This window comes from Gymnoscopelus microlampas (assembly GCF_963454915.1).
Source record: "Gymnoscopelus microlampas genome assembly, chromosome: 6".
Lineage (NCBI taxonomy): Eukaryota > Metazoa > Chordata > Actinopteri > Myctophiformes > Myctophidae > Gymnoscopelus > Gymnoscopelus microlampas.
The window spans coordinates 52,048,956-52,288,955 of NC_139943.1; the positions used below are offsets into that span (position 1 = coordinate 52,048,956).

Sequence of the window (240,000 nt, forward strand, 5' to 3'; positions counted from 1 at the left end):
CTTGCCCCTATCTTTTCATTCTTATACTAAAGCTGTTCGAAGTTTGATCAAAGCAGCACTTCTACTCCCAGTTCTTCGACATTCTTCCACACAATCCAAACTCTAATCGGACCCCTCCAAAAGATTAAAAACCCAACCTTGCCCTTTCCCCCCATAAGAGCCACACACACACACACACACACACACACACACACACACACACACACACACTTTATTTGAATCCACAAATTACAATTAACTAGACCATACCCGGTCGGCGCAGCGCATCCGTAGGGGGATATGCGCACATGATCTGGCAACCCGGGAGGCAGTTCGTCCCATAGCTGGGCAGCCCCGTAACCATGGCGACAGTGTTTGACACAAAAACGCTAATAAGAAGCTGATATTTGATGAAATTGAAAAACGGGCTTCACAGTTGCGTTCAGATGGTAATGGCCAATTACCTGTGTGCAAAATCAGAGCAATTGGTCCAGCCAGTGAGGAGAACCGGGTATCTTCACTCACGTACTCACCACCACTACAGAGGTTACTAGAATTATAGTAGGATTTACAGGGAGACAAATATAACGGGGTTGATATTTCATGGTCCCTAAGGATACACATGACACCTTCTCCTCCACACAGACAAACTGCCTATAACAGCTGAAACAGAGCAATATTTTGCAAGTTGCTTGGCTTTGCTTTTTGTCATGCCAGCAATTGCTAGGCCACTCGTGGTCAGCTTATATACATGGCCCAGGCTTCCAAATATGAGCACAGAGAATCTGCATCTGTACCCAAGGTTTGTTATAATTCCCATTAGCAGTTGGTACTTAGAATGCTTATCTTGGAAAGCCTGGTTCATGTATAGGTCAAAGACACAGCCCACCTCCAGAATCAAAGCTTCCTTGTGGCAGGTGTCAACAAAAACAACATCAGGGGTATTTGGGATGTTAGCAAAGACATCACAAGTTAAGCCAAACCAATCTGGTAGCACTCTTGAATGTTTGTACATTGCTGCGCTGGATGGCATACATTTTTTTTACTGCATTGGACACTATGTCGACAATGCGGTCGTGGCGAGCAATGTACACATTTTTATATGCACTACATCCATTGGTGATGTGTGCAATGGATTCCAGGTGTTGTTCAGAATCATGATGGTTTATACAGAGTGGACTATGGATGTCAGGGTACCAGATTGACAGATTGTACTTGGTTGGTAATACTTGCATTCTTGCTTTGATGGTGAATTTTAGCACATCCTCCCCAATTACAGCATTTTTGTACATCGTATGTGAAACAGAATGATCAGCGGAATCAACACAGGCCAACTTTCCCTGCAGTCGAAGTCCACGCCAGTGTTGTTTGGCCTCAGTCTGTTTCATATTAAGCAGAACCCTTCTAGCTGTGTTTTCCTGTAGTCTAGTGTCCCCTCCCTGGTGGGTGAGAGTAGCCTCCACTACCACACTGGGGTCTGTAATTAGTCCATCAGTGATGGGCACTTCGGTGTTGTTTTTTGCCCATTTTAGCTGGACTCCTGTCCGGTGGCAGAGGTCGTTGAGGTCTGGCCAATCAGACCAGACCCCAAAGCCCTTGTCCCGTGAGTCCAGTTTTCCAGAGTCCTTCCTCCTGAACCCTAGGAAATGATTCTGGCCTGCAGCAGCCAGGGGGACCTTCCTCCTGCGTAAGTCCAGTAGGAGTGATGCCCTGGCCATTTCTCTGACAGTGCCATCATCATTATTGAGCATGTGGAGTAGGTGGGTCAGCCTCGTTGCTGCATAGATCCACTCTACATTTGGGACCCCTAGCCCCCCTTCGCCATATGAAAGGAACACACACACACACACACACGCCAATGTCACACACACACACACACACACACACACACACACGCCAATGTCTGGGACCATATGAGTTTGTTTATTATTATTGATTGACAACGTTCAGGTTTATTCAACTGAACTGAATGTACTGTAATATTTTTGTCTGGGATCTTCAGTGAACCTTTGTTCAATGTTTTAAAAAGCACCATATCCTTTTGTTAGTGGAAACTGGAAAACAATTAAAGGGAAGATAGAATGTGAATATTTGTGTTGACAAAATTATTAGGCTGGACTTACTTATTTGCCAGTTAGGCGACTTACAGCTACTACATTGACTTTGTATTAATTTCAATCATTCAGCAACGATTTTGTTTAACCTATAGATGTCACTGTTCTCTTCTTTCAGTCTTTTTCTTTGTTGTTCACCAAGGCATTGTGGCTCTATTCACAGCAGCCATATTATGAAGACATTCACAGGTGTTACCAATGATACTAATGAAGGCTCTGTTCCATTCTGGTCAAACAGAGTCAGGGTGCTGATATTGTGCATGTTGGCTCACTGGAAACACTCTGTTACACCAGTGGGTCTACATTTGGGGTCCAGGGGACCCTCATGGGCTTCCAAATGGCCCCTTGCAGGTGTGTAACACTCTCAGAGTTATGGGGGTCGTGGAAACCACTGTGCTACACGAAATGGAACAGAGCCTTCATTAGTATCATTGGTAACACCTGTGAAGGAAGTGATAATATGGCTGCTGTGCATAGAGCCTATTGTGGTCCTACAGTATGTGTTCAATTAATCAACAAAGCATACAAAGTTAACACAGTCATATAATACATGTCCTCAACAACTACAAACACTATATGTACAAAAGAGATTGGAAAATGATATTAACCTCCCCTTGACCAATTTTGAAAGAAACCAGTGTTACACATCCTTTAGTTTAATGGATGGTGTCATGGCATTCCACATTTTGGTGGCAGAGCAGTAGAATGAGAACTTACCCATGTTTGTTCTATATTTGGGTGGTGCCAGATCATGGTCACTCCCTCTAGTGTTGTGTCTGTGTCTGTGGGTGTCACTCACTTTGGAGAAATAGTTAGACAGGTATGAGGGTATTGATGGCACTGTCCCTTAGACCAATGGTTCTCAAACCTTTTCATGTCAAGGACCCCCAAATTGACACTTATTAGCCTGCGGACCCCCATTTCAAAAGATATGCCAGGGAAGATTTTTTACGGCTCTAGCAGTGATTCTCAACCATTTTAATTTCAAGGACCCCCCAGTTTGACATGCATTAGGGCTACAGACCCCCATTTAATGCCATTTCTATCACTTGAACCACAATTTATATTGTAAAATCTATGTCAATTTAACTCTGAGAGAGTACAAATGGAACCAAATGGACCCGTTAGGGTCCATTTGGTTCCATTTGTACACTCTCAGAGTTACAGACCCATAAGGGTCCATTTGGTGCCTAATCTATCATTTAGCTGGGGACCCCCTGGAACTCCCTCAAGGACCCCTGGGGGTCCCCAGACCCCACTTGGAGAACCAATGCCTTAGACTATCTTAAATACCAATCCCATTGATATAATACAGTAGGTGAACATTCAGCTTAAATAGCCCAACTACAACTCACACAGTGTCTTGTTGCAACCAAGGGGCCAGCCTGGGGTTTTTACATTGACGCCAATACGGAAGAGACAGTTCACATGAATGGCCTGTTAATTTATTTTAACGCAAGCGGGTGGGTTTTTGACAAACTTTAGACTAGATTTTCTTACCTTAATAAAAATGGTCATAAATACTATATGATTCCAGTCGCTAGTTTAAAGTCTCCTTTCAATCATCATGATATGCGTTTTGGTAAACTATGGTCCCACTTATTTAAAAATTGACGATAAAGTAGGTTATGCTCTACGAGGGGTGGGATGATTTCATTGACAAGCTACACAACCAATAGCGTTCATTCCCCGCCCCCGCTTTTGATTGACAAGCTACCCAACCAATAATGGTCTGGTGTCATTCTGCAGGATATGACGCGATATGACGCAATATCGAAAGATGGCGGATTGCACACAGCTGAACAATCGGCTTCATTTATGGTCTGTAGAGTCTAGGGGCGCTGTCCATTCATTTTATACAGTCTATGGTTGCAACGTGCTGTGAACGTGTATGTCAACTATTTTTGCCAAAGAGATTTGCTGTCGAGTGAAAAAAGGAAAAGAACATAGCCCTGCTGGACCGCGGGCAGCAAAGTAAATTGGGTATACGTTTATTGATTTCATTTTCCTCCTAGTGAGAGCATGGGGCCTTTAGGGATAGGCTCTATTCACAGCAGCCATATTATGAAGACATTCACAGGTGTTACCAATGATAATGAAGGCTCTGTTCCATTCTGGTCAAACAGAGTCAGGGTGCTGATATTGTGCATGTTGGTTCACTGGAAACACTCTGCTACACCAGTGGGTCTACAGTTGGGGTCCAGGGACCCTCATGGGCTTCCAAATGGCCCCTTACAGGTGTGTAACTCTGAGAGTGTACAAATGGAACCAAATGGACCCGTAAGGGTCCATTTGGTTCCATTTGTACACTCTCAGAGTTATGGGGGTCGCGGAAACCACTGTGCTACACTAAATGGAACAGAGCCTTCATTAGTATCATTGGTAACACCTGGAAAGGAAGTGATAATATGGCTGCTGTGCATAGAGCCTATTGCAATGTTGGCCGGTTCAAACCTTTATGGGTTGGGTGCAATGATCAGCATGGCCTCTAGGGGCTGCCAAGACCTTTAGACTTAACTTTATGCATTGGCAATGCTAAAGCACATGGATTACATGATGATATGTCATGTATGTGACATTATTCTTTTTGGCCTTTATGTATGTGCACAGTAGTAAACCCTAGATAACCATTTCAGGAAATGAGGGTATCATATCACATCGTTGAGTATCATGTATGGAGGTCTATTTTTATTTAATTGGAATCTTGGCTATGGCTTGGACAGTGGTGGCAGCAGGCCACAGTCACATGATGAATGTTCTAGGAAGTACTCCACTAATAAAACAATAGCTCGGCATAGATATCTGTTGCGAGCGCAATAAATAGATCCTTGATTCGTGCTTTTTATGTTCAGTTTATACTGTACATCTACGTATGGTTCCCTAGAATAGACTTGGATCACAAAAGCTGACCAGTGTTTATTTATATAGCGTAGTGGAACTCTAAACATCCTATGCGAGTATGTGTTCTACTTAATCATCGTTGTGATTCTTAAAATGGCTTCACAGGCCCCGAAGTGATCTTGGCAAAGTGATGTAGAAATCTATTAGCTGTATAATGTTTTCTCCTAAATGGCACTGCAGTAATTAGAATGCAATCAATTCACTAATTCATCACTCACTACTAAACCCTAATTATACCTGTAAATATTTACCAGTTGCTGCTGCTGGTGTCCCCGTCCCCATCCCCCCCTGACCTGACCTGACCTCAGAGAGCTATATGGACTGTCCTACCTGAACACTTGAACTTTTGGCACTTCTTATATTTATTTTTATTTATTACTTTTTTTGCACTATGATGTTGGTTTGCACTGTCTTGTCCTGTCTTGCACCAGTCCCGTTATAAACTACGCTCCACTGTACCAAACCAAATTCCGAACATGTTTACATGTCATGGCAATAAAGTCTTCTGATTCTGATTCTGATTCAGTCTTTTTTTCTTTTGAAACACGGATAATAAAGTAAAGACCTTTTGTCCATCAATGAGGTTTTATGCTACCGTATGTTGGAAGGTCAGGAGTAAATGTAATCTTTAATGGAATTGGCACATGGCTTCTCTAAAATAAGCGTAATCTTTTGAAACTCTTTGTCATGCAATATTCACCCTGGCCGCTGTAATGTGTGGCAGCATATTGTAAAAGGGTACCATCTGTTTGGGTGTTTATTTGTTATCAAGATTGGTTGTGCAGTCTTTCATTAAACTTGGTGGGAAGGATCGGCTGCCCACGAGAGATTATTCACTTTTGGGTTGAGAAGGTCAAAGGTCAATGTCAAGTTGAAACTTGAATCGTCAGCCCTGAAGAGAGACATTTATGTTTTGGGTTGAAAGGGTCAATGTCACAATTGAGTGTACAAGAGATGTTAGTGTGGGCAGGGTTTGGAGGTGGAGGTGTTTGATTAAATTCTACTTTCAGCTAAATGCAAATGATATTGTCACTAATTGTTTCAATAAAGCAGGAATATGTCAAGTTTGTCTCTATAGGCCTGTCACAATTATTACATAACCGTCTAATCGCAATTGCAATTATTTTTGCCTAATCGTCATAATCGTTTCCATGTTGAAAAATGTTCACACATTTCAAATATAAAAAAAAACGAAATAGCAGATCTACAAGCTTACAACGCGTCATTTTCGCAGACGCGTTGTAGCCTTGTAGATCAGCTATTCCGGCTTTTTTATATGTATAAAATTATTAAATATGTCAATAATTTCTTTGTTGATATGTCTTTGTATGTTACTTGTCATATAGGCCTGTACATTTTTTATTACGAAGCCTAAAAGCCTATTCATATGTTCAATGCCAAACACACAATTAAATTGTTAATCGCAATTATTTGACAATTAGACAATTCATCGTCAACTTAAATTTGTAATCGTGACAGCCCTATTTGTCTCACCATTCAGATGATCCAAGACAAATAGAAACGTGGAGTCTAATGTCATAGATATTGTAGCACACAGACATACATACTGTACCCATATAGCCATTGATACTATAAATATAGTTGTAACAGTGTACGCATTGTGTATGCAGTATGCAGTGTGTGTATAGTGCATGTGTATATGTGTATGTATGCACGTGTATATGTAGTTCATGTGGATGTGTGTGTACAGTATGCAGTGTACAGTATATGCTAGTATGCAGTGTTTATGCTGTGTGTATGCAGTGTGTATCTAGTGCAGTGATTCTCAAAGTGGGGTCCGGGGACCCCCAGGGGTCCTTGAGAGCATTCCAGGGTGTCCCCTGCAGAATTAGCTAATATAGCATCAAAATCAGTTTAAGAAATAGACGAATCCGCAGAGCGATGGTGTCAGACTCCTGCTGCGGTGTGCATTCTGACACCGCAGCTATGATTACCCAGGGGAGCGCTCTGTGGATTCGCCTATACATCAGCTACAGTAAGTCCATTCAAAATAGCCGATCTACAAGCTCACAACGCGACGCGATGCAACGTGTTCAGAGCTGGATCTGGCGCTATAGATCTAATCTTTTTTGGGGGTCCCTGGCACAAAATATTATCAGGTGGGGTCCTCGGCCAAATAGGTCCTTGACATGAAAACCTTTTTTTGCCTGAAATATATGAAATGCGTTTGTGCCAAAAAGTAATTGATGGCTGCAGTTGAACTTCTGACCTCACTTGACATGAGTTTCACTTGGCTAGTGTCCTCTGTTGGCAACGTGTGAACTTCTGTGGTGGACGAGGGGTGGAGAGAGCGTAGGGAAGAGAGCATAGGGGACAGAGTGTAGGGGACAGAGCGTAGGGGACAGAGCGTAGGGGACAGAGCGTAGGGGATTGATCGTAGGGGAGAGACCCTAGGGGAGAGAGCGTAGGGGAGGGGGAGATCACACAATGGAGCCTTGACCACTTTCAACCTGGCCTCCCTATTTTGGGCATGTGATTATAGGCAAAAGAAATTCAACAAAATCGTCAAAACATTTCTAAAAACTTTCAACGCAATGCAAATGCTGCGTGCTTGTAAATTAGATGGGCTGTATTCACTCTGCGACCCCATCGTATGACAAAGTATAAACTAGGGCTAAAGTGGATAATATCCTTGTCTATAGTCCCCATCCTGAACCCATCCATTATGAAAAAGAAAATCAGTAATATTTGTCTTTTATGTATTTTTGACACTAAACCCAAACCTTCCACAGTTAATGTAGGCCAGGGTTTCTGCACAGCTCTGAAACGTAATGTTTTTATTTTTTATAATTTTTTGCTGACTAATAACTCATTAATTATGAATGTGCCCTACGACTGACAGACTACCTGACTCATTCTCTTCCTGTTGATCGTTACTCACTTTTCTTTTTGGTTGTGACAGACAAGATCTCAATTCCTATTGGTGAGATCGAGAGACCTGCCTTTATACAGTATAACAACCAATGACCTACACACTCCTCTCTCTCTCGCTCTCTGGCTCTCTCTCTGACGTTGTCAGGACAGATGCAGATGGTAACGTATTTATAAACGCCTTCTTCACATACTCAATGTGTCTGAATGAATGCACCCATGCACAACCTGTCTACAATAGGTTGTCCTGTCTGTCTCTCGCTCTTTCTTTCTCTGTCTCTCTCTCTTAACCACCACAACAGTAAAATTAGGAATGTCTACTTTGAGAACGCAATGATGTGAGGATGGAAAGTATTTCCCATGTAATATATTGCCATAAAGCCTCCCCATGCCCTCACTTTGTAGGCTTTGTCACCTTATAGTATCATTATATTCAATCAATCAATCAATGAATCAACTAAATAGTAATTAAGGATGGCTGTCAGTCATGGGGTACGCAGTAAAGTCCTCAGTGTTAAGCTCACAACGCGTCGCATCTTTCACCACTGACACACAGGTACATTCTCAGAGTGAAATGAACACTGAGGATTCTACTGTGTGTGGGTAACAATAAGACAGCACACGATCTTAAGGTCCTAAAGTCACTCAGGGGGAAAATCTCCACCTGCAGTGTGACGGTTAGAGCCCTTAATTGGTCTTAGTTTGAATCTAGCCAGCAAGGACTTGAGAGTTCCCCCCGCTATGGCCAATCCCATCCAAGTCAATCCCTGCATGGTAATAAACAACGCTCTGCTATTTGTTGCATCGTTATGGGGCATTGTCAGCTTATCGTCCAATCATTTTAGTCGGGGAGCGTGAGAGAGGAAGGTGGGCGGGGCTACCTGCAAAACCCCTCCTACCTGTTTGGTGTCAGCCCCCACCTGTCACGCAAAGTGTGACAGCGAGGTTCCTGACCTAAAAAGGCATGTGTGTGTGAATGAACCAAGGCGATGTGAGGGTTTAAATACAGACAAGCAAGGTGAGACCACCACCACTCTCACTCCTCACTGTCCAGGGAGCACCGATCCACGTCACCTCAGCTCTTAAAGTAAGTCCTCTCTCATTGACACACACACACACACACTGATACTAATACTACTGTATGTACCAAGTTATCTTATAAACAGACACACTGGTATTAGCATGCAGATACAGCCTTAGAGAAGTGGTTAGCTATTATCCAACATAATAATATAAAATAAAATATAAGATGAGATTAAATAAAATATGTTGAAAATCTTTTTTCATCTTCAAGAAGAAATGGTATCATTTCAGCAGCCAGGTACACATTTGGAACTATTATTGGTCCAGCACCTGCTCCAAACTGTATTTTGATGTGTGCTACTACTATGTACTGTGCAACAGCCAGCAAAGAAGAAAGATCTAGCAAAAGGAAATAAGGTCAAATGTTTGTAAAGACAAGTCTCTGTCAGTGCTAGAACCTAGCAGGCCCAGCATTTATTCTTCTATTAAAGCGACAGAGTAAGCAATACAAAATGGCACAGAACATTTCCCTAACGGAATTAATTTGATCCTAACATGAAAAGCATATTCAAAGTGATTTAGGTGCACACAAGACACTCACAATGGATTAAGATGAAGAGGATGAATATATCAACAAGGGAGAGGGGATGGTTATGAGTGTTTAGCCGACAATGGATGAGAAATGTAACAAATGTGATTGAAATATGCTAGAATTAAAAGCTTATGATTTAATTAATTCATTAGTAATTAATTCATTTTAACCACTTAAACCCTGTGGTATGCTTCATGGACCGGAGTCCATTAGAGGTCTATTAATACTAGGTCCACTCCTTTTCTCCACCAAATCTCTAGGGGCAAAAGTAGCACATCTACGAGCTCACAACGCATCGCTTTGCATGCTTGTAGATCTGCTACCTGATACCCTGATAACTCAAGCGACCCAAATTACTTCAAGGTAGCAGCAACCATGGAGGGCTCTCCTGGACAGTTCCTTGGACATGATCTTGTGCCTATAAGCCTTCTGCAAATAACCACTGTCAGATTAAACGACACACAGCCTCACAAATTTACCGACAATCGTGGATCTTTTAGAATGATACTGAACGCGTGTATTAGCTGGACCAAGCAAAGAATCAGACATTCAAGACGCACAGCAAATTATTACAACGGAGACTTTCATATGACAACGGCGAAACGCCAATCCACGGACAAATTCACTTGCGTTTACTTGTCTGTTCATCTTTAATTTCTGAATCAATAGGCTCTATGCACAGCAGCCATATTGGAAAGACATTGGGCCTCTTCTTACTTCCTTCACAGGTGTTACCAATGATACTAATGAAGGCTCTGTTCCATTCTGGTCAGAGTGCTGATATCGTGCATGTTGGCTCACTAGAAACTCTCCATTTTGGTTCCCAAATGGCCCCTTATGGTGGGTGTGTAACTCTGAGAGTTATGGGGGTCCTTGAAAATAAGACAACCACTATGGCACACTAAATGGAACAGAGCCTTAATTAGTAGCATTGTCAACACCTGTGAAGGAAGTAAGGAAGGGGCCCAATTCATTCCCAATATGGCTGCTGTGCATAGAGCCTATTTGATTTCCCATACAGTAGCAACAGCTGAGCAAATCCAGTAAAACAAAAGGAACCGACTATAATAGGCCCAAGGTCATCATAGGAGAGCCCTTGTGACTTTATGGCTTGTGCCAAATATCATCAGCGTGTACCTATTATAAATCAGTGTCCATTTGTCTGTCTGTCACCACACCGTGCTGACGGCCTTGACAGATGGCAGCCGCGCAGCACAGGTGGACAGGAAGGACACGCATGACCCAGCATAGTGTCCACATCTAAACTATGTATAAATGCCATCTCTCTATATACTCCATTGGGATGCATGCGTTTCTGGTCATAAATTGCGGTTGGAGTAATTTTATGGTGTGGGAGGGCCCCACCAATGACAAAAGCACAGGGGCCTCCGCCACCACCCTATAAATCCAGCCCTGTCTACACCTGTTAAATGCTCTTTCACCTTGCTAATTCCAAAGTGCTGAGGGCCAAGCTAGATTTCTGTAGAAGGGTTATACGTGGTTTCTGGTACTTTTACTAATCCCAGTGTGTTACTATATCTGCTGACTGCTTTTATTTTGTTGATATTCTTAGTATTATTTGTTCTCCTAGCTGTATCTCTTTGTATGTATCTGTTATGTGTTAACTGCTGTAATGCCATGACAACTGAATTTTCCCTATAAAGCCTGTCTGTCTGTCTGTCTGTCTGTCTATCATGTGTTTCTAGATCAGTGGTTCTCAAACTTTGTCGTGCCAAGGACCCCCAAATTGATATATATTTGGCTGCGGACCCACATCTGAAAATATGTTGTGCCAGGGACCCCCATAAGAGAAGTTAAAAAAAAATCACAATTATCCAAAAATGTCCAAACATTTTCAATATTTTTTCAAATGTTTTCAAAAATAGCAGATCTACAAGCTTGTAGATCTGCTATTTTTGAATAGACAACATATAAATGGATAAAGTGGTTAAGATGATTCTGAGGCTACATTAACTCCTTTTGGTGGGTACCCCCTGGAACCTCCCCAAGGACCCCTGGGGGTTCCCAGACCCCACTTTGAGAAGCAATACTAGAATACTGAGGCACTGCACTGTTTCTATGCATTTGATGTGTTACCTTGTGTTTACCTTGCTTACTGTAAGTCACTCTGGATTAAGAGCGCCAGCTAAACGCCTAAATTCTAAACCGTTTGTCTGTAGGTCCCCAACCGCCTAACCGCCAGTCAGAATGTGCGACGAGGAAGAGGCCACCGCTCTGGTGTGTGACAACGGCTCAGGGCTGGTGAAGGCAGGCTTCGCTGGAGATGACGCTCCCAGGGCGGTGTTCCCCTCCATCGTGGGCAGGCCAAGACATCAGGTGGGGCTACGGCAGAACATGACGACGCATGCATGCAGTAAAAATGAATGATGCACTATACAGTGAGTGGAATGGTTCAGGGTTAGGGTGGGTCAGGAGGAATGTGCATGCTCATGAAGAGTGAAGGTTGTGTGAACAGCAGTGGTGTAAAGTAACTAAGTACATTTACTCGAGTACTGTACTCAAGTACAATTTTGAGGTACTTTTACTTTACTGGGGTATTTCCAATTGTCTATACTTTTACTTCTACTCCACTACATCTCAGAGGCAAATATTGTACTTTTACTCCACTACAATTATTTGAAAACTTTAGTTACTAGTTACTTTGCAGATATATATTTTTACATTATAAAACATATATTAACCACTTTAGCCTTATTTTATACCTCGGCTATTTGAAAATAGCCTATCTGCTATTTTCAAACATTTTAGTACTTTTACTTTTGTACATTTTGATACCAATGCTTTAGTACTTTCACTCAAGTCAATTTTGAATTCTAGACTTTTACTTGTAACAGAATACTTCTACATTGCAGTATTAATACTTTTACTTAGGTAAAACATTTGAGTACTTTTTCCACCACTGGTAAACAGGAATATGTGCTTGTTGTGTGCAATAATAAGCCATCCTGTCCCAGATTCCAATACAATACCACTGTCCATGGTCATATTTCTGACAAGTAGTGATGGAAACAGAAACTCTGTATCAAAATACAAATTTTGAGTAAAAGCACAAGTATTGGCATCAAATGTTTTTTGGAAAAGGTGCAATATTTGCCTCTGATATGTAGTGGAGTAGAACATTTTAATTTCTGATGTATAGCAAACGTACAGTACGTACCTCAACAATGTACATGAGTACAGTATGACAGAGAGTCAGAGTGCTGATATTGTGCATGTTGGCCCACTGGAAACACTCTGCTACACCAGTGGGTCTACAGTTGGGGTCCAGGGACCCTCATGGGCTTCCAAATGGCCCCTTACAGGTGTGTAACTCTCAGAATTATGGGGGTCGTGGAAACCACTGTGCTACACTAAATGGAACAGAGCCTTCATTAGTATCATTGGTAACACCTGTGAAGGAAGTGATAATATGGCTGCTGTGCATAGAGCCTATTCAACTGTTTAAATCAAGTGTCCAAGAGTCTCAGTTATTTCCTTGCAGATGGTTCAGATCAATGTTGTGTTGTTGGGTTGTGTCATATTACATTCGGTCCACAATGTAGCTAATAGTCATAACCTATGTACTCTGCCTTTGTCTCCAGGGAGTGATGGTGGGTATGGGACAGAAAGACAGCTATGTAGGAGACGAGGCCCAGTCCAAGAGGGGTATCCTCACCCTCAAATACCCCATTGAACACGGCATCATCACCAACTGGGACGATATGGAGAAGGTCTCTTTCATTCCTCCTTTCTTTTCACATCTATGTATCACACATTTTGGTATCCAAGACACTGATATCCTCGGTACCATTTTAAAGGTGCCTGTACGTATTATGTTTTGTTGAAATAAGTGTTAAATAGCTCTATATTCACACAGTATAGGCATTGCTAGAGAGTATTTGTTTGTTCTTTAACCGGGTTCTCCCTATCGCTACAGCTTTGGTAAACAGAAAATACATTTTCAGTTTGGGACATCAATGTTATCCAATCAGGAGAAGTGAAGATGATCTCGTACAGGATACAGAATAAACAAGTGGAATTCGAAGTGATGAAATACAATAAATGTGTTTATCAATGAGCTGGAGAGATGGGGAAACCCTTGTAACCAAACAAACACTCTATACAATGATACTATCGGAATATAAAGCTTTAGCTTTTTAACACAAAAAATCACTTACAGCACCTTTAACTCTGACAGTGTAGAAATGTACCCGATTTCTGTGTGTAACGTCATGTCTCTATGAGCTTCTATACACTCCATGTAGCCACTGGGACAGTACATTTGACTCTTTGTCCTTTGGTTGTGTGCAGATCTGGCACCATACCTTCTACAACGAGCTGAGAGTGGCCCCTGAGGAGCACCCCGTCCTGCTGACTGAGGCCCCACTCAACCCCAAGGCCAACAGAGAAAAGATGACACAGGTAAGGGAACCAAACAAACAAATATACCCAGGACAACGGCAGCTAATACATTGTGATGATTTGGTGTCATATTCCAATGGTTTCCAAACTGGGGGTCGGGACACACAGGGGGGTCCCCACATTATTTTGGGGGTCCCTAGACAATTAGCTTAATGTGCAACATTGTTTTCTCACTCAACAGTAAACAAACCAACATACAGTATAAGTGTATACAGGGTGTCTGCACATTTCTAAAGTGACAATTTAATGACTTTTACAAACTTTTTAATACATCGGCTAGCTTTGCTGGACCCGCTCAACTAAATGTAATGCCTACAATTCCAAGTGCTTGTCAGGGTGTCCCCAGTTCAAACATGATTATTTTAGGGGGTCACGGCCGGAAACGTTTGGGAACCTTTGTACATATTCTATTAACTTATGAATGAGGTAATTCTTTGTCTCTTCCCCTATGATTCATCTTGTTTTTTCCCACCCCTGTCCTCACCACTCTCATCTTCTCTGCTGTCCTGTCCTGTCTTTGCCCTGTCAACAGATTATGTTTGAGACCTTTAACGTACCAGCAATGTATGTGGCCATCCAGGCTGTCCTGTCCCTCTACGCCTCTGGCAGAACCACAGGTGAGTGTGGATTTATTTGTATAGAACAGGGGTCTTCAACGTTTTCAGGCCAAGGACCCCCAACTGAGAGAGAGATGAAGTAGGGACCCCCTCTATATAAAATATATTGTATAAAATTGCGTTTCAGATTAAAGTTTTTTTTTTACTTAGTCTGCTCTTTTTTCCCTCTACAGCTATAGCCTCTTTGCCAAAAATAGCGCTGCGAGGCGTTGAGAGAGCTTGTAGATCTGCTATTTTCGGCTAATGTTCCCCCTCGGAAAAGGAATTCTAGGGTTCATGTAAGAAAACGAAATCCTATCACACAAAGATTTGGCAGACCCCCTATAGTAGCTCTGAGGACCCCCTAGGGGTCCCGGACCCCCTGTTGAAGACCCCTGGTATAGAAGAATGAAAGCAGGCAGCAGAATATATGTAATAATAATAATAATAATAATAATAAGACTGTGTAATGATAGCTATGACATATCTATGACATTATGATATTTGGGGAAGGTTTCAGCCCAATCTGACTGCCATTGACTTCCGTTGTGAAATCAAAGTTGAATATTTCCAAAAGTATCAAACGTTATAATAACCACATTATTATTAATTATTATAATAATGTACAAATAGTGCTTACAGGTTGACAATGGCTAGAATGGTCCTTTTTTGATAATCCCAATGATCTATAATAAACACTGCCAAGTCACAGTTAAAAATAAAATAAAAAAAAGTCCAGGTTAAGGGAAGTAGGCTAATGAAGTGCTTTAGGTGGTCTTTGTTAGACAGATATCTTACATTAAACAAGGTTAGCTTGACAGAAGATATGGGCTGTACAGTCTGTTTTTGGTTGCAAGACACTAAAGTACCACAATATTAGGTCATTGTGAAAATATATCCCCTCTAAGGCGTAATGTAGCAGTGTTCCCTACCTCAATACAGAAATAAAGTATTATCCTCTCTAAGGCACAGGTTCTCAAAGTGGTGTCCGGGGACCGCCAGAGGTTCCCCAGCAAAAATTAGGTTTCTTCCCACCCAGAATAGGGATGCTAGGCTTCAAGTAGCTATGGGGGGTTAGCACAATCGCCTTGCAGCAAGGTCCAGTTTTCAAACCCAAAGTGGGTTTTTCTGTGCAAGTATGGATGGCTACAAGCTTGGACAACAGGCAGTGGTGTAAAAAGTACTCAAATGGTTTACTTAAGTAAAATAATCAATACCACAATGTAGATATACTCCATTTCAGGTAAAAGTCTGGTATTCAAAATGTACGTAAAGTACCAAAAGTAGAACGTACTCATTATGCAGAAGGTCGCATTTCACAAGTTTTCAAATGTATAAACATCTTTTGAAAATAGCAGATCTACAAGTAGATCGGCTATTTTCAAATGGCCAAAATATATATAGGGTTTAAGTGGGTAATGTATGTTTTATAATAATAATCAAAATAAGTAAATACTAAAGTTTTCAAATAATTGTAGTGGAGTAAAAGTATAATATTTGCTTCTGAGATGTAGTGGAGTAGAAGTAAAAGCACTGAAAATTGGAAACTCCAGTAAAGTAAAAAAAAAAAAAACTCAAAATTGTACTTGAGTAAATGTACTTAGTTACTTTACACCACTGACAACAGGGGCATATTGGGAGAATGGACATTACAAGACAAGTGGGCGTGTCAAGAAACTGAATCTACACCTTTCCATATTTAGAAATAATAACAGGCAAGACTGAAGCACAAGAACAAATGTTTTTAAAGTTGGTTTATGTTCTGTGCTCATGAAATAATGTAGTTGCAAGGCAGCTGATAAGAAGCCAAATATAGAGAGAGCGGTCTTATTTTTATTCTACAGTCTTTGTTTGCCCTCCTGTGGACACAATGAGTATTGCATATCCTACAAGCACTGCTTAGTTAGTACACACTTTTGCTCTGAGCTCTTTCCACCCACCTCCACCCACCCAAAATATGTTAAACTGCCTGTTTCAATTAGATTAGATGTCTTTCTTATAGCTGTCTAGCGCCCTTTCTCCCCAATTTAGACGTTGGTAGCCATATTGTAAGACATTCACAGGTGTTACCAATGATACTAATGAAGGCTCTGTTCCATTCTGGTCAGACTGAGTCCGGGTGCTGATATTGTGCATGTTGGCTCACTGGAAACACTCCCAAATGGCCCTTTACGGGTGTGTAACTCTGAGAGTGTACAAATGGAACCAAATGGACTCGTAAGGGTCCATTTGGTTCCATTTGTACACTCTCAGAGTTATGGGGGTCGTGGAAATTGAAAACTCTGAGAACTACTGTGCTACACTACACTAAATGGAACAGAGCCTTCATTAGTATCACTTTTAACACCTGTGAAGGCAGTGATAATATGGCTGCTGTGCTATTCCTCCCCACACACATTTCTGTGTGTTGTCAACTGCTGTTGTATGTATCCTACTGGCTCACTTGCCAGCGAGGAGCCCCCACCGGGAGGACGTAGAGCCCAACACTCCCTGCTGACAGGTGCCACCCCCCACCCTGCAGTACATGCAGTGACAAATATCACCCTCCCTCCCCAGCTTACCTCCCCCATATATAGACCCTGTATAGTGTGTTCGTATGGACGCTCGACAAAGCCAGACACACCACGATGGATTTGAACCCCCAGGCTCCGTGGTGGTGGGCATTTAGACGGTCTCATTCCTGAGCTCTCCTGTAAACTGTGAGGCTGTGGAGTGACCGTCGACCTGCTACGCTGGGTCACAAGGCTATTATGGTTGTGTGTGATGAACAAATTATGGCCACGGTGATGACCCGTCTTGTGTATATCTATACCTTCATCCATCTCCCAGGCATTGTCCTAGACGCCGGTGACGGTGTGACCCACAACGTACCAGTATATGAAGGTTATGCTCTACCTCACGCCATCATGAGGCTGGACTTGGCCGGCAGAGACCTTACCGACTACCTGATGAAGATCCTAACTGAGAGAGGCTACAGCTTTGTGACAACTGGTAAAAAACAAAACATACATGCACACATGGACACACACACACACACACACAGTGTAGAGTCTGTAGAGTAGAGTGTATAAAAGTACAGAACAGGCTCTGTGTATGTTGATCGTTTCACTGCTGGATTTATTCTGAAGAATTTCAGTGGGAAATGTAGCATACCACCAATGCAAATGCAATGAAAATATCTGTTACATTCCGTGAAAATAAATGCAATGACAATACTGAAAATAATAGATTTTAAAAAAAATCCAATTTCTATCCTCTACAATAACTTAGACACAGCATACAGTAGTAACACTGAAAATGTACTGTGCATAATTGCATTATCTTCCTTTAAGATAAGAATGACACGTGGCACACCACCATCTTTATGGGGACTGGGGCTAATCTTGGCCAATGAAACAATGTTTTAATTGTTCTCTCTCTCTCTCTCTCTCTCTCTCTCTCTCTCTCTCTCTCTCTCTCTCTCTCTCTCTCTCTCTCTCTCTCTCTCTCTCTCTCTCTCTCTCTCTCTCTCTCTCTCTCTCTCTCTCTCTCTCTCTCTCTCTCTCTCTCTCTCTCTCTCTCTCTCTCTCTCTCTCTCTCTCTCTCTCTCTCTCTCTCTCTCTCTCTCTCTCTCTCTCTCTCTCTCATCCTTGCACCCTCCTAGCTGAGAGGGAGATCGTGCGTGACATCAAGGAGAAGCTGTGCTACGTGGCTCTGGACTTTGAGAACGAGATGGCCACCGCCGCCTCCTCTTCCTCCCTGGAGAAGAGCTACGAGCTTCCCGATGGACAGGTCATCACTATCGGCAACGAGAGGTTCCGCTGCCCGGAGACCCTCTTCCAGCCCTCCTTCATCGGTCAGAGGACTTCATCTTTTCTCACATTACTAAAGAGATAGTTCACCCAATTTTTTTTTCTTCTATCGATTAGTCACCCCATGGAGACTTGAATTCATGGATTTTTTTTGTTTTTTGTCGCATTTCTAAGCCAATAATTTGATTACCAGCGGAGGCAGTGGTTCCGGTAGGAGACACAAAGGAGATTCTTTGTGTCTCCTAACGGAACCACTGCCGGTCATCAAATTATTGGCTTATGAATGCGACAAAAACAAAAAAATATCCATGAATTCAAGTCTCAGCGGGGTGACTAATCGATAGAAACAAAATATTTTATTTCCGATATCCAAAATATGACATCATATCACGATATTGATATTGATATTGATATAATATTGATTCATTGCCCAGCCCTATCTGTATACATCTGTCAACATGATTCAGTTATGTTGGATGATGTATGGCTGGTATGTCAGGCATATGGCACTTACAGTACTCTTCACCTTGCACTTTGTCAGTCAAAGGTTATCAAAGTGGGTGCCAGGGACCCCCAGGGGTCCTTGAGGGGGTTCCAAGGGGTCCCCAGCCAAATCAGGAGTATAGTTTGATTTCACTAGACCTCTAGTGTTTCAATAACACCATGAATATATTGCTCACATTTATGACATTTAGACAATTTAGTCAGAAGCATTAGAAATGGGGGTCCGTGAAGATCAATTTGAGGGTCTGTGGCCGGGAAAATGTTTGTGTCTCTGGATAAGCTCGTCTGCTAAATGCTTAAATTGTATATTTTATCATTACATCATATAGAGTTTTCTACACCGGCAATCCATGGTCCTTATGGAACAACTACAGAACGTTTGAATACTTCTCCTCACGCCGTCACTTGCTCTCTCTCTCTCTCTGTCCAGGTATGGAGTCTGCAGGCATCCATGAGACTACCTACAACGGCATCATGAAGTGTGACATTGACATCAGGAAGGACCTTTACGCCAACAACGTCCTCTCCGGAGGCACCACCATGTACCCTGGTATCGGTGACCGCATGCAGAAGGAAATCACTGCCCTGGCACCAAGCACCATGAAGATCAAGGTACAGCTGAGCACACACCTCCATACAGAACTAGGGCTGTCACCATTACAAAGTTGACGATTAATTGTCACTCAAATAATTGCGATTAGCGATTTAATTGTGTGTTTGGAACTGAAACTGAAATATACAACAAAATTATTGGCATTTAATAATTTTTATACATGTAAAAAAAAAAAGAGAAATAGCTGCTCTACAAGCTTACAACGTGTCACTTAGTGACACGTTGTAAGCTTGTAGATCTTCTATTTCTGCTTTTTTTAATATTTGAAAATGTGTTAAAAATGTTTAACATTATGCAAAAAGAATTGCAGTTATCTCAAATAATTGCGATTAGACTATTATGTAATAATTGTGACAGGCCTATGTATCAACTGTGTACACAATCACATTTCCAGTCTGCACATATTCACATGCACAGAGATACAAATTAATTGAGCAATTGATTCATTTTAATTGCTAAATGTTTCACGCCCACTTTGTTTTATCTTATTTCAAAAATGCATTATTGGTATTATTGGTAGTATTATTAGTATTATTGTTATTATTCACATCACAACACATTGTGAGTTTGCAGATCTGCTATTTCCAAAATGTTTGGCAATTCTTTTGCAAGAATTAAATAAGGCTTAAGTGATTAAAACCAGCAAAAGACAGCAGTTATGTTATATCATGATATTTCCGATATCCAACATACCAGACAATATCTATACTCTCATTTCACGATATCGAGATAATATCAATATATTGCCCCAGCCCTACTCGTGCAGTTGGTCAACATGACTCAATTAGTGAGATTCATGTTGGAGGATGTGTCATATTTCAGACTCTAAACTCTCATCATTCTGTCTGCAGATGATCGCCCCTCCTGAGAGGAAGTACTCCGTGTGGATCGGGGGCTCCATCCTGGCCTCTCTCTCCACGTTCCAGGCCATGTGGATCAGCAAGGACGAGTATGAGGAGGCCGGGCCATCTATTGTCCACAGGAAGTGCTTCTAAACTCCTCCCCTCCATCTCACTTTCATCTCTCTTTGCAAGCTGTTTTTCATCCCTTGTTGTATACGTTCCCTTTCTCATTGACTTTCATTTGTTCTTTCCTGTCTCTCTCATGTGTTCTTTCACCCTGTCCTGTCGTCTTATCCCTTCAAAATGGAATCTGAGTTTTCTTGATAATGCACCAGACAATCAAATAAATTGCCTCTTGGTTCTGTATGTTGTGTAGCATGAGTTTTCTTTGTCACTTTCAAATAGGTAGATTTGGATTCAAGGATTTAACATGTCATAAAAAGAGGTGTGGTGATAAAAAGTGGGAAGAGAGAAGTTTAAGGAGAGGATATTATATGATGAGAATACCTATCACCTTGTTGCAGACATGAGAAGACAGCAGGATAACAAGACTAGTCTAAAAAGCCTCACTAGGGGGCCCTAGAGGTCAACCTACACTGTGCCATCCTTTGAGGAGTGCAACTAACTAATCATAAACATCTAAACATCACTGACTTGCTGAAGCACTGTGTGGTATGACAGATAGACAGACAGACAGACAGACAGACGAGCAGTTATGAAACACAGAACAGATACATAAAAATAGATACAGGAGAACAAATTCTACTAAGAATAGCAAGTTTACACATACAGGTGTTTGGTTGGCTATTTGTATGCGTTCAGGTGTGAATTGGGAAAATAACCGGCACAACACGTTGTGAGCTTGTAGACCTGCTATTGTAGCTATTTTGGAATCAAATAATTTGACAATCAGTGCAGCATTTTTTTTAAATTGTCCAAAATACGGATGCCATCTTAACTGCCAGAGTAAAATTGTAATAATGTCATTGCCAGCGAAAACTAGTGTTTTTACCTATACCTAATAATGGAATATTTTCTGTGAATGCTATCCGCACGGTGATCCCCTCATTACACACACAAGTGTCTCGTAGAATGTGGGAAAATAGCATGTTTGCCAAAAATACATAGTTAAAAAAAAAGTACACAGGAGATAAAGCATTTTTAAGTAATAAGTTAACCAGGGAGTACATCTTCGGATCGCGTTATACTTTTGTTCTTTTTTCTTTTTCTTCAAAACTCGTCGTTGGCAGGCTGAGCCATAGCAGAATTTGACAAATTAATTTGTCCATGGCAGTTAATGAGTTAATGTGGTTAACATACATTTCCTCACATGTATGTGTTATCTTATATAATTTGACTGTATGTGTACATTATTATTGCGTCAATCGGGTATCTATGTTATAATATGAATGTATTAAAGTGTACATGCATGTGTCTATGTAATTGCCTTTTTGTGTGTGTAATAATATCCGAGGTTGTGTGTGTGTGTGTGTGTGTGTGTGTGTGTGTGTGTGTGTGTGTGTGTGTGTGTGTGTGTGTGTGTGTGTGTGTGTGTGTGTGTGTGTGTGTGTGTGTGTGTGTGTGTGTGTGTGTGTGTGTGTGTGTGAAGCTCCATTAGCTGTTTGGAGAGCAGTGGAGCCCTGGCGTTCCCATCAGGCCGAGCGAGAGGTCTAAGTGCTGCACCACACACTCCTAAACACCAACCAACATAAAGCGTGGGCATCTCCCCCTGGGGCGCCCTACACCACCCTGGCACCACCTCTCAGGCTGGAACTATACGATACCACACACACACACACACACACACACACACACACACACACACACACACAAGCTCTCCTAATGATCAAACCCAAACAGCTCCTAAACAACTCTGAACAGCTATTAGGTGAGTAATATAACATAACATAACATTGATGCGGGAAGTGCATTTTTTTATAATGCCATTAAAAGCCAGGCATTAAAATGGCCATTCGCGTAAATACAGCCACAGTTCAGAGGGGGATAGCCAATCGTGGATAACTGAGAAACCCCACTTCCCTCTCCTGAGGCTTAAGAGTGCCCAAGCGCATGCTCTCGTATCAATCACCGGAGGGTGTCTGAGGTGAGAGATGAATACAGGCCTTTCTTTTGCCGTTCATTTTCTGTTCCATGTTTTCATGTATTTTAACAACTTAAACCCTACAGTATATACTGTACTTCAATGGCCAGGGTCCCCCAGCTGTCTACGGTATACTTGGTTCCCTCCTCATCATCTACAGTTGTTACGCTTTTGGGAGTATGTCTCAAACATTGTATTTGTTTCATCTTCTTTTTATCTTTTTTCGTTAAAAATGAGAAGGGGTGATGAGCTACAGTTAGGGTTTATTTTTATTGGGTGGAACCTGAGTTTGACAGTGTAGGAAAGAAGACAGAAGGAAAGCTGAAGGGAGACGACAGTGTATAGGAGAGACAGGCAGTAGGGAAGCTGAGAGGGAGACAGTAGGACATCTGAGAGGTGAGGCGATGTAGGAGAGACAGACAGTAGGAACGCAGAGTCTAACAAAGTTGTCCTCAGATTTACACACTCAGTTCTCCCGAAACCAAACTCTTAACGCTATACTCCACCAGTCCTGCATTAAACTAGGAACCTGGGTCCACAGACGTCCTGAGGTTCCCAGCACAGTGAAGGCAGGTCTGGGTCCAATGTAAAGAGGGTCCATTGCTGGCCTCGCTGGGTCCACTGGGGACCAATGGCAGGTCCGGTTCAGACAAGACTTAGTTACAACCCTGACGTCAGTATGCCAAAACCTAAGCTTTGGCATACCTGCTCTAACATCACTCCCCATGTCTCTCCACATCTCTTTCTCTTTTATTCTCCTCCACTCTATCCATTGTTTGTTTTGCCTTTTATTCTTTTTCTACTGCTCTCTTTCTTGCTTGTTTCCTTCCCTTCTTACTTTCTCTTTTACTCTTCTCATGAATCGCTTCTTTCTTCTGTTTTCTATTTTCCTTTGTGTCTCTTCTGTTTCTAACTCGTTTCTCCATATTCTCTGATTTAACTAACCCCCAAGACCCCCTTTGTCCCCCAATAAGAAAAGAGGGGCGATGAGTGAGGCGGACAGATGAAGAAAGAGAGAGAATGACAAAGGATGAGTGGAAGACAAAACAAAGACATCGCTCAGCTTAACACAGCGCGCGCGCGCACACACACACACACACACACACACACACACACACACACACACACACACACACACACACACACACACACACACACACACACACACACACACACAACAACAGTGCTGGGAATAAGAGACTTCACTTGAAGCCTTGGTTTGGGATCATTCCTGTCTACGGCATGATGATTAACTGTAATAATAAACAAAAACTGAGGTTTATCCTCTTTGTTACTGCCGGCGTCATCATCATCATCATCAGATTCCCAGGGACGCACAGACTCATCCTGACCCCGCGTCTGGACCAAACCCCGTGTCCCTGCCGTACCTCTGGCCAGAGCATCACCCCTCTGAACAACACCAAGCACCTCCTGGTCTCAGCCTACATGGATCGCAGGGTGAAATGCTGGGATTTACGCATCATTGGCATATTCAGGAGAGATTCAATCGTACCCCTTCACTGTGTTTTCTGTTGTTGTAATGGCAACTTTTCCATGCACAACAGCACTCCGGCTGGGTTTGTACCCGTCAACAGCTTTGAGACTATGGATGTCATGTGTCGGATCCCCGCAGGGTGCAAAGCCACCCACGTCACCCTGTCCATTCATCCAGACAGCATGGAAGCACTGCAGCAGATCTTTCTCCCTATAGGCAACTGACTTTTTCTTCGCACCTTAGCTAATGTCCATAGTATATCACGTACAGTGTACATCTGCTGCTATGCTCACGCACCTTTAGATCTTATCTCAGCTACTGTACTATGTGTAAATATGTAGAGAATTTGTTTGTTTTCTTTGATTGATCTCTCTTCCCCCTTGCCCCCCCCCCCTCTTCTTCTTCCCTTTCTTTTTTCTATGGAAATAACTAGTGTCCGAACGATTTTTGTGACCGATACCAATAACCGATTTTAGAGAGGGGGAAATCACTGATAACCGATATGCAACCGATATAGTGAATATTTGAGCTGGAATGGAAACAGGCCTTTTCTGTGTGGATTGTGCAAAGATTTTGCACCGATAAGATTATGCAATGGTGCAGTCACAGTGACAGTAGTACAGACAGCTGCTTTCTTGAACCAATGTCTTTATTCAAGACTTTTAACAACATTGTCAGTCAAGCTGTAAAGTAACTAAGTACAAGGCTGTCACTGTTATAGAGCTGCATGATTATGGCAAAACGTATGGGTCCATATTGAGATCAGTTATTACAATTATTTGTTTAAATGGTAATCTTTTTTACAAACAAAATCTTATCTTAATGGAAATGTATTTTCTTGTTTTCAATAAAAGCAAAAATAAATAAATAATGTTTTCCCATTCATACACATAGCAGGACATCTATCTAATCTAGTCTCTTGCCTTTCAATGATATCAAATGCAAAATATTACCTTATGTCACTGTTTTGGCTCATTTTAAACCCCTGGGACTTAAAAGGTTACACTACTCTCTGTTGCTCAGTGGACTTTGTTACACTTTCAGACGAGTCTTAACAAGCTTTAATAGGCTACAGCTGGATAGATGACAAGACTGTGGGCACATGATTTAAGGATGATGGATGGATGTGATCATGATCACAACGTCTTTTGAGTTGTTGTTGGAAGCTGCTTACAGAACAGGACTTTTCAGATGGCGCCTAGTCATTTATTTGGAACAACAGGCAACCCTGCAGGTTGAGCAGCTACTGTCTGATATGGGAGATGTGCGTGCAGCCGCACACACACACACACACACACACACACACACACACACACACACACACACACACACACACACACACACACACACACACACACACACACACACACACACACACACACACACACACACACACACACACACACACACACACACGTGCCAGAGTTGTACTGTCTTTTCAGCAACATATGCAAAGAAAGACAGGGGGGGATTTTTCTTTCAAACTGGCTACAATAAAAGGGATGTTTATAGGCTGTTTTTTTCTGTAGCCTGCAACAGCGTTTGCAATGACCATCATGCTGTTGCTGCGCAGTGCCCATGCAGTATCAATTTGACCGCCATAAAATCGGAATTTATAACAGTGACCGGGCTGGTCACCGATGCGGCAGATTTGACATAAAACCTGCTATTTTGATTGGCGGCCAATTGATCGGTGCATCTCTAAAATAAATATTTTTTTTCCTTTTCATATCAGGGAGAAATGTCACCAATACGATATGATCCAATGTGACCAAATAAGGCCATATCGGTCAGACACTAGAAATAACAAAGAAATGTTTTTACTTCTGTAACCCTTTGATGTGACAATGAAGCTGATTCTGATTATACTGTAGGTAACCAAGAGAGCAGCGGGATAGTACCGTACCAGCAAAACAGCCTAACAGCCCTGATGGTCCAGCTCCAACAGCAGGAACCAAAGGCAGGGGTGTTCCTTTTTCAGACTCATTTATATCCAAATTTCCACTTTGAGCCCAGTGGAAAGTTCCACCTGCCCCAGTGGGAAAGGGTGCCAGGAACAAATAATCTGGAGCACATCTATCGTGAAGATCCAGTAAGTTATGACCTTCATCGCTACAAGATGATAGTTCAGCCAAGGATGGTGGAGAAGACATCAGTGCACGGAGTGCTCAAGAACTTCGGGGAAACATTCTTGGTCCCTCCAGATGTGGGTCGGGTCATTCACGTCCGCAATCAAACACATACCGGCCAAAAGAACAAAGAGCAGCTGCACGTTGACACCAGGCTGTGGGATTTTCATGAAAAGCTGATCCCCAGTGTGGACAAGGCCCTAACAAGAATAGGGATGCTGAAGATAAAAGTATTGAGATGATGGAGCATGGATGCAGCTGCACAGACTAACACGTACAGCAAACAATCTTAAATTAGCTTATCTGCACTTAGGGACAGGTCAATTTTTAAAGAAGGGTACCCCTGGAAAAAATGTATGTGCCCTGATCTAAAATGCCATGACCCTCCCTTTGACTAAAAAAAAAAAATCAATGACCCTCCCCAAGTGATTAAAAAAAAAAGATTAACCCTCCCCGCCTATAGGAGTGTCACGATATATTGTCCCACGATATAGCCTATCGTGGTATTAAAATGTGACGATAGGTATTGTCAAGATGTCATACTGTAAAAATTTTAAATGTATTTTTCTTTTCTTTATTTTTTTTTGCCGGTGAAAGTTATAGGAGTTCTTACTGTATGGTGTATGATACGAAATGTAAAGCTTATCATAATCACAGTAATTATTAATCATGTCTTCCATCATATTCAAGATATTTTGGAGAGAAATGAAACAGACTCCAGTCACTTTCAGTTCAAAGCACTGCAGAGGGGAGGTGTTGTGTGTCAGCTGATGCTTGTTGACGCTCGTTAATGTGACATGCGTCAAAGCAGTTATGCCAGTCTGCACTCTCAAATAGGCCTACATCTAATCTAAGATTGTTTACATGGTATTATACTGTACTGGTATTATAGTTATTATATTATTTTTTTGAGCTGTTGGAAATAACTAGGCTGCACTTGGTCCAGATGACAAAAATATGAGGTGTGTGGAATTTATAGTTATGCAGTGTTATATCATATTACAGTATATGTGTTATATTAGTGTCTATTTGTCCTCTGAAACAATGGGTTTATAGTTAGTGAGAACTTCACTTCTCCCTTAAGCTTGCACACATGTATTTATTTGTGTACACAAAGCACTTTGTAATTGTTTTTTAAAGTGCTTTATAATTGATATTTTAAACTAAAGATGATGGCCAATGTTGATGATACATGAGAAAAGAACATTAATAATGTATCATATCGATATCATATGCCCAACATCATGTATGTATCGTGAAATTAGTGTTATCTTGACACCCCTAACCCTCCCCATCAAATACAACAACATGACATTTAAAACTGATAATATGTCCGATGTTTTGCTTTACACATTGATTAGAACATTACTGTAGTCAGTCTTGCTAAATGCACAGTGTATTGTCTGCAGTGCAGTGGTAGCAGAATGGACAGTGTTCTAAACTTACATGAGGGAAACCCATTGAATCCCATAATTATTAACTACGGTGACTACACTGTTGCCTACATCATGGGTTTTCAACTGGTGGTCCGTGGAGGTATTGCATGTGGTCCCTGACCATGCATTTAGTAATGTAGGAAAGTGAAGAATTGTATTATATTTTATTTTATCGATGGTGGATACTGTTAATGTGCGTGACAACAGAAAGGAAATTCAACTCAAGGATGACAGTTTTACACACGCACACAGCATAGTGTGTATTTAAGGGAGGTTTTAGTACATCAAGGTAAATACAGGCTTTTATTTGATGTAAGATGACGCATCAACGTTGTCAGTTACTTGGAAGTCGGACATCCGAGTCAGACATCCGACTTCCAAGTAACTGACAACATTGATGCGTCATCATACATAAGCCTGTATTTACCTTGATGTACTCGGACTAAGGATATGGATAATTCCTTTAACAGATCCGTTCATGAAAGTCCTTACGGTCTTGAGTCTTGCCCAGGGACAAATTTAATTTCATCGACACATTTGCTGGCCTGGCCTGGAATCGTACCTGGGGCAACCAGGGCCTCTGGCTCCCTAGGCGGGCTCACTAACCACTCAGCTATGGCCGCCCCTAAGGACTTCCAAGTAATTGACAATATTGATGCGTCATCATACATCAAATAATTAAAAGCCTGTTAACCTTGATGTACTAAAACCTCCCTTAAGTACTTCCACAGAAATAGTACGGCGGGAAATTGCCGTTTTCAATACACGATAGTGCACTTGGTGATACAAGCGAGAAATTTGGCACAGATGTCCTTCATATGACCCTAATTGATAATCAACCTCTGGCCACGCAAAAATCCTAAGATTTCAAGATGGCCACCACCAGTTTTCAAAATGGCTGCAACTGGGCCAACCTTTTGGACTATATCACTTTGCTGGGGCTGTAAATCTTTGATTTCCCCCTTATTTTAATATAGGAGAATATGTTCTGAAGGTATTTCTACCAAGTAAGATAAAAAATAATAATATTAGGTTCCAATATGGCGGCACATTTTCCAATATGGCGGCCGATAAATTGCATGAATGTACATTCACATGAGCTTGTAGCACATGTATTTGTATTAATGACCATGCACAGTGTAACTGCCAGAATACTATAATAAGTGACTCAACAAATGGGCATGGATAATGGGCATATTTAATTATATTAAATAAAGAACAAAAATAAGAAATAAAATGAATACTCTGGCAGTTACACTCCCACCAAATCTTACATTTTAGATTTCTTTACCTTAAACGCTTTAAGTCAAATATTTGACATTTCCTTTTGAAAATCAAGAACACTCTGCTTCAAGCAGTAACCTTTTCCCTTTCAAATTAATCTGTACAATAAACAAACCTTTGTACAACCTTTAAATCATGTGTACAATACAAATACATTTTATAAAGAACCTTAAACACTTCTTCTGCCTTAAGCAGTCAAACAGGTTTCTGTTTACCAAGAGAATCTTTAAGGGTCTACACCATGAATTTTAACTTTTTCTTCATTTTTGTGTGTTTTTGGTCTCCCCCACCTCTCTTCTGTTCCAACAAATACCCGACTTCGAGCATGCAGGCTTTCATAGGCTATCTGTGGTTTTCATGTAAATTGGTCTGAAAACAGTCCGTCAGATTTGTTCCCCCACCCTACGTCACGTCTGGGAACAATTCCTCCCGTTTTTCAGTTCTAACCAAAAAAAAAAAATCCAAAAAAAATATATATATTTTTTTTTCATTTTTTTTTTTTTTTTCATTTTTTCTTATTTTTTTTTTTTACTTTTTCCAAACAGAACCAGGACATGACATGCATACAAACTGGCTCAATAGCGCCCCGTGCCAAACAGGACAATGTGGTATTGCAGGTGAAAGTGCTTTATAAGCCAGAGAGAAGTTAGTTGGAATGAGTATATCTGAGGCTTGATTTAGGCTCAAACCTTTTGAAAAACGTTTGAGGGACATAAACAATATGATATCAAATATTATTATTATTTTTTAAATTCATGGTGTAGCTCCTTTAAGTGCAAACAAAAAACAGTTCACCTTAAATGCAAAGACAAAATAAACAAAATAACCTTGCCAACTTATGTGGCTTCACCTTTGTGTCGCAACACTTTGACACCTTACTGTAGGTTTGAGAACCTTGTTGAGAACATTTAAGACCTCAGTCCATGACCTCTGTCAGGCGGCCTACCAATTTTGCCCTCTCCCACCTTGACATAATATGTCAAGGTGGGAGAGGGCAAAATTGGTATCCTAGGGGTAAACTTTTGTAGAAACGTAGAAATACCTCCAGAACATATTCTCATATATTAAAATAAGCCCCAGCAAAGTGATATAGTCCAAAACATTGGCCCAGTTGCAGCCATTTTGAAAACTTGTGGTGGCCATCTTGAAATCTTAGGAATTCTGCGTGGCCAGAGGTTGATTATCAATTAGGGTCATATGAAGGTCATCTGTGCAAAATGTCGCGCTTGTATCACCAAGTGCACCATCGTATCAATTTCCCGCCTTACTAAAATGGGAGTTAGAATTTCAAGGGAAACTGTACCGGTTTACCTGGTTGAGTCATCATTAGTAGAAAATGTGCCCATATCAATCGCATGTGCTCTTTTTTTCCAGGTAAAGTGAGGTAATTATACGCCGGCACGGGGACAGAAATTGCAATCAATGTGTTAACAGTGGAATAACTGGTTGTGCAACCTTTCCATTTTCTCTCATAATTGACATGCCCACAAATGTGAAACTCTGCCTAGGCACACACACACACACACACACACACACACACACACACACACACACACACACACACACACACACACACACACACACACACACACACACACACACACACACACACACACACACACACACACACACACACACACACACACACACACACACACACACACACACACACACACACACACACACTTTTGCACACACACGAACACACAACAGGAGGGGCCAAAAGTTGGGAACAACAGTGCTGGGAATAAGACACTTGAAGCCTTGGTTTGGCATCATTACTGTCTACGGCATGATGACTACCTGTAATGATAAACAAAAACTGAGGTTTATCCTCTTCTTTGCTACTGCCGGCATCATCATCATCATCATGAGATTCCCAGAGACGCACAGACTCATCCTGACCCCGCGTCTGGACCGAACCCCGTGTCCCTGCCGTACCTCTGGCCAGAGCATCACCCCTCTGAACAACACAAGTCAAATATTTGACATTTCCTTTTGAAAATCAAGAACACTCTGCTTCAAGCAGTAACCTTTTCCCTTTCAAATTAATCTGTACAATAAACAAACCTTTGTACAACCTTTAAATCATGTGTACAATACAAATACATTTTATAAAGAACCTTAAACACTTCTTCTGCCTTAAGCAGTCAAACAGGTTTCTGTTTACACACACACACACACACACACACACACACACACACACACACACACACACACACACACACACACACACACACACACACACACACACACACACACACACACACACACACACACACACACACACACACACACACACACACACACACACACACACACACACACACACTTTTGCACACACACGAACACACAACAGGAGGGGCCAAAAGTTGGGAACAACAGTGCTGGGAATAAGACACTTGAAGCCTTGGTTTGGCATCATTACTGTCTACGCGGCATGATGACTACCTGTAATGATAAACAAAAACTGAGGTTTATCCTCTTCTTTGCTACTGCCGGCATCATCATCATCATCATGAGATGCCCAGAGACGCACAGACTCATCCTGACCCCGCGTCTGGACCGAACCCCGTGTCCCTGCCGTACCTCTGGCCAGAGCATCACCCCTCTGAACAACACCAAGCACCTCCTGGTCTCAGCCTACATGGATCGCAGGGTGAAAGGCTGGGATTTACGCATCATTGGCATATTCAGGAGAGATTCAATCGTACCCCTTCACTGTGTTTTCTGTTGTTGTAATGGCAACTTTTCCATGCACAACAGCACTCCGGCTAGCTTTGTACCCGTCAACAGTTTTGATTTTCCCTTTGAGACTATGAATGTCATGTGTCGGATCCCTGCAGGGTGCAAAGCCACCCACGTCACCCTGTCCATTCATCCAGACAGCATGGAAGCACCGCAGCAGATCTTTCTCCCTATAGGTAACTGACTCTTTTTTTTTCGCATCTTAGCTAATGTCCATAGTATATCACGTACAGTATACATCTGCTGCTATGCTCACGCACCTTTATATCTTATCTCAGGTACTACGTGTAAATATGTAGAGAATTTGTTTGTTTGTCTTTGATTGATCTCTCTTCCCCCTTGCCCCCCCTTCTTCTTCCCTTTCTTTTTTTTATGGAAATAACTAGTGTCCGACCGATTTTTGTGACCGAAACCAATAACCGATTTTAGAGAGGGGGCAATCACTGATAACCGATATGCAACCGATTTTAGTGATTTTTTGAGCTGGAATGAAAACAGGCCTTTTCTGTGTGGATTGTGCAAAGATTTTGCACCGACATGATTATGCAATGGTACAGTCACAGTGACAGAAGTACAGCTTCTTGAACCAATGTCTTTATTCAAGACTTTAACAAATGTGTCAGTCAAGCTGTCTGAGAAAGACTTTGCTGGCTATGCTCCCTTTTTCAGCCATCTGTGTGGTAAAGGAAAGAAAAACATTGTATTTAAGCTATTTTATTTTAGCTATTTTTAATGTAGATAGAGAACGGTTAATTTACTGTGCTCTGAAAAGTAGCAAACACAGTTCCAATGCAGGCAGTGGAGTAGACTAACTAGGCTAGTGTGCCAAATATGGGCGTTCCTTCTATCTCTGTGTACTTCAGTGGTGTAAAGTAACTCAGTACATTTACTCAAGTACTGGACTTAATTAAAATGCAGAAAAGATCACTGATTTGAAAGCCAAGATGATAGCCTAAGATATTATGCCTACTATTAGCATTGTCAAAAGGAAAGGCTTCCAAGAGCTGATGGCATTTAAAGAACACACCGTGCCCTGTCGTCAAACAATGACAGATCCCCCCAAAACACACTCGCCCCCATTTTTTACTGGAGGTTACGTCTAGGAGTACCTGGTGGCGCCCATTCCCAGGTCGCCGGATTTGATCCGGGGCGACCGTGTTTTAGGGCGCCCCCCGGTAAAACATACCGGTTTTACCGATACCGATTTTCTATCTAAGAACTAGACAATTAACTAGATTTTTTTCAGGACAAGTTCAAGTACTTAATTTTGTGTATTTGCCAATACATAAGATTCAACCAGGAAAAGAATGCTTATGCCATATCACAATATCCCAAATCACAGACGATATCCAGTCTAATATCATGATATGGCTATAATATTGATGTCCTAACTATGTAACGAAAGGCCTAAAGTGATTACAAAATAAGATGAATTTTAAAAAGAATACTACTGTAGCCTATATCATTCTTATTTTATTTGTACCATTACTGTCATGGCTGTCACTGTTATAGAGCTGCATGCATGATTATGGCAAAACGTATGGGTCAATATTGAGATCAGTTTACAATCTTTTTTTTTTTAAATAGTAATCTTTTTAACAAACAAAATCTTAATGGAAAATTATTTTCTTGTTTTGACTAAAAGCAAAAATAAATAAATAAGGTTTTCCCATTCAGACAAATAGCAGGACAGGACATGTCACTCTAGTCTAGTCTTTTGCCTTTCAATGATATCAAAGGCAAAATATAACCTTATGTCACTGTTTTGGCTCGTTTTAACCTCTGGGACTTGTTAAACTTGTTAAAAAGCTACTGTCTGATATGGGAGAAATGCGTGCAGCTGCGCGCACACGCACACACACACACACACACACACACACACACACACACATTTTAACCATTTATTTATGTCCACATAAAGGATAATACATACAGGGACACAAATATTATAGGTGCAGTAGGGTTACATTCACAAAATCATGGCATATGTGTTCATGATACAATAGGCATGTCACTCAGTACTCTACGGGTATAAGTAACAGCGTCTCCGCCATATATGGCGACTGCCAATTATTGCAGAGATAGCACAATACTTTGCCAGCCTTTTTGCCTCCTTTTTGGTCATCCTAAGTTGTTGAAGCCCTCTAACAACTAGTCTGTGGGTATGTCCCAGGCTGCCGAATATAAAAACAAATAGTCTGCACCTATAACCTAGCTCTGAGATGGTATGTAGGAGTGGTTGGTATTTAATGACCTTGGTCATAAAGGCCTCCTCTAGGCTAAGGTCAAAGGTGCATGCTATCTCTAACACAGACACTTCCCTGGACTCTTCATTCACCACAACAACATCTGGTGTATTAGCTGTCAAAGAACACACGCACACACACACACACACACACACACACAGCGTTTGTCACTGAAAGTAAAAGTAACTTCAACTGCATGGACCGTCTGAGAAGCGTGATGACGCACTGTTACTGCCTTTAAATTCTCTATGATTGACGGACCGACAGTCACGGCATTGACCTAGGCTATAACTGCACGCAGCATTATAATTTAATATATTCCATAATATATATATGCAATATATGTATCCTTATATTTCAACGGTAATCAGTACAATCTGTAGGCTGTCACTATAGGCAACATGCTAATGTTTACTGAGTCTACTTGCACAACTTGACCATCATGCTGTTGGTCAGCAGTGCCCATGCAGTATCAATTTGACCGACATAAAATCGGAATTCAGGACACAGACCGGGCTGGTGACCGGTGCGGCAGGTTTGATATATAACCTGCTATTTTGATCGGCGGCCGATTGATCGGTAATATATTTTTTTTCCATATTTGGGAGAATGTCACCGATAAGATAAGATCCAATGTGACCAAATAAGGCCATATCGGTCAGACACTAGAAATAACAAAGAAATGTTTTTACTTCTGGAACCCTGTTATGTGACAATGAAGCTGATTCTGATTATAGGTAACCAAGAGAGCAGCGGGACAGAGGAGATAAAGACCCAGTTCAACTTCACAGTCTGCATCACCACCCTGTATGGAGACTACAACAATGTGCTTCAATATACACAGGCAATAGAGATGTACAGGCTGCTCGGCGTGGGCAGGGTGGTGATCTACAACACCAGCTGTGGTCCAGATCTCGACCGCTTGCTACACAGTTACAGCCAGGAGGGTTTGGTAGAGATGGTTCCCTGGCCTGTAGAAAAGCATCTCAAACCATCGCGGCAGGGATGGCAGTATAAAGTGGGTGGAGGGGATCTGCATTACTTTGGCCAGCTGACCACACTCAATGACTGCATATACAGATACATGGACCGCTCTCGCTATGTCTTGTTGCATGACATAGATGAGATTATAGTACCGTACCAGCAAAACAGCCTAACAGCTCTGATGGTCCAGCTCCAACAGCAGGAACCAAAGGCAGGGGTGTTCCTTTTTCAGACTCATTTATATCCAAGTTTCCACTTTGAGCCCAGTGGAAAGTTCCACCTGCCCCAGTGGGAAGGGGTGCCAGGAACAAATATTCTGGAGCACATCTATCGTGAAGATCTTATGAGTTATGACCTCCACCGCTACAAGATGATAGTTCAGCCAAGGATGGTGGAGCAGACATCAGTGCACGAAGTGCTCAAGAACTTCGGGAAAACCTTCTTGGTCACTCAAGATGTGGGTCGGGTCATTCACGTCCGCAATCAAACACATACCGGCCAAAAGAACAAAGAGCAACTGCACGTTGACACCAGGCTGTGGGATTTTCAGGAAAAGCTGATCCCCAGTGTGGACAAGGCCCTAGCAAGAATAGGGATGCTGAATACAAAAGTATTGAGATGATGGAGCATGGATGCAGCTGCACAGACTAACGCGTACAGCAAACAATCTTAAATGAGTTTATCTGCACTTATGTGATTTTATACCTGATGCTATTTGATGTGATTTTAGCCCTTGATTCTCCGTTTTTCATCTTTTTAAGATAAGATAAGATTAAGATAATGATAGTGAACTTTTCATACATTAAGAATGATTAGACTGCAGCTCAAAGTACAGTAAAGAAAAAGCTATTTTTGCAATAGTGAGTAAGTGGTTAAAGTGTAGGAGAAAAGTGTCAGCCAGAACAGGGGTTTTCAACTGATGGTCCATGGAGGTAGTCTCTTGCCTCTCTTGCCTGTATTGCATGTGGTCACTGATCATGCATTCAGTATTGTAGGAAAGGGAAGATCCCTTGTTGTACGTTCCCTTTCTCATTGACTTTCATTTGTTCTTTCCTGTCTCTCTCTCTGTGTTCCTTCACCGCCTGTCCTGTCGTCTTATCCCTTCAAAACGGAATCTGAGTTTTCTTGATAATGCACCAGACAATCAAATAAATTGCCTCTTGGTTCTGTATGTTGTTTAGCAGAGTTTTCTTTTCTTTTGTCACTTTCGAATAGGTAGATTTGGATTCAAGGATTTAACATGTCATAAAAAGAGGTGTGGTGATAAAAAGTGGGAAGAGAGAAGTTTAAGGAGAGGAGATTATATGATGAGAATACTTATCACCTTGTTGCAGACATGAGAAGACATCAGGATAACAAGACTAGTCTAAAATCCTCACTAGGGGCCCCTAGAGGTCAACCTACGCTGTGCCATCCTTCGAGGCCTGCATCATTCTCACTACTAGTGTGGTGGTGGGTGCAAGAATAAACATCATCATAAACATCACTGACTTGCTGAAGCACTGCCTGGTATGACAGACGGACGGACAGACAGACAGACAGGCGTTTATAGGGGAAATTCAGTTGCCCCTGTGCTTATGTCATTGGTAGGGCCCCCCCACACCACAAGCTACAACTACTCCAACCAGAATTTACGACCAGAAACACATGCATCCCAATGAAGTATATAGCAATTATTGACACATGCTAGACTGTTCTGTGAGGGGCAGATAAACTGGTATGCTAATGTATGTCCAAGCGAGAGGCTAGTTGATACAGCATCAACAATGATATTATCAGTGGTGTTAAGTAACTAAGTACATTTATTCAAGTACTGTACTTAAGTAAAATGTTGAGGTATTTTTACTTTAGTGGAGTATTGCCAATTTTAAATACTTTTACTTCTACTCGACTAGATCTCTGAGGAAAATATTGTACTTTTACTCCACTTCAAGTATTTGAAAACTTTAGTTACTAGTTACTTTGGAGATATAAATTATCATATTATAAAACATACATTAGCCACTTTAGCCCTATTTTATATACTATTTGAAAATAGCCGATCTACAAGCTCTGCTATTTTCAAAAATTTTACTACTTTTACTTTTGGTAAGTATATTTTGATGCCAATGCTTTTGTACTTTTACTCAAGTAACATGTTGCACAGGCCTTTTACTTGTAACAGAGTATTTCTATAAAAAATGTGAGTACTTTTTCCACCACTGGTTGTTATTATTAGATAACGATGTTACAAAATAGTCTACACTGCATCATGTGCGTCCATAAAATGTATTGGGGCGAAATTTGTTCAAGGCAGTACAGCAGTTATGAACACAGGGCAGACACAGAAAGGAGATTGATAAAGCTATAGGAGTAACAAATAATAGGCGACTGATACAAATTCACAGGAGAAAAAGCCAACAACAGACAAACAACTATAGGGAAATGTTTGTATGATCCCTTAATCTCTGACCTGTTCGTGGAAGATACTGAAGCGTTCCAGGATGTAATACATGCTGTTTCTCCAATGTTTTACACAAGTCAGCAAAACCTTGAATCTCTACACAGTTCTTTAATATCCATGTGACACTCCATGTAATAACAGCAGGCCTCTTGAACAGCTGTGGCCGTGACTCTCCTGCTACAGTATGTGTAGGAAGGTACGGTGAGTTAAACACTTGTCTTTCAGTGAAAACACTAAGGTGTAGACAGTATTTATTTGTAAAACTGCAAAAAGCCACAAAATCCCAGAGGCCATTACTTAAGTTACCAGTCAATCTCCTAAGCTAAATGTTTGTAAATGAACTGGTTAGGTGGAAACCAATGGTTTACATGTAAGCTAGGGTTGGCTAAATGTAGAAAAGTGAATACTTTATGGATGAAGTCTTACTTTTGTCATGCATTCAATGTTGTAGATTGTGTAGTTTAAACCTGGCAGGCTACAGTATAAGCACACAGCTGCAGCTAATCAAATTAATAATGGGTGTGCTAGTCTTATATGTAACCAGAGCCATGGGAGTAAGTATCAAGTATCAACACAAGTACCAAGTATCAACACATTTTGTCCACTTGTCTACTTTCACTGCACTGGCACATGCTGCACCTCTGCACAAATACCCTTTTGCCTCATTCCCATGACAGGTTTTTTTCATGGACCTTAAGAATAAAATCATCATAATCATCACTGCCTGGTAAGGACCGTATGCTCCAAACAGGACAGAGGGTCTACAGCAGTCGTTCCCAAACTAGGGACCATGCTGCTTAAATCAATGTTTAAGCAGCATGCCTTATGGTTAACTTAGTATTGTGAGTTTTATCGTTTGCTGTGTGTCAGGGTCCCAGGGACCCCCGTACCAGATTTGTGTTGTTAAAATGTTTCAAATATCTACAAGCTCACAACTGCTATTTTCAAATAGATGATGTCTATTAGTGTGACCCAGTCAAGCCCCCAGGACCGCGGTGTAACAGTGAAGTTGCTGTCGCCTGGTGGTCAAATCTGAGATTGCAAGACTTCCGCATTTAAAACGTGTGCGTCTACCGTTTGACACGCTAGTATGCCCGCTCTATTGGCTCCAATATCGGAGCCAATCCAGGAAGTAGAGGCACTTCCGAATGCTTCAATGGCCCAATTCCCTTACAGACTCACTGACTTAGCCGTGTGTTCAGGTGAAGCAGTGTTGATTTCTTCGACTAAAACTATGACGAAAAATGTTAGTGGACTACCTTTTTTCACTGACAAAAACGAAATAAAAATGAAATAAAAACTAAGCTATGATGACTAAAACTAAGACTAAATATATTGACAATTTCGTCAACAGATAAATACTAGACTAAAATGTAGACTAAACTAGTGGAGAAGAGATCCAGTAGAACTAAAAGACAAGTCATTTTATGTTTGGTTGCGCTCTGAAAATAGCAGATGTACAAGCTCACAACGCGTTGCATCGGATATTTTCAGTGTGTAAAAGTGTAAAATCAGCCATTACGATGCCATCAAGGCACCGCCAAAATACATTTTAGCCGACTAAATCAGTTGATTTAGTCGGCTAAAATGTATTTTGGCGGTGATATTTAGTCAACTAAAACTAGACAAAAACTAAAACATTTCAGATGATTCAAATATGACTAAAATTAAATGGAATTTAATTCAAAAGACTATTGACTATAACTAAATAAATATTTGCTGTCAAAATCAACACTGACGTGAAGTCTGCGAAGGCTTGAGGGCTGTCCCATTTGAAATGGGTAAGGCAGTGAGGGCGCAGGCAGAGCCCTTTATGCTCCCTTTCTGTAAGTCAGCATCGATGCAGACTTTGGCTAAGGGAATTACCCACAGTTCTTAGCGTTACCAGGGGAAATGAGGGAAATCCTCCAAACGTCAATCATTTAAGTATGCAAATGTGTCATGCATCACGGTTAGAATATCAGTATAGTGCTGTCTCACCGTTCTCAAAGGGAGACGGAATGGAAGATATATAGGCCTATTAATACAAAAAAATAAGGACCACAAGATAAGAAATGAGCAAAGTAAATACAGAATATTGAAATACAATTTAAAATGAATAATACAACCCCTAATCTAAACACAAATTAAAACGAACAGAATAACGTCAATATAATAATAATAATAATAATAATAATAATAATAATAATAATCAACAATCACAGCTTTTAAAGCAATGACAATAAATAAGGACAGTAAGAGTTTTAAAAGTTATGTAAGGTGTCATGAATGAAGGACTCGTCTAAAGTGCTGTCCCATTCCTTTTATACCATTTGGAGCCCTTGCAGCATAGGCTGCTTTGCAAGGCATTGTGAGCTTGTTCGGTTATCGATCGGCTATTATTTTATTTTTTTTGCCTTTCTTATATTATTTGACAATTTGGCCAATGTTTGACCAGCTTTTAAAGTATAGTTTGTTGATTACATTCGATTCAGTAGTAATTGCCTTTTTTATTTTCTTAATTTTTTTAGGTATTAAAAGGGTCTTAAAAGTCCTTAAATTGTCACTTCACTGTCACCTGGGGACCCCCCAAAAATCATGCAGGGACCCCCCTGGGGGTCCCGACCCACATGTTGAGAATCACTGATTTAAGTCAGTGAGGGTGCAGAGATTGAGGTTTTAGGGCGGACATTGGAATTGGGCCCTGAAACATGACATGTGGCATATCATGACAGTCATGGCGCTACTTTTTCCTGTTTTGTTTTTTTTCTACATTTACAACCCGTACATCTACATGCACCTTAAGATTTCAAATATAAAGTGCTTACCCCCTGGCCACAGATGTAACAAGTTAAAACGCCCGGGTCGAAGTACCCGTGTCTTCCGTATTGTTCAATAAAACGCATTTTAATCCGATCGGCGGCCATTCTTTCATAGAGTTATACTGTATCAGAGTGCAGTACACCTCCCAACCGACATGGTCGCGTAGTTGAAAGCATACGGAGAAAATTCTGATAAAATGGCCACCAATTGGATTAAAACGCTTTTTATTGCACAATACGGAATATACGGGTACTTAGACGCAAGCGTTTTAACTTGTTACATCCATAGCCATAAGGTAAGCACTTTATATTTGAAATTGTAACGTTTATGTAGATGTATACGTTGTAAATGTAGACATTTCAAAAAATGTCAGTAACAAGTAGCGCCATGACGCTTGTGACAGACGAGTCATGTGAACCATGGCTAGATTATGTTATTTGGCTTGTTTTCAGAGACCTGATTGCTTATATTTTTCTCTCAAAAATGTGGTTCCTACCTCTGGCTCTCTCCACCTGCTCAGACAGTTTCCCAGACGACCAGACATCCTCCTCTTCTCCCTGCAATGCTGTAGGCAAGACCTCCTCTTCTCTCCACACGCTGTGTCCGTGGAACACCACCAGACCAGACCTCTTCTCCTCACCACACCGTGGGTCCGATGATCTCCTCATCGTCGTGGTAGATGATCGCCTCTTCCCTCCTCGTCGCTGACGATTTGGTCTCTGTTAGTTGTCTGTGTCAACCATAGACCGTAAAAATAAAGGTATCAACACTCTGGAAAATGTCAAGCCACGAGCATGCGTGTGTTGTAGACATTTGAAAGTGCCGGCCTGTCTGCGGCGCGGAAAGCCCGGACCGGATCTCACGGACTGAAAACCCGGATCGGATCCACCATAGGACTGGACTGGACTGAACTGAACTTGATATTTTATTAACCTCACTGATATATTCACTTGATTTTATTTATTTATTTTTAAACAGTTTTTTATTGGGGATACTTCAATAGTATGTAAAAAGTCATTGCATAAAAAGTAATTGCATATAAAGTCACCCCCATTTTTTTATACACATCACAAGACAGATTCACTTGATTTATTGAATACTTTATTTAGAAGGTTGCGGAGAAAAAGCACATTGTCACCTTGCTAAACTATAAATGGCCTGAGTTAAAAAAAAAAACCTGATCCAAAACAAAACTATATGATATTTCTTAATCATTTCACCCTAAACGTTTATAACAAATTATGACTATTAACATGAAAATAACACTGTCAGTTATGTAACATATGATATTTAAATAGGTTTAAAAAGGATTAAACCTGACTTAGGCCAAACGATTTGATGATTCTCTCCAGACAATAGGCCATTTTTTTTGCCTAAGTCACAAAAACATGTGACTTGGGCCCAAAAAAAATGCCTATTTTGGCCTAAGTCACACTAGGGAGTTAGGCCATTATACTAAAAGGGGGGGGGGGGGAGCATGATCCTTTTCATTTAGGAGATAGGTGATTTTACCAGAGGTGGCCAGTGTCATGAGGAGCTGAATTAGGCAATAATTAGTCCATGGGCCCAGGCCAGAATTTTCACTAATCAGGGACACTCAAGGTGGCAAATTCTAGTTTGGTATTTTGAAAAGGTCTATATCCCTAGATAATATTTCAACATGATAGCCCTTCCCAAGTAGTAGCTTAGTCCCAGTTATCAGCCTTCAATGACACCAACCATAGATACAAAGAATGAAAAAATCGTCTAACCTTTTTTGAATAGAACATGTCATACAGAGGGGGAAAAAAACATTATTCAATCTCTTTCTCTCACTTATGAACCTTATGAACCACACATGAACCCTAGCATGCCTATTCTGGAGCAAACATTCAGCAAATGGCTTGTCTACAAGCTCACAACACCTCACGTTGTGATACAATGTGAACAGCATTTTCACTATGCGGGGTCACTCAAGTGCAACATTTGCAAATTCTAGTTTTGTATTTTGAATAGGTCTATCCCTAGATGATATTTGATCATGATAGCCTTTCCCAAGTGGTAGCTTAGTCACAGTTATCAGTGAAGAAAGCGAGCCACTTTTTTGTGAATCCAACAATAGAAAAGGAAATGTTATCCGATCTTTGTGAATACAATGATAGAGACAGCTTTGGTAACATTGTGGGAATAATATGTTGACCTAATAAGTTTTACAAGCTGACATTGTTCTTCCTCTTGTTTATGACCAAAGCTTTCTGGGACACAGCCTGTTATTGGTACAGTATCTTAAGTATCATGGATATATTGTGAGATTTTCTTTAATTGTTTTATTTAGCAGGGTTTGTTGTTAGTTTAATGGAAGGGAAGAGCTGTCTTATCAGTGTCTGCGAGAGAAATAAGCAACCAGCTCAATGAAAACTATTCCAAAAGAAGGGACTATTATTATAGGCCAAATGAGCACTTTAAACCTATACACATAGGCTTTTGAAAATAGCAGATCTTCAAGCTCACAACAATGCGTTGTGAGCTTGTAGATCTCTTATTTTAAAATATATATATATATATATTGAAAAAAGTGACAAATGTTGAATATTTTTCTCTCTCTCTCTCTCTCTCTCTCTCTCTCTCTCTCTCTCTCTCTCTCTCTCTCTCTCTCTCTCTCTCTCTCTCTCTCTCTCTCTCTCTCTCTCTCTCTCTCTCTCTCTCTCTCTCTCTCTCTCTCTCTCTCTCTCTCTCTCTCTCTCTCTCTCTCTCTCTCTCTCTCTCTCTCTCTCTGCATGTGCGTGTGCGTGTGTGTGCGTGTGCGCGTGGATGTTTTACTAGCATGGGGTCAACCATGCTGAAGTCGAGGAGATGATGAGGTCGACATGTCTCTATGGTCTGAGGACAGAGAAGTAGGGAGAGTTCAGCTTCAGCCCAGCATTTAGCCCATGGGCCCAGGCCAAAATTTTCACTAATCAGGGACACTCAAGGTTGCAAATTCTAGTTTGGTATTTTGAAAAGGTCTATATCCCTAGATAATATTTCAACATGACAGCCCTTCCCAAGTAGTAGCTTAGTCCCAGTTATCAGCCTTCAATGACACCAACCATAGATACAAAGAATGAAAAAATCATCTAACCTTTTTTGAATAGAACATGTCATACATACAGAGGAAAAAAAAACATTATTCAATCTCTTTCTTTCACTTATGAACCTTATGAACCACACATGAACCAGCATGCCTATTCTGGAGCAAACATTCAGCAAATGGCTTGTCTACAAGCTCACAACACCTCACGTTGTGATACAATGTGAACAGCATATTCACTTTTGCGGGGTCACTCAAGTGCAACATTTGCAAATTCTAGTTTTGTATTTTGAATATATCCCTAGATGATATTTGATCATGATAGCCTTTCCCAAGTGGTAGCTTAGTCACAGTTACAGTATCAGTGAAGAAAGCCACCTTACGTGTCCCTGACTTCTGGTCTGGCCCATGGACTAAATATAATTTTCCTCAAAAAATGACTTAGGCCATTAGTTTAGCAAGGTGACGACATGGAAGTACAGTACAGTTTACGGTACAAGCTAAGGTCAACTAAAATGGATCGCTCATGAAGGCCGCAATGGCTTGTTTCAAATGAGATCCCCATGTACTCAATTCATGGAGAATACTGAACATCTGACTTGCTCCCTTACTCTTCAACAGTTTAACTATTTTACTATTCACTATTTTAAGGGCCCTGCAATTCACTCTAATAAGCTATTTCTTATTTAGTCTTAATATTATTCACAGGGAATAATATTACTTAATGACACCCACATGTCCTAGTGAGGAGATTCCATTTTCAATCCTCACTGTCAGGGACGCTAAAGGTCCCCCTCTCTTCTTCCTGCCATGCGGCTGGAAGAAATATGGCGAAATAGGCTACCGCCTACAGTATCTAGAACCTGTCAGACCAATACCGAGCGGACACATCTACCAAGCGATCGTCAATCGCCTCGTATAGGTATTACATCTCAGTATGGGCTTCTACCTTTATACACTCCATACAAAGGTTTAGTCAAATTTATATTATATATAATCTTTTTTCTTTTTTTGTATAAATTATACATTATTTGCCATATCTTCTCGTATATAAGTCCAATTCCGCCTAAAAGCAATAATAATTCATTTAAACTTAATCATCTTTGCTACCATGTTTGTAGTCTACTACTAACTTACACTAACGGTTCCTGATACCAATTCCCAGAATTACTTCATTATGTAATTTTCTCTTAAATAGGTCCACTCTGTATTCTTAATTATTATAATATATATATATATATATATATATATATATATATATATATATATATATATATATATATATATATATATATATATATATTTTTTTTTTTTTTTTTTTTTTTTTTTTTGATGTGCATAAGTGTCTTAGCGTGAGTCGTTTCCTGCTGTGAGGGAGCAGTGAGGAGAGTGAAGCAGTCAGTGGCTCAAACGCACACAGCCTTACGCAAGTCTCAAATAGATAGAAGTCTATATAGGTAATTCATTTAAAAACATTGCCGTTCCTTAAGCAGGGCTACAACATGCAATCACTATGAGAATGAATGTTCACAGGATGCGTTGTGACCTAGTAGATCGTCTATCTTTATGGTGATCTACGTTGCATCCTGCCTGACAAAACAGGCTTCTTATAAGATTTAGCAACCTTCATGGTACACGGACCGTTACACCACAGGAAGCAGCTGCACGCAGGCTAATACTAACTTTAGAAAATGTTCTGTGTAAACTACGCACTGCTTAGCTTGAAATGTCCATGTCTGCATCATGTAGTGTTACAATGGTGGTTTATTCTATTCCTAATTAATGACTGCTGGATCATTAATGGTAAGCACATATTTCCTTTTGTTACTTACAGGATTACTAGGAAAAACATATTAACATTTTCTCTAAATGATCATTATTTTTATTACGGGGACAGAGCTCTGCTCTGTACACGTATTGTTATTGGCAGTATTCTGTCACTTCTTCTTCTTCTTCTTCTTCTTCTTCTGCCACTTTTCGCAGTTCTGGCTGAACCGCGCTGTCGCTTTTTACGAAACTCGGCCATATGGTAGATGGTCATGAAAAACGATCAAAAAATAATTCTCACAATCTTTCGTCCAAAGGTGGCGCTATAGCACTCAATTGAAAATGCCAACTTTGACCAGGTACAACTCATGCCCTGTTTGACCTACAGCCATGAAACTTGGATACACATATGCGTCTCCTCATGCTGAACAACTTTCACCCTCTGACTTTTGACCTCTGACCTTTAGATCTCCCACCATTTTGAATTATATGAAAAACAGTCATTGGCTCCTAACTTCTGCATTTTTTCACTTATGGAAAATCCGTTGGAAATTTTTGTAGGCAGTGGTCCAAGGTTCAAGTGCTAAACGTTTCGTGCAGATTGCTCAAAAATCCCAGGAGGAGATAGATTTTAACTATTACAGTTTAAAGAAAATTATTCATCTGTGCCTAAAACATACATGCAGACTCACATTTCTTTGAAACTTTGCAGAAATGTACAGGGTCATTCCAAATATCACTGAAACCAATCTTACTCCAATTGGCCAAAAGGGGGCGCTATAGCAATTTTTTGAAAAGGCAGACTTTAAACAGGCATAAGTCATGCCTCGTTTGGCCGAAAGTCGTGAAACTTGCTTACACATGTGCCTTGACTCATGAGGAACACACGTATCGATTTGACCATTAAGCTCCGCCCTTAGATTTTCCGCAATTTTGAGCAGTTTGAAAAATACTTGTTTTTGCCAGTTCTGGCTTAACCGTGCATACGCTTTTTACGAAACTCGGCCATATGGTAGATGCTCATGAAAAACTACCAAGAAATAATTCTCACACTCATTCGTCAAAGGGTGGCGCTATAGCACTCAATTGAAAGTGCCAACTTTGAACAGGTACAACTCATGCCCTGTTTGACCTACAACCATGAAACTTCAATACACACATGCGTCTCTTCATGCCCGACAACTTTCGTGGTCTGACTTTTGACCTCTGACCTTTAGATCTCCCACCATTTTGAATTATATGAAAAACAGTCATTGGCTCCTAACTTCTGCATTTTTTCACTTATGGAAAATCCGTTGGAAATTTTTGTAGGCAGAGGTCCAAAGTTCAAGTGGTAAACGTTTCGTGCTGATTGCTCAAAAATCCCAGGAGGAGATAGATTTTAACTATTACAGTTTTATGAAAATTATTCATCTGTGCCTAAAACATACATGCAGACTCACATTTCTTTGAAACTTTGCAGAAATGTACAGGGTCATTCCAAATATCACTGACACCAATCTTACTCCAATTGGCCAAAAGGGGGCGCTATAGCAATTTTTTGAAAATGCAGACTTTAAACAGGCATAAGTCATGCCTCGTTTGGCCGAAAGTCGTGAAACTTGCTTACACATGTGCCTTGACTCATGAGGAACACACGTATCGATTTGACCATTAAGCCTCACTTGATGTAGACTTAATTTAAGTTGAATTGCAAACAACATGACTGTATCAATGAATACATGTGCAAATGGTAAAGATAACCTGAAATGCTTATTTGAGAGTACGTTTTTTACGTATGACATACTTCATTCTGAAAATAGCTGATCTACAATCTCACAACTTTTCATGGTTTGTGAGCTTGTAGATCGGCTACTTTCATTAGTTTTGGTTCTGAGGAGATGTACAATTTCTTCATTGGTAAATGGCTTGTGAAGGAGTGATCTTAGTGTTAGTGAAACAGGGGCTTGGTTCATGAAAGAAGGCAAGAGTTTATGATCTTCAACAGACAATATCAGCCTGGACAAAGCTATAGCACTATAGGTAGTGTTGCAGCCTATTAGTCTGAAGGTTGAGAGTTCGAATCCTGTTAATGGCAGTAGGTTGAGATGTCCAATCAAACCATTATGTTTCCATCTCTCTCTCTCATCAATCTATTGTTTCCATGTCACTCTCTCTTCAATCTATTCCGTTTCCATGTCTCTCTCTCTCTCTATTCACTGGCCCCGTATTATCGCTGCTTGCAGCTATATTTATTATTATTATTTATATATTTTTTTAGAAATGGGTTTAAGACGACTACAATCGTCCTGCAAATGTCCTTACAATATAATTAATATTAGGGACTAACTAAGCAATCGGCATAAAATACACTCTGGACTACAATTTTAAGCAAGATGTTGCTTCCCATGTGTGCAATAATGTCCATATCTCAATATCTTTAAGTCACTCTTTGCGCAGATATTGTGTATTATCACATTTAGAAATGTTGTTTTTTGAGCAGTGTTACAAAAGGTTCTCCAGACGACAACAATGTTACAACTAAATGTTATATTCATATAATTTAACTTGAGCTTATTGAAAAGTACACCATAGTTCAAAATTATACGTTTTTGCCATAAGTTTATATTTATAGTTATGCAGTATGGGAATCGTTAAGACATTTTAATTGTGAAATCCTAAAGGTTCCCAGCCCTAAGCGTGAGCCTCCGTGTTCGGAGCGGTGCCTTTTATGTAACCTGAACAGGAAAACAGAGTGCTACCACCTGAGTCTCAAATAGAGTCTTTAGCACTTTAGCTGTACACCTGCTGATGTTATCCCTTTTATTTAATGTGGACCTCAAATGGATACATATGCAGAAGCATAATGTCCTTGAAGTCAATTAAATTCTAATGCCAACATACACCTATTCTAAACCAGAGGTGTAGCCAGCAGCTTCAGACCCCAACAGACTGGGAACCACGACCCGATAGACCTCAAGAGAGAGGTCAGGATCTCGGGGTCGAGGCTCTCCCATGGGCAGCTAGGGACGGATTCGGAACAGGGGTGGGGTGGCCAGTCCCACCGGCTGGTCGAGAAACAGTCCCTGCTACACTTCTAACTGCCGGTCATGTTCTACATGCTCTCTGCCTCATTCATAAACTCAAGGCTGGCAAGGTTAACTTATAGGATAACAGTCAGCTGCTCAGCGGTGTTCTCTCTCTCACCCTCTCTACCACCGCAATCAAATACAGTGATGTGCATCTGCATCCCTGTTCAGGTACCTTCCTTGTATATCACGGTTTGGACCTCATCAGAATGTCCTCCTTTTGAGGAGTCATCTGGGGATAGTCCAGTACTTTAATGAATTAGTGTAATTAAAACAAATAATAATGCATTTTATTTCAGTCAAATTAAGCCATCAAATTAAATTGAGTTAAATGAGGATTTAATTATTATTATTATTATTATTCTAAACATAATCTAATCCAATAATCTTTACAACAGTAATTTATGACAGGTTCCTTCCTATTTGAATCCGGTTTCTCTATTCTCGTCCTTCACGGTTTAAACCGGCAATATCGCTTGTTGCCCCGCTTTTACGAGTGCTCTGCAGAGCTCTTACGATTACATCACAGATATAGAGAGATCTCTCCCGGATCAGGAAACTTTATTTATGTGAGCATAGGAAAGAGAGCCTTGCGACCCCGCTGCCACCTGTTAGAGACAAGGGATTGGGGAGCCAAGCTAACATTGGTCAAGCTTCACGTGACACGTGACAATATGTTGTCACCAATGCTTTTGATTGGCTAGACGCATGACGAAATAAAATCCTATAAATAGGTGTGTCACTTCCAAAAAACATTTATGTTTTTGGAAGTGAGGTAACATTGGTCCTTTTAACGGGATCAAGCTAACATTGGTCAAGTGACACGTGACAATATCCTCCTATAATTCTAGTAACCTCACGGTGGTGGTGGCGGTGTCTTGGTTCGTGGTTCGGGGGACTCTTGATCAAACTGCGCATGCGTCGTTGCCAGGTTTCGCGAGACAAACAAGCAACGAGGTCTATGAAAACGAGGCCAAACCAAACGAACCCTATACCACCAACATTGGCCCTACAGCGCTTACAGTACGCCGACATGGCAACACCGAGACCCCGCCCACTCTCTGACTGTCTACAATTCTTTCTGTGGAAAGTAAACACACCAGACGGCCCCGGCGCCGCGGCCGCCATTGAAATCAGCAGCTCGCTCGCTTCACACAGCTCACGCACAGTTACCTCCTAAATGCTGAAATAAGCACACATTTCGAACCAATGTCAAACCAATGTGGTAATATTCTCACACAAACAAGCCGAACTTACATTTCTGTCCATTACAAATGTCACAAGACACGAAGGAGACGAGGCAGCGGCCCCACGGAAGTCGTGGCCTAGCGCAAGCATAAGCCTCGCCTGGGAGTGGGGCCTTTACCCCAACATCGCCGCGCCACGCGCGACGTCCCGCGCCATGTAAACAAACTACCGGTTGTTGCTAATACTGTCTAAAGCATGTATGTGAATGCTTATGTCCAATACTGTGTTGCCGTTAGTTGGGTTTAAGCCAACAGCTGCCTATAATGGGCCGTCAGTGTGGAGCTAAGCCACGGGTAGCGCTCGCATGCGGCTAACGTTAATGTTACACAACGCAGCTGTCGTCACTCAAACGGCTACGTTAAACATCTTATCAATAACCTGTATGAACGTTAGTGTGGTCAATGTCATCAATGCTAACTAATTAGCCCATTGAACAGTGTTATTTTGGGGACTTTGGTGGGTTTCTGTGACACAATGTCATGATGTAGCAACTCACAGTGTTATGTCACACGCAACTGAATAGCTTAGCACTTCTGGTCGTTCCTTCACAATAAAGGTTGCAATCAATTGAAAATAGCCGATCTACAAGCTCTCAATGCGTCGCGATACACACAATATACACATCTTTACAAAACAGCTGATCTACAAGCTCAAAACAACTCGCAAAGCCACACGTCCACCGTCAGGTTACTAGAATTATAGTAGGATACACACACGCCCGTGGAGAGGGGTGACCGCGGGCCGGGGGGGGGGGGGAGAGAAACCGCGCGACAGGACGTGCATTAACCCCAAATTTGCAAAGTTGAAAAAAAGAGTAAAAATACTTAAAGATTGATGAAAACACTACAAATACCTAAAAGTTGATAAAAACACTACAAATACCTAAAAGTTGATAAAAACAGTACAAATACTTAAAAATCTGTAAAAAAAACTTAAAAGCTAATAAAGTCATTAAAAACACTTTCAAGTAAATACATTGAGTAACAATACTTACTTAACTACTACTACAAATACTCTTTTAGTACCGCCTTTTTTAGTACCGCCTCAATACCAGCTTAAATGCATTACTGAAATTACATTTATATGAAATACATCACAACACCCTCCTATAATATTAAACAAAACAGCCGAAGGGGTCCGCCATGTTCCACAGGGGTGCGCGGGCCCCCAGGGGGTCCGGGGACACCCAGGAAAATAGAAAAGAAATGTTGAATTTTTTTCTTTTTTCTTTTTCACTTTTGGAATTTTTTGTCCCACGCTTTTGGTACCCCAAAATAGGGGGGCGCCACGACGGGGCGCGCGCGGGGGAGAAACCGCGCGACAGGACGTGCATTAACCCCAACTTTGCAACTACTTTCGCCTGCGCCCTTCACCGGGTATGGTCTAGTGTAATATAAATAGGTAAGACAGGATTAATCAGGAACAGTACTGGCGGAGACCTGTGCTCCGAGGAGCACATTTTCTAGTTATTATTATTATTATTATTATTGTGGGATCGCTTTAGCGATCCCACAATTATGTCAACACCATATCTAAGCATGGGGGAACATAAGCCAAAAATAGCCGATCTACAAGCTCGGAGCTTGTAGATCGGCTATTTTTGGCTTATGTTCCCCCCATGCTGGGGTTCATGTGGTTAATACTATTCATAATAATGTAATGGTGTTTACATTTTTGTCAAGGTGCACTAATGATCTCATATCACTTGATAATATGGATCATATTAATATTTTATTTTATTTTATAATATTTTATAAACATATTTAAACGCATAATGTTTTCATGTTGACTAGTGTCATTCCTCTGTCAAATAGCACTAGTCAAAGAACTACACTTCCGGAAAAACGTCACTGCCCACCAGCTGCTCAAACAAGATATCAAACTAACGCCCGGGAAAGACCGGAACCAGAGCAAGGGGCTTGTGACGACTAGCGTCAACTTGTCGCGCATGTCTGGATGCACCCGCTGTGATGAAGGAAACAGATGGCTAGATATCCCCATTGTTTAATCAATTCAATGGAGCTTTATTGGCATGAGAACAACACACACACACACACACACACACACACACACACACACACACACACACACACACACACACACACACACACACACACACACACACACACACACACACACACACACACACACACACACACACACACACACACACACACACACACTTTTTTTGCATTCTAACAGGATGGGCCCAAAGTAAGGCATTTCCACAACAGTGCTGGGAATAAGAGAAGAGACTTCTCTTCAAGCCTGATGTGAAAATATGTGAATGTATTAACCCTGTGACTCTCCTGACTGTGAACTTGGCTGACCTTGATCAGTGGCAAGGCCACTGAGACGTGCCGAGGCCACTGGTGCACCCAAAGATAAGTGCTTGTGGTTGAAAACAACTGATTACAGTAATTACAAGTTACTGGCAGACCAAGTAGGCAGGAAGTTAGCTTGCTTTCTCAACTGTCTGTTAGGGGCGCGCCCAGCACGGCCCCCCAGCACAGCCCAACATCAGATAAGCATAAACTGCGTCTGACCTGGCATGACAGAGAGGACCCTACTACGTCTGACCTGGAATGACAGGGAAGTTACAGCTGACCCCTGGGGAGAGGGGAGTCCTGCTCACTCCCCTCCCACAAGGCAGTCTCAAAGCGCCGGGGGTCTAAATGACCCCACACACACGCTCTCAGACCTCAGAATTCTCCTCGACCTCAGATCACCTATCTCCGTGTCGTGTTGGTTGGACGTGTCCTTTTCCTGTCTTGTGGAGTGATCGTGCATCGTGAAACAAACCAGGGGGTTATTACATTCCATTTGATACAATATTCAGACATTTTGTACTCTTGCTTTTGGTATATTGTAAAATAAATATGATGTTGATTTAGGCTAATTCTAATTAAACTGTTTCCATCTTTCGTAATAGGTAATAGGATATTTGAACAATAACGCTTCACTTGGTTTGGGATCATTCCTGTCTACAGCATGATGATTAACTGTAATGGTAAACGAAGGTTCATCATCTTCTTTGCTACTGCCGGCATCATCATCATAAGATTCCCAGGGACGTACAGACTCAACCTGACCCCGCGTCTGGACCGAACCCCGTGTCCCTGCATTACCGCTGCCCAGAGCATCACCCCTCTGAACAACACCAAGCACTTTCTGGTCTCAGCCTACATGGATCGCAGGGTGAAAGGCTGGGATTTACGCATCATTGGCATATTCAGGAGAGATTCAATCGTACCCCTTCACTGTGTTTTCTGTTGTTGTAATGGCAACTTTTCCATGCACAACAGCACTCCGGCTGGGTTTGTACCCGTCAACAGTTTTGTTTTTCCCTTTGAGACTATGGATGTCATGTGTCGGATCCCCGCAGGGTGCAAAGCCACCCACGTCACCCTGTCCATTCATCCAGACAGCAAGGAAGCACTGCAGCAGATCTTTCTCCCTATAGGTAGGCCTCTCACAATTATTACATAATCGTCTAATCGCAATTATTTGAGATAATCTCAATTATTTTTGCATAATCGTCATAATCGTTTCCATGTTGACAAATGTTCACACATTTTCAAATATTAAAAAGCAGAAATAGCTGATCTGCAGGCTTACAACGTGCCACAAAGTGACGCGTTGTAAGCTTGTAGATCTATTTCTGCTATTTTACATGTATAATATTATTAAATATGTCAATAATGTCTTTATATATTTAAGTTATTTGTCATACCTGCCCTGCGGGTTGCGTTGGGTTGCTTTTCAAGGCTATTCTATAAACTCGCTTTTAAACTAGAAAAAGTGCTCCTCGGAGCACAGGTCTCCGCCAGGTCAGGTAGGTTATTATGGGCCAGCAATGTTTGGAATTTGCCAATCAGGATGGAATATAAAAAATCAGACGGAACCATCTTGATCACTTGACTATAGAGATAATGTGTAGTGATTTGCATGATGTTTGGAGAAATTTGGTAGGAGTAATATAAAAACAGAAAAGTGTTGCAAAAATCGGCCTCCCAGTGGCGCTATAATAGGGCAATGTTAAAAGGGTGGCATTTGTTCGTCAACGTAGTGCGAATGTGCGTGCAAAGTTTCACCGCAATGGGACGCTGCGTTCATGATTTGTGGCATTTTGTTCAAAACGGGCAACTCCTGCAAACTTTAGATGTCAATCTTAGCCAATCAGGATGGAATATGAAATATCAAACAGATCCGTCTTGATCACATGACTATAGAGATCATGTGTACCGATTTGCGTGAAATTTTGATCAAATCTGAAGGCCTAATATCCAAAAATGTGTTTTACATAAGTCGGCCTCCTGGTGGCGCTATAAAAGGCAGATGTGAATAATGCAGGGCAAAGGTTTTTCCTTGGCCTCTAGAGAGTGTGCATACAAAGTTTTACACAGATCGGTGGAGTTATAGGTAAAAACTCGAATCGGCCTGTTATAGCGCCACCATGAGTCTGATTTTTTAATTTTCAAGTGGCATTTCTTCCTCGGTCTAGTGTGAATGTGCGTGCAAGATTTCACGGAAATTGCATGATGTGTTCATGATTTGAGGCATTTTGTTCAAAACTGAGTACTCCTGCAAACTTTGGAAGCCAATTTTAGGGCAATCAGGATGGAATATGAAAAATCGGAAAGACCAGTTTTGTTTAATGACTATAGAGATACTGTGTACCGATTTGCAGGATTTTTGGACACAATCTGTAGGAGTACTGTCCAAAAATGTGTTTTGCACAAATCGGCCTCCTGGTGGCGCTATAAAAGGCCCATGTGAACATTTTGGGGCAGAGGTTCTTCTCTGGCATCCAGGGAGTGTGTGTGCACAGTTTCGTTGCGATCAAGCCAACGGTGCCAGAGATTAGCTGTACACAGACAGAATGACACACACACGGACGGACGGACAGGGGGTAAAACATACTCTCTCGCCATGCCTTTCAGCCTGGCGGAGACAATAAGAGGCTTAATCTGATTGGAAACCTGAGACATCCACTGCAGGAAACCACACCAGTAGAAAACATTTTCCGTAGGAAACCAGGCTAATGGAAAACATTTCCTGTAGCCGGAAACCACGCCAGTGAACGACGTCTTGTTGTTTGCCATTTATCCCCCGGGATCCCCAAGGGGTACTCTGGTAAACCAACCCCCCCCCCCCCCCCCCCCAAACTCCCATTCAAGTATTTTTTTTCTCAGAAACCGTAAGGGCTAGAGTTTCAAAACTTGGAGGGGTGGTTCTTCATTTAGTCCGAAATTATTCAAAAAAGAATTACACCAGTCGGCCTCATGGTGGCGCTATAACAGCCCACTTTACGTTTTGGCCTATAACTCCTGAACCGTAGGTCGTAGAATAAAAAATATTTTTTCCCTAGATTCCTTGGGTCATGGCGCAACTCCCCATTGAGGCCACGACCATTTGCGTCTGGATATATTTTCCGTCATTTTTAATTTTCTTCAAAACATACTTTTAGCTCCTCCTCCCACGTTTTTTATCCAAATCTCACAAAAATCGGTACACGTGATCTATGGACCCATGCGATAAACCTACCTTAGCGGAATTTTGATAGTCCATACCGTTCGTCCGTAATTGCATGCGGGAGGGGCGCGTTTTACCAAAGATGCCAAATATCACGAACAAAACGTCCGGTCAATCCCAAATTTGAATCACATGTCGAGGGTGGTTTACTCAACAAATCCCCAAAAGCATTTCCACTTTGATCCAAAGGGTCGCCACAAATGCGCAAAATGTAACCGTTTGATGCAAAAAACAGATTTATGGGGGGTCAACCCTCTCAAAATGAAACACAAGTGATCTCAGGAGTGAGGTGACAATATAATTGGTTTGTTACATTTGTGGGAGGGGCCTGTTTCTTTAGTGGGAGGGGCCTATTTCCTAAAATCAAAACGGCACGTGTCACGAACGCGGGATCCGATCGGCACCGAATTCGAATTGCACGTCGCGCGGCCTCCAACGGTATTCCTCCAGGCGTATCCCTCGAGTCCCGGCGGCCGCGACCCGTGACCGGCGTCGGCGCAACCACACTTTGCAATTTCCCAGAATTGCGACGCGTCTAGTTCCTCATGTGCTTTAAATTATGGCAATAATATGAATGTGTCATAATTCCTAGTTCGGGTAGTTTATCATTTTGTGGTAGGGGGGCCTCATCAATGACTCAAGCCCAGGGGCCTCCACAACTCTAAATCCGGCCCTGGTTGTTACTATTATTATTTGGCATCGGGACGGAGCGCTCAGTCTGACATTATTCTAATTCGTCAAGCGTCAGCCTCGTTAGTTAGGCTGCTGTAGCCTACGGACTAAAAAAGTGTTCTGTGTTTAATAAACACATGTTTACAAAATAAAGTCTCATTTTTATTATCATTAGGGCTTTGATGCTAATTCTCAACATGATGGATGCAGCTGCAGAAGTTGTAGTGCTTAAAGGAAAGCTCGGTTTGGCTTTTTTGCGCAGCAAAAAACAAGTATAAAGAAGATAATATATATTGTTTTCTTTTTCATATCGGGGAGAAATGTCACCGATACGATATGATCGGATGTGACCAAACAAGGCCATATCGGTCGGACACTAGAAATAACAAAAACGATAGAACTTGCACAAAAACGAATTGCACCCACATTCTTTTTACTTCTGTAACCCTGTGATGTGACAATGAAGCTGATTCTGATTATAGGTAACCAAGAGAGCAGCGGGACAGATGAGATAACGCCCCAGTTTAACTTCACAGTCTGCATCTCCACCCTGCATGGAGACTACAACAATGTGCTTCAATACACACAGGCAATAGAGATGTACAGGCTGCTCGGCGTGGGCAGGGTGGTGATCTACAACACCAGCTGTGGTCCAGATCTCGACCGCTTGCTACACAGTTACAGCCAGGAGGGTTTGGTAGAGATGGTTCCCTGGCCTATAGAAAAGCATCTCAAACCATCGCGGCAGGGCTGGCAGTATAAAGTGGGTGGAGGGGATCTGCATTACTTTGGCCAGCTGACCACACTCAATGACTGCATATACAGATACATGGACCGCTCTCGCTATGTCTTGTTGCATGACATAGATGAGATTATAGTACCGTACCAGCAAAACAGCCTAACAGCTCTGATGGTCCAGCTCCAACAGCAGGAACCAAAGGCAGGGGTGTTCCTTTTTCAGACTCATTTATATCCAAGTTTCCACTTTGAGCCCAGTGGAAAGTTCCACCTGCCCCAGTGGGAAGGGGTGCCAGGAACAAATATTCTGGAGCACATCTATCGTGAAGATCTTATGAGTTATGACCTCCACCGCTACAAGATGATAGTTCAGCCAAGGATGGTGGAGCAGACATCAGTGCACGAAGTGCTCAAGAACTTCGGGAAAACACTCTTGGTCCCTCCAGATGTGGGTCGGGTCATTCACGTCCGCAATCAAACACATACCGGCCAAAAGAACAAAGAGCAGCTGCACGTTGACACCAGGCTGTGGGATTTTCAGGAAAAGCTGATCCCCAGTGTGGACAAGGCCCTAGCAAGAATAGGGATGCTGAATACAAAAGTATTGAGATGATGGAGCATGGATGCAGCTGCACAGACTAACGCGTACAGCAAACAATCTTAAATGAGTTTATCTGCACTTATGTGATTTTATACCTGATGCTATTTGATGTGATTTTAGCCCTTGATTCTCCGTTTTTCATCTTTTTAAGATAAGATAAGATTAAGATAATGATAGTGAACTTTTCATACATTAAGAATGATTAGACTGCAGCTCAAAGTACAGTAAAGAAAAAGCTATTTTTGCAATAGTGAGTAAGTGGTTAAAGTGTAGGAGAAAAGTGTCAGCCAGAACAGGGGTTTTCAACTGATGGTCCGTGGAGGTAGTCTCTAGCCTCTCTTGCCTGTATTGCATGTGGTCACTGATCATGCATTCAGTATTGTATTGTAGGAAAGTGAAGATCCCTTGTTGTATACGTTCCCTTTCTCATTGACTTTCATTTGTTCTTTCCTGTCTCTCTCTCTGTGTTCCTTCACCGCCTGTCCTGTCGTCTTATCCCTTCAAAACGGAATCTGAGTTTTCTTGATAATGCACCAGACAATCAAATAAATTGCCTCTTGGTTCTGTATGTTGTTTAGCAGAGTTTTCTTTTCTTTTGTCACTTTCAAATAGGTAGATTTGGATTCAAGGATTTAACATGTCATAAAAAGAGGTGTGGTGATAAAAAGTGGGAAGAGAGAAGTTTAAGGAGAGGAGATTATATGATGAGAATACTTATCACCTTGTTGCAGACATGAGAAGACAGCAGGATAACAAGACTAGTCTAAAAGCCCACTACGGCGCCATAGAGGTCAACCTACGCTGTGCCATCCTTTGAGGCCTGCATTCTCACCACTAGTGTGGTGGTGGTGGGTGCAAGAATAAACATCATCATAAACATCACTGACTTGCTGAAGCACTTGCTTATGTGCTTATGTTGGTGGGGCCCCCCACACCATAACATTACAAGCTACAACTACTCCAACCAGAATTTACGACCAGAAACACATGCATCCCAATGAAGTATATAGCAATTATTGACACATGCTAGACTGTTCTGTGAGGGGCAGATAAACTAGTATGCTAATGTGTGTCCAAGCTAGAGGCTAGTTGATACAGCATCAACAATGATATTATCAGTGGTGTAAAGTAACTATTAGTACATTTATTCAAGTACTGTACTTAAGTAAAATGTTGAGGTATTTTTACTTTAGTGGAGTATCGCCAATTTTCAATACTTTTACTTCTACTCTGAGGAAAATATTGTACTTTTACTCCACTTCAAGTATTTGAAAACTTTAGTTACTAGTTACTTTGGAGATATAAATTATTATATTATAAAACATATATTAGACACTTTAGCCCTATTGTATACATACTATTTGAAAATAGCCGATCTACAAGCTCTGCTATTTTCAAACATTTTAGTACTTTTACTTATGGTATGAACACAGGGCAGACACAGAAAGGATACAGCTATAGGAGTAACAAATAATAGGCGACTGATACAAATTCACAGGAGAAAAAGCCAACAACAGACAAACAACTATAGGGAAATGTTTGTATGATCCCTTTAATCTCTGACCTGTTCGTGGAAGACACTGAAGCGTTCCAGGATGTAATCCATGCTGTTACTCCAAAGTTTTACACGAGTCAGCAAAACCTCAAATCTCTACACAGTTCTTTAATATCCATGTGACACTCCATGTAATAACAGCAGGCCTCTTGAACAGCTGTGGCCGTGCCTCTCCTGCCCCTAGCTATGTGTAGGTAGGTACAGTGAGTTAAACACTTGTCTTTCAGTGAAAACACTAAGGTGTAGACAGTCTTCATTTGAACTGCAAAAAGACACAAAATGCCAGAGGCCATTACTTAAGTTACCGGTCAATCTCCTAAGCTAAATGTTTGTAAATGAACTGGTTAGGTGGAAACCAACGGTTACAAGTAAGCTAGGGTTGGCTAAATGTAGAAAAGTGAATACTTTATGGATAAAGTCTTACTTTTGTCATGCATTCAATGTTTGTAGATTGTGTAGTTTAAACCTGGCAGGCTACAGTATAAGCACACAGCTGCAGCTAATCAAATTAATAATGGGTGTGCTAGTCTTATATGTAACCAGAGCCATGGGAGTGAAGAAGTATCAACACATTTTGTCCACTTGTCTACTTTCACTGCACTGGCACATGCTACACCACAAATACCCTTTTGCCTCATTCCCATGACAGGTTTTTTTCATGGACATTAAGAATAAAATCATCATAATCATCACTGCCTGGTAAGGATCATATGCTCCAAACAGGACAGAGGGTCTACAGCAGTCGTTCCCAAACTGGGGACCATGCTGCTTAAATCAATGTTTAAGCAGCATGACTTATGGTTAACTTAGTATTGTGAGTTTTATCATTTGCTGTGAATTTGATTGTGTATGCTGTGCTTTATTGATTACTGTGTTTTGTATTTGATGCCAATTAAGTTTGATGTGTGCCGTGCGCTATGACAGCAAATAGAACTTTTATTCCACAGTACTGTTTACCTGTCAGGAGCTGTATAACAGTGGAAAACTCCACGCCCAAATAAAAGGGATGCCAGGTTCCTTTTTTCTGGGGCGGCAGTGGCTCAGGGGTAGAGTGGCCGGGTAGAGTGAACTGGAAAACCGCAAGGTTCCCAGTTTGATCCCGGGCTGGGACGCTCCCCTTGAGTTAGTGTCGAAGTGTCCTTGAGCAAGACGCTGAACCCCTAATTGCTCCCGATGAACAGGTTGGTGCCTTGCATGGTTTCCTCCGCCATCGGTGTATGAATGTGTGTGTGAATTGGTTAATGTTACAATCAATGTAAAGCGATTCGGACAGAAGCGCTATATAAATGCACCATTTACCATTTTATTTAAAGTTGCTTATTTGGGCGTGTTTTTTAAACCAGTGGTTCTCAAACATTTTCATGTCAAGGACCCCCAAATTAATCTGTATTTGTCCACAGACCCCCATAATACTTTGTGTCAGATTTATGTTGTTAAAATGTTTCAAATATCTACAAGCTCACAAAGCGTTGTGAGCTTGTAGATCTGCTATTTTCAAATAGCTGATGTCTATTAGTGTGACCCAGTCAAGCCCCCAGGACCGCGGTGTAACAGTGAAGTTGCTGTCGCCTGGTGGTCAAATCTGAGATTGCAGGACTTCCGCATTTAAAACGCGTGCGTCTACCGTTTGAAACGCTAGTGTGCTCGCTCTATTGGCTCCAATATCGGAGCCAATCCTGGAAGTAGAGGCACTTCCGAATGCTTCATGCGCTTGTGAGGAACTTTCAATGGCCCAATTCCCTTACAGACTCACTGACTTAGCCGTGTGTTCAGGTGAAGCAATGTTTGTCGACTACCTTTTTTCACTGACAAAAACAAAATAAAAATGAAATAAAAACTAAGCTATGATGACTAAAAACTAAGACTAAATACATTGACAATTTCGTCAACAAATAAAAACTAGACTAAAATGTTAGGGAGGGACTAGTGGAAAAGAGATCCAGTAGAACTAAAAGACAAGTCATTTTATGTTTGGTTGCGCTCTGAAAATAGCAGAACTACAAGCTCACAACGCGTTGCAGATGTTGTGCTTGTAGATCGGCTATTTTCAGCATGTAACCAAGTGTAAAATCAGCCATTACGATGCCATCAAGGCACCGCCAAAATACATTTTAGCCGACTAAATCAGTTGATTTAGTCGACTAAAATGTATTTTGGCGGTGATATTTAGTCAACTAAAACTTAATCTCTCAATAACAGATTCTGCACTGCGTGAGAATCTGTCTTGAAGGTTCGTCAGAACGTGTACACACTGTGTGGGAGTGGGCGTGGCTTCAGAGGCCGCGCTTTATCCAATCAAATGTAGTGGGCGGGATTCACGTGTCCCTCATCCTTCCCGACTCGAAACTTAAACCGAAACTAATTTAACAATAGCGTCCGCGGAGCAGACAACCACGGAAAGATATTCACATTTGAACTTACTCTTTCATCATAGAAACAAGTGGGCTTATAACCAAAACCATCCATGTTCTCTGGGAGAAGTGGTGTTAGTGTTCCGTGTAGAAATGTTATCTAGTCGGAATGAAAACGCAAGCTCACCACCGGAAGTGGAGCGGTGAAGGCAGACTTAAACCCCGTTTCCTTGCGCACATGTGCTGCGTCGCCATTGTCCCAGAGTCACACTCAGGAGGAAGAACAGCAGAGGTCGCTGTTTTTCCTTTTTAGTGTGTCTCTGGGTTCCGAGATTGACTAAAACTAGACCAAAACTAAAACATTTCAGATGATTCAAATGTGACTAAAACTAAATGAAATTTTATTCAAAAGACTATTGACTATAAATAAATAAATATTTGCTGTCAAAACCAACACTGACGTGAAGTCTGCGAGGGCTTGAGGGCTGTCCCATTTGAAATGAGTAAGTCAGTGAGGGCGCAGGCAGAGCCCTTTATGCTCCCTTTCTGTAAACAGCATTGATGGAGACTTTGGCTAAGGGAATTACCCACAGTTCTTAGCGTTACCAGGGGAAATGAGGGAAATCCTCCAAACGCCAATCATTTAAGTATGCAAATGTGTCATGCATCACGGTTAGAATATCAGTATAGTGCTGTCTCACCGTTCTCAAAGGGAGACGGAATGGAAGATATATAGGCCTATTAATAGTAAAAAAAAAAAAAACACAAGATAAGAAATGAGCAAAGTAAATACAGAATATTGAAATACAATTTAAAATGAATAGTACAACCCCTAATCTAAACACAAATTAAAACGAACAGAATAACGTCAATATAATAATAATAATAATAATAATAATAATAATAATCAACAATCACAGCTTTTAAAGCAATGACAATAAATAAGGACAGTAAGAGTTTTAAAAGTTATGTAAGGTGTCATGAATGAAGGACTCGTCTAAAGTGCTGTCCCATTCCTTTTATACCATTTGGAGCCCTTGCAGCATAGGCTGCTTTGCAAGGCATTGTGAGCTTGTTCGGTTATCGATCGGCTATTTTTTATTTTTTTTTGCCTTTCTTATATTATTTGACAATTTGGCCAATGTTTGACCAGCTTTTAAAGTATAGTTTGTTGATTACATTCGATTCAGTAGTAATTGCCTTTTTTATTTTCTTAATTTTTTTAGGTATTAAAAGGGTCTTAAAAGTCCTTAAATTGTCACTTCACTGTCACCTGGGGACCACCCAAAAATCATGCAGGGACCCCCCTGGGGGTCCCAACCCACATGTTGAGAATCACTGATTCATTGGAATTGGGCCCTGAAACATGACATGTGGCATATCATGACAGTCATGGCGCTACTTTTTCCTGTTTTTTTTTTTTTTTCTACATTTACAACCCGTACATCTACATACACCTTAAGAGTTCAAATATAAAGTGCTTACCCCCTGGCCACAGATGTAACAAGTTAAAACGCCCGGGTCGAAGTACCCGTGTCTTCCGTATTGTTCAATAAAACGCATTTTAATCCGATCGGCAGCCATTCTTTCATAGAGTTATACTGTATCAGAGTGCAGTACACCTCCCAACCGACATGGTCGCGTAGTTGAAAGCATACGGAGAAAATTCTGATAAAATGGCCACCAATTGGATTAAAAAGCTTTTTATTGCACAATACGGAATATACGGGTACTTAGACGCAAGCGTTTTAACTTGTTACATCCATAGCCATAAGGTAAGCACTTTATATTTGAAATTGTAACGTTTATGTAGATGTACAGGTTGTAAATGTAGACATTTCCAAAAATGTCAGTAACAAGTAGCGCCATGACGCTTGTGACAGACGAGTCATGTGAACCATGGCTAGATATGTTATTTGGCTTGTTTTCAGAGACCTGATTGCTTATATTTTTCTCTCAAAAATGTGGTTCCTACCTATGGCTCTCTCCACCTGCTCAGACAGTTTCCCAGACGACCAGACATCCTCCTCTTCTCCCTGCAATGCTGTAGGCAAGACCTCCTCTTCTCTCCACACGCTGTGTCCGTGGAACACCACCAGACCAGACCTCTTCTCCTCACCACACCGTGGGTCCGATGATCTCCTCATCGTCGTGGTAGATGATCGCCTCTTCCCTCCTCGTCGCTGACGATTTGGTCTCTGTTAGTTGTCTGTGTCAACCATAGACCGTAAAAATAAAGGTATCAACACTCTGGAAAATGTCAAGCCACGAGCATGCGTGTGTTGTAGACATTTGAAAGTGCCCGGCCTGTCTGCGGCGCGGAAAGCCCGGACCGAATCTCACGGACTGAAAACCCGGATCGGATCCACCATAGGACTGGACTGGACTGAACTGAACTTGATATTTGATTAACCTCACTGATATATTCACTTGATTTTATTTATTTATTTTTAAACAGTTTTTTATTGGGGATACTTCAATACTATGTAAAAAGTCATTGCATAAAAAGTAATTGCATATAAAGTCACCCCCATTTTTTTTATACACATCACAAGACAGATTCACTTGATTTATTGAATACTTTATTTAGAAGGTTGCGGAGAAAAAGCACATTGTCACCTTGCTAAACTATAAATGGCCTGAAAAACCTGATCCAAAACAAAACCATATGATATTTCTTAATCATTTCACACTAAACGTTTATAACAAATTATGACTATTAACATGAAAATAACACTGTCAGTTATGTAACATATGATATTTAAATAGGTTTAAATAGGATTAAACCTGACTTAGGCCAAACGATTTGATGATTCTCTCCAGACAATAGGCCATTTTTTTTGCCTAAGTCACAAAAACATGTGACTTGGGCCCAAAAAAAATGCCTATTTTGGCCTAAGTCACACTAGGGAGTTAGGCCATTATACTAAAAGGGGGGGGCATGATCCTTTTCATTTAGGAGATAGGTGATTTTACCAGAGGTGGCCAGTGTCATGAGGAGCTGAATTAGGCAATAATTAGTCCATGGGCCCAGGCCAGAATTTTCACTAATCAGGGACACTCAAGGTGGCAAATTCTAGTTTGGTATTTTGAAAAGGTCTATATCCCTAGATAATATTTCAACATGATAGCCCTTCCCAAGTAGTAGCTTAGTCCCAGTTATCAGCCTTCAATGACACCAACCATAGATACAAAGAATGAAAAAATCGTCTAACCTTTTTTGAATAGAACATGTCATACAGAGGGGAAAAAAAAACATTATTCAATCTCTTTCTCTCACTTATGAACCTTATGAACCACACATGAACCCTAGCATGCCTATTCTGGAGCAAACATTCAGCAAATGGCTTGTCTACAAGCTCACAACACCTCACGTTGTGATACAATGTGAACAGCATTTTCACTATGCGGGGTCACTCAAGTGCAACATTTGCAAATTCTAGTTTTGTATTTTGAATAGGTCTATATCCCTAGATGATATTTGATCATGATAGCCTTTCCCAAGTGGTAGCTTAGTCACAGTTATCAGTGAAGAAAGCGAGCCACTTTTTTGTGAATCCAACAATAGAAAAGGAAATGTTATCCGATCTTTGTGAATACAATGATAGAGACAGCTTTGGTAACATTGTGGGAATAATATGTTGACCTAATAAGTGTTACAAGCTGACATTGTTCTTCCTCTTGTTTATGACCGAAGCTTTCTGGGACACAGCCTGTTATTGGTACAGTATCTTAAGTATCATGGATATATTGTGAGATTTTCTTTAATTGTTTTATTTAGCAGGGTTTGTTGTTAGTTTAATGGAAGGGAAGAGCTGTCTTATCAGTGTCTGCGAGAGAAATAAGCAACCAGCTCAATGAAAACTATTCCAAAAGAAGGGACTATTATTATAGGCCAAATGAGCACTTTAAACCTATACACATAGGCTTTTGAAAATAGCAGATCTTCAAGCTCACAACAATGCGTTGTGAGCTTGTAGATCTCTTATTTTAAAATATATATAAATATATATATATATATATATATATATATATTGAAAAAAGTGACAAATGTTTAATATTTTTTAAACATTTTAACAACACAAATCTTATACATATTAATTTCCTTAACATGAACATTTTTGAGAACAAGTGATTACATTTTTTTTATAGGAAGCAAGAACAAATAAGCAACTACACTTTAGAAACAAGCCCAAAAATACGCAATCCACAACTATCAATGTTTACTAGCTACTTTACTAGTAGGGAGAGTTCAGCTTCAGCCCAGCATTTAGTCCATGGGCCCAGGCCAGAATTTTCACTAATCAGGGACACTCAAGGTTGCAAATTCTAGTTTGGTATTTTAAAAAGGTCTATATCCCTAGATAATATTTCAACATGACAGCCCTTCCCAAGTAGTAGCTTAGTCCCAGTTATCAGCCTTCAATGACACCAACCATAGATACAAAGAATGAAAAAATCATCTAACCTTTTTTGAATAGAACATGTCATACAGTACATACAGAGGGGAAAAAAAAGTTATTCAATCTCTTTCTTTCACTTATGAACCTTATGAACCACACATGAACCAGCATGCCTATTCTGGAGCAAACATTCAGCAAATGGCTTGTCTACAAGCTCACAACACCTCACGTTGTGATACAATGTGAACAGCATTTTCACTTTTGCGGGGTCACTCAAGTGCAACATTTGGAAATTCTAGTTTTGTATTTTGAATATATCCCTAGATGATATTTGATCATGATAGCCTTTCCCAAGTGGTAGCTTAGTCACAGTTACAGTATCAGTGAAGAAAGCGTGCCACTTTTTTTTTAACAGAACATGTCATACAGAGGAACAAAAAATGTAATTTTCTCTCTTTCATTCACTTCAATAATAATAATAATAGCTTGAATTTATATAGCGCCTTTCATAAACCCAAGGACGCTTTACATCAAAAACAATGAACAACTAACAGACAAACAAACAAAACAACAAACAACTAAGCCATAAGCCTGAGAGAAGTGTCTTTTCAAGGCAGCCTTAAAAGAGTCCAGTGTTGGAGCATGGCGAATTCCTGTTGGGAGAGAGTTCCACAGGGTGGGGGCTGCCACACTGAAGGTTTTATAGGTTTATAGGCCAGGTACAGGACTACTGTGCAGATAATGTGGGGAGATAATCGCAAAAAAAATAATGTCCTAAAAAAGTATTAAAGCTACTCATTTGAAAAGGCTATCATGTTTCAAAGTACTTATATGGACCCTACAAACAAAATGGTGCCAAAGAGATTTTGCCACCTTACGTGTCCCTGACTTCTGGTCTGGCCCATGGACTAAATATAATTTTCCTCAAAAAATGACTTAGGCCATTAGTTTAGCAAGGTGACGACATGGAAGTACAGTACAGTTTACGGTACAAGCTAAGGTCAACTAAAATGGATCGCTCATGAAGGCCGCAATGGCTTGTTTCAAATGAGATCCCCATGTACTCAATTCATGGAGAATACTGAACATCTGACTTGCTCCCTTACTCTTCAACAGTTTAAACCAAATGAAGTGTCTTGCAATTTTAATATTGATGTTTTGAAAAGGGTACCCTTGCTTGTACCCAGTGGTGTAAAGTAACTAAGTGCATTTACTCAAGTACTGTGCTTGAGTGCAATTTTGAGGTACTTTTACTTTACGTAAGTATTGTCAAAGCTTTTACTTCTACATCTCAGAGGCAAATATTATACTTTTACTCAAGTATTTGAAAACTTGAGTTACTACTTACTAAGCAGATATAAATCATTACATTATAAAACATACATTAACCACTTTAGCCTTATTTTATACCCTGGGCTATTTGAAAATAGCCGATCTACAAGCTCACAACGCATCGCATCGCGACACGTTGTGAGCTTGTAGATCTGCTATTTTCAAACATTTTAGTACTTTTACTTTTGGTACTTTAAGTACATTTTGATTCCAATACTTTTGTACTTTTACTCAAGTACATTTTTAATTATGGACTTTTACTTGTAATGGAGTACTTCTACATTGAAGTATTGATACTTTTACTTAAGTAAAACATTTGAGTACTTTTCCCACCACTGCTGAAAACCCGGATCGGATCCACCATAGGACTGAACTGTTGGTATTTCTATTAACCCATTCAGACCGGGAAAGCATCTGTGTCATTTTAATATTTCTTTGGGCTATTCAAAAATAGCAGATATAAAAGCTCATAGCGGGCACATGAGCTTGTAGATCTGCTATTTTTTGAAAAATATTGAACATTTGTGCAAATCTTTGAATACATATATTTTTTTGAAACAACATTTAAACTCAAATCTTTGCTTCTGGGGGTCCCGGAACAACATATTTTTAATGGGGATCAGTGACCAAGAAATGGGGGTCCTTGAGAAGAAAAGGTTTGAGCACCACTGATATGGCACCAAATGTTTTTTTCAGAAAAATGAAGACATTTGTTGAGACATTTGACAGTTACAAATGTTCACTTTAAAAATATATATAAGATTTGCAAAAAGAAACATCACGTTTTTTTCAAAAAAATTGAAGATCTACAAGCTCATAGCACACTGGGGGTTCCCAGTTCAAATATGATTATTTTGAGGGTCCCCAGATCAAATATGATTATTTTTGGGGGGTCCCCAGTTCATTATGATTATGATTATTTTGAGGAGTCCCCAGTTCAAATATGATTAGTTTGGGGGGTTGTGGCCTGAAAAGGTTGAGAACCACTGGACTATAGACTACATAGACCATTGGTTCTCAAAGTGGGGTCCGGGGACCCCCAGGGGTCCTTGAGGGGGTTCCAGGGGGTCCCCAGCAAAATGTGTTAATATAGCATCACATTAACTTTAACCTTTTATACTTTGGCTATTCAAAAATATCAGATATACAAGCTCATAGCGTGGCACCGAGGGCCGCGCTATGAGCTTGTAAATCTGCTATTTTTGAAAAATCCTGAAGATTCGTGCAAATCTTTGAATATATTTATTTTAAAGCGAACATTTTAACACAAATCTTTGCTTCTGGGGGTCCCTGGCACAACAAATTTTCAGATGGGGGTCCCCAGCCAAATATATATCAATTTGGGGGTCCCTGGCATGAAAAAGTTTGAGAAGCGCTGACATAGACTATGGCTTGCGACAGAAAAATAAGCCCAAAGTCGCTTATAATAAGCAGGCAAACTCTGATTGCAGGAGGCTGGGTGCATCCACACATACGCGTCGAGTCACCGGACGCGGGCGTTCCATCCACTCCCATGTTATGTTGTTGTTAAGCCGTGACGTCGCGGCCCGTCAGAACAACTTCCGGGTCCAAGTGTGTATTTTGCCAATATGTGCAGTGCTGTGTCCCTCACTGTTTTAACAGATCTGAGACTAAAATAACGACTAAAGTGTCATTCTACCGCTTTCCTGGCAACGACAAAGAGAAAAGGAAATCGTTATTTTATATATATCTATATATAAATATACATAAATATGAAAAAATAAATATTATAATGTTAATAATAATAATAATAAATAAATATGTATATAAATATACATACTTTTTTCTGTCTATGATATTAGCATCAAGACCCTTTTTAACCCTTGTAACGACCTGCGAAGCCTAAACCAGATATGCCACAGTAGTCTGGCTATATTCGATGGTTTTGTCAAAGACTTAACCCTTCCCAAAGCATAATGGGACTATGCCTAAACAGAAATACCCCAGGTCGAGTGTAACTATGAAACTATGAGTATTCCTGTATAGGCGAAACACTACATGCACATATATTATTCTATTAATAGACACTGCACACACACACTCACCCCTGATCCACGGTGAGGAAGTTGAACCCACAGGTCCCTTGAAGAATTCAACTCTTACGACTTCTCTCATAGAAAAACGAGTTTTATTTTAAAACTCAAAGTGATACAGGGTATGGCAATAGTATAAAATAATACAAAAGGGAAAGGTAACATTTCTGGTAAAACAGACAACAGACCCCCAAGCTCTATCTCCGCGTCCTCAATCTAAGGTGCCCGGCACAGACAGAAAAATATTTTTTTTTAACTTTTGTTAGGCCAAGGTCAAAAAGTCCACATACTGTAAATAGGGCATGAGCACACAGTTTTCCAATTAGATTTAAAGCCTTGAATAATATTTTATTATAGCTGTCATCAGCCAGTACAGCTGCTCGCACCTTCCCTCCTTTACAAGGTCCAGTGTTTGAGCACTGTCACTTGCCTGGTCATGACAACAGGGTGAACATAGCCAGAGTTGCATACTGTACACTAACATAGCCAGCCATGATGGGACACACCGAATAAATGCCCTGCATTATGCTTGCAGCCATAGCGTGTGCTGTTGGCATCCATGTACTAGTGCGTTCAGACTACAATCTAAGCATGGTCAGGCAAACTAAACCGGCCAACATCACCCAATATGAGACACTTTTCTTTATTTTTTAAATGAACTTTAGAAATTGTTGTCACTGTCTCAGTCAACTTTATCTTGATGCAAAGGAAACAGGTTCCCCTCTTGACCTCGGCCTCTCTGGCCTCTCCTCTCCTCTCCTCTCCTCTCGGCTCCTCTCCTCTCCTCCCTCCACGCTTTGCTTTGCGGCCCTAACCTCTAGTCCCATCCTCAACAACCTCCTAACAACCTCCCAACCTCGGTCATGTGATGCACCGAGTGCCGCGCTATGAGCTTGTAAATCTGCTATTTTTGAAAAATCCTGAAGATTCGTGCAAATCTTTGAATATATTTATTTTAAAGCGAACATTTTAACACAAATCTTTGCTTCTGGGGGTCCCTGGCACAACACATTTTCAGATGGGGGTCCTCAGCCAAATATATATCAATTTGGGGGTCCCCGGCATGCAAAAGTTTGAGAAGCGCTGACATAGACTATGGCTTGCGATAAACTCCAAGCAACTTCACAGAAAAATAAGCCCAAAGTCGCTTATAATAAGCAGGCAAACTCTGATTGCAGGAGGCTGGGTGCATCCACACATACGCGTCGAGTCACCGGACGTGGGCGTTCCATCCACTCCCATGTTATGTTGTGGTTAAGCCGTGACGTTGCGGCCCGTCAGAACAACTTCCGGGTCCAAGTGTGTATTTTGCCAATATGTGCAGTGCTGTGTCCCTCACTGTTTTAACAGATCTGAGACTAAAATAACGACTAAAGTGTCATTCTACCGCTTTCCTGGCAACGACAAAGAGAAAAGGAAATCGTTATTTTATATATATCTATATATAAATATACATGAATATGAAAAAAAAAATATTATAATGTTAATAATAATAATAATAAACAAATATGTATATAAATATACATACTTTTTTCTGTCTATGATATTAGCATCAAGACCCTTTTTAACCCTTGTAACGACCTGCGAAGCCTAAACCAGATATGCCACAGTAGTCTGGCTATATTCGATGGTTTCGTCAAAGACTTAACCCTTCCCAAAGCATAATGGGACTATGCCTAAACAGAAATACCCCAGGTCGAGTGTAACTATGAAACTATGAGTATTCCTGTATAGGCGAAACACTACATGCACATATATTATTCTATTAATAGACACTGCACACACACACTCACCCCTGATCCACGGTGAGGAAGTTGAACCCACAGGTCCCTTGAAGAATTCAACTCTTACGACTTCTCTCATAGAAAAACGAGTTTTATTTTAAAACTCAAAGTGATAGAGGGTATGGCAATAGTATAAAATAATAAAAAAGGGAAAGGTAACATTTCTGGTAAAACAGACAACAGACCCCCAAGCTCTTTCTCCGCGTCCTCAATCTAAGGTGCCCGGCACAGACAGAAAAATATTTTTTTAACTTTTGTTAGGCCAAGGTCAAAAAGTCCACATATATAGGGCATGAGCACACAGTTTCCAATTAGATTTAAAGCCTGGAATAATATTTTATTATAGCTGTCATCAGCCAGTACAGCTGCTCGCACCTTCCCTCCTTTACAAGGTCCAGTCTTTGAGCACTGTCACTTGCCTGGTCATGACAACAGGGTGAACATAGCCAGAGTTGCATACTGTACACTAACATATAGCCAGCCATGATGGGACACACCGAATAAATGCCCTGCATTATGCTTGCAGCCATAGCGTGTGCTGTTGGCATCCATGTACTAGTGCGTTCAGACTACAATCTAAGCATGGTCAGGCAAACTAAACCGGCCAACATCACCCAATATGAGACACTTTTCTTTATTTTTAAAATGAACTTTAGAAATTGTTGTCACTGTCTCAGTCAACTTTATCTTGATGCAAAGGAAACAGGTTCCCCTCTTGACCTCGGCCTCTCTGGCCTCTCCTCTCCTCCCTCCACGCTTTGCTTTGCGGCCCTAACCTCTAGTCCCATCCTCAACAACCTCCCAACCTCGGTCATGTGATAAAGAGGTCAGACTTCGTGTATCTGGTTGCTATGGCAACCTGCCAGTGCCAGATCAGGCTGAGGGTCTGATAGGCAAATCAGAGAATCAATCAAACCGAGGGTCCGATCACTGATCGAGTGATAAGATGCCTAAAACATAGCCATAGCTCTGATCAACAATCTGTGACCGTCTTGGAGGCATGTGGAGTGATGCTGTGCTTGCGAATCGCTGCCGAACTTCGGAGCTTTTGTCAAATATATAGTAATAATAAGATTTCTGGCCTGGGGACACCTCTACAGTCAGTATTAGACCAGCCATGGTGTGGTTAAGGATGACAGTCAAGCCCTTTTTCTTTTTTTTTTGCTCAACACAACGTCTGACAGAAAGCGTTGGTCACACCTTCTATGTGTTCCACACCTGGCTCGGTGGGTTCTGTTCCCTCCGTGGTATACAGCACACATATACTGTATACATACAGTATATATACACACATTTTACTCAACAAGCGTGGAACAATGATGAATACATTCTATACAGCACATCACCTGCACACACTGGCTCGGAGTATAATGACCTTCACAGAGTGGAACCACCAGACTGGCCAGTACACCTTTTTACTCAACAACCCACTCAGGGTCACATGAGTGTCATCCTACTATAATTCTAGTAACCTCTGTCTGTCTGTAGTGGTAGGTGTCTGTAGTGGTAGGTGAAGCTACCCGGTTCTCCTCAGTGGCTGGACCAATTGCTCTGATTTTGCACACAGCCATTGACCATTACCATCTGAACTTAACTGTGAAGCCCGTTTTTCAATTTCATCAAATCTCAGCTTCTTATTAGCGTTTATGTGTCAAACAATGTCGCCTCCCGGGTTGCCAGATCATGTGCGCATATCCCCCCACGGATGCGTCGACCGGGTATGGTCTATTTTTAGCGGTGCCAACCGCTCTAAGCTTGACTTTGTCCGTATGTCCGTCCGTCCGTCCGTCCGTCCGTGTGTCCGGATGAGCACGGGATGAGCACGGCAAAGAAGCAACCAGCTATAACTTCAGTTTGCAGCATGCCACCAAGTCCAAATTTGGTATGTGGACTTAGACCACCAATAGGGACGAGCATGAATTGATGACGTTATCAAAGAGGGGTCCAGGGACCCCCAGCGCCCGTATGAGCACGGGATGAGCACGGGATTTTAAACAGCTATAACTCCAGTTTGCAGCATGCCACCAAGTCCACATTTGGTATGTGGACTTAGACCACCAATAGGCACGAGCATGAATTGATGAAGTTATCAAAGAGGGGTCCAGGGACCCCCAGCGCCCGTATGAGCACGGGATGAGCACGGGATTTTAAACAGCTATAAGTCCAGTTTGCAGCATGCCACCAAGTCCACATTTGGTATGTGGACTTAGACCACCAATAGGGACCAGCATGAATTGCTGAAGCCCCGCCCCCTCTGTCTTCCCATTGGCTGGCCTTCAAACAGCCATAACTCAAGTTCGCAGCATGCTATGGAGTACAAATTTTGTACATGGACTAAAGCCAGCAATAGGGACTAACTGTCATTACTTAAGCCCCGCCCCCTCTGTCTGCCCATTGGCTGGGCTTTAAAAAGCCATCATTCCAGTTTGCAGCATGCTACCAAGTACAAATTTGGTAAGTGGACTCAGACCACCAATAGGGACGAACTGAAATGAGTTAAGGCCCGCCCCAAAGGCACCGCTTCCTTCACACAGGGTGTGATTTTTTTAAATTAATTTTGTTATTGGGTCCTGCAGCTCCCTTCATTCGGAGCGCGGCCTCTCACACGTTGGTCATCGACCAACCTGGCAACTATACACCAGGCCATGGTCATGACCTTAGAGCCTGCTAGCATACCTGCATTCTCTATTCCATAAAGCTCTTCCCCCATAGTGCTATACGACATCCGCCCGGGCCTTCCCTAATAGGGACTTAATAGGGACCTGCCAAAGTAAAGCTGGGACTGAACAGAATGAAAAACATGTTGGTTACCGTTCCGTCAGACCGCTCTACTTCATAGGTGAAGGCCCGCCAGCATGCATGTATCAGGGAAATAATAATAATTTTACCTTGGGGGGAGAGGGAGCAGTTAGGGGTTAGTATCCTGCTCAGTGACCCCTCTACACCTTGCCAAGGCCCGGGAATTGAAACTGGGACCTGGACCCCATGCCACTCAACATATGGCATGGTCTATCTTCGGGGAGTTCACCTCGGGACATATAATCGACCGGTCAGACATAGCCCTGGTCATGGGATTCCCTTTAGCAGCCCGCAAAGGCTGCACCATGTCTTGTTGTTACCAGAAATGACCCACACGCATCCCTAGGTCCTAGACTTTAATTTGGACTTAGAGACAGTAAAAGAAAGAAAAACCTCTAATGTACTCTGTCTGATACATAACTAAGTTCATATAGACATTTAAAAGCACATGAAATCAACAAAAACAATTGTATTAATTCAATATGCTGTAACTGCAAACATGATATGATTTCCTCATATTCTTGGTCCTATATATAGCCTAGTTTTATGGCTACAAGCCCACCCACTTCTAGCACATTCATTGCATGCTCTTCTAATCGTCAAAGGCGTATACGTACATCTACGGTACTAAGTTACCATTGGGGTAAAAGCCATAAATAGTGTAGTATTTTAGCAAATAGCAATAACATAACACTACGCTAATTTATCATAATAATTTATTATTCATTAAATGAGTGCATTTTCCTTTTGCTCTCTTCACTCTTGGATTTGTAATCCAATGTATTTATGTTAGCCTACTATTGTTTTCAGTTTTGTTAAAAAACAAATTATGAAACTAAGTTATTTTGACGTTTATTTGGTATTCAAATAGGCTAGTCTAAATAAGCCTTGGCTTCAACTTATAACTTTTCGGGCAATTTGCTTTTTAGAAGCAATGTACTTGTTCAACGGACCGAAATATAAAATAATATTTATCTATCTAATCATCCGGTCTATTTTAAGGGCCCTGCAATTCACTCTAATAAGCTATTTCTTATTTAGTCTTAATATTATTCACAGGGAATAATATTACTTAATGACACCCACATGTCCTATAGTGAGGAGATTCCATTTTCAATCCTCACTGTCAGGGACGCTAAAGGTCCCCCTCTCTTCTTCCTGCCATGCGGCTGGAAGAAATATGGCGAAATAGGCTACCGCCTACAGTATCTAGAACCTGTCAGACCAATACCGAGCGGACACATCTACCAAGCGATCGTCAATCGCCTCGTATAGGTATTACATCTCAGTATGGGCTTCTACCTTTATACACTCCATACAAAGGTTTAGTCAAATTTATATTATATATAATCTTTTTTCTTTTTTTGTATAAATTATACATTATTTGCCATATCTTCTCGTATATAAGTCCAATTCCGCCTAAAAGCAATAATAATTAATTTAAACTTAATCATCTTTGCTACCATGTTTGTAGTCCTACTAACTTACACTAACGGTTCCTGATACCAATTCCCAGAATTACTTCATTATGTAATTTTCTTAAATAGGTCTACTCTGTATTCTTAATTATTATAATATATATATATATATATATATATATATATATATATATATATATATATATATATATATATATATATATATATATATATATTTTTTTTTTTTTTTTTTTTTTTTGTGGCTGTGCATAAGTGTCTTAGCGTGAGTCGTTTCCTGCTGTGAGGGAGCAGTGAGGAGAGTGAAGCAGTCAGACGCACACAGCCTTACGCAAGTCTCAAATAGATAGAAGTCTACAGTATATAGGTAATTCATTTAAAAACATTGCCGTTCCTTAAGCAGGGCTACAACATGCAATCACTATGAGAATGAATGTTCACAGGATGCGTTGTGACCTAGTAGATCGTCTATCTTTATGGTGATCTACGTTGCATCCTGCCTGACAAAACAGGCTTCTTATAAGATTTAGCAACCTTCATGGTACACGGACCGTTACACCACAGGAAGCAGCTGCACGCAGGCTAATACTAACTTTAGAAAATGTTCTGTGTAAACTACGCACTGCTTAGCTTGAAATGTCCATGTCTGTATCATGTAGTATGCCTAAGTTACAATGGTGGTTTATTCTATTCCTAATTAATGACTGCTGGATCATTAATGGTAAGCACATATTTCCTTTTGTTACTTACAGGATTACTAGGAAAAACAAATTAACATTTTCTCTAAATGATCATTATTTTTATTATTATTATTATTTATATATTTTTTTTAGAAATGGGTTTAAGACGACTACAATCGTCCTGCAAATGTCCTTACAATATAATTAATATTAGGGACTAACTAAGCAATCGGCATAAACTACACTCTGGACTACAATTTTAAGCAAGATGTTGCTTCCCATGTGTGCAATAATGTCCATATCTCAATATCTTTAAGTCACTCTTTGCGCAGATATTGTGTATGGGTTTTTGAGCAGTGTTACAAAAGGTTCTCCAGACGACAACAATGTTACAACTAAATGTTATATTCATATGATTTACCTTGAGCTTATTGAAAAGTACACCATAGTTCAAAATTATAAGTTTTTGCCATAAGTTTATATTTATAGTAATGCAGTATGGGAATCGTTAAGACATTTTAATTGTGAAATCCTAAAGGTTCCCAGCCCTAAGCGTGAGCCTCCGTGTTCGGAGCGGTGCCTTTTATGTAACCTGAACAGGAAAACAGAGTGCTACCACCTGAGTCTCAAATAGAGTCTTTAGCAATTTAGCTGTACACCTGCTGATGTTATCCCTTTTATTTAATTTGGACCTCAAATGGATTCATATGCAGAAGCATAATGTCCTTGAAGTCAATTAAATTCTAATGCCAACATACACCTATTCTAAACCAGAGGTGTAGCCAGCAGCTTCAGACCCCAACAGACTGGGAACCACGACCCGATAGACCTCAAGAGAGAGGTCAGGATCTCGGGGTCGAGGCTCTCCCATGGGCAGCTAGGGACGGATTCGGAACAGGGGTGGGGTGGCCAGTCCCACCGGCTGGTCGAGAAACAGTCCCTGCTACACTTCTAACTGCCGGTCATGTTCTACATGCTCTCTGCCTCATTCATAAACTCAAGGCTGGCAAGGTTAACTTATAGGATATAGAACAGTCAGCTGCTCAGCGGTGTTCTCTCTCTCACCCTCTCTACCACCGCAATCAAATACAGTGATGTGCATCTGCATCCCTGTTCAGGTACCTTCCTTGTATATCACGGTTTGGACCTCATCAGAATGTCCTCCTTTTGAGGAGTCATCTGGGGTTAGTCCAGTACTTTAATGAATTAGTGTAATTAAAACAAATAATAATACATTTTATTTCAGTCAAATTAAACCATCAAATCAAATTGAGTTAAATGAGGATTTAATTAATATTATTATTATTTTAAACATAACCTAATCCAATAATCTTTACGACAATAATTTATGACAGGTTCCTTCCTATTTGAATCCGGTTTCTCTATTCTGGTCCTTCACGGTTTAAACTGGCAAAATCGCTTTTACGAGTGCTCTGCAGAGCTCTTACGGTTACATCACAGATATAGAGAGATCTCTCGCGGATCAGGAAACTTTATTTACGTGAGTACAGGAAAGCATCACAGGAGAAGTTATGAACATGTAACTCAAAGATGTGAAACGTGTGGGCGTTCCACATCTAACTAAAACATTTCACAGAAAATACTTTTGAACTGGACACTTAAGTCTTTCAGACCTCCCCACCGGGGCGCAGTCCCAGGCTAGACCCCTTTCCACTTGAGGTCTACACCCAGGTCACCCTGGATAGAGAGTTCAAGTCTCCTGCTTCCCGGCGTCTTCTTTTCAAAGCCCACCGATCACAGGAGCATCACTCGCTTGTACCTGTCGCTTTCAGCTTGTGATGGCTTGACTGTACATCGAGCCGGAAGCAGCGACCATACGTCTCCTTTCGGGGAGCACGCCATGGATTTAATGTTTTATGCGATCCGACCGGCAGGTGACCCAGTCAATAGCGATCCCTCACCCGTATGTGTGGTTGGCACCCCAGGCAGGAAACCGACGGTCTCGTCCTGGCCCCGCTTGGCTACGGGAACCAGAATATTGACCGTTTTCACCCACCTTGCCTGTGACCGGTGAGTCACAAGTTTTCTCGTCCGGTTAGGTGTGGACTGTCATCCACGCACAATATGCTGCCAACCCTAGGAGAGAGCGCCAGTCGGCACATCGAATAGACGGTGACACAGCTAGGATGTTGATTCATCCTTGACAGAACACGCGCCCTTCAGTCTCTCCCCAGCACTATAAAACGTCTTTAACGTGCTCTGGGAGCCTTGCAACCCCGCTGCCGCCTGTTAGAGACAAGGGATTGGGAAGCCTACCCCCTAACCTCATCACTTGTTCAAATATACTGAAGTCTTCAGACTATGAGTCTCAATTGTACTGGCATCTGGCGGTCTCTCCAAATGTCTAACACTAAATATTAGTATACTTTAATATTTTAGACAAATTTTACTTTTGTCCCTGTTCGGGCGCCATGTAATGACCTGCAAAGCCTAAACCAGATATGCCACAGTAGTCTGGCTATATTCGATAGTTTTGTCAAAGACTTAACCCTTCCCAAAGCATAATGGGACTATGCCTAAACAACACGGTGTAACTATGAAACTATGAGTATTCCTGTACAAGCAAAACACTACATGCACATATATTTCCTCAATATTCTGCCTGTAACCATACCTGCTTCCCATACCATTACTGTACTTGCAGGATGTACAATTAATATTAAACGCATTATGCAAATCACTTACGCAGGTAGTGCAACGTCAAAATGATCATCAGCTTTTGGACAACAGATCTACAAGCTAACAACGCCTCGCGCCTTGACGCGCTGCTGCCTTGTAGATCAGATCTACTGCCAGCAGTCCCTCCCCCTCAGATCTACAAGCTAACGACGAGCTGTTGCCTTGTAGATCAGATCTACTGCCAGCAGCCCCTCCCCCTGCAGAGCACACAGGCCATCTACACAGCGGTCACAACCGCGAGCGAGTGACGGAGAGAAAGCCACACCATCTTTTGGGCAACAGATCTACAAGCTTCAGAAAGACACACAGGGACATGGAGAGAGGGAGGGAGAGAAAGACAGAGAGACAGAGAGACAACACAAAACCTTTCCTCTGCAGTGGTCACAGCCGCGAGTGAGGTAGAGAAAGACACACAGGGAGATGGAGAGGGAGGGAGAGAAAGACAGACAGAGACAACACAAAACTTTCCATCTACCGTGGTCAGAGCCGCGAGTGAGGGAGAGAAAGAGAGACAGACAGACAGAGAGGGGGAGAGGGAGACATGACACAAAACGTTGCGCGCAGCCATGGGACCACGCACAAAAAAAACAACTATAAAAACATGTCGCCCTATACGGGCCCACAAACAGTACAATCCGATCGCTAAAACACCGTTGTAGGGAGAAGTATACATGTAGCAGCTACGTCTCTCTCGGCAACACACTGTTCAATGGAGGAGCAGAGACACTCCTGCTTCTCTCTCTGAGCCCCTCTGACATAGAGACACACGGCCGGAAGCGGAAGGCCTACAAATTCACGCGCTCTTTTGACACAGCGACGCTACTCGAGGTCTGTTAGAACGATGAACTGCAGCTGCCAATGCATTCCCTATGAGAGGATATGAGAATTATCCAAATGTATGGAGTGTCTTTGTCAACATATATTCTTGTTTTCTTAATAGTTGATGTGTTTCACATTTAATTTTCCACTTTAACGAGTTACCCATAATGTTAACACAGCAGAGGGTAAATGGCAGACAGACTAGTTGTCGCATTTCAGTGACATCGCTGTCTTTACGAGCGCCGACCAGTGGCGTACCCACTGTAGAGGCAGGACAGGCGGTCGCATGCCCAACTAAGATCTCGCCTCCCCTAGAAACCCCAAACAACCCGGAAATGTGTCATTGCGTGCTTAATGTCCTCAAAGTCACGCATACAACAAGCTTTGAACCGAGCAGATTGGACCTTCTGTTCCAGAAATAATGACCAAAACATCTTGAAAACGGCCACTTTCGCCGGTTTTCTGGGTATTGAAAACCTCAAGGGATGCGTCCGTGACATATATACCATGCGACCACTTAAACTCTAGATCTCCGATGCTAGCGGTTTTGACATACTGATGGAGTATATTATAGTATATTGTGGGTAGTATATCGAGATGACAGATATGGGACATTAAAAAGGATAAATTAAACAAATGGGACAGTTTATTAGAACACAAAAAAAAAAAAAAAAAAAGCTGCAGTTCATCGTTCTAACGGACCTCGAGTAGCGGTGCTGTGTCAAAAGTGGGAGTGAATTTGTAGCCCTTCCGCTTCCGGCCGTGTGTCTCTATTCATCCCTGCACCTCCCCCCCCCCCCTCACGCACACCACAGCACGTCTCAACTCAAGTAGGAAGGAAGGAATAGCCTACTAACTTTGTAACCACGCTTTGCTGTTGTCATCTTGCATTAAACTAAAATCCACATGTCGAAGTGTAACATTAGCAGCTTCACCAGCACTAGGTAGGAGCCTGTGCAACACTATATAATTAGCACCAGCTGTGTGTGTGTGTGTGTGTGTGTGTGTGTGTGTGTGTGTGTGTGTGTGTGTGCGTGCGTGCGTGCGTGCGTGCGTGCGTGCGTGCGTGCGTGTGCTTCTGGGGGTCCCTGGAACAACATATTTTGAGATGGGGGTCCGTAGCCAAATGCATATCAATGTGGGGGTCCCTGGCATGAAAAAGTTTGAGAAGCACTGCGTTAGGCTATTCAATATTTGTTTTAATTTCTTTAACTAATATTTCTTTACTTTGAAATAATTCAACTGTATGGCATGCTAATGTTTTCAGACATATTGTATTTTATTACTGCACAATAGTAAATACATACATGTTTTAAATAACTGATCTCAATATAGACCCATTATAGTGATGATAAGTTTTGTCATCATCATGTAGCTCTACAACAGACGCACAGCCATGAGAGCAATGTTACAAAAAAAAAAAATATATATATATATTTTTTTTTAACTAATCATTTTCGGCCTTTCGGTATTCGGTTTTCGGCCAAGTGTTTCTTATATTCGGCATTCGGTTTCTGCCAAGAATTTTCCACTCGGTGCATGCCTACTACATTGGCCTACATCTACATGCGTTGCCATGCCATTTCCTTACAAATTACAAATTCATTACATTACAAATCCCTATATGCTACATATTTCCCGTATGCATAGCATAGCAGCGTGGCCTCCCAGCCCCACCCGCCTCCTCGCCTCCAAGTCGCTAGGAAAACGCTGTTTAAAAAATATATATATATTATATTATTCATTCACTTCATTGATAACATGGGCCTACAAATAATCACTATATATATCAGAACTCTTTATAACTTCTCTGCGATGTGTGTGTGTGTGTGTGTGTGTGTGTGTGTGTGCGTGTGCGTGTGCGTGTGCGTGTGCGTGTGCGTGTGCCAAAACACAGTCGCCCCAGGCCAATTCCGCCCGGATTCACCTGCGTAAGCTCACTAAAACGGTGCCAGAACCTAACCTTATTCCACAGACATGGGGAGATAGACACGGGACAGAGATAGAGGGGAGCACAGGACACTCAGTGTTGTCCTCTGATAATACGCAAATTTGCTTTACTTTTCACCGCAGTGTTGCCATGTCCGAAAATTATAAGTGACTTTGCCCTACTTTCACACAATACTCTCTCTCACACTGTGAGGTGGCTGTAAGGTGGATCTGCGATGTGAAGTGGACGACGCGTCATGCTAGATGTGAGGGCCGCACAGCGTCCTCACACACTCACCCCTGATGGTGAGGAAGTTGAACCCACAGGTCTCTTGAAGAATTCAACTCTTACGACTTCTCTCATAGAAAAACAAGTTTTAAAACTCAAAGTGATACAGGGGATGGCAATAGTATAAACTAATAAAAAATATGGGAGAAGCTCCGTACAAGGCTATGTCATTCGCCCGATCGTAAGTCGGGGGAATATTCTGACACCTCATAGGCACACCAGGCTCCTCTATCAACCAACCCCCCGAACAGAGATATACAGCAGTATTTATACCATATTGGTTACATCCGTCACACCAAATATGGGATCATTTCAGTAGACAAACCTAATATGGTGCTGGTTTGATCATTTCAGTAGACAAACCTAATATGGTGCTTTCTTTCTAACAGTTAAAACATTTCAGCTGTTGCCATAGCAATTTGGTCATGTGAGTGAAAAGTACAGTTTGTCCAGCAAGTCATTGCATAAAAGGAAGTTGTGGTGGCTGATAGCATCAGGGAGCAGAGATGGTGTCAACAGCAGCAGGGGGTTGATTTGCCTTCCAATGTCTATATTATCATTATAATATAATAATATTATAATGAGCATTAGTGAGGACCAATTATACAGTATGTAGATAAGATATAATATAATATTATAATGAGCATTAGTGAGGACCAATTATATGTGGTTAAGTAAGATATAATATAATATTATAAGAGCATAATAAAGAAGAAGAATAAATTATATTACTTTTACTACTGGGCTACAAAAAACAAAAAAACATCTCTGTGCTTTTATCATATGTCATTCATAATTATTGATGTAATTCACATGTAGCCTACTTAAACCCTCCTTTCTTAGTAAAAACGGATCCACATTTCTTGGACTTTTCTGTCAACACCAAATCTCTTTGCCAAAAATAGCCAATCTACAAGCTCACAACGCATCGCGCGACGCGTTGTGAGCTTGTAGATCAGCTATTTTTGGCTTATGTTTCCCCCATGCTGGGGTTTATGTGGTTAATACTATTCATAATAATGTAATGGTGTTTACATTTTTGTCAAGGTGCACTAATGTTCTCATATCGCTTGATAATATGGATCATATTAACATTTTATATTGCACATATTTCAACGCATAATGTTTTCATGTTGAGTAGTGTCATTCCTCTGTCCTCACTTGTACAAATAGCACTAGTCAAAGAACTACACTTCCGGAAAAACGTCACTGCCCTCCAGCTGCTAAAAGAAGATATCAAAGTAACGGCCGGAAATGACCGGAACCGGAGCAAGGGGCGTGCGACAACTAGCGTCAACTTGTCGCGCATGTCTGGATGCACCCGCTGTAATGAAGGAAACAGATGGCTAGATATCCCCATTGTTTAATCAATTCAATGGAGCTTTATTGGCATGAGAACAACGCACACACACACACACACACACCCACACACACACACACACACACACACACACACACACACACACACACACACACACACACTTTTTTTGCATTCTAACAGGATGGGCCCAAAGTAAGGCATTTCCACAACAGTGCTGGGAATAAGAGAAGAGACTTCTTCAAGCCTGATGTGAAAATATGTGAATGTATTAACCCTATGACTGTCCTGACTGTGAACTTGGCTGACCTTGATCAGTGGCAAGGCCACTGAGACGTGCCGAGGCCACGGGTGCACCCAAAGATAAGTGCTTGTGGTTGAAAACAACTGATTACAGTAATTACAAGTTACTGGCAGACCAAGTAGGCAGGAAGTTAGCTTGCTTTCTCAACTGTTAGGGGCGCGCCCAGCACGGCCCCCCAGCACAGCCCAACATCAGATAAGCATAAACTGCGTCCGACCTGGCATGACAGAGAGGACCCTACTACGTCTGACCTGGAATGACAGGGAAGTTACAGCTGACCCCTGGGGAGAGGGGAGTCCTGCTCACTCCCCTCCCACAAGGCAGTCTCAAAGCGCCGGGGGTCTATATGACCCCACACACACGCTCTCAGACCTCAGAATTCTCCTCGACCTCAGATCACCTATCTCCGTGTCGTGTTGGTTGGACGTGTCCTTTTCCTGTCTTGTGGAGTGATCGTGCATCGTGAAACAAACCAGGGGGTTATTACATTCCATTTGATACAATATTCAGACATTTTGTACTCTTGCTTTTGGTATATTGTAAAATAAATATGATGTTGATTTAGGCTAATTCTAATTAAACTGTTTCCATCTTTCTTAATAGGTAATAGGATATTTGAACAATAACGCTTCACTTGGTTTGGGATCATTCCTGTCTACAGCATGATGATTAACTGTAATGGTAAACGAAGGTTCATCATCTTCTTTGCTACTGCCGGCATCATCATCATCATAAGATTCCCAGGGACGTACAGACTCAACCTGACCCCGCGTCTGGACCGAACCCTGTGTTCCTGCCGGACCGCTGCCCAGAGCATCACCCCTCTGAACAACACCAAGCACCTGCTGGTCTCAGCCTACATGGATCGCAGGGTGAAAGGCTGGGATTTACGCATCATTGGCATATTCAGGAGAGATTCAATCGTACCCCTTCACTGTGTTTTCTGTTGTTGTAATGGCAACTATTCCATGCACAACAGCACTCCGGCTAGCCTTGTACCCCTCAACAGTTTTGTTTTTCCCTTTGAGACTGTGGATGTCATGTGTCGGATCCCCGCAGGGTGCAAAGCCACCCACGTCACCCTGTCCATTCATCCAGACAGCATGGAAGCACCGCAGCAGATCTTTCTCCCTATAGGTAGGCCTCTCACAATTATTACATAATCGTCTAATCGCAATTATTTTTGCATAATCGTCATAATCGTTTCCATGTTAACAAATGTTCACACATTTTCAAATATTAAAAAGCAGAAATAGCTGATCTGCAGGCTTACAACGCGCCACAAAGTAACGCGTTGTAAGCTTGTAGATCAGCTATTTCTGCTATTTTACATGTATAATATTATTAAATATGTCAATAATATCTTTATATATTTAAGTTATTTGTCATACCTGCCCTGTGGGTTGCGTTGGGTCGCTTTTAACGGCTATTCTATAAACTCGCTTTTAAACTAGAAAAAGTGCTCCTCGGAGCACAGGTCTCCGCCAGGTCAGGTAGGTTATTATGGGCCAGCAATTTTTGGAATTTGCCAATCAGGATGGAATATAAAAAATCCGACGGAACCATCTTGATCACTTGACTATAGAGATAATGTGTAGTGATTTGCATGATGTTTGGAGAAAATTGGTAGGAGTAATATAAAAACAGAAAAGTGTTGCAAAAATCGGCCTCCCAGTGGCGCTATAATAGGGCAATGTTAAAAGGGTACGTGGCATTTGTTCGTCAACGTAGTGCGAATGTGCGTGCAAAGTTTCACCGCATTGGGACGCTGCGTTCATGATTTGTGGCATTTTGTTCAAAACGGGCCACTCCTGCAAACTTTAGATGTCAATCTTAGCCAATCAGGATGGAATATGAAATATCAAACAGATCCGTCTTGATCACATGACTATAGAGATCATGTGTACCGATTTGCGTAAAATTTTGATCAAATCTGAAGGCCTAATATCCAAAAATGTGTTTTACATAAGTCGGCCTCCTGGTGGCGCTATAAAAGGCAGATGTGAAAAATGCAGGGCAAAGGTTTTTCCTTGGCCTCTAGAGAGTGTGCATACAAAGTTTTACACAGATCGGTGGAGTTATAGGTAAAAACACGAATTGGCCTGTTATAGCGCCACCATGAGGCTGATTTTTTAATTTTCAAGTGGCATTTCTTCCTCGGTCTAGTGTGAATGTGCGTGCAAGATTTCACGGAAATTGCATGATGTGTTCATGATTTGAGGCATTTTGTTCAAAACTGAGTACTCCTGCAAACTTTGGAAGCCAATTTTAGGCAATCAGGATGGAATATGAAAAATCGGAAAGACCAGTTTTGTTTAATGACTATAGAGATACTGTGTACCGATTTGCAGGATTTTTGGACACAATCTGTAGGAGTACTGTCCAAAAATGTGTTTTGCACAAATCGGCCTCCTGGTGGCGCTATAAAAGGCCCATGTGAACATTTTGGGGCAGAGGTTCTTCTCTGGCATCCAGGGAGTGTGTGTGCACAGTTTCGTTGCGATCAAGCCAACGGTGCCAGAGATTAGCTGTACACAGACAGAACTAGAAAAAGTGCTCCTCGGAGCACAAGTCTCCGCCAGGTCTTGCACGGCAATCGGACACTGCATGCATGATTTGAGGCATTTTGTTCTAAAAATGTGTTTTGCTAAATTTGACCTGCTGGTGGCGCTATAACAGGCCAATGTTAAAAGGGTGGCATTTGTTCCTCAACATAGTGTGAATGTGCGTTCAAAGTTTCACCGTAATCGGACGCTGCATTCATGATTTGCGGCATTTTGTTCAAAACGGGCCACTCCTGCAAACATTACATGTCAATGTTAGCCAATCATGATGGCATATGAAAAATCAAACAGATCCGTCTTGATCACATGACGATAGAGATCATGTGTACCGATTTGCGTGAAATTTGGATCAAATATGAAGGCTTAATATCAAAAAATGTGTTTTACATAAGTCTACCTCCTGGTGGCGCTATAAAAGGCAAATGTGAAAAATGCAGGGCAAAGGTTGGTCCTTGGCCTCTAGAGAGTGTGCATACAAAGTTTTACACTGATCGGTGCAGTTATAGGTAAAAACACGAATCGGCCTGTTACAGCGCCACCATGAGGCTGATTTGAACATTTTCAAATGGCATTTCTTCCTCGGCCTAATGGGAATGTGTGTGCAAAATTTCACGGAAATTGCATGCTGTGTTCATGTTTTGAGGCATTTTGTTCGAAACAGAGTACTCCTGCAAACTTTGAAAGACAATTTTTGCCAATCAGGATGGAATATGAAAAATCTGAAATGAGACGTTTCTTTTAATGACTAGAGATACTGTGTACCGATTTGGGGGATTTTTGGCCAACATTTGTAGGAGTACTGTTCAAAAATGTGTTTTGCACAAATCGGCCTCCTGGTGGCGCTATAAAAGGCCCATGTGAAAAATTTGGAGCAGAGGTTCGGCCTTGGCATCCAGGGACTGTGTGTGCACAGTTTCGCTGCGATCAAGCCAACGGTGCCAGAGATTAGCTGTACACATACAAGACAGAATGACACACACACACACACACACGGACGGACGGACGGACGGACAGGGGGTAAAACATACTCTCTCGCCATGCCTTTCGGCCTGGCGGAGACAATGACACACACACGGACGGACGGACAGGGGGTAAAACATACTCTCTCGCCATGCCTTTCAGCCTGGCGGAGACAATAAGAGGCTTAATCTGATTGGAGACATCCACTGCAGGAAACCACACCAGTAGAAAACATTTTCTGTAGGAAACCAGGCTAATGGAAAACATTTCCTGTAGCCGGAAACCACGCCAGTGAACGACGTCTTGTTGTTTGCCATTTATCCCCCGGGACCCCCAAGGGGTACTCTGGTAAACCAACCCTCCCCCCCCCCCCCCCCCCAAACTCCCATTAGTATTTTTTTTCTCAGAAACCGTAAGGGCTAGAGTTTCAAGACTTGGAGGGGTGGTTCATGATTTAGTCTGAAATTATTCAAAAAAGAATTACACCAGTCGGCCTCATGGTGGCGCTATAACAGCCCACTTTACGTTTTGGCCTATAACTCCTGAACCGTAGGTCGTAGAATAAAAAACTTTTTTTCCCTAGATTCTTTGGGTCATGGCGCAACTCCCCATTGAGGCCACGCCCATTTGCGTCTGGATATATTTTCCGTCATTTTTAATTTTCTTCAAAACATACTTTTAGCTCCTCCTCCCACTTTTTTTATCCAAATCTCACAAAAATCGGTACACGTGATCTATGGACCCATGCGATAAACCTACCTTAGCGGAATTTTGATAGTCCATACCGTTCGTCCGTAATTGCATTCCAAATTTAGCGGGAGGGGCCCGTTTTACCAAAAATGCCAAATATCACGAACAAAACGTCCGGTCAATCCCAAATTTGAATCACATGTCGAGGGTGGTTTACTCAACAAATCCCCAAAAGCATTTCCACTTTGATCCAAAGGGTCGCCACAAATGCGCAAAATGTAACCGTTTGATGCAAAAAACAGATTTATGGGGGGTCAATCCTCTCAAAATGAAACACAAGTGATCTCAGGAGTGAGGTGACAATATAATTGGTTTGTTACATTTGTGGGAGGGGCCTGCTTCTTTAGTGGGAGGGGCCTATTTCCTAAAATCAAAACGGCACGTGTCACGAACGCGGGATCCGATCGGCACCGAATTCGAATTGCACGTCGCGCGGCCTCCAACGGTATTCTTCCAGGCGTATCCCTCGAGTCCCGGCAGCCGCGACCCGTGACCGGCGTCGGCGCAACCACACTTTGCAATTTCCCAGAATTGCGACGCGTCTAGTTCCTCATGTGCTTTAAATTATGGCAATAATATGAATGTGTCATAATTCCTAGTTCGGGTAGTTTATCATTTTGTGGTAGGGGGGCCTCATCAATGACTCAAGCCCAGGGGCCTCCACAACTCTAAATCCGGCCCTGGTTGTTACTATTATTATTTGGCATCGGGACGGAGCGCTCAGTCTGACATTATTCTAATTCGTCAAGCGTCAGCCTCGTTAGTTAGGCTGCTGTAGCCTACGGACTAAACAAGTGTTCTGTGTTTAATAAACACATGTTTACAAAATAAAGTCTCATTTTTATTATCATTAGGGCTTTGATGCTAATTCTCAACATGATGGATGCATCTGCAGAAGTTGTAGTGCTTAAAGGAAAGCTCGGTTTGGCTTTTTTGCGCAGCAAAAAACAAGTATAAAGAAGATAATATATATTTTTTTCTTTTTCATATCGGGGAGAAATGTCACCGATACGATATGATCGGATGTGACCAAACAAGGCCATATCGGTCGGACACTAGAAATAACAAAAACGATAGAACTTGCACAAAAACGAATTGCACCCACATTCTTTTTACTTCTGTAACCCTGTGATGTGACAATGAAGCTGATTCTGATTATAGGTAACCAAGAGAGCAGCGGGACAGATGAGATAACGCCCCAGTTTAACTTCACAGTCTGCATCTCCACCCTGCATGGAGACTACAACAATGTGCTTCAATACACACAGGCAATAGAGATGTACAGGCTGCTCGGCGTGGGCAGGGTGGTGATCTACAACACCAGCTGTGGTCCAGATCTCGACCGCTTGCTACACAGTTACAGCCAGGAGGGTTTGGTAGAGATGGTTCCCTGGCCTATAGAAAAGCATCTCAAACCATCGCGGCAGGGATGGCAGTATAAAGTGGGTGGAGGGGATCTGCATTACTTTGGCCAGCTGACCACACTCAATGACTGCATATACAGATACATGGACCGCTCTCGCTATGTCTTGTTGCATGACATAGATGAGATTATAGTACCGTACCAGCAAAACAGCCTAATGGCCCTGATGGTCCAGCTCCAACAGCAGGAACCAAAGGCAGGGGTGTTCCTTTTTCAGACTCATTTATATCCAAGTTTCCACTTTGAGCCCAGTGGAAAGTTCCACCTGCCCCAATGGGAAGGGGTGCCAGGAACAAATATTCTGGAGCACATCTACCGTGAAGATCAAATGAGTTATGACCTCCACCGCTACAAGATGATAGTTCAGCCAAGGATGGTGGAGCAGACATCAGTGCACGGAGTGCTCAAGAACTTCGGGAAAACCTTCTGGGTCCCTCCAGATGTGGGTCGGGTCATTCACGTCCGCAATCAAACACATACCGGCCAAAAGAACAAAGAGCAGCTGCACGTTGACACCAGGCTGTGGGATTTTCATGAAAAGCTGATCCCCTGTGTGGACAAGGCCCTAGCAAGAATAGGGATGCTGAAGACAAAAGTATTGAGATGATGGAGCATGGATGCAGCTGCACAGACTAAAACGTACAGCAAACAATCGTAAATGAGCTTATCTGCACTTACAGTATGTGATTTTATACCTGATGCTATTTGATGTGATTTTAGCCCTTGATGCTCTGTGTTTCATCTTTTTAACCAAGATAATGCTAATGATAATGAACCTTTCATGCATTGAGAGTGATTAGACTGCAAGAAAAAAGAAAAAGCTATTTTTGCAATAGGGATTAAGTGGTTAAAGTATTCCTCATTTTGCTGGGTGTGTGGGTGTTTCTGTCTCTCTCTCTCTCTCTCTCTCTCTCTCTCTCTCTGTGTGCGTGCGTGCGTGCGTGCGTTCATTTGTTTCCTGTGCAATGGAGATTTAGGCAAAGAGGTCAAGAATCAAGTGCAAGCAGGTTGGAACCGGTGGAGAAAAGTGTCAGCTAGAGCAGGGGTTCTCAACTGATGGTCCGTGGACCACTGGTGGTCCGTGGAGGTAATGCATGTGGTCCCTGATCATTTATTCAGTATTGTAGGAAAGTGAAGATTTTTATAATTTTCATTATTTATTTATTTTTATTTTACCCCTGAGCCACTGCCGCCGTGGCAATCATACAGAGTTATAAGCTGATTATAATGCATATCAAGTGTTACCAAAAACACTAATCGTATAGCCCAAATCCCCACCCAATACAACAGTGGTCCCCTGGTTGATTCTTAGCCAGGGTGGTGGTACCTTACTTCACAATTGGTTGAAAACCCCTAAGGAAAGGTGTACAAGACAGTGGTGAGACCAGCTATGTTGTATGTGTTACACACCCACAGCCGTGTGGCTGTAAACAGATTATATTTTTTAAACTGATCTGCAGGATCTCTTTTCCTTGTTCATCTGATTTATTAACAATAGTGTAGGTTAAATCACCATTACTTTTCTTTCTTTGTGTTATCTACTGCATCAATATTCTCACATGTTCTTTCTTACACATAATTCATCAACGCACATCTTTTCCATATTCACATTCATATTCCCATATGTTTACTTGTTTTCACAGCATCAATACACTGGATTACACTCTTTGGCTTACCCCAATATGTTTAGAATTCATTATTTTTAAATATCATGTCACCATGAACTTACAGCAGACCCCCGCAAAGATTTGAGTTAAAAATGTTGGCTTTACTAATAGATGCCAAAAAAAATGTGGGAAACTTTTTTTTTAATATTTTTATATCAAAAGTCCCTAAAAAGCCAATCTTAATTACTTCCTGTGAACGGAAACGTGCTGCGAACAGATAGACTTTCATGAATATAAATGAATCTTGAATTCGTTCACCTGTGTGAATCCCATAGCTGTAAGTTCCTCCAAACACAGCTGATTTTAATTACAGAGCTACTAGCCTACCTTTTTAATCTCATTCAAGATGACGTCCAGACAGTGTATTACTCATTGTAAACTTAATCAGCACACTAAAATATGTGTCTGAAAACATTTTAGGTTAGAAATAAGCAACTTGTTAAGAAACATTCTGCACAGTGGCCATATCTCTCTCCCTTGCCCAACACTATACTTACCAGAAGTGTGGTTCTACTGTGCCATAGCCTGAAGGGATGGAACTTTCTGATTGGTTGCAAGGCCGTTTCAGAATGAAACTTCAAAATAAAATGGCATAAAATGTCATTGCACTGGATCTTTTAAAAATATATATTTTTTCAAAGATTCGCGCACAGTTTTTCAAAAATAGCAAATCTACACGCTCATAGCACGGCACCCCTATGAGCTTGTATATCTGCTATTTTTGAATAGCCAAAGTATATAGTAGTGTGGTTAAAATGATTGTGACGCTGTATTAACTTATTTAGCTGGGGACACCCCCTTGTACCCCGCCAAGGACCCCTGGGGGTCCCCGGACCCCACTTTGAGAACCAATGCACTACAGGACACGTTTGTGAGCAGCAGGCGGATTTGCCACCTTGTGGCGAAAAGTGGGATAGGTCTGCTCTTAAAATAGGCTATAGCCGCCTTAACAGACAACGTCACACTGATAAGAACCAGTATGCGCGTGCAGGTCGGCAGCAAAAGAACCCCACCGCTCATAAGATGCAATGTCAAAGTGCCTCACGTGTAAAAATGATCATGGCACCAGAACTTGCTCTTGCTCGCTCAGCTGCAGCCCGCCAAGCCTAATTTATGCTCCGTCCTGCGAAGGTGTCGCGCGCAGAGAACGGGCGAGAATAGCAGTCAGACCTCCAAACTCACAGCGGTCGCATCCGCGACGCGGTTGTGAGCTTGTATGTCAGCTGTTATCGGTGCGCAATACCGTTGCACGATGAAGAATATATGTCTCGCTAGGGCGCACCCCACTAGCCAACACACAAGAGGGAGTTGAATGAACTGAAACCAGTGCACCCCAAAACAGTAGGTTTAGGGATCTGTTGGGAATGATTACATGAAACAGTCACCTGTGCGTCCAGTCTCAATGTTTGTAAACAAACAATTGGTCTATAAGTTCCCTGCTCATTCCAAGACACAGTAAGGCTCTTAAAAATACAAAGAACACATACATAACTAGAAAAGTTGGTGGCGCTATAACAGTCCAATGTGAAAAGGGTGGCATTTCTTCCTCGGCCTAGTGGGAATGTGCGTGCATGCATGATTTGAGGCATTTTGATGCAAAAATGTGACTATACATTTGTGTATGTCACATATGGTTTAGAGACAGTGGAGTCGCACTGAGGAAAGGACAGGAAGCAGAGCTGGAGGAGGCAGAGACTAAAATGTTGGTTCTCTCTGGAAATAACAATGATGGAGATAGGATCAGGAACGAGTACATCAGAGGGACAGCTCATGTTATACAAGTAGAGTTCAAAGAGACTTGAAACGTGGCATCACTGCAACTGGGAAATTGGAGGGAATGAAGTAGATAAACTCATTTCACATTTAAAAACAATAGACAAATTAAAAAATAGGCAAAGACATTTGAAAACATCAAAAAGTAGAGAGAGCTGACAACATTGGTAAAAAAAAAAAGTGCTGATGCATTCAAAGTGCAATATAGATACTGAGATACAGTACTATTCAAAAGTGCTATTCATTACTTAAGATGTTGGTGATGGGGGCAGTATATGGCAAGCATTCAGGGTTCTGATGGTTTGGGGGAAGAAACTGTCTGGTCCTAATTGTGCACCCCCCTAAGCTCTTGAACCTCCTACCAGATGGCAGGAGTTCAAAGAGATGGTGGGAAGGGTGGGAGGAGTCAGTCAATGACATACAACATCAATAACATCCCCTGTTTGTTGTGTACCTAAGACCCAACTGGCCTGTGCTCCACTCTTGTTGGCTGCAGCTTAAAGAGGGGGATATATGGGTGAGCTCACTCACTTTAACACTGAAACTCCACAAAGCAACATAACAGATCACTACAATAAACATATATCTTTATGTCTCAAAGTAAAGTATATTTTTATACATAATATCTTTGTGTCGCAAAGTAAACTATGTTTTTAAACATATACCTTTTGTGTCGTGTCATTCACTCTGTGTTGGTGAGAACGAGAGTCTGAACCTCGCAGTAGTAACAACTCTTCTAAAACCTGTTACACACAGTTTTATGTATTTATAAGTTCATGCCCCCTCACCACCACCCACAAAGAAAGCAGCCATGCCGTTGTAATATTATAGTTCAGTATTTATTCATATACTCAGTGCGTACACCACCACCACAATGCTTCAAAACAAATCTTGTTTGTTGTAATATTATATGATATAGTCAGGTACTTTAGGTTATACCTGTAAGATTCCATTGTTATTTCAATGGTCCGGGACCCCTAGGGGGTGTCTTCGGAGTTACTTCAGGGGGGCCGCCAAATCTTTGTGTGATAGTATATATTATTTTACATTCACCACTTGAACCCTAGCATCCCTATTCTGAGGAGACCTTTAGCCAAAAATAGCAGATCTACAAGCTCACAACACCTCGCACTGTGAGGCGTTGTGAGCTTGTAGATCGGCTGTTTTTGGCAAAGAGGTTCGGTGTAGAGGGGAAAAAAGAGCAGACCAAGTACAGAGTGAAAGGTTAAGATTACTTAAGAGTATTAGGTTTTAAGTGGTTGAATGTCTGAAAATACACATGAACATGAATCCAACATTTGAATGAGGATAGTGCTGTCCTACAAGTCTATCTACGAAATACACAATGTTATACAATGTAGTGGGGGGTCCCTGCTTCATCTCTCTCTCTCAGCTAGGGGGTCCTTGGCCTGAAAAACGGCTCTTGATCTAAAGTATGCCCATGACCTGGTGCTGCAACCGTTAACACTTAACAGCTTTAAAACCAGCGTACTATTTCCCTAATGCATGACATAAGAGGTCGAGGTAGGTTGTTGCACATTGATGACGGTGACGTTGGGGTTGTTCTTGCGGTATTTGACCTCATGGGCCATCTGACAATAGGAGCAGCAGACACAGCAGCAGGACGCCATGATGTCTTTGCAGAGAGTACCCTATGGGAACCACATAGAATCAATTACACTCTATAAAACACACTATGAGTTGCTAAACTATTAGGCTTTCACAAACAATTTTCTTCAATTAATTTCAGATTTCAATGTATGACAAATATATATATATATATATATATATATATATATATATATATATATATATATATATATATATATATATATATATATATATACATATATATATATATATAGTTCGGTTGATTATTTCACCAATTATCTCCAATAATACCATTTGGTATACTATTCTATAACCTTTTTATCGTCACCTTAGGATTGCGCAATCGTGGAATGAGCAACACAACTAAACGTGTGGGTAGCACCCCCCCCCCCCCACAAAAAAAAAGCCCAAATCCCCCAATATTCTTCTGTTGGTAAACACTCTTGTTTTGAGCGACCTGCCAGCACACACCTGCTGAGAGGAGTGTGCCAGTCACAGGTGTGTAGCTGGCACCTGAACATGGGTCTTGCAACTCTGTTGAGTTTGTGTATGCTCCAAGCAACAACACTGCCCCCATGGAAAGATGCCACGTTTGTCCCGCCAGGATAAGGCCCGTGCAATAGGCTCTATTCACAGCAGCCATATTATGAAGGGGAGGCATACGTAAGTCCGACATCCCATTTCTCCGACTATGTGGCATCCGTGTGCGGTTAGGGTTAGGGTTCGGGTTAGGTATAGGGTTAGTATAGTAAACGTCGGAGGCATGCGCTGTTGGAGGAATGGTCTGTCGGACTAACATATTGCACCCATTATGAAAACATTCACAGGTGTTACCAATGATACTAATGAAGGCTCTGTTCCATTCTGGTCGAACAGAGTCAGGGTGCTGATATTGTGCATGTTGGCTCACTGGAAACACTCTGTTACACCAGTGGGTCTACAGTTGGGGTCCAGGGACCCTCATGGGCTTCCAAATGGCCCCTTATTTGGTTCCATTTGTACACTCTCAGAGTTATGGGGGTCGTGGAAACCACTGTGGTAGACTAAATGGAACAGAGCCTTCATTAGTATCATTGGTAACACCTGTGAAGGAGGTGATAATATGGCTGCTGTGCATAGAGCCTATAGGGTAAGTGGAAGCTGGTGTTCCGTTACGCAGATTGGGCATTATTTGGTGTCGGCCCTTGTACCATTTGCAGGCAGGTGTGTGCCAGTCACAGTTGTGTGACTGGCACCTGAGCATCAGTCCTGCAACTTTGACATCTGTCTTTAGTACCATTGTACAAATCTTGCCTGTAAATCTCTGGAAGAGAGCCTACGGTTCCTCAGTGAAGCAAGGGTGAGGAATCTCATCTTCCTGGGGTGTTGTCTTCCTTTGACTTCACCAGTCTCACGGAACTCCTATGTTTGGAAATGGTGCTATTGGGCTGACACCAAATAATGCTGCCACTCCGCGTAACGGAACACCAGCTTCCACTTGCCCTATTGCAATGTTTGCACGACAAACGTGGCATCTTTCCATGGGGGAAGCAGTGTTGCTGCTTGGAGCGTACACAAACTCAACAAAGTTGCAGGACCCATGCTTAGGTGCCAGTCACACACCTGTGAGTGGCACCAGAGTGACTGGCAGGTCACTCAAAACAAGAGCGATTATCAACAGAAGCATATTGGGGGATTTTGACACATTTATTGGGGGGCGCTACCTACACGTTTAGCTGTGTGGCTCATTCCACGATTGCAAAATCCTTACAAGCTGTACCTCGTTGTAAAGGTGACCAATAAACGATAAAAATGATATAAAATACAATACTAATTGGTATTATTAAAGGGGAGAAATAATCAATGTTAAGTTTCCGAATTGTTTGTGGGCAGTTTATATATATTTATATATATCTGCATACATACTGTACTACATACATATGTATTATAGTGCACCACCAGACCTTGATTCTGTATTTGTGTCGTATGGCAACCCGAAGCGACAGTGCAGCAGGAGCCACACACAGAGGAAGCCCAAACAAGGCTGCCACCACACCCGGCGTGCACATGTCACATAAGGGGAGACAATTAGCATGTCCCAATTCTGACGAGGTGTTGCAGGCAGTGCAAGGACAGCAAAATAATCCCAGACAACCTGAAAAACATTCAAACATCTCTTTACACATTCAGTAAACATACTGATACTGTACATTGGTCTCTTTCTTAATTTATATATACTGTAATATAAGCTTCAAAACTTGTTGAAGCTGCATTCTGAAACTTATTTTAATGGATATTCAAAGTTATTTTAATCAATCTGTATGGTAGGGTATGTTAATGCAATATAACTAGCTGTGCGGTGGAAAGTAACTAAGTACATTTACTCAAGTACTGTACTTACGTACTATTTTAGGTATTTTTAATTTACATGCTCACAACACGTCGCTTTGCAGCGTTGTGAGCTTGTAGATCTGCTATTTTCAACAGATTTTTATCCATTTCATACTTTTGAAAACTTGTGAAATGGGCCCTTCTGCATACTGAGTACTTGTACTTTTGGTACTTTAAGTACATTTTGATGCCAATACATTTGTACTTTAACTCAAGTACATTTTTAATACCGAACTTGTACTTGTAAGAGATTATTTCTGCAGGGTATTTCTTCCACCGTCCACTGTTTACTAGTACATCTGCAATGGTTGAGGTTAACTCCCTATATATACTCTTCCATTCCGAAATGTAGACCCTGGTGTCGGAGAAGACACCTGCTGGTTGACAACTAGTACAAGTTCATAGGGCATAGCAGTGTGGTGCAACAGATAGAAAGGCCCATCCAAATCCAATTCAAAATTCCATTCAATGCAACAACGAATTGTCTGTTTCAGAAGACTGTCCCCAGAATATATTAAACATACTATAATTACTGCTAATAATAAATATGAAGTTCTGATATTGATACTGACAAGAATTGCAGTCAGAACAGCAGCCCAAGAGCCCAGCAGTCCAGTCCGTTTCTCTGGCTTCCATCGCAAACAGTCAACCTGCAACTACAAAGCATAGAATAGAGCAATAAAACACAGTGAAGTGTCTCAAGCCTGTTTCAACAATCTTCTAATGCTACATATAGTCAGTAATTACTCAGAAACGTTCTGCCCAGTAAGCCATCATCTGTTTGTCGTTTTCTATGCATATATTTACACAACACGTTTTTTTGAATTTCCATTTCTGCTAAGCAGCAAGCTAGATAGGCTTCAACTAATTTGGTTAGGGCTTATTTGCAGTGCAAACGTTAATTATTACAATTCTTCTATTTTACTGGAATATTTCCAGTTTTCAGTACTTTTACTTCTATTCCACTACATCTCAGAGGCAAATATTATACTTTTACTCCACTACAAATTTTTGAAAACTTTAGTTACTAGTTACTTTGTAGATTTTGATTATTATTACAAAACAACCATTAACCACTTCAACCCCTGTATTTCGGCCATTTGAAAATAGGTGATCTACAAGCTCACAATGTGTCGCGATGCAACTCATTGTGAGCTTGTAGATCTGCTATTGAGTATTTCTACATTGCAGTATTGATACTGTTACTTAAGTAAAGAAATGCAGTACGTTTTCCATCACTAGACATTTGTAAAACCAAAGATGTTGATTACCTTGCAGCAGCAGATTACAATACCATCCAGCAGAAGGGAGAAAATGAAGTGAGTTGAGTTTCTCAGGTACGTTGCACTACTGTATAAGTACCCACCCATCTAGCACAAACATGCTGCCAAACCTGAACTTAATATCTTAAGATCTGCCATATTCTTTTTTCCGCCTTACCTATAAAGTTGTATTTTGAAATTGTATCATTTGAATTGTGCGTGGACGGATTATACCAGTGTCAGTCCACCTTATGTGGATTATGCGGTCGACATGCGCTGACATTTTGCACCTTAATCCCATGTACAACGCACTGACTTTTGTCTCTTTTTGTTGTGTTTTCCAGCACCTTAACTAACGTCCCCAAGCGAGTAGATGTCATTTCCTGTCTTCTTGGGAGTTTGATCAGGCTTGCTGTACTAGCATTGGATGGGTACATTTTGAAATTTCATCCATTAAAAAGCTAAAACTAACCCTACAGAAATTGATTTGATGACTGAAGCAATTAAAGAACCATCTTTAATAATAACCATATATAATGATAACCACCATTACTTAAAAATGAATATCTCTATGATTGCATGCACTGACCTGCAGTATGTGCGTGCGTGCGTAAATGCTTAAATGCTTAAATCTTGTACATAGTGAAGGCTGTAATTTGCAATATATGGGCAATATTGCACACGCATACGCACGTGCACGCACGCACACGCGCACACACACACACACACACACACACACACACACACACACACACACACACACACACACACACACACACACACACACACACACACACACACACACACACACACACACACACACACACACACACACACACACACACACACACACACACACGCCATGAACCAAGTTATCCTAGAATATATTTGGCACCATGAGAGGCTTCTCAGATACCTGCACATCTCAGAGCACATCTGCAGATCACCAACTTATTTGCATGCATACGCAAATTGCAGCCTTCACTGACTATGTACAAGATAAGCATTTCCTGTTATGCTATCCTCATATAGCCTATAGATCTTTAACAGATACATTCTCAGATTATTACTTCACGTAGGAAGGGGTCGAACGCCCGATGGGCGTTTTTTTCTAGTTTCAACAAAGAAAAACAGAACAGAATGTCAACAGCACTTTTCCATTTAAAGTGATGCCATTGACACTTGTTCACATACAATACTCTAGTAACAAATAGCACTACACCCCTGATTAGCATACAAAATAATACCTTATAATAATACCTTTAGCACGAGAACGTTGTTATCCGGGGTTCTTGTGCTATTTGTTTAATTGCCGGAGTGCTGTTTTGATGCCATGAATCAATCAACACGCCTTAAATGTCAATATGCCATGAGCTAATCAACACACCTTCTGTCAATATCATTTGTTTTTAATTGGCTCTCTTGCATGACATATGCTTGTTATGATAGGATCTTCAAGCGCTTAAAAAACTGAATTATGTCTTACATCATTATCTCACTCATCTTCTACATGTCACAGAGAACATACAGTAGGGCTTGCTTTCTCCTCGTAGTGTATATCTGAATAAACCTACATCATTAACGGCCACAGTGACAGGGATTGTGTTGGATTGTGCTATGACCTACAGTATATGGTTTATGTTCATGTTAGCTTCTTTTTTACAAAATAATGGGTTATTAATTGAGTATTAATTTCTGTGCATTTCAGGGCATGTAGCTATCGTTAATAAAACAATGGTTAAAAGGTCGCAGGACAGTGATGTCAATCTCCGGATGTCTGATTGATTGTAGGACTGAAAAAAAACCACCTTCTTTAACCGTTGCAGTTTACATAGTACAGGGTACAGGGTGTACAGGACATTACTGTCACCTTGTGTGATCTTTTTTATTCAAAATCATACCAAGCTTTTTGTTGATTTTTGGCCGAAATGTATTTAGGGCTGAAGTGTTAAAGTTAATGTATGTTCTGTAATAATAATAAAAATCTACGAAGTAACTGGTAAAGTATTGAAAATTGAAAATACTCAAGTAAAGTAAAAATGCCTCAAGATGACTTAGATGCTTCATGTTTAAGATACTGCTATTATAGGTTGCTGCCATTGAGGACAGGGAGGTCAATGTCCTCAGAATTCTTTGGCTTGAAGATATTTTCAAACTAGACAGCCGGAATGTAGATGGCATCCGGGAGCAGTATGGGTTAGCGCAGGGATTCCCAAAGTTGGGGTCGCGACCCCGGGACACTGACGGTGGGGTCACGAAAATGTCCTCGTTGTCTGTGTTGCCAGATTTTGCGAGAGAAATAAGCAACTAGGTTTGTGAAAACAAGCCCAACAAAAGCGACTATGAGCACTTTAAGCCTATATACAAATACATTGGATACTTGAAAATAGACGATCTACAAGCTCACGTTGTAGATAGGCTATTTTTAAAGAAGACATTTTTGTTTGGGGGGGGATGGAATATTTACAAAATCCACACAGATCTTGAATGGGGGTCTATGGCACAACATGTTTTCAGAAGGGGGAGGTCTGCACCTCTGTGGACAATTAATTATTATTATTAATTTGGGGGTCCTTGCCATGAAAATGTTTGAGAACAACTGGTTCAAACAACATTAGAAAACAAGGCCAAAAAAACAACTACACTTTCAAGCAACTTTACAGAAATACAATCCCAAAGTCGCTTATAATAAGCAGACATGGCACTGACCGCTTCTGCGCTCTTAACGAGCGAGAGAGCGAGAGAGGGGGGAGAGAGAGAGGGCCGAGGGGAGAGGGAGAGAGGCATATCACGGGATACGTCGATTAAAATGAATTGGAATAAACACAAATGTATGTATTGGGTCTGACTCTGGAGATAGCATCCTAGTGAACTATCCTACAGTGTGTCAGCCCTTGTCGGGGATCAATCGTGTTGGGAAGACCACAACGATATTATGACAGCCGATTTCAAGAAATAAACTCCTGCAGTGTGTTATGCTTAACGATCAGATGACCCCCCGACAACTTTAAGGTCCTGCAGTGTGTACCTGCCCTTACTACAGGGGGGGAGACAAATCTTTGTGTGATAGGATTTTTTTGTATTTGTTACATTAAGCACTTGAACCCTAGCGTCCCTATGAGGACAACTTTAGCCAAAAATAGCAGATCTACAAGATCACGCTGCGAGGCGTTGTGAGCTTGTAGATTGTGTGTGTGTGTGTGTGTGTGTGTGTGTGTGTGTGTGTGTGCACACGCGTGCAGGGTGTGGCTAAATAAAGGCTAAACAAAACTAACTACTAAGCAACTAAGCAAAAAACCTGATGTACATGATGAGTGATTAGATTCTAATCACTCTTCATGTACACATGCACAGGTAGGCCTACATGATGTTTTGACTACCAAGTTGCTTTTTCATTGTCCCATTTGCATGTCTTACATCACCTATGCATTATCTGAGACTGTCTCATCATGATAGGAGATTTCACCTCACTTCCCCTCTCCTCTGCTGATCTCGCCTGATCTCTCCAGGTCATGTAAGTGTCTGTCAACCAGTGGTGGAAGAAGTATTCACATTTTTTTACTTGAGTAAAAGTAGCAATACCACCGTGTAGAAATACTCTGTTAGGCCACGGTCACAACGCACTTTTATTCTACCAAGGGGCGGAATCTGCCAATGCTTTGTCAATGCAAATGCGTGGATTCGAGTGAGAGATGCGCAAGACCATGAATCCACGCATTTGCATTGACAAAGCATTGGCAGATTCCGCCCCAGAGGTAAAATATAAGTGCGGTGAGACCGCGCCCTTACAAGTGAAAGTCCGGTATTCAAAATTTACTTGAGTAAAAGTACAAAAGTATTGGCATCTAAATATACTTAGACTACCAAAACTAAAAGTACTCATTATGCAGAATGTTCCATTTTGCAAGTTTCCACATGTATAAAATTCTTTGAAAATACCAGATCTACAAGCTCACTTTGTGGCTATTTTCAATTAGCCAAAGTATGTAGGGCTCAAGTGGTTTTATGTATGTTTTGTAGTAATAATCTAAATCTTCAAAGTAATTAGTAACATTTTCAAATAATTGTTGTGGAGTAAAATACAATATTTTTCTCTGAGATGTAGTGGAGTAGAAGTAAAAGTATTGAAAATAGGAAATACTCCAGTACAGTAAAAAATACCGCAAAATTGTAATTGAGTAAATGTACTTAGTTTACCTTCCACCACTGCTGTTAACACGTCATTTGATGACAGCTGAATGTAGGGGTAGGGGTGTGATGACTCATAGATGCTTCATGTTTAAGATACAGATATTATAGGTTGCTGCCGTTGAGGACACGGAGGTCAATGTCCTCAGAATTCTTTGCAGTTGTGGAAAAAGTACTCAAATGTTTTACTTAAGGAAACGTATCAATTCTTCAATGTAGAAGTACTCTGTTACAAGCAAACGTGCGGAATTCAAAATGTACTTAATTAGTAAAAGTACAAAAATATTGGTATCAAAATGGAGGCCTACTTAAAGTACCAAAAGTAAAAGTACTAAAATGTTTGAAAATAGCGGATCTACAAGCTCACACTGCGATGCGACCCGTGGTGAGCTTGTAGATCGGTTATTTTCAAATAGCCTAGGTATAAAATAGGTCTAAAGTGGTTAATGTATGTTTTATAATGTAATAATGTATATCTACAAAGTAACTAGTAACTAAAGTTTTCAAATAGTTGTAGTGGAGTAGAAGTAAAAGTATAGACAATTATTAGCAATACTCCAGTGAAGTCAAAGTACCTCAAAATTGTACTTAAGTACAGTACTTGAGTAAATGTACTTAGCTACTTTACACCACTGATTCTTTGGCTTGAAGATATTTATAATTTCCAACAAACTTTCATTTAAAGCTTGCATTAAGCTCAAATCTTGGTAATGTTAGGTTGTTAGATTTGTCCTCAATTTCACTTTGGCCGTTGTATTTCTCCTCTGAAAGAAGAGCCATATTATGCCTTTCGATAGGATTTTCTTTTCGTAACGCAATGCCAACACAACCTCACTCCATACACTGAGTGGACATGGTGTGATTCTACAAATTACCAATATCCCTCAAATAAACGATAAACCAATTATAACCAATATGACACAACACATACATTAAACTCCCAACTGATTCCCATAGTGAATAACAAAGTAAATCACATCTTATTGCCAAACCATACCAGGGTTACTACCCTGGGTAAATAAATGCTAAAAAGTCTAATCACTCTTCATGTACATATATACAGGTAGGCCATTAGCACATTGTTATACAACATATAAAAACAATACATATTAAATGACAAGTTGCTGTGCAAGGAAAGGAAGAAGCCGGCTGGCTTATTTGGAATCCTTTCCTTCATGGGAGATGTCATTAAACTATGTGCATACCTTACATCAAAGACTGTCTCATCATGATAGGAGATTTCTCATCAAGATTTCACCTCAATGGAAAACCACAACCACTGAAGCTATACCTTGCCAAACCCCCAAAAATACTTTAGCTGTTAGAACTTGATCTCCTCCTGTCCTCAAGCTCTGAAAAGCCAGCAATCTCTATAATACTCATATGACCTAATATGCACCCACTAGTCTTTGCAGCCAAGTGGCCCTTTTTGCTAATGCAATGTGTGATGTAAGTAAGCACTGAGTGTACTGATGATTGATTGATTGATTGAATACTTATTAGTCCGAAATGTAAACAGCACGGAGGTACAGTAAGACAGTAAAGGGATAGTTCACCCCCCCCAAAAAAATCTATCGATTAGTCACCCCATGGAGACTTGAATTCATGGATTTTTTTTGTTTTTTGTCGCAATCCTAAACCAATAATTTGATGACCAGGACCGGTAGGGAGTGGTTCCGGAAGGAGACACAAAGGAGACTACAAAGACGCTATTTTCAAATAACGAAAGTATATAGGGCTGAAGTGGTTTGTGTATATTTTGTAACAGTAATCTAAATCTTCAAAGTATTTAGTAATTCACATTTTCAAATAATTGTTGTGGGGTAAAATACAATATTTCTCAACCGGAGACTCGTGAGTATGATCCCCACGCTCGCCTGAGCCCTCACACCCTGAGCAACTCCAGAGAAGAACAAGGTCCAACCCCCCCCCCCCTGTCCTGTCCAAGTGTTTGGTTTCAGAGCCCCTGCTAAATGCTCCAACTCACGCACAAGCTCAAGCTCCTTCCCCACCGGCGTCGTTAGATTCCACGTCCCCAAAGTCAGCCTCTGCCGCCCAGGTCCGGTCCGTCTGAAAATCAGTGGTGATACAGAAATACAAGTAACAAAGTCCAGAATTCAAAAATGTACTTGAGTAAAAGTATTGGCATCAAAATCTACCTAAAGAACCAAAAGTTAAAGTACTCATTATGCAGAATGTCCCATTACCCAATTTTCAAATGTATACAAATCTTTTGAAAATAGCAGATCTACAAGCTCGTAGATCGGCTATTTTCAGATGGCCGGAATGTGTATAGGGCTGAAGTGGGTAATGTATGTTTTGTAATAATAATCAAAAGCTACAAAGTAACACGTTTTCAAATAAATGTAGTGGAGTAAAAGTACAATATTTGCCTCTGAGATGTAGTGGAGTAGAAGTAAAAGAACTGAAGATTGGAAATACTCCAGTAAAGTAAAAAATCCTCAAATGTGTACTTAAGTACAGTATTGAGTAAATGTACTTAGTTACTTTACACCACTGCCTACCAGGCTCCAGAAAACACAGCTCTCGGGTTCACCGGGGCACAAAAACCTCTCCAGCATGATAAGGTGATGGTTCCTTGGGTTCTCTCCTAAATTATTTACACATTTTCAAAGATTAATACAAATAGCAGATGTATACAAGCTCACTTTGTGACACCAAGTGACGCGCAGTGAGCTTGGTGTCGTAGATAAATATATATAATACAAGTTATAGTTAATGCCACTGAATGGAGGATTAAACAATGCATTTCTCTGGGATATTTTATTTCAGGAATGTTTCATTTAGAAATGTTTACTGTAATAAAAATGCAACCTTTACTGGTGGTTTTTAAAGATGAACTACTGTATTATTATTTTTTAATTATTATCATCATCATCATCATCATTATCATTATTATTATTATTATTATTATTATTGATATGAGAGATGGACGTTATTATTCTTTTCTTGCTGATGGAAATTATTTAACATCATAATAAGTATACTGTAATTAAAAGTGACATTTCATAGTAAAACAAAACAAAAAAAACAAGACTAGATGGAATATAATCTTTTGTAAAAAATCATTTAAAAAAATGTATTTGGTGATGCCCAGACCACGTCTACACTGAATAAACCAGGATAGCACAATTTAAAATGACGTAAATGACCATCAGTCATAAAGCGGCACTATGTAACTTATTTTTTAATTAATACATTTAAATTTTGTCCAATCTGTACGATAGAATATGTTAATACAATTTAACTTATACGATTGTATTTTGGTTGTATTTTGTCTCCCTGCTCTTCTATTGAGACATTTAGATCGTGTCAAAGGTCATGTCTCACCTATAGACACAGGGTCTGACACAAATTTTGACCTGATGGAATAGGCTCTACTATGCACAGCAGCCATAGTGTGAAGACATTCACAGGTGTTGCCAATGATACTAATGAAGGCTCTGTTCCATTCTGGTCAAACAGAGTCAGGGAACTTGTAGATCTGGTATTTTTCAAAAGATTTGTATACATTTTGAAAAGCATAAGTCTGAGAGTGTACACATGTGAGTGTACATTTGTACACTCAGAGTTATGGGGGTCGTGGAAACCACTGTGCTACACTAAATGGAACAGAGCCTTCATTAGTATCATTGGTAACATCTGTGAAGGAAGTGATAATATGGCTGCAGTGCATAGAGCCTATTTATCCCCTGAGCAACCCGGCCGGCTCTATTAGCTCAACGGTCAGCACTTGCACAGGAAGCCAGGTTCAAATCCGGAGTAGAAGAGGAAAGTTACATAGTGCAGCTTTAAATCAAGCAAACAATGTCTTATTTTTGTCAGACCACTTTCCCTTTATCAACGCATCTAAGGCATATATTCTACCTATGATGTACATTATGTGCATCAAATAAGACTTCTATTAAACACACCATCACGATGGCGCCCACATTGATACGTTTGCTTTGATTACATACAGAGATGCTTGTAGGCAGAAATTAGGTTAATATATGAAATGGTTCATTACATATTTTTTACTATGCAATATCATTGTACCCTCATAAAGAAAACTTTTTTCCTTTTTGGTATGCTTACTTATGGACTGCTATCCATAATTTTATAATTTATCTGATTCTGCAAGCCTTCTTTTTCATGTGGATATCCCATTTTGGACTATAATGTGCTGTAGGGCTGGGCAATACGAACAAAATATACTGTATATATTTTACTTCTTTCAAATATTTGAAAAAATAGCAAAAATGGCAAATATCTTACAAGCAAACAACACAATGTGGCGTGGTGTTGGCTTGTAGATCTGCTATTTTAGCAATTTTTTAAAAGTATAATATAGTGATTAAAACCAGGGGGGAAAACAACACTTATGTCATATATCACAATATTACCTAGCCTCATATCACAATATCAATATAATATTGCCCAGCCCCTACTTCTCTGTATTGTTTCTATTGACTTATGAAAAGCTTCATAGTTTCAGGAAGGGTTCAAGGTAGCAGTCACAGGGATGTTCCACGCAAGGTGTTTTCTCCCCTTTAAAAAGGACATAATCTCCTTTCTTTTCAACCAAAGAGTTCGGTACACCATTTCTGTACAACAATAACAAACAACTACACTGTCAGCATTTTCAGTATCAAAATCTACAAAGATATCCCACTACATTCTTGTGAATGGCAACAATTTAGCAGAAGTCCATCATGCACAACACCCAGGCTGTGCTGTAGAAAGACGTCCAGCAGATGGCAGCATCTGCCACCTCTCAGTGACTTTAGCCCTCCTAGAATGAGGCCATAGTCTTTTTTACAACTGCTGCTCCACATGTCCACATTATCCAGACTGCATTTGTCTGGTGGCATTTAGCTTTTAATGTTGAGTCTTAGTGCAAGAAAATAGGTCTCTATGAAATAGCCCTTTATCATTTAATCCAGTCAACTTCACCCATGGTGTAGCTCTCCTCACAGTGGCTCACAGGGACGATGATAAAGAAACTCCAAAAGCTAATTTGCAGTCCGCAAAAAAATTGGAACTCGATCCCTGAGCGCCTTGTAAAGCCACACATCTTTTGCCAAGACACGTCTTTGACTCGTTTCCTGCCTGGTTGAAATCCTGAAACAATTCCTTCCAACCGCAGCTAAATGAAACGATTGTCCTTGAAGCGGAGCGTGGATAATAGGAGCCTGGTTTTTATGACGTCCACCTGTGGAGAACTAATGAGGTGAACACCGAGGCCCCGAACAGGGTCACCGACACAGAGATCTCTGATGCTCCCCCGCAGTCCTTGGCATTCTCCTGGAATGACAAAGTATTTGTCATTAGCAAAAAGCAATCATCATGATCATCATCATCATCTGACTACAAAGACGTTTTCACAATCAACATCAAGGTGAATGTTAAATGAAGGTAGATGTTAAATCGAGGAGATGCTGATTTAAAGGTAGATGTAAATTCAACGATGGTATCATCTACCTTCCTCAACAATGAAGGTAGATGCCGGCACCAACATAGGGGTGAATTAATTCTACTGTTATGCCACCAAAATGTGGAACGCCCTACCAACAGCCATCAAAACGTACAACTCCCTACCCTCCTTCAAAACCACCATAAAAGAGCACCTAGACTAGAGCTCTTACAGGCCCCCCCGATTCCGAAAATACCCGACAGGACCTGAGACCCGTACGGGTCGGAGCCGTGTTTTACCATAATCATTCGGGTCGGAACCGAGTGGATCTGAGAAGACCCGTAGTATGTCTACTGTGTGTGTGTTATTTTTGGGCTTTTTTGAAGGGGTTGAAGGGGTCTCGGAATCTCGGAAATAATCGGGTTCGGAACAAATTTCACCAGTCCAATTAGGGTTTGGGTCCGTAAAAAATAAATTATCACAGTTCCACTCGGGTTTGGTTTTGTTATTTGAAAGAAATCTCGGAGCGGCTCGGAATCGGATCAAATTTCACATTTCCATTTCGGTTCTGGTCCGTTTTTTTTAGGCCCGTGAAGAGCTCTAACCTAGACAAGTCTTCTGGCTTGCCAAAAGAAATGACCCCCCACTGTTTTTCTGTAAAAATACTTTTACTGCCCTTGCCTCAGGGCTTTTAGTGTTATCCTTTTAGCATTATTGTATAACTGTACCTCTGTACCTTTTGCAAACTGTTAATAAAGTATTGAATCAATAAGTCAATGTTAAAGGAGTAGTTCACCCAAAAAATGACTTATTTTCTATCAATTACTCACCCCATGAAGCCTTGAATTCATGGAGATTTTTAAGTAAATCAAGGTGTAGGTGCCAACGTGAGAGCATGGCTCACCTTAGGGTGGTAGGCATGGCAGGAGTCTGGGCGCCGGCGGACCTTCTGAGACTTCATCCTGTTGCATTTCACCGTGGCGTTATGTTCACAGCCGTTAAGGAATCATCCACTGATCAATGTGTGAGCTAAAAATATTCATATTTGAACTGGGGACCCTCCACCCTGACAAGCACTTGGAATTGTAGGAGTTGAGGCATTACATTTAGTTTGACTCGGTTCCACAGGTAAATATTGTGAAAATAACCGATCTACAAGCTACATTTTCTAAATGTTTGCCTCTTTCTTTGGTGATATTTGACAATTTGGCGTTTGACCACTGTTTATAGTTTAGTTTGTTGGTTACATTTGACGTAGTGATGGTCTTATTACTAGTTTGTTTTTCATTTTATTTTTTATTTTAGAGGTATTAAAAAAGTCCTTAAATTGTCACTTTAGAAATGTCCAGATACCCTGTATATACAGTACACTTATACTGTATGTTGGTTTGTTTACTGTTGAGTAAGGTAGATGTGAATTCCCCCATTTGTTTTGCAAACATTTTGGTTTGTAATGTTGTTTATTTCTATGTATTGTTTAATTTCTATGTATTGTGTTTGCTGCTCTGTTTGTAACTTATTTTTACCATGTCATCTTGGGCATGTCATAACTGGCAAACATTCATCGAAAAAAGCCAATCTACCAGCTCACACGTTGCGAGCTGCTAGATCGGCTATTTTCGGCTGTTTTTGTACCCTTTAGGGTTAATTTGGTTCCATTTGTGCACTCTCAGAGTTACAGACCCATATGGGTCAATTTGGTTCCTAACTATCCATCATTTAGCTTGGGACCCCCTGGAACTCCCCCAAGGACCGCCCGGGGTCCCCGGACCCCACTTTGAGAACTAATGGCTTAAGTGATGTGGTTGAATAAAGGAAATACAAATATTCAGATGAATGGAAGGATATATTTGATCTCTTTGGGCTCCAGCAGAATGGGCCCGTACTGGCGGGAGCAGTCACAGTCGGCCTGGGTCACCACCAGAACCAGGTTACTCTCAGGAATCTGCTGCACCACAAACATCCTGAAACGGGCCGTTCACAGCCAATTAACACACAATTAACACTGCCACTAAAATCAAAACAACTAAGTGTTGGTACTACTTTGAAAAGTATGAGTATTTCTGGTCGTGGTGTGAAGCTGTGGAACGGCTTGCCTGAGACTATTAAGCAAAGTATACGTTTAATGCAATTCAAACAGTTTATACTGGACACATACCGAATGGAATGATTGATGGATGTATTGACCAAATGTGTTAACCCATTAAAACCTGAGGCTGATTTTTTTTTTTTTATCTAAATCCTAACAGTTTTTTGAAAGTAATGTAAAAAAAACACAATTTTTCAAAAATAGCAAATCTACAAGCTCGTGCCCCGCTATGAGCTTGTATATCTGCTATTTTTGAATAGCTAAAGAATTCTAAAATGACACAGATGCGTTCCAGGTCTCAATGGATGTGATCACATAGGATTGATAGACTAGGGATCTACTTCTGTGCATTATGGATTTATATTTTGTTTTGTCTTGTTTAGTTTCTTTTTTTGTTTGTTAGTTATGTTCGTCACATTCTTCTTTCTCGTTAAAAGGTAACAACATTTAATAAGGATAGGCATTAATAAGCTACAAGCTTCTGCCTATGCCTTTTGGACCAGGTTAAAATAAAAAAATATTCTTGTAATGTCTGACTGAAGAAAAAAAGAGTATAGAAATAAACTATTCAAACAAACACTCCAGTAGTAACAATCTATCATATGTTAATTAGGAGAAAGTGAACTTTTGTGAAGGGTTTATTACTGTATGTGTGCTGGCATGTGTGCTTGCATGATTATAGTGTGTTTGTGCGTGCGTGCGTGTGTGTGTGTGTGTGTGCGTGCGTGTGTGTTCTTACTTTTGACAGCGGCCACATTTAATCAAGCTGTTGGTCTCCCTGATGGAGTAGTCGTACATGAAGCCGGGATAAGCAGTGTCACATGGCAGATAGGCCTCCACCTTCTTCTGTTTATGGGCTGAAATCACAATGACACACACACACACACACACACACACACACAGTTAAACATAGTTCCTATCGTCATAATTGATACTTCTCCAATTTCGCACTGTTTGGGCTGGAGGGCCTCAGTCCATCTCCTGAGGCTTTTCAGACACTCTCTCTCTCTCTCTCTCTCTCCCTCTCTCCCTCTCTCCCTCTCTCCCTCTCTCTCTCTCTCTCTCTCTCTCTCATTTATGTTTACATGTTAAAAGTATTTTTTGAACATAGTTAGTAGCAGATGGTAGACTGGTGGACAATCCAGAGCATGGGGCGATCCAATAGCAGAGGGTTTTAGGGCGTATAGTACTTGTTGTACCGCATGGGCTCTAATGCCTGACAGCAGATCCCCGGTTCGATTCCTGGCTGGCCGCACTTGTGACTTGGACTTTCCTGCTATTAAGCAGACACCCTAACAAGCACTCTATGTGGACATTAGCTTCCAAATATAAACGCTAGTAGTTTACACTCCTACCCAGAGCTGTAAGACAAGCTGTAAGACCACACATTGAAGCGGTTGGTGCTTTAAAACTTTGGTAAGGAATGCTTCTTCAATGACAACCACAAAAACATCCCAGTTCACTGATACCTGACTCAAGTTTTTCCAAACATCGATTGCAGCTTCTACATTAACCTCAGCCCAACAACGGGTGTGTGTGGGGTTAGAATAGATGTTAAAGGGATATAGTTCAACCAAAAAAAATCTATCAATTACACACCCCATGAAGCCTTGAATTCATGGATATTTTTTTAGATTTTGTCGCATTCCTAAGCCAGAGACATTAGCATCTTTTCGCCGGTCATCAAAATTATTGGCTTAGGAATGAGACAAAAACATACCCATGAATTGAAGGCTTAATGGTGTGTGTAATTGATAGAAAATAAGTAATTTTATGGGTGAATTACTCCTTTAATGAAAGGCTGTTTAACTTTAGATGTAAAACAACCAAACATCTTTTTCGCTAGCCTGTCACGCACGCACGCACGCACGCACGCACGCACACACACACACACACACACACACACACACACACACACACACACACACACACACACACACACACACACACACACACACACACACACACACACACACACACACACACACACACACACACACACACACACACACACACACACACACACACACACACACACACACACACACACACACGGTACTCACATGTATGATAGCCAGCCTTGGCTGTATGTTGTCAACCACATGATGGATGGAGATGGACCACAGGATGAGATGGAAGATGCATTTCCATGGATTATGTCACACATGCATGAAACAGATGACAGTAATAATGACACGTTGGTTAAAGAAAAGGATTTGTGTGAACGGTATACCATGAAAGAATGACATGAAATGCGATATGAAATGAATCCTCAACAAACACAATGAAATCATAAACATTCTATATTCTCTCAAAGGTGTCACTCAAAGACTTTCCATTCTTAATCTTAATCTATTTTAAATCCCTCTCTCTCTCCCTCTCTCTCTTCCGTGGCTATTATTGTCACAGAGGGAGGGGAGAGGGGGGGGGCTTACCGTCGACAAAATAATCAGAGTGCCACAACCCGCAGAAGTTGAAATCCAGAACGAACCTGGAGTGACAGGAGGAAAGAAGTATGTGTGAGTCTTAGTGATATGGTTCAGAGATGCAACAGCACTTGGTACGCTTTTTCCATTCCACACCAAGTCTCTTTGCCAAAAACGGCCGATCTACGCACCGCACCGCGCCAAGCGCGACGCGTTTTGAGCTTGTAGATCTGCTATTTTTGGCTAATGTCCCCCCTCAGAATATGGATGCCGGGGTTCGAGTGGTTTAAGTCTGTCCCGTTGTATGATGATGATTGTTCCCCTTTTAGGACTAGGGCGTCAATTTACGAAAAAACACAAACAGTTAAAATACTGAGATAAGAAGTTTCTGCCCGACAGCAACAATATATATGTAGGCTTATAGCTAACTAAAATGACACAGAGACAGCTTGAAAGGTATAAAACGTATAGGCGTCCCAGGTCTAAATTGTACATAACCACTTTCATGTCATGCACCAAGAGGGCTCACACACTTACATGGCTGCGTTAGTAAAGAGCCATCTCAGCAGCGCCAGGAGGCCATAGAAGGGCTGGGGGGGGGGGGGGGTGAAACAAACACACACAAACAAACAGCAGATATAGTCATAAAACAAACACTATATTTTGCACTCTTCAAATGTTATTCTCTTTCCAGTTATTGCACTCGCTTCTGAGCGTGACCTCCGCTCCGCTCCCTGTTATTGTGTCTACCGTTTTTTCATTAAATTATTTCATATGGGTGTGTTATTAATCCATTAAGACCGGGAACGCATCTGTGTCATTGTAAGATTTCTTTGGTCTATTCAAAAATAGCAGATCTACAAGCTCGTAGCGCGGCACTCTGTGCTGCACTACAGTATGAGCTTGTACAATTGCTATTTTTGAAAAATCTTGACAATTTGTGCAAATCTTTCAATATACATATATTTTTTAAAGCAAACATTTTTAACTCCGATCTGTGCTTCTGGGGGTCTCCGGAACAACATATTTTGAGATGGGGTCCACTACCAAAATGTTGGGGGTCCTTGACCACTGATTATAGCAACATAAGTTTTTTTTTTTAAACTGTTAGGATTTAGAAGACATTTTGTAGAATCCCCCAGAAGCAAAGATTTGAGTTAAAAATGTTCGCTTTAAAAATATATATTATTCAAAGTTTTGCACACATTTTCACTATTAAAAAAAAAAAAAAAAAGCAGATCTACAAGCTCGTAGTGCCGCACTTGGTGCCGCGCTATGAGCTTGAAGATCTGCTATTTTTGAATAGCCCAAAGTATAAAATAATGGTTACAGCTAAAAATCTAAAATGACACAGAATGCGTTCCGGGTCTTAAAGGGTTAAACTGCCCCCAAGGAGACATGGAGTTGAATCATATTGCATCGCTATTGTGATGTATTGCATCATATTAAAAACTAACAGCTTCAAAGTGAAGTGTGTAAAGAGCAAAGAGACAGTTATGTCCTTATAATATAGTTCACTGCAAGCTAACTACTGATACAACAACTCGTCACTATGTGTTCTGTACTGTACTGTGCTATTATACTGTCTACTGTACTGTACTATACAGCATTGGTTCTCAAGGTGGGGTCCGGGGACCCCCAGGGGTTCTTGGGGGGTTCTTCGAGAGGGTCCCCAGCAAAATGTGTTAACCCATTAAGACCTGGAACTGTGTCATTTTTAGATTTGAGCTAAAAAGCATTATTTTACACTTTGGGCTATTCAAAAATATCAGATCTACAAGTTCATAGCACGGCACCGAGTGCCACGCTATGAGCTTGTAGATCTGCTATTTTTGAAAAATCGTGAAAATGTGTGAAAATCTTTGAATATATATATATTTTTAAAGCAAACATTTTTAACTCAAATCTTTGCTTCTGGGGGGTCCCTGGAACAAAATATTTTGATGGGGGTCCGCGGCCAAATACATATAATATTGGGGGTCCTTGACATGAAAAAGATTGAGCACCACTGATATAGAAACATAAGTTTTTCAGAAAACTGTTGAGATTTAGGATGTAGAATCGGCTTCAGGTCTCAATGGGTAAAAACACAAAAAGTCAGAATATGGAGACGAGGTTTCATGACTCACACTCAGGAGAGGACGAGCGCTGTTAGCGTGATGATGGCTGTTCTTGCACATGGCCTGGTAGTCAAACAAGGAAACCCTGGGAGAGAAATATTCATGTCAATAGGGCATACAGTACGTACATCCATTGCATTGCTGTAGCAGGAGCAGTGGTGGAAAATGTACTCAAATGTTTTATCTAAGACAAAGTATCAATACCACAATGCAGAAATACTCCGCTACAAGTAAAAGTCCAGTGTTCAAAATGTACTTGAATAAAAGTACAAAAGTATTGGCATCAAAATATACTTAAAGTACCAAAAGTAAAAGTACTAAAATGTTTGAAAATAGCAGATCTACAAGCTCAGAATGTGTCGCGATGCGATGCGTTGTGAGCTTGTAGATCTGATATGTTCTGCTATGTATAAAATAGGGCTGAAGTGGTTAAAGTGTGTTTTATAATGTAATACTATATATCTGCAAAGTAACTAGCAGGCCTAACTAAAGTTAGTGGAGTAAAAGTACAATATTTGCCTCTGAGATGTAGTGGAGTAGAAGTAAAAGTACTGGAAATTGAAAATACTCCAGTAAAGTAAAGATTCCTTAAATGTGTACTTAAAGTACAGCACTTGAGTAAACGTACTTAGTTTTGTTACACCACTGAGCAGGAGGGTAAAGAAAAGTATACTAAAGTAAACAGTCATACTTCTTGTACATCCCCATCTTGATGAGTTGTGCCATGACAGATCCATCCACCTCACCGAAAAAACGACCCACCTGGAAAAAAAGAACATTTGAAATGAAAACATCATTCTCAGAGAAAGACAAACATTCAGAGAAAAGTGCAGATGGGTGTTTGTTTGCAAGGTGATATGATCCCTACATGGAGGACTGGTTGAGGGGGGAGAGGGGGAGGGGGAGGCTTTAGGACAGCCAAGCTAGGCTTGACCACAGTCTCCCAAATAGGCTCTATTCACAGCAGCCATATTATGAAGACATTCACAGGTGTCACCAATGATACTAATGAAGGCTCTGTTCCATTCTGGTCAAACAGAGTCAGGGTGCTGATATTGTGCATATCTACAGTTGGGGTCCAGGGACCCTCATGGGCTTCCAAATGGCCCCTTACAGGTGTGTAACTCTGAGAGTGTACAAATGGAACCAAATGGACCCGTAAGGGTCCATTTGGTTCCATTTGTACACTCTCAGAGTTATGGGGGTCGTGGAAACCACTGTGCTAGACAATGGAACAGAGCCTTCATTAGTATCATTGGTAACACCTGTGAAGGAAGTGATAATATGGCTGCTGTGAATAGAGCCTATATTGGATAGATGGAACTGGTTTAACCCATTCAATCCGGGAACGCTGTGTCATTTTGGATTTCTTTGGCTATTAAAAAATAGATATACAAGCTCATAGCGTGGCACCCGGTGCTGTGCTATGAGCTTGTACATCTGCTATTTATTCATTTTAATCACCATTATTTTCTCTGCAAATCTTTGCACATACTATATTGTTTTAAAGCGAACATGTTTAACTCCGATCTGTGCTTCCGGGGATCCCTGGAACAATATATTTTGAGATGGGGGGACTGCTGCCAAATACATATTATTTTGGGGGTCCTTGACATGGAAGTTGGAGCACCACTGATGTAGCAACATACTGTTAGGATTTAGAAAACCTTTTTTAGCCGCGGTATTTGGCCGCGGAACCCCATCTCAAAATGTTTTGTTCCAGGGACCCCCCAGAAGCGAAGATTTGAGTTACAAATGTTTGCTTTAAAAATATATATTCAAAGATTTGCAAAAAAATTCAAGATTCTTCAAAAATAGCAGATCTACAAGCTCGTAGAGCTTGTAGATCTGCTATTTCTGAATAGCCAAAGAAATATAAAAATGACACAGATGTGTTCCCGGTTTAAATGGTTTAGTAAGAGTTGTGGTGGAACACACCAGAACGTTGTGTTCCATTACTGAAAATCGACAACAAAGGAAACATTGTGATATGGAGCTGTGGGAGGCAATATTCCATTAGACCAGTCTCTCTGCTTCATCTGGACACGTTTTATTTGATTTGTTTTGAACATGAGGCTAGCAAGAATCAGGAGCCAAGAATCAAGGGGCACAAACTGTGAAATGTTGGTGGGTGACAAAGACTGTGCTAACACAACACTATAACAACAAGATAATGATAATTATGCTGGTACTGAAATAAATATTAGAATAGAAAATATAGATTAGATAAAAAATAAAGTTAAAAAGTACAGATTAACAGTGGCGTGCACAGACGTTTTGAGGGGCAGGTGCTCAAGTAAATTATACTTTTTTTTGTTTACTTGGTCTGCTCTTTTTTCCGTCTACACCTATACCTCTTTGCCAAAAATAGCCGATCTACAAGCCCACAACGCCTCGCAGCGCGAGGCGTTGTGGGCTTGTAGATCTGCTATTTTTGGCTAAAGTTCTCCTCAGAAAAGGGATGCTAGGTTTCGAGTGGTTATGGTAAAAAGAAAAATCATATCACATAAAGATTTGGCGGACCCCCTGTAGTAACTCTGAGGACCCCGTAGGGGTCCCAGACCCCCTGTTGAAGACCCCTGCTGTAAACCCTTTTTCAAAAGGGCACTTCTGGTCAAGAGGGCAAAGGGCAGGTGCTCGAGCGCCACCTAGTCTATCTGTGCACGTCCCTGCAGATTAAGAACGCCAGCGATGATGAATAATCTCTTTATGGCAAGGTATGGTCAAATACCTTTAGCAGCAACGGGGGATGTGCTGAATACGGTGGATAATTTAATATAGCCATTTATGCAAAAGGCATACATAATACTGTATATCAATTATACTTATCTATGTACAATGTGCAAGTAACATTGGGCTACCAGCTATAGATATTGATATTATTTGATAGTCCCGGAGGGCAGAAGCAAGGCTGCCTTTTGAGTGGCGAGTTACCGGTATTTCTGAAAGGAAATGAATAGTATTCTTTCCAATGAATGCACACGCTGTTATGTATTTGCACGCACATATATTTATTTAACAGCACTATAATGTCCAGTCAAAGTGTCCTTGAACGAGACACAGCATCCATTAACCCATTAAGACCTGAGGCCGATTCTACAAAATGTCTTCTAAATTCTAACAGTTTTCAGAAAAACATATATTATTATATTATATATCAGTGGTTCTCAAACCTTTTCATGTCAAGGACCCCCAAAATGATATGTATTTGGCTGACCCCCCCCCCCCCCCCCCCCTCATCACAAAATATGTTGTCCTCCAGAAGCAAAGATTTGAGTTAGAGGAGTAGTTGACTTATTTTCTATCAATTACACAACCGCATTCCTGAGCCAATAATTTAATGATAATAATAAAGATGCTTATGTATCCGGTAGGAGACACAAAGGAGACTCTTTGTGTCTCCTACCAGAGACACCGCCGGTCATCAAATTATTGCCTCAGGAATGCGACAAAAACAAAAAAATCTCCATGAATTCAATGCTTCATGGGGTGTGTAATTGATAGGAAATAAGTCATTTATGGGGTGAACTACTCCTAAATACTTACTAAAAAAATCTACATATATTCAAAGATTTGCTCAAATGTTCACGATTTTTCAAAAATAGCAGAGATACAAGCTCACAGTTAGCTTGTATATCTGCTATTTTTGAATAGCCAACCAATGTAGCTCAAATCTAAAATGACACAGATGCTTTGCCCGGTTTTAACGGGTTAAACGGCCACAGTGTAAGAATGTAAAATCACACTGCGTGAATCAATGTCACTCGGAATGCTCCCAGACGAGGCGGGCGGGCTAGGCTGCTTAGCCGTAACCTTAACGCGTCTATTCAGAGCAGCGAGAGCACACAGCACTGTAGCCCATGAATTATTCAGGCTAACTTTTTGCTCAGCAGTACTATTCACACTTTACAAGTTCCTCTCTCTTTTCCCTTTCTCCCCGCGCGCCGTGTGCCATTGCTCTCAGAGTAACAGTGGCTGACACTTCATTTCAATATCGCGGAGGAGAAGAGAGAAAAAAAAAAGGTTGAATTTCCCCTGTAGCCTTGGTCGTGGAGGAGACGCTGTGCCGAAACTCCCTTATGCACGCAGTTAACCCTTTAAGACCGGGAACGCATCTGTGTCATTTTAAGATTTCTTTGGCTATATAAAAATAGCAGATATACAAGCTCATAGCGCGGCACCGAGTGCCGCGCTACGAGCTTGTATATCTGCTATTTTGTGTGCAAATCTTTAGTAGTTTTATATATTTACTTTTTTAAAGTGAAACTCAAATCTTTGCTTCTTGGGATTTTACATGTCTTCTAAATCCTAACAGTTGTTTTTTCCCAAAGTTTTTTTTTATTTCATTTTTGACTTATATTGCTATATTATCAATGGTTTTCAAACTTTTTTCATGTCAAGGACCACCAAAATAATATGCATTTGTCCGCGGACCCCCTCCCATCTAGAACAATTTTTTTTCCAGGGACCCCCAGAAGCAAAGATTTGAGCAAAAAATGTATATAAATGTACAAATTGTCTTAAAAATTAGCAGATCTACAAGCTCATAGCGCGGCACTCGGAGCCGCGCTATGAGCTTGTATATCTGCTATTTTTGAATAGCCAAATACATCTTAAAATGACACACAAGCGTTCCCTTCCCGGCCTTAAAGGGTTAAATGGTAAATGGTGCATTTAGGTAGTAGGCCTCTCTCCAAAGTGCTTTACAATGTGCATTACATTCCTGCCTCGTTTTCGCAGACACGTTCACACAGGAAACCATGCAGCTTGCAGGTTCAGTGTCTTGCTCAAGGACACTTCCTTTACATTTTTTATCCCACGATTTTGTAACCCCTTTTTTCACCCAGTGCCAATTGCCTACGTAATCCTGGACACTACTATCCCTCTGCCAGCCTGGGGAGAGCCCAGAACTGACCTCATGCCTCCTTCAATGCATGAGGAGCTAGCACGCCGCTTCTTATCACCTGACAGGGGGGAGTTTCCCCGGTAGGACGTAGCGCGTGGAAGGAACACGTTATTCCAACCAGTTCCTTTCCCCTCCATCAGGCGCCCCGGCTGACCAGGGAGAGGCAGTATAGAGACCAGGATTACTGCATGTTTTTTGTGAAAGTTTTTTGTGAAGTACACGGGGAGAACATGCAAAAATAGCAGATATACTCAAGCTCATAGCAGGGCACTGAGTGAGCTTGTAGATCTGCTATTTTTGAACCTTTTTGCAGATCTTGAATATATATACTGTATATATATATTTTTAAAGCGAACATTTGTAACTCAAGTCTTTGCTTCGGGGGGTCCCTGGAACAAAATATTTTGAGATGGGGGTCCGCGGCCAAATACATGTAATTTTGGGGGCTCCTTGACGTGAAAAAGTTTGAGAACCACTGGGCTACCATGAATCTCCATGATGCTCCGTTTCCTGACAGCATCTGGGGGGACGGTGCTGGAATCAATTCTGTTTGATTGATGCCAAGAGCTTTGGCCAACATACTGTAGCACCCCGTGGTTTACACATCGCTGTATTGGGTGCTGAGCAGAGGATACGCGCTGCGCTAATGGATTAGACATCCATTGATCAAACAGACACTCATACAGGGAATGGACTCAGCAGGGTTCCATTTATAAAAGAAAACTAAAGGGAGGTTAAGCCCTATACTTGTTCATCTGACAAGAAGCTCTGCTATTCTTTTGCTATTTCTAGATAGAAATAAATACATAAATAATTCTGACAAATGTTGACACATTTTCAAGGTTCAACATCAGGGTTAATTTGGATAACCCTTTTTTCATTCAACTGTTAAACTGTGGTGTTATCAAACATACATATCGTTAGCATAATTGCCTACGTAATGTTTTGGGCAAATTGACATTTCTGCCTAACTACTCTCCTAACACTGCTGCTTCATTGTGCCTCATTGCCTGTGTCCTCAGCCTATCAGAATGCTTGTTACATTCCAAACATGACCTAGGTAATTATGCTATGAGGATAACTTGTTTGACTTAGGCAGAAATTATTTTGAATGTACAGTAACACGCATTCTGATAGGCTGAGGACATACAGTAGGTAATAAGGCAGGATGAATCAGCAGTCTAAGCAGAGTTAGGCAGTTATAACTGAAGGCAGATAAATATGACTCAGGCAAGATGAGTGAGTGTTTCTGAATAAGTCAAAAAGATGATTATTTTTTGCCTAATTTGCCTACAGTATGTACATTTTTCATTTCTTCTTTCCTGAAAACCTTCGAAATATGACTTAGGCAAATATGCTATGAGGCTAACTATATCAAACATATCAGTCTAATTCAGTGTGATAGAAGCAGGGATAAAACATCCCACATCGGTCATAAAAACATATTGACCTATACTTGCTCCCAAGGAGGGAAATTGGGTTTCAGCTCAAACCCAGCTGGTCGCTGCGGAGCAACAATTGTCTCTCCAAAACTGTTACTTTTCAGGATTCAAATTCAGAAGTAGCCAAAGTAGCCGCGTTTCGAGTTTGTGGATCTGCCACTTTTTTTGCCACTGTTTTCCTTTCTAAATCTAGAGTAGCCAATCACTTGTTTAGGAGGTGAGGAGACCCCACCGGGAGGACGTAGGGCCTTCGTCCTACTCCTCCCGCCCAACACTCCCTGCTGACAGGTGTCGCCCCCCAGCCCGGAGTGCGTGCAATGACCAATATCACCCTCCCAGCCCTGCTTCCCTCCCCTGAACACGGGCCAATTGTGTTCGTACAGAAGCCTGACCAAAGCCGGATGCACCACGGTGGATTTGAACCCACAACCTCTGTGGTGGTGGGCAGGGACTTTATCACTGCACCATCCGAGCGCCTTGGATCTGCCACTTTTGATGCTTTTGTGTGATGCTGTAGTATGATCAAGTAGGGCAGTGATATTCAACTGGCGGTCCGCGGGCCACACCTGGCCCCAGCCGAGCTTTCATTTGGCCCCTGGAACACATTCCATATTCCAGTGTAATAATAAATCCAATAACAAATGATTATTATTATTATACAAATTGCAGCAACTGCTTCATGATTTCTGCCCAATTCTGCCTTACACGTTAAACATGGAGAAATAAATAGCGATGTATAAAAACCATAGTAAAGGTACAGATATCTTACTTGAAAGATATTTTACTCCAGTATAAACTAAAAAATGACCCATAAGAAAATCACTTGGATCAAAATGTGTCAAGCAGCTCACGTCATATGTACTTAAGAAAATACCTTTTCATGGTACAAAGAAACAAAACAGCCAGAAATGTTGTTTACTTCTCATTATTTCAGAATAATGTAGCTTTCAAGTAGTTCAGCTTGACATTACACTATGTCATTACAGTATGATTCATTCATCCTCAATAGCGTCCTGAGCTGAATGATGGTCTGAACTGATCATTAGATCATTATTAGAGCTTGTGCCCTTATCAGTCGGATGCTCAAAAACATTAAAAAAAACACTGGTGATTAAAAAAAATAACCTTCACCTTGCCAGCCTGATTCCACTTTTCTTCTCACAAAGACGCTTCCATGTCAGGGACACACTGACATATCTACTTACTATTTCAATATCCCAATCAAAGCCTGCACTATGAAGGACTGGCACAGAAATGCCTTTTAAAAAAAAACAATAAACAGATACAAAAAAAAAAAGAAAAACAAAATGATCCTTTCAAACATCAAAATGCATGAATGCAGTATGAAGCCGGCCCCAATAAGTTACCATAATGGACATAATATGTCCACTGTTGTGTCCTATATAGCAGTGGTTCCCAAACTGGGGGTCGGGTCCCCAAGGGGGGTTAATTTACGAAAAAACACGAAAAAAAAGTTTAAACATGGACATAAAGGGGTTTCTGCCCCGACAGCAACGCAATGCTTGTGAAGTTGTTAAGGTGACCCATTTCTTGAAGTCAGCAGTGCCTCTATTTCTCAAATGATTAAATATTTACCGTCCACTGCTACAGTACTGTAGGTGCAGTCTGTTCTCCAGACCCATTCTGCTAGAGAAAAGGGATACTCCTCTCTCTTGGCGTTTACACAAAAACTTTGTAAAAAATAATAAAAAAAAAGAAAGCACGATCCTCAGCAAAACGTCGAGGTACCATTTCATCAGAATATGTGCTTAGTAAGGGACTGCTGGGGATGTCTGACAAATATTGAAAAATGAGTGTGTTTATACGGGAAAGTATATGGACTCTCGGTTTGTTTTACTAAAATATTTGTTTTAGAAGTTATTTTGCTGGTCATTGTGTGTGTGTGTGTGTGTGTGTGTGTGTGTGTGTGTGTGTGTGTGTGTGTGTGTGTGCAAGCACACGTGCTTGTGCATATGTGAGCTACACCTCCCCTTAATGACACAAAAACCCTGATACAGCATTTCTCCAATGTCATCATCACAGCATCATCATTCCTGTCCAAAAATGTATGTTATTACATAATACCTATATACATTTAGCTGGTGATTACAGTCATCCAGATTCACCTTCGACCAGTGGTGGAAAAAGTACTAAAACATTTTGTTTACATAAAAGTATCAATACTGCAATATAGAAATACAAATCTACAAAGTAACTAGTAACTCAAGTTTTCAAATAAAGGCAGTGGAGTAAAAGTACAATATTTGGATCTGAGATGCAGTGGAGTAGAAGCAAAACTATTGGATATTGGAAATACTCAAGTAAAGTACAAATACCTCAACATTGTACTTAAGTAAATGCGCTTTCCACCACTGCCTTCGACAGCGACTCCACAAGCTATCCTTTCATCTTACTTTTTAGTCCACAATTCATTTGGTGCAAAGCACCAAAAAACCACACCACGTTTGCAGCCAGTCAGCACTGGTGGTGGCTTTAGTGACCAAGGACTGTCTGACCCCTCGGCTGGCCTATGGGGAGGACATTCATCATGTTACCATGCACCTCTCTCTGGTGGGTGCTTTTCAACGCCCATTCGCCCAATGACAAATAGTTTGGACTTCTCCCATAGGGAGTGTTTACAAGAAGATTTGCTGTATTACTGTTGGAAAGCACAATGAAATTTAAAATGGCAGCGATTCCGACTCCATGCGAACTGCCGCATTTTTATGGCGTGGCGAGTGTCTGAGTGTGTGTGTGTGTGTGTGTGTGTGTGTGTGTGTGTGTGTGTGTGTGTGTGTGTGTGTGTGTGTGTGTGTGTGTGTGTGTGTGTGTGTGTGTGTGTGTGTCTGGAACTAATCTCACAAACTGCTCGACTGATCAGCGCCAGGGTTGCCATGTCTGCTTATTATAAGCAACTTTGGCCTTGTTTTTCTGTAAAGTTGCTTGTAGGGGTGTGCCGATACACTAATTTCACCAAACGATACGATACGATATTTGGCTCACAACTTCGATACGATACGCACTTTTTTTATTATGAAAATATATGGGGGAGAAAAAAAGGAAATGCAAACAAATAATTCTGTTTTTGCATTATTCAGACATGCAAACTTGTAGCTTTTCAGCTACAATAGCCGTTTTCAATCCAAATAGGGCAATAGTGTGACACCTGACCCGAAAAAACAACAACATGTTGTCACCCTTTTCACCTCGGGGCTGTTTGCATGCCTGATTATAATGATTGTAAAAAAAAGTAATAAATAAAAATAAATAACAAATTAAAAACGATATTTTTTTTCCCCAAAACGATACATATCGTCACGAAAACGTATCGCGATATATCGTGGGACGAATATATCGGCACACCCCTATTGCTTGTAAATATTGGTAGTTGCGGGATGCGTTTTTTTTTGTGGCTTGTTTCTAAAGTGTAACTTTGCTTATTTGGGCTTGATTCCTAATGTTGTTTAAACCAGTGGTTCTCAAATATTTTCATGTCAAAGGACCCCCAGATTAATATGTATTTGTCCACGGACCCCATCTCAAAATATTTTGAACCAGGGGCACCCCCTTTGTCTTGTTAAAATGTTTCAAAAATATTCCACATTTGTATTTCACAATGTGTTGTGAGCATGTAGAGCTGATATTTTCAAATAGGCAATGTATGTACAGTATATAGGTTTAAAGTGCTCATGTGGCCTATAGTCGCTTCTTTTGGGCTTGTTTTCATAGACCTGGTTGCTTATTTCTCTCCCAAAATCTGGCAACTGTGATCAGTGCCAAACTTTGTATGCCCGCTGCCAGAAAGACACAGAAGTACCTCCACTAATGTTCCTTCTTCTAATATGTTTTTTATACTTTTCCAAGAGGCAGTGGTGGAACGAATATTCACGGGCTGTATTAAAAACAGTATTGGCATCAATCAAAGTAAAAGTATTACCTGAAAATGTATTTTTTGTTTATTAAAGAGCTGGAGAGACGGGGAGACCCTTTGTTACCGAACAAACAGCTGACACAGAATAGAGCACCGAAGTCCTGACGTCACTACCAGTAGAGGGCGCTTTTCGCAGGTTTGTGGCTTTACTTTTTGTGTAGATATCCTCATTGGGGAATTTTAGCCATCCCGGCGATTTTACTCATATGGATATAAAGCATCGACTGAAGGTGTAAATGTACACATTTACCCAAAGAGTAACACAATATAAACACTAGAAACGAGTCAAACAACCGAAAGACTACAGTTCTTAAGACTTTTAAGGCAGAATTCATTCCATTTTCGCCAGAAACATGCTGTATCAAATATGAATGAATATCATAAACGATGCAGAGCCACCCCCCTGACAAAAACGCCGGGGTGGTGTGTTTATGTTTGGAACACAGTTCTTATATGACGTGATCTAAGATTCCCAAATGGGGATTTCAACACAAAAAATAAAGCCACAAACCCGTGAAACAGCGCCCTCTAGTGGCAGTTACATCAGACTTCAGTGCTCTGATTACTGTAATAGGCTCTATTCACAGCAGCCATATCATGAAGACATTCACAGGTCTTACCAATGATACTAATGAACGCTCTGTTCCATTCTGGTCAAACAGAGTCAGGGTCCTGATATTGTGCATGTTGGCTCACTGGAAACACTCTGCTACACCAGTGGGTCTATAGTTGGGGTCCAGGGACCCTCATGGGCTTCCAAATGGCCCCTTGCAGGTGTGTAACTCTGAGAGTGTACAAATACGGGTCCATTTGGTTCCATTTGTACACTCTCAGAGTTATGGGGGTCGTGGAAACCACTGTGCTACACTAAATGGAACAGAGCCTTCATTAGTATCATTGGTAACACCTGGGAAGGAGGTGATAATATGGCTGCTGTGCATAGAGCCTATAATATAGAGCTTGAACCTTTTTAACAAAACCCTTTTTGTTTTAACCCAAGAAAATCACCTAACAGCACCCTTACTTTAACACTTGACAGTGTGCAAATGTAACCACATGGACCTGCAATGGCCCATTTGTTTACATTTGTACACTTGTCAGAGATACAAATTGATAAATTAACACTGAGGATTCTACTGTGTAAGCAGGCTGGATGGAGGGTTGCCAGTGGGTTCAGCAGGGTGAAAGCATTCAGAGAGGCTGTCCTACAGACAGGAGCTTTCAGGTTCCATCCCTATAGACGGGTTTCCTGTTAGTAAACATGAGAGGATATGACCGCGCAGAGGAGGAGGGAGCCTATAGAGGGCACCATTACCCGCAGCAGCTCTGGTCAAATGTCAATTCATAAAAGAAATGATCTTCACTGGGTTTAATGAAAGTAGATTAAATTATGCAGTTTGTAATACCTTGTTTACTCAATAAAAAATATTTGTCGGAAGTTGGATCTGTTTGTATATAATAGCAGCATTATGCCTATTATGCCTATAATAGCAGAATTATGGCTAACTCCCGAACACAACAACACAGCAACAATTCGTTTCCCCCGAGCATGCGCAGATTGCGCATTCTGCTCTGTGATGACGTCGCGCGGAAATCCGTCTATACAGAAGCATAATGCTGTGGTTCTCAAAGTGGGGTCCCCCCCAGGGGTCCTTGAGGGGGTTCCTGAGGGTTCCCAGCAAACTGAGTTTAAACATTTAAAGGAGTAGTTCACCAAAATAATTACTTATTTTCTATTTTTTTTAATTATTGGCTTAGGACTGCGACAAAAACAAAAACAATCTCCACGAATTCAAGGCTTCATGGAGTGTAATTGATAGAATATAAGTACATTTTTTGGGGTGAACAACTCCTTTAAGCACCTATTTTGGCTGTTAAAAAAATTGCCGATCTACGCGTTGCGAGCTTGTAGATCTTTTATTTTCAAAACAATTACTTATATACAGTAGTACCTTTATTGAAAGGATAACCCCTTGAGATGTATCATCTCGTTTTCGAGGGGATCCTTACATATACGTTACGTACTTGCTTCGCTGTGGATAAGAGCATCAGCTGAATGCTTGAAATGCAAACGTTGATGGATCAACGGGATGCTGCGTCCGCCAGCTGAAGCACTTTAACATATAGGAGTTAATGAGCATGTTGGTGGGCTCTGACATAATCCCTTGTATTATATGGCTCTTAATGGGCCATGTTAATCTGCCCTTATGTGCCGAGACTCTTACAGTCAGGCTGATGGCTGCTAACCTCTAATGCAAAAGCAACAACAAAGCCTGTAACAGAGAGGACCTCTGTTAATATGTTTGCACATGTAATTTAAACCCATAGTATTTGAACGATATTTGCACAGCATATAGGCACTTTAGGTATTGCCACTTTATTAATTTGCACAGTTGTATTTTGCACACTCCTGATTTTATTGTTGATTGAATACATTTTGAACTGAACATTTTGAATTGTGTTTCCTGTCATGTTGAGCTGGCCACTCAGCTAATTAGTTCCACCTGAGGCCATAAATGTTTAGTGGTAATCAGGATGGGCAGAGCGATGCAATATGTAGAATAGGAATGAGTGCAATAGAGACTTAAGTGCAATATGTATAGAAGTGTAAGATATGTAATGTTGAGTGACGATTGGAATCTTAACAGTTACTGTGCAAGTTGAGTTATTCTGTCCAGTATAATTGGGCTGGACCAAGTCAGAATGCAGAGGGGGGTTTGTGATGTGTTTTAGAGTTGTTTATGGTTGTTGTAATAGCGAGGAAAGAGTATTTTGTAGTTCAGTAATATACTTTTGGGGGTTAAGGGTATTTAAGTATTTATGTCTTGTATGTTTATTTATGTCTTGTATGTTTATTTATGTATTTATTGTATGCTCTATTTATGATATGCTAGATTTAGAGTGCACCCCTTATGAATGGTATAGTCCAGGCTGGCTCATTAGCTCAGCTGGGCATAAAAAGCTGCCACTTGCCAGTTGAATACACCTTCTCGTTTGCGACTTACTACATGGCTCTGTACTGATTCCAGCCGCTAATACGGTCCTCCTCATAAAGCCCTAAGTGGACATAGATGTGTCCTTGGAAATAATGTTACACGCAGCATGCGTAGGGTTAGATTTGCACAAATAAACTATTCAATGAAAAAAATATGTTAACCACATTAACCCTGGCATCCCTATTTCGGGAATTTATAAAGTTTCACTTTATGTTTTAAATAGAGAAAATGGCAGATCTACAAGCTTGTACATTGGGCTGGCCTCCTGCCAGCCTGCTTACACAGTCTTATTATATGATCTAAAATCCCCCTATGGGAAAAGATTTCACACCTCACACATATAGTGAGAGCCGCTTGTTACACTCTCATTAATCTCTCAAGAACAGATTCCGACCTGCGGTGGAATCTGTCGGAGCGGTTCGTCCTAACCAGTGCGCATTGGCTACAAGTGGGCGTGCCTTCAGATCAGGAAGTGGGCCGCGCTTTACCCAATCAAATGTAGTGGGCGGGATTCACGTGTCCATCCACCATGATCCACCCTCCCCCCCTCGAAACTAGCCGAAACTAATTTAACAATAGCGTCCTCGGAGCGGACAAAACCACGGAAAGATATTCACATTTTAAATTACTCTTTCATCATAGAAACAAGTGGGCTTATAACCAAAACCATCCATGTTCTCTGGGAGAAGTGGTGTTAGTGTTCCGTGTAGAAATATTGTTAGTGGGAATGAAAACATGGTCGCACCAACCGGAAGTGATGCGCTATAGGCAGACATGAAACCGGTGTTTCCCTGCGCTCTAGTCTAACATTATACTCCTGCCAGACTCCACAGAATATCAGAAAAGCAGAGGTCGCTGTTTTTCATTTTCTGTGGGGTCTGGCTACGCGAGACTACACTCTCATGGGCGTTCTTAGGCATGTAAAGATTCACTCAACTCACAATACGATTCGAATCACATTACTAGGTACACAATACGATTTTTCATGATTTTTCACGATTGTTAAAACACAAAATAATTTTCCAGACAAATTACACATTTTCTTTTTTTTTACACAAATCTAGTATTTTCTTCTAAAAAAAAAAGAACTGTTTTTCGCTAATCCTCTTTTCAATACAGTAGCAAATGACTGAAAACTTTTTTTTTTTATCAATTCTCGATTACGCCCTCTGCTGTTTGCATCGCAATACATTTTTGATTAAATCGATTTAAATTGTCACCAGTTTGAATCGATTTGAATCGATTTACGATACATCGTAACATGCCTAGTCGTTCCTAATCCATTCTCAAGATGCCCCACACACGCACAAACGCACACACGCACGCACACACACACACGCACACACACGCACACACGCACGCACACACGACACACACACACACACTACAATAGTGATAAGGTGGAGCATCAGCCTGTCTTCACTAATGCGTCCCGGTAGGGATTAGAGGCAACAATGTCAACTGTCCAGATGTTGTTTATGATACCTTATGAGAGCCCAGTGGTATGAGTGACCATGCAGGGCCACCAGGCCTTCTGTCACTCTGAATGACACACAGCATATGTCACCAGTGGTGGAAAAAGTACTCCCATTTTTTACTTAAGTAAAAGTATCAATACTGCAATGTAGAACTATGCTACTAATACTCTGTTTACAAGTAAAAGTCCGGAACACAAAATGTACTTGAGTAAAAGTGCAGAAGTGTTGGTATCAACATATACTTAAAAGTACAAAAGTTAAAGTACTCATTATGCAGAATGTCCCATTTCAAAAGTTTTCAAATGTATAAAATGTATAAATCTACAAATCTTTTGAAAATAGCAGATCTACAAGCTCACAATGTGTCGCATCGCGACACATTGTGAGCTTGTATATCGGCTATTTTCAAATGGCCGAAATGTATACAGGGCTGAAGTGGGTAATGTGTGCTTTGTAATAATAATCAAAATCTACAAAGGAACTAGTATAACTAAAGTTTACAAATAATTGTAGTGGAGTAAAAGTACAATATTTTCCTCTGAGATGTAGTGGAGTAGAATGTAAAAGTACTGAAAATTGGAAATGCTCCAGTAAAGTAACAATACCTCAAAATTGTACTTAAGTACAGTACTTGAGTAAATGTACTTCGTTACTTTACACCACTGTATGTCACAACCTCCCCATGAGGCAAGTTGCATTGAAAAAAAAGAGATAAAACTCCCACAAGGAGTAGGGCTGTCACGATTATGAGATTTTACATGACGATTAATTGTCACACAAATAATTGCGAATTGTTTTTTTTCTGCCTCTATTGATACAAAAGTAGGCTGACAGAAAATGGGGAGAGAGATGGGGGGGGGGTGTTACAGACACAAGGTTGTCAGCATCAAGAGTCAAACCCGCAACACACTGTCAACTCAAGCTGGATTACCAGCATATGCGCCTGGACCGCTAGGCCAGCGGGCACCCCAAAATTGCACTTTTATCGTTCAACAGTGGAACGAATGAATAAAAATTACATTACTTGTTTGGCCTTTCAGGCTTTGAAGTTGTACAGGGAAGATAAGACAATTAACATAAACACACAAAGAAATGACTGACATTATGTAAGAACTTTATACTTAAAAAAAAGGAAAAACATTATTAGTGGAAAAAGCCAATCTACAAGCTCGTATAGATCTGCTACTTCGGCCCCGGATCGCTGGCCTATAGCGGTCCGGGCACTTGGGATTAATGTAGCCTGACAGCGCGTCGCGGGTTCAAATCCCATTCCCGACGACCTTTGCTGCGTGTCTCTCCCCATCTCTCTCTCCCTCTTTCCTGTCCATCTTCACTGAAAACAGTTATCAATATCAATAGTATCAATAGAAAAGCCAAAAACAAATCTTAAAAAAAGAAGAGGAAAATCTGCTATTTCCACTATTTTTGAAAATGTTTTTTTTTAACATGGAAACGAATTTGACGATTATGCAAAAATAATTGCGATTATCACAAATAATTGCGATTAGGCGATTATTATGTAATAATTGTGACAGCAGGCCTAACAAAGAGTGAGTATTGCGATGTAACAATGAGCCATTATAAAGAACCCCTGCATCGCTGTCACACAAATGACAGCATATCGCTCAAAAGAATCCTTGATCGATTTTCCTGTCACTCTCTCTGCGAGGCAAGTCTGTCACCCGTGTGATGATGACACCCTGTTGTCACCACCAAACACTTTACAGAGTACCATGAAATATAATAATCATACATCAGCTGGATACTTAACCACTTAACAGTGGTTATCCATGAATTCAAGTCTCCATGGGGTGACTAATCGATAGATGGGTGAGCTATCCCTTTAATATAGTCTTACCACACTTTCATTAACCACAGTCACAGTGAGCATACAGAGAGCCTGGTGTACAACACTGTAGAAGAACTGTACCAAGCATAATGATGAATGGTGTGTGTGGGGGGGGGCTACGAGCACAACCATATATTTCCCTGCAGGCCTTGAACTGAATCGCAGTGGTGGAAAAAGTAAAATACTCTGTTACAAGTAAAAGTATAAAAATGTACTTGAGTAAAAGTACAAAAGTATTGGTATCAAAATGTACTTAAAGTACCAAAAGCATAAGTACTCATTATGCAGAAGGTCCCATTTCACAAGTTTTCAATGTAAAAAAAATTGAAAATAGAAGATCTACAAGCTTGTAGATCGGCTACTTTCAAATTGCCAAAGTATATATACTGTATATAAGTGGTTTTGTAATAATAATTCAGATCTACAAAGTAACTAGTAAAACAAGTTTTCAAATAATTGTAGTGGAGTAAAAGTACAATATTTTCCTCCGAGATGTAGTGGCCTCTTGGCAACGAATGTGACTCCCGTTGCAAGGAACCTGGGAGTCCAATTCGACTCCGAACTCCGGTTTGAAAGCCAAATAAAAAAGGTGGTACAAACCTGCTTCATGCATTTAAGGAACATTTATAAAATCAAATCATTTATTTCCACTGCCAATCTTAAAACTGTTGTGAATGCCTTAATATATTCTCGCCTTGATTACTGTAATGCATTATACTCTGGTCTCAACCAAAACCTTATTCATCGTCTGCAACTGGTCCAAAATGCAGCAGCCAGGCTCATCACCGGTACCAGGAGATTTGAGCATATAACCCCTGTCCTAGCTGCACTTCACTGGCTGCCAGTTGCCTTCAGGATTGATTTTAAGATTTTATTACTAACTTTTAAAGCTCTGAATGGTCTGGCGCCTAGTTATTTATGTGATCTGGTGGAACCTTATGTGCCAGGTCGCACCCTTAGATCCTCTGGCCAGGGTCTATTGGAATTTCGTACTGCTAAGTTGGTGACCAAAGGCGGTCGGGCCTTTTCTATAAAGGCCCCTATACTCTGGAAAAGCCTACCAGAAGAACTAAGATTAACCAGGTCATTAACGAATTTTAAATCCCTGTTAAAAACCCATTTTTACAGAATGGCCTTTTTAACTTGAGATAAATGTTGTTGATTATTGCTCTGTTTTACTGTAAATGTATATATCACTGTTAATTCATTATCTGCATTGTTTTGATTGCTCTTCTGACTGTTCAAGCACTTTGTAACTTTGTTTAAATAAGTGCTATACAAATAAAGTTTTATTATTATTATTATTATAATAGAAGTAAAAGTACTGAAAATTGGAAATACTCCAGTAAAGTAAAAAAAAATACCTCAAAATTGTACTTAAGTACAGTACTTGAGTAGGCCTACGTGTACTTTACACCACTGATGATGAATGGTGTGGGGGGGCTACGACCAGCACAACCATATATTTCCCTGCAGGCCTTGAACTGAATTGCACCGGAACCTTCTCTCTCTCTCTCATTTCTGTTGCTATACCCTGTAATCCCATCAACCTTCCTACTGTCCCCAAACTGCAAAATACTGAATATTTACGAGCAGGGGTCTTCAATATTTTTCAGGCCAAGGACCCCCGGGCTGAGAAAGAGATGAAGCAGGGACCCCCCCCCCCTTCCCCACTACGTATTGTATACAATTGTGGTGCAGAGTAAACCTTTTCATGGATTTTCAGACATTTAACCACTTAAAACCCTCAATACTTAGTAAAATGTACCTTTCACACTCTACTTAGTCTGCTTTTTCCCCCCAAACCTCTTTGCCACAAATAGCAGATCTCCAAGCTCACAACGCCTCACAGCGCAAGGCATTGTAGCTTGTAGATCTGCTATTTTTGGCTAAAGTTCTCCTCAGAATAGGGATGCGGTTTGTGATGGCCACACCAGCAGACACACAAAGCTGGTAAAACATGGTGGACACTCTTTTTTGGTTTATTAATTGAGTTCATATTTATTTTCAGCAAGCTACTGTACATTCTGCAAACCTAAAGGACTACACACAACTGGTTGAATGACACTAAATATTGCAAGTTTGGTGATGAAGTTACGGACTGGAGTGTACATCCATTAAGTTATATTTTGTCAAGGCCAAGTTGTTTTATCAGGAGTTACCTAATTTGTATTTCAGATGATTTTGTTTTGTTGAGTTATCAGTTCTGAGGAGTGTTGAAGTTAAGATGGCTGGCCATGGAACGGCCCAGCTGCTTCACAGGTGGTCATAAGGAGCTGATTAGTAATTGGACTGCACCATGTCCCCTGTGCATATGGGGAAGGGCAGCGGTTTATTATGAGTTCAAATGTATTACTACAATTGTGTAGAAATATATTTTGATATTTCAGTTGTATGTAATTTCTTTATTTAATATGAGTTAGTGCTGTAGTGGATTATGTTTGTAGTTATTTGTAGTCTGTTTAAATGTTATTCTTTGTCTTCCCCTTTGTGTCGAGAGTGGATTGATCACCCACTATATATGTTCCCCTCATGTCTCATTTTGGTTAGCTCAGTTTTGATGTAAGTTCAGAACTGTTTGTCCTGTTTTGGGCCTACATTTTAATGTCTTATTTTTGTGAGAAAAATAAAAGACAAAAAAATGTCATTTAAAGAACATTACACAAGTCTCCTGGTGACTCTCTTGCTGACCAACACTGGTTCCTTACAGGGTTTAAGTGGTAAATGTAAAAAAAAAAAAAAAAAAAAAAATATATATATATATATCCTATCACACAAATATTTGGTGGCCCCCCCTGTAGTAATTCTGAGGACCCCCTAGGGGTTACGGACCCCCTGTTGAAGACCCCTGTTTAAGAGGATTGGGCTGTACCCACTCGCGCTACAGCGGAAAAATGACACAGCACCCACACTGGTTGTTCCGCCAATTAGCGTGCATACATACATACCACACAGACAACTAATGCTTAATTCATGCTCCCGTTGTACTTCGTCAGGCTGAACACCGACTGCAACAACATTCTGGATTCCAATCCAGTTCATTAACTGTGTCACATCATGTTATGCCATCTCCCTACTTGCTTGTTGTTAAGTTATTCAACCTTCTGCATACCGTCTCTGTCGGATGGAAACCTAATTATGTCCAAAACTGTAGCTTTTCAGGATCCAAATAAAAGAAGTAGCAAAGGTAGCAGATCTACAAGCTCAGAACGCGTGGCGGTTTCGAGCTTGTGGATCTGCCGCTTTTGATGCTTTTGTGTGACACTGATGAAGGTCACGCAACCCTAACTTTTAAAAGTCACATCAAGAAGGTCTCCAACACAGTCAACTTTAACTTGCCAAAGTTCAAACAAATTAGGCCTTTTCTAACGGTTGGAGCTGCCAGGACGTACTTGCACTGTATGATCTTCTCTCACATCGAGTACTGTTTCACAAATTGGTCTTGCACAGGTGTGACGACACTCAAGCCCCTAGAACAGCTTAAGAGCCATAAAGGTATTTGATAGAAAAGGAACACAGGTACCATCACTGTAGTATCCTAAAAAAATAATTTTACCTTTGATAACTGAAGCTTTTTAAACAGGCCTGTACCGTGTATAAAACTTTACATGGTTTATGCCAGCCTGCCAGAATTTATAAAACGGAAGCCCGACACGGGCATCAGTACAAGGGCCGTCATCAGAGGGGATTGTGAGGTGCCGTCTAGACGCACAGCCTTTGCGCAAAATTCCTTTTCCGTTCAAGGAAGCACAATTTGGAACAATATACTGTACCCACTAACATAAGAGAGAGTCCATCCTCTATATATAAATATATAAGGACCAACTAAAAGGATGGATCATGGACAATCAAACATGTGAACATTTTTAAATAGACTTAAATGTAGGTTTGAGTGTCTTGTATTTTAGGTCAATACTAGGCCTTTTTTTTTTTACTGTTGTTTTTTCCCTTCTGTTTATACCCTTTAAGTAATGTTTATGTGTGCTCTTTTTTGCAATGTTGCTTGTTTTCTGTATGGGGACTACGGATGGAAGCATTCCTGCTAAATCCAGTGTATTTACACAGCATTGTATGTGTGGTGTTCATTAATATGCACTGTCCCTTCCAAAGAAAAAAAAAAGGTCTTATAGACCAAAACGTTGTTGTATTCCCATTAAATCTTTTTCTTGCATTTGAAAACAGTGTGTGGGACTTTTTTCTTTCAGTGCATTGGGGCTCTCGACTGGTCTTCTCCTACGCACCTGTCACCTTTGTAGGTGTGCAAAAGACTTGCTTTTTACTAATGATAAGTCAAAAGAGACAACATTTGCATTAAAAAACATTCAAAGGTTGTAACACTTACATGATTCCTTTCTTTGGACAGCACAATGAAGCCATTATTGTCCACCAAGAAGCAGTTGAGATCCTTGGAGACAAATGAACATAGTAAATAATATGCTGAGAGAGAGATGAAGCAGGAACCCCCACTACTACATTGTATACAACTGTGTTGCAGATTCAACTTTTTCTTCAGCGTTGTGTGATTGAATGTTCTTTGTTTATTTCAGACATTAAACAATACTTAGTAAACTTGACCTTTGGTTCTGTACTTGGTCTGCTCCTTTTCCCCTCTACACCAAATATCTATGCCGAATATAGCAGATCAACAAGCTCACAATGGCTCGCAGCGTGAGCCGTTGTGAGCTTTATGTAGATCTGCTATTTCCGGCTAATGTTCCCCTCAGAATATAGGGATGCTAGGGTTCAAAATCTGAATATCTGAAAATTCTGAATATAGTTATGCAGTTGCTCTGACTTCAACCGTTGCCTAACAATGCCGGTTTGCGCTGGCTTCGGGCTCGGACATTTTGTCTATATCTGGGACACATTCCTTCCGCCACAGACAACTTGAATTTTATAGAGTAGAATTACATGCAGTGTGTGTATTTATGTAGTCTTGTTTGTAAGGAAGTCATCATATACATTCAGGTGGGAAAATTAGACCAAAGTGAGGCTGAATGCTAGATGCTTACAATGCTTTGACAGCTAAGAGGGCAGACACCTTCGATGGTCGTGCACTGCAGAGAGAGAGAGAGAGAGAGAGAGAGAGAGAGAGAGAGAGAGAGAGAGAGAGAGAGAGAGAGAGAGAGAGAGAGAGAGAGAGAGAGAGAGAGAGAGAGAGAGAGAGAGACCCACACAGACAGACACAGACGAGGTCATTAGTCTTGGATTAAGATTCATGTTTACTCATGATGACTAGACATACCGCAGAACTTAAATTAATTCCTTCTGAATTTAATAAAGAGAAAAGGAGGGTGGGGTGGGCAGGGAGAGGAGGATAGAAGGAGGCAGTGGACAGAGAGAGGGAGAAGGGGGTTCGGATGAAACAGACGATAAGTAAGAAATGAATAGAGAGGGTTGGTTAGAGTGGACGAGGTTAATGTTTGGCCTTAATACATGATGAACGGTTACTTATGACCTACAGATCTGGACCACAGCAATAGTAACCTGCTGCTGAGTGCTTTGTTATTTATTTATTTATTTATTAATCAATCAATAATAAACACAAAAGACAGAATAAAGTACAGTAAGTTGGTTATAGAATACAAATTCCCATTATAAACCTGTGAGATTATAAGCAGCTCCTTCCATGGATATGGAAAAAGGTGTTTAAATCAGCTTTTAATTGGCCCAACCTAATTGATGTGGTGTGTATTTGTCGTGGTGTGGCCCTAGATATGAAACAATATCACTGAGAACAAATAAGTAGTAGGTTAATTTCAACAGTTCAAAAACTATACTTTTATGAAGATTGTTCTACTTACGTCAAAATCATCGGGCTGTGAGCAAAAAGACAGGAAAGAGAAAAAGGTTTGTTATAGTATACCAGATTATGGTTATTTGGGGAAAAATGGGGAAAGTATGTACAGTTGGAGGGGGTACAGTATTGTGTTAAACAGAGCTACAGCATGTCACATTGTGACGTTACTGTATATACATGTAATATAAACAGGGTATAAATCTTTTTTGAGACAAACAGCATTTTCCCCAATTTTTAAATGTGTTTAAAGGTAGCAGCTCTGTTTATATGAGCGGTAGGTCTATGTCAGGGGTCCAGTTGGTACAGAGAGAGCAGAAAACACAATGGTTAGTAGTTTTTAGGGTGGCTCCATTGGCTTTTTTATTTTATTTTATACATTTTTTTATGCTCAAGGTTCCTCGTGCTCAGACAGAGCTGGGCAAGGCAGCTTTCTCTGTCAGCGGCCCAACTTCCTGGAATGAGCTTCGAAAGTCTTTAAAAATGAGCTCCTTGCCATTGGTCAGTTCAGAGCAAAGGTCCTTAACACTTTTAACCGTGATTGCACCCGTTTTAATTACGTTATTTTGTTTTAGTTGACTTGTTTTTATGTACTGTTTACCGGTAAGTTCTTTTATTTTGTAATTGTACTCTGATTCAAATTCCTTGTCAATCTGTAATAATGGATTTGGATTGTGTCAATTATTGTAACCTCGGTTACACTGAAAATCAGGGCTTGCCCCTCAACTGTACCCCGAGGTGATGATGATGATGATGATGATGATAATAATGAACCTTCTTTTATTGCAAAAGTTCACAAATCTCGCTACATTGTTGTATTTCTCCCATACAGTAGGTCTACATTTAGGTTAGAAAGTGTAGCTCTGTACTGTTTCCACCACATTTTGTGTGCAGTGGGTACATACAGTATTCTGTCTTCCCTTGGGAGCGGGGTCTGTCTGTGGTGGCCTTTCTCTATTGCAAGTCTGTACATAGTCAAGGCTTTCATTAGTTTAAGGTCATTCACCGTGCTCAGGTATTCTGACAATGTATATTCTCTATTTCGGGCTAAATAGCATTCCATTTGTTTTGGCTTTGGGTTGTCTCGACTCTTTCCAGTATGTCAGTTAGCTTTCTTTTTGTGTTCTTATAATATGGTTTAGTCCAATGGGTTTTCCGTCTGGTACTGTAGCTGTGCTTGTGTGTGTGCACAGTGTCCCTGAACTAGCTGACTAAGGGGGCATCCCTGTGGGTTTTGTCTATGGTTGAGGGCTATGTTATGGAGCGTGTCTAGATTGCTTTCTTTTGGGTGGTTATACAATTTAAATGCTCTCTTTCTTAACTTTGATGATGAGTGGGTATCGTCCTAATAAAATATGTTATTGCTGTGCTTTCAGTCAGATACTCACAAATACATTGAAACACTTTTGATTTCTATAACGTAAATAGTGCAGTGGTGTAAAGTAACTAGGTACATCACTCAAGTACTGGAAATAGGAAATACTTCAGTAAAGTAAAACATAAAGTATGTTTTACTTTACTGGAATATTTCCTATTTTCAGTACTTTTACTTCTATCCACTACATCTCAGAGGCAAATATTATACTTTTACTCCACTATAATTATTTGAAAAGTAACCACTTCAGACCTATATACATTTCGACCATTTGAAAATAGCCATTCTATACAAGCTCATAATGCGTTGCGTTGCATTGTGAGCATGTAGATCTGCGATTTTAATACAATGTATACATTTGAAAACTTGTGAAATGGGACCTTCTGGATAATGAGTACTTTCTACTTTTGGTAGCTACTTTAAGTACATTTTGAAGCCAATACTTTTGTAGCAGAGTATTTCTACAGTGCAGTATTGATACTTACTTACTTAAGTACAAACTTTGAATACTTCTTCCACCACTGAAATAGTGTGAAAAAGTTTGAACATTTTGATCTTGCTGTTCAAGCTCTGCTAGATATTACTCCCTTGCTCAGCATATTAGAAGACAACCATTTAAGAGGAGGGAGGTATATCACAAAAACCCCCGAGTGGAAACAGAAGCCACAGGAGAAATAGAGCCCCCTGCTGGGTTCTGCTGGGTTGGCGGTGTGCCAGAGAAGCTCATACTGTACCCAACCTTCAGTGACAACACATTCGTCAGCTGCATGACGCGTCACAGATGCATAATTCGTGCGCGTGTACAAGTACAGTAAACCTCTCTCTCTCTCTCTGCATCTGCCTGAACTACAGTAGCTTGCAATTCACACCATTGAGTTTTTTTTTAACCCTCTTAAAATAGACAAAGAAGTCATTCATATACCAATAGGCTCTATGCACAGCAGCCATATTATAACTTCCTTCCCAGGTGTTACCAATGATACTAATGAAGGCTCTGTTCCATTTAGTGTAGCACAGTGGTTTCCACGACCCCCATAACTCTGAGAGTGTACAAATGGAACCAAATGGACCCTTACGGGTCCATTTGGTTCCATTTGTACACTCTCAGAGTTACACACCTGTAAGGGGCCATTTGGAAGCCCATGAGGGTCCCTGGACCCCAACTGTAGACCCACTGGTGTTTCCAGTGGGCCGACATGCACAACATCAGCACCCTGACTCTGTTTGCCCAGAATGGAACAGAGCCTTCATTAGTATCATTGGTAACACCTGTGACCTTGTGTCTTCATAATATGGCTGCTGTGAATAGAGCCTATTGGAGTCGTTCGCCTATCTTCACATATACGTATAAGTGTCAGCCTCCTGGTTCACTTACAGTACACGTCAATAGGAGCACAGGGGGGAGCAGCTCCCGTTGCGGCGCGCTGACACGCCGTTGGTGCGTGTCCAACCTCATGTGAAGCTAGGAATTCAACATTTGTGAACTTTGACCAGGCGTCAACAACCAATAGGAAAGAAGCACATTGGCTGACCCCACTTGGCAGACATTTCACTTGTAGTTTTCTCTAAGTGAGCCAACCACTCCAATAAGTCAAACTAACTACAAAACCATAAAAGAAAGGAAATTGGCGCATCTACAGCCTTGGCTTGTGTTGGCTACAACACTGTTGTATCCCTGTTGGTATCTCTTCTTATTATGTGATGCTTGACTTTTGTCAAAATGTTTTTGTTGTTGTTGTTGTTTTAAGTAATTTTTGTTGTGATACACTGTGATCGTAATATTTTCTATGAATAAACAAATAAAAGACCATGCCCTCCTTAGCTGTCAACTCTGTGGTGTCATCCATTATGACATTATGACATCATGACTCATACCGAATGCCTGGCCTTTATTTGAATAGTCACCCATGAAATCGCAGACTATTCAAGAATGTCGGGTCACAGACCTGTGTTGTGTATTTGTGTGTGTGTGTGTGTGTGTGTGTGTGTGTGTGTGTGTGTGTGTGTGTGTGTGTGTGTGTGTGTGTGTGTGTGTGTGTGTGTGTGTGTGTGTGTGTGTGTGTGTGTGTGTATGTGTGTGTGTTCTTTGATTACCTGCTTGGCGATGGCCCAGAACCTCTTTTCTAGCAAGTCCAAGGTCATCTGCACCCCGATTGCTAAAAATAGAAGAAACACAACCATGCGTATCCACGCCCACGCCCACACACACACACACACACACACACACACACACACACACACACACACACACACACACGTTACTTGGATACAGACACACGGTAGACTCTACAAAATCCTAATTCTTAACCACTTATGCCCAATATACTGTATACTGCACCCTGATGCCTTGTGATCGCTGTATTTTAGTCTTTCTAAAATAGGGACGGCCACCAGGGTTAAAGTGGCTCAAGTTCGGTGTAATGCTACAGGGTGTTGGTTCTGGGAGAAGGAATGGGGACAGAAAATCAATCAGGCGTTTATTTCACCTCCATGCTGTTCAGGCTCTCAGGCTTTCCGCTTGTCGTTGATACGCAGAATGAAGGCTGAATACGTAAGCACTGATGAAACCTGTCGTCTATGTGAGCGCTGATGGAAGCTGAGAGGCAGTGTAAACTAGAGACCGATGCAGTTTTTTTCCCTTTCCGATTCAGATACCCATAACTTGCGTATTGGTCGTATACTAAGTGCCGATTCCGATTCGGTGGTCCTTGAGGGGGTTCCAGGTGCTCCCCAGCTAAATGATGGAGAGTTGGTAACCAAATGGACCCTTATAGATTTTTAACTCTTGAGTGTAAGGGTCCATTTGGTTTCATTTTACACCCTCAAGAGTAAAATTATTGTTAAACTTCTGCATTACTTAATTTACAAGAACACAATCAGAAGGTAGAATAATTGTTATTTTTATCAACGTTTGCCTGTTATCTGTCCTATTGTTACCAACATCAATGCAGCATGGAATTGTGGACTAAATCTTAACAAACAAAATATTCAAAGTCTTGGGTCTGAGAGGTTATTAAATTACACACTCCGATAGGTGTGTAATTTAAAATAAAGTGGTTCTCAAGGTGGGGCCCAGGGACTCTCAGGGTTCCTTGAGGGGGTTCCAAATGGACCCTTACAGGTTTGAAACTCTGTAAAGGTCCAAATGGACCTTTACAGGTCCATTTGGTTCCATTTGTACACTGAGAACTACTTGTCTAGGAATAAATAAATACAATTATATATATATATATATATATATATATATACATATATATATACATATATACATATATACATATATATATACATATATATATATATATGTATATACATATATATACATATATATATATATATATATATATATATATATATATATATATATATATATATATATATATATATATATATATATATATATATATATACAGGTATTGCAACATCAACTGAGGCATTCAAAATACAAAATAATTGATTACTGTAAATTACATATCATCATGTGATAAATGATGTGGTATGCGAATGGCATAGACTGGCATACTCACCAATACCAGCATTTTAGGAAGTATCTGCAGCTTTTCGGATACTGGTATCGGTATCGTAAACAACTCCAGTGTAAACATAGTAGCCTTTGTTCCCGCATACAATGCCTCGAGAGCCACAATTGCTTCCTCTAGTGACATTGTTACACTATCAACAAAATGTCCCCGAAAGACGCTCTCTCCCTCACAAGGCCACGGTCAAGAAAGAGGCTTTCAGGTTTTTTCAGCTAGGGGTGCTGCGGGGTGAATCGCTGCAAAGGATGTACAGACGAGTCTTTCTAAATTTGGCAGGAATCAATCGTTCCTCCTACTTTGACCTTCTCCACTTGCATCCACTTTTCATTCACCACATATCTGGAACAAACTCCCCACGAAAGAAAACCGCAGGTCCTTTTAAAATCGAAGCTGAAAACTTTTCTGTTTGCCACTGCCACTTATTGTCTCCGCCAGGAGACTATGTTTTCACTTTCCGTCCCCCGTCCCCCTCGGCCAAGCTAACATTGGTCAAGCCTCACGTGACACGTGACAATACGTTGAAAGAGTGTGCTCTGATTGGCTAGTGAGACGCATGACGTATTAGCGGCCTATAAATAGATGTGTCACTTTGAAAGAGTCTTTGCCTCTTTCAAAGTGAGGTAAAGACAGGAGTAATCACGAAATGGCTGAGAAATGGCGGAGTAACACTTAAGACAGGATTAATCAAGTAACACTTAAGACAGGATTAATCAGGAACAGTACTGGCGGAGACCTGTGCTCCGAGGAGCACATTTTCTAGTTTATTTTCTGTTCCCCAACTCCAACAACTACCTTCGATTGTATTCTTAAGTGCTTTGATAATGTTTCTTTTGCACTCGAAGCTCTTAATGTTGTTTGTGCAATGCCCTTGCACAAACCTGCTATTGTTATTTGTCTCTGTTTGTCGGGACAATGCTGGGCTACTGGCTATTAACCCCTTGCCTCGACATCATTCAAATGTTCCAATACTCCTCTGGTGGAAGAAATCATGTGAAAAGAATGACCCATCAGCGAGCATCTTTCAGGGGAAGGGAAGCCGGGCGGGGAGGGTGATATTTGTCCCCGCACGTAATCCTACGTGCTGGGGGAGGGGGGGGTCAAGGAGTGTTGGGGCGGGAGGAGTAGGACGAAAGCTCTACGTCCTCACGGTGGGGGCTCCTCACTGGTAGGCAAATCAGTAGGATACAACAGCAGTGACAACACAGTGGGGAGGAATCAATAGGCTCTATGCACAGCAGCCATATTAACACTTCCTTCACAGGTGTTACCAATGATACTAATGAAGGCCCTGTTCCATTTAGTGTAGCACAGTGGTTTCCACGACCCCCATAACTCTGAGAGTGTACAAATGGAACCAAATGGACCCTTACGGGTCCATTTGGTTCCATTTGTACACTCTCAGAGTTACACACCCATAAGGGGCCATTTGGAAGCCCATGAGGGTCCCTGGACCCCAACTTTAGACCCACTGGTGTAGCAGTGTTTCCAGTGAGCCAACATGCACAATATCAGCACCCTGACTCTGTTTGACCAGAATGGAACAGAGCCTTCATTAGTATCATTGGCAACGCCTGTGAATTTCTTCACACTATGGCTGCTGTGAATAGAGCCTATTGGAATAACGACAAAATTGGGGGGAAAAGGGGCTAAAAAAAGAATGGCCCATCTTCCCGTCAGTGATATACAGTATAGTGGTTCAGACGCTCTCACCTCCGGAACCAGAGGGAGCCCTGCTGGACTTTGTTTCACTCCCTCCTGTGCCATCCACTCCCTGTCTCCCTCTCAGCTTTCCTACACTGTCTATCTCAATAGAAAGAATCACATAGTTGCTGTCAGGTGGAAGCCTTGTACGTCCAAAACAGTCAGTTTTCAGGAAATGTAAAAAAAAAAAAGAAAACCTGTGTTCCAATGGCTCCAATGTAGATATTATTTAGTCACAAGCGCTTGTTAATACTTTTCATTGGTTCAATATTTATAAAACCCACAGGCAGACTTTTCACTCTCAAAATGTTACACGAATAGATCGGTAGATCTATTTGGTGATTGGCTAACATAATAGATAGAATGAATGAATGAATGTAAAAAAAAAATTGTGTCATGCCACCATTTTGGCCCATCCCATATGGGATTATATTATATCATATATAACACAAAAAGAAAACTACTGACATTAACAGTCCTTCCTGTTCGTATTACGTCCTGCCTTAGCACATAAATAAACATGCGCACAGTACATACATGAACAAAATAAGACCATGCCATTTTACATGTAAATGGCCCTCCTCCTCATTGACTAGGCCTTTTCAAGAAATGAAGCAAATGAAAAAACATGTTGAAAGAGACGTTTCAGTTTCTCTGAGTCACATAGATATAGAAGGTTTCTGCCCGACAGCATTGACATAATGTATGGAGTTTATTTCCTGTGCTGTATGCGTCATGCAGTCACAAGCCTCAGAATGTCCCAAGATTTCATTTGTGCATCAGGTGAATGACATTGAGTGCATATGTCATTCATATTATGAATGACATTGAGTGCATATAGCTGCATCTTTTGTCCCCTTTTTGCAGAAATGAATCGCTTGCTCTCTACTCTGACTGACGTCAAATGCCTCCTCCATCAGTGACATCACCGCCTCGTTAAACACAAGCCAAACATCTGGTACAGAGAGTATGTACAAGGACCTCCTCTTGTGACAAGCCCCCCATCAAAAAACGAGCTCCAGGTGTGAAGCAGCTGAATAGGGCACCATCTTGGGAATAATCTGCTCAAGTCACAGGAGGGAGGAGGCTGTAAAAAGGTTGATCGACGGGGTGCCTGTTAGCTCAGCCGGTTACTGAACACACCATATGCTCTTGTAGTGAGCGTGTCGACCCGGGTTTGAATCCGACCCCCCCAAGCCTTGCGTCTCTCTTTGCCCTTGGTTTCCTGTCTGTAAAAGCTCTGCTACACATCTGATTTAGAGCATAACGTGCTTTAAATAAATAGCACTGAAATACTGTGCATTCGGAGGTAAGAAGGAAGAGCGATGTCCACTAAATGATGTGCAAACACACATTTACACCATGTGCCTCTTCATCAGTATGTAAACAAACATTTATCTGAGAATATTATTATTAAAGTGATGTTTGTTTTGTCTGTTTAGGCAAAGACTGTTACTGCATCATGCATGTGCAGTGCGGTGTGGAAGAATGTGCTGGAATGCAATCATACGTAGAGTACAGTACAGTACAGTACATACAAGACATGAATGAATGCCTATACACACATTTAGTAGAGATGGAAACAAACAAACACACACACACACACACACACACACACGTGCATACTGTACACATACACAATTACCCAAACATGTACAGTACATAAAATATGCACGGGGCACAAACTCTTGGACACATATACATACGGTGCGTTTTAACAGCGGGCAACTCTGGGCGATGCCGGGCGATATCGCCCAAAAAGATAAAGAAAATCCATCTTTCATCGCCCCCCCGCCCACTTCGCCCGATCGCCGGCTCTCATAGACTTTCATTATATTTTGGGCGATGTTGCCCGGCATCGCCCGGAGTTGTCCGCTGTTAAAACGCAGGGATACTCTCTTTCTCTCTCACACACACACACACACACACACACACACACACACACACACACACACACACACACACACACACACACACACACACACACACACACACACACACACACACACACACACACACACACACACACACACACACACACACACACACACACACACACTACTCCTCATGGAAGCAGCACCATGGATAGTTCCTGTCCAGGGAGAGACAACATCAGAACCATGGACAGCTCCTCCAACTGGGTAAACTGATGGATGGTCAGTGGTTCTCAAACGTTTACATTTCAAGGACCCCCCAGTTTGGTATGCATTAGGACACGAACAGACTGGTAAAGTTCCATTTTGGTTCTTAACTATCAATCGTTTAGCCGGGGAACCCCCTCGAGGACCCCTAGGGGTCCCTGGACCCCACGTTGAGAACCACTGGTTTTAGGCTAATCCCTGGGGAATGGGATTCACCAGGGATAGCTAGTGAAGTGCACCTCTTAAACCCCAGCATCCGTATTGTGCAGGGAAAGCTTCCCCCGCAATGACAGAAGACTGAAAAGACACTAGCATAAAGCCCTGAGGGACTTCGCCTAACCATATGGGGTCTTAAAGGGTTAAATGGTGTGGTTTTCTCCCCAGAAGGTGCTCCCTGTGAGGTGCCAGCCGACAAGCTCCACACTTTTTTCTTTTGTTTTGGACATTTTCTGTGCAAATTTAAGAAACTTTTTGATGAGTGGGACGTAGGAAGTTTCATGTCTGTATTTCATTTTTTCCAGGTCAGTGGTTTTCAACCATTTTCATGCCAAGGACCCCGGGCCCTAAATTGATATACATTTGGCCGTGGACCCCCATTTGAAAATGTTTTGTGCCAGGGACCCCCAGAAGAGAAGATTTGTGTAAAAAAACAAAACAAAAAAACACTTTCAATATTTTTCAAAAATGTTCAAAAATAGCAGATGTACAAGCTTCCAACGCGGCACGAAGTGACGCGCTGTGAGCTTGTATATCTGCTATTTTTGAATAGCCAACGTATACAATATGGATAAAGGGGTGAAAATGTGTTAACACCTTTTGCTGGGGACCCCCTGGGACCCCCACAAGTACCACTGGTGGTCCCAGGACCACTGGTTGAGAACCACTCACTATTCTAGGTAACCAAACAGTCACTTCAGTTCACTGCTTTGTTTTAAATATCCAAGAATACAATGATGGATACAATGATACAAGTCTGTTGGTGTGATTGTTTGTGACCTCAAGGTGATGATGACGCTTTGCCAGAGCCCACAACACACACACACACACACACACACAGGTCCGAAGGGTCTTATTATCTGCCGATGGCTTCAGACTAACTCATAATATTATCCGGCATTGTCTTGTCACTCCAGTAATGAAAACTCTCCTTCACTGAGGCAGCTTAACGGCAGTCTGGGGGGGCTCACGCACGCACGCACACACACACACACACACACACACACACACACACACACACACACACACACACACACACACACACACACACACACACACACACACACACACACACACACACACACACACACACACACACACACACACACACACACACACACACACACACACACACACACACACACACACACACACACACACAGAGCAGAGAGGATCCTGAAGCTAAACAAGGGTCAAAATGCATTATGTTCTCAAGCACAAGTCTACTGAAGCCATTTCTACGGTGTTTGGTTAACAGGCCTTAAAGGGATAGTTCAAAATGACTTTTTGTTTTGAGCAGAAGTACAATATTTGCCTCTGAGATGTAGTGGAGTTTACAGGAAATACTCCAGTAAAGTAAAAAATAGCTCATCATTTTACTTAAAGCCCTGTTTTATACATACAGTATAGGGACGCCAGGCTGAAAGTGATTAAAGAAGATTAATGAATATGAGTGTATCGTAGAGTGTGGACCTTTTTGGCCTCTAAACGACAGATGTCACAACATATCAAATAGCCATATCTACCTGCCGCATATAATTTTATATTCTCTGTTTGTTCTTTTTTTTTATCTACACCAGGGTTTCCTCTTCAGCCCCATAGGGAGTTTTAGGTGGCTCTTTATCGACAGAAAGTGGAGCCAACCAACCTATCAGATTGTACCTGGTTCTCCTCTGTGATGGAGCCACCGGTGACACAGCACAACGTGTTCCATCCCAACTATAGGCCTGTCACAATTTTATTACATAATCGCCAAATCGCTAATTATTTGAGATAATAGCAATTATTATTTTTGCATAGAAGCACCATAAGCGCCATAATTGTTCCATGTTGCAACATGTTCAACATGTTTTCAAACATTTTCCAAAAATAGCAGATCTACAAGATCAGCTTGTAGATCAGCTATTTCAGCTATACAAAAAAGAAAACAAATTATTAAACATGTCAGTAATTTCTTTGTACACAGTTTTTTTTGTCATATCTGCCCTTTGCAATATATGACAAAAAAATAATTACAATTTCTGTTCAATGCCAAAAACACAAATAAATCGTTGATCGCAATTATCTGTGTGACAATTAATTGTCAACTTAATATTTGTAATGGAGACATACATGTGCCAGGAGGTCCCTGCCTGGGACATGGATGAAACATGGGATTTACTGCAGTCTACTTTGTTTCTGCAGATGCAAAAGTAGAATTTGTGAACACGCATGCACACACATAAAGTAACTCACTCATAATAATTAATGCGCATACTGTATGCAAACAATGCACAAAGACAGCAGCGCCCTTGCTCATGAAATACACATGCATTAATTAAGACAAATGCAAATGAACACTCTCTCTCTCTCTCTCTCTCTCTCTCTCTCTCTCTCTCTCTCTCTCTCTCTCTCTCTCTCTCTCTCTCTCTCTCTCTCTCTCTCTCTCTCTCTCTCTCTCTCTCTCTCTCTCTCTCTCTCTCTCTCTCTCTCTCTCTCTCTCTCTCTCTCTCTCTCTCTCTCTCTCTCTCCCTCCCATGACCTTCACATTGTGCATTTGGGGCAGAAATAGTCCCATCTCACCATCCTGGCTTTGCACACATCCATCCATCTGTAGGACACTCAGCTCTATCAGCTGACCCCCCCACCTTCCCCTTATATTCTCTGTCTGAAATACGAATAGTGCTACCCCCCCTCTCTCTCTCTTTCTCTCTCTGCCCCACCTCCCTCTCTGCTCTCTCCCCATCTCACACAAATGCTTTTTTCTCTCTCCCTTGTTTGTTTCACTCTCCGCTCCCTACATTCTCCACACACACACACACACACACACACACACACACACACACACACACACACACACACACACACACACACACACACACACACACACACACACACACACACACACACACACACACACACCTCCCCCCTCCCTCCCTCTTCTCTCCGTCTCATTCAGTAAGAGCTTACGCCACAGCTGCACCAGACTCCAACGTTACTATTTTTGTCAAAGTGGAGGTTAATGCACACGCACACAAGCAACAAGGATAGACTTGCACTCAGCCACGCCCACACATACACACACACACTGTAGTGCACACACACACACACACACACACACACACACACACACACACACACACACACACACACACACACACACACACACACACACACACACACACACACACACACACACACACACACACACCTCGGATTGCTCTCCAACACAGGACCACACAACAGCTTGTGGCATTTTACAGGAGATCCAACGTGCTAACTCTCTCCCTATCCCTCTCTCTCTCTCTCTAGCTCTCTGTCTCTCTGTCTCTCTCTCTCTCTCTAACACCACATGCACAGTGCACCACCCTCTCACTCTCAGGAAGAGTACCACCCTCCAGTCAGCGCACGGACACCGGCCGCACTGGGGGGGGGCTATACAGCAGCTCGGCTGGTTTAGCGGACGCTAGAACAGAGATCCAAGAAGAGGAGGAGAAGAGAGAGAGGAGAGAGAGAGAGAGAGAGAGATAGTGTGCACGTGGAGGATGAGATGCCCAGCAGCGAGTCAATGAGCGCGTGCACGTCCTCCTGGAAACCCACCTGGGGTTCTACCGACCGGAACGCACAACAACCTCCACGTCTGAAGACCGAACTCAGCTGAGAAGACACAGCGCGCGCGAGAGAGAGAGAGAGAGAGAGAGAACTATACTGCGTGTTTTGTCTTTCTTTTTAAACAATAGCAGCGGTTTGCTAAAGCGCCTATAGATGAAGGAGACAGGCTTCTTTCACCCCCCCCTCCTCCTCTGCACCCGCTGAGGAGAGACAGAGACATAGAAGACCCTTTCAGACGCACGGTTATCTTCAAGTGCCGTCTCACACTGTTTGGAGGAGCGGACGGACGCCGAGGCAGATGGTGAGTGGCGTGTACACTGTATAGCTACGTGTGTGTGTGTGTGTGTGTGTGTGTGTGTGTGTGTGTGTGTGTGTGTGTGTGTGTGTGTGTGTGTGTGAGAGAGAGAGGGAGAGCGAGAGAAAGAGAGTGTATGTATTTGTGAGCTTCTGTGTCCAAGAGTTTGTGCCCTGTGCATATTTCATGTACTGTACATGTGTGGCTAATTGTGTATGTGTACAGTATGCACGTGTGTTTTGTTTGTTTGTCCTTCCATCTCTCCTAAATGTGTGTATATGCAGGCATTCATGCCTTGTATGTACTGTACTCTACGTATGATTTGCACATTCTTCCACACCGTTGCACCGCACTGCACATGAGGCAGGATGCAGTAACAATCTTTACCTAAAACACAAACAAAACAAACATAACCACTTAAACCGCATATACTTTGTTGACCAACAAAGTCCCCCAGGGGTCTATACAAGTAGGATCGCTTCTTTTTTTCCTTGCTCTTCGGGCAGAAATAGCCGATCTATAAGCTCACAACACGTTTCAAGCTTGTATATAGACCTGCTATTTTAGCAGGACGTTCGCCCACCAGAATTGGGACGCAAGAAGGGTTCATTTAAGAGCAAGCAACAGCATGGCTTCTCCTGCTGCTGTATTCCAACGAGACAAAACAGAAACGTCTAAGTGCAGCCACGGGGAGAAGTTGTCATTGGCCATTAAGCAGCAGGCCAGTTACAGTATAATGCTGAAAACGGCAGCAAAACGCTGCAGCTAGAAATCCAAGGAACCTTGGAATGACAACTCTTCAGTAGCCTGTGGTTTAGGATCATTCATACAGTGTAGTGAAGCTGCTATAGCAGAGCTTAAGGCAAAGATGAGGAATTTGTTAAAAGAGGTTTAACCACTTTTAACCTGGTGTCCCTGTTTTGGGCATATCATAGGCAAAACATTTCAAAACATGTCAAAGATTGTCTTGAAAAAATGGATTGAAAAAAAAGTTGCAAATGTACACAGTTGTGTTATCAATCAAAATATTATGGTTAAAAGCAGCATAACCAATAATTCTTTGATCGATAACTACACTGTGTACATTTATTGATACAGAACCACATGGACAGCCAATAACAGAAGTGCTTATCCCACATCTGTCCTCCATCAATACTGCAATACTGGTCAAAAAACATTGACTGACACACTCATCCTTTTTATTGTGTTGCTTTTAACACATTTCATCCCGGAATGCATCTTTGTAATTTTAGATGTCCTTGGCTACTCAAAAACTATAGATATACAACTCCACTAGATATAGATCCAATAGATATACTAGATATACAAGCTCATAGGGCAGCACTGAGTGCCGTGCTATGAGCTTGTATATCTGCTTGTTTTTGTCTTTTTAATCTTGAACATTTTGCAAATCTTCGCTTTTAAAAAAAAATATATTTTTAAAAGCAAACATTTGTAACTCAAATCTTTAATGCTTCTGGGGGTCCCTGGAACTAAATATTTTGGATGGGGGTCCATGGCATTTTGGGAGGTCCTTGACATGAAAAAGTGGTTGAGCACCACTGATATAGCAACATACGTTTTTCAGACACCAGCTCTAATAGATTGTTGTAGTATTTCACTCTAACCCCAAATCTCTTCCCTGAAAATAGCCGATCTACAAGATCACGACGTGTCGCGTTACGATGCCTTGTGTGAGCTTGTCGATCGGCCATTTTCATCAGAATGTTTTGGCCCCAGGAATAGGGAGTCTAGGGTTGAAGTGGTTTGGAGTGTATAGACAAATCCACAGAGCGCTCCCCTGGCGCAATCATAACTGCGGTGTCAGTATGCACACCACAGCAGGAGTCTGACACCGCAGCGCTCTGTGGATTCGTCTATAGAGTAATTAAATGGTTTGTTCGAATGAGAGGTAGAAGGAAGAGCCTTGTGGGCCACTGGGGTAGTGCAGGGATTAAAGTACCTGCTCACATCCAAGAGTCTAGGTGTTCGAATCCAGCACGATGCATCCAGTTTTGACCAAGAGTCTACAATTTACAATTTAGCAGACACTCTTAATCCAGAGCGATTCACAGTAAGCAAGGTAAACACGAGGTAATACATCAGATGCATAGAGACAGTAATCTAGGATCATAGGTAAACCAAGAACCTATCATCAGTCTACACATTACAATATCTCAAAAAATATGTAATATGTACATTGAAACTATACGAACAAATGAACCTGCAATCTGTCTAAATAACATGCCATCTAAATTACACTTTAACCCATTCAATCCGGGAACGCATCTGTAAACCAACCGCACGTAAACCATTATTTTATACATTGGCTATTCAAAAATAGCAGATATACAAGCTCCTCGTGGCACTGAGTGCCGCACTAGGAGCTTGTAGATCTTTTAAGCAAACATTTTTTTACTCAAATATTTACTTCTGGGGGTCCCTGTAACAAAGCATTTTGAGATGGGGCCAAATACATATAATGTTGGAGGTCCTTGACATGAAAAAGTTTGAGCAACACTGATATATAGCAACATAGATCTTTCAGAAAACAGTTAGGATTTAGAAGACATTTTTTAGAATCGGCCTCAGGTCTTAATGGGTTAATTGCATAAGACTGCATGGTCGTCAAGGCTATAGGGCAAGTGCTCTATTATACACAAACGCGATTGCCTGTGTTCAGGGGAGGGAAGCCGGGGCGGGGAGCACATACTCCTGTCTGCAGGGGGGGTGTTGAACATGAGAAGTAGGACGGACGTCCTCTCGGTTGGGGCTCCACACAGGAAGGTGAGCCGGTATAGGGTACAACGACAGCTGAGTGGCAACACAGCAATGTGAGCAAGAGGTTTAAAAGGCTCTATTCACAGCAGCCATATTATGAAGACATTCACAGGTGTTACCAATGATACTAATGAAGGCTCTGTTCCATTCTGGTCAAACAGAGTCAGGGTGCTGATTTTGTGCATGCATGCTGGCTCACTGGAAACACTGTTACACCAGTGGGTCTACAGTTGGGGTCCAGGGACCCTCATGGGCTTCCAAATGGCCCCTTACAGGTGTGTAACTCTGAGAGTGTACAAATGGAACCAAATGGACCCGTAAGGGTCCATTTGGTTCCCCCCCATCTAAACAATATGTTGTGCCAGGTATTTAAACAAAACGTAGGTCTACAAGCTCTCAGAGTTATGGGGGTCGTGGAAACCACTGTGCTAGACTAAATGGAACAGAGCCTTCATTAGTATCATTGGTAACACCTGTGAAGGAAGTGATAATATGGCTGCTGTGCATAGAGCCTATTGGCATAACGGCTAAGTTGGGGAGAATAAAAAATGTCTATAGTCTTAATAAAATAAATAAATAAAAGAATAAACAGCCTTGAAATAACCTCATGAAAGAAGAATCCCACTTCAATGTATTTCAGGCCAAGGACCCCCTTAGCTGAGAGAGGGAGATGAAGCAGGGACAGGGGCTATTTTCGGCTAATGTTCCCCTCAGAATAGGGACGCTAGGGTTCAAGTGGTTAATGTAAAAAAAGAATCCTATCGCAAAAAGATTTGGCGGCCCCCCCTGTATTAACTCTAAGGACCCCCCTAGGGGTCCCCGGACCCCCATTGAAGACTGGGGGGTCTAGCAGTATACAGTATGCTACTGTTCCCAACTGGCCCTCTGGTTTCACTGCGATCCTCATCAGAATGACATTCACCAGAGCTGAACTCTTAGCACACATTCCCACATCCACATCTGTTGCTATAGCAACACCTTTTTGGTTGTTTGTTTTATCCTGAGGTCGTCTTGTTTTGTCGCACGAGGAACACGTGAGTGACCAGAGATGCAGCATCCTGGAGGCTCAGCTGTTGTTCCTGACCTTGCCTTTGATTAGTTTGACTCGGTTCCACAGATAAATATTGTGACAATAGCTGAACTCGGCTATCGGTAGATCGGCTATTTTCACAACGTTTGCCTCTTTCTTATATACTATTTGACTATTTGGTGTTAAAAAGGTCTTAACACATCGGGTGCCAAAACCGTAAAAATGACATGTTTTCAAAGAGTAGCGCTTTGGTGCCGAAAACTGTAAAATTACGAGTTATCAGTCTTTTCGTTTTTTCCGTTTTGCGTTTTAGTCATTAAATTGTCACTTTATAAATGTGCAGATACCCTGTATACACTTACACGTATACTGTATGTTGGTTTGTTAACTGTTGAGTGAGAAAACGATTTTGCACATTAAGCTAATCATCTGGGGACCCCCCAAAATCCTTTTGGGACCCACTGATATACATACCGAATGATTACAATATCCTGCAGCACATCACTGCATGTAGGGGAAGAAGAACTATCTCTGTAGCTTGATCAAAAATTCTCCCAAAGTCAATTATTAATTCAAAGTTTACAATTACAGACAGTTACATTAAATATGAATAATGGAACACAAAACTAACCTGTCTCATTTTCTGATTGACGCCTAGGCATTTCTAAGTAGCTGTCATGTGACGTGTACGACATGCACGAAAGCAAAAAAGAAAGGGGTGAAGCTGAAATTCAATTTCGGCTTCTCAGCAGCTTCTGACCAGCTGATGGCTGATGACAAGGCAAAGACCTTAACCGCCTTAAAAAATTATGAAGAGAAGAGAGGAAAGGGTTTTCTCTATTGTTTGATGACAGATCTCCAAAAGTAAACTTTCTGGAGTGGGAGTGATTGTCATTGGACTCCTTCCTACACAGTAAAAGAGTATACAATCTCTGGGGTTGGGTCCATTTGGTTCCATTTGTCCACTCTTCTGAGTTAAATTGACACGGAACATTTTACTGCCGTCTGCAGAATAAGCAGTAGAGGGACTTGCTATTCAGACGCCATCTGGATTCATAAAACTCTGTCCCAGTGGCTTTAATCCATCGAGACCGGGAACGCATCTATGTCATTTTAAGATGTCTCTGGCTATTCAAAAATAGCAGATATACAAGCTCATAGCGCGGTACCGAGTCCCTTGCTATGGAGCTTGAAGATCTTCAAAATGTTTGAAAATCGTGGAAAATTTGTGAAAATCTTTGAATATATATATTTTTAAAGCAAACATTTGTAACTCAAATCTTTGCTTCTGGGGGGGTCCCTGGAACAACACCTTTTGAGATGGGGGTCCGTGGCCAAATACATAATCTAAAAAAATATTTCTAAATCCTAACAGTATGTTGCAATATCAGTGGTGCTCCAACTTTTCCATGTCAAGGATGATGACCCCCAAAATGATATGTATTTGGCCGTGGACGTCCATCTCAAAATAGGTTGTTCCAGGGACCCCCCAGAAGCACAGATAGGAGTTAAAAATGTTTGCTTTAAAACATATATATATTCAAAGATGTGCACACATTTTCCACAATTCTTCAAAAAAATAGCAGAAAAAACTCATAGTGCGGCACCGAGTGCCACGCTATGAGCTTGTATATCTGCTATTTTTTGAATAGCCAAAGAAATGTTAAAATGACAGAGATGCGTTCCCGGTCTTAACGGATTAATCAAGGTGTCACTGAGTCCATATATACTGCACATTAGCAGCAGACAGCTAATCTCTGGGTGACGACGCTGCACGCTGACAAGCTTGCCTTTCAGCACAATTTTCACAGCTTTTTTTGACACCTTCTATAATCTCACAAAAACATTAATAATTTGAGGATTTAAAAATACAGATGTGCTTTCAGGGACGATGTGGCATGATTTTAGATGGTTGTCGTGATGACATTTTGGCGAACCATGGAAGTCACTCAAAAACAAACCATATAAACTCACAAGTCAAGTAAACAAGACTGGGTTTATTAAAAGCGTGGCTATTATGATCTCTGACATCATATTGATCACGTGATTAAATCCATGTGTGACATATATGCACATCCCGTGTAAAGAATAGAAAATACAGAAAGGCTTTCAAAAAATACATTTTTAACCAGTGTCATCCGGGTCTAGAGCCTACTCCACACACACACACACACACACACACACACACACACACACACACACACACACACACACACACACACACACACACACACACACACACACACACACACACACACACACACACACACACCATATACCATATCCACTGCCTCTCTCTTCTAGACCAGTGGTTTTCAACCCCTTTCATGTCAAGGACCCCCAAAATGATATGTATTTGGGGGTCCCCCCCATCTAAACAATATGTTGTGCCAGGTACAGATGTGCCATTTCAAAACTTCAAATGTCCTGCCATCGGCAAGACAGTACATTTTCAGGGGATTCCCAGGGCAATAAGAGAGACAAAGAAGGGCATTTAAAATGCTGAATTATTTTGATGATCACTGCTTTTATGATGCTAATTAATTTGAGCAGCTGGTCAAGGACCTCTTCAAATCACCTTTCGCCTCATAATGAGTCTCACACCTTCTTCAACACACATTCTTTTGTTCTCATGTATATCGATGTCTGTTGAAGGGAGAAACGGGGGTGTGTAGTGACAACTTCTTTTCAGGGGCAAAACAGTGCATTTTTAAGGGCAGAACAGGGAGGAAAAAATGCATTTTCAGGGCACTTTCAGGGAAAGAACAGTAACGTGTGAAGTGGCACATCTGTATTTAAACAAAACGTAGGTCTACACGCTATGAGCTTGTAAATCTGCTATTTTTTGAACAGCCAAATATGCCAAAAATAATATTTTTGGCAATCATTTTAATCCCCCAAGGACCACTGGTGGTCCCTGGACCACTGGTTGAGAACCACTGTTCTAGACCATGTACAAACTGAGAAGAGTGAATTGCTCCCAGTGCACTGCATGTTGACTCTGACACAATTGAATCTGCTGCATGTCAATCCCCAACCCTCTCTCTCTGTGTTATCAAATAAAGGCTCAGAAGAGCAAAAACAGAAATTACTTTAAAAAAAAAGGTATACCAGCGTGAATTATTCAGAGAGTGCAGGCAGTCAATGGGTTGAACATGCCAGACCTCCGGTAAAAAAAAAAGAAAGAAAAAAAAGAAAGAAGAAAAATAAAAGACCTCAAGTAGCGATGGAGACAAGTAGGGCAGAGAGAATGTGGATGGATGCACTCAGGGAGGTGAATGGAAGACTAGGATGCAGGAGCCAGAGAGAGAAAGAGGCAGAGAGAGAGAGAGAGAGAGAGAGAGAGAGAGAAGAAAGAGAGAGAGAGAAGAAAGAAAGGAGAGAGAGGATGAATAAGAGTGTGGCCAGGGGCTGCTTTAGTTAAAAGCTCTATAAATGCAGGATGACATACTCATACTGTACTGCGTTGCACCTTCCCCACTTTCCCTTTTGTGTCGGACAAGTCCCCAACCGGGAGCTCTGTGTGTGTGTGTGTGTGTGTGTGTGTGTGTGTGTGTGTGTGTGTGTGTGTGTGTGTGTGTGTGTGTGTGTGTGTGTGTGTGTGTGTGTGTGTGTGTGTGTGTGTGTGTGTGTGTGTGTTTTTTATGTTTTCTATGCACGCGTGTGTTCAAGTTTTGCATGATGATGCACGCATAGGCTTTTTCAAACGAACCGCAGGGGGTCGTGCCTAAGGTTGCCTTACCCCACTATTCAGTTTATTATTGTTGTCACACAAAAGCATAAAAAATAGCAGATCCACATCTGCTACTTTTGCATTTTTTTTTCATTTATTTGAATCCTGAAAAGGAATAGTTTTGGACATATGAGATTTCCACCCGACAGAGACGATGTATACTGCCCATGTGTGTATATTTTAATCCGATCCCCAGAGTCAAAAATAAACAGAGATTAAGGGATTGCCGTCGATTTTTGATCCTATTGCTCTTTATGCCTTTATGTGAGCTTTGCATTAACCCTTTAAGGCCGGGAAGGAAACGCATGTGTGTCATTTTAAGGTTTCTTTGGCTATTCAAAAATCTTGTAGATCTGCTATTTTTAGAAAAATCGTGTCTCTGGAACAAAATATTTTTAGATGGGAGGGGGTTCGCGGAAAAATACATATTATTTTGGGGGTCCTTGACACAAAAAGTTTGAAAACCATTGATAATAATAATGAGCAACATAAGTAAAAAAAATTAAGAAAAAAAACTTTAGGAAAAAAAAACGGTTAGGATTTACAAGACATTTGTAACATTTTGAGTTTTTTTTTTGAGTGAATTTGTAAAAAGATTTGAAACTTTCGCTTTAAAAAAGTATATATATATATATTCAACCTAAAGATTTGCACACATTTTCACAATTTAAAAAAGAAATAGCAGATCTACAAGCTCATAGCGCGGCACTCGGTGCCGCGCTATGAGCTTGTATATCCGCTATTTTTATATAGCCAAAGAAATCTTAAAATGACACAGATGCGTTTCCCGGTATTAAAGGGTTAAAAGCCACGCCAAGTTGATTGTAGGTCATAAAACCTCACATGCTTCATAAAGCCTGATTTATACTCCATCGTACGACGGTGGCACCCATAGAAAATAGCCGACCTAAAAGCTATTTGCGTTATTATGAGCTTGTATAATAAAGTAAGTGTACTGTACATTAGGCTTAATGGTCTGGGGTTCTGACGTGGGGGGTGGGGCCTCTTCCTACCAACGATGCCCTCCTGATGCAACAAACCCATCTGTAATTATGTGACAATATAACAGTGTGACTTTATGACAGTGTGTGACAGGTCAGGACACTAATCTCTCTCTGTAAGACCTTCAGGGCCCCCCGAGGCGTGGATGAAGGGCCAGGTTCATCATCCTCTTACAGGCAGGGTTTTTTAAGCTGAAAAGGCCTTGACTGATCGGGCAGTCAGCCGGCTATGGATCAGATTGACTGGACAAGGAACTAATAGCCGCTACGTGACCGACGACCTGAAGGCGTGACGTGAAGGATGGGATTGACATTGAACTTTGACGTGATTAGAGGGAACTTGTGTTAAACCGACAAGACGCGGTCCAGTAACCCATGTGGATATCCGACATCAAATCGATGATTGATTGATTGATTTGTTTTTCTTTCTATTTGCATCTGCATCTATTGGTTTATTATTATTATTATTTATTATTTATGTTTATGAAAGTAGGCACACATGAATGAGCCTCTAGTCTTCCTGGGGTCCTGAACAAAGCAAATACAATACAGACATGCAAGTACAAATATAAATTAAAGTATAAAAACTCTGCCAAATTATTTTTTTGTAAAAAACGAAACAAAAAGTTGAGTCAAATTTAACAAATACCTAAATGATAGTTACATACTTGTCAAGTTACTTGGCATCATATTATATATATATATATATATATATATATATATATATATATATATATAAAAAAATGTTTTTGATTCAAATTATGTTTATATATATATATATATATATATATATATATATATATATATATATATATATATATATATATATATATATATATATATATAACAAAGAGTCTATTTCCTTCGCCGTCTGAGATCTTTTGGTGCTAGTAGACAGATTCTTCTTTTGTTTTTCACTTCTGTTATTATGAGTGTCCTGCAGTACTGTAGTACCACCTGGTATGGATGTCTGTCTGTAGCTTTAAAGTCACAACTGCTGCAACAAGTGAACATTTGTTCAAAGATTGTTGGACAACCACTTCAGAGGCTCTATACATCTCGTATGATAACAGTATGATAAGGTTGGCAAGGAATATCACTTCAAACACTAGCCATGCTTTGTATGGAGAATATAGGTTGCTGCCTTCAGGAAGGAGATACAGTGTTCCTACATACAATAAGGTCAAACTGAAGAGGTCCTTTGTCCATCAGACGACATTGAGGCTTAATCAGGAGTTATAAGCCAGGGGTAGGCTGAGTGGTGGACATTGCTCTTGTCTTTGCATGTCTTTATGTATGTATTTGTATTTTGTTGTTTTCTTGTGTCATGTCAAATGTGTGTACTGTTATATGTTGCATACATGGCTGTTTCTGGGTCGCAAGACAAATTTCAGTGCAAACTGACAATAAAGTATTATCGTATCGTATATATATATATATATATATATATATATATATATATATATATATATATATATATATATATATATATATATATTTAAACATAATTTGAATCAAAAACATTTTTTTTTACTCTACTGGAGTATTTCCAATTTTCAATACCTTTACTTCTACTCCACTACATCTAACATGCAAATATTGTACTTTTTACTCCACTACAATTATTTGAAAACTTTAGTTATTGGTTACTTTGTAGATTTTGATTAATATTACATACGTTAACCACTCCAGCCCTATGTGTAGGGCTGGAGCCCTATGTATAGTCGCAAAGTGACGTGTTGTGATCTTGTAGATCTGCTATTTTCAAAGATTTATTACATTTTAGACATATGATAACTTGTGAAACTGCTGCGTTTATTTTGCTACTTTAAGTATATTTTGATGCCAATACTTTTGTACTTTTACTTAAGTACATTTTGAATACTGAACTTGTACCAGACTATTTCTACAATAGGGCACTGACACTACAAAATGTGAGTACTTCGTCCATCACTGGTCTCTTCCTACCTGAAAGCCCCCCCCCCCACCCCCACCACTCTCCTCCACCCAGCTGTCCCCATCACCTTCCAGTTTAATGTATATTGATCAGGTATATTGTATATGAAGGACATTTGTACCGAGTTTGGAGGCAATTGGACAGCTGGTGTGTGTGGGAACGCAAATGCACACACACACGTACGGACACGCACGCACACGCACATCGTGGCTTTCCAATTATAGCAGTGAGATGAGATAAGGTGAGATAAAAGGTGCATGCCCTTAACTTTTATAAGTGTTACTTATTCTGAGATATCGATTTAAGTCACATTGTTGACGTCAATTATCTTCAAATTCAGGACAAGTTTGAACCCAAACCGAGCCCCCGTTGATTTGATTTCCATTCGAAAATTAAGTTAAATATAAAATATTTATATATATATATATAACATAATGCAAAAACAAATGTGTGGAGGTAAGCTGGAATACTGGCAGAAGAAATGTGGCACTGCTCCGGACAATCAACACACACGCACGCACGCACGCACACACGCACACACCCGTACTCCTACAGAGTAAAAACAAAAGACAACTTAAAGATTTGCCAAATCCTACGCTGACTTGCACAAACTTCCACAAGTTATGCAGAAAGTCAGGCTTTCCGGAGGTGTCATGTCTCAATGAAAACAACATATTATACAACATGACTATATGATGCATGCTCTCAGCCAGCCTCCTATCCTCTATAACTCAGCTTGGTGTTTTAAAGGCATCCATCCACCTTAAAACAGCTCAATAGATGGTTGCTGTACATCACATACAGTTAATGTTGTACACATATCAGCTGTGTTGATTTTGACAGCATAGTCTTTTGATTAAAATTCCATTTAGTTTTAGACATATTTGTCTCCGCCAGGCCGAAAGGCATGGCCGAGACTATGTTTTGTTCAGTAATCTGAAATGTTTTACTTTTAGTCTAGTTTTGGTTGACTAAATATCGTAATATTTTAGTCGGCTAAATCTACAGTTGATTTAGTCGACAAAAATGTATTTGTGTTTCAAATTTATAATTTGCTGTGTGGCCGAAAATAGCCATTCTACAAGCTCACAACGCGTCGAGCTGCGACACGTTGTGAGCTTATGTAGATCGTCTATTTCCCGAGTGAGACACCCCAAACACATCCAAGCATTAAATGACTTGTCTTTTCGTTCTACTGGATCTATTCTTCACTAGTCCCTCCAAAACATTTTTGACAAGTTTTTATTTGTTGACGAAACTGTCAGTATATTTAGTCATATTTTTCGTCATCATAGCTTAGTTTTTATTTCGTTTTTGTCAGTGAAAAAAAGTGTTTGACGAACATTTTTCGTCATGGTTTTAGTTGACAAAATGAAAATCAACAGTATTGTGCTGTATCCTGCAGACTGCTCCATCTTGGATCTGTACATCCTCTCTAGGGGTCCAACTCTCATTAATAAAACATACAGTAATAAAACACCCCTGATTTAACAGTAAATATTGACTATACTGACTGATTAACCCATTCAATCCGGGAACACATATGTGTCATTTTAGAATTCTATCTATAACCATTATTTTATACTTTGGCTATTCAAAAATAGCAGATATACAAGCTCATAGTGTGGCACCGAGTGCCGCGCTATGAGCTTGTAGATCTGCTATTTTTGAAAAATCATGAACATTTGTGCAAATCTTTGAATATATAAATATTTTTAGCAAACATTTTAAACTCAAATCTTTCAAATCTTTTCATTTTGGTGGCCAAGCAACATAAGTTTTTTCAAAAAACTGTTCCCCAGAAGCAAAGATTACAAATGTTCGCTTTAAAACAAAATATTCAAAGATTTGCAAAAATGTTCATGATTTTTTATAAAGAAATATAAGATCTACAAGCTTGTAGATCTGCTATTTCTGAATAGCCAAAGTATAATGGTTAAAGTGGTTAAAATGACAGATGCTTTCCTGGTGTTAATGGGCTAAACCCGACCCCAGCAGAAACAAACCATGCATCACATTCGATAAAGGCAAGTCAGGATATGGCAAGGACGTGGCAAAAATAGTAAATCAATTATGCAAGGGATAATTCATGACGAGCCGTTCATTGTTGAGAAATATACCCCGCCAGGGTGATTAAATCCCGATACGAAGTGGAGGGATTTAATCACCCAGAAAGGGTTTGTTTCAATGACCGTCTCGCCGTCAATTATAACGCTTATCACATGGCAACTTGATAAATACATTAATAAATTGACCCAAAAGTAACAACAAAACTAAGTATTGCCTTGAATGTAATGAAATCGCCTCGGAAAACAACAAATAGAATACATTTTTGGTTACTGCACTGTCTATTTCTCGCTTCAAATGTTTTCAAAAACATTCTTGAGAGTAATGTTTAGCTGTGAATGACATTGTGAGTTAGTTTATAGGCCTGTCACAATTATTACATAATCGTCCTATCGCATATTTGAGATAATCGCAATTATTTTTGCATGATCTACAAGCTTACAACAGCTTACAAAAGCTTGCAGATCAGCTATTTCTGCTATTTTTTACATGTATACAAATGATTGAATATGTCAATAATTTCTTTGTATATTTCAGTTATTTGTCATATCTGCCCTGTGCAATGTTTTGATTATGAAGCCTAAAAGGCTTCTTCATGTGTTCCAATGTTCAACGTCAAACACACAATTAAACCGTTAATCTAAATTATTTGTATGACAATTAATCGCCAAATGATACGTAGCACGCAAGTCAGTTCAGGCAGCATACACTTGAGAGGTTACATAGTATGCTGATTAATATGTGGCTGTATACAGCGTCATGCAAGACCCGTACGTCATTCACTGACGTGGCAATCAGCTGTCCAATCAGGCGGGTTATTTAAGCTCAATTCTAAAGCTAAAGTCTGCGTTCCTTCCGCTTTGTGTGTTATGGTTGTTGTCATGCGACGTTTGCTCCCACCACCACCCCAGCACCACCAGTGGGCTCTGCTATTGGTTCTATTCCCCATGGGGGGTTGTTATTATATATCTATCTCCCTGCTCTTAATGGTTAATGATGGTTGTCTAAATTGTGCTGAGCAGGGAGAAAAATATAGCAGAGCCTGAACGCCAAGATAAAATATTACATCGACACTTGTATTCTCATCTAACTATATAAATGGCGAGCAACTTCCGCACCCTCGGTGGCGACACCCCACAGCTCTGTTATCGAATAAACAACGCACCGCCAGACCACATGTCGCCTACTGACTCGCCACGGCGGCCGCGCTGAATTTACGCCTCGCGTAGGGGACATCTCACTGCTCACTACACCGTTTCCACCGCGCAACATAATTAATTCTACTCACCAAATGTCGGACAAAACGGAAGGGGAGCCAGCTTCGTACCGTTTACCGTGCGCACGACCTCATCACCACAACAGCAGCCAGCCGCTGCGGGGGTTTTTTCCTTTTTTTCAAAACTTTTTTTTTGGTCACCATTTTCTCCAGGCACCATTTCTGGTGTAACGTCGGGTGTTTCTTTTCACCAGCCAATCACCTTTCACGTTGCCACGTCCGTTGCCACGTCGCGCTGACGTACGCTAAACAAGCGCTGCCGTGCGCACAATGCAAACGAGCCCAAAGGCGCGCAAAAATAAGCCGACCATTGCTTAGACACAAAGTCAGACCTGGCAACGCAGCCTAGGCCAATCATGTGTGAGAGATCTACAAGCTATGGGGCAGAGACGCCACCGTATCTTAGCAACAACTACAGCGCTCACTCTCATTGGTCCTGTCACGCTAAGAGCAGTCTCCAGACAATGGCATCGCAGACAGCTTGCTGTTACTGCTGTAGCCATCACAGGCAGTTGCAGCACGACGGACAGGGCGCTGTGATAGCTGCCATGTCGCTAACGCTAACCTGGTTGTCATGCCTGCAGCGGCTGTGCAATCACTTTGTCAACAATGCACGTTCGTGTGGTGAATGTCTATATTGCTGCTCAGTTCGTCCATTGTAGATGGTGTATGTTTGTGTGTGTCTTCTGGAGAACTATGTAGCTCCACAGCAACTACAGTAACTAACGTCATGGCAGCACCGCCCCGTGCAACGCATGTTAGGCTGCATTATGGTCATGTAGTAATTTCAGATAATTTCGCTCCGATTAGAGCAGTGTTTATCAACCCTTTCACGCCCCCCCCCCCCCCCCCCCCCCCCAAATACACGTACTTGATCTGGGACCCCCCCATTCTGTTTGACTCCGTTCCACAAGTAAATATTGTGAAAATAGCCGATCTACAAGCTCGAAACGCCTCACGTTGACAGGCTTTGTAAGCTTGGAGATCGGCTATTTTCTACATGATTGCCTCTTTGTTACATTCTTTGCCAATGTGGCCCATGTTTTCATAGCATAGTTTATTGACTACTTCTGTTGCAGAAATGGCCATTTCCTTTACTTTCGGTTTTTTATTGTCTCCGCCAGGCCGAAAGGCATGGCGCAAGACTATGTTTCACCCCCTGTCCGTCCGTCTGTGATAGCTAATCTCTCACATCGTTGACTTGATCGCAGCAAAATAACAGCCCGATGTGGAGAGTCAGTGAGAGCTGGATAAACGACGTAAAATGTGTCAAAAGGAGTCTGTACGGCTGTCGATAAATGAACACATGACGTCGGTGGGAGAGGAGATATTGTGTCTTTTGGACAAACAGCAGCGTGGTGCTGATGTTTGTTGTGTGAAGCAGCTTCATGTCAGAGTGTTTGTGTTGGAGCGCCTCAGTGCGGCTGCAGAGTTCATGTGCAACCTCTTCCACAGAGACACAGAGACACTAGAAACTCTGCTGGGGAAAAAAAACACTGCTGGGCATTGACTTTCCTATGGACATTGATCTACACACTGCAGGTATATCTGCTACACACACAACATCAAACTACACACTGCAGGTATGATGCAGCGTTTGCATTACAGCCAGCATGCCAGCGTAGTTCCCATATGGTTTCAAGGTGGGCTAAACCATATGGACCCCATGTCAGCAATGTCAGCGGCATCCACTTCAGTCCCAACTGCGATGCCCATGCAGGCTATAAGTAGCTTCTACCTGGCCCTTAGGTGGGCCCCAACTACCCATGTTTATGTGGGACCAAGGCGGGTCCTAACTGCGTTTGCCCATGCAGGCTTTAACTGGGTTCTACCTGGGCCCTAGGTGTACCCTAACCAACCACAGTGCAGTGCCCATCGCTCCAATTGTTGTGATGTCAGGGCTCTCAATACTGCACATTGGTGGAGGAGGAGGGGCCGCAGGGCGACCCCACACATCGCTGAACCAATGGTAGCCCACGGATGTTTCCTCTGTGGATTTACAATCTGCCCCTCTATGCCACATATCATCCGCACTACAGGGTCTTCACTGACCGAGCCACGGCCCCACTGACCCTCATGACGCTACGCCACTTAAACGTGCGGCAGCATGCGCTGGGTTGCCAGGTTTGCACAGCCTGCGCCAGAAACAAGCAACCACCTTCATGAAAAAAAAAAAAACACCGAAATGGTCCGCAATGTTCCAGGGGTGTCCCCGCGCGTCCCAACACTCCACAGGGGGTCAGTGGACCATCAGGGGGTCCGCGGACCCCCTGTGGACCCCCTGAAACATAACAAATATTATTTCTTCAAATTTTTTCCTTTTTCAAAAAAACTTTTCCACAGTTTCACTCCGGCGATTTGGGTCCCCCAATATACACACGGCCACGCTGGGCCCCGTGCGCGGCTGGGGTTGAGGGGGGCGTAGCCCCCCGAAACTCTAGTTCTATATATTTGTTCAATATATCTCTGCTGTCCGGCAGCAACAAGCTAACTCCAAAATGGTTTTGTTCATCATTGATAAGAACAGCTGAAAGGAACTCCAAGCTCACAATGAGGTTGGAGGTCAAAAGGGGGTGGAGCCCAGCAAAACCAGCTAACTCCGGTGGACTTCGCTGGTTTAGCAGAGAATTTGAGGAGCCAATGGAGTTAGCTGGTTTTGTCAGAAGCACTTTTTAATGTTTTTCATTGGTTCAATATTTGTTTAACCAACACACAGACATAAAGGGTGTTCAATGGCCCTGATTTATAGAAAAAATGCAAAAGCGTAAAAATGGAGTTAGCTGGTTCCTGCCGGACAGCAACAATTTATATTCGGTTTATAATATTGGTTCAATCTATTCATGAGTTATCTGACTGAACTTAAATTTGTAATCATGACAGCCCTATTAATTTACATGACTGCCATATTGAATACGGCATAAAATCAAGCAGCGGAGCCAGGTGGCTCTGAGCCTTTGATCAGACAGCGGTCTGTTATTGAGCTCAGTCTAGCGGTCATCATTATCCAGAAATTTGATTTGATTTGATTTTATTTGGATCTCTTTTAGCCGAGGCTAATCTTCCAAGAGTCCAGAAATAACACACCGTCCAGAAATAACACACCGACTGAATTCAGTGATTGACCAATCAGAATCGAGCATTCAACCAAGCCGTGTAATAATCCTGAATAATTCATGGTCATACTTGTCCAAGCATGTCAGACTGATTACAATCAGTCACAGTCCAACTGAACTACCACCAAACCCACAACTCTAGCTATGACAGCAACCAGTGGTGTAAAGTAACTAAGTACATTTACTCACGTACTGTGCTTAAGTACAATTTTGAGGTACTTTTTACTTTACTGGAGTATTTTACATTTTGAATACTTTTACTTCTACTCCACTACATCTCAGAGGCAAATATTGTACTTTTTACTCCACTACAATTATTTTAAACCTTTAGTTCCTAGTTACTTTGCAGTTATACATTATTATATTATAAAACATACATTAACCACTTTAGCCCTACTGTATACAGGGTATTTGAAAATAGCTGTTCTACAAGCTCACAATTCGTCACGATGCGACGCATTATGAGCTTGTAGATTTGCTATTTTCAAACATTTTAGTAATTTACTTTTGGTACTTTAAGTATATTTTGATGCCAATACTTTTGTACTTTTACTCAAGTAACATTTTGAACACAGGCCTTTTACTTGTAACAGAGTATTTTTATATTGTGGTATTGTTACTTTTACTTAAAGGGGCCACACCATGAATTAAAAATATATATATTATATATAAATATTGCCCCCTAATACGTTTTAAACATGTTGTAAGCCTAAAAAACATCCAGATATTTTTTCTCACAATCTGACTGTCTGTCATTTCAAGCTTTTTCAGCTGCAATACCAAAACGTCCTTTTGGGCAGGGGGGGGGGGCTACTGAGCAATTCTGTCTGGCCATCATCAATGCAATGAAGAATGGCAAGGCAAGTGATGTCACTTGCCTTGCCATTCTGAAATGGCCTGTTCAGACACGCCCATTCTGAAAATCTCTGAAATGAGAATGAATGACTGAATGTTCAAAAAAAAAAAATTTGGGGTACAAGAGACACTGGGGAGCCCAAAAAATACCCCCCCCCCCAAAAAAAAAAATCATGGTGTGGCCCCTTTAAGTAAAATATCTGAGTACTTCTTCCACCACTGACAGCAACAATGTGGCTTCAGTGCATCGGATATAAAACACTATTATCGCTATTTCTCTAGTTCAATATAGAGTTCTATCGGCCTGCTTCTTCTTCTTGAAGTTAGATATATAGTTGCTTATCTTCCTCTTGAATATAAGTAGATATATATTTGCTTATCTACTTCTTGAATATAGATATATAATTGCTTATCTGGTTATTCTTCTTAGCTATAGATATATAGTTGCTTATTTTAGCTTGTTCTTCTGTCTCTAGTTGGGCCACTAGTAGTGGTGTTTATACTCTTTACTGGAGTATTTCCAAAATTCAGTACTTTTACTTCTACTCCACTATATCTCAGAGACAAATATTGTACTTTTACTCCACTACAATTATTTGAAACATTTAGTTACTATTTACTTTGTAGATTTTGATTACTATTACAAAACATACATTACTCACTTCAGCCCGTAATACATTTCGGCCATTTGAAAATAGACGATTTACAAGCTGCTTGTCAAAATATTTTTATACATTTTATACATTAGAAAACTTCACAATCAGTACTTTCTACTTTTGGTACTTTAAGTGCATTTTGATACCACTACTTTTGTACTTTTACTCAAGTAAATGTGGAATTCCAGACTTTTACTTAAAACAGAGTATTTTTACATTGCAGTAGTGATACTTTTACTTAAGTAAAAAAATGTAGTACTTTTTTCCACCACTGAATATGACTAGAGACGTGACGTCATGCTGTGACATCACACTGGCATTGCGCCAGATTAGGTGGTGATCTCATGCTGGGTGTAGATATTAGATTAGATTACCTACTATTAGATAGTAGGTATGAGATTACAGTAGACAGACAGCAAGTGAAACTGAAGCATATAGCTCTGTCGTTGGTCATCCATCTTACTATCCATGTAGTGGCGGAACAAGTTCAAAGACGGGCCGGGAGGCAGAGCGCATGAACGGTTCCCACCCGAACCGATTCGATTCCTACTACTCACCACTGTTTGGGCATGATATACAGTAAGTAGGCTAGGAGGTTATATTGAACTTTAATTTACTAACAATGCAGACAGTTACAGTAACGGTACTGCAGTGGCCTAGCTGGCTTTCTGCTCCACGTCTGTGGAATGCCCTCCCCGACCACTTGAGAGCAGTGTTGATTTTGACAGCAAATTTTGATTTAGTTTTAGTCTTAGTCATTTGAATAAAATTGTATTTAGTTTTCGTAATATTTTAGTCATCTTAAATGTTTTACTGTAAGTCTAGTTTTAGTCGACTAAATATCACAAGATTATGTTGACTAAATGTACAGTTGATTTAGTCGACTAAAATGTATTTTAGCGGACCTTGATAGCGTCGTAATGGCTGATTTTACACTTGGTTGCATGCTGAAAATAGCTGATCTCACAAGCTCACAACGCGTCGGCGCACGACACGTTGTGAGCTTGTAGATCTGCTATTTTCAGAGCGCAACACCTGAGCGCAACCAGACACAAATTGACTTGTCTTTTAGTTCTACTGTATCTCTTCTCCACTAGTCCATCACTAACATTTTAGTCTAGTTCTTATTTGTTGACAAAATTGTCAATATAGTTAGTCAGTTTATCTTATCTAGTTTTAGTCATCATATCTTAGTTTTTATTTAGTTTTCGTCTTTGAAAAAAGGTAGTTGATGAACATTTTTCGTCATAGTTTTAGTCGACGAAATCAACACTGCTTGAGAGCCCCACAATCTACCGATGCTTTTAAAAATTGATTCAAAACGTACTTTTTAACAAAGCTTTTCCTTAGGTCTTTTAAAAAATATATGTATATATTTTTTCCCCCAAGAAAGGCTGTTTGTTGCTTTTGCCCTGCTTTTGCTATTTTTGTGCCATTTGGTTTTAAACCCTGTAGCATTTTGTGATTTAAAAAAAATGTAAAGTGCGTTATACATAAAATGTACTATTATCATTATTATTATTACCTGTTAATGTGTCTCCCTGACCCAGACGAAGGTACCGTAACGAGCAGTGAGGATTAATAACGTCAATGTAACGTCAGGCTCATCTGGAGTTGCAACAGGCGGATGGATGATGAAGCCAAACGAAATATGCAGTTCTCTCCCTGATGAAGACCGTAACCGGTCCAAACATGTTGGCATTTTTATAGAATACATTTTGTTTTAACTTTACTTCCTCTCCTCCACATTCTTTGAGTGCTCGGACCTCTTCTTCTTTTTTAAAGTTTACAAGTCCCGCTGATCCTAGCAGCACCATACACCTTTAAGACTTGTTTTTATCTCCTGTGAGCACCCGGTTGGCCTCTGTGTCTTGTCAAACGAAGTATGCACCTAATTTGGACAGAGATTGCCTGGTCCATCTTTCCCTTTTTTTTTTAGCTCCATTTCTCTTTTTTTTTGGCTCCATTTTTATAGCCTCTAATTCCGTCACTGATTAGGCTACATTGTTGTCACTGCTGCACTGTCATCGGAACCTGCATTCACACTCAATGTTGACAAATGATTGATGATGACGTTGTAGGAATTAACTTTTTTTTGGCAGCTGTTAATGACGATTTTACCCAAAATAGTTTTGAAGGGGTGTCTGATGATAATGCTTTAAATGGGCCACGGCCTGCCAAGGCCCGCAAAGTGCTCTCAAGTCCTAACAAAAATAAAGGTCCGGGTGTGTGATGTGACGGCCGGGCCCTTGGAACCCCGGGCCGGTAGGCGCCCCCCCCCCCCCACACCCTCAGCCCCCAGCCTCCCCAGCCTCCTCAGACCCCCAGCCTCCCCAGACCCTCAGCCTCACCAGACCCCCAGCCTCCCCAGACCCCCATTCTCCCCAGACCCCCAGCATCCCCTGACACTCCGCCCATGCAATCAGTTTTCCTCAGAAAGTTTATGTTTGGGAAATAATCATTTTAATAATTTTGGCGCATGCAAAATAATTGTTTTGCTTAAATCTGTAAGCCAACAGTCGCCATTATCGTTGCCTCCCGTTTTTTTGGGGGGGACGGTACTCCCCCCCCCCCCCCCCCCCTTTAGAGACGCTTGGAAGCATTACAATGGTGCAAACTGCATGAATGCTGGCTTGCAGATCGGTGACTCAGGGAAATGAGAAACCTTATGCCACAGAGTTGTTGCGATGCAACATCTAGTGGCTGGATATATTGTCTATATATAATTGAGTTGTTTTGAGAGGGAGATTTGGATCCAGGACACATTTAGTAAGCCAACTGAATATCAGTACAACAGTATGGCTCCCGGGCGCGGCAGCAACCCAACACATAATACAACCACTGTTGCCATGTCTGCTTATTATAGGCGACTTTGGGCTTGTTTTTCTGTACAGTTGCCCTTTATCTAAATGGTTGTTCTCAACCATTTTCATGTCAAGGACGCCCAAATGAATACCGTGTGCATTTGTCCGCAGACCCCCCATCTGAAAATAATGTATTCCAGGGACCCAGTACCAGATAAGAATCTTTACAAAAATATTCCATATTTTGCACTTTTTCACCCCAATATTTTTGGGGAAAATAGCAGATATAGGTTTAACGTGTGACCCAGTCGTTTCTTTTGGGCTCGTTTTCATCGACGTCCTGGTTGCTTGTTTTTCCTCGCAAAATGTGGCAACACTAAATACAACGGTAGTGTTACATCACGCGTGACGGCGGTTCTACAGAAATGTTGGTCTCGTTGACGCACGAGTTTGTGAGGACACAGCGCTGTGTTGGCATCCACATGGATGGTCTGACAAACATCTTTGTGCAGAGGAACAAAAAAAGAACCTTGAGGCAGCTAGCTCTCGACTGTGGCTCTGTATGGTGCCAACAGGATGATTAAGTGATGTTTCTTTCATTTCTTTCTTTTCTTCCCATTCTACCCCTCCGTCACGCATATCTCTCTCTCACACACACGCACACGCGCACGCGCACGCACACGCGCACGCACACGCGCACACACACGCCTACTCTCTCAAATTCTAAAAACCTCTTGAGATGTACGCAGAAGAGAGGCTTGAAAAGGATTAATCCATACATAATATTCTTTCATGATTGCATCGTGGCTGTTGGACAGAAACCTTGTATCTCCACCCCCCCTCCATAATTGAATGCCCTATTTTATACTTTGTCACATGACAGTGTCGTGACAAAGCATTGTGAGATTGTACTGTAAGATTGGCTAGTTTCGCAATACTTTCAAAAAAAGTCAAGGATATTTTGAATTCTGGACTTCTACTTGTAACAAAGTACTTCTACTGTATTGATACTTTTACTTAAGTATTTGAGTACTTTTCCCACCACTGCCAAAAACACCACGCATTGTGAGATCGTACAATGCGTACGATTTGTATTGCAAAAAGTATTGCAAAAAGGATTTGCAATACTTTTGAAAAATCTTGAACATTTTGGACAAATTTTTCTAACTATAATCGCTCTAAAATAGGGACGCCATGGGTTCAAAGTTGCTCAATCTGTCTGTGTTTTTTTTTATAAATATTTAACCAAATAAAAGTTTTAACAAGAGCCAGTGAGTTAAATAATGCATTGGATCCATTGGAACACATCAGGTTCTTTTTCCCCCATTTCCTGAAAAGTAATGGTTTTGGACGTACACAGTTTGTACCCCTCAGCGGCGATATGTAAAGGAAAGGATAAGAGGCTCTCTCTCTCTCTCTCTCTCTCTCTCTCTCTCTCTCGCATGGCTAAAAGTTTATTTAAGACTTTATTGTTCCTCCGTGTGTGTGTTGTGCTCAGTGAAACGATCGCTGTCACATTCTGTAGCTCAACACACTTCTCTGCAGTGGTGGAAAAAAAGTACTCATATTTCTTACTTAAGTATCAATACCACAATGTAGAAATAGTCTGTGACAAGTAGAAGTCCGGCATTACAAATTCACATAAGTAAAAGTACAAAAGTATTGGCATCAAAATATACTTAAAGTACCAAAAGTAAAAGTATGCAGAGGGTCCCATCTCACGTTTCCAAGTTTCCAAATGTATAAAATGTATACAAATCCTTTGAAAATAGCAGATCTACAAGCTCATAGATCGGCTATTTTCAAATTGCCAAAGTATATGTATAAGTTTGGAGTGGTTTCGTTATAATCAATGTAATTGCCTTTGAGATGTAGTGGAGTAAAAGTTATTTTTTTTTTAATTGGAAATTGGAAATACTCCAGTAAAGTAAATAATACCTCAAAAGTTTAATTAAGTACAGTACTTGAGTAAATGTACTTAGTTCCTTTCCACCACTGCTTCTAAGGAAGCAAAGAGGAAAAATAATCAAATGAACTGAATGCAAAGGAATCACTCGGATTGCAAACCTGCAATACCAATGCAATGAAATCTACCAGAGCCTGTGACTAATATGTGTTGTGTCTTGCAGTGAACAAATGGAAAACACCGCTCTCTGCTTTGCATGAAAGGCATGTCAACTTGTCAAGCCTCTCTCTTTTGAATACCCTAATCAACACCCGTTATAATGCCACAGTGAAACAGCGCCTTCCTACATACCTCTCAATTATACTGTCTGAGTGCTGCATGCAGCAGCCAGGGGATTTCACGCTGAAAGTGTATTTATAGTCATACAGTACGCATGTATGTGTCTAGTGTGTCTACTGCGTATGTCTTTGCAACTTACACAAGTATGTCCCTGAACTATGTATGTGGGTCACTATGTATTGTGCTATTATTATACTTTTATTTACACCCCAGCATCAATACTACTAAAGAAAAGTATTACGTTTATTGTACATGGGAAATAATGAATTTATTCATCCACAAAATGCATTTTTTTCTATCGATTAGTCATCCCATGGAGACTTGAATTCATGGATACTTTTTTTGGTTTTGTCGCATTCCTAAGGCAATAATTTGATGACCAGCAGCAGTTCCGGCTGGTCATCAAATTATTGGCTTAGGAATGCAAAAAAAATATATATATATCCATGATTTCAAGTCTCCATGGGATGAACTGGGGAAAATGGGTGAACTATCCCTTTAACCCCCACCCCCCTCTCTCACTCTCTCGCTCTCTCTTATATTTCTAAAGGGCAACCTCTGTAACTTCTGTGAGACATAAACTGGGCAGTGACTGAGAGCCAGATGCCGGAACCATAGTCTAAGGTGGGACCGGAGACATGTGGTACTTGGACAGGCCTCGGGGGAACCAGCTGGAGAGTCTGGGTGAGTGAAACACCTTTTAGATGACACGCCATTCATTATTGTCTCTGATCTGGGGCCAGCCTGATGGATCTATATAGGCTATAGAGCGAGCCAGCCATGACGGAATGGTCCGACCCCCGTCGCAGCCTACAGTAATAGCGCGCTTGAACAAGAACCACTGAACCCTGAAGAGCGTTTCCTAAACGACAAATGCAGAGTGCAGCCATACACGAACATGTCCGACATCATGTGAGGTCTAGAGGTATTTTGCCATTATGAGATATACGTATATTCTCACTTCCACTAATAGTTAGTAATCATTTAAATGCAGAGATTCGCATACAAAGTGATCTCTTTCAGCTTCCAGCACCACTGCTCTATAGATGTAGTGTTGTTGCTAGTAGGAATAAACACAGAAGCACCCGGGAGGAACTAGACTAAGAAAGGGGAGGAGCCAAACTGAGTTCCTGTTACTACACAAAAAAGGAGATGGTGTCCCCGGTTTTTACCGAATGGTTTCCCAGATTGCATAAAAAGTTGCTAACTTTAGTCAAGCAGAGACACACTAGACACACTTCCTTGTTAATAAAAGGTATTACTATAAGCTATAATATAAAAAAATATGTGCTTGGACTATCACCAAGGCAAATTCCTATACAAATGAAGTATACAGTGGTTCTCTCTCTCTCTTCCATCTCAGTGTGTGCGGTGCTGTCCAGCGTGCTGCTGATCCTAGTGGGTCTCCTGGGGACGGTCCACGGCTGTCCCGGGGTCTGCACCTGCCGCGGAAACACCAGCGACTGCTCCGCCCTGGGTCTGCTCTCCCTCGCCCCCATCCTACCGCTGCTGCCCAAGGAAACCCGGACTCTCCGCTTGCCCCAGAACAACCTCTCCTCGCTGGGCGCGGGAGAGCTGTCCGAACTCGGCGGCCTGGACCTCCTGGACCTCTCGCAGAACCGCCTGTGGAACCTGCAGCCCACCGCCTTCTCGGGCATCTGCGGCCTGCGCTCGCTCAACCTGTCCCGCAACCTCCTGGGCAGCCGCCTCCCGGCCTTCGAGCCGACCGGTACCGGCGGCGGCGGCGGCGAGGGGGGCGTCCTCCAGGGCTCGAACGGCAGTCAAGGGAGCAACGGCAGTGCCGCTCAGCTAGGTCTGAGCAAGGACCTGTTCCGAGGGCTCATCCTGCTGCGCTCGCTGGACCTGTCCGAGAACGGTCTGCTGTGGCTCCCCAAGGGCCTGCTGGACTCGCTCCAGGGCCTGGTCTGGCTCTCTCTGGCCGGGAACAAGCTCCGGGCGCTGGACAGAGTGACGTTCGAGCCCCTGCTGGGGCTCCAGGAGCTCCAGCTGGCCGGCAACCCGTGGGTGTGCGACTGCAAGTTGAGGGACTTTAAGCACTGGATGGAGTGGATGATTTATAGGGGTGAGCCGGGGCCCGTTTGCCGTTACGCTGCCACGCCGGGCTCTTTTGAATCTCAAATGTGTGAGAATTGATAGGCCGTTAATCGACTTGCTGTGGTTTATGACTGTAGCGGAATGAATGATTTTGTACTTTTAGTCTATAGCTGTCTAATCAAGCCAATTAATCTCAGTTCTGCAGTATTTCTAGACTTGCTGAACACAAGCATTTATAAGCACTCGGTCTCTCTCCCTCTCTCTCTCTCTCCTGTATCACCATACTTTTCACTCACTCTACTGTATCTCTATCCTCCATACTCCCTCCTCTCTCTACTGTATCTCTCCATCTTTCTCGCTCTGTCTCTACTGTATATCTCTATCTTTGTCCCCGTCTCTCTACTGTATATCTCTATCCTTGTATCTCTCTCTCTCTCTCTCTCTCTCTCTCGCTCTCTCGCTCTGTATCTCTCTATCCTCTCTCTATCTCTATCCTTGTCTCTGTCTCTCTCTGTATCGCTCCATCCTTGTCTGTCTCTCTCTCTCTCTCTGTCTGTATCTCTCCATCCTCATCTCTCTTTCTCTATATCTCTCTATCCTCTCTCTATCTCTATCCGTGTCTCTGTCTCTCTCTGTATCTCTCCATCCTTGTCTCTCTCTGTCTCTGTGTCCCCCCCCTCCCCCCCTCTCTGTGTATTATGTTTCCAGATGGACGTGTGGATGCGGTGCAGTGCAGTCTCCCCAGGGACCTGAAGGGCAGGGACATCCGCAGCGTTCCGGCAGAGATGTTCAACTACTGCCTGCAGATCCAGCAGGGGGTCAAAGAGGGAGGAGCAGGAGACTCCGCCTCCTCTGGCGGCTACAACAACAACAACGGCGGCGGCGGCAGAGCGCCGCCCTGCCCGACCGGCCGCATCACCGCCAGCGGCGAGGACTGCGTGCGCCAGCGCTACCGGCCCGCCAGCGTGCGGCGGGCGGCCGGCACGCAGATCGTGGCCGGCGTGGTGTGCGGCACGGTGTGCGTGATGATGGTGGTGGCCGCCACCTACGGCTGCATCTACGCCTCGCTCATGGCCCGCTACCAGCGGGAGATCAAGAGCCGCGGCCAGCGGCTGGTCAACGACGCGGGGGGAGCGGAGACGGAGGCCGAGGAGGGCGAGACGGACGTGGAGGACGGCGTGGTGTCGTCGCTGATCTCGCCGGACGAGTCGCCGACCATGCAGGCGAGCGGGATGGACCACAGCTACAGGATAAGCAGCTTCTGAGAGGAGCTTGGGGTCACTTTCTGATTTCCGACTTTCACTTTCAGGATGCGATTCATTGTGACCATCTGAGCAGCCATCCAGCTGGATTGAAGATGAAACTGAATTTTGCCCTCCCCCCGTGGAAATCAGGGAAGGCCTTCTCATCTTATTCATGCTATTATGGGGGACGAGGAATTGTATGGAGGCAAGAATACAGTACATACAGTACCTACGGTATACCTATCTCACTGTATGTGTGGTGACAAGACTTTAGATGGGGAACTGATTTACTGCGTATGGACCGGACTAAGTTCAGCAACAAACAACTGGATGTGTGCAGCTCGTCTACTGAAAGGTGTGGATGCTTTGTGTGGATTGGTATTCCTCGCTACGCTGCACAGAGCTGTGTGTCTCTGACAGCTTCCTCACGCCTCTGAAGCTCATATTCACCTCTGTTTGACTGCTTGTCTCTACTTTCATCGGTTGCGGTGCGGTACCTTTGATCAAAGTTGTTTTTTTGTTCTTTGTGTTGGAGAGCCTGTAAAAGCACAAAGCTACAGTACCGTCTGTTGTATCTGTTTTATGTATCGTGAACTTTTACCTAATATCCACCATGCATTACAATGTTCTTTTTCTGTATTTGATCAGCCTTTTCTTTTTTATCAACACTCCTAGTTCTAAGAGTAGCTCAGTTAGAAGAACGAAACCAAATAGTAGAGAACGTATGATCAGGGTTCGATTTGCCGGGCAGGATGGATGGCGGGGAAATCCTCAAAGCCTCTGCTTTTGATATCCCCCCCGTTGGTCATTCATTCTTTTTTTAAACGTCCAGTGGGGATCATGTTTTATCCCTTCTCCTGGTCAGACACAATTAAATAGATGCATTTCTTTTTGGGAAATGTAGCCTGTCATGTTTGATAAGTTAGGTTTGATAATATCACAATTTCACAAAGAAAGTTCACATTAACCATGGCATCCCTATTTTGGGCAAATGTGTCAAACATTTGTCAAGACTGTCAAGAAAATATTTTTATAAAATAGTGAAAATAGTAAATCTACAAGCTCTACAAGGCATTGATGTATTGTGACCTTGTAGATTGACTATTATTTTCTCTATTTGTTGTACAAATAAGTACGGCTTAAGAGGTTAAGAAGTTTGTTTGTTTTGTGTGTTTTTTTTGTCGAACCCTGTGTATCATAGTTGTGTACGTTGCGTGTGTGTTAGACCTGCGGAGATGCTGAATCATTTATTTGATGAAACAACCACTTTGAAAAGATGTGAGTCATGTCAGGGAGTTGCTGCTCTATAAGCTGGGGTTGTGAAGGTGAACTGAAACAAAAAAACAAGAACACTACTGGCACCTAGAGGCCATCAGCCATACACTAAGCTTGGGGCTAATTAGCTTCTATAGAACACTGTAGGTCAGGACATACTATACTTCATCAATGACGGATAGTAAATATTAAAGATAGCCCAACCTTCATATTCCCAGCCTAACAGTGTAATGAGATTGTTGCTGCTGCTGCAAACTACATTAAAAAACAGGGTGAGTGCGCACAATTTTTTAAGAGTCAAGAACTTTTACTGTTGTTGTGCAAGCACAACAAAAATTGCAATTGTGTCAACCTCAAAAATCAGCATTTGTATTTAACCCATTTAGACTTGATGCTGATTATACAGATCGTCTGTCAAGTGGAAACCTCATATGTCCAAAACTGTTACTTATAAGGGTTCAAATTCAATATTAGCAAAAGTAAAAAGGGCCTTTCTGTGTGGAGTTTGCATGTTCTCCCTGTGTCCCCTCACAAAAAAAAATGCAGTAGTCCTGGTTTCTACTGCCTCCCCCTGGTCAGCCGGGGCGCCTGATGGAGGGGGAAGGAACTGGTTGGAATAACGCATTCCTTCCACACACTACGTCCAACTGAGGAAACTCCCCCCTGTCAGGTGATAAGAAGCGGCCTGCTCACTCCTCATGCATAGAAGGAAGCTCAGTTCGGAGCTCTCCCCAGGCTGGCAGAGGGAGAGTAGCGCCCAAGCTTAGGCAATTGGCACTGGGTGAAAAATTGGTTACGAAATCGTGGGATAAAAAAGAAAATAGAAAACAAAAAAGTAGCAAAAGTAGCAGATCTACAAGAGGTACTTTTGTGTGACGCGGTAGTATGATCAAGTAGGGCGTTCATTTACGAAAAAAACACAACAAGTTAGAATACGGAGATAGGAGGTTTCTCCCCGACAGCCGAAATGCCTTCTAAATCCTAACAGTTTTCTGAAAAACCTATGTTGCTATATATAAAGCTATGACCTAAAATGACACTTCCACTTTCCAGGTCTAAATGGGTTCAGACTTCACACGTGTATTCGCTTGCTATAATAGATGTGTCCTCTGTCTCCTCCTATACGTATTTGATTTTGTTTGTTCATATTTTCTGGGTTAAGCACAAGAAAAGTTGTCAGTTTGTCCAAGACAATGAGGGTTTGAAATTTTAATTAAGGACTGTTACCCATGCTGAAAATAATAAACTTTATTTATCTAAAAACACAGTTTTATCAGTCTTTGTAACACTAAAACATACAGGCGTAATTGTAAGATTATAAAGCCTGCCAACACCTAATTCCCAATTAGCCTTGTTCAGATAAGGAAATCAATCAGACACTAGAGTACTGCCAGCAAGAGATACAAATCAATACGTTTGAGGTCAGAATCAAACGCAAGACATTTCACCCTTTCTCGTAACCTTTGCGTGTGTGTATGTACGTGCAAATCCACTAAACCACAAGCCTCAGGCATAAACACAGCAAAACCTTTACTTTTCAGGAAATGGTAAATGGAACATGTGTTTCAATGGATCCAATTTGGTTGTGATTTATTCATACGCTCTTGTTAATACTTTTCATTGGTTAAATATTTATAAAACCCACTGACAGATTTAACCACTTTCAACTTGGCATCCCTATTTTGGGCATGTCATTATAGGCAGATGCCTTTCATGAATTTTCCAAATGTTTCGAGACAGCAAAAATAGCCCACAAAATCTACACGCTCACAATGTGTCACATTTGCGACGCATTGTTAGCTTGTTGATCGACTACTGGTGTGTGTGACACTGGTATGACAAAGTATACAAGAGGGCTTAAGTGGTTAAAGGATGACCAATAGGCTCTATGCATAGCAGCCACATTGGACAGAAATTGGGCCCCTTCCTTGCTTCCTTCACAGGTGCTACCAATGACACTAATGAAGGCTCTGTTCCATTTAGTGTAGCACAGTGGTTCTCAAACTTTTTAATTTCAAGGACCCCCATAACTCTGAGAGTGTAGAAATGGAACCAAATGGACCCGGGAGGGTCCATTTGGTTCCATTTGTACACTCTCAGAGTTACACCCTCTCAAGGAACCATGAGGGTCCCTGGACCACACTTGTAACTGCAGCCTGGAAACTAGACAAATCTGCCAGTGAAATAAAGTAAATAGCTCTCTGCAGACTTGGTCTTGCGATTGGAGGTCCCTGCCCCCGAAGTTGTGGTGCACCAATCAGGGCCCAGTATGCAAATATGGGGTGGGTTTATCACCAGAGGCTTTTTTTCCCCCGCCCCTTGGAAATGCATATTCCACACAGAGATTCCACACTAATATCTACACAGTGATATCAGTCTGGCCATGCCAGGCTAATGCAACTTACCTCCAGCGATGGCCGTCTTATCGCCAGAAGAAACTGTCACAGAAGTTGTGGCGATCACATATTTCACCCCTGCCAAAGAGACATGAGACAAGACATGAAACAAAATGTTACTATGACATCATGCCAAATAAAACCATTTCAGATCTGACAAAAAAAAAAGATGCTTTTGCCAATTAAATCCATCCATCCATCCATCTATGTATGACATGTGACACCAGTGGTGTAAAGTAACTAAGTACATTTACTCAAGTACTGTACTAAAGTAACATTTTGAGGTCTTTTTTACTTTACTGGAGTATTTCCCCTTTTGAGTACTTTTACTTCTACGCCTCTAAATCTCAGAGTCAAATATTGTACTTTTACTCCACTACAATTATTTGACTAGTTACTAGTTACTTTATAGACTTCATGTACATTATTATTTTATACTTTGGCTGTTTGAAAACTTGTGAAACGGGACATTCTACGTAAGGAGTACTTTTACTTTTGATACTTTAAGTATATGTTGATGGCAATACTTTTGTACTTTTACTCAAGTAAATTTTGAATACCAGACTTTTACCTGTAAAAGTATTACAGGTAAATGACTCTGAACCTTGTATGTATGCTATGCTCCTATTACCACAATGTATTTTGTGGTAATTAAATTGTATTACCATGTCTGCTAGAAGAGAAGGGACCAATCGCGGGTGGAATGGGCGACGCACACACATACCGTGTGTGTTTACAAACAGTCAAACAAGCGATTATAACAGATATAAATGTTCTGTGACCAGTTGAAAAGCGATACCGATAATGTCACTGGTTCTGAACTGTCCACAGCCCTCCTCTGAGACACAAAGTGAGTAGACAGAAATGGTGCCGTCTTATGATGAATACTGGTGAACAAAGGACCATTTATTATGAAGATAAGTTGAAAATGGGTGAAAAGGGTGACGATCTACAAGCTAGTAGATCGTTATTTTTGCTATTTTTCAAATAGGGCTGAAGTGGACACTATTTTGAAAGCCTGAATACACAAAATAATACTAAAAGCAGACATTCTAAGATCAGACTTGGCAGGAGGTATAGGCTACCTGCAGAACCAAGCCAGTCACTGGAGCGAGTTAAAAACGGACCAAGGTCCCAATGCAACATACAGTAGATGTGATATATGGCGGTAATTGGCTTTATAGATTTACAGATAACGATGACTATCGCGTCTCTCAGCCAGAGAAGACCAGCCAACCTCATCATATAGGATACAGTAATGACTGAGTATTGTAGCTCTATCACCAGTAATAAACCTTAGAGCCCAGTGCCAAATGGAGTCTAAGTGCCTGAGTGTAGGAAAGTAGCTTCAGCAATTCTCTTCGTCCAAATCAAAGGAACGCTGGTTTTATTTCTGTATTAAAGAGGCCATATTTTTTCCCATTAATTTCCCAACACAGTTCTTTGTGGTATTTAGAAAGTACATTTGTAATCGAGCCAGATGCCAAGATACAGTACTTAGTATTCTGTAACTCTTTTGATATTTGACTTGACAGTAGAGCTATGCTGATTACAGTAGGCCTAATCTATGTTCTTTGGATCTCAAAACCATGAATTTATATTTATTAACATTACGTGTCCGTTTAAGATTTCGAGAGAGTGAGAGTGTCGCAATGCATATAAGGATTGCATTAACTCAATTGCTAACTGGACACGATCAGCAATACAACAAAATAGCATCATTCCTTCTAGCGTTACAAAGGACCTAATAGGAGCATACATACATGCTGTACATACATACAAGGTTCAGAGTAAGAATAAGGACAACGAGGTTAAGTCAAAGAGCGAACCTTTGTCGTTGACGGAGTAATAGTAGAATTTGCCAGGGGGATTTTCCACTGCCAAGCGGTACCACAGCGGAAAGTGATCCACGGTGAACAGGTTGTCCTTGTCAGCAGGAGTCAGGAACTTCCTGTTATATCAAGGACAGAATCAGAACATTATTTGCCGGGTGCATTAAACGTACAGGATTTTTGTCTAGATGGCATTCGAGCTGGAGGTGAGGGAGGGGGCATTTCTGGGGCTAAGCGGGAAACACTTCCAAGGGAGTATGCCCCACAACCTATCCTTGTTGTTTTCAATGTATTTTTAGATCGTCAGGAGAGCAAATCTGAAATGTATTTTTATTAACCTGGCATGATTTTAGCTACTGCTATGTGTGTTTCATAGCGAAGAGAAACAAACAGAACAAAACAAAACAGAACCCACGTAACAAACAAAGCACAAGTAAGCAAAAAGAAGAAGCACAAAGATGACGATCAACATGGCTCTCCGTCCATGTGAAGACTTACTTGGCCACTCTTGACTCTTTACCAGTATATCTGGTTATCCTCATGAGGCCAGAACGAGTGCCAAGGAAGGCCGTCTCCAGCCCAGCTTCAACCCTGCGCACACGCACACACACACACACACACACACACGCACACACACAAAGATAACATGAGCAAATGATGACAACAAAGCAGATTAGCTCAGATAATCTAGGATACTGTCTGCATTATCTCTTCCCCAGCAGGTGAAAGCAGAGTGCTTATTTTTTTTTCTTGTAGGGTTTTTCCCCGCAGTATGTGTATGCTTTATTCTCCAGACAGGAAACCAAGGGCAGAGAGAGAGAGAGAGAGAGAGGGGAGAGACATGGCGCGATAAGATGGGAGTCAGGGTTCAAACTCAAACTCGCATAGAGCATTACTGTATATGGTCTGTGCATTAACATGGAGCCACCGGGCCACAGGCTTAGTACTGACATCATAGATTGGTCTCCGAGTGTGTGTACTGATCTACAGGCAGACACGCTTATGACTGGAACGTTGCCAGTTCAAATCCCTGGACTCTAGTCCAGGAAATCAGGGCAGGTAAAGGATAAATGAATAATACGCTCCCCTCGTTCCGTTTGCCTCCCGGCAAGGTGTTCTTGAACGAGTCACTTAACTCATTAAGACCGGGAACGCATCTGTGTCATTTTAAGATTTTAACCACTTTAACCATTATTTTATACTTTGGGCTATTCAAAAATAGCAGATATACAAGCTCATAGGGCGGCACTCACGGTAAAATCATGGAAATGTGTGCAAATCTTTGAATATATATATTTTTTAAAGCGAACGTTTTTAACTCAAATCTTTGCTTCTGGGGATTCTACAAATGTCTTCTAAATGTTGCTGTAATATCAGTGGTTCTCAAACGTTTTCATGTCAAGGGCCCCTAAAATGATTTGTATTTGGCCACGGACCGCATCTCAAAATATGTTGTTCCAGGGACCCCCAGAAGCAAACATTTGAGTAAAAAAATCACTTTAAAAATATATATATATTCAAAGATGTGCACAAAGTTTCACGATTTTTCCAAAATAGCAGATATACAAGCTCATAGCGCGGCACTCGGTGCCGCGCTATGAGCTAAGATAACGGTGGTTACACAGATGTGTTCCCGGTCTTAAAGGGTTAACCTCCAACTGCTCCAGTGGAACCGCTCGACGGTATGAAGACTGTGTCGGCGCTGGCTGGGCGAGACCCCTGATGTGAATGTGTGTTATAATAAATGCCTGATTTTTTTTTTGAACCACAGTGTTTCTGTGAAAAAGAGAGAATCTGTGTCATGTCCAGCAAAACCCTCCCTGGATGAAAGGCAAATAAAAAACAGCATGGCTTCCCTGTGCAACCTGCAGCTATGTTTAGCCAGTGTGTGGACGAAGCAGCAATGACACACTAATGTTAGCTTTAGCAGCGTGAGGTGAGCTGTGAGGTGAGCGTGAGGTGAATGCAAAGAGATGTGCTAAAGTGAGCATTCTAATATAGATATGGTTCCAGTCCTTTGATTCTCTGACTGGCTGAGTCCCGTGGTAAAATGCTCGATAAACACACACACACACACACACACACACACACACACACACACACACACACACACACACACACACACACACACACACACACACACACACACACACACACACACACACACACACACACACACACACACACACACACACACACACACACACACACACACACACACATAGGATCGCATGTATCAGTATCACTGGGCAGACGTCTTTATTTACAATATTCACTGTGCCGTTCCATGGATGTATTACTGTTCACGTTTTTCATGTGGCAAGGTAAGAGGAGCGCTCCTTTTCGTCCCGTATATGTGCAAGGTTTTACAAATCACTTTAAAACAAAATACCGCTATGTGTACCGCTCGGTAAGCTCAGTACCTTCCATTCATTTGCTCAGCAGTGTGCAAATACTGCTCAGCTCAGCTCAAAATATTGTTGTAGTGAAATTGTTATTAAAAAAACAGTTTCAATTGGTGTCTATGCAATTTCATGTCGCCATATTTGATACCGTAAAAAAAGAAAGCAAGAAAAGCAAACAGCGAAGAGGGTCGGAAGCCCGTGTCAGACTTCCTACACCTCTTATCCGTTATAGATCCATGGTAAACCAAGGCCTGTTGTAGCTTATTTCTTTATTAACTTTTTTTTAAATGTCAATTGTGAACATTTCTTCAGGTGACATCAGGTTTTCCTTTAAAGTTATTAAAGTTATATATTTCTGTACAGCACCAGACATCCTCCTCCCGCTTGCCATGCCTTAGGCAGTAGAATTGCGGGTAGTTGTCACCAGATCAAAAAAAAGATCCAAAACGAGCAGATAAAACAATCTGTCAAACTCTGCGTGTGCATGTGCGTGCATGTGTTGGCTGATTTACCTCATCATACGTGCATCGACAGCAGTTGTCACATTCCGAGTCTAATTAGTTTAACCCATTCAATCCGGGAACGCATACTGTGTCATTTTATTTTTTTAAGCTATAACCATATATACGTTGGGCTATTCAAAAATAGCAGATCTACAAGCTCGTAGCGCGGCGAGTTGAAAAATCTTGAACATTTTTGCAAATCTTTGATTTTTAAAGCAAACATTTTTAACTCAAATCTTTGCTTTTGGGGATTCTACAAATGTCTTCTAAAACAGTTTTTTTGAAAAATACTTATGTTGCTATAATATCAGTGGTTCTCAAACTTTTTCATGTCAAGGACCCCCAAAATGATATGTATTTGGCCGCAGACCCCCATCTCAAAATATTTAGTTCCAGGGACCCCCAGAAGCAAAGATTAGAGTTACAAATGTCCGCTTTAAAAAATATATATTCAAAGATTTGCACACATTTTTCACGATTAAACAAAAAAATAGCAGATTGTATACCTGCTATTTTTGAATAGCCAAAGAAATCTTAAAATGACACAAATGCATTCCCGGATTGAATGGGTTATCTCACAGTCAGGCAAGCTGTGACAGCTTAAATCACCAAGGCTATGTAAACAAGGTAAGGACATGAACCTTACTTTCTTGGTCTGGAAATTCCAGTTGGCAGATTTGTCGCTACCGGGAGGCAAACTGCGTATGGATAAATACTATCTTTGAATGATTGCGACCTTTGTAAGATAACCAGTTCAGGAAAATAAAAGAACATATCACACGTTTTCTTAAGTCTTGTTTTTCGATGTGCTATAATATAAATAGGCTATATCATTTTGTTGAGGTACAGTATCTAAATAGTACGTTTCTGTCTGGGCAGTAAGTGTGGGTTGCAGTGTCACCGAGTGTCATCTGGAGGCTGTCTATTAGCAAAAGAAGTTAATGTAGCATCATAATCATTCAAACCATTTTATCCATCTAAAGGTTGGCTATTCAAAAATAGCAGATATGTACATCTGCTATTTTTGAAAATGTGTCCCTGGCAATAAACACTTTTCAGATGGGGCCCGTGGTCAAATACTTATGGGGGTCCTTGACAGTTTGAGAACCACTGGCCTATAGGCCATCACCCAGCCAACAGTCTACTTTTGAGGGGACTAGTGTTTATATGTTTGGTGAAGCAGAGTCAGCTGAGCTGTGTGGTTCATACTGCAGCTATTGAGAGAGACAGTCACATAGACTAACATTGTAAACAAAGAATATCCATATAATATTAAATATTCAATCATTTATTGCCAAAACCAACTTAAAGTTACAACTTAAAACTTAAAAAAACATGTTTTTCTATCGATTAGTCACCCCATTCAGACTTTTTTGTTTTTGTCGCAGTCAATAATTTGATGACCAGCGGACCGGTAGGCAGCGGTTCCGGTAGGAGACACAAAGGAGACTCTTTGTGTCTCCTACCGGAACCGCCGCCAGTCATGAAATTATTGGCTTAGGAACGCGACAAAAACAAAAAAAATATCCATAAATTCAAGCCTCCATGGGGTGACTAATCGATAGAAAAAAGTCCTTTTGGGGGTGAACTATTCCTTTAGTTGATTTGGAATTTGGGTGTGCTCAGAGATAACAGGAAGTAACGCATGGCATGGGGCAAACCAATAGTTCCAAACACACGAAGCACGCGCAATACATGAACCACATGATTTCAGCCAGATCAAAGAGTGCATGTTGAAACTCTCTCTTTCAACAGGTCTGGTTCATACAGACCAAAGGGTTCTACTGCAAACGGCAGGCCTCCGTTGGAGCCATACCTTGAAAAAAAAAAACACAAATGAAAATCTCACCCGTCGCCGTCGCTGAGCATCAGAGCGTTCCAATAGGCTTCCATAGGAGCCGTTACCACAGCGTCAAACAGGATCTGTTGCAGCAGCACTTCGTCACCTATAGGTAACAAACAGGTAGACTGTTTTAGGGGAAAGGTCATGTTGATCAAAACCTTTTGTCGTTATAAAGACACTCTTGAACGTCACGTCAATTTGAATAAAACTGATGCTGCTGAGCAAGAGCAGAGTGCAGGATTTTTGTTCAAGATAGTTTTTTTCATGATTGCTTGTCACCGTCCGACGCACCTGCATCTGAACAAAGTGGATGTGCCAATATTTTCTTAACAAAGGTCATCTAAATCTACAAGCAGACAAACGCTTCGCTTCGCGGTGCGTTTGTCTGCTTGTATGTAGATCTCTGTACACACACACTCGGAGACCAATCTATATACAGTGGTTAGCACTTGAGAATGGCAGTAATACCATCTGAGTGCCTCTGTGGTGCCACAGTAGCGCCACTACTACTTGGTGGTGCCGCATTTGACACCTTTTTTTAAGGTGTAGTGTGGCTGAACGGCCACCATGTGGCACATGTGAGTCCATGAACTCTACAGTACAGTATTAGCAACAGGGGAAGGGTGAATGCATTTAAAGTTAATGTTATTTTTATTTTTTGTAAACATAGAAAATAAGGGAATGAGTCCTTAGGATGAATTGAAAGTAGCAATTATTTCTTTAAACACAACTGTGTTTCATGGTGGAAGAAGTGCACAGACATTTTACTTAAGTAAAAGTAGCAATACCACAATATAAAAATACTCTATTTTATATTTACTTATTTTTAAATATACTTACCAAAAGCTAATGTTCTACAATGTTTGAAAGTAGCCGATCTAGCTTGTAGATCGGCTATTTTCAAATGGCTGTGGTATAACATAGGGCTAAAGTGGTTAATATGTATGTTTTATTATATAACAATGTATATCTGCAGAGTAACTAAAGTTTTCAAATAATTGTAGTAGTGGAGTAAAAGTACACTATTTGTCTTTGCAGGCGTTGTGGAGTAGAAGTGAAAGTGCACTAATACTCCAGTACAGTAAAAAGAAAACACTTCATCATTTTCCCCAAGATTCTATGGAACCCAAGCGGGATTTGTACCCCGTCCTCTCACCTTTGGGACACATCTGACTAACCGCTATACTATCAGTTCGATTGACAAAATGGCTGTATGTGATGAAAAGAACTACACACAGAATGGGGCATCTAACTTCCAGCTGAACCAGTGCTATGTTACTTGAGTAAAAGTACAAAGGTATTGGCATCAAAATATACTTAAAGTACCAAAAGCTAATGTTCTACAATGTTTGAAAGTAGCCGATCTAGCTTGTAGATCGGCTATTTTCAAATGGCTGTGGCATAAAATAGGGCTAAAGTGGTTAATATGTTTGTTGAGAAACATCTTCTGTTTCTTTAAACACAACTGTGTTTCATGGTGGAAGAAGTACACAGACATTTTACCTAAGTAAAAGTAGCAATACCACAATATAAAAATACTCTATTACAACTAAAAGGCCTGTGTTCAAAATGTTACTTAGCCTAAGTAGCCTAACTAGTAACTAAAGTTTTCAAATAATTGTAGTGGAGTAAAAGTACAATATTTGCCTCTGCAGATGTAGTGGAGTAGAAGTAATACTACAGTAAAGTAAAAAACACCTCAACATTATTCATTAATTTCTAGGCGCCCCAACCTGGAATCAAACCCTGCTCTGCAAATTGTAAGACCAACCTCTACTCCACTACACTACTGGTTCAGTGATAAGTCTGTGGGGTCAGGACGTGTCTCGTTCTCTATGTTCTGTGCACTACTCCTTGGAAAGTCAGAGATAAAAAGCTTGCAGCTCCCAAAGCTGCTACTGTCTGAGAGCAGTAACTAGTAACTATACTGCCCTGCCAAGCCAAAGAGCAGTAACTACGTTTTTGGACACACCGACTTATTTGGGTATCCCAAAGGTCAAATTAGCCTTTGTGATGTTGGGGGATAAACAATTACCTCAAGAACAGATGTACAATTAGTGTAATATCACTAGGGATGGGTATCGTTAGGATTTTTACGAGTCCGGTTCCGGTTCCGGTTCTGCTTATCGGATCCGGTTCCTATCGGTTCCATATTTCGGTTCCAAAATGGTAAAAAAATAAGAGGTCAAATGTTTATTTAATAGAGATGCACCGAATGGAAAATTCTTGGCCGAAACGAATACCGAATACAGGAAACACTTGGCCGAAAACCGAATAGCCGGAAATTATGAATTAAAAAAATATATATATACATTTTTTTTAAAGTTTTTTGTACCATTGCTGCCATGGCTGTGCCTCTGTTGTAGAGCTACATGATTATGGCAAAACTTATCATAACTATAATGGGTCCATATTGAGATCAGTTATTTAAAACATTTATTTATTGTGTAGAATTATTGATTTACTATTGTATAGTAATAAAATACAATATGCCACAAAACATTACCCTGCCATATTCAAGAAATTAAAACAAATATTGACTAGCCTAGCAAAAGGCATTATAATGTCTGCATTTGCATTATTGCACACACAGCCAAAATGCATTAATAATATTAGGTCTGCCATTCCTTCCTTTTGAAGAAGTCACTTTCAGTTTCATTTTTGAAAGACACACACACACACACACACACACACACACACACACACACACACACACACACACACACACAATCAAACAGAAGCGTTCACAGCTGGTGTTAATTATTTAGCCCTGCGCGAGTTCTTAACTAGCGCTGGTTTTCCAACTAACGTTACACCCTCTGACATGTGGATTCTAGTTTTCAAGTTGACAACAGCAAATCTTGGTTACAAAGTTTGCAGGGCAGGTTATTCCTTTCCTTACTACTTCAGTTCAGATGGTGGTGAGTGAGTGAGGGGAGGGGGGGCGATGCGGGGAGGAATGAGGCTGGGCTGAGTGCGCCCGTAGAGAAGCAGCAGTGTCTACTCTTCCATACGGAGAGACGCTACTGATCTATACTTCTCCATACATAGGTGTTTTACCGGATTTGTGATTTTTGCTCAGATTGTGCTGTTTGTGTAGGACTTCTAACGCCTTTGTTTGAACGGCTTTTAGCGCATCTAGGAACCGATATGCAGAACCGAAATTACATATTTTGTTTGGGTACCCGGTACCGACAATTTCTTTATCGGTTCCGTACCGGAACCGTATTTCGGTACCCAACCCTAAATATCACATATATGCCGATATCTCATTCGGCTGACCAGTTGAATCACTTTTAAACCCATTTTTCAGTGATTTTTGTTTTCGTAGTTACTGCACTCTGCCTTGGCAGGGCAGTATAGTAGTCAACTAAAAGCATTATAAACTACTGTCCGGCACAATTATATTGTTTTAGAATGTGAAACAGAGTTAAATGAACACAGGAGAGTATAATGTACTAACTAACTAAGGACCCCAATTTAAACAAGCCATATGGCTTTCTTATTCCTATTTAGCAGCCAGCTTCCTATTTAGTCGACCTTGGATTTGAACTGTAGGCCTACTTTCATGTGCTCTTTGTCTGCAAACTTCTAAATAAAGTATTCAATCAATCAAAAAACTTTTCATGGTTGGAAAAACAGAGAGAGAATGAGAGTTTTCATCTGAAGAATTGCTGGGATCCACAGAAAATCTCTGCTATCAGTCTGTCTGTCAACGACATGCAAATTAACTGGTTTAGCACCTTGGCCAGGGTCTTTTGTTTGTCTCTAGGCACACTTCATTGTCATCACAATGGACTTAGAGCCCAGGAGTTTGCCCTCCCCCACACACACACACAAGCACACTTTTTCAATTGCAGTTTGTTTTCATTTGATTTTAAGTGGATTTGCTAGTTTCGTTTTTAGTTTGTGAAAAGGCTTAGTTTTAGTTGAGTTTTTAAATTAGTTTCAGTGTTAATTTTAGTTGTATTATTGTAAGGGTAGTCAGGGGCAATATTCAACAAGCTCAGAATAGTGAAAATGGCAGATCTACAAGCTCACAACACGTTGCATTGCTACAACTGCTGTTGTCATCGGCTGTGTGGAGACAGAAATGAAAACTGATTCAGATTTTTTGCTTAATCATTCTGAATCAGCTTTGCTTAATCATTCATCAAAAGTTATGAAAGCTCTAATGAAGGAACGGGACTCAACTGACGTTGACAGAGAAGCATCAGAAAGATTCATCAGACTTACAAACATACCATCAGAGAGAATTTGATGCATTTGGGGTTGACCTTAAAAATGCAGTCGATGCCCAGTTAGTAGGCCTACTGAAGACAGAGAGAAAAACTCTAAAAATGTAATGAAAACAAAGTGCAATTGAAAACAAGTAGTCAAACAAAAATACAAATGTGTGCGTGTGTGAGGATAAAATCTCTGTTGATTTATCTCGAGAGGGTAGCCTAAAAATGTATGTATCCACTAGTAAAGTTACTCTGGTTTGGTAACAAAATGTAAAGTGCGTTATAAATAAAATCCATTATTATTATTATTATTACTCTCAGAAAGTATAGCAGCTTTGGGAGCTGCAAGCTTTTTATCTGACTTTCCAAGGAGTAGTGCACAGAACATAGAGAACGAGGCACGTCCTGACCCCACAGACTTATCACTGTACCAGTAGTGTAGTGGAGTAGAGAGTGGTCTTACAAGTTACAGAGCAGGGTTTGATTCCAGGTTAGGGCGCCTAGAACTTACATGTGCATAATGTTGAGGTGTTTTTTTTACTTTACTGGACTGTACTTTTACTTCTACTCCACTACATCTGCAGAGGCAAATATTGTACTTTCACTCCACTACAATTATTTGAAAGCTTTAGTTACTTTGCAGATATAAATTGTTATATCATAAAACATACATATTAACCACTTTAGCCCTATTTTATACCACAGCCATTTGAAAATAGCCGTTCTACAAGGTAGATCGGCTACTTTAAAACATTTTAGTACTTTTGGTACTTTAAGTATATTTTGATGCCAATACCGTTGTACTTTTACTCAAGTAACATTGCACTGTTACAGCTGGAAGTGTAACTACACCTGCAAAGGCAAATAGTGTACTTTTACTCCACTACTACAATTATTTGAAAACTTCAGTTACTTTGCAGATATAAATTGTTATATAATAAAACATACATATTAACCACTTTAGCCCTATTTTATGCCACAGCCATTTGAAAATAGCCGATCTACAAGCTAGATCGGCTACTTTCAAACATTGTAGAACTTTAGCTTTTGGTAAGTATATTTAAAAATAAGTAAATATAAAAATAGAGTATTTTTATATTGTGGTATTGCTACTTTTACTTAAGTAAAATGTCTGTGCACTTGTTCCACCATGAAACACAGTTGCGTTTAAATAAATAATTGCTACTTTCAAAGCCCACTGAGTGCAATTTACCAAAATACATCTTGATAATATAACCCATACAATTATTTGTTTCACTTCTCAACAAGTTCAGCTTCAATTGCAGCCTCTGTTGACTGGAAGCAGCCCTGTCTCAAATAGACAGAACATGCCTGTGTCTGGGCATTAGTTGCTCTCTACCGCCATCTAGTGGCACCACAGAGAAAAAAGCGGTACCGCAAAAGTAGGTGGTACCAGAGAGGCGCCAGAGGGGTGCCACCCCTGACATTCTGAAGGTACAACCACTGTAGTATATGTCAGTACTATGACATCAGAACTGTGTGTGTCTGTCTGTCTCAGTCAGTGCTCTTTTGTTCATTGTGCAGGTGAAACAGGCAAAAGTACCTGAAGGCCAGTCTATGAATGTCAATACTATACTAGGATGACAGCCACGCGTCAATTTGGGGGATCTTATCTCTCAGTATAGACATCAGGCATGCCCAGATAGACAGACAGACAGACAGACAGACAGACAGACAGACAGCTTGTGGATCGACTATTTTCTTTTTTTTTGTGTAGAGAGCCCTAGAGAATCTGGTCAACTAAGTATAGAGCCGTTAAAGAGTGTTAAACCATTTGGTTACCATATACACAGTATTTGGGGATTGATGTTTTACATCACTACATTATCTGCTCCCCATAGAGGGAGGCTGAGCAGGTGAACCAGGACATACAGTATACAGTTCTTTCTGTACAGTTAAGACTAATAGACATAATATACATAATAATACACATTTGAAGAGGTGAGGCTCTCAACCACAATATCATTCATTTCTGGGCATTTGGTCGGAGGGAAAAATGAAAATGAATAATAAATGTACCAACATGAATAATGAATATGCCCACATTTGGGGAGGTATTGTTGGCAGTCGGAAATGTTGACTGCTGCTGCTGCTACTGTAGCTGAACTTTGGCCGATATATATCGGCCTTTGTTTGACTTTTTCTGATGACATCTGTATCGCCAATTATGGAGCTGAATTGTAACAACTTTCAACCTGGTGTCCCTATTTCGGGCATGTTATTATAGGCAAATCCTTTTTCTTTTTTACATTTTCAAAAACAGCGGATCTACAAGCTCACAATTATTGAATGATTTACGATGCTATTTAAGGTGGTTAAATAAAACTATTTTGATATTTATTTACTTGCTTTCTTCTTCATTATATAATTAAAGTTAAATGTTTTTTATATAAAAGCTAAACTTAATTTAAAACTTTTTTGTATCTATCAAAAGTAAAAAATATATATTAAAAAAATGTTAAATGTTCTCAAATAGAGACTTTAATCAAGTCACAGTTTATTTAAATGTGTTAATTTATTTATTACAACCAGTCAAAATCATGGGTAATCAATGGTCTAAGACTCTTCTAAATTAAACCTGGCAACGGTCAGGCTCTCTACCCAATAGATCAATGAATGTTTTAACACTTGGCTCTGCTTGCATCAGTTGGCCCGTTGGACTGTCTGCTACAGTAAGGTGCAGCTGGAGGCCAGTGTTGCCAGATTTTGTGAGAGAAATAAGCTACCAGGTCTATGAAAACAAGCCCAAAAGAAGCAACTAGGCCACATGAGCACTTTAAACCTATATACAGTACATTGGCAATAGCATTGTGAGCTTGTAGATCTGCTTTAAAAAAAAATTTGAACAATTTGGAAGAATAATGAAACATTTTAACACAAATCTGGTAAGGGGGACTCCCTGGCATTAATGTTTTCTAATGGGTATACGCGGACAATTACATATTAATTTGGGGGGTCCTTGATATGAAAATGTTTGAGAACCACTGGTTTAAACAATATTTAGGGCGGAACACTTTAGAAACAAACCCAAAAATCTGCAACCCACAACTACCAATATTTACAAGCTACTTTACAGAACAAGCCCAAAGTCGCTTATAATAAGCGGACATGGCAACACTGGTAAGGTGGCTCTAGCCGAGTGTATATATGGAATATTCCTCTCCCTACGGGGTCTGAAGCCCATGCAGCCCTGATCCCACTCATGATGACAGCAGCTCCTTCGTATAGCATTGACTGATGAGGTTTCCTCTGTGCCGTAGCCGCAGTCAGAGAGATGTTGAATAATTTGGGTGGTCATAAATTCTGCATCTATAACTGACTGTAAGGTCAAGCAGACCAACCAACCAGGTGTTCCACTGTGAATGCCATTACATACTGTACAGACTGAATCACGATTGAAAGACATTGTATCTGTTAACACTAAATATACTGTGGGTAGTGTGTCAATGATTTTGTATTGTTTGTTTCTGGATGTGAATCCCCAGACCCCACTCTGAGAACCAGTGTTTTAATGTGCCTATGGTTTCCTATCGTCACCTTCCTAAAATAATGGCCTTTGTCATTTTTGGAGGAAAATCATAATTTTGCCTAAATCAGCTTTTCGTGACACTGGCCACCTCTGATAAAATCGCGTATATACTTGTTGAAAAGATCATATTGTTCCCACTCCAGTAGGTCAAGAGTGTGACCTAGGCCATTTTATTTAGCCTAAGTCAGCATGATATAACTATGAGAGTGACGACACTAGCATATAGACTCCCATTGTAAGAATGGAATGCGGAAGTTCTCTTTCTCAATGAGGAAGTTCCAATGTTTGGAACTAGAGGAGGCATCATCCCGCTTTGCGGCGAGATCAAAGCGTGACGCAACTCTCTCTCTCTATATATCGCTGGCCTAAGTCAAAGACAATGTGACTTAGGCCATTTGTGGAGTAAGTCACTTACTCCAAAAATAATTGGGCCTAAGTCAGGTTTACAACTGCCTAAGACAAAAGACACATTGGCCTAAGTCATTTAATCCTCTTATGTTACATACCTGACAGACAGCGTTATTTGTATGTCAATAGTCATATATTGTTATAACATTTTGGGTGAAATGATTAAGAAATATAATATAGTTGGACATTACAAGCATTAGGTTCTTCCCGCTCCTTTTCGAACACATCTATGCTTTATTGTTCTTTGACATTATTGTTCTTTTATTGTTTTATTGTGACTTTTTTTCTTGTAGGATGTTAGGATGTAGAAAAAAAAGAAAGAAAGAAAGAAAGTTAGTTTGTTTTGGTTCAGTTTTTATGGTTTTCGGACAAACTTAAATGACATGCCATTATTTTAGCACGGTGAAGCTATCTGGGTGGACCCTTACGTAGGCGGTTCACAATGGTTTCCCCTGTTACTGTTACTGTACCTCCATTTGCTTCATTTCAGACTGGGTTGCAGCAGCACTCTTCAGTGCTTGTCATTCTCCAAAAGCAGTTTTTTTAATTATTAAAAGAGGGATAAAACCCTTAGGCTGATGTTATAGTTTCTGGTTAAAAACTACAGCAGATTAAAAACATGGCAGGCAGCAAAAGACTGATTAATTATTAATTCATTAAGAAATGAATAATGGATGTGTTAGATTTAGGGTGTGTCAATAGTCTATACTTGCACATTGACTCTGGGCACACCTTAAATATAACACCCATTATTTACTTTGATTAGCTACAGCTGTTTTACTTGCTAGCCAGTCATGTTTTTTTACACTGTTGTAGTTTTTAACCTGAACTGGAAAACAAACTACAAATCAAATCAGCCTATAGGGTTTTATGCCCCTTTAATTAAAACCGTATCGCTTAAATACTAATCTCTGTCCTTATTTGTGCCAAATTTGCAACAGGGGAAGCAGAAAAACAGCTTTGCAGGGTACTGCAGCCATGGTCTCCCCGAGATTAATGTGCATCGGACTCTGTCTTTTCCCGGTGTTTCGCCCAGGTTTTCCTCCAAATCTCTTTTGCCGACAATAGCCTATATAATACGTTCAAAGCGTGGCTCACCGTTGCAGCACATTGCTTGTGGATCGGTTATTTTCGGCTGTTATACGACATGCCCAGATTATAGGGACGGAATGCTGGAGTTCAATGTGATTAATAATCTAATGTGATCTCATCTTATTTTATTTGATCAGGGAATAACACTCACACTCCAGGTCGGGTTCCTTCCCCAGCAGGTAGCGTATGACAGCCTGGAGCTGTGTGTACTTGCGGTGGTGAGGGTCGATGTCCAACTCACAGTATGTCCTGGGGGAGGGTGGGGGGGGGGGTTCATTAAAATTTACAATTTAAGATTTAGAATATATTAAAAAAAACAATAATCTGTACATTGAAACTATACACACTATAGGATGCCAGGTCAACAATGTCCTGGCATCTGTCTACATAACATGCTATCTAAGTTACATTTTTGCCTTTGCATAAGCCTGCAAGGTCATAATCTTACAATAATAGCCATTAAATTGCTTACATTTGCATTTCGTTGCTGTCGGGCAGAGACCTCTTATCTCCATATTTAATACCCTACTTGATCATATACTACAGCGTCACACAAAGGCATCAAAAGTAGCAGATCTACAAGCTCGACAAGTGGTGCGAAGCTACACGGTTTGAGCTTGTCGATCTGCAACTTTTTAATTTGAATCCTGAAAGTGTACAGTTTTGGACACCCGACAGAGACGATTTAATACAGTGTTTAATAACTGTACTGAAACAAATTTGAATTCAATGTAGTCCTTAATTGATTCAATACCCCAAAGGGACTGTATAGCAATCTATTGTTTGTGATCAATACGTTATAAACGATTCTGTGTTTTCTGATTATTATCAGACGTACCATTCAGATGCTATGGTGAGGTCTGGAGACGTGAGGTCATGGAGGCCTGTGGAGAAAGAACAATATAAACCACAAGTCAATGTCTGAGCTACTGCAGTGGTTCTCAACCTATGGGTCGGGACCCCCAGTGGGGTCCCCCCATGATTTTTTAAATAGCCGAGCTTGTAGATCTGCTATTTTCACAATAATTACAGTAACTGTGGAACCGAGTCAAACTAAATGTAATGCCTCAACTCCTACAATTCCAAGTGCTTGACAGGGTGTGTGTGCGTGTGTGTGTGGGGGTTGGTGGTCCCCAGTTCAAATATGATTAAATTACGGCCACCACAATGTGATGGATTTTCATGGCCAGGGAGTTATTTCTACTAAAAAATGATGGTTGGAATGGATTCAGCACCCCCAAAAACCCGTAATCAGACACCCCACAAGCTCATATTGGCCAATTTGTAGTTTTCCAGTTTTTAACCCTGCAGGCCCTCTGGGTACCCAAACTTTGATTGCCTCCTACAAAAGGCAATCAAAGTCGAGGAGTTGGGCTGGAACTAATTGAGAGCTGTTAGCAGACACCTATATGAACACATTTTGTGAAGAAAGCTATTGGTAAGCATTTATTTTACAGATAGGTAAAAATGTTCTGTTCTAACCTTCCCTATTCCCAGCAGCCAGTGGTGGATAAAGTATTCAGATATTTTACTTAAGTAAAAGTAGCAATACCACAATATAAAAACACTCTGTTACAAGTAAAAGGCCTGTGTTCAAAATGTTACTTGAGTAAAAGTACAAAAGTATTGGCATAAAAATATACCTAAAGTACCAAAAGTAAAAGTACTATAATGTTTGAAAATAGCCTGTGTATAAAATAGTCCTAAATGGTTAAAGTATGTTTAATAATATATAATAATAATATCTGCGAAGCAACTAGTAACTAAAGCTTTCAAACAATTGTAGTGGAGCAAAAGTACAACTTTTGCCTGAGATGTAGCGGTGTAGAAGTAAAGTACTGAAAATTGGAAATACTCCAGTAAAGTAAAAAACACCTCAAAATTGTACTTAAGTACAGTACTTGAGTAAATGTACTTAGTTACTTTACACCACTGCCAGCAGCACAGCAATAGACTTGGTCTGGCCAGCAGTAGGTTTGATGATGATGATGATGAACCTACCTTCCTCAACAGACACACTGCCTGTATAAATGAGCTGTCCGTGGCCCTGGGTCAGCACCAAGCCCATACTGAAGAGACAAAATGGTTGGGGAAAACCTAAATAAAAGCTACACAAACCTGACTTCCTGTATAAATAGTATGTCACATACTGCCATCTAGTGGATAAAGTGCACACCTTCTAGGACTTTTTTGTGTTATTCTTTTAGCTTTAATGTATTACGGTACCACGTGCTGTTTACATTTCCGGACTAATTAAGTATTCAATCAAAATACCAGGGTTTAATTATTGAGTCTGAGAGACCAATAATATACAATAGTAATTCATAGTAATTAGAAAATATCAATGAAATATCCATTTGAAGCTGTATGTGTGACGAAGGACGGTTTACCTGAATGGGGTCTCGTCAATATTTGTGTAGAAATAGTCATTGATCAGATATATGGGTCTTTTCTGTTGGAAAAACAGAGAACAAAGCAATTATGTGAGGACGTATAGTTTGAACATTTGTGTCCATCAGCTCATCAATGATAGCAAAAACATCTAGATACTTTTTCAGTACTTTTACAAGAGAGGACGCAACCTAAGTTTCTTGGCAGACAATATCACAGATGAATCAATGATATTTCATTTAATATCTCTGCTACCGATTCTTATTCTCTGTATTGCGAGATTGGAATGTACAATTCCTTGTGTCAATGTGTTGCATATACTGTGGCAATTAAGAAAACTTGGCTCTACTAGTGGTTCTCAAACCACTGTTTGGGGTTCCCAAATTATTTGGGGGGTCCCCACATGATTAGCTTAATGTGCAACATTGTTTTCTCACTCAACAGCAAACAAACCAACATACACAATTTAATGACTTTTAAGACCTTTTTGATACCAAATTGTCAAATATTACATAAGACAGAGGCAAACATTGTGAAAATAGCACAACGCCTCACAGTGCGAGGTGTTGTGAGCTTGTAGCTCCACTATTTTCACAACATAAATCTGTGGAACCGAGTCAAACTAAATGTAATGCCTACAATTCCAAGTGCTTGTCAGGGTGGTGGTCCCCAGGTCAAATATGATTATTTTGGGGGGGTCGCGGCCTGAAAGGTTTGGGAACCCTTGCTCTACACAGCATGGTGATTTATTGCAGTCAAACAGTTTGAGTGCAATATTAATTAATAATTAACTGATCTGTCTTCCTACCTTTCTTTAAACTGCAATGAATGAATGCAAACAGTATACTCACCCCTTTGTCTATTGATGCTCTGGTGTTTAGACTGTAGCTCCCAGTCTCTCCTCTCACCATGGCAGTTCTTAACTAAGATAAGATTACATTTTATAATGTCAGTCTGACATAATATATAAAACACTGTAGGCCCTAAAGTGCGTCTACATTGCACAGTATACTGTTGGTACATATTGGATATTCGATTGTAACCTGTTTTAATTGGTACCACCTATAAAAGATGACATTATATAGATTACATACAAAGTCTGTATCATTAGTAGCGAGAGAGAAACAGAATGAAAGTATGCAATGCAGTAGTAGGTGTGTGTGTGTGTGTGTGTGTGTGTGTGTGTGTGTGTGTGTGTGTGTGTGTGTGTGTGTGTGTGTGTGTGTGTGTGTGTGTGTGTGTGTGTGTGTGTGTGTGTGTGTGTGTGTGTGTGTGTGTGTGTGTGTGTGTGTGTGTGTGTGTGTGTGTGTGCACGCATGAATACTTCCGCTTTATATTTAAAACAAATCAAGCTAAACTGATCTACAAGCTAAAAACACGTCTTGTTCGCCTAAAGATCAATACTTTTTTTGGCAAGTGTCAGTGACAGCATCATGCAATGGAGTAGGCTGCTTTAGTTTCAAGGTTCAAGGTTTCTTTATTGATAAATACTGTAAGTCTAGAGCTTATTTTTCTTTTCCCTGCCTGCTTGTCCGAGTGAAGAAGTTATATAGTGTACATTTCAGCAAAGTATTATGCTTAGTAAGGCTGTTGGGGATGTCTGACATATGGATTTTTGTTTAGTTTACAAAAAGTGTATGTGCGCGTGCGTGCGTCCGTGCGTGCGTGTATTTACAGTCTCATCCGTGTCCTCCCATTCCACCTCGTTCAGGTCCACACTGTTGTAGTTGGGTTTGGGCTTCAACTTCTTGCCGTCTTTGTACTGTTGAGCAGGGAATTAATTATAGTACACAGGTATATTTAAATGTTGAACAGGGCTGTGTATTATAGTACACAGGTATATTTAAAGGTAGGGTAAGTGATTTGCGTTGGTTAAAATAAGTGTTAAATAGCTCTATATTCTGATAGTACTCATTGCTATAGAGTGTTTGTTCAGTATTAGGAGTCTCCTTGTCTCTCCACCTTTATTAAACAGAAAATGCATTTTCGTTTCAGTTTCATTTCCAATTTTATCCAACCAGGACAAAGAACTCAATCAGGATACAGATTAAACAAGTGCAATTGGAAGTGATGACACTAAGAAATGAGCAGACAAAATTGGAACTGGAACACTATACAAATGAAGCTTAAAAATGGGTACTTTCTCCTGATTGGCTGAGATTTTGACACCTACCGAAAAATGTATTTTCTGTTTATTAAAGAGCTGGAGAGACAGGGAGACATCTGTTACTGAAAAAACACTCTATAGCAATGATTACTATCAGAATATAGTGCTTTAACCTTTTAACAAAATACTTTTTGTTTTAACCAAAAAATATCACTTACCCTACCTTTAAATGTTGAACAGGGCCGTGTATTATAGTACACAGGTATATTTAAATGTTGAACAGGGCCGTGTATTATAGTACACAGGTATATTTAAATGTTGAACAGGACGTTCAGTGAGACCAGGGATTGAAAGGTATAAAAACAGGTCTAATTAGTGGGTTAAGTGTTTCTTTTAGAGCTGATGTCCAGTGTCAGGAGACTCGGAACTCACCAGAGGACGCAGGTCAGGGTGAGCCAGGATGTAACCGTTGTTGGTAACGAGGAAGGCGTAACCATGGGAACCCAGCTAGAGATGAAACAACAACAGAAGAGTTGTAAGCAGAACAGTACAGTCACATACAGCTCTATCACTAACACAGAGGAAAGTAACTAGTACATTTACTGAAATACTTTACTTAAGCACAATTTTGAGGTACTTTTACTTTACTGGAGTGGTTCCAATTTTCAATAATTTTACTTATTCTACTCCATTACATCTCAGAGGCAAATATTGTCCTATTTTAACTTAATTATTGTGATGTAATGTATTATGCTACATTATGTTGAGGAATTGAATACATAGGACACAATGGAAACAAGTCCCCAGGACCTTTCTGTGTTATCATTTTAGCCTTAACGTCTGACTGTAACACGTGCTGTTTACATTTCTGACTAATAAAGTATTCAATCAATCAAAACAATGGAATTAATGAAAGAAAAGAAAGAATGAAAGAAAAGAAAGAAAAGAAAGAAAGAAAGAAAGAAAGAAAGAAAGAAAGAATGAAACAAATGTTCAACTTTGACCAACCATGTATCTGGGAGCCAGTTTCATGACCTCCATCAGGGGGATGTCAGAGCCCACCACCCCCAGTAGGATTCCATGGGACAGCTGGGAGAGAGACGGGGGTGACAGGAGGGGTCAATGTTACCACACTGACAAGTTACCACACTGACAAGAATGATCATCACACAGCGTTTAAATACATACTGCATAATACAATACATACTATACAGCATGTTGAACTACTTCTCTTCTTCTACATCAGTGCTTTTCAACCCTTTTCATTTCAAGGTCCATTATTCATTCGCCATTTGAGCCACGGAACACTATTTGATGAGATTTAGACTCTCAGACCCAGGACTTAGAATATTTTGTTGTCGTTGGATACAATTGTGTCCACAATTCCATGTTGTATTGATGTTGTACCACAGGAGAGATAATAACAGGTAAACGTTGATCAAAATAACAATTATTCTACATTCTAATTGTGTAGACTTCAAGTAAATTAAGTAATGCAGATGTTTAACAATAATGTAACTCTTGAAAGCGTAAAACGAAACCAAATGGACCCAATAGGGTCCATTTGGTTTCATTTTACGCTTTCAAGAGTTAAAGATCTATAAGGGTCCATTTGGTTACCAACTCTCCATCATTTAGCTGGGGACCACCTGGAACATCCTCGAGGACCACTGGTGGCCCCCGGACCACTGGTTGAGAACCACTGTTCTAGATAATTACACTGACATTATGAGGCCTTATTTCTCACAATTTCTGTGGTCTTTGTATTACGTTTTCCATAATAAAACAAAAAAAGTAATCCATGTATTAAATGTTTATGACAAGAATAAATACAGGGAAATTCTCCCTGCTATTTTCACTGAATGTTTTGGCCCAGAATAGGGATGCCAAGTTGATATCTACAGTATAACCCATTTAAACCGGGAAAGCATCTGTGTCCATTTAGATTTTAGCGTTGGCTATTGAAAAATAGCAGATATACAAGCCCACAGCACTCTGCTATTTTTTTTACATTTTTGAAAAACTTTGAAAGTGTTTTGAATGCATGGGTGGTTTATAAATGAATAAAACATGAGTGGTTCACTGACCGTTTCCTTCTTCTTACTGAACACTGGCATGGCCACTGAGGTCATGAGCAGCAGACTCTGAGCCTTGGTATAGAAGAGCTGAGAATGGAGACAACAAACAACAATACAACTTTTTAATTCATTTACGGTATACTGTATGTAACATTCACCACTGTTATTAGTGGTATGAGAAAAAAAAAATGATACGGATACAATTCTAAATACAGGCCTGTGTTACTGCCTCGTTAACACATTATGGAAAATCTAACACTTATTTTTATTAAATGCAACTTATGCAGATTGCGGATGTGTGTCATAAACACCTGACAAAGGCCTATTCTGATCTAAACATTGGTCTGGATGTGATCTCGTTTACACATTATCCACATACAGTACAAAACTAGCATTTACCAGTTGCTCTTTTCAGTCTCCAGGGGGCAGTATAGGACAGATGTGCTGTCTAAACACATCAAGCCCATGAGGGAACACCTCACACAATCAAGCTGATACTGTCACTCTGAACACTGATTTTAACTACACTTCCAAAGACTTATATAGTACTTACTTACTTTCTTACTTACTTAATGCTACTATCTCGATATAAGATTGAAAAGAACATCAATATGTATCTGCCATTCCATTGTTTGTATATTTGACTACGTGGTGTTTAGGTTCTTGCTTTGAATATTGTAAAATTACATGAAACAGAAACATAAAATAGAAATGTTGAAAATAGACAAGAACATATTTCATGGCACTTGATGATGTAATGCAGATATTGGCTCTATTGAGCAGAGATGATGATGTGTTTGTAATGTTGCAGGTTGTAACACTGATGATGATTATGTGTCTATGAGTTTGATGGAGGAGCAACAGTCAGGACCAGGACATGATTTTCACTCCGTTTACCTCCTTGGTATTGGGCAGCTGAAGGGGGGGTTGAAGGGATCCAGTGTGATGGAGGAATGGATCCAGTGATGAAGGGATGGATCCAGGATGAAAGATGGATGTAAAGAATGACAGGAAGGAGAACAAACATGAATAATGAGGGGGAGACATTATAGGAAAAAAAGTTCCTTGCTGTATATTGCTATGATATTTAACTGCTGAAACCGTATACTTCATGAAGTCCCCCAGGGCTCTATACTATACTGGTCTTCCTGCTACTTTTTGCCCTCTACACCAAATCTAGAGGCTCACAACACGTTAGTGTTGCAACGCATGAGCTTGTAGATCTGATATTGTCACCAAATGTTTGCCCTAGAATCATGAGCTTATCTAGCTACAGCACATATCATATGTACATATCTGCCATTACATCTGCTTCTATAATGTATCCCACTACTATTTTTACCCTGCACCATAATGTACCTATATATCATGCTTTATGTATTTATTTCGAACTATCCATGGTGATATTTGATCTGTCTTTCTACCTTTCTGCAATGAATGAAGCATCAGCGTTAGTTCATGCAGGACATGGGAGTAATACGCACCCCAATCAGTATACAGTCTGCTGATTGAATAAGTGTTTCTAATCAGCCAGGCTTTTTCTATGGACCAATCACAGCCCATTCGCAAGGCGGTTCATTTAAATATGGCTCCCTCCTACACTGGATGTCAGCTATAGTCCACCGCTGCCACCCACACTGCTGCTGGCAAAGCTACGATGACTAAAACTAAGATTAAATATATTGACAATTTCGCCAACAAATAAAAACTAGACTACAGTATAATGTTAGTGAGGGACTAGTGGAGAAGAGATCCAGTAGAACTAAAAGACGAGTCATTTCATGTTTAGTTGTGCTCTGGTGTTGCACTCTGAAAGTAGCAGATCTACAAGCTCACAACGTTGTGAGCTTGTAGATCGGCTATTTTCAGCATGCAACCAAGTGTAAAATCAGCCATTACGACGCCATCAAGGCACCGCCAAAATACATTTTAGTCGACTAAATCAACTGTAGATTTAGTCGCCTAAAGTCTGATGATATATAGTCGCCTAAAACTAGACAAAAACTAAAACATTTCAGGTGCCTAAAATATGACTAAAACTAAATCAAAATTGTACCAATTTTTTTTAAATCTTATCTATGACATGAGTGCCCCTGATTGAATAGGAGACTTTCGCACACTCTTTTACACCTGTAAACCTGTGATGTGACAATAGCGTTGAGGGTTCATGTGGTTAACTTTCCTCCAGGGAAGGATTTTTTTTTTGGACGTCAATGCAGCGTGACTCACTCACCACGGTGTCCATGTAGGCCTCGGTCCAGATGATGTCATGGTCATGGTTGATCACCATGGGCCGGCTGAGGACATGCAGGTATTCCATGACGTTCTCCTGGACGTCTGCCAGGGTGGAGATGTGTGTGTAGTAGCCTGGCGAGGACGGACAGACAGACAGACAGACGGACGACAGCGGGGAGACCAGTGAAGACATGTGCGACGAACAAGAAAAAGACATACGTGTGTGTGCGTACATTTACAGTATATCGATATTGTTCCACATGCCTAGAATAAACTCCCAGAGAACTACAGGTCTGCTGCCACTCTTATTTCTTTTAAACGTTTCTCTCTTCTGCAATGTAATTTAAATGTGTACGTTTTTTGTTTTCATTGTATCCTAATACTTAATGTTTTATGTAAAGCACATTGAATTGCCTTGATGTTGCAATGTGCTAGACAAATAAACGTTGCCTGCTCTTGCCTATATTGTATGTATAGTTAGTACATTCTTGTACCTTGTTCAACAGATAGCATGTAGAATATGGACGCACACAACACATGCGCACGCACGCACGGACACAAACAAACACACATTAATGTCCCACCTTTGTTATTACAGGCAATCCACTTGGTGTTTTGTGCAAAGGTCATCTCTCTTCCAATGAGGTATGTGAACACTCTGACCTGAGACACAGAGGTAGAGGTTTTAGTAGGCCTACTGCTGCGTATCATAACCAACCAAATAACACGATCGACAAGCTCACAGCGTGTTGCAAAATAGTATACTATATTGTAAATTGTATACTACAGTATATCGTCTCTGTCGGATGGAAACCTCATTATGTCCAAAACTGTTACAGCAAAAGTGAGCTTGTGGATCTGCTATTTTTGAGTGACGCTGTAGTGTGATCAGATCATTAATGTACGAAAAAACGCAAAAAGTTCAAACATGGAGATAAGAGCTTTATGCCCGACAGCAACGATATAGTAAATGGAATATCATGTTCTATATCAGTGGTTCCCAAACTTTTTCGCTCGAGACCCAAAAGAGAAATTCGACATTTGCCCGGGACCCAAACTAGTGAAAATACCCGATCTACAAGCTCACAGCGACGCGTTGTGAGCTTGTAGATCGGCTATTTTCTCTACTTATTAAACATTTGGTTTTGAATTCATGGAATTTCTTAGATTTTTGGTATTTATTTATGAAATTATTTTGAAACATGTCTGGATTGTTTAATTCATAAAAAATGTAGGGGATATTTACTCACGACCCATACAAATGGACCCTGCCACCCACAAATGGGTCCCGACCCACTGTTTGGGAAACACTGTTCTATATGGTACACTGTATAGTGAAAGGTATAGTGGAATATACTATATAGCATATGCTGTATTGTAAATGCTGTACTAACCCGACGCTCAGGCCAGTTGAATTCCTGAAAGACGGCCTCAAAGTCTTCCATGGCTCCATCTGTGATCAGCATGATAGCCTGGTTACACATGCTTCCTGCTCCGCTGGCCCTGACCTAGAGGAAGGAAGGATGCAGACCACAGGGAGTCACTCTGGGCCAAAATGTATTTATACAACATGTAGAATGCCTCGGTCAATGAGGGAATAAGAAAGCATATTGAATACTACAGGGTTTGTGTGTGGTGTACATGATGTGAATGGGTTCTTCTGGCATGGTTTGGTCGGTGTACCCATTCACAAGAACATAGGGTAAAACACACACACACACACACACACACACACGCACGCACGCACGCACACTTCACGCACACGCACACACATATACAACCATAATACACCATATAATACACCAAATACACCATAACACATTACAACCGGGAAGCATGTGTCATTTTATATTTTAGCTACAGTACTGTATATACTGTAAAGTAAATATAGCAACATATGTTTTTCACAAAACTCTTAGGATTTAGAACAGTGATTCTCAAAAATAGCAGATATACAAGCTCACAAGCTTCTTTTTTTTCTTCTCTTCTGGGGTCCCTGGCACAAAACGTTTTTTTTGGATGGGGCTCCGCGGTCAAACACATAACAAGTTTCAGAATATCAAAGTTTGAGTACTAATGATTCGGAAGGCATTCATTTGTAGAATCGGCCTCAGGTATTAATGGGTTAAAGTGATACATTTAGATGTCAGTGGTGTGTGCCGGAGAACAGTGCATCCATGTGCAGGGGACGAGTTCTGACTGAATGGTTTGAAGAGTATGAAATATAAACCAGAAGCCAACAAGGCCTTATTCTCAGTTGTCTTGTCACCAGAGTTTATCTCATATACTCAGGGGTGGGCTGCCGGTGGAGCCTACTGGAGCACAGCTCCACTAGCTTTGAAGCTGCACGCACGCCCACACAAAACCTGCCGATCGACCCCGAGTGTCACAGCTTGAATGAACAGGAATGACCAACCTGTTGGATGCATATCAGTGGTGCATTGTGTAGCCTGTAGGTGTCAGATGTTCTGTCTGAAGCAGTCAAAAGAGCTGGATAACAGTGGCTGATGGATTCATGAACTCATTAAATTACAGAGGTGACTGCAAGGTAAATGCATAATTATGACAACACTAACGTTTCCCCATTATGCAAGTAAATAGAATCAAATGATATACAGTATTTGTGGGTTATTAAATAGGCCTACATATTAAAGAGGTTATTTCAATCGGCAATCACTCACGTGCACGAGCGCGTGCACGTGCGCGCGTGCGCGTGCGTGCGATGGAGCGCTCCACCAGCTAAAAAATCCACATCACATCCCTGCATAAACTGGATGCAGGTTTATGGAGGTGAACCCAATAGGCTATATGCGTAGCAGCCATATTGGAAGGAAATTGGGCCTTCACAGGTGTTACCAATGATACTAATTAAGGCTCTGTTCCATTTAGTGTAGCACAGTGGTTCTCAAACTTTGTAAATACAAGGACTCCCATAACTCTGAGAGTGTACAAATGGAACCAAATGGACCCTTACGGGTCCATTTGGTTCCATTTGTACACTCTCAGAGTTACACACCCGTAAGGAGCCATTTGGAACCCCCTCAAGGAACCCTGGACCACACTTTGAGACCAGAATGGAACGCCTTAATTAGTATCATTGGTAACACCTGTTAAGGAAGTAAGAAGAGGCCCAATTTCTTTCCAATATGGCTGCTGTGCATAGAGCCTATACAATGATTTCCACTGACACATGCACGCTTTCTCTTTAAACAGATGGTATAACTGTCCCTGTCAGACACAAACCTCAGAGAGGATTTTGAAAGCCTCTTTCATGGCCTTTCCGATTTTGGCCTCTCCTTTCACATGAAGGTCTTCAACCAGGAGTTTGAAATGCTGCAAGCAGAGAGAAAGAAACACCTGAAGTTAACTAACCACTCATTTTAAAAAAACGTACATTTATATATATTCTTATGGGAGTTTGTGCAGGTTTAAGGGTTTTTACAGCTAGAGCAGGTCATTGGTCACAAGATAGAAGGAATAGGCTCTATTCACAGCAGCCATATTGTGAAGACATTCACAGGTGTTACCAATGATACTAATGAAGGCTCTGTTCCATTCTGGTCAAACAGAGTCAAGGTGCTGATATTGTGCATGTTGGCCCACTGGAAACACTCTGCTACACCAGTGGGTCTAAAGTTGGGGTCCAGGGACCCTCATGGGCTTCCAATTGGCCCCTTATGGTGGGTGTGTAACTCTGAGAGTGTACAAATGGGTCCATTTGGTTCCATTTGTACACTCTCAGAGTTATGGGGGTCGTGGAAACCACTGTGCTACACTAAATGGAACAGAGCCTTCATTAGTAGGCTATCATTGGTAACACGTGTGAAGGAAGTGATAATATGGCTGCTGTGCATAGAGCCTATAGTGATAATAAAAAGTGTGGACAGACAGACAGACAGACAGACTAAATGGGCTCCAATTCATACACAGCGTATTGAGACAAATACTGTATTATGCATGATGTAGGCTATGCCAGTTGCATGCCTGAATACACGGAATTATTCACAGAGAGAATGTAATCACGTGCACACGCACACACTCTCACACATACCGTCACACACCATAAGCTAATGTGTGCGTCTTTCCAAGCAACAGCTTGGCCAGGTTTTCTCCCTGATTTCCAGGAAGTGGGCCAAATGGCTGAGGCCTTTACTGTATGACAACAGCTACTGTATGTACTAGCACCGTGTCTGTGTGTGTGTGTTACCTCCCACACCTAGTGTGAGAGTGTGTGTGTGTGTGTGTGTGTGTGTGTGTGTGTGTGTGTGTGTGTGTGTGTGTGTGCGTGTGCGCGTGCGTGCGCGCACGTGCGTGCGTGTTAAAAAGACAAATTTATAAGATGTACCCCAGGGGCTCAAATAAACCAAAAATACATTAAAATCACTTAAGCCCTATATTTCATGATTCATGATCATTTAATGAAAATGAGAAAATGTCAATACAAGCAGCGCATTGATAAAAAAAAAAAATTGTACTTTTGAATACTTTAGTATTTTTCGTACTTTTGAATACTTACTATAAGTACCGTAAGTATTCCAGAGTAATCAAGTGCTCAAGCACAAATCAAGCACAACATTCACTTGTTGAGTATTTGACCAGGAGTATACTTTGACTCAAGTACTGGGGGGGTCATGATTACTTTGTCCACCCCTGGTGTTACCTCCCACACCTCTCCACAAGTTTCCTAGGGAGCTTATACTGGGGAAGGGGGGGGGGGGGGGGATATAACCATTATTTTATACTCAGGGCTATTCAAAAATAGCAGATATACAAGCTCATAGTGGGGCACTACAAGCTTGTAGATCTGCTATTTTTTTATTTATAATCGTGAAAAGTTTTGCAAATCTTTGAATATATGTTTTTTAAAGCGAACATTTTTAACTAAAATCTTTGCTTCTGGGGATTCTACAAATGTCTTTAAAACTTATGCTGCTGTAATATCAGTGGTTCTCAAACTTGTCATGGACCACCCAAAATGATACTGTATGTATTCGTCCGTGGATCCACCATTTAAAAATATGTTGTTCCAGGGCCCCCCAGAAACAAAGATTTGAGTTAAAAATGTTCGCTTAAAAAAATATGTGCACACATTTGCACGATAAAAAAAAAAAGCAGATCTACAAACATTAATTTGAATTAGCTGTGTGGAGGGATATCTTGTAGGTTAAGTATATAGGCAGACTAATGTGACCCTTTTTCATTTCTGTCAGGTTGTGTTCGCACATTATCATTGACTGACACGGACCACTGAAATGAATTGAACGACTGACAACAGGAAGTGATGCCGGTAATTCACGCAAGGGCTCATGGGACACTGGACACCACGCGGATATTAGCGCCATGTGTGTGTTACCTCCCTCACATGGTGTAATGTGAAGAAAAGGGTTGGCTGTTGACAGCTCTCCCTCATGTTAGGAGTCTCAGTGGAAGGATGAGCAGCTAAAGCCTCCATGAAACCCTTAATGGGCTTAACGTTTACTTACCTCTCTGTTGTCCAAGTCGGCCTGGACCAGGGTCCCTCTAAAGCAGGGCTCCACATAGCGCACATAGTCGGTATACTGTTGGCAACGGACATCAGAGACATGGGGAAATGAAACACAGACAGTTAATCAGTTGATATGGAGTCAGTCACCACTGTAATGATTAACAATACAAAATAATTGTATTATTATTAATAGCGTCCTGAGTTTCAATAATTGACACTCAGAATGTTAGGATTCAACCCTTTTTTTAAGATATAAACTGACACTTTTTTGTTCATGAAAGTAGAATGGAGGGATCTTATCAGGTTGAAAGCATAGACTGTATAAAAAGAATGGACGAAGCGACGCTGTAACAGAGGACTCTGTTATAACTTCGAGATATTATTAAAGGACTGTATTATTCGTTAGGTACTACAGGCTCCTGGGACTGTCGCAAGTAGTGTGGTTGTCTGGGGCTGAGACGAGCGGCTCAGCTAACTATGAGATTCTAGGAAGCTCCTCTGGGAATGGTTCTTCCAGGTATGGCTCTATCTAGGAACAGTTCTGCTCTGTCTCAAGTCTCCAAGTATTCTTCAGGTTTTTCTACAGCTGGTCTGCTGGCCGCTCCCGCGTTCCGCTGTACTTGTGGGTGGGACATGGTCGTATGATCTTAGGGCGACGTCACACTGGCGTTACGTCCTTAATCGGGACGATCATCCTATCGTCATCGTCGTCTTGGCAACAGACGCCATTGGTTTCTACAGACCGTAAATGAAGCCGATTGTTCAGGAATTTCAAATCCGCCATCTTTCAATATCGCGTCATATCACGTCATATCCTGCAGAATGCAACCAGACCAGTATTGGTTGGGTAGCTTGTCAATCAAGAGCAGCGGGGGCGGGGAATGAATGCTATTGGTTGTGTAGCTTGTCAATCAAATCATCCCACCCCTCCTAGAGCATAGCCTACTTTATCGTCAATTTTAAAATATATGGGACCATAATTTACCAAAACGCATATCATGATGATTGAAAGGAAACTTTAAACTAGCGACTGGAATAGTATTTATGACTATGTTTATCAAGGTAAGAAAATCAAGTCTAAAGTTCGTCAAAAACCCATCCGCTTGCGTTGAGATAAATTCTTTCTGACACCAGCAGGGGTAGAACAGCGAAACTACAGGCCATTCCTATGAACTGTCAATAGAACTCTCTTCCTTATTCGAGTCAATTTCAAAGCAGGAAGCTGGGCCCTTGGCTGAAAGTCTAAAAAATGAAGATAAAAACCCTGCTTGTGTTACTACTGTTCAGAAGCCTACAGGAAACTACAGTATGCATCACGCAGGCGTAAATACATTGGCACTGGCCTTAGTAAGTAAGTGTTTGACATGACATAACATTGTGCAGCCTCTTAGCTTAAAGCAGCGTCCTTTAGATAACTAACCCTGCTGCTACCAGCTCAAATTGGATTGTCTTCAAAGATCCAGATTGGATAATTGAGTAGGTGGTCACTGTTGGAGTCATGCTGCAGCATGGGGGACATTTTTAATCCATTAAGACCGGGAACACATCTGTGTAATTTTCGATTTCTTTGGCCATTCAAAAATAGCAGATCCCCAAGCTCAGAGCTTGTAGATCTGCTATTTTTGAAAAATCTTAAACATTTGTAACTCAAATCTTTTAATATATTTCAAAAAAATATTTGCTTCTGGGGGGGTCCCTGGAACACAACATTTTGAGATGGGGGTCTGCGGCCAAATACATCTAAAAATGTTTTCTAAATCTTAACAGTATGTTGCTATATCAGTGGTGCTCTAACTTTTCCATGTCAAGGACCAAAAATGATATGTATTTGGCCGTGGACCCCCATCTCAAAATATGTTGTTCCAGTGACCCCCAGAAACACAGATCGGAGATAAAAATGTCTGCTTTAAAACGAGAGTGTGACCTAGGCCATTTTATGTTGCCTAAGTCAAATGTGTCAATGTGACTTAGGCAAAGAAAATTCGCCTAAGTCTGGAGTAAGTTACTTACTTAGAAATACTTAGAAATAATTTGGCCTTAGTCAGGTTTACAAAACACACATTGGCCTAAGAGTAATTTAATCCTCTTATATTACATAACTGACAGACAGCGTTATTTGTATGTCAAGAAGAGTGAGTGTGTGAGTGTGTGAGTGTGTGAGTGTGTACAAAGAGAGAGACAGAGAGAGATGCGTGCGTGAGTGCGTGCGTGCGTGCGTGCGTGCGTGCGTGCGTGCATCGGTCATAAGGGCCCTATCTTGCCCTTATGCCTAAACCTTTTTGGCATGTTTTACTATTTTCAAAAACATTTCAGAATAGGTCAAAGAGCCGATCTACAAGTTCACAACGTGTCGATGTAGATCGGCTGTTTTCACTATTTTAAAATGCATATATTTTTTTATAGTAAATAATAACCCTAACCCAACTTGGTCTCAAACTACGAGATCAACGGGTATGTGTGTGCGTCAGTGAATGCATGCGTGTGCCTGCATGCTGTGCACACTCACACGTGCACGTCTGTTTAAAAATAATATAAGCAGGTGTGTGTGCTGAGCGCACTTATTTGTAAAGTATGTGACGTGACATGATGTGAGTAAACACGTCTCTTACGGCAATGACGTTGACAAAGTCGTTCTCTCCCAAGGTGTCCAGGATGGTGTTGATGGTGTGCTTGGCGATGGTCATCTTCAGACCCTTCATGCTGCCGCTGATGTCCACCATGATGATGATGTCCTTTGGAGAAGTGGCCGCCTGGATGTACCTGGAGGACATGGCGGGAGGACAGAACATACACAGTTAACCACTTAAAACCTGGCATCTGTATTTTGGATGTGATTACGGTAGACAATGACAGATGAACTGAATCATGACAGATCATGATAAGATGAATTGCACTATTATTTTCACTGTTTTTCTATAGACTATGACGTACTTATTTATGATATTTTAAAGAATATGGTAGGATATATGTAGGATTCTTAGAGGATGTACTGTATGTTTTCTCTGTCTTGTCTGTACTTTGTCTTTTTCTAAATGCTGACCCTGGGAGCTGAGCTCCAAAATTGTCTATGCACTTGTGCAAATGGCAAATAAAGTATTTTCCATTCTATAGGTGAAATGTAAAAAAATATATATTAATAATAGCAATGTCATACAAGTACATTTTTTTTTTTTGAAAATTGCTGATGAGTGAATTGGGCTTTACTGTAACAGCAGAAAGCTTGACATTGAGATCTTTTGAGATCTTGAGATCTTACAAAAGTTAGGACTAAACCTGGCTTTACAGAATGGGACTTGCCCTTAGCTATGCTGCTATGCTTAGACTGCAGGGGGCTTCCTATGGCTCACTGAAGTCCTCTCTCCTTTCCCCCATCTCCATCCTCCCTCTCACTCTCTCTTTCTTGCCCCTCCGACATTGTCAAGACAGATGGCCGCCCACCCTATAGAGCCTGGTTATACTCGAGGTTTCTTGCCGTTAAAGGGGAGCATTTCCTTGCCACTGTCGCCAAATGCTTGCTCAGGTGCATCTTGACACAACTTGTTAGAACATTTAATTGAATGAATCCTTTGAGCTGTAACTCCCTATTGTTATGAAGTCCAAATCAAACACTGTCCCCTCACTACATTGGAGTGCACTGCTTTTTAATGCATAAAAGATGTACACAAAAATAAATATTATGAGACTTAAGACTTAATCAACACGTAGGCTACTACAAACACGTAAATGTAATTAGGTAAGCAATAAATAAATGCTAACTCTGGGTGAAAAAGGGTAATTTAAAAAATGTTATTGTAATATCCCTTGTGATTACTAACAGAAATACAGCAAATTATATTTAAAGGGATTGTAGGGAACATTAAGCCTACATTAAAAAAATATTTATATATATATATTTTGCATTTTCTCCCCTCTAGCAGCCACTATATAATGATGCTGGGGTGTTTTCCTGCATTGAAACACAGTACTCTTTCTGAAATCCGTATTTTCCCTGCTGTTTATGTTCATGTTGTTTATGTCCGGGTCGTAAATTAACGCACGCATGTGCGTGTCCGTGCGCGTCCGTGCCCGCATCAACTTTTTACTTTCGGTTTTAAAACGCTCTCAAACTTCGTTTTTGAGGCACAGAATTTACTTTTAAGATAGCGTGTGGATAGAATTTAGTTGTTTAACTTCATATATGTGGTCAATTTATCATGAAAGAGCCTATTTAAAAATAAAAATTCAGAGAACCGTAGGGGCGGGCAGTTCCGTGAATTGTATCCGCATAAGGCAACCTATTTTGGGCATGGCTCATTTAGATGTCCCCCCCTGCGTCACGCCCTGGTGGTCGGGGAAACGAACTGCTGGAGGGGCGGTGTTTGACAACAGTTTTTTTCTTTGATTATGTCTGAACTCGCCTACAATCCCTTTAATACAATAAGCATTGTGTAATGTGCTCCAATGCACACACCTGATTGGTATCATTTAGAAATGCATAAATAGTGGCATATGGCGCCCATGTGAGCCCCACTGACCCAGCTACTGATCTGCTAACAACTTAAGGAGCAGCTTAAAGTCTTTTCCAGGGGATCAGGGCAATATAGCAGGCTGTGTTCTGCCTGAATGCAGCGCTGCTGCCCAGCGCATCGTGCTGCTGGTAGTATCCATGGACCTAATCTAAAAATCCAGGGTTACTGATACTGAATTGATACAGCCTGTCTACATGCAATCTTTCACTGGTCACTGTGGAAAACCTTTCACTCTCCAACAGTGGTGGAAAAAGTACTCACATTTTTTTACTTAAGTAGAAGTATCAATACTGCAATGTATTGCAGTGTATTACAAGTAAAAGTCCGGATTTCAACATTTACTTGAGTAAAAGAACAAAAGTATTGGCATCAAAATGTACTTAAAGTACCAAAAGTACTCATTGTGCAGAATGTCCAATTTCAGAAGTTCAAAATGTATGAAAAAATCTTTTTGAAAATAGCAGATCTACAAGCTCACAATGCGTCGCAATGCGACGCATTGTGAGCTTCTAGATCTGCTATTTTCAAATGGCCGTAATATATATAGGACTGAAGTGGTTAATGTGTTTTGTAATAATAATCAAAATCTACAAAGTAACTAGTAAATAAAGTTTTTATATACAATTGTAGAGGAGTAAAAAGTGCAATATTTGCCTATAAGATGTAGTGGAGTAGAAGTAAAAGTACTGTAATTGGAAATACTCCAGTAAAGTACAAATACCTCAAAATTGTACTTAAGTACAGTACTTGAGTAAATACTTAGTTACTTTACACCACTGCTGGTGACTGTGTAAAACCTTTCACTTTCCAAAAGCGCAAACTGTGTCTCTGCAAAGTACTTTTAGTTGACCTATACCTACATTGCAGCGCGTGTTATATAATAACAATAAGAAGTCTTATGCTTCACAATTCTTCTTTCTTGTTAAAAAGTAACAACATGTAAAAAGGACAGTCACTAATAAGCTACTAGCTGGTGCCTATACCTTTTTGATCATGCATTGTTCAAAGAGCATCGAAATAAACTATTCATTCATTCTGTCTTAAGCTTTAGTTGTGAACTTCTCCACCATTTGCATTTTCAAAAACAAGGCAGATTCTTTTTTTTTTGTTACCAATTTCCAATGCATTTTTCATGGCATTATACTCCCTGGTAGAGAAAGGGGAAGATCAGGTGAAGGAGTAGGTGCAACTCTACTCAAAACCAACTGTGTGTGAGACATAGATATGATGATTCAGCACATTTAAGGCCTTCATCACATTTTTTTTCGTGCGTGCGTGCTCTGCGTAATGATAGCTTGTCCTCATTCTACGTGCCATCTGGTGAGCGTGTCAGTGTGTCAGTGTGAGGATTGCAGTAAATTTGTGTAGATCACTGTTTCACACCCGTGGGTCATAGACCATCAAGAGTGGCAACTCAACCCAACCAAACATTCAAACCCGCTCTCAAAACCCACCTCTTCAATATGGCTTTCCCCGGCTAACTGCACACTCCGCTGTCTCACCATTCCACTGTTTTTATTGATTTTATTCCATAGCCTTTTCTTTGTGTTTTTTTCCCCTAATAAATGTGTACTTCTTTTGTTGTTTTCTCCTCCTCTCGTAAAGCGTCTTTGGGTACTTAGAAAAGCGTTAGATACATAGCAAGATTTTAACCACTTTAGCCCTACATGTATACGAGTAAAAAATACCCACACTGCTTTTTTTTAAATTTCCACCTATAATGTTATACTGAAAATAGGGATAGACAGGATTAAGGAGGTTAATAATAGTAATAATAATAATAATAATAATAATATCTCAAAGGTATAAAAAGGCATAAACGTGTTCTTTGAATATTGAGCACTGAACCTGTGAGGTAACAGTAATTTTTCAAATACACGTCCCAAATCAGAAGAGATTATATTAGTGGATCACATGACGCTCTTGACCCAGAGAGACAGGGTCTCTTGGGATCAGTGGGTCAGTCAGTCTATTCAAGGATTCCAGAGCTTACCAGTTACGGTTCCTGCAGTCAAACGCTGCCACCCCGTTAGCGTCCGGCGTCCATTTGATACCTGACAGAAAGACAGTGGTGGAAAAAGTACTCAAATTTTGTACTCAAGTAAAAGTATCAATACTGCAATGTAGAAATACTCCATTACAAGTAAAATTCCGGAATTAAAAATTGACTTGAGTAAAAGTATAAAAGTATTGGCATAATAATGAACTAATGAAATAATGAACCAAAAGTAAAAGTACTCATTATGAAATGTCCCATTTCACAAGTTTTGTAAAAAAAAAAGCAGATCTACAAGGTCACAATGCATTGTGAGCTTGTAGATCTGCTATTTTCAAATGGCCAAAATATATATAAGGCTGAAGTGGTTAGAGTATGTTTTGTAATAATAATGAACATCTACAAAGTAACTAGTAACACAAGTTTTCAAATAATTGTAGTGGAGTAAAAGTACAATATTTTCCTCTGAGATGTAGTGGAGTAGAAGTAAAAGTACTGAAAATTGGAAAGTAAAGTAAAGATACCTCAAAACTGTACTTAAGAGCAGTACGTGAGTACATCTACTTAGTTACTTTACACCACTGCAGAATGACAATGACAGTTTACAATCCCAGCACAGATTATTACATCATTCACAGTTCAATTAGGTTGAATGGCGTACTGTATATTAAAGCCTCTTCTACCCCAGATTTGAACCCGGTTTCCTGCGCAAATGCCTTTTTTTTTTTACCATTCAGCTAATAGAGCATGTCTGCTTGCTCAGCGGATAAATTAAATCTGGACCATCAGGTCAAAATTTGTGACAGATCATGCGTCTAGGTGAGAGGACCTTTGACACGATCTAAATGTCTCAATAGAACAGCAGGGAGACAAAATACAACCACCCCAATTGTATAATTATTGAGTTATATCCTATTAACATACTCTACCAAACAGATAGGACAAAATTACATTTTAGTCATTAAAAAAAACGTTACATAGTGCTGTTATGTAACAGTACAGAACAGATTACAGTGTTTTGTTTTTGTCATTATTTTGTCAATAAGTAAGAAAAATTAGTCAATCATCATTGTTCGTGAATAAAACACAGTCCTGGGAGGAGGCTACAGCTATTGTTAACAATCTCGTCCACCTGTTATCATGGATAAATTGTATGAGTGTGGAATAAAAATGTGCGGGGCTCCATTACCGGGGTAGATTCTGAAGAAGCCGGTTGAGCTGCCAAAGTATTGCCAGGTGAGAGTCGGGTCTTTGTTGAAGTTGTTGATGAAGACGTCGTTCAGCGCCTCGGAGTTATAGATGGCGTTCAGAATGTTGGGATCTGTGTGCAGACGAGAAAGATGACTCAATGACTAAAGCCTGCACTTATACGGTTGTGCAGCGATATCGTTCGGAAGAAATAACAAAAAAAATGAAAATAAGTTATTATTTTCGAGTGACACTTTGTTACTGAAAGATATATCAGGTTGTATACCATATTGGACACTAGATACACCGCCTCTCCATCATGTTCAATGACTGTAATGGAGTGAAAGTACAGCATTTGCCTCTGAGATATAGTGGAGTAGAAGTAAAAGTATTGGAAATCAGAAATGCTCAAGTAAAGCACATATACCTCAAAATTTTACTTAAGTACAGTACTTGAGTACATGTTCTTAGCTACTTTACAGCACTGGACACAACGTTAGCAGGGGAAAAAAACAAAAACAAACAAAAAGACACATTTGGTTGACCTCTGTTGAAGACGTTGGTGGGGATCTGGATGTCGCTCTGCAGTGTGTTGACTGGAATGTTGTTGAAGTGCTCGTTCTCCTCCAGGGGAAACTCGCCCCCCAGCTCAATGAAGTCCCCTGATTTGTCGTCCAAGGAGTTGATCATCATGGAGTTGTAGTAGTCAAACTGTCAGAGGAGAGGAGGACACATTTAGAGGTCTTACGGAACATATTGTGTATTTACATACAGTTACTGTTTAGTTTTTTACTTCTGTTTATTGGGGTCAAACTGTGGGGAAGTGGTGTTGTGTAATAAATACACATAGTTATTGTTTTTGGCCATTTGTGTTATTAGTCATGTTCCTTTACATATTGGGCTGGGGGGGTGTCTTTTTTTTTTTGTTTAAGATATTTTTGGGGGCTTTTTATGCCTTTATTGATAGGAAAGTAGGCTGACAGGATATGTGGAGAGATGGGGGGATGACATACAGCAAAGGTCGTCGGGATCGGGAGTCTCACCCGCGATACGCTGTCAAGCTGGATTACCAGCGTATGTGGTATGCGCCTGGACTGCGGGGGGTGTCTTAATCCATTAAGACAGGAAAAGCATCTGTGTCATTTTGGATGTCTTTGGCTATTCAAAAATAGCAGATATACAAGCTCATGAGCTTGAAGAACTGCTATTTTTGTAAACATCTTGACAACTTCTGCAAATCTTTGAATATACATATATTTTTTAAAGCGAACATTTTTCCGTTCCCAGTCTTAAAGGGTTAATTGAGTGTGGCTCTCCTGTAACAACAGACTGATTGAGCATCCTATCCAGCTTTTAACGTGTGCAGTTGACCAGTAAAAGACAAGCTTAACGTACGACTGGCCTGCTTATTTGGTCTTCACAGACATTATAGAAAAAACATAATTTATTTACTTATATACTTGAACACTTGGACAGGGATACAGAAAATGACAAACCGTTAAAGTGGCATTGAATTCATGGTACAAATCTGCATCCTCTGCAGACTCCGCTAATCTCTGTGGAGTGAAACGGAGATAACAAACTATGAGCATTTCTCATCTTGAGAAAACAAGGGTAAAAAACAGATAAGAGCATAGGGTCTGTGGTTCGGTCTTATTTTCTCACCTTTACCGACTTCATCTTACTTCCCAGCATGCGCTCGATGTCGTCAGAGAAATCCTTCACCATGTCGTTCCCGTCGACTTTCACCATCTTGATGATGGACTCCACGTCCTTGAGTTTCTAGAGAAATCCAGAGCGCATAGAGTACATGCCATGGATGTTTCATTTATTTTGTTGACAACTAGCAACATACTTTAAATCAGTGCTTCATAATATTCATCAGATTCAATACCATGAAGTATTAAATCAAATGTATTGTAGATACATACTTCTAGCATCTATCCATAAGCAAAGCTTCATGGGTGTGATTGGTGTCAGGCATGGGTGCTGAACCAACACTTATTACTTTATATATCTGGTATATTAGAGCAGAAAGGTCTAATTAGCAAGTATCTTCTATTAAGAGGATTTTTATTGAATACAGTGGCGTTCCTCACCCATGACCAACTGTGTGTGAATGTGCTATAAATATGACAAATTCTGGCTGTACTGTTGTTGCTTTTTCTACTTGTATCAGCTCTATTTTCCTACTGCATGATACTCAGTATGTTTACTGTAATATTATTGTGTTTATTCTAGCAATTCTAGCCCCTTAAACCCTCTTTTCAGGCCAATGTCCCCTTAGCTGAGAGAGATATGAAGGGACCCCCACTACATATTGTATAACATTGTGTGGCAGATTAAACTTTTTCATAGATTTCATATAGCTTCATAGACTTGATTGGCAGCACTGCCATCAGTGTATGTTGGATTCATGTTAATGTGTATTTTCAGACATTTAACCACTTAAACCCTCAATACTTAGTGTAACAGAGGACTCTGTTATAACTTCGAGATATTATTAAAGGACTGTATTATTCGTTAGGTACTACTGGCTCCTGGGACTGTCGCAAGTAGTGTGGTTGTCTGGGGCTGAGACGAGCGGCTCAGCTAACTATGAGATTCTAGGAAGCTCCTCTGGGAATGGTTCTTCCAGGTATGGCTCTATCTAGGAATAGTTATTCTTCAGGTTATTCTACAGCCGGTCTGCTGGCCGCTCCCGCGTTCCGCTGTACTTATGGGTGGGACATGGTGTCGTATGATCTTAGGGCGACGTCACACTGGCGTTACGTCCTTAATCGGGACGATCATCCTATCGTCATCGTCGTCTTGGCAACACTTAGTAAACTTGACCTTTCACTCTGTACTCGTTCTGCTCTTTTTTCCACTCTACACCAAACCTCTTTGCCGAAAATAAACTCTTTATCAATTCTCTTCTTCTTACACATGTTTTATGAAATCGATTTAAATTGTCACCAGTTTAAATTACGATTAATTGTTACATGCCTACTAGGCCCCCTTCTGTTTTCACTCTTCATTAAATATGTTGGTGGCCGCATGAAGGTGCACAGTAAATTCTATGGTAGTCCAGCCATTATAGAACAACTGAGAGATGTGTTGTTTGAGTTGGCTGGACGGACTGTGATCCTTTGTGACTCAACATTAGCAAAGACACGTTTTTTAGCGTAGAGCTTAGTGTGTATAAGCTCACAGCGCGATCCCCGGCTAATGTCTGCCCTCAGAATCGGGCCACTAAGGGTTCAAGTAAATAAAGAAGTGCAGATGTTACTCTGTGTGGAGTTTGTATGTTCTCCCCGTGTCTCCTAGGGTAGTTAATACCCTCACAAAAACATGTAGTAATCCTGGTCGCTATACCGCCTCCCCCATGACAGCCGGGGAAGGGAACTGGTTCCTTCCATGCGCTACGTCCCACCGGGGAAAACTCCTCCCTGTCAGGTGATAAGAAGGTCAGTTGACTCTCATGCATTGAAGGAGGCATGAGCTCGGCCCTGGTCTCCCTAGGCTGGTGGGGGGAGTGTAGCGGCCAGGATCACTTAGAAAATTGGCACCGGGTGAAAAAGGGTTACAAAATTGTGGGATACATTTAAAAAAAAAAATAAGTACAGATGTGGCTACTATACTGTACAGTCTATAAATAAGCACAGTGCATTACAATCCTGATGACCATAATGGTATAAAGAGTGCTTAAATCTGAGCATTACTTACTTTGATCCCTTTAATGCATACTTGTTGCGTCATTGTGTTGCCTTGTCTTGACTCGATGCATATACTGTTCACACACGCACACACACACTTGTGTGACCCTTGTGTGACTCAATGCATATCGTCTCTGTCGGGTGGAAACCTCATATGTCCATAAAACTGTCACTTTTCAGGATTCTAACTCAAAAATAGCAAAAGTAGCAGTTCTACAAGCTCGAAACGCGTCGCTTGGCGTCGGGTTTCGAGCTTGTAGATCTGCTACTTTCGATGCTTTTGTGCGACGCTGTAGTATGATCAAGTAGGGTGTTAATTTACGAAATAAACACAAAAAAGTTAAAATATGGAGATAAGAGGTTTCTGCCCGACAGCAACGATATACAGTGCATGTGTGCTCCTTGATCACACACACACACACGAGGGACACCCTTCAGAACGTAGACGCCTGGCACTATGTCACTGTACATATCATTGGCACTAGGGGACACAAAACAGCTTTAGGACATCCTGCTTACATGGTAACATTTTGCTAAAATGAGCCAGTGTTGGCACTTGGCTGAGTGTCACCATTCTCCCTCAATTGAGTCACATATAAGACGATGTACAGAGAGAGAAACATCCTGTATGAGGGATTATGTTTAGCTATAAACAAACTGTGTGGGCCACCTGTGCTGTTTGGCACGTCTAGCCTCCAGTAACCAATTTTAACACCAGTTGCGTCAAACTCAAACACGACACACGTTTGACACGTCGGCGGGACACCCCGCCGCTTCGTACGGTGACGCGGAACAGAAGTGAGCGACTTCTGTTGAGACAGTGACTCAACTGCAACTCGGGCGACGCTGAGTCAGCAGAAGCATGCTTCCTGTCGCTCGGCACTAGCCACTCGCCAGCTCGAGTCTGCTTCTGATGGTGCATGCATGGTGCTGCCCCTTTTGTACATTAGTGTATGTATTATTGCGTTACTTTTGTATGCTATGTTGTTGAATTGAATAGGACCACAATGGAAACAAGGCCACGGGACTTTTTTGTGTTATCTTTTTAGCTTTAAAGGTTTCATGACCATTTTCTTTTTTTTCAGTCTTCCAGTTTTCTTACCTCAATTACACCCAAAAAACTTAATTCAGTGGATTTTCTGTGGTCTGGGGTTTTCTAAATAATTAGGCTCAGAAAAGTGCTGTGATTGGCCTGTGGACTTTGATGTCACAGTCCATTAATCCCGCTAAAAAGTGTGACTCCCCGCCCTCCTTCAAAACCGCCATAAAAGAGCACCTGTCTGCAATTTGCAACTGGACCAAGACAAGTCTTCTAACTTGCCAAAAGATATATATATATATGTTTACTGTTCATAGTATTGATGATTTCTTGTATAGCATTGTATGTCTTGATGAATTGAATACATAGCACCACAATGGACATTTTGAAACAATTGTGTGTCATCCTATTAGCATTATTGTATAACTACCTCTGTATGTTTTGCAAACTGTTGCAAAAGTATTCATTTAATGAATCAGCCAAAAACAATTAAGGGGAAAAGTGCAGAACCAATACAAAATACTTTAGGGCAGTCCTTCATATTGGGACCATTTACGCCGCCCATTATATTGCATTTACATTTAGTCACCACACGTGTCAGTCTCATGTCAGTATATCATCCAATCATCATGGCTACATGTGAGACTATACAACATCTTCCTTACCTTTTGCAGGAGTTGAGAGCCAGAATATTTCAGGGTGAAATCCCGAAGTTGCACGGACATGACAGCGGCCCACCCCTGTACCCTGAAACATAGAAACACCACTGATCAACACCAGGATGAACTGACATACAGTATTATCTATCACAGTGGTTCTCGACCTTTTCAGGCCGTGCCCCCCCCCCCCTCCAAAGATAATCATCCAGGGGACCCCAGCAAAATGTGTTAATACAGCGTCAGAAGAACTTTAACCACTTTATCAATGCTTTATACGTTGGTGGCTATTCAAAAATAGCAGATACACAAGCTCACTGCTTGTACATCTGCTATTTTTTAGCCTTTTTGGAAAATCTTGAAAGTGTTTTTTTTTTAGTTTTACAAAACATTTTCAGATGGGGGTCCGCAGCCAAATGCATATACTTTTGGTGGCCCTTGACATGAAAAAGTTTGAGAACCTGATATATCACAATACGCTAATAATTGTTTGACCGACTGTACTCTGCTATTTGATGCCTAATAATAGTGATAAAAAACATTTTTTTAAAACAGCAGGCCATTAATTCCCCACAGTAATACCATTTGGTTTAATCCATACATCTGGTCAATGTACGGTATGTCAATAGAAGGATCTGGTTGTTTCTAAAGCCTAATTTATACTTAATTTGTATCCAAAAAGAAAAGAAAATGTGACGTGGCAGTTGGATCAGTAATACATTTTAAAAAGGTTAAAAAGGTGATCATTAGGCAACAACGAGTAGTAAAGAAAAACTAAATCCCACCTAGTATGAAGTATAGCAGTGCCTTGATGAGTTTATGTCCTGGAGCTATAATACTACAGTATATGAACTAGACTAGAGGAACATAAACCCCTGTCCATTCATTTCAATAGGCTTCTCACCAGCGCCACTTGAAGCAAACCACACCCAGGTGTCGCAAATGCTGCAAATATGCTATCATAGCACATAGTGTGCGTGCACATGTGCTTGCCTGCGTGTGTTTTGAGTGCCTGTGTGTACTGTCTCTCTGCCTGTGTGTACTGTCTCTCTGCCTGTGTGTACTGTCTCTCTGCGTGTGTGTGTGTGTGTGTGTGTGTGTGTGTGTGTGTGTGTGTGTGTGTGTGTGTGTGTGTGTGTGTGTACATGCATTTTGAGTGCCTGTGTGTACTGTCTCTCCGCGTGCGTGCGTGCGTGCGTGCGTGCGTAACGTGCGTGCGTGCGCGCGTGAGAGTCGACGAAAACAAAATATGCAGGAACACAATTACGGTGTCAATGAAATACACCACTCAAATCATCAGAAAGAACACAGCCTAGCATTACATTACATTACATGGCAAGATGAAAAGATGAACATGTACTTGGGGTTAATTAAATTGGGGATTGAGGAGAGGGAGACAGAGGGCAGACTGAAGGTGGGTATATTCTAAATGGACAGACTAGCAACAGAGGTTCTCAATCTTTTTAGCTAAAGACCGAAAAGAGAAATAAGACGTTTTGCCCCGGACCCATCTACATTAGCTATTTTCACTACTTCTTTGCTACTAAAAAACAGAACATATTGAATTTATATATTTTTGAAAATCTTTGGAAATAATTAGTAAACTGTAGGAAACGAAAAAAAAATATATTTACTTGTGACCCATACAAATGGGTCCGTGACCCACAAATGGGTCCCGACCCATTGTCTTGGAAACGCTGGACTAGAGAACTATTACTAGAATCGGGTTAAATCAATCGGAATTGACCATGTAAACACTTTATTCCAAACGCTCCTGTCTGTTTGGAATACATGCATTCCTTTGCGCATGTCCGTGCTTAGTAGGGCTGTCAGAATTGTCCAAAAATGACCAATCAAATCTCTAATTCGGCCACGGTTGGTGCTGAGAAGCACTCGCTCCTGCGGGATAAAATTAATGATTCTAATAGCGTCATTTAATAAGCCTGTAATGGTTAAGCCCAGACTTGTCCAGGAGAACGGACGCTCCGAGGATTGCTGGCCTAGGCTACACTTATATGGATCTTTTTCTAAACAGGTATTTTAGTCCTCAGTTTTTAAAAAGAATCCCTGGCCACATGACAAAGATTTTTTTTTTAATCCCTGTCCACACGTAAACGCAGAAACGCATTGATCAGCATGCAAGTTTCAATTTTAAATCAGATTTTATTTTATTATTTGTATTTATTTTATATATGAGGGGCCAAATACATATACATTTTTAATCGCAAGTTACGGCCCAATACTGCAATAGCTGCATTATTTTAATAGCATACGTGAACAAAAATAAATGAAAACAACATTATTAGGGCGCAACTGCAGCGAAAACAGATGCGTTTTACTTCATCAATTCATTACATGGGCAGCCGGAACGGTCGTCCCAAAACACCCCGCCCCACACACCTTTTGAGCGGACCATCCACGGCTGCTCCATGGTCGCTGGATTTTGACCCGGGGCGATTGTGTTTTAGGGCGACAGACCCGTTATATTATACCTCTATGGACAGACCCCGTGTGCGCACCGCGCGCTACTCGGCGCAGAAAGAGGGTTTTCGTCACAGTGAATGAGTTACAGCATGTTTCAAAGCTTTTTCATAATAATACAAGAACACGTGACACTCGGCATAATGAGTAGCTTATACTTTCTACTTAAGTATGTTTTGATGCCAATACTTTTGTACTTTTGCCATAAATGAGCGTGCCTTGTTTCATAGACTGTAGTGTTGCGCTCTCGCTCTCGCTCTCGCTCTCGCTCTCTCTCTCTCTCTCTCTCTCTCTCTCTCTCTCTCTCTCTCTCTCTCTCTCTCTCTCTCTCTCTCTCTCTCTCTCTCTCTCTCTCTCTCTCTCTCTCTCTCTCTCTCTCATTATAATGACCATGAGCGGTCTGGTGTTTAAGTATTATTATTTATTATTATAATGACCATGTGCGAATGCGCGATGACATCATCGTACAGGCTTGCACCGCATACAACGCTGCCTGGTGCGTTGCATCCGGGCCTGCCTACGACCGATAGACCTCCGCCGCGGAGGCACAAGGGGGCTATTGCCTCCTCCCATGCCCACCAGGGGAAGCTCTGCTCCGGGTAGTGGCCCCTGGTCCATGCCCGGGTGTAGGCGGGAACCACTTTGCGCATGTCAAAAGTTATATTCTGAATGAATGCTTTGGTCATGTAAACGAGGAATACTTTTATTCAGGTCCCATGTAAACAGGTGAGTGGATCAGATTCCTCTATTCAGAATGAGTTCATTCGGAATGAATTCATTCTGAATGAATACATGATGGTCCATGTAACTGTGGCCAGTTTCAGCTGAGGATTCCTGTCATCCCTCCCTACCCTGCGCACGCACGCACGCACGCACGCACACGCACACACACACACACACACACACACACACACACACACACACACACACACACACACACACACACACACGTTTGTATTACTATTCTCGTGAGGATATCGACATTTCGGAATGGCAATTTTATGAATGGCATTTTTTGCTCTCGTGTCACACTACGAGCTTGTAGATCTACTATTTATAAATCAGGCATACTCCAACCCATAAACTTAACCTCTCAATGTCTAATCCTAAACCTATAACCTCAAACTGAATATTTTCCCCATTGTAAGCCTAAACATATTTTTTTTAACAATGAAGCAAACATTTCTCCCGTGAAGACCAGGAAAATTATCCTCACAATGTTTCTATTTCTCACATTCTACAATATAACAATACGTAATAATATGTAATACAAGCACGCACACGCACACACACACACACACACACACACACACACACACACACACACACACACACACACACACACACACACACACACACACACACACACCTTGCCATTACACAGCATTGAAACAGGAGCCTGGGTGTATACTCAGCATAATGCTGACTAAAGAATTTGGTTTCATTGGTCCATCTGTTATGGAGGTTAATCCCTTGAATTCAGCAGCCTGATGCCAGAAATGACAATGCTACCCAATGTTACATCTTAGACAGCCTCTTCAGCTCAAAAGCTACAATGGAAACTTCATACATATTTTCTCTTTCTGTCAAAAAGTTAGCATTTTCAAGTCAGCAAAGTTAAGAGTCAGGTAATTCTTTTCATACATCAACACTCACGTCTCGAGTAAATAACACTGTGGGAAAACTCCCCCAAAAAGTTAATTCCCAATCTTGTTCTACAAAACTCCCCCAAAAAGTTAGTTTCCCATTTGGTGTTGTTGAGCTTGTTACACCACTGGGTTGGACTAATGGTACTTCGGAATAAAGGGCCGTCGGACTAATGGCATCATGGCACCGGTTGAAGTCTGAAGGAAATGTTTCTCTAGTTGGAAAAACAAGTTTATAAACAAGGATTTATAGAGACACAGAGACACACTGCCTGAGAGAGAGAGAGACAGACAGACAGACAGACAGACAGACAGACAGACAGACAGACAGACAGACAGACAGACAGACAGACAGACAGACAGTGAGTGAGTGAGTGAGTGAGTGAGTGAGTGAGTGAGAGAGAGAGAGAGAGAGAGAGAGAGAGAGAGAGAGAGAGCGAGAGAGAGAGAGAGAGAGAGAGAGAGAGAGCGAGAGAGAGAGAAAGAGAGATTGTGAGAAATCCTAATTTTCAAGGTTGGCAGAAAAATACTGGTATGTAGCAGGAACCTGCCACACATTTTGTTTTTCCTTGTCTTGTTTGTTCTGATTCTGAATATGTATTATTATTCTGTATCGTACTGTATGTCATTAATGCTTTGACAATATAGAATGTTTGTCACACCAATAAAGCATAATTGAATTGAATTGAATTGAATTGAATTGAATTGAATTGAATTGAATTGAATTGAAATTGAGAGACAGAGAGAAACAGAGGCAGATATGACATCCTGAATATGGGTGTAGCTGCCCCATCCTAGGAGCTTCCTTTGAGGACACAGACTCCAACCTGTGTGACCATCTGTTATCCAGTTCGGCTCCCTGGCTAGTGTCCCTAGAACCCAAAATCTGGGTAGGGATTTAATGGGTTTAACCACTTAATATGGTTGAGGCACTGTAGGTGGTAAACCATTCATCATCATCATTGACCTCACGTTCACATACACACACGACCAACAGCCTTGCTCTGGGATCCATCTATATTGTGTGATTTATCAAATAACAATAACTCTATTTTACACATGCAATCACAACACCCAGTACAATCTATTATAATAAATAATAAATCATTTACTAAAATAATCGATTAATTATCGGTCATTGTAAAAATAGCCAAACTACAAAATCACAACAATTTAGTAAAATAATCAATTAATAATCTGCCACTAGTGAAAACAGCCGGTCTACATGACCCCCCAAAATAATCATGTGTGAACTGGGGACCCCCCACAATAATCATTTGTGAACTGGGGACCCCCCACCCGGACAAGCACTTGGAATTGTCGGAGTTGAGGCATTACATTTAGTTTGACTCGGTTCCACAGATCAATATTGTGAAAATAGCAGATCTACAAGCTTTCTGAGATTTCTATCGCTACCCCCAGTGGCAGTGTGACAATTAAGTCAACAGCTATCTTGACTTCAGACAAAAGTAATCACGTTGATGTAATAGCGACCATAGACCATTATGGGCACACCAGGCCGATGCTTTAACATGAAATGCATTATGGGAATTGTAGGAACTAAAACAGATGGGAAGATTCAAGAGATTTATTGTCACAAGGATGTACAAGTACATCATAAGGATAGGATAATTCCTTTTAACAGGTCGTTCATGAAAGTCCTTGCGGTCTTGTTTCCAATGAGAACCTGCGAGCAATTAGGGGTTAAGAGTCTTGCTCAGGGACAAATTTCATTTCATCGACACATATGCTGGCCTGGCCTGGAATCGAACCTGGGGCAACCAGGGCCTCTGGCTCCCTAGGCAGGCTCACTAACCACTCAGCTATGACCGCCCCTATGCACTGTGAAAAACTTAGGTTGTCGTGTTCCATAAGAAATTTCTCCCAATATGGATTCTATAGTAAACATTGTTGTTTCTGTAGTTAGACTATGATATCCGTCAACTGAAATTGAAAAACAAAAAGTGTGATAGTGTCCCTTTAACAGAAGATGTGACTGTACAGCCTGCACCGCTGTAAATCATGTTTACTTACTTTTACTTTTACTGAAGAGCTAAAGCTTTGGCTCAATTCCACCACCTGGCAAATCACATTAAATCATGTCTGACTGCTGTTTGTCCTCCCGACCAAATCCACTCACTGACGTGGACATGACCCACTGACAGCCTTGGGTTTTGGTGGACAGAAAGATAATCTCTTTGACTCATGGGAGTTGGTTGGATGTGGTTCAATTGCACACAGGAGAGGACAGGAGAGGACAGGACAAGAGAGGGTAGGGCAGGGCAGGGCAGGGCAGGGCAGGGCAGGGCAGGGCAGGGCAGGGCAGGGCAGGGCAGGGCAGAGGAGGGCAGGAGTGGGATCAGGGTCCGTCCGTGTGTAATCACACCGTGGGATGGCTAAAGCTTCAGAACAAATAATCAAGCGTCACCCTAAATGACCTCATACTAGTGATGCGCGGGTTGACCCGTAACCCGCGGGACCCGCGGGTCAACCCGCGGCGCGGGTGGGTCAAGTCAGAATTTCGGAGAATTTTATGCGGGCTGCGGGTGAGCGGGTCAGCCGCTCTCACACGCAAAAAAATAAATAAAATCACATGCTCTTGTTTTGTCTTTATTCCTAATAAGAATAAGAATAATAACAATAAAACAGTTTGAATACACTTGGGGATTATTTTCTAACCATGATTTTACAGAATAAAAAAAAAAATCGCGGGTCGCGGGGCGGGTTAATCCATAGATTTATATATGGGTTCGCGGGGCGGGTTGAGGCGGGTTGGGTTCCGTCGCGGGGCGGGTCATGAAAAAACCTGACCCGCGCATCACTACCTCATACTTTATATTTGTGATAAATCTGATCTGAATCTTTAGATCTCCTTTAATCCTACTGTGAGGCAACGAGTTGATTTACATGTTTTGTCCCGGTACTGTACATATAGTACACATAGTTCACTGTCATGTGCTTTGAAGCAAGTTTAGGATGACATGAAAATGTCAATCAGTCTCAATGTTTATCGGTTTTGGAGAGAATAAAAACGATTTCTGGAGCTTTTTCTCCCTTACGTTTAAAAATATAATAGATTGCTTAAAGCGTTTTATTTATTTTTTGGACAAAGACAGGAATTGCATCATTTTTTTTTGTTTTTTTTATTATTTCAGAGCTACTGTAATGCTCTTATCTAAAGAGACTTATAACGAGGCGCAGCATTCTGCTCAAGGACACAGTGATTGGCTGTCACAGGGACCACCAACGTGTAGTCACATGGGCCTACAAATGTGTATAACAGAATTCATCCAAACTGCATTTTACTATATTAGAGAAAAAATAGTGACAAATAGCCCTGAACTGAGTGAACAACTTTCAACCTGGCGTCCCTATTTTGGGCATGTCATTATTGTCAAAAATAGTTGAAATTCTTACAAGGACGACTTCACCCATCTTTGGTCCTCACTAATGGTCATGATAATATGGTATCATTTTTGTCTACTCAGTCTGTGTCTCAGAGGAGGGCTGAGACAGTTCAGAAACCTGCCTACCGGTTTATTTATGTATTATTATTATCAATTTTGAATTAATGCGAGAACAGTGGCTTCCATTTAATAGAGCATGCTAACTTTCCAGGAATAGAAAGCCTGCCGTTTCTATTAGCTTGGATTCCCCATCGATGATGTCACTGGTAGGCATTACGATGCGCTGTGCGAGCATGTAGATCGGCTATTTTTGGTATCCATCATACGATGAAGTATAATTAACCTAACCCAGTGTCACAAGCACATATTATGAAGCATCTCAAGGCCATCCTCTTGTAGGATAACATCTCATCCGTCTCATACAGTGCAGGCCAGTGGTTCCCAAACTGGTACCTCCAGACGGGTCCCCAAACGATTTTGGGGGGTCCCCAAATGATTAGCTTATGTGCAACATTGTTTTCCCAGTCAACAGTAAACAAACCAACATACAGTATAAGTGTATGTGGGTATCTGCACAGTTTATATAGGGTATCTGCATATTTATAAAATGACAATTGAATGGCTTTTCAGACCCTTTTAATACCAAATTGGCAAAATTGGCAAATATTACACATTGTGAAAATAGCCGATCTACAAGCTCACAACGCCTCGCAGTGTGAGGCGTTGTGAGCTTGTAGTTCGGTTATTTTCACAGTATTTAGCTGTGGAACCGAGTCAAACTAACTGTAATGCCTATAATTCCAAGTGCTTGTCAGGGTGGGGGGTCCCCAGTTCAAAAATGATTATTTTGGGGGGTCGTGACCTGAAAAGTTTTGGGAACCCTTGTCATACAGTATAGGCTACCCTGAGTACCTGGGAAGAGGTCTACAGTGACTCTCCATGGTCCATCTATCTATAACAGTGGTTCTAAAAAAATAAGAAGCCCCATAACTCTATAGGGTCCATTTGGTTCCATTTGTACACTTTAAGAGTAACAGACCTGTAAAGGGTCCTTTTGGAACCCCCTAATGGAACCCTGAGGGTCCCTGGACCCCACTTTGAAAACCAATGATAAAAACAAAAACAATCATCAATAGGCAACAGGAAGTGCCTGACCTGTCCACTCAGAAAGCCAAGACCTTCGACAGTCATAACAGTCATTAGTCATAAGCCTAATAATCTGTAGTATGGCGGTGTCACCAGTGTGACATAACTATGAGAGTGACGACACAAGCGTTGACTCCCATTGTAAGAATGGTATGCGGAAGTTCTCTTTCTATGGGTCATCTACGTCATTTTCGCTATCATGCAATTCCAGCCAGCAGATTCGTCGCACCATGGGAGCCAGACTGCAGCCTTCAGTTCAGTGGAATGCATTGAAGTGGACGAGAGACGGTGGACCAGCTTATGAACAAAAAATATTTATGAATGACTGAGACCTTTGTAAAGTAATTGCTTCTGGGATATAAAAGAAGACATATCACACATTGTTTTCTGCTGTGTTGCTTTTCGATGTGTCCACTGTATAAGTTTATTGAGCTATCTAAAGAGCACAAAGTACGCAATACTGCCGAGACAGAAAACAGTGTTGCCATGTCCACTTATTATAAGCGACTTTGGGCTTATTTTTCAGTGAAGTTGCTTGTAAATATTGGTAGTTGCGGGTTGCGGTTTTATGGGCTTTTTTCTAAAGTGTAGTTGATTATTTGGACTTGGGCTTCACAATTTTAAAATTACAATTATAATTCTCAATTATGTTTATGTCATGGACCCTCAAATTAATGTGTATTTGTCCCTAACCCCCATCTGAAAATGTTTTGTGCCAGGGAGCCCTGTACCAGATTTGTTGTTAGTGTTACAAAAATCCTCAATATTTCACATGTTACTTCAAGATTTTTCTCACAACGCGTTGTGAGCTTGTAGATCGGCTATTTTCAATGTATACAGTAAAGGTCTAAAGTGCTCATAATGGCCTAGTGCAAGTCTTCAAGAGGGGTCCGCCACCCCTAGGGGGTCCACGAGGTACTGCAGGGGGTCCGCGAAATTGTTGCTTGATACAATTCCAATAATTATATATATAATATATATATATACACACACAAATATTTTGTGTATATTGTTTTAAATATCCATTTGTCTTCATATATTTTACAAACATTTTCCACATTTATGTATTAAATAAATGATGATCTATAAATGATTCTGTCCATTTTAAATAGCTTGTATACATGATTATTGTGCAATTGACAGATTGTTGTTCTCGGTTAATAAGGTATGTTTATAAATGGCAGTGCGGCCACCCTACTCACTGTACCCTGTACATGTATGTTAAATATAAAAGCATGAATATATTAATCTGTCTATTATTTTTAATAGTATTGATGCACAATAACATGTATGTTTATGAAACACAATTGTATACATAATTATACAATATATCCCCCCCCCCCCCTACGAAGTAGGGGTCGAGGTATGGTAGGGGGTCCCTGCTCCATCTCCCCATCCCCTGGCCCCCGGTGCTTCTTTTGGGCTTGTTTTCTTAGACCTAGTTGCTTATTTCCCTCTCACAAACTGGCAACACTGCCAGAGAGGATTTTTGTACAGTCTATGGACGATACATTCCACTGTTTAGATGCCTCAATAAAATTATACAGCGTGCTAAAAAAATCCGAATTGATTGGATAAAAACCTGTGATATGTCTTCTTTTATATTCCTGAGCCGATTACCTGACAAAGGACATAATGGTTCAGAAATAGTGTTTGTTCACAAGCTGGTCCAGCTGTCTGCCATAGACTTCATAGTATTTCACCAAACTTCCTGTTCCAGTTTTGCCTCCCATGAGCATCAATGGCGTCTGCTATGCGAGCAATGGCGTCGGCCCGCCCCCTAGGCTGTCCCTTCCTTGTTTTCTAATTTCCTTGATCTCAATGAGGAAGTTCCAACGTTTGGAACTATGTGAGGCAACATCCCGCTTTGCGGCAAGATCAAAGTGCGACGCAACTCTCTCTCTCTCTCTCTATCGCTGGGTGTCACAAGAAGTGATTTTCAAGCTAGCTTGTTGCATATAACTTGGAAATCAGTTCTTGTCTGCAACTGATACAGTCGTTCATTGGATTATAAATGAAGCTACTGTATAGATGACCAGACCGACATAAATGCATGATGTATGTTGATGTGTAAAATATTTAAATTTTAGTTACTTCTTGTGTTGTTGACCCTGTGTAATGTAATGTATGAACTATGATATTTAGGGCTGGGTAGTCTCTCGGCCAGACTGTTGCCGCCCATAATTTTCAAATGCTTAGCATTCGGAGATTGTGGAATATTTGTCTGGCTACGCGAGACTAAGGGCTGGGCAATATATCAATATTATACTGTACGTTATTGTGACATGATCTGGTATTTTGGATATTGTAATATTTTATACTTTGTAAAAAATTGTCAAAAGTTAAAAAAAAAAAAATTTGCACATAATGCAAGCTCAAAACTTTGTCCATTTCGCCCAACCTCAGAGATATGTCTATGAAAGTGACTGCAAAATGGACTCTATGTAATGTATGTTAAATGTGCTGTAATGTCTGTATCCAAACCATTTACTTGGAGTAGGAAACATTAGGACTGCATGTAACACAGATGATCTCATCTGTAAAAATGCTATATTTTTTTCAGCCAAGGACTTACTGTAAATAATATCATATTGTATCAAAATGTTTTGCTGTCATCTTATGACACTGCATGTAACTTGTTACAATCGGGGGCCAATGTCATTTTGGAAGGGAACATTCCACAAACAGCTCCATGTGTCCACCTCCATGTGGGCCCTAAAGCTCTGTCTAACCAGGACAAATATTTGTTTTAAATTGAATCACAGAAACAAATTGGATCATATATGGGGGTCAGGGCCGGGGATCAGGCCTACGGTCAGAACCCCTCTTAAGTTTAGCAGTGGGAACAAACAGAGCAGCATAATAAATAATAATAAATAATAAACTCACGTCTCTGGTGGAATCTTCATCTGGGCGTTCGCCGTGATCCATAACGTACAGAGTCCCAGGATCCACACGAGGCCTTGCATTCCTGATCCTGGGTTCCTGCCTTCCATCCTGACACTTACTCCAACAAGGGACATCACCAGATACGGGTTTCAGGTCCACTCGGGTGACAAGAACAATAGCACACAACTCAGCTTTCTGCAGCTTTGGGGTTAAAAGAAGGAGTTCGAAGAATATCCCAAAGAGTTTGAGGATAACGGTTTTCTCATGTTGGCTAAAACAAGCCAACAGTCTTTACGTTGGTTGACATTTTGGATGAGTGACGCTGAATGCTCTCAGTTGCATCTGTAAAACCTCCTCATGGCTGCTGTCATGCTTACACCATTACTCTTATCTACTAAAATTAAGAAGCATCTTCATCTTGTTGTCTTCAAAACACTCAGAGCGTTGTATAGGTGTCCAGAAAGAACCGGCACATTTGAATGCTGCAGCAAAAAAACAGTCCAAGAACGGGATGAGCAGACGTTGTACCGCCAGGTGAGTTGTCTTCCTACCGGTAGCAACCGGTAACCCTGAGTCCTCCTGGTCGCCCAACTAAGCCCAGAGAACCGGTGACCAGGTCACTTTCCTTACAGACACATGCGTTGTCATGACTATAGGAGCACATATTATCCTGGAGGAAATAAACCCAAAAAGGTGGAGGATGACAGAGGCTATGCCATTGATTTAGCGGAGCTGCAACCACTCGCCCTCTCTACCGTCGCCCAATTTACAAACGTAATCTACATGGATTAAAGTCCCCTCCCACCCCCGAGTTGAGGAGAGCAGACGAGAGGGTTGGGGAGAGGTGATGGGTACGGGAGGGAGGGAGGGAGGGAATGCAGGGCAGGAAAGCAGAGAGAGAGAGAGAGAGAGAGAGAGAGAGAGAGAGAGAGAGAGACAGAAGGGGAGGGATTGAGGCTTTGGATTGGACGAGGGGGTCTGTCTGTTTTACCTAAGAGGATTATAGTGGTTTCTGGAGACAGGGCTCACGTCCATCCAATCAGTGTTAGTCACACAAAAGGCCGCACAGAGTGAGAGAGACATCTAGTGGACATGCATGGCGCTCCCACTACTACTACAGACCCCTAACAGAAACACACCGTTGAACTTGAGCAGCAGGGCATAGTAGGGGAATGTGTAATGCAGTGGTCAGGAGGACCCCCAGGGGTTCTTGGGGAGGTTCCAGCCAGGGTTCCCCAGCTAAAGGAGTTAATTAGCATCACAATCATTTTATCCTCTTTATCCATTTATATGTTGGCTATAAAATAAAATAAAAGCAGATGCACAAGCTTGCAGTGCGTCACTTTGTACCGCACTGCAAGCTAGTGCATCTGCTATTTTGGAACATTTTCGAAAAATCTTTGGATTTTTTTTACCATAAATCTTCTCTTCTGGGGGTCCCTGGCACAAAACATTTTCAGAACAGGGTCTGCTGCCTAATATATTTCAATTTGTGGGTTCTTGACATGAAAAAGTTTGAGAACCACTGGTGTAATGTAGTACACAGTACGCTGATACATATTTGCGCTGATTCACACAAGTTGGTAGATACAGTAGGTCTACAGATACTGTACACGCACACACACACGCGCATGCATAATGTTGGTACCGTATACAAGCATCACATTTAGCTTTATACTAATATTTGTGTTGGTGTTGTGTCTATATATTCAATGTAATTACAGCCACAACTAAAGGCTAAAATGTTAAATCTAATCCTTATAAAAACCTAATTATAAGACTTTAAGCTGCTGTGCCTCTGACCCCGCGGCTCCATTGCAGTCAGAGACAGAAGAGGGATTGGATTTGATGCCCATCTATTTTTGATTTAAGTGAGTCTGCAAATGGAGCCTTTGGCTCAAAATAATACAACATCTGTGTCATGATGACGTCTCATCTCGGAGTATATAGATCAGTCAGTCTATAAACGTTACCGTAGCTCTACAACAGCTTTGATCTCAGAGTTCTTTTGTGGTTTTGGTGACTTTTTGGTGCTCATTAATGATTGATTCCATTCACAAGATTAGCCCACAGAGTGATCAATACGTCTTTACAAGAAGTAAATAAATAATGTCTGAATGTCTTCCTGGGACAGCGTGTTTGACTCATTCGGCCTCAATAGATAATTATTTTTATACTTTGGCTATTCAAAAATAGCAGATCTACAAGCTCACCGAGCGCCGTGCTACGAGCTTGTACATCTGCTATTTTTGAATAGCCAAAGTATAAAAATAATCTTTGAATACATATCTTTTTTTACTCAAATCTTTGCTTCTGGGGGGGTGGGGTCCCTGGAATAACATGTTTTGATGGTATCGGCGGCCAAAAAAAGTTTGAGCACCGCTGATATAGCAACAATAGTTTTTCAGAAAAATTAAGACGTTTGTTGAGACATTTGACAGTTACAAATGTTCGCTTAAAAATATATATATTCAAAGATTTGCAATAATGTTCATGATTTTTCAAAAATAGCCAATATACAAGCCCATAGCCCGGCACCGAGTGCCGCACTATGAGCTTGTAGATCTGCAATAGCCAAAGAAATGTTAAAATGACACAGATGCGTTCCCGGTATTAAGGTCATTAGGGGACAGGAAATCACTATCACCATCATCACACTTTCATCTCAGTCTGCTTGCAGTTGGGTGAACCTCTAGAATGGATCAGATAAATGAGTCAACAGCGCCCTCTGTTGTTGGGAGTGGAAGAATGCACACAATCTGACAACACATGAAGCACACATGGCTGGTTGGTTGTGTATCTCACTCTGAGGATTGTTTCACTCACATAAAGAACAGAACTAAACTAAGTTGAAGCCATTTAGCCAAGTCAGTTCAAGTCAATTCAAACTAAATTAACTAAACTAAAATAAACCTTGTTATTATAATTTGTATAGGGGACCTTATACACACTAAATTAAAGGTAGGGTAAGTGATTTTCTTTGGTTAAAATTAGTGTTATATAGGTCTATATTCTGAAAGTACTGATTGTTATAGAGTGTTTGTTCAGTAACAGGAGTCTCCATGTCTCTCCACCTCTTTATTAAACAGAAAATGCATTTTCAGGTCGGGATACCAATCTTATCCAATTAGGATAGATAACTCAGTCAGGATACAGATTAAACAAGTGAAATTGGAAGTGATGACACAAATAAATGAGCAGATACAATTCGAACTGACCCACTATAAAGCCGATAACGATAAATACTCTCTCCTGATTGGCTGAAATTTTGTCACCTACCTGAAAATGTTTATTAAAGAGCCGGAGAGACATGGAGACCTATGAGACTGAACAAACAGCAATGATTACTATCAGAATATAGTGCTTTTTTGTTTTAACCAAAAAAACATCACTTACCCATACGTTTAATGTCAAACAAAGAGAAAAGATGCTTTGAACCAGATAGCTACTGTAGTAGTAGTTAATTTACATCTGTAGTCCCCAAGATGCTTGGGGAATCATGGTTCCAGACAGTGTTGCCAGGTCTGCTTATTATAATTTTCCCCCAAGACTTTTATTTGAAAACAGCAGATCTACAAGCTCACAACGCTCACAATTTTGGGCTTGTTTTCCTTAGACCTGGTTGCTTGTTTCTCTCACAGAATCTGGCAAACGCTGGTTCCAGATCCTGTTGGGTCCTGGAGATGTGTGGTAACCAGTGCTGTTGTAACTCTCCTATGGCCTCCAGTGTCGGGTTTGTAGTTTGTCAAGTTATGCAGCAACCAGATCCGTTATGACAGAGTAAATCACACACGGTTATGGAGCTTAATGCTTACACAGAAAAACACTTGGGGTAGCGGTGGTGGTATGAGTCACAAACACCTTACCACTGACATCAAGTGTTTCTTCAGGCCATCGTGAAATGTGAGATCTGGGAGGAAGATGCTGTTCACTGGAAACTGACAAATCACAGCTAAGGTTTTGCAGTGGTGGAAAGTAACTAAGTACATTTACTCAAGTACTGTACTTATGTACAATTTTGAGGTATTTGTACTTTACTCGATTGTTTCCAATTTCCAATACTTTTACTCCTACTCCACAACATCTCAAATATTGTACTTTTACTCCACTGCATTTATTTGAAAACTCTAGTTAGTAGTTACTTATAGATTTTGATTATTATTAGAAAACATACATTGACAACGTCAGCCCTATATACATTTCGGCCATTTGAAAATAGCTGATCTACAAGCTCACAATGCAGCTTGTAGATCTGCTATTTTCAAACGATTTTTATACATTTGGGAAAAAAATGAAATGGGACATTCTGCATAACGAGTACTTTCTACTTTTGGTACTTTCAGTACATTTTGATGCCAATACTTTTGTACTTTTACTCAAGTACATTTTGAATTCCGGACTTTTACTTGTAACAGAGTATTTCTATATTGCAGTATTGGTACTTTTACTTAAATACAAAATGTGAGTACTTTTTCCACCACTGAAGGTTTGTAGGAAATGCAGTGGGATACACAAATATGTTGTGTGCTCAATTGCAGTGCAAATTATGTTGGGGGGAGGGTCCTCAGCTGATTAGCTTAATGTGGAACATTGTTTTCTCACTCACCAGTAAACAAACCAACATACAGTATAAGTGTATACAGAGTATATCTGCACATTTATAAAGTTACAATTTAATGACTTTAAGACCTTTTTATTACCAAATTGGCCAAAATGTCAAACTTTACGAAGGAAAGAGGCAAGCATTGTGAAAATAGCCGATCTATAAGCTCACTGCGCCTCGCACTGCTCGTGTGAGCTTGTAGATATATAGGACTGAAGTGGTTACTCTATTTTATGTAAGTTTTGTAAGTATAATCAAAATCTATAAAGTAACTAGTAAATAAAGTTTCAAAATAATTGTAGTGGAGTAAAAGTATAAAAGTATAATAAGAAGTAAAAAGTATAATATTTCCCTATGAGATGTAATGCAGTAGAAGTAAACATATTGAAAATGGGAAATACTCCGTTGAAGTAAAACTACCTCAACATTGTACTTAAGTACAGTACTTGAGTAAATGTACCTATTTACTATCCACCACGGTCGGTATGTACAGTATGTACACACAGTAAAATCCACAGTGTTAACCTCTTAAGCCCTTTAACAGTGTACGTTGACACATGATGACAAGCAGTGGTGTAAACAGTGGTGTGTTCTACCGTCAGATGCTGTACACGCCGTACACAGTCCAGATTATTTTGGGAAGAAGCGTATACAGTCTAATAACTATTTCATCCATTGAAAACGCGAGAGCGTATACCCACGACCACGCGCATCGTATCGTAGCGTATACCTTCCGAAAAAACCTAGAACACAACACTGGGTGTAAAGTAACTGAGTACATTTACTCAAGGAATTTTAATTACATTTTTTTTCATACGTTTCCGCGTTGGCCTCATCGTAAATATCCAAGCCTTGCCCCTTGGTTGCTATATATCAGTGGTGCTTAAAACCTTTTTCATGTCAAGGACCCCCAACATTATATGTATTTGGCCCACGGACCCCCATCTCAAAATATTTTGTTCCAGGGACCCCTCGAAGCAAATATTTGAGTACAAATATTTGCACAGATGTTCAAGATTTTTCAAAAATAACAGAGATCTGCAAATTTTGACTAGCCAAGGTAAAAAAAGAATGGTTTCAGTGGTTACACATAATGCGTTCCCGGATTGAATGGGTTAATGTACCGTCCAGTGTTTGTCCTGTTAACTGTTACCTATCCACTTCGTGCCTTGTGGCACATAAGGCCTTGTTTGTCCTCTGTACACACACACATTCACATCAAGCTTGGTTATCATGCCAAAGGAAGACTCACGATTCTTGAGTTAGAAATGCATGAAAGAACTAACACAAATATATACTGTATATTATAGCTGAAACCTTGCTGGTAATATAATTCAGTACAATTCCCTCTTAATCAAGGGTTACAAACTTTTCAGGCCACGACCCCCCAAAATAATCATATTTGAACTGGGGACCAACCCACCCTGACAAGCATTTGGAATTGTAGGAGTTGAGGCATTAGATTTAGTTTGGCTCGGTTCCACAGATAAATAGTGAAAATAGACGAACTACAAGCTCACAACGCCTCGCACTGCTTGTAGATCGTCTGTTTTCACCATGTTTGCCTCTTTCTTACGTAATATAATACGTAATATAATATAATAATAATTTGGTATTAAAAAAGGGCTTAAGCGTCATCAAATTGTAACTTTAGAAATGTGCACTCGGTTCGTTTACTGTTGAGTGAGAAAACAATGTTGCACGTTAAGCTAATCGTCTGGGGACCCCCGCAAAATAATTTGGGGACCCCCCAGTCTGCTCTTAATGACAGTCCTGTTTTTAGTATGTTGTACATAACCGTGAAACACGTGAGGCATGTGACATGTGTAGCGCGTACACTTGTGTACTGCGACTCG

The 240,000-nt window shown here is 41.0% G+C and overlaps 7 protein-coding genes across 12 annotated transcripts in view; 5 read left to right on the plus strand and 2 right to left on the minus strand.

The window, feature by feature from the left end:
- ano1b (anoctamin 1, calcium activated chloride channel b) overlaps nt 1–40,630 on the minus strand; it is a 110,358-nt gene extending 69,728 nt beyond the window's left edge. For both annotated transcript variants that reach the window (XM_084060584.1, XM_084060581.1), the window contains exon 1: nt 40,434–40,630. In XM_084060584.1, the coding sequence (XP_083916710.1) occupies nt 40,434–40,481 (48 nt within the window). In that variant the 5' untranslated portion in view covers nt 40,482–40,630. The remainder of the gene's footprint in view (nt 1–40,433) is intronic.
- LOC311047751 (actin, alpha cardiac muscle 1-like) lies at nt 8,899–20,635 on the plus strand. The gene is made up of 9 exons (XM_084060592.1): nt 8,899–8,973; nt 11,682–11,838; nt 13,104–13,232; nt 13,813–13,923; nt 14,456–14,540; nt 17,349–17,510; nt 18,163–18,354; nt 19,245–19,426; nt 20,279–20,635. The coding sequence occupies exons 2-9, from the start codon at nt 11,710–11,712 to the stop codon at nt 20,420–20,422; spliced, it is 1,134 nt and encodes a 377-aa protein (XP_083916718.1). The 5' UTR covers nt 8,899–8,973; nt 11,682–11,709; the 3' UTR covers nt 20,423–20,635.
- Nucleotides 31,158–35,814, plus strand: LOC311047898 (uncharacterized protein; the record flags this gene model as incomplete). The annotated part of the gene is made up of 2 exons (XM_084060847.1): nt 31,158–31,638; nt 34,446–35,814. 2 exons carry the CDS (start codon nt 31,158–31,160, stop codon nt 35,312–35,314), a joined length of 1,350 nt encoding a protein of 449 aa, XP_083916973.1. The 3' UTR covers nt 35,315–35,814.
- Nucleotides 40,631–51,677: 11,047 nt separating the features above from the next.
- Nucleotides 51,678–57,145, plus strand: LOC311047749 (uncharacterized protein). 2 transcript variants are annotated; one of them, XM_084060589.1, is made up of 3 exons: nt 51,678–51,877; nt 52,002–52,532; nt 55,759–57,145. In XM_084060589.1, exons 2-3 carry the CDS (start codon nt 52,061–52,063, stop codon nt 56,625–56,627), a joined length of 1,341 nt encoding a protein of 446 aa, XP_083916715.1. In that variant the 5' UTR covers nt 51,678–51,877; nt 52,002–52,060; the 3' UTR covers nt 56,628–57,145. The 2 variants fall into 2 exon arrangements, with proteins under 2 accessions (XP_083916715.1, XP_083916716.1); XM_084060590.1 differs by having other exon boundaries at nt 51,678–52,532.
- Nucleotides 57,146–82,745: 25,600 nt separating this feature from the next.
- Nucleotides 82,746–97,324, plus strand: LOC311047748 (uncharacterized protein). Of its 4 annotated transcripts, none has more exons than XM_084060586.1 (5): nt 82,746–82,847; nt 82,972–83,505; nt 87,804–89,152; nt 96,765–96,823; nt 97,093–97,324. In XM_084060586.1, the coding sequence occupies exons 2-3, from the start codon at nt 83,031–83,033 to the stop codon at nt 88,670–88,672; spliced, it is 1,344 nt and encodes a 447-aa protein (XP_083916712.1). In that variant the 5' UTR covers nt 82,746–82,847; nt 82,972–83,030; the 3' UTR covers nt 88,673–89,152; nt 96,765–96,823; nt 97,093–97,324. The 4 variants fall into 4 exon arrangements, with proteins under 4 accessions (XP_083916712.1, XP_083916711.1, XP_083916714.1 ...); XM_084060585.1 differs by having other exon boundaries at nt 82,749–83,505; nt 87,804–88,744; nt 89,043–89,152; XM_084060588.1 differs by having other exon boundaries at nt 82,749–83,505; nt 87,804–88,744; nt 89,043–89,152; nt 96,768–96,805.
- Nucleotides 97,325–105,835: 8,511 nt separating this feature from the next.
- Nucleotides 105,836–233,648, minus strand: LOC311047049 (voltage-dependent calcium channel subunit alpha-2/delta-4-like; the record flags this gene model as incomplete). Its single annotated transcript, XM_084059632.1, has 40 exons — nt 105,836–106,243; nt 107,257–107,339; nt 108,201–108,316; nt 109,181–109,298; nt 110,505–110,525; nt 110,877–110,932; nt 111,405–111,457; nt 112,997–113,072; nt 113,679–113,749; nt 133,932–133,994; nt 134,602–134,646; nt 135,394–135,408; nt 138,856–138,917; nt 178,742–178,810; nt 180,562–180,683; nt 181,063–181,155; nt 185,322–185,418; nt 194,743–194,840; nt 195,430–195,475; nt 196,593–196,660; nt 196,982–197,043; nt 197,834–197,905; nt 198,658–198,744; nt 199,522–199,596; nt 200,098–200,178; nt 201,177–201,254; nt 202,065–202,082; nt 203,401–203,534; nt 203,987–204,065; nt 204,797–204,910; nt 206,646–206,735; nt 208,886–208,960; nt 211,497–211,647; nt 215,389–215,449; nt 216,581–216,712; nt 217,125–217,290; nt 218,076–218,135; nt 218,245–218,361; nt 221,982–222,063; nt 233,542–233,648. The coding sequence occupies 40 exons, from the start codon at nt 233,646–233,648 to the stop codon at nt 106,139–106,141; spliced, it is 3,318 nt and encodes a 1,105-aa protein (XP_083915758.1). The 3' UTR covers nt 105,836–106,138.
- On the plus strand, nt 143,283–175,122 carry LOC311047750 (uncharacterized protein). The gene is made up of 4 exons (XM_084060591.1): nt 143,283–143,310; nt 172,313–172,446; nt 173,126–173,845; nt 174,526–175,122. Exons 2-4 carry the CDS (start codon nt 172,401–172,403, stop codon nt 175,080–175,082), a joined length of 1,323 nt encoding a protein of 440 aa, XP_083916717.1. The 5' UTR covers nt 143,283–143,310; nt 172,313–172,400; the 3' UTR covers nt 175,083–175,122.
- Nucleotides 233,649–240,000: the final 6,352 nt, after the last annotated feature.

What these genes read in the sequence shown, in the direction of transcription:
- LOC311047751 (XM_084060592.1), top strand. Translation starts at nt 11,710, where the DNA reads ATGTGCGACGAGGAAGAGGCCACCGCTCTGGTGTGTGACAACGGCTCA. An exon ending in TGGGCAGGCCAAGACATCAG is followed by an intron (nt 11,839 to 13,103) that starts GTGGGGCTACGG and finishes CTTTGTCTCCAG; the next exon opens with GGAGTGATGGTGGGTATGGG. An exon ending in ACAGAGAAAAGATGACACAG is followed by an intron (nt 13,924 to 14,455) that starts GTAAGGGAACCA and finishes CCCTGTCAACAG; the next exon opens with ATTATGTTTGAGACCTTTAA.
- LOC311047749 (XM_084060590.1), top strand. Translation starts at nt 52,061, where the DNA reads ATGATGATTAACTGTAATGGTAAACGAAGGTTCATCATCTTCTTTGCT. An exon ending in GCAGATCTTTCTCCCTATAG is followed by an intron (nt 52,533 to 55,758) that starts GTAGGCCTCTCA and finishes TTCTGATTATAG; the next exon opens with GTAACCAAGAGAGCAGCGGG.
- LOC311047748 (XM_084060586.1), top strand. Translation starts at nt 83,031, where the DNA reads ATGATGATTAACTGTAATGGTAAACGAAGGTTCATCATCTTCTTTGCT. An exon ending in GCAGATCTTTCTCCCTATAG is followed by an intron (nt 83,506 to 87,803) that starts GTAGGCCTCTCA and finishes TTCTGATTATAG; the next exon opens with GTAACCAAGAGAGCAGCGGG.
- LOC311047750 (XM_084060591.1), top strand. Translation starts at nt 172,401, where the DNA reads ATGTGGTACTTGGACAGGCCTCGGGGGAACCAGCTGGAGAGTCTGG. An exon ending in GAACCAGCTGGAGAGTCTGG is followed by an intron (nt 172,447 to 173,125) that starts GTGAGTGAAACA and finishes CTTCCATCTCAG; the next exon opens with TGTGTGCGGTGCTGTCCAGC. An exon ending in GGAGTGGATGATTTATAGGG is followed by an intron (nt 173,846 to 174,525) that starts GTGAGCCGGGGC and finishes TTATGTTTCCAG; the next exon opens with ATGGACGTGTGGATGCGGTG.